The sequence below is a fragment of the Hemitrygon akajei genome, chromosome 9 (assembly GCF_048418815.1).
Source record: "Hemitrygon akajei chromosome 9, sHemAka1.3, whole genome shotgun sequence".
Classification (NCBI taxonomy): Eukaryota; Metazoa; Chordata; class Chondrichthyes; order Myliobatiformes; family Dasyatidae; genus Hemitrygon; species Hemitrygon akajei.
Window position 1 is genome coordinate 82,055,388 of NC_133132.1, and position 228,571 is coordinate 82,283,958.

The window sequence follows — 228,571 nt, forward strand, 5'->3', positions numbered from 1 at the left end:
CTGGCGGACCGAGCGTAGGTGTTCAGCGAAACGGTCTCCCAGTCTGCATCGGGTCTCACCAATATATAAAAGGCCACACCGGGAGCACCTGACGCAGTATACCACACCAGCCGACTCACAGGTGAAGTGTTGCCTCACCTGGAAGGACTGTCTGGGGCCCTGAATGGTGGTGAGGGAGGAAGTGTAAGGGCAGGTGTAGCACTTGTTCAGTTTACAAGGATAAGTGCCAGGAGGGAGATCAGAGGGAAGGGATGGGGGGGAGGGGGAACGAGTGGACAAGGGAGTCGCGTAGGGAGCGATCCCTGCGTAAAGCAGAAAGGGGGGGGGGAGGGAAAAATGTGTTTGGTAGTGGGATCCCGTTGGAGGTGGCGGAAGTTACGGAGAATTATACGTTGGACCTGGAGGCTGGTGGGGTGGTAGGTAAGGACAAGGGGAACCCTATCCCGAGTGGGGTGGTGGGCGGATGGGGTGAGGGCAGATGTGCGGGAAATGGGAGAGATGCGTTTGAGAGAAGTGTTGATGGTGGACGAAGGGAAGCCCCTTTGTTTAAAAAAGGAAGACATCTCCTTCATCCTGGAATGAAAAGCCTCATCCTGAGAGCAGATGCGGTGGAGACGGAGGAATTGTGAGAAAGGGATAGCATTTTTGCAAGAGACAGGGTGGGAAAAGGAATAGTCCAGGTAGCTGTGAGAGTCTGTACGCTTATAGTAGATATCAGTAGATAGGCCGTCTCCAGAGATGGAGACAGAAAGATCAAGAAAGGGGAGGGAGGTGTCGGAAATGGACCAGGTAAATTTGAGGGCAGGGTGAAAGTTGGAGGCAAAGTTAATAAGTCAACGAGCTCAGCATGTGTGCAAGAGGCAGCGCCAATGCAGTCGTCAATGTAGCGAAGGAAAAGAGGGGGATGGATATTGGTATAGACTTGGAACATGGACTGTTCCACAAAGCCAACAAAAAGGCAGGCATAACTGGGACCCATATGGGTGCCCATGGCTACACCCTTGGTTTGGAGAAAATGGGAGGAGCCAAAGGAGAAATTATTGAGAGTAAGAACTCATTCCGCTAGATGGAGGAGAGTGGTGGTAGAGGGGAATTTGTTAGGTCTGGAATCCAAAAAAAAAGCGAAGAGCTTCGAGACCATCTCGGTGGGTGATGGAGGTATATAGGGACTGGATGTCCATGGTGAAAATAAGACGGTGGGGGCCAGGGAACTTAAAATCATTGAAAAAATTCAAAGCATGAGAAGTGTCACGAACATAGGTGGGAAGAGATTGAACAAGGGGGGGGGGATAAGACAGTGTCAAGGTATGCAGAAATAAGTTCAGTGGGGCAGGCGCAAGCTGAGACAATAGGTCTACCTGGACAGGCAGGTTTGTGGATCTTGGGTAGGAGGTAGAAACGGGAAGTGCGGGGTGTGGGAACTATGAGATTGGTGGCAGTGGATGGGAGATCCCCAGAGCTGATAAGGTTGGTGATGGTATAGGAGACAATGGCCTGGTGCTCCTTAGTGGGGTCACGATCAAGGGGTAAATAAGAGGAGGTATCAGAGTTGTCGTTGTGCCTCGGCCAGGTAGAGGTCAGTACGCCAGACAACAACAGCTCCCCCCTTATCAGCAGGTTTTATAGTGAGGTTGGGATTGGTGCGCAGAGAGCAGAGCGTTTGGAAGGAGTGTTGGAATTGGAACAGGGTGTAGTGAAGTCAAGACGGTTGATGTCCCATTGGCAATTAGCAATAAAGAGATCCAGAGCAGGCAGAAGATCAGAGCGGGGTGTCCATGAAGAGGAGGAGGGTTGAAGACGGGAGAAGGGGTCATCGGTGGGGGTAGGAGAGTCCTTGTCAAAGAAGTAAGCTTGGAGACGGAGCCAGCAGAAGAAGAGTTCAGCGTCACAGCGTACACGGAACTCGCTGAGGTGTGGGCGAAGATGCTACAGAATGCCTTTTGACGAGAGTCCCCATTGCAAGAAGTGCTTTGTGCATATGAATGGCAGAAGGGCCAATATTCCTGAGTGAGCCAGTTTCTTCCAGATGGACTTTGAGGGAAGTTTGGAATGTGGTGCAAATCGTAGGTCCAGCACGTGAGGAAAGATGACTCCAGAATGAGCTCCAACTTTATGTCCACGTTGGACTGGTTTAACTGTAATGGGCTCCTATTAGCTGTTCGATAAAGCTGAAATTTGTGAATGTACTTTCTGTAAAACTTCATGCCGTGTGCGATCTGTTATTTCTTGCCGGCCAATAATTGTAAATGGGTAGTACCCACAAAGCATTCTTTCAAATCGAAGTTCCTTTAATCAGAACATCACAACGTTCCTGTTTGGTTGAACTGCAAGTCATACCGACCCTAGACGTATATTGTTTATGAAAGGTGGCCTTCTTACTGCTGAGTCACTGTGGCTTTTAGCAGAGTTAGCCAGGTTTGCATGCGAGCCCCGGTGAGAGGGTTATGGATGCTGTGTGACTGTTGTTTTAGGATTGATTAATTGGTTTGTGTGTTTAAGCCAGTGGTTAGGCTAGTGTTGGGGAAAGTGATTACAGTACGGTACTTTATTATGGATGCAGCAGGGATAAATTCAAAGTGGTGCAATTCAAAGCAGCTATCCACAGATAATACTTATATTCTGAGCAGGGTAGATATTTGAAGTCCTTGAGTGCTGAGTTCTGTGGAAGTTCTGGGAAAGTTATGTTGAATGAATCGCATTTTGGCTGATTACTGTTAGCAGAGTTAGCTAACGAGCCGTGTTTGTATATGAGCCCGGTGAGAGCATTACACAGGTTAGATAATGAAATCATTGTGCATTGAGATAAAGGCTTTCGGTGTTTCAGAATTCCAAGTACTCTAAGAAAACACAATGTTCCTATTAATTAGAGTCAGTAAGCAAATTTGGAAAATGTGCAGAATAAGCAAATACAAGATTGATCTAGCAAAACGATTAAATTCCATATCCCAAGTCTTTAATGCCTTGACAACCATATTAATGATGTAAAATAAAAATAAGTGAACTGCGCTGTATAAATATCTTTAGGCAATACTTGTGGATCACATTCAGTTTAATGCTCACTATATTTAATTAAAACAAAACAACCTAAAAGTTATACAGGAGAAATTACCATTTGTTATAGGTACTAGATGGCAGTCTGTGTTCCTGGATCTGCACAACTACAGCAGAAAAAATAGGGAGTAAACTGGTTAAAACTTATCACCCCTTCAGCCACCACTACATCTCAGAGTTTTAATTATGTTAGTTTAGAGTTCAAACCATTTTCTTTCATGATAAGCAGGCTAGCTACCAAAAATAGCAGATAGGTTTTTTGTTATTGATGACTTACAACAGGGAAAGGTTTTGAGCCGATTTTTCACTTGATATGAAACTTAACCAATCCATTTGTAAGAGTAGTTAATCCAATGCAAAGAAGCAGATATATGTACCCTGTGTGATGGATCTCACCAATAAAAAGTTGCGTGCTGTTGAGACTGAAACTTTAATGTATAGAAAATTAATACATCCACCATAGACTGAGTATCAAAGGGGATGGTGTTGCAAGTCATGTTACTCTAATAAATGACGTAAATACTGCTCCCCTTCAAAGTAAATAAAAAATTAATACTATTTTCACTGCTATTCTTTCAATTCCATACTTGAATTATCATTTTTTCTGCATCATGGGATAGGATATATGTTTAGTACCACAATAATATGAAAAAGAATGTATTTTCTCAGTAGCTAAGGATTTTGATACAATTACATTATACTTTGTGTAGTAACTATATAACCAATTATGTGCTCTTAATGAAATGAACATTTTCCAGCCACTAGGTTATAGATAAATGTTGCCAAACTTACTTCATTTGTCATATTTTGATTCCAATAAAGCACTTAGAACTTTTTAGAATTACTTACATTACCTGGAGCATTTATAAATTTTTGAGATTGCACACCAGGCTATTGACCCTGGTGAAATTGTGGGAGATTGGTGATGTGCCGAGGTGTTCGCCTTCTCAATGACTACCTTACTGGAACCATCAATTAATGATGGCTGATAGCTTCTGGAAGAATATTTACATTGAATGTTTGCTTACCCAGGGCCCTATGGGAACTGGTGGCCTGCCAGTGTTTCACTCAATATGTGGTTACTCTCTGTGGGACAAATGACAGTAGGCTAATCATCAACAAAAGCAGGTGACTCCAACCCAAGTCCTGAACCCCGAAATACTTTATACTGATTACAGCTAAAACCACTTTTTAGACCTTTCCAAGAATCAGGGGCAAAGGAATGTTTTATGGGCACTTAAAAAGTGAAAGTAACTGAACTATTTTAATTTTCTGTGGTTAAAGTCAAGCTTATTTATTTAGTGTTATATGCACAAGCACACGTACGAGTAGGTGTAAGGAAAAACATAGCTACAGTGTGTACGAGGAAAATCAAGTGGAATTATTATTTGGCTTTTAATGTCAAAATTATAATTCATTAATGTGCCGATGTGGTTTAAATAATCGATTGCTAAGTCATGAAGAATATTACTTTTTCATGCCTGTGGGGGGAGGCTTTAAGCCTCTGCCCAAGATGTAGGTACACGATTGCAGTTGAAACTCCAGCCCAGGTATAAAGGAACTCTGCACTTTCTGAGAACTGGCAGGCTTCCACATATAGACTCTAGGCTCTATTTGCAGAAGAGCAGCGCAAATTTCCTGCATGCTGGACTATTATTATTGCTCAATTTAATTGGTTTATTACTTCATCATAACTGTGTGCATTTTGGCTGCCATGTTTCTCTGGATTGCCACATTTAGAAAGAAACAGAGGGATTCTAAAATTCTCTGGGGCATCTGAAGGTTGTTAAAATGTCATAGAAATTATGCATCTTCTATTTTCTATATACATGAAACAAAGAGTCTCTCCTGCAATACACATTTTAATGGATGTAATTATACATATTAACTCTGCAGCAATACTCTGGCAAATATGCACCAACGTAGGATCCAGGCCTGAAACCATATCATTTGAACAGATCTTTCATCAGCAAGTCACAAGCAAGCCTACTGCTTACACTGACCTCTCACTGGCACTGCATATCAGGAGTTCAGACCTTCAAAAGTGATATTCCAAATGCACAGAAGATGTAATGGTTACCCACTGCAACCAAGAAGAAAATAAAACAGAATAAGTAAGTAATTACAACCATTTGGCAAATTTACAAACCACATGAAATATTCCAGCACAAATAAGGATGATCTCAAAATTTCATTTTTAAGTTTTGTTCTGTTTCAGCAGTCTGGGCTCATCCTGAATACAAAGGAGTTTCCTGCTAATGTCATCCACTTTTATTGTGTCTGGCAATTTAATCTTAACTAGATGAATGTAAATGATCTTAAGGTGATGACTGAAGAGAGCTTTATGACATTCAATATCTTCTCAACACAAATAGACAGATAGAAGATCATTACAATTAATTATCCATTATAAACAACATTATAATCATTTTCAGAGAAACAGAGAGAAAAATATCTTTTTCACTGGTAAAAACAACCATTTAAAAAAAATTACATACATATCAATTTATCAATTTGGTCAATGATTTAATAGATTAAACAATATTTCAAGAAATGAATATACAGTATTTGAAGGGTCCTTCTTTATTGATTGATCAGTTTTCAGATAAAGTTACAAAATAAATAAGTGATACTTACGCAATTACTGCCCGCTTCTCCCCATCCTGATGCTCCCAGCTCAATTCCATTCCATTGCAACCCTACCCTGAGGTTTGCAAAGTAATAGTCCGGTGTGGCATTTTGGAATATATATACATTCTCCATCATCTTAAAAAAGCATTGGGATAATTGTAATTAATGTCAAACTAAAAATTAGTTTTTTCTTTGACTTTACTCAAACTTTATACCAAGCAATATTCCCCAAAGCTGTAAACACACATACCGGTAATTCATTTTTACAAAAGTAAAGAACATACGAAACAGAAGACAGACTAGGCCATTTGGCTCCGTGAACCTGCTTTGTCATCCAACAGAACTGTGGCCACCTTTTGCTATCATTCTCACACCACCTTTTGGGCAAAGATTTTTTTCTCTCATCTCAGTACTAAATAGCTGACCATTAATTTTGAGGCTACATCTCCGCTCCTGGTTCTAAACACACCAGCCTGGAGAAATATCACCCTGGAATAGATACTTCAGCTGCCTGCTTTTAAAAAAGCTAATGGTCTCAGAAGATACAATGACTTACTTTTGTTTATTGGGTGAATTCTGTGCTTAGCAAGTTTAAAGTTGTCTAATTCCAAGCAGACATCAATTATTATGGAAGCTTACTAACCATCAAACAAGGAGGGCTTCAAAAATCTCAAATATTGTAGTGTGACACTTTAAATTCCATCCCTAAGAGATGGGTGAGATGGCAGATGCTTCCTAACTTATACTTCTCAGCTAAAGATCAGAAGTATATTTGAGAATATTAGTCAGACAGGAGAGATTATCTTTCCCATTGATCTTCCTGGTCATTGTCAATGATATATTAGCCATGTTTTTCTCACTGAGTCACGGTCAAACAGTACAGTAATGGGTTTTGGCTTACCATGTCCATGTTTACCATTTGCACATTGGACCATAAATTTAACTTACTAGTTTAATAAATAGTTTAAAACTCTTAATAATTTGTTGTCTCAAAGGACTTCCAACTTAGCGATTTGAAATGGGTGATGACCTGTGGAGGAGCTGGGTATTTGCTGGTTCTGTACTGCCCTCTACTGGTTGGAATGTTCAGTCTTGTTTAAAATCATCTATGGGCTGATTTCAATAATATAGCCCAGTAGTTATTCAGAAGTTACTAACTGCATGTTAACAAGCAACTTGGAAAGCTGGGAACAAACCACAATGGATATCATATGAAGGAAGGTGGTTGCTATTGTTGAAGGACAATTATTTCAATCACAGGGCATCACTGAAAGAATTTTTCACAGAATGTCCTAAACACTGTTCCTTCTAAGCTGTGCAGGTGTGGCCGCATAGTAACTGAAATGTTAGTGTGCACATAGCTTTTGTAGCTGCGCATCAGGAATTTTCTTAACACTTGAACATTCAACGTGCTTCCCAGTCTTCAGGCCACGTAGAAGTTTTCTGTTCAGAGCAATGGTTGATGTGTGCAGCTGTAAAAAAAATTACAGGGATTGTTGGTCCAAAAGCAAGTTGACTACAGCTGAGTTATCAATGGTCTGATCATTGCTATATAATTAGATAAAGCTGATTAGTCTACAGATATGTCAGAAAATAAAGCACATTATGAGCAACATTCAGAAGGCCATGAATATAATATACTGTACATGTTATTTTAAGGCAGTGAACATTGCCAAATTCCCAAACAACAACATCTAAGAAGTTTTTGGTGCTCAGTACTTTACTATAAGAACAGATGACAGGCAGCATGTGATACACCTTCTCACTAAAGATGAATACTTCTCGGTAAAATCATACGTCCACTCACTAGAACTGCAGTGTGATATTCTCTATTTGACCAGATGAATGCAACTATAAAAAGCTGACCAACATCCATGTTGGGGTTGGGACAAAATAACACTCTCGATTACTTAACTCAACTCATTTCTGAAATGATTAAACCTCACTTAACACCTGCTCTACCTGCAACGTACATCAGCACTGCCGACATGTTCCCCTCCAGGATACATCTCCTTGACCTGGAAGTATATCACTATTCGGTATGTCATCTAAAACTTTGACAAACTTCCATAGATGCATGGTGGAGAGTGTCCCGGCTGGTTGCATCACAGACAGGTATGAAACCACCAGTGCCTAAGAACAGAAAGGCCTAGAAAAAGTGGTGAAGACACCCTAGTCCATCACAGGCAAATCACTCACCATCATTGAGCACATCTACAAGGAGTGCTGCCAGAAGAAAGCAGCATGCATCATCGAGGACTCACACCGTCAAGCTCTCTTCCCGCAGTCGCCATTGTGAAAGAAGTACAGGAGCCTTAGGTCCAACACCATCAGGTTCAGAAGTAGTTATTACCCTTGAACCAACGTGGCTAACTTTTACCCTCCTAAACTCAGAACTGATCGCACAGCATATGAACTTACTTTCAATTACTTTATAATTTATGTTCTCAATATTATTTATTATTAATATTTTGGTTTTCATTTTGTATTTGCACAGTTTGTTGTCTTTTGCACATTGATTGTTTGCCTGTCTTCAGTTGTACGTAGCTTCTCATTGATTCTATTACGCTTATTAATGCCTTCAAGAAAATTAATCTTAGAGTAGCATATGGTGACATATATGTACTTTGATAATAAATTTACTTTGAACTTTGAAGCCTTCTACGCTAACATCTGCCAAATCCCTCACCTCGACCATTTAAAAAGATAATATCATCTGACAGATGAGAAAGCCACAAGTTACAACTTACATTCAAAGTTAAATCCTGGATTACATGAAAATGTACAGATGGTCTTCTACCTTCATCGGATCAAAGTCCTGAACACTTTGCTGAACACTACTACTCCTGCAGCTCTTCGAGAATGCAGCTTGTTAAACTCAACCTGGCACTCATCAGTAAGACTTCAGGAAGGGTAAGATGAGGGAACACATACCAATCCTCATAGAGGGATCAGAAGTGGAGAGAGTGAAGAGTTTCAAGTTCCTGAGTGACAAGATCTCTGAGGATCTAACTTGGTCCCAGCATATTGATGTAGTTATAAAGAAGGCAAGACAGTGGCTGTATTTTATTAGGAGTATGAAGAGATTTGGCATGTCAACAAATACACTCAAAAACTTCTATATTTGTACCGTAGAGAGCATTCTGACAGGCTGCATCACTGTCTGGTATGGAGTGGCTACTGCACAGGATGGAAAGAAACTGCAGAAGGTTGTAAATCTAGTCAGCTCCATCTTGGGCACTAGCCTGCAAAGCACCCAGGACATCTTCAGGGAGCGGTGCCTCAGAAAGGCAGTGTCCATTATTAAGGACCCCCAGCACCCAGGGCATGCCCTTTTCTCACTGTTACCATCAGGTAGGAGATACAGAAGCCTGAAGGCACACACTCAGCGATTCAGGAACAGCTTCTTCCCCTCTGCCATCCAATTCCTGAATGGAGTTTGAAGCTTTGGACACTATCTCACAATTTTTAATATACAGTATTTCTGTTTTTGCACATTTTTGAAGTCTATTCAATATACATAATTGATTACTTGTTTATTATTATTATTTGTAACATGCTATAGGGTTTCACTGCTGTGTAACATGCTGTAGGGTTTCTCTGATAATGTAATGGTTTTTCTGTAGCAGCAATGTTAGGATTATGACTATAGATAACGGGGTTTGGAATGCTGTTGTTCTTTCTAGTGAGCTGGAAAAGAGATTTTCGCGGTCTTTTTGCCGGGGAGAGATGAGGAGAGAAGACGTGAATGGAATGAGCTGGTAGACCACCGGACGGGGTGGGCTTGGAGCGAGGATCCGAAGGGCAGTGACGATCAGAGGAGGTTGATGGTAGATGATCGACTTATCAGTGAGCTCCAACATTGGGCAGCAGACTGTTTAATAAGATTGGGCCCTTTTTTTCATTTCTTTACTAACCATATAGTCAAAGTAAGAATTATAAAGCTTAATCGTTTAATCGCATATTGTGTACTGTTTGTTAATTCGGGGTACTGATTTGAAACAGGGGACACATCACATAGCATCCACCCAAATGAGATTACTTAAGATTGGCCGGGCCCGGGGCTATCACCTCCTATATTAAGCCGCTAGCCGAAGCGAGAGTTACATATTGTGTGGGCTTGTCCAGGATTGATTGCGTTGGATGCTGTGTGAGTACCCTGAGCAATGAACCAGTGGGGCAGATATTTGTACTCCAGGTGAATTGTTAATTCCACTGTTAAGTACTGTTGAAGTTGTGATTGTGGGCAGAGGTTTGATGCGGGCGCAGCTCTCATTTTAATGCAGACCAGCACTGAGTTAGCGGTAGCTAAGGGCGGAGATTTCAAAGACAGGGTTCTCTCGTTTCAAAGGAGGGAGGGGAAAGAGTGGTGGGATTTGGAAAGTCTAATTAGCCCACGTCCGCCAGTGAAGAGTGAGAATTCTGAGTTAGCATCCACCCTTACTTCTCTGGCGAAAAAATGGAAAAATCAGATTGAAAGTCCCAGCTATGGCAGGTTCTGCCTCTTCTCTGGAATAATGCCCACCCCTAAAGGGGAGGAGGAGTATGAGACTTGGGCGGAGCGGACCTCTCAGTTGTTAGATGAGTGGCAGTGCTCTGATGAAGAAAAGCTACAGAGGTTGGTTGAAAGTTTGAATGGGCAGGCCGCTGAGGTGAGAGCTCTCAGGTTGAAATCTCCCATAGCGACAGCTGTAAATTATCTGTAAGCCCTGGACAATGCTTTTGGTCCGACTGGAAGCCCAATGGAGCTCCTGGTGGGGTTTCAGAACATGCGTCAGGAGAAGGGGGAGAAGCTTTCGGCTAGAGAGGCAGCTAAATTGCTTGCAGCACAGACGGGTCATTCAGGCGGCTGAGGTGTATCAGTTAAGATTGACCAGAGAGCCAGGGGCACCCAGTCCCAGGACCTGATTGCTTGGGGTCGCCAACAGTCTTGTAAGATGTGCCCCCCTCCATCTTTTGTTGAGCTGATCAGAGAGGTACGGGAGGAGAAGAATGTGGTGGAGATGTGGGAGGGCTCCGTCAGCAGGGTACAGTCCTCGGTAGTGGTCCTCTGTGGTGAAGTGGCCACAGATAGCCTACCCCAGTGAGCGGTAGAGGAGGTTGTGGCAGAGTTGAGAACGGAGATATGTCGGCTGTTATCGGCGGGTGTGGACCCCCCCCATGAGAGAACTGATGGGGGGGGGGCGGATTCCCCAAGGGGACGGACAATGTGGAGGGCTGCTGGCAGCAGGTGTCATGCCAGAAGGAGAGTGAGCCCCCGGGTCCCTCAGCAGGGAGAGTTGTTGGGAAAACTTACAGGAGACCCAGTGAGGGAACGGCCTGGTGTCTCTGGGGAAACCCTTCCCAGCAATGTAGCAAGGAACCCCTGAAAGCGAAAGGCCCAATTCCTGAAGGCTTAGCGGAGCCATGCTCCAGTGTGTCACTACAAATAGAGGGTATTTATGCTAAAGCCATTCTCGACACCGGGTCACAGGTCACGCTGTTGTACCATTCGTTTTACAACCGGTATCTGAAGCATTTACCACTGACACCATTCAGGGAACTGGAGATCTGGGGGCTTAGTGCTAGTGATTATCCATACAATGGTTATTTGTCAGTGAAGTTGGATTTCTCGGTGGCCGATGTGGAGTGTTTGAGGTCCTTGATCCATTGGTGCTGGTTTGTCCAGATCCTGTTGATAAGGGCGGCGTTTCAATTCTGGTGGGGACCAACAATAATCTTCATCCTACCATAGTCACACAATCAAACCCAATTACATTTAAGACAGCTCTTCTTCTTCAAAAATCTCCTTAAGTCCACCCTCCGCCACCTCCAGTTTAAATTCCATGTGGAATATTTTGGAGGACCAAGAACCAAGAAGGGGCTCATGGGGGCCTGCAAGGAGAAGGCTGGCGAGAGCTTTCTGGGAACATTGTCTGTGCACCCAGGGTTTCGAGCTGCTCTTGAAGAAGTGCGTGGCAGCATTGGGCTGGATACTGAATTTAGATGAGGCACTATGGTTCACCCAGTCGAAGCTAATGGTGGTACAGCCCGGGGAAGTAATGAGAGTGCTCGGGACCCCCAAATTTCCCGAAGTGCCTGAGTTCGAAGCCCTCTTAGTGGATGCTCTGGAAGACCATGAGGGGGAGTCAGGATTTCCTGCTGGGGTACTGGTGAAGCCCTCGGTTGTACAGGAAAGCAGGATGGCAGTGATTATCAGGAACACTACGAAGAGGGAGGTCACCTTCAAGCGAGGGATGCCCCTGGCGCATTTGTTCCCGATGACGGTAATGTCTAGTGCCCCTGTGAGACATGCCGGGGAGAAACTATTGGAAAAGGGGGGGAAAGTTGACCACTGAGTCATTCAACTTCGGGAACTCCCTGGTTCCTGCAGGTTGGAAGAGGAGGTTGGTAGAGAAGATGTTGAAGCTGGAAGGTGTCTTTTCCATTGGCGAGTTTGATGTGGGTTGTTCCAAGAGCACTCGTCACACTATCCGGGTGACCGAGGACACCCCATTTAGAGAGACGTCGCAGCGACTAGCCCCTGCAGAGGTGGAGGATGCTCAGCAGTATTTTTGTAAGTTGAAGGAAGCTTGGATCATCACCGAGTCCTGAAGCCCCGATGTGTCCCCAATAGTAGTGGCCTGAAAGAAGAATGGGAAGTTACAGATATGTGTGGACTATAGGACTCTGAACAGGCACACTGTCCCTGACCAGTATACAGTCCTGAGGATCGAAGACGCGCTGGCCTGCCTGAGTGGTGCAAAGTGGTTCAGTGGGCTGGACTTGAGGAGTGGATATTACCAGATCCCCATGAGTGAGACCGACAAAGAGAAAATGGCATTTATATGTCCCCTGGGATCCTTCCAGTTTGAAGGGAAGCCCCAGGACATATTGGGAGCCCCTGCAACCTTCCAGCGGGTCATGGAGAAGATGGTGAGGGATATGAACTTGCTTGAGATATTGGTGTATCTGGATGACCTCATAGTATCTGGTTCCACCTTGGAAGAACATGAAGCGAGGCTGCTGAAGGTGCTGGGCTGCCTGAAAGCTGAAGGGTTAAAACTTTTCCTGGGCACGTGCCAGTTCTGCCAAACGTCTGTTAGCTATGTCGGGCACACAGGATGGAGTAGCTAAAGACCCAGCTAAGATCGAGCCGGTTACTTGGCCAAGACCCCAGACTGTGAGCGCTCTGCACTCGTTCCTCAGGTTCTGCGGTTACTATCGGTGGTTTGTGAAAAGCTACGCGAAAGTGAATCATATTTTGAATCAACTTCTGTGCGGTTACCCTCCTTTGGGGAAGAAAGGGAGGGGGGAAAAGGACAGGAGAGTGGAGAGTATCTTAGCCCATCAGAGCCCTTTGGACAAAGGTGGGATGCAAAATGTGAGGAGGCCTTTCAGTCACTAAAGGAGCTGCTGACCCAGGTGCCGGTGCTGGCTTTTGCAGACCCCCGATTACCGTATGTATTGCACACAGATGCCAGCCGAGGGGGTTTAAGGGGTGTCCTGTATCAGGATCAGGGCTCTGGGTTGAGGCCCATTGCGTTTATCAGCTGGAGTCTGTCACCCTCTGAGAAAAACTATCCCGCGTACAAGTTGGAATTTCTGGCATTGAAATGGGTGGTGGTGGATAAGCTGAGTGACTACCTTCACGGGTCCAAGTTTGAGGTGAGGACGGACAACAACCCCTAACTTATAGCCTGACCTCAGCAAAACTGGATGCCACAGGCCATCGGTGATTGGCAGCGTTGTCTGCCATTGACTTCAGTCTGAAGTACTGGCTGGGAAGCAGGAACATTGATGCTGATGCTTTGCCCCGACAGGTGCATGAGGGACTATTCAGGGACGAGGAGTGGGGGAGCGTTCCTGCTCCAGGTGTGAAGGCCCTGTGTCAGTTTGCCATCACCGTGAAGGTAGAAGGAAAGGAGGGGCAGGATCGAGAGGTGGATCAGTTGGGAGCTTCTGATGACGCCATTCCCCAAGTTTACTGTAACCTGACTGCTCTGAGGACAAATCAGCTGCCGGACCTGAGTTCTGGAGAAGTGGCTGCTGCTCAGCGAGATGATCCGGGCATTGGTACCATTTGGGCAGCGGTTGAAAAGGAAGACATGGCTCAGGCGGAGGAGATGAAACACACATCGGTGCCTCCATTACTACGAGAATGGACTAGGTTGGAGTTGAAGCACCAGACTGTATACTGGGTCACACCACCCCCGGACCGACCCCGGCATTGCCAGCTGGTTCTGCCCGAGAAGTGTCGGAGGATGGTATTGAAATCACTTTATGATGATTCTGGGCATTTGGGGGTGGAAAAGACCTATGGATTGCTCAGAGACCTGTTTTACTGGCCCCGAATGAAGTCTGAGTTCAAAGAATACTGCAAGTCGTGCATTCGATGTGTACGGCGGAAGACACTGCCTATGCGGGCAGCTCCCTTGTCCCACTTGCAGAGTGCAGGGCCTCTGGACTGGTGTGTATGGATTTCCTGTCAATAGAACCTGATGCCAGTCACACAGTGAATGTCTTAGTCATCATGGACCACTACACCAGATATGCTCAGGCTTTTCCTTCCAAGGACCAGAGGGTGTCCACGGTGGAAAAGGTGTTATGGAAGAAGTATTTCATTTATTATGGCCTTCCCAGGCAAATACATAGTGATCAGGGACAGGGTTTCGAGAGCAGACTCATCTGTGAGTTACTGGGCATGCTTGGAGTTGAGAAGTCGAGGACCACACCCTATAACCCACAGGGCGATCCCCAGCCTGAGAGGTTTAACCAGACCTTGCTAGACATGCTCGGGAACCTGGAGATCAGCAAGAAGAGCAGGTGGAGTCAACATATTGGGCATCTGGTTCAGTTATAATTGTATACGAAATGAAGCTACTGGGTACTCGTCATGCTCTCTGATGTTTGGGCGCGAGGCGAGGTTGCCCATTGACCTTTGTTCTGGGACTGATGAGGGTTACTTACCCCTGAAGAATTATCTGAAGTATGTGTCTGACATGCGAAGAGAGTTGAAAAGGGCTTATGAATTAGCTGGGGTCGCGGTTGCCCAGCAGAATCAAGGAAATAAGAGAAGGTATGATCAAAAGGTGAGGTTCTCCCAACTCCTGCCAGGAGACAGAATCCTCATAAGGAAATTGGGGCTACCTGGAAAGTATAAATTGGCTGACCACTGGGCGGCTACACCCTATGTGGTCAGATGCCAAACGGACCGGTTTTCCGGATGAAACCAGAGGATGGGAGTGGGCCTGTCAAGATTCTCCATCGAAACCACCTGTTGCCCTGGGACAAGAGGTGCAGGTAGACCCAGAGTCCGACTTGGAGCCTACACCTAGTAAGAGGACTCTTCGGAAATGCGGGGTGACTACTGGGTCTCCAACAGGCGCGGTTAGGCCGGCCCTCACCCCTGAGGGATACTGATTCGGAGGATGAGGACATGGATGTGTGGTATATGCTGCCTTTCGCTAACTCCCCTGCGATTGAGGAAGAGACTATGAGACTCCTGGCCCTTCTTCCATTGAGACAGGTGAAGTGGGGGGGGGGGGGGCGGGGCTATCTGTGGGCAGCCTGGGTTGCAGCGGGGCTCTGCAGGGGAGGAAGCGGGGTTTGATCATGGAACAGAGGGGTCCGAGTTGCAGGGAGGCCAGAGACAGCTTTGTGGAGCAGAGTGGGCCAAGCCTTGAATTCTTTCTTAAGTTCTAAAGAGAAAATTCCATGATAAACAGCTTTAAGAAAGAGAAGTGCACACTAGTATGTACATAGCCTTACATATTAAGGATCTGCACATGCTTCCGTGCTGGATTATATAACATAAGGAAGAGCTTCACAGAACTTCCTGTCTTCTATCTCAGAGGTTTTGCATGACAACAAGTGGAAGAGTGTGTACCTGGATGGACTGACAAGATGGGCCTGAAACTTTGAGACAAGTAAAGCTCCTGGCAGCAATATGTTTGCCAGTCACTTGGTTCTGTGGGGCTGGGTTTGCCTATGGTAGAGAGTGCTATGCCTCTAGTTGACAGCATGTCTCACGAGGAGAATCATTGCTCGCATCTACAAGTAGCAAGGATAGAAGGAAGAGCACAAAAATCCCATACAACATATCTCCCAAGGCCATTGGCAGCACAGTGGCACATCTATTAGACATGATATCTCACAGCATCAAAGACCTATGAGATAGCATGTCTAAACCCAGAGTTTAATTCTGACCTGGAGGGTTTTCTGTGTGGAGTTTGCACTTTATCCTGTGCTAGCGTGTGTTTTCCACAATTAACTCTGTTTGGTGTGGGATGGCATGTTAATTGGGCTACTGTAAATTTCTCCTAGTGTTCAGGTGAGCAAAGAAGACAAAGCTGCTAAACTGGCAAACCTCAAAGAAGTTTTTGACACGAGGACCTCCATCCCATTAAGGCAGCGGTAAAATGGGATGAAGCTCAACTCCTACACCATGAGGTACTGCGTGAGGTATCACTCTCCATAACTTCTGTCATCTTTAATGGGATCCCACCACCAGACACATCTTTACCTCCCCCACTACTCTCCGCTTTCTGCAGGATCACTCCCTCTGTAATTCCCTTGTCCAGTTGTCCCTACCCACTAATTTCTTTCCAGGCATTTATCCTTGCAAGCAGAAGTGCTGCACCTGCCCATTCACCTATTTCCTCACCTTCATCCAGGGCCCCAAACAGTCCTTTTAGGTGAGGCAATACTTCACCCGCAAACCTGCTGGGGTTGACTACTGCATTCAGTGCTCCCGAAGCGGCCTCCTCTATGTTGGTGAGACGCGACATGGATTGAGGGATCGCTTTGTCAAGCACCTTTGCTCCATTTGCAGAGAGTAGGAATTCCCGGTGGCCAAGTATTTTAAATCCGATCCCCATTCCCATTCCGACATATCAATCTATGGCCTCTTCTACTGCCACAAGGAAGCCACTCTCAGTTTGGAGGAGCAACATCTTATAATCTGTCCTGGTAGCCTCCAACTTGATGGCATAAACATCAATTTCTACAATCTCACATAATTTCCCCCCTTCCCTCTTCTTGTTTATTTATTATTATGTTTTAATTTATTTATTGTTATTTTTTCTCTCTCTGCTAGATTATGTATTGTATTGAACTGCTGTTGCTAAGTTAACAAATTTCACGTCACATGCAGGTGATAATAAACCTGACTCTGATTCTTCTGCTCCTTACCTGCCTATCACCTCTCCCTGGTTCCCATCATCCTTCCCACTCTCCCATGGCCCACTCTCCTCTCCTATCAGATTCCTTTGTCTCCAGCCCTTTATCTTTTCCACCTATCACCTCTCAACTTCTTACTTTATACCCCTTCCCCACCTATTTGGCTTCACCTGTCACCTCCTTCTTCTCCCCTCAGTTTCTCATTCTGGCTTCTTCCCCTTTCCTTTCTGGTCCTGATGAAAGGTCAAGTGTTGATTCATTTCCACAGATGCTATCTGATATGCTAAGTTCCTCCAGCATTTTGTAGGTACTGCTAAACTGACAACAGTGTTCACTCTAATCTTGGAAAGGAACCTGATTATCAGACATGAGGTGTTGTTGCATTGTCATCTGGTGAACAAAAGTGAAGTGAGTTTGAGGAACCTCAACGCACATACCATCAGATAAGCCATTAAGGTGGTGATGTTTATCACTGCTTCATGTTGTTGTAGAATCTGGGTATGCAAATGTCAAGTGCTAAGGTATGAAAGATGGGTCTGGTCACTTTTTTCATTTTAGTTGGACCATTCTGCATCACCTATCCTTTACAGAATATTATTCCAAGGAACATCTTTGATCATCTTTAGAGACAATGGGAGGCGGTGTTTTTCTGACTGGAAGTATGTGACCAGTGGTGTTCTTCAAGTATATGTTAATGATCTGTTTTAAAACATAGATAATCAAATTTTGCAAATAATGCGGAAGTTGATGGAGTTGGGGATAGACCATAAGACATAGGAGCAGAATTAGGCCATTTTGCCCATTGAGTCTTTCTGCCATTTCATCATGGCTGATCCAGTTTTTCTCTCAGCCCCAATCTCTTGCCTTCCCCTTGTGTTCCTTCATGCCCTGAACAATCAATATTCCATCAATCTCTGTCTTAATTATACATGAAGGCTTGGCCTCCACAGCTACCTGTGGCAAAGAATTCCACAGATGCACTACTCTCTGGCAAAATAAATTCCTCCTTGTCTCCACTCAAAAAGAACACCTCTTTGTTCGGGGGCTGTGTCCTCTTGTCTTAGACTCTCCCACCATAGGAAACAGCCTCTCCACATCCACTCTATCAAGACCTGTCACGATTCGATAGGTTTCAATGAAGTCACTCCTCAGTATTCTGAGTTCCAGTGAATACAGTTGCAGAGTCATGAAGCACTTTACATATGATAAGCCATTCAATCCGGGAATCATTTTTGTGAACTTCCTTTGAACTTTCTCCAGTTTCAGCACACCCTTTCTAAGATAAGGGGCTCAAACCTGCTCACAATATTCTAAGTGATCATCACCAGTGCTTTATAAAGTTTCAGCATTACATCCTTGCTTTTATATTCCAGACCTCTTGAAATGAATGCTAATATTGCATTTGCATTCCTCACCACATACTCAACCTGCAAATTAACCTTTAGGGAATCCTGCACAAGGATGCCCAAGTCCCTTTGCACCTCAGTTTTTTTGTATTTTCTCTCCATTTAGAAAATAGTCAACCCTTTCATTTCTCTACCGAAGTGCATGACCATACTCTTCCAGACACTGTCCTTCTGTAGCCTGTTTACTTCCTCAAACTTACCTGCCCCTCCACCTACGTATCTTCATTTGGTCTGCAAACTTTGCAACAAAGCCATCAATTCCATCATCTAAGGTAGGTTGTCGAAGGATACAGTAATTTAGGCAGACAAATAATAGATGAAATTTAATCCAGACAAATGACATAATGCATTTTGGAGATTAAATGCAAGAAGAAAGTATATAGTAAATTACAGGATCCTCAGGAGCACAGATGTACAGAGATTTTGGGATACAAGTCCATAGCTGCAACACAGTTGGTGAGGGTGGTAGAGAATGCCCTGAATAATTCAGTCATGAAACTGCATAAAATGTTGGTGAGGCCACCTCTGGAGTGTTAAGTGCCGTTCTGGTCACTGCACTAAAAGGCTTTAGTGGAGATGCAGAAGAGATTCACTGGGGTGTTTGGGAGTATTAATTATAAGTTGATGGATGTATATTAACTATGAGAAGAGGATAGACAAAGTTAATTTTCTCTGGAGCACGAGTGATGACCTGTTAGAATATATAATGACAGACATAGATAAGCTAGATAGAATATTTTCCTCCAGGTGGGAAATGGCAAATAGTAGAAGGCATAGCTGTAAGGTGAGAGGAGAAAGATCAATAGAAATTTACGAGGCAAGATTCTTTACACATAAAATTGTCTGGAACATACTGCCAAGGGAAGTGATGGAGGCAGATACAATACTGTAACATCGCTTATTAAGGGGTTTTCAGACAAGACAGATGGACAGGCAGGGAACAGACGTGGATCATGTTCAGGGAGAATTTGATTAGCTTAAATTGAACTCATGAGTTAGGTCTGATGGTTACATTACAAAGTAGAACGAGTGTACTCGTGATGTCTGTCTTCATCCTTAGTGCGAACGTTGTCGTTTCGATCTCAATCACTGAATACAATCCGTGAGCTGAGTCCGGCCCGTGGCGGCTTCCGTCTGCTCCGGCGTCTTGTTGCCTTGCAACGCCCATCGGCGTGGCCTAAATTCATCCACGCCCGCAGGTAGCCAGCCACCTCCGGCGTTCACGTGGCTGCCTCTTAGGGTAAGCGGACAATAATACTCCTTTACTCTGAAATAACAAAGTTGGCAGTTGAAACTGAAAACTGGATGCACCATGGTGACTGCGATGGGAATTGAAGAGGTTTGGAGGGTGGGGTGTAGGATTTTGACCCGAAACATCTCCGCCCCATAGATGTTGCTTGACCCGCTGGGCATTATTTGTTGCTCTTGTGTCTCAGAAATAATCCCGCCTCCCGTAAGCGGCGATTGATGCAGCGAGGCCAATTGCGGGCAAACTCTGGGTCCAGAGTGGCTGGCAGCCCCTGTCAATTCACATTGCACCGCCGCCCCTTCGTTCTCATGAAGCTTCCTGTCATTCACGGCGGGCCGGACGCGCGGGCTCTGGAGAAAGGGGCCCGCTGGACAGCCAATCGCAGGCGGGGCGAGAGGCCGGCCGCACCGCCGCTGGTGCTGGTACAACCTCGGAAGCGACGGGGCACAGAGGAATAAGGCAGGAGGTCTCACAATGCATCAGAGAGAGGCTCAGTAAAATCTGTAGGAAAGAGAGCGAGCTTTCAAGTTCCGCAGGAAGACGATACTTTGGATAAAATAAAGATGCTTAAATGCTCAACGAAGCAGGGGAAGTGATCCCTCGAATCTTGCGGGGGTACGGGGGGAGTGTGGCAAGGGGAGCGACCTTTGAACGCCGTGGGGAGTAGGGTGGTTCCTCCAGCCCTCTTGCATCCCGGGGGTGGGGGGAGACAGCCCTTATTTCATTATCCACAATTCGTGAGTTTGATAGTATATACCTTTTTTTTGTTGCCCCGAGGGGAGGTTGGAAAGCTGCAGACATCTTTTCACCAACAGATAAGCTATGACGTGAAGTTTTAAATTGATGTACATAGAGCTTGCAATCACCCTCTAGCACATTTTACTTTGATAGTGCAGCGCAATGTCTTCAGTATTGACAGCTGGGAACCTGCTACATGGATTGCAATTTTTCATTTGGGTTCCCCAATATACCTTGATAAACAAATACATGGATAAACTGGCTGTGTCTGAAAGCCATTTCCCTTTTTATCAGTACCATGTTTTCAGCCTGTACTAGACTTGGGCGACTTGTTCAAGGTTAATGAATTCAGGAAGAGTATTTCATTTACGTGGGCTGGATTTTGATTGGAAACTAGCTTTTGCAATAATCAGACGCTTTGTTTCTTAAGGGCACTGACTGCCAGTTTCAATGCAGAATGCTATTTAAAAGAGTTACCGGTACTTTGGAAATTGACGTGAAAAAAACTCACGGTTAAAACAAGACTGGGGAGGGGTTTTACATAAATTGTTTACATGTGACCTCAGACTAATCAAGGAAGCTACCAGTTCAGCTGGGGTGACCATTTAATAGAATTAATTTGGAAATCGACAATCAATTACTTCTAGAACATTACAGCCGACCATGTAATCTACTCTAGAAACTGCCTAGAATTTACCTACCACATAGCCCTTTATTTTTCTAAGCTCCATGTACCTTTCTAAGAGTCTCATAAAAGACCCTATTGTATCCACAAATAAAATACAACTTCTGTTGATATTCTTAATTAATGTAAAATGCAGAATTTCACATAAAACACTGGAGGAACTCAGCAGGCCAGGCAGTACCCACGAAAACAGCAGTCAACTTTTCAGGCCGAGATCTTTCATCAGGAGTTATTATTTAGCCTGCTGTAATAAAATCAATTTATGGCTAATAAAAACACCCTTGGGAGGGGGGAAATGTAAAATTGTTCTTGTGAGTCTGAAAGTTTCTAACCCCTAAACACCCTTTTCACATTGACTGAATTGTTTGTAATGCAGATTTCCCATAATGTGTTTATGCAAGCAACTATCACATATTATAAGCAAGAAATGTTCTAGCAAACAACAGCCACACAAACTGGCAGCTAATCTGTAAAACATTCTTAAAAACATTGGCTACATTCTTCAACTGACGCCTGTTCTGTGTTATTCTAGAGTACCTATCTGAAGAATCATCTAACATAAATCATGAGTCGTAAACTCACCAAAGAAGAAATAGAAGAGCAGTTTGAACAATTCTTGAAAGAGGTATAATATCAGAAATATTTATGATTTTAAATGGTTTTTTACAGATAATGGAAAATAATTTGTGTTTTGTGATATGCATGATTTTTATGCTAACAGTAAACTGCAGGAGTGTAAATGACTAGTTAAGAAATTTGTCATGATAACAATAAGGAAAGCAACAGATTCTGATAGTGTACAGGAAAATTAGTTAGCACCTGGGGCATAGTTTAGATCTGTGGTTGACGGGGAAAATGGTTACAACAGTGCACTGGATAAAATTACATAAGAATTTATCTATATATCTTAATACTCTCTTTAAAAAAGCACTTTCAAAATTAAAGTTTACAATTGTCTGGTCTCAAGTGGCACCTGCAGGAGAAAGTTCTGAGGTAGTTGGTACCATGATCAAGTAATTGTAAGAAATTTACTTCTAGGACTTGTGTATAATCTGTTATTTTATACCATGCTACAGCTATTTTATATGTTTGTAACTGTATTTGATTTATTTTCCTTTTTCCAACTGTCCATGGGAATGGGTAGCATGATGTTACTGGTCTAATATCCAGAACTCTGGGCTGTTGGTTCAGAACATGAGGCATGAAGATTTCAACTTCAAATCATTATAACAATCAGGAACTTAAAAAGAAACTAGTTCCAGTAGTATTAATCTTGCTTGTTGTGAAAAGAAATCTGGTTTATTAGTCTCCTATTAGGAAAGCAAACCTGCTATTCTGAAAAGACATCACTAATTTTTTTCTCAATTGCCCTTCATGCTCATAATTAGCTGACTGTTAATTAATTCTTCAGTTCATAAATAATTATGATTTGCCAGTAAATTATGTTCTAACTTTTACATTTACAACCAAATTGTTCATTAAAATGGACCCAACAATGATTCCTTAATACATCACTTGTCATGGTTTTGGAATCACAAAATTATTCTTGCAAATCACTCTGTACCCTACTAATAATACCAATTTATCATCTTTCCCTAGAGCCCATGAGCTCTCACCTTTGGACTAGCCTCCACATGGGAGCTTGTCAAAGATCTGTCTGAAGTCTACAAACTGCATGGCTCTTGGTATCTTGCCTCTTTGATCCCAAACGGATGGTACTTTCATTGAATATTCTCTAAAATTCTTTGTTATTTTACATAATTTTGTCTGCCAGTGCCATTTCCTGCCCTTCTTCATCCTCATTTCTTTAAGTACCCTGCACCCATTCTAGTGGTCCTTCCCCATTTTTCCCCACATTTTTTTAATCCAATTTTCTATCCCTTGAAGCTCACTAATAATTATTTGAAGTAGAAGGAATTGAAATTTACCCTGCAACATTTCTTAGTCTTGCAAATATTATTTTAATTGGTTGAGACTTCAAATAAGTTACAGCAAAAAAAAGACTAGAAAGTAATGAAATCACACAACAAGTTAGTCAGCATCTGTGAAAAGAGAAAATTACTATTTGAAATCAAAGGGGCTACAACAGAACTTGATATATTCAATGAGTGACTAGTTAATAACTAACACAACCACATGTACTTAAACTTCACTCTCAAATCTATTGTTAAGTTTCAAATTAATTTCCTTCTAACAAATTTAGAATTTCTTTCAAAAATAGGTGTCATTGAAAATTCCAACTTTCAAGATTGGAAATGCTGATATTTGCTCAATGTTTTTAACAAGTTATCATTGGATATTTACAAATTTCAAACTATCTATGCACATAGGGTATTGAAAAATGAAATGTTTGTCAAAAATCTTATTCAGTTGAAAAATTTGTTTCATTAAACTTAAAATTGTTTGTTCAATGCATGGTGGTGTTCTACATTTACAAATGTGAAAACTATTAATACTTCAGTTCTTGATTACTCTGACCTTTTTTCTTGTACTGATCAGTGTACACATATTCCAGTCTGTTTCAGATGAGTCTATTGACCTAGCAAATTCACCAAAATCCAGTGTTCTGAGTTCACTGGGGCAGCATAATAGGAAGGGAACTGAAAAGGATACAAAACCATGGTGGATTAATGATGATGATTCTGATGAAGGACGTAAGTACCAGCCTTTTCTTTTGCAACAGAAGTATGATGTCGGTTCTTTGAAGTTTGGCCACAGGAGGGTAGCACAACATCATGACATGGAAACCTCTAGATACTGTTCTCCAGTGTATGTACAGTATACTGTAATTATTTAAAATTTCCATTTTTTATTATTTGAATCAAGCCTTTTATCATTCTGTTTTCCTATTGCTTATCTTTTAACTTGCTTTCTTTTGTCTGCTTCTCTTTTGTACTATTTGAATCTCTGGGCACGTTTCTTATCTTCTCCATCCAAGAACCTCCTCTGAGGAGGTTTGTCAAACTGAAAAGGCAGCCGGCTGTAGTTGATGCTGGTATTGAAACAGTGAAGAAAGGAATTGGTGAAGAGCATGATGGAAATGTACAGTCACAAAGCCCAGGTTCTCATGAGGGTATTTGTTTTATTATATAATATCATAAATGTACTGTGGAACCAGTGAGCGGTAAGCAATAAGTTCTCTCAATAGTGGTTAAACTATACTTCCCTAGAAATATAGACACTCATAACAACATTTACTGAGGAAGCAGGGTAGATCTAAGACTTGTATGGCATTTTTTAGCATTTCCAAAATGTATTTAGAGCCAATAAATTATTAAGGAAGGGTATAGTCCATTCAAATAGCTATGGGAATACAAGTAGCCAAGTCTCAGATCCAGACATGGATTTATTGTCAGAATCATCCTTGGGGCCTTTTGTGTGGTGCTGTGGAATATAAGTGGCTACAAAGATACGGAGAGCTGAGGCTCATCACACAGACTTGACTGACAGCAGCTCATGTAGTCAGGAGGATTTTCTAGTATCTTTAATTATCAGAGAACTTTGACAACAGTTGAGTTCTTTTTAGTTGAAGATAAAAATATTTTTAAAAATCACATTTTAAAAATACATGAATCATTTATTAATTAAAGCATAAATGTTTACTGGAATTAAGAAAACAACTGTCTAAACACCTTTTTAAAATGCAAGCCAGTGAACCCATTCAAATTAATGGGCAAAGTTAGGTGTGCTTGCTGCAGCTGGCATGACATTAGGGGATAGACCTGAAGTGTATATGGACCTTGACTCAATAGCTTATTGAATAATAAGTTCATGGACACAGTGAGATCAGCACTTCTGATAAAGCATACCCATATTCTACATATTGCTGTCTGTGTATTAGAGAGTTTTCCAAGGAGTAGCTAGTTGGCAAAGTCCTTGAAAAATCTCTAGTTTGAACCTGTCTTTCTGCTTCATTTATGTATAATTCTGTGTGTTTCAAAGACCTCTTCAAAATTTGATATTTATTCCTTATTAATAACCACTATTTTGATTTTGAATGTTCTGTTATGTTTGATTATTTTATTTTTATTTATGTATCTAAATTGATTAGTGGATTCCCTAGACAAGAAACAGTGTTTCTTCTGGTAGGAACAGGTGAGAACAAAAGTATCAGAGCTCAGCAGAATTTTGAGAGGATTTCTTTTTCCCAAGGAAGCTAATAGAAATCTTGGGTTCAATTGCCAAGGGGCAGTTGAAATTGCTGAGTTGAGTTAGCTGAAATTGGCAAAGGTGATGAGGAAATGATCAACAGACCTAAATTAGATAATCTCTGAATGTTTCAGCTCAAGAAAACAGATTAACTTTCCTTTATAATTAACCCTGTATGTCCTAGTACTATTTTGACAAGTCTGCTAAAAGTGCATTGAGGTTAATGTATCTTTCCTGAGTACTTACAATGAATGCAGTATTGCAGACAGAAGGTTTCTATCTGCAACTGCAGCATTCTTTCTTCACTTTTATATTTCAACTCCCATGTGGTAGAGGCTAAAATTCAGTTTGTTTTGATAATCTTTTGTATCTGTGCTTTAATATTTGTGCCTGTGTACATAAGGGACTCCTTTTGCTTCTCCACTGTTTGTAGTTTCTCTTGAAGATTTGCTTTGCTTGAGTAATATTTGCAATGGTTGTACACTGAAGAAATATGGTCACTTCAAGTTAAACAAAATATTTTCACTTTTTCTTGGCAAAATGCCAGACATGCTGCCAACCAGTCAGAGCTTTCTCAAATCCCAGAGATTTCCAGGGTCAATTCCAGAGGCTGAAGAAGTTCAACAAGAGGAGAAAGTTTTGCCTCAGGGTGATGAGAGGACATCTGTATCCATCAGCAAAGACAGTTTGGAACCAAATGGTATGAAGTATTTTCTGTGTGGAATTGGAATAAGAAAGTGAGAAAATGTCCATTGATTCTGCAGATAGAGAATGCAGTAGACCGTTTTATGATCTGTTACTTAATTAATGCATTATTTGAATAATTGGAAACCAAATCAATTCCGACTATATTAATAATAGAATAGAAATCAAAAGCAATTCTAATGTAAATAGTGGATTTGCCAGCTGAGAAGAAATGGCAATAGTTTATTAATTGTAAGTAATCTGCCTGAAGGCAATGAATGAGAAACAAAGGGATTGAGAAAAGAAAACACTCCAGGACCTGTGAAGTACAGAATATTTTATTTCACTCTGACCACTCCTATTGGCATCTTGCATTGTTTCAATGAAGCCCTGTGTGAGAATGAGGAACAGCATTTAATTCTCTAACTGGCCATTCATAGCCACTGGGTTGTAGTTTGTTGTGGACTAGATGGGTCTATGAGTGAAATTTTAAATGAATACTTTTCATTGGAGTTTACTAAGAGGAGGGATGTGTAGGCTGGAGAATTGAGGGAGGGATTTGTGGATATTCAGGAGTACGTAAATATCTGGGAAGAGGAAGTGTTAGACATATTGGAGAGTGATGGGATCTCCCCAAGTTTGCTAAAGGAGACAAGGAAGGGGATTTCTGGGGTTCGGAAGTCTTGGAAATTTTGTTTCCCACAGGTGAGATGCAGAAGACTGGAGGGTAGGCAGTGTTCCTTTGTGTAGAAACGGCAGTGGAGAATAAGCATTAAAACTAGTTGTTTTCCAATGTATATAAATGCTTTAGAAGGTAGATAGATTGATTAGCAAGTTTGCCAATGATAGGAAAATTGTTAAAGTTATTGGTGAAGATCCTGATTTGGGTTTCAGCCCAAAACATTGAATGTTTACCTCTTTTCCATAGACACTGCTTGGCCTGCTGAGTTCCTCAAGCACCTTGTATGTGTTACTTGAGAGACCACGAAGTTCAAATCCATACTTCCCTAAAGTGTTGGCTCAGGTGGATAGGATAGTGAAAAGGCATTTTATATGCTTGACTTCATTGGCTGAGGATCTGAGTATAAGAATTGGAATGTCATGTTGAGCTGAACTGAACTTTGGTGGGGCTGCACCTAAAGTATTGTGCACAGTTCTGCTTGCCGCACTACAAGAATGATGTAGTACCAATAGAGAGAGTACAGAAAATATTTGCCAGGATGTTGCCTGGAGTAAAGGGCTGTTATTATAAGGAAAGGTTGAAAAGGCTGGATTTATTTTCTTGTAGGAGGCTGAAGGGTTACCTTACTGAGGTTTATTAAACTATGCAAGGAATTATAAGATTCCGCTCATAAATTTATGACCTTCACTTCAATATTCCCTTGCTTTTGAAAGAAAAGATTCTAAGTGAAGGGGGGGGGGGGGGAGAGATTTAAAGGAGATCTGAAGGTTTTTTTCATGCAGGATGGTGAGTAGTTACAAGAGAAATTGGTGGAGGTAGAAACAACTATAATGTTTAAAAGTCATTTGAAAACTTAGAGGGATACGAGCCTAATATACACAAATGGAAACATTACACACAGTTAAGCATTACAGTCATGGATCTGAGGGCTTTGTTTCTCTGTTGTGCAATTCTGGGATTGTAGCATTGCAATCAGAAGATACAGATAACCAGCCTTTATAGTTTGTATGAAAACTGGCCATTCCTTATGAATGGTCACCAACCTGTAAAGCTAACATGGTTCTCGTCTCCATGCAGATCCTAGTTGACCTGTTGGATATTTTCAAAATTTTTTTCTTTCTTTCTTTCTTCCTCTTTTTTCCCCCCCACCTTCATTCATCATCTTTTTACATCTTGTACAGGTGGGTCATCTGCAGTAAACAAGCCTTCATTATTTTCTCACCAAACTTACCACCATTTGCACCATAACATTCCTTCATCTCTATCTTACTCCAGATGTTCTCTTTGTTCTTTTCACCTCCCATTTTTTTGCATGCTTATTTCCTAGCCTTGTGTATTTCTGATGAATGGTCGTTGACACAAAATTTCTCTTCAGCTTAACAAGTAAGAAAAAGTAGTAAATCTGTTTCCTTGACAACAGATTCTACTAGAGTTTGTTTTATTTAAAAAGTGCTTTAATAAAAGGATTGATCTAATATGCGGTGACAGTTAAAACAGTTTTATATTTGCAATATAAAAGGAACCACAGGAGATAGCGAAGTTCTTGCGAATATTTCTCATCGATATTTACCATTGAGAAATTCAGGGAAGCTGGGGAATTCAGGGAAGAGAATCCTGATGTCTTGCATCCTATTCATTTACAAGTCAGGAGATACTGGTCTTCAAGTGCATTAAGATGGACAAGTCCCTGGGTCATGACCCAGTGTATGCTAGCATATTATGGGAAGGTAGAAAAGAAATTGTTTGAACATAGCAGATTTATTTTTATCATCGTTAGTCATGTGTGAGGTTCTAGAAGACTGGAGGGTTGCTAATGTGCTTTTATTTAAGAAATGGATCAGAGACAAACCAGGTAACCACAGAGCAGTGACTCTTAACATCTGTGGTGGGAAAGTTACTGGATAGGATATTGAGAGAAAGAACCCACCTACATTTGCAAAGATAAAAACTGATTAGGAATAGTCAATACAGCTTTCTGAATTTGACTGAGGTTTTTTTGAGAAGGTGACCAAGATTATTGACAAGTCAGGATGGTAGACATTGTGTACAAGAACTTTGGCAAGTGCTTTGATAACATCCTGCTTAATCGGAAGTCCAAGGTGAGCTAACCAACTGGATTTACAATTAGTTTGATAGAAGGAGTTGGAGAGTGATAATGGAAGGTTGTTTTTCAGATTAGAGCCCTGTGACTAGCAGTGTGCCTCAGGGATCAGTGGTTTCACTGTTGTCATATATATTAATGATCTGGATGAGAGTGCAATTGGCATAGTTAATAAGTTTACAGTTAACATTGTGGACGGTGAATAAGGTTAAGTAAGGTTGCACCTGGATCTAGAAGACCTGGGAAAATGGGCCAAAGAGTGGCAGATGGAATTAAACTTAGATAAATGTGACATGTTGCACTTTGCTAAGTTAATCTCGGGCAGGACTTTCACAGTAAATGGCATGGCTCTGAAGTATGTAGAACAGAAAGACCAAAGAGTACAAGTACATTGTTCCTTGAGAATGGCAACAGAGGTTAACAGACTGGTGTAAAAACTGTTCGGCATGATTACTTTTATTGGTTAGGATATTGAGTACAAGAGTTGGGACCACATATTACAACTGTATAGTACATTGGTGAGGCCACATCTGGAGCAGTTCTAGTAAGGAATCTACAGGATGGATGTCATTAAGCTGGAAGGGATGTTATAAGGACTAAAGAGCTTAAATTATAAGGAGCTTCAGGATAGGCTGGAGCTTTTTTTCTTGTGGAGTAGGATGCTAAGTGCTGAAATGATAGATCATATGACCACAGTTGAATTATCACATCAAGACTGCTCTGCCATTTATCATTCCTCTCAACCCAATTCCCTCCTTCCTTCTCCACATATCCATAGAACCATGGAACATTACAGCACAGAAACAGATCTTTTGGCCCTTCTTGGCTGTGCCGAACCATTTTTCTGCCTTTGACACTCTTACTAATCAAGAACCTATCAACCTGTGCTTTAAATATACCCAATGATTTAGTCTTCACAGCCATCTGTGATAATGAATTCCACAGTTTCATCATCATCTGGCTGAAGAAATTCCTCCATCTCTGTTCTAAATGGATGCCAGTGTGTTCTGAGCCTTTGCTCTCTGATCCTAGACTCTCCCACTATTGGAAGCATCATCTCCGCTTCCATTCTATCTAAGCCTTTTAATATGCAGTAGGTTTCCATGAGATACCCCTCATTCTTTTAACCTCCGGTGAAAGAAGTTTTAAAGTCACCAAATGCTCTTTGTGTATTAACCCTTTAATTCCCAGGATCATTCTCATAAACCACCTCTGAACCATCTCTAATGCTAACATATTCTTTCTTAAATATAGGGCTAAAACCTGCTCCCAGCACTCTAAATGCAGTCTGATCAATTTCTCAAAAAATCTCACTATTTCATCCTTGTTTTATATATTAATCCTCTGGAAATTAATACTAAAATTGTATTTGTCTTCTTTACTACCAACCCAACTTGCAAGTCCTGCACTAGGACTCCCAAGTCTCTTTGCAACTCTGATTTCTGAATTCACTTCCCATTTAGGAAGTAGTCTATACCTTTATTCCTTCTGTCCATGCACTTCCCTGCACTCTATTCCATCTATCACTTCTTTGCCCAATCTTCCATCTTCTATTGGGCAGATTAAAGGTGTAGATTATTTTCTAACTGCATGTTATGCTGCTGTTTTTATTTTGATCACAGCTCTTCAATGAAGATAATACATTTTTGAAAATTGAAGTAGATTTTTGCTGAACTAATTATCATACCTAACTGAATATGATTTACAAGTTGAATACAAGTTCAGTAGGATCCAGTTTGCTATGTGTTTTTTTAACAGAGGTGGTTTTATTTCTAGATCCTGTTATAGCATCGGGCCCTGTGGTAAACACTCTTGGGGCTGGACTAGATACACTCGAAGAAGAAGAGGAGAAAGAACGTTTTTTTGCTAACATTGAGAAGGGAGCTACCTCCACAATTGACTATTCCAGACTAAACAAAGAACTTGAATCAACAGCTTCAACACCTATAAATGCTTTGAATCTGTAAGTTGGTTCTCTAGGGTGAATTACAAAATTTATCTAATTTGATATCTGAAATGTATTTCAGTTAATATGCTTTCACTTTTTAAAAAGGTTGAAAATTTTTTCAGAAATTCTCGTATTTAGAGTACATGCATGAAGATGTCACAAGTACCAGATCTGTAGCGGTATTACAATTGAAAAGAATATAGATTGTAAAGATAATCAGAATGATCTTTCTTCTGTAGAAACCTAAGGAGGCAAGAGTAGTTGTTCATTCACCACCACCCCGCTCACCACCAGTTGTGCCATTCAATATTGTATGACTTGATTCCTTTGAAAGCTAAAAAGTTACGAAAAATATAGATGAGTCTTCACTCCTCTTAGGAATTAAACTTCTCATATGTCCTGAATGGACAACCCTTTATTTAAGACAATGACTCTTAGTTATAGACATTCAAACTTTGTTTAGATTAGCTTTGCTTAATTATTCCTTATCAAGTAACTTTTCAAGAATCAATTTGAACTTTTTCTTAATTTTTCTCCAATGTAACTACATCCTTCTATAAGGAGACAAACATTATTTGCAATACGAGAAAATTTGCGGATGCTGGAAGTCTAATACAACACATTCAAAATTCTGGAGGAAATCAATAGGTCAGGCAGCATCTATGGAAAAGAGTAAACAGCTGACATTCCGGGCCAAGGTCCTTCTTCAGGAATTGCAATATACTATTGAATACCAATGTAGCTGTCCTAAGACCTGCCTAATTTATACTCTTTTTTTCTTGTGGTACAGGCTGATGTTCTATTTGCCTTCCAAATTACATGCTGTTCTGCATGCTAACATGTTTGTTTGTGTTTATGGACAGCCCAGTAGATTAGTAAATTCAACTCCAGAACGTTATAAGCTTAACTGATAAGAGATTCAGCAGCTGCCTAACTGAATGACAGCCAATTTCAGCAATTCAGAGTGTACTAGCCGCAATTTTTCAATTATTATGTTCAATAATAGTAGAATTATCCGAATTTCTGTAAATTTGTTGCTGCAACTAAGTGATTGTTGAAGTCCTTCATCCTAACCCCTTCATTTCTAGGGTTCAGATGTATTGCTGTTAATTTTTTTTCAAAAATCCATTTAAAGATATCCATTTTAATAAGGTATCTTGAGAATACTTGTAAACTTTATTTTTTTGGTATCTAATCCCACAGTATGCATGTTAAAACACAATGAACTGCATCAATACAGGAGGTATTAAAAAAGCTTTAATATAATTAAATATGTGATAAAGAAATGCACACACTCATCAGAATGAAGAACCAATGTCCAATGCTTGTTTCCATTATCTTGTGGATACTTGTATGTGAATAATGCACCACTTTATCTTTTTCATTTTGTTTCTAGAAAAGATGAGCTTGTAGCATTGGAGGATGATGAAACAAGGGATGGTGAGTCTCCAAAACCTAAAAGCATCACAGGTAATTTAATTGAAGATTTAGATAAAACTGAGGAATATTAATGTATGTGTGACTAAAATTCTTTTGAGAAGACCTCAGGGTCATTACACAATTATAGCTAATTGCTTGGTAACTATTTTCTTTTCTTTATGCTTCTAGAAAAATATTAATCTCATTGCTCAATAGTAACATCACAGTGCCATTTTCACTAAAACAGTAGATGCTGCAAGATTTAAAATGATAAAAGATCAGTTTAGTAAAAAGGCAAAAAAATTATAGAACGCAAAGATAATTCTCAAAAGAGTAAGACTTGGAGTTTTATTAGTGCAGAAAATTGATTAAGAAATGTTCTATGAAAGAAGAAAATGCCATGGAATGACAAACAGGACTGAAACAAAATAAATTGTCTTTCGAGAATGGTAGCATAGTTGGAAAAAATATTTAATCATAAATTGGGAGTACAAAAATGTTATTTAATGTTAGCATTAGGGGAAAAATCAGCCATTAACTATTGGCCCCTTAGTAGTGCATCTTGAATTTCTACAAAAGCTGAATTCTAAGATGTGGGAGGTCAAGTGCTTAGCTTCCACAGATCCTGTAGAAAATTGGAAGAGACTTTTCTTATTTTAGCTGAATGGTTTTAGCTGTTTGTTAGTGTTGAGTTGGGCTTCTAAATGTTTGACTCAGTGATATTTACAAATTTGAAAAATCATTGCCATAGGACCACTTGGCATTGTAGGGAGTCAACTTTTACCCTCCTCTCTATCTGGAAATAATCAAGTTTCGGCAGGTCAAGATGCCTGTCTTATTAGGTCAATGATGACCTTGTCCAAAGTCTTTTGTTTTGCTGGGCCCATAGGACTTTGGAAATATGCTTTGTCATTTCGCATTTCCTCCCTCTCTGTACATTTTTGCAGTCATTTATTGGAATATGGACAAAATATGTAAGACATTTTCACCAAGAATACAGTTAAAAACCGGAAGAGCAGAATCTGTATTTAAGTTGATTTTGAACTGAACTGCAGATTGTGTTTGAATTAACATATGGCAATTTAATTTTTGAAGTCCTAATGGAAATTTGAAATACTCTGCTGCCGTGAAAGATACATTCGGATTCTAACTTGGATGATAACCTTGGTGATCTAGATAATTGTTTAGTCAAACTGTTGAATATGCAATCTTATTTTATGGAGTACTGCAATCATGGTTATGTTAAGATATTCAGCTGTAACCATTGCAAGACTGGAAAGAAGGTATCTTTGAAGCAAAGTGTAAATTGTTTACTTTTCTGCCATCATTCTAGTTCGATAATTGACAAACACTTCTTATTTAGAGATGTTTCAGATGTATGTACAATATATTGTATATCCGCAGAATAAATAGTTAAAATTTTGCACCTAGCTTCGAAGCACTACAGTGATGATTTTGAAGAGAATTCTGCTAAGTTTGGTGGTGAAGAATTTGAATCAGATGGCAATATAATGCAAACTGAATATAATCTAGGAAGCACTGAAGATACAAAAGAGGCCACAGAACAGGTAATCATGTTAAAAAACTTGAATTCTTGCCACAAATTGTCAAATGATTTAGGTTGAGAATTACAAACACAAGAAAATCTTTTTTTCCCAGTACTGATGAAGCATTTTCTTTTAGAATTTTTCCAGCTATCTTTTGGAGGGTTTTTCAAGTTGTGTTCAAATTTTAGATGGGGTGTACTACATGGACTATTTAAAAAAAAACTTTCATTGGGACAGTCAGATAAGAACTTCTATAGAATGTAAAAGAAAATACTGTCATGTAAAAATAATATTGTTATAGTTTATTACAACATGGTAAACCTCACTAAATTTTGTTATTTGTAGTTGTACACTATTTGATTAAGAACATCTCTTGCGTAATGTGATGTTTCTATGTGCTATTTGAATTATGTCTTAGTGACATGTACATGCTTAGCATATGCATACACACAACACATGCGTATTTGATCTGGGTTCTATTCTTCATAATAGTGCACATTAACTGACAATAAAAGCGTATTTTTAAACCCTTGTAAAATAGCTTATCAACAATACTGCAAATTTTCTTCATCTTTGCAGTTAGCTGCTGTCAAGGTCTACAATGCACCTTCAAAGATTTGAGTAGCAGGAAATTAGCTACTGATTAGGATAAAAATAGATGAGGTAGAGGTAACTTACCAATAGGAATGAAAAGAGATGGCTCTAAGTTGCAAGATACAGTGTGTGAATTCAGTGGCATAAACTATATCACCTTTTAAAAATCATGAAAACAAATCTGGTTAAGCCTTTGTGTTGCCATGGTAACAAGATGGTGATAGATTTGACAGTCAACAGAACATGATCAACATGAGACAGCAGATGTAGCTTCACTAGCTTGAAAGTCAAATTTGGATTGGAGTGATTATTTGGAGGCTTGGTGACATTTTGAGTAAGAGGGTTTCACAAATGAGTAGACATGTATATGATTTTTTTCATCTGACCTGCATTTTATTTTGTTCTTGAATTGCCACAGTTTTCATGTTGTGCTTTGCGCAAAACTTGGACTTGCAAAACGCTTTCCAGTTTGTGAGCATATGAAGGAAAACAAAATTTTCATATGTAGCCAACCCCTAAAATTAGAGACAAAGCAAGCTGCTTAGAAATATAGTAATTGTGCTGTTGAATTTTCATATTACTTATTGATCTTCCGACAGCTTTACTCTGCTTCTCTTCTTATATAATGGTTCAGTGGGGAAGTTGTGAGTGTAACGTGCTATTTGAAAGTAAGCCCTAGATTATAAGCTTAGAAATTATTATTATATTTTCACAAACCTAGGTGCTGTTTGAAATAGCCAAACTCATCTATATTAATTTTATTTTAGGAAGCAAAGCCAGGCATGCTAGCAAAAGGCAAGTACAATCAATCCACTCTTAATTTGTGGTAATTGCATATTGTTCAGAAATCATTGTAACCTGTTCATGTTCCCCCCTCTCTTAATATTCAGATCCTGCAGGTCATTATGATTTGTTCTTCCTAAGTCAATTTGTATCAAAATGCTTACCACGATACAGCAATAGCTCCAAAAAAACCATGTGTTTGTGGGTTTCGTTGATTTCTTCTACATTTCTTATTGTCCCAAATCTGATAGGATCTGATAATTCTGTCCTATTTTCTTCTAATTCTTTGAAATTAGGAAATAATGAAACTTCTTTCCTCAGCAGACTAGAATGATTACTTTCTGATACTATTGATAGAGATCCCAAGAATATACATCTAAGATGTGCTCTGGTTGTATTATATTTTCAAACTAAAGCTGGATTCCTATTAAATTTCAATGTGTATGCTGTTGTTAGTAACTGATTGAAGTAGAAAGGCATTTTCTGTTGATTACAATAATAGAGCATTGAATTCCACACTGATATGTGGTTCCACTGGAATCAATGAAACCAAATTTTTAAAGCAGAATTCAGTGTACTATGTTGTGAGTTAAGCACACTTATCAAAGGGTGCATTCTTCTGTCCTGTAGCTTGAAAACTGGTTATTTAATATGAGAAAATACTTAGCAATTTCAAATCATTATTTTAGTATTTTTATTTTATTAAAATGTAAATTTTCTAGTTAGAACGAGCTGTTCTTATTTATTCTTATAATTTGTAGTCGTACTGCTAGATTCATTAGATTCAACACTGGATACACAGAGGTTATTACAATCTGGGGATGACAAATCTATGGAAAAAAATTCAACAGATGAAAGAAGCGGACAAGACATAGCATCTCAAATGAATGCCACTGGTAAGTCATAAATAGTAATGATGTAGTGTGTCATTTATATCTGCTTGAAAAAAGAAAACTATATACTGTTATCAATGACAAAGTTCCCATTGAATTGAATTGACTTTATTACTTACCTCCTTCACATACATGAGGAGTAAAAATCTTTACGTTACTTCTCAGTCTAAATGTGTAATGTGCAATTCATAGTAATTTGTAATAAATAGTATGTACAACAGGATAGTCAATATAACATAGAAATACAACTGTATCAGCATGAATTAATCAGTCTGATTCCTGGTGGAAGAAGCTGTCCTGGAGCCAGTTGGTCCTGGCTTTTATGCTGCAGTACCGTTTACTGGATGGTAGTAGCTGGAACAGTTTGTGGTTGGGGTGACTCGGGTCCCCAATGATCCTTCAGGCCCTTTTTACCTACCTGTCTTTGTGAACGTCCTGCATAATGGGAAGTTCATATCCACAGATGGGCCTGGCTGTCTGCACCACTCTCTGCAGAGTCCTGTGATTGAGGGAAGTACAGTTTCCATACTAGGCAGTGATGCAGCCAGTCAGGATGCTCTCAATTGTGCTCTTACAGAAAGTTCTTAGGATTTGCAGACCCGTACCAAACTTCTTCAAGCATCTGAGGTGAAAGGGGTGCTGTTGTGCTTTTTTGGCTATGTACAGACCATATGAGATCTTCAGTGTTGTGTATGCTGAGGAGCCTAAAGCTGTTCATCCTCTCAACCCCAGATCTGTTGATGTCAATAGGGGTTAGCCTGTCTCCTTTCCTCCTGGAGTCCATAACCAGCTACTTTGTTTTTGTGACATTGAGAGAGAAGTTGTTCTCTTGACACCACTGTGTCAGGGTGATGACTTCTTCTCTGTAGGCTGCCTCGTTATTATTTGTATTTGCTCATTTGTATACATTTTCTAGTATAATTTACTCATTTTTAATGCAAGTGCAAATAGACTGGTATATGAATAACAGCCATAGAGAAACACTTTCTTAGAATGAGGCCAATCAGTTCATCATAGATGTATTGGATCATGCAGCAAGCTGGGCTAACTTGATGATATTAGAATCAACTTTGCTTCCATTGCCATATCACTTTCAATTCACTACCCTATGGTGATAGACTAGACACCGACTGAAACTATTCAGTTTTTCTGATTAAATTTGTTTACTAAAATTGCATGAATATACCAGTCCTAAATAAGTTAAGAAATATTTTTCACTATTTTATAAAGTCATTCTAAAGCATTCCCCAATTTACATAGACTCAAGGCAGGGATCACACTTCACTAAGCAAATGAGTTTCAGAATACATTTAGCAATCATTTCAGATTATCATTTTCCACTTTTTTGTTTGAAAGAATGATGAATTCTCAGTATCATTAAAATAATAATGTACAAAAGCAGAACCAATAAAATATAAACAAAAATATGGTTCAATAAATTTAGATATTATTGCCTTCTGGTTTTACAAAATATTTATGAACATATTGCCATTATATAAAATTCTTAACAAAATACTCATGAATGAAATGCTCATTTTGACATATCACTGTCATGCTTAAATGGGACTTAAGAATTTATAATATCCGTTGCCAGGAAATATTAACAAAAGCTATCTATAATCATGGAGGCAGAGGAGTAATTCCTATTCATACCAAGTTTTCTAAATTAGTAGATTACAAAGATCACGTAGTTAAAGTCACATTATGTAAAATAGCAGATTATTCAACTGTTACATAAGAAAAGATGATAATTAGATGGATAGAACATCAGAAGGCCATAGCACAACTGAAGTATTTTGGTTTGGAAGTGCAAAGGCTTGTATTCCAGTTAAAAATTAAGTTAATTTGTAGAGATTTTAGAAGTACTTAAGTTTAGGTAATTTTGTTGTTATACAATAATCCAGGAAGCAGAGGTATCAAAATCATGTATCTTCTATAGCCAGTACAAAGTTATTTCTACATCGTATTTTGTGAGTTTTTGCAATAATTGTTTCATGTTTTTCAGCTGTTTCCTTTGGGCAAACTAACAGTGATATTGAGGCCTTGCATCAAGAGTATCGTAAAATTGATCAGTCTCTGGAAAGTACAGGTGTGGGACATGAGTCATTAAATGGAAAACACATTAACTTTGCTCTAGATCTTCAGAGCCATGTTGAGGACTCAGCAAAGAATATTTCTACAGCTGAATCTGGTGAGCAGAAGATAGAATTTAAGTTCTAATGTTTTCTTTCAAAATAAGTGTTCATTGAGTTGATCAATGTAATAAATAAGACTATAAGAAGAAGGAAGGTGAGTAGGCCATTCAAGCCTGCTCTGCCATTTAATAGGAACATTACTGACATCCTTCAAATGCACTTTCATGCCCTTTCCCCATTACTTTTGATTTTCTCAATGGTTAGAAATTTAGCTATCTAAGAACTAAACCTGGATACTGTGTCCTTAGCTCTCCATGCCAAGTAATTCCAAAGACTTGTAACCCTCTTAGCAGATCTACCACAGTACACATTCCTGCACTATCCTTTTAAGTCTCTCGAAATCCAAAAATCCATTGAAATCAATTTTGAAAGAACTCAGTAACTGAATCAGAATCAAATTCAGAATCAGGTTTATTATCACTGACATATTTTCTGAAATATGTTGTTTCGCAGTAGCACTACAGTGCAATACATTTAAAAAAAAAACCCCTCCTGCACTCTCCCGCCCCCCCACCCCTCACTCGCCCTCCTGCAATACTCCGTTATTATAGAGGGATCAAAAAGCAGGTTGCTGGAAGAACACAGCAGGTCAAGCTGAATCTGTGGAGTGAATGAAGCAAAAGATGTAAGTAAATGTTTCAGGTTGAATTCCTGCATCAGGACTGATGATTGCACTTTTTTGCCTTCATAGATGCTGCTTTACTTGCTGAGTTGTTTTGAGCATTCTGTTTTTTGGTCCAGAATTTGGTTTGTTTCAGTAACTCCTGTAAGTGGAATACAATGTTTTCCCAATATTTAATGGTCCTAAGTGCTGGAAAAATAAAATAATGCAAGGTCATTTGAATCTGGCATCCATATGGCTGGCAACTTGATCCTTTTGTAGCATTCACATTAATCATTGATATAGACAATATGTCTAACAAATAGCTGTATAAAGAAATGAGCAGAGTTCCCTTGACTCATTTTCTGGACAAATTGTGGTGGAAAGCTCAGGGTCCCTACAGATCTCTCGTCACACAACTCCTATTGGGACTATTCTGAAGAAGAGCCTCAGTGGTGTAGTAGAAGACAACAATTTAAACTACTTATCATCAAAAAATTTGCTCAACATCCTCTGTGCATCGCATCTCCTTCACTCAAGTCTATGTAGCTATCTTGCGGCAATTGTAGAGGTCAACAAGCACAAGGCACATATTCTGCATTTTAATAAGCTTAAAAAGCTCTGTGCCAAATTCTACTCTTGCGTATTAAATAAAACCTGAAAATAAATAATATTAACTGTTACTTTATGTACACTTACAATGCAAATTGATATGCCATTTATGATTAAAATCCTCAAAGAAAATCAAACAATTTCTAACCCTTTGTACATATGCACACATGACAAGGCTGTTTTACTACAGTAAATATTGACTATGTATATTAAAACCTGAGTAGAGTAGTTGGAAAGGAAAAATGTTGACAGTGGAAATCACTGGGAAGTAGGTAAGTTTTTGATATGTCACCTTTAATAAACCATTAGTTATCAGTTTATAGAAAATCCTGAACTGGAAATCAGTATGTCAAAATATTAATTCATAGTCAATAATTATTTTTTAGTTAACTATAAAGATAACAATAAAGTTCAAGCAACACACACAAGATGCTGGTGGAACGCAGCAGGCGAGGCAGCGTCTATAGGGAGAAGCACCATCGATGTTTCGGGCCGAGACCCTTCGTCAGGACTAAATGAAAGGAAAGATAGTAAGAGATTATTGCTTACAATAAAGAAAGTTCTTCTTGGTTTAGATGTATCTAATATATCTAGAAGGCCTTTGACAAGGTGCCACACAAGGCTGCTACAAGAAGTAGATAGGCTACAGAAGGATTTAGACATATTAGAAGAATGGGCAAAGAAATGACAAATAGAATACAGTGTCGTGAAGTGTATGTTCATGCACTTTGGTGGAAGAAATGAAAGAGTTGACTTTTTAAAAAAAAAAAATTTTTATTAGTTTTTCAAAACATTTTACAAAATTAAAAACCCCAAATCCCAATGAGGAGCATTAATACAGTGCAAGATTAAGCATACAATAACAATATGCTACAAAGGAAGAGAATTTAACAAAAAAGCACCTAAATTAAAGACAAGTGAGCTTAGTAAGAGTTGACTTTTTGAAATGTAGGGAAAATTTTTTAAAAACTGAGGCTCAAAGGCACATGGGAGTTCTTGTGCAGGATTCCATAAAGGTTAATTTGCAGATTGAGTCTGTGGTGAGGAAGGCAAATGCAATGTGAGCATTCATTTCAAGAGACTAAAATATAAAAGCAAGGATGTAATGTTGAGACTTTATAAAGCACTGGTGAGGCCTCAGTTGAAGTACTGTAAGCAGTTTTGGTCCCTTACCTTACAAAGGATGTGCTGAATTTGAAGAGGGTTCAAAGGAAGTTCATGAAAATGATCCAGGATTGAATGTCTTGTCATATGAAGAGCGTTTGATGTCACTGGGCCTATATTCACTGGAATTCAGAAGAATGAGGGGTGACCTCATTGAAACCTATCGAAAGGTGAAAGCCTTGATGGAGAGGATGGGGAGCAGACTCGATGGCTAAATTGCCTAATATGTCACCTGTTCTCCTTCTAGTATATCTAGTTGTAGGAGCACACAACTTTTGTGCACTGATGCCATTCAGTTTAAGGTTTGATCATGAAAAGAAACACCACACTTTACAGTATCCTCCATAAACCTTTGGGTAACTTTGTTCTCTTTTGTGGCACAAGATCCTTTACCATAGCATTGAAGAGAGATAGGAACAGACAAGTTAGGAAAGCGTTTAATTGGAGTAAGGGGAAACATGAGGCTATCAGGCAGGAACTTGGAAGCAAAAATTGGGAACAGATGTTCTCAGGGAAATGTATGGAAGAAATGTGGCAAATGTTAAGGGGATTTTTGTGTGAAGTTCTGCATTGGTACTTTCCAGTGAGATGGAAAGGATGGTAGGTTACAGGAACCATCGTGTACAAAGGATGTTGTAAATCTAGTCAAGAAGAAAAGAAGAGCTTACAAAAGGTCCAAAAAAAAACTAGGTAATGATGGAGATCTAGAAGATTATAAGGCTAGCAGGAGGGAGCTCAAGAAAGAAATTAGGGGAGCCAGAAGGGGCCATGAGAAGGCCTTGGTGGACAGGATTAAGGAAAACCCCAAGGCATTCTACAAGTATGTGAAGAGCAAGAGGATAAGACATGAGAGAACAGATCCAATCAAATGTGACAGTGGAAAAGTGTGTACGGAACCGGAGGAGATAGCAGAGGTACTTAATGAATACTTTGTTTCAGTATTCACTATGAAAAAGTATCTTAGCAATTGTAGGGATGACTTACAGCAGACTGAAAAGCTTGAGCATGTAGATATTAAGAAAGAGGATGTGCTGGAGCTTTTGGAAAGCATCAAGTTGGATAAGTCACAAGGACCGGACAAGATGTACCCCAGTCTACTGTGGGAGGCGAGGGAGGAGATTGCTGTGCCTCTGGCAATGATCTTTGCATCATCAATGGGAATGGGAGAGGTTCTGAAGGAATAGAGAGTTGCGGATGTTGTTCCATTATTCAAGAAAGGGAGCAGAGATAGCCCAGGAAATTATGGGCAGTGAGTCTTACTTCAGTGGTTGGTAAATTGATGGAGAACATCCTAAGAGGTAGGATTTATGAACATTTGGAGAGGTGTAATATAATTAGGAGTAGTCAGCATGGCTTTGTAAAAGGCAGGTCGTCCCTTATGAACCTGATTGAATTTTTTGAGGATGTGACTAAGCACAATGATAAAGGTTGAGCAGTAGATGTATATGTATTTTAGCAAGGCATTTGATAAGGTACCCCATGCAAGGCTTATTGAGAAAGTAAGGAGGCATGGGATCCAAGGGGACATTGCTTTGTGGATCCAGAGTTGGCTTGCTCACAGAAGGGAAAGAGTGGTTGTAGACGGGTCATATTCTGCATGGAGTTCGGTGACCAGTGGTGTGCCTCAGGGATCTGTTCTGGGACTCCTACTCTTCGTGATTTTTATAAATGGCCTGGATGAGGAGGTGAAGGGATGGGATAGTAAATTTGCTGATGACACAATGGTTGGGGGTGTTGTGGATAGTGTGTAGGGCTGTCAGAGGTTACAGTGGGACATTGATAGGATGCAAAACGGCTGAAAAGTGGCAGGTGGAGTTTAACCCAGATAAGTGTGAGGTGGTTCATTTTGGTAGGTCAAATATGGCAAAAAATAGTATGAATGGTAAGACTCTTGGCAGTATGGTGGATCAGAGGGATCTTGGGGTCTGAGTCCATTGGACACTCAAAGCTGCTGCACAGGTTGACTCTGGTTAAGAAGGCATATGGTGCACTGACCTTCATCAATCGTGGGATTGAGTTTAAGAGTCGAGAGGTAATGTTGCAGCTATATAGGAGCCTGGTCAGACCCCATTTGGAATACTGTGCTCAGTTTTGGTCACCTCACTACAGGAAGGATGTGGAAACCATAGAAAGGGTGCAGAGGAGATTTAGAAGGATGTTGCCTGGATTGGGAAGCATACCTTCAGGTTGAGTTAACTTGACCTTTTTTCCTTGGAGTGACGGTGGATGAGAGGCGACCTGATAGAGGTGTATAAGATGATGAGAGGCATTGATCATGTGGATAGTCAGAGGCTTTTTCCCAGGGCTGAAATGACTAACATGAGACGGCACAGTTTTAAGGTGCTTGGAGGTAGGTACAGAGGAGATGTCAGGGGTAAGTTTTTTACGCAGAGTGGTGAGTGTGTGGAATGGGTTGCTAGCGACGGTGGAGGCGGATACGATAGGATCTTTTAAGAGGCTCCTGGACAGGTACATCGGAGCTCAGAAAAATAGAGGGCTATGGGTAACCCCAGGTAATTTCTAAGGTAAGGACATGTTCGGCACAGCTTTGTGGGCTGAAAGGCCTGTATTGTGCTGTATGTTTCTATGTTTCTATCCTTTGTAATACTTAAGTCTTTGACCAAACTTCTGTCTATGCAATTTACTATTCATTGTCTTGACTTGGAATCTGCAATAAGTTCAATAGGTACATTTAATATCAGAGAAATGTATACAATATACATCCTGAAATTCTTTTTCTTAATTACATATAACGTACGGTAATTACATTTCAATAAAGTCCTTTGCACATTTTTGTATGATTTGCATAATACATGTACAGTATGGATGTTGCTATTTTTTGGTAATTAAAATAGTCTTCATCTCAACTGCTTACTTTGTTTCCTGTCTATGTGTTCTTTATTATGTCCATATATGCATAAACATATGCTTTGGGAAGATTTACTGCAAAAAAACCATTAGCATTCTAGATTCCCTACCTCCCCTTTTCCAATTCTGATGAAATATCTCAACCTGAAACATCAACTGTCCATTTTCCTCTCAGGATGTTGCCTGGCCTGCTGAGTTCCTCTAGTCTCTTGTGTGTTACTCTAGATTTCCCATGCCTCGAGTTGATATTGTGCAATGTGCTACTTTATTTCTTCCCTCATCTAGAAGAAACGGATGGTATGGAGCTGATAAAATATAATTGGCATATTAACTCAACTGTGCTTGCAATATTATGTTTAGTATGTTAATTTTGCCTTTTAACGTGGGACACAGTCTTTAGAAATGAATTACAGTCAAAATTATTTGGCTTTCTCCAGGATTGTTAATATCTTAAAATATTTAAGTAATAGGTTGGTTCACTTGTTAGCACTCTCTCCACTGAGTCATTAAATAAAGTATTCAAGCTCTGCATTATTAAAATTGCACATTATTTTTTTTAAGATCTGCCTACAATAGAAGAACTAATGAAACCTATTAAAGCGGAAGCTCCATTTTCAAGAGGATTTGACTTGCATTCAGTAAGGTACCGATTTTCGGTATTTTTAATATAGATTTATCTGATTGGGCAGTATTGCGCACATGTTATGTCTGTGTTGTCTTCAGTATATCATATGGTGTTTCACTCTGAAATGTTGCACAACACAAAGCCTCTGAGAGCAGGTTCTGAAATGTTAGTGTTTTTTATTTTCATTTCAGTTCAGAGTGACTTTTCATTTTTATTAGTGCCTAGAAAAAAAAGGCATTCTTAATTATTGTTAACAAATGAGATGCATTGTCTTTCAGTTTATAATATAGAACTAATGAAACATCAGTGAAGGTTGAAGGGACAGTAAATGAAACAATGCTGGTATCACATTTGTTTTTTACTATGTTTTATCATACCAATTTAATACAACTTTTTATGTAATGCATTCATTGAATGTGCATATTGCTAATAAAACTTATTTTATGATGTTTCCATAATTGCCTCCATACCTAGGAGGCCATTAAGAGGCAACACATGAGTGGGTTGGCGTTGTACAGAATAAGAATAGCAGATTTCCCTCAAGGATGTTGGGAACTAGATGAGTTTTTGTGATAATTCAATAGTTTTGTGGTTACCATTGCTATGATTTATGCTGCCAGACAAGATCCGTGCTTGTCACGGAGTCCAGAATTCTGGCTGCGAGTATTGTAACTGAACCATTATGCTTCTGTACTTCATTAGTAGTTTGCAAGGTTATTTCAAAATAATTCATTATTCAGCCATATTTTAGTGTTCCAGATCTACATATTGGCCTAATTTTATAGAATGGAGTGTTTACAAATCAGCCAGATTTAGGTAACTAATAGTTTCATGGTCATGACTATTGATAATGGTTTTTGAACAGAATTAAAAACTCTTGCTACTACAGTGTGATTTACCGATATGCCACAGGGTTAGTAGTTCAGTAATTTAACCACTGAACAAGCATTTCCATTACTAGAAGAGACCTCTGTCATATAATTGATTTTCTTTTGAGTTCATTTAACACATTCATTTGTTTGTTAAATGTATACTGTTCCTTTTGTTATTCAAGGGCTTGAATCTAATGATTTGATTGACAACTGCCATTACCACAGCATGGGCCTATTTTACTTCTCCAGAGTTCAGTACTGGCAACAATAATAATAAGGGATTTTACAAATGCTAATAGATTTCATATGCTTTTATAGCATTTTCATATTTTCCATATTAGTGCTCTTTTTTATATTTCCATATTATAAAAGGTTTTTGTGAGTAAAATTTCTTTTTCCTATAAGAGATCAGGAGCAAGTAACTTTACTTAATTTTTGGTTAGACATTTGAATCCAGATTGTGCAAATAAAATGTCATTATTTTCATCATCTCTTCCTTTTGTAGTACAAATACACAGCTGGAGAGTGATGTTGATAAAATATCCAGTAAACTGATGCTGAAGGATTCCAATAGTCGTGGTCTTTTTCAATCACAGTTTAACTCTAATAATTTATGTGAAATACATGAACCATACAAAGAATTATCTGGGAGATCATTGAAGGAAAATGCAAACCACTCGAGTAGAATTTCTGATGATGATGTGGAAGCCTTAATTAATGACATTAAATATAATACTGCAATCAAACACAGTCTTTTGGCTTCACATTCGCAAGTTGTCTCTCACCAAGATGATCAGGTACACGTTATTCAGTATATATTATGCAAACTTTTATATTGAACATATATATTTAGATATGGTCAGTAATATATTTGGATATTTTGTTTTTAACTGTCATTTTATTTCCCTCTTTTGTTTTCAGTTATGTGACATTTACTGATGATGCTAGAGAACAAAGTGTTTCCTTATTTTCATCCTGTAGTCTTCCCCATGCCAATTTTTCCCAAGACAGATGAAAGTTGATGTTGACAGAATTTAGTGTTTAACAATATACCTTAATGCTAATATCAATAAGTTTTAGATAATGTATTATAATATTTTAGCAAGTATCCTTGTGTGCTAGAAGTTGTATAATCCTTCATTTATTTTCTCTCTGGCAAAATGTATGTTTGCAAAAATTGCATTAGTACTTTCGATATAATATGAAACTAACATTTGTAAGGATCCCTATGAAAGCACTTGTCCTTTCAGATTATTCTAAGCCCAGACTTGTTTTCTCATGCAATATTTGAAAACAAATACTTCATCAATAGACAGACCAACAGATACACTGAATCAAGATTCGGACTATACATCATATCCAAAATGTCAGATTTATTCAGCAATGGACTAATTTATTTGAAAGACAAAAAACGTGTAATGTTTTAAATACACAGACCATTAGAGTTTTCAGTTTTGCAACAGGTAATTATTTGTTATGTAGTAGCTTCAAATTCAGTTTTATTTATCACACATACATTGAAGTATACAGTGAAATGAGTTGTTTACATTAACAAACAACATACCCAAGAATGTCCTGGGGGAAGTTTGTAAGTGTCACCGTATATTCCAGCATCAACCTAGCCTGCCCACAATATTCAGAACTACGGCAATGGAACAAGCCACTTACCTCCGTCCCACCCACCCATTCAGATGCAGATAGTCCTCCAAAAAATAAAGTAGCCCATATACCTTCTTAACTACCTGATATAATTGACTTGCTACCTTTTGATAGCACACTCACAGTGCTCAGCAGAACAATACAGACCACAATAAAGCCAAACTCAAGCAACGAAGCACAGCAAAACAAGTCTTGTTTGTCCCTCCACCTTCTCTCACGTGCACACACACAGTCCACCAACCTCAGGACAGACTGTTTTCACCTTCCAGCCTCTGGTGGACTTGAGCCTTTGACTTACGCAGTGTACTCAGAGAGTTTGTAGACTCGGGGCTCCAGCTATTGAGCCTCAACTTCCAAAATTCCAGTCGACCTTCAGGCTTCAAAGTAATGTATTGATGCCACAATGAGAAATCAGGTACCTGGATGAGGACACCGAATGCAAGGCGTTGAACCCTGGACTCACTGATTCACCTACATATATGGTCATTGACCCTCGTGTCTCCTGCCCATGTGGAACTCTGATCTTAGAATCTGATGGTGATTCGCTGACCAATAGGAGAGGGGTCAACTAGTCCTCGTTCTCACTGGTCTGTGGCCCAACATCCAACCTTTGATGTCTTTCATCCTACATGCACATCATGACTGGCTTTTGAGCATAGAACACAGAAGTGTGAGCAAAAGACTAGACTACAGCCTGACCTCTATCACATGGATGTGTCTGAATGCTAAACTGTCTCCTAACTCCACTCTCAGTTCTCAAAACCATCCCTATGAACCTGAAAGCAACTACAAAAACAACTTCATTGTTTTTTTTAAAGAAATCTTAATTGAGTCTACAGCTCTACCTTATCGACAACATTGCAAACATTTGAATCATGAACTGTGTTGAAATGCAACTATTAAATGCAGTGGATTCCAGTTAATTCGGCCAGTACATTTTGGCCCACTTAAGCAGCTGCCCCAATTAGCTGGTTTCATGGAAATAACTAAAAAGGTATAAAAAAAGACAAACTTACCATTTACAGAACAAAATAAAATACTATCAATATTTTATTGATATCTGCCATAGTTGGATGCATCAGCAAGGGAGATGAGATGGAGTACAGGGGTACGGTCGGAAACTTAGTCTCATGGTGTGAGCAGAATCATCTGCAGCTTAATGTGAAAAAGACTAAGGAGCTGGTCGTGGACCTGAGGAGGGCTAAGACACCGGTGACCCCTGTTTCCATCCAAGGGGTCAGTGTGGACATGGTGGAAGATTACAAATACCTGGGGATACAAATTGACAATAAACTGGACTGGTCAAAGAACACTGAGGCTGTCTACAGGAATGGTCAGAGCCGTCTCTACTTCCTGAGGAGACAGGTCCTTTAACATCTACTGGACGATGCTGAGGATGTTCTACAAGTCTTGGTGGCCAGTGCTATCATGTTTGCAGTTGTGTGCTGGGGCAGCAGGCTGAGGGTAGCAGACACCAACAGAATCAACAAACTCATTCGTGAGGCCAGTGATGTTGTAGGGGTGGAACTGGACTCTCTGATGGTGGTGTCTGAAAAGAGGATGCTGTCCAAGTTGCATGCCATCTTGGACAATGTCTCCCATCCACTCCATAATGTACTGGTTAGGCACAGGAGTACATTCAGCCAGAGACTCATTCCACTGAGATGCAACACTGAGTGTCATAGGAAGTCATTCCTGCCTGTGGCCATCAAACTTTACAACTCCTCCCTTGGAGTGTCAGACACCCTGAGCCAATAGGCTGGTCCTGGACTTATTTCCATTTGGAATAATTTACTTATTATTATTTAATTATTTATGGTTTTATATTGCTATATTTCTACACTATTCTTGGTTGGTGTGATTGTAACGAAACCGAATTTCCCTCGGGATCAATAAAGTGTGTCTGTCTGTTACAGTACAGTACTATATAGTTCCTAATAGTTATCAACAGAAGAATTCATCCACTGTACGTTCAAGACAATTGTTGATACCTTGTTGAAGTAGTGAGATCCTTTCATTTTCCACTCTTGGCCATTTCTGGTATCTCCAAGACTGAATGCTTAAAATTGCAGTGAGCAAAGTAGTTTTGAATTGTTGTTCTGTTTATTTCTTGCCAGCTATCAGTGATAAAAATTACTGCTTTTTGAACACAAGCACACACACCTGACACTGTTTAAAAACTGTTTGCTCTAAGCAAGATGTTCTCTCTAACAGATATACCAGTGCCCATGTCTGATGTAAGTTAGAAGCCGTTTGGCAACAGTCTCTGGCCCCAACTAAGCAGCATATTGTCCCTAATAAATGATTGGAATCCTGGCTATGTTCTCAATTTTTGTTCTTTAAGTGTTGTCCCAAAAAGCAGCTGTCCCAATTAACCAATGGCCTATTAACTGGACTCCACTATACTATCAAAGAAAGCAATAGTCTATAATTCAGTCACTTAGAATTCTCCTCCATCATTACTTTTTGTTTTCTGCCACTTAGTTTTGAATCCAACATCAATTTTCATTTGCATCCTTTGCATTTTAAAATTTTTAGTCAGTTTGTAGAGTGGTCTTGTTAAATGCCTTGCTGAAATCAGCATGTTGGATCAACTACCCTCATTAAACTCAAAAATTCAATATTTAGTCAAAATTGAACTTCCCTTAACAAATCCATGTGGACTAGAATTGATTAAACTGTACCTTTCTAAGTAGTGATAAATAACTCCAAAAATTTCTGTGAATCAAGTGCAGATAGTGATGTGTTTTTTCTAACGTTGTCATCTTCGGGAAATTATTGTTATAAATTTTTCTTTACAAGATGTAAAGTACCTGAGAAAGATTAGTTGCTTCCTAGTAGGCTTTAGCAGCAAACTAACAAAAATGTGTTAATATGTGGAACCAAGTACTTATAAATTAGTGATAACCATTATGAAAACTTAAAAATGAAGTAAGGTTGGGTTTTATTAATGCTCAGAAGTAAAAAGAACTATCGCAACTATCTCTCTTATTGTTGAGAATAAAAAACAATTCCCCCATCATCTGTCACGAGACCCAAAAAATACCCAGTAATATGCAACAGAGATCTGTAATTTACAAAAACAGTCAGTATCTTTTCTGAAATTCTTTTATAATAGAAACCATTTAATACTGGGTCTTGTCATAATTGTGGAATTAAATGTTGTATTTTGTTTGAGTTGACTTTATAATATCGGTTATATTAATTATACACCACATATATGGCGAATGATAATGCATTTTTGTGATCTATTTATTTTCACCAATTGATATTGCTGTATAGATGCCTGCCAAGGCCAAAAGTCCTAAATTAAGAAATAAGAAGCACTTCGGTGGAAACTATGCATCTGTCAAAAGTTCAGGATATGGCAAAGTTAGTCCAATAAAGAAAGATCCCCTTGGTGCTGGTGAAAAACAAACCTCTTTGTCTCCAACAAAACAAACTGTATCAATTAGGGGTGTTAAAGCCAGATCCCCATCAGACCACAGAAAAGGCAAACCAAAAGGTAAGATACATTTTCTTCTGGAAAAAGTATAGAGATGATATTTATTTTGAAATGTTGTCAATTGTGAGAGAGTGAAATGTGTTTTCCTCCTGGAGTCTGGGTGTTTATTGTTCACCCTAGTTATCTTTGAGATAAAAATGCACAGCTGCTTTGAGCAACTACGATCAATGTGATAAAGATACTCCCATACTATTATTATTTAGGGTCCATGAGGAATTTAATTCATAAATGAATATTGAAATATGAGTAAGTTTTAAAATACTTCAAAATACTCAGTGAACTAAATATTTATACAGAACAACCACCTCAAATCCAGCAATCAGTAATCTGGTTCCACTGCTGGTTTGGACATAATTTTCCCCAGTTTCCCACATCGCCATGCCAAGCTGTTGCTATTGTTTTGGTGGCACCATTAGCCGAAGCAGCTGCCGGCACAGTCTAAAGGAGGCAAGTCATTGCTCTGTGTTATTCTGTCTTTACTGTGCATATTTAGCGGAAGTCATGTCTTCATTGAATTAAAGGAAGTGCTTCTCGTGGTGTAAGGTGCAAACACCAAACATTATCTGTACAAGATAAGGTGAAAGTTTTGAAAAAACTTGACAGTGATGTGTCTGTAAAAAGCATATGTAACTTGTATAACTGGTTCCTCCACAGTTTATGATATAAAGGAACAAAAAGAAAAGTTGCTCCATTTCTTTGACAGTGAATCAAAAAAATGTGCATAAAGAAATCAATGAAATGAAGATGTTCATGACTTGATAAAATTCTCTTAAAGTGGTTTAAAACTCCGTGTCAGTGAAGGTGTAGAACTGTTAGAAGAGATGGTGAAGGAAGAAACAAAATTATTTCATGAAGTATTAGGACTGCATCATTCCTACAGAATCTAGGTTTCAGTACCTCCCTCTGCAACTGGATCCTTGACTTCCAAACCAGAAGACCACAATCTGTGTGGATTGGAAGTAACATCTCCAGCTCACTGACAATTAACACTGGTACTCCATAAGGATGCTCTCTACACCCATTACTGTGGCTAGGCATAGCTCAGACAGCATCTATAAATTTGCTGATGATACAACCGTTGTTGGCAGAATTGCAGATGGTGACAAAAGGGCAAGAGTGGTGTCGCAGCAACAATCTTGCACTCACTGTCAGCAAGACCAAAGAGCTGATTGTGGACCAGGAAGGGTAAGTCGAGGGAACACAAACCAATCCTCATGGATCAGAATTGGAGAGTGTGAGCAATTTCAAGTTCCTGGGTGTCAGTATCTCTGAGGATCTAACCTGGATGCAACATATTGATGCAGCTAAAAAGGAAGCAAGACTGAGGCTATATTCAGTAGGAGTTTGAGGAGATTTAGTTTGTCAACTAAAACACTCAAACTTCAACAAATGTACCATGAAGAGCATTCTGACCATCTGGTATGGGGGGGGGGGCTGTTACTGCACAAAATCAAAATAAGTTAGACAAACTTGTAAACTTAGTCAGCTCTGTCAAGGGTACCAGCCTCCATCCAAAACATCTTCAAGGAGAGGTGACTTAGGAAAGTGGTGTCCATTATTAAGAATCACCCAGGACATGCCCTCTTTATACAGTTACCATTGGGTAGGAAGTACAGAAGCCTGAAGGCACACACTCAACGATTCAGGAACAGCTTCTTCCCCTCTGCTGTCCAATTTCTAAATGGATATTGAATTCATGAACACTACCTCACTACTTTTTTATTTGTTATTTTGCACTGCTTGTTTCTAACTATTTAATAGACATATATATATACTTAATGTAACTCAGTTTTTTCCTCTGTATTTATTTATCATTTATTTCATTGTACTGCTACCATAGAGTTAACAAATTTCACAACTTATGCCGGTGATATTAAATCTGAATCTGATTCTGATTTTGAGTGTGATTCAACATTTCAAGCAGCAACATGGCATAAAATTTTGTGCAGTGTGTGGTGAAAAATGGTCCGTAGACAAGGAAGCTGCTGCTGAGTTTGTTGATGAGTTTGCTAGGTTGCTTTCTGATGAAAATTTAAGTCTTGAGCAGGTCTACAATGCAGAAAAAACTGCCTTATATTGGTGTTGTGCTCCAAGACGAACACTGACTGCAGAGGATGCAGGATCACCAACAGGTTATAAAGCACCAAAAGATCATGACACTGTGTTGGGCTGTTCTAACACTGCAGGAACCCACTGGTGTAAGTTGTTAGTGATTGGCAAATGTGTACATCCCCGAGCTATCAAAGGTATGAAGCAGTTTGCAGTAATTAACCGTGCCAAGGATAGATTACAACTGACATTACAATGATTTGAACATTGATTTGTTTCAGAAGCAAGAACTCATTGTGACTCTTAATCAGGACAAAAATTGTAAGATAAAGCTGATTTTAGATAGCTGCATCCAAAAGCAGAACTCTTAGTAAAGAACAATGTTTATGGTATCAATCTTCCACTTAACTGTACATCATTAATTCAACCCCTGGAGAATGACATATTACACTCTTTGGAGGCCAGATATCGCTGCTTGTTTATGAAGTGGCTGCTGAGTGGAGTTGACTGGCTGACCAGTACAGGGATTTGTGAAAGAATTGCTTTTTATTTGTCATTTCCTTTGTCTTTATTATCCAAGGTGAGACGATCATCAAGTGATTTAGAGGTGTTTATTTATTTAATTCTAACCTAACCCCCTGTGATTCAGCAAAATCACTAATCAGGCATTGCACAGACCCTAATCATTCCAGATTTCTGGTGGTCAACCTGGAGTTATAATTTTAGACACAGTGATTACTGGGATTAAGTTCCTTCCTTCATGTCATTAGACAATGGCAAGTTTCATTGTTCCTGAAGGCCTAGTTAAGTATCAGCTGTTGACACAAATGAGTATCTTAAATTATTGGAAAATCTTTAAAGGTTTTGATGTTTGTTGGATCTCCTACTGCTGAGGTGCTTGTGAGAATAATCTTAGGGATATTGTATATGTTGTCAAAGTCACATCATTTGATTCAATGTTCTGTTTCAATCTGCTCATGCTCATCTTTGTTAGGTTAGTCATTTCTTGTGATTGACTTCTTTTTCATTGTCAGATCTTAAGTCATATCTTTTCTGCTGAAACAATCACAGAACATAATTTGTACTTTATTTTTCTCCCTTTCTCAAATAGGACAGTTATTTACAACACAGATAATCAGATCAGAAAAGCAAAAATCTCCTGAAAATAATCTTGAAAATCCAACATTTACTTCAGTGAAGCCATCCTCTGCAGTACTTCAACAACAGGTGAACAGTAGGCCAAACAATGCAAAAATACCTTGTGGCCATGCAATAGAACAGATAAAGTACCGGTAATATGCTGTTAGTTTAAAGTTGAGAAAAAGTAAAGAGGAATGGGTAGAGGTGGGTTCAATCCCATTGTTTAAAAGGCACTTAGGTAGGTACATGGAACGGAAAGGTTTTGAGGGATATGGGACTAGCTCAGAAGGGCATCTCTGTCTGCAAATGGCCTGTGTCTTTGACTCTACAATTAACCAGGTATAAAGGTATATATGAATTATTCCTTAATACATTTACACTGTACATATTACATACCTAATCATAATAACTTAAACCAAAGAACTATTAGAACTCTCCCAATATTGAGTTTAAAATAAAACTAATTTCAGTGTTTGCTAATGAGTCAGCATCAAGGTGTCTGATTTGCAATGTGGTTGTAATCTGTAAGGTCAGAGGATATATCATGTATATGTCCTAAAATATTACACTTTTTACAGTTATTTACAAGAGATGAAGAGGTTTCAAAAGAAAGTGGATGGAGTTTGCTGGAGCCCAGTAATGTATGTAGAGAGCTTATCCTGCTACAGAAACTAGAAGAAGCACATGAGAAATGGAACACAGAGCACCATCTGGTTGAGCAGCTAAAAGTAAAGCTAGAAATGAAAGAAGAGGAACTTGCTGACAAGAATGAAGAACTGAAGAAACTTCCTCAACTAAATGAAGAAATTTATATGCTTCAAGCAAAGGTAAATATTGTTCGCATTGTTATCAGAAACTATATTAAGCTGAAGAAATGGTATCAAATATGTTTAGCGATGTGATTATGTAATTTTGAATAATTTCTTATCTGCAGTTTTATTTGCATCTGATTAATGTATTTTTGATGTAGAAGAAATTTGAGTTCTGAAACAATTATACTCTTGTCTTGAAAATTTGCCCTCTGAATTGTTCTACATAAATCAATAAACAGACAGTCTTGGCTAACATTCAGTTTCAGCATAATACAAATTTCACAAGATTATTATTTGTCCATCAAAAACTTCTGATATATCATGTAGAATTATTTTGTTGTAAATTTAGATGTTTGGGGAATGGCTGAATAGTCCATCTGGTAAACTAGAGTTTTATAATTAAAACTTAGACCCATCTAAACTTAGATTACATATCGTTACATGTAATTTTTCGTATCAGCTCATCACTATTCTAAGCAATAGTCACCATGCTGTGAAATCTGATTTAAATCTGATTTACAGCATTCTTGGTGTGTGATGAAAGGCTATTCATGCTGAATATCATCACTTATTTTTCTCTCCATATGTGCTGCAGAACCAATGAGGTATTTCCATCATTTGCAGATATGATTTCACATTTCCAGCATCTAGAATAAACTGCTGTGGAATGTTTTGCATATTTGACTTCATTACGTGCTGTTTTCTTTCACAGAATGTAACTTGTGTCTCTCTGATCTCATGGCTTCTTCCCTTATTGTGATTATATTTGTAATTAGCTTTGTTTCAATGTTGTCCAGTGCACAATTAATGTTTGTGCTGCATTTACTTGAAAATAAGAGCTGGAGCTTCTTTTTTCCTTAGTCTTCCTCTGCTACTTGATGTATAATTTTGATTTTTTTTTGTTCAGTATACAATACACTATACCTTAATTACCCACAAACAGTCTATGAGGGTGAACCTGAACTCCCATTCACTTGCCATTCTTTGGGCATTGGCCTCCAATATTGCCCCTGTGAAATTCATCATAAGCTTAAATAACCTGTGTTTCAAATTGACAGGTTTACAATCAATAGACATAAATGAATTGAACAATTTCAGGAAATCCTTTTTTTTCTCCATAGATTTAGAGTAGAGCCATTTCTTTCAGATCATGTTTGAACTTTTCCCTCTGTCATTCTGTTCCAACTGCCTTTTTTTAAAAAAAAGCTAATTGATAACTTTTGTCACCACCCTATCACAGACATTCTTTATTTCAAAAACAAGCTTACACCAAGGAGGAAGCAGTGCAAAAAATATTTACATACACTGTCATACATTCTATAGCGTAAACTTAAAAAAACAGTACTGTTGCTGCTCATGTGGTCCCCAGATTGATATGCCATTTTTGTTATTTGAGGAGCTTCCCTCCATGTGTAGTAGCAGAAGGAGCCTGGATTGTGTCCTTCCCCACATACCCTGGAAGACAAATTAGTTTTGGTCAGACCAAAGGGTGTCTTTCATTGAACTATTGACTTTCCAGTAGCACATGAGTCTGTTTCAGTGTGTCTGCTTGGGAATGACCTATAGAGCAGAGAGTCCTTTGTTATGCAGCTGCTGATTTTTAAAGATTCATTTATTATCAAAGTATGTATGTAGTATACAACTCTGAGATTCATCTTCTCCAGATAGCCATGAAACAAAGAAGACCGTGGAAGTCAGTTCAGAGAGAAACAGCAAACCCACCTCCCACCAAATATAATCACAATAAGGGAAGAAGCCATGAGATCAGAGAGACACAAGTTTCATTCTGTGAAAGAAAACAGCAAGTAATGAAGTCAAATATGCAAAACATTTTCACAAAATACAACAAGAAGATCAGCCCCCAAATTCCACTCTGCTGTACAAAAAAAAACAGACAAAATGCAACAACATTGACCTCCCGAATCACCCTCCCCTGCACAAAACACAAGAAGAACATCTACCCCAAACCCCTCAGCCCACTCCTGCTGCACAAAAAGGGAATGAGAAAGAACAGGCAAAAGCAGAGAATATAAAAATATAAGACCAGAATAGTCTATATTCCAAATCCATATATACAGAACCTCAGCCTACCCCTGGAGCACAGTGACCTGCCACACAGGCTCCTTCTCTGGCAGCAGAGGGATCCTATCAATGATCAAAAGGCAGGTAGTTGGCGTCTTTGCATATTCCCCTCGATGTTTGAATTTTCTTCGATGCTTTGATAGGCAAATAATGGATGCTTTAATTGGCGAAATAGAGTTAACATCGGCTTATGCTCCACCTCGACGTTTCTTTGCCTCAAGGATTCAAACTCTGTTGCACATGCTTCCCAAAACCTTGGAGACTGCAAAGCACTGGGTCACTCAATCAATCTCCAAACTTTAATTCACAGGCTCTAATAGTTACAGAAACACATTTAAGTTGAAAAACAAATGTAAAAGAAGTGAAATAAGTAGTTTTGTGATCTATCTGGATGATGTCGACCAAGCGAGTGTTGTACACAGGCACCATCTTGACTGGATATCAACCAGAGCTCAGATCTTCGCATCCTTCTCCACACCCTTTTACCAAATTCAAAGTCTACAAAAAGATAAGAGATATTCAGAGGGTAAGGTACAGTACGTTGGGGTGATATGTCAATTGTAAAGGAAGACTGACTGGGAGAGCTCCTCTCACCACCTGCCAAACGAGGTCTTGGTGTTTGTTGGTCAGATCAGACCATGAGGCATTCTGCCAGATGGTTTAGATACTTTGCTCCGGCAACAAGCCCATAAAGTCCATAGTTTTCCTGTCCTGTGGTGTCTGTCATATGTTTCACACTGATCATTGCCTGATGGCCGTGTATTAAGAAGTGTTTTCTTGGAACTACCCATCCACAAAGGACAGTTGGTGCAGTAACATCCAGCTGACAGGGATGTTAGGTGGTAAAGGGGCCAGGCCTATCTTCTACAACATCAGGGACAAGTAGAATATCAGCATGTAGTGATACTTGTTGCCTATGTACATTGGTCTACACACTGCCTGATCCAGCCACACACAAAAGGGGGTCAGCAGGTTGAGGGCACTTTTGCCCCTGCTCTCCGGAGACTTGTGCATCGTGACCCATCGAACTCACTGCCTCTTGGCCCCCAGATAAACTGGAAAGCTTCCAAGGTGATTAACAAGACAAAAAAACAATTTACAGCAGCCCTGAGAGCACATCATACCATAGCTCGTGACCAAGTTCTTCCTAGTATTGATAGAGGATGCCATTTCCACAGACCCAGTTTTAGTTTGACCTTCCTAATTTGCTCTGGCCAATTCTTGTCATTTGCCTCAACCCCTTTGAACCAGATTTCAAGCACCTTCAAGTAGTCAGACCTGATAGTGATGAGGACTCTTGAATGGTAGGGCCAGTTGCTGAAAAGCATGAGTTGCCTTTCTTGTGGTTGACTCTGCCTCCCTCCACCAGTGCCAAATCAAACTGGTTGCTGATGCTGGACAATCTATGAACTGACTGTGGATCCAAGCAGAAGATGTTGATGTCACCGATGTAGAGGGAGTTTTAATTTGTATCCCTCTACTGCCTGGCAATGCCACTCCTCTTATGGTCTCATCCTTCCTGATACTTTTGGCAAAGGGTTCAATGGAGCACACAAAGCAGGGGAGAGTGGACAACCCTGCCTGACTTTAGAATTGTCAAGGAAGCTATTTCCCACCCATTGATTTGGACTGCAGTATAGATATTTGTGTTGGGAAGTTGGATCCGGTTTCTGATTTCCTCCCCAAAATCCATTTTGATTTTCTCCTGATCAAAGCTTACCAGGCAGGCATTCACAGTTCTGTCCTGCAAGGTATTTCTGAGCTGCGTAAGGCTATCTACTATTCTTCTTCCAGGTACAGCACAGGTTTGGTCTGGGTGGATCTCCTGTCTCAAAGCAGACTTCACCCAGTTGGCGGTGGCCTAATACAGGACCTTGTCATCCACATTCAACAGTGAAATGTGTCTCTAATTCCTGATGTCCTCTCTTTTTTTTCCTTTGCTGCTTGTTGATGAGAGTAATGATGCCCTTCTTCATTGAGTCCTACTAAATGTGTTGGCAGCCAAAAGCATAGTGTTGGATATTTCCAGCAGGTCAGAGTCTATCCCATCTCACAGAGCTGAATACAGCTGCTGGTAAGCCATCAGTGCCAAGTGAACAAGTAGAGCCAGCCAGCTTCTCCAAGGTCTGTGATTGATCCTGTTTACTGTCGTCTAGTACCTCTAAGATGGAGAACAGGAAACTCTGGGGAAGCTAAGCTGTCTGTGATCTTACTGTTATACAGACTGGCAAAAAGAATCTCACAAGCATTCCCACTTATATCTCCACCCTTTGCTCTCTCTGTGACTTAACATGCTTGGCTTCTCACTTTTCCAGCTTAACTTGTCCATTACAGTAAACATTGTGCTGTTCAGTTCTTTGATCAGTTTAGGTCACAGCCAGTAGCAGTTAACTGCTCTAATACCCTAGTTCGTATTCTGGTGTTGATCAGATCTTTGGCTTTCAGTAAAGTTGGTGGAGTATAACATACTCATGCCTCATAAATAATGCAGTTCCTTCTGTGAATGAATATGTAAATAATCCAAAAATCCAGAAGGAAATTGATTTGCCAATTGTGAATATGGAAGCATAATTGCTGCCATATAATTTTAAATCTGGTCTTATTTAAAGATATATCCCAGTGGGCAGACTGTAGCAATGTTTAGTTGCTGAGGAATGCATAAAATCATCTAATTTTAGTTTTGAAATGTACAAGTTAGCTTACTGTGCTTTCATCTGAGAAATTGTGCACTCAGCTCACGCTACTAGATTTGATGGATTCTGTTGTGCATTCTAATGGAGGTTGCAGTAATGTCTGGAGAGACGACTTCTTCTGAGGTTTAATTTGCCACCTGATGAAAACTAATCATTGCATTTTATTAAAGTATAAAATATATAAAATAACAAGGTGATTACAAAACATAAGGAGGCCATTTCAATGATCATGTCCATACTGACCCTGTACCAAAGCAAGTCTTTTGTTTCGCCTCTTTGGTTTTGCACTATTACTTTACACATTTTTATTCACCATCTGTTATCCAGTTCCCTCGACGGCTACAATGGAATCATCCTCCATCACATTTACAGACAGTGCATTTCATTCCAAGCACACAATTGTAAGAAATAAATTTTTCCTCATGTCACTATTAAGTCTCTTCTTTCTTTTAAACTTGTCTCCGGTCTGAAACCCGTCCACCATTCCCATAACTGTTTTTTCTCGTCATCCCTAATATCTTCACATCCTTCCTAGTATGAGGCAATTGAGAGGTATTTACTGTTTAAGATGGCGCTGGTGAGGAACAGCAATGACTTGCTAGCAGTAAGCACAAATATTAACTACTTTATTACTCACATTTTTTTTCAAAAATGATCACTGGTCTGTAACTTCGCTTTAGGAGTTGAGCTTTAGATCCATCTGTTGCAGTGTGAAGTATCGAAGGTGCAGGATAGTTGTTGTGTGGCATGTGTGGGCCGAATCAAAGTGGCAGGGCCCAGGCCCGAGAGTGGGGAGCAAGGCAATGTTTGACCGCTGAAGTGGACTTGGAGGCGTTTCGAGGTGGACTGGGAGGCGTTTCGAAGCGGCAGAATCAAGGCAGCAGGGTTCAGGCGAGGAACAAGCTGATGTTTGACTGATTTAAGCACTGGGCCAGATTAGAAAGGTCAGGTATTGGCAGGTTCTATGCCCGAGAGGTTATCAAAGCAGCAGGGTCCAGGTCCAAGAGTGAGGAGTGACCCACTATTTGGCTGATTTAAAGTGCTAAGCCAGACTAAAAAGGTCAGGGTGTTGAGGCCTGAGGCGAGGGACAGGTCAGTGTTCAGCTCACTGCTCTGCAAGATTTGCTCATCCCTGCGCTAAGTTGAGGCTGTGGCCTGCAACTAATTGGCTTCTGGATTGGCTGAGGTAATGACTGGCTTCATGGCTGTGGACTCACTTTCATGAACTTCAGTTCTGGATGTTATTTGCTTGCTTTTATTGTTTGCATGATTTTTTTGCACATTGGATGTTTGATGGTCGTCTTTTTCTAATAGCTTCTATTGGGTTTTGTTGTTTTGTGGCTGCCCATAAGGAGACAATTCTCAAGGCTGTGTATGGTATACATAATTTGATAATAAATGTACTTTGATCTTTGATTAGAATTTCTTCAGTGGCTTGAACGGGGCACGACTGCGCAAGCGCACAGAGGTCAGCCAGTGAGAACAGTGGGAAGAGTTTAAAAGCGAGCAGAGTTGAAAAGGTGACAGTTATTTCTTCAGCATTTGCACAGGGCATGACAAAGTAGCAAGGCTTTGGTATTAACAGGTTGAGGTGAGGTAGGTTATCTGTTTAGAATACAGAAAGAAAGTGTGTGAGGTCGGTTTTCTGTGCTTGGTGACAGATGTAGGAGGTCCTGAAGACTCTCAGCCTCCCAGACGGCCACATCTGCATTGAGCTGCAGTTCCTTAGGGACCGCGTTAGGGAACAGGAGATGCAGCTCCATGACCTTCGTCTGGTCAGGGAAAGTGAGAAGGTGATAGAGAGGAGATATAGGCAGGTAGTCACTCCGGGGCCTGGGGAGACAGATAAGTGGGTAACAGTCAGGTAAGGGAAGGGCAAGAAGCAGGTGCAGGAGAGTACCCCAGTGGCTGTCCCCCTTAACAATAAGTACACCTGTTTGAGTACTGTTGGGGGGGGTGGAATGGCCTACCTGGGAGAAGCAACAGTGGTCGCGCCACTGGCACCGAGTCTGGCCCTGTGGCTCAGAAGGGTAGGGAAAGGAAGAGGATGGCAGCAGTGATAGGGAACTCTATAGTTAGGGGGTCAGACAGGTGATTCTGTGGACGCAGGAAAGAAGTGTGGATGGTAGTTTGCTTCCCAGGTGCCAGGGTCTGGGATATTTCTGATCACGTCCATGATATCCTGAAGTGGGAAGGAGAACACTCAGAGGTTGTGATACATATTGGTACCAACGACATTGGTAGAAAAAGAGAGGAGGTCCTACAGGGAGTTAGGAAGGAAGTTGAGAAGCAGGGCCTGAAAGGTAGCAATCTCAGGATTACTGCCTGTGCCATGTGACTGTGAGTATAGGAATAGAATGAGGTGGAGGATAAATGCGTGGCTGAGGGATTGGAGCAGGGGACAGGGATTCAAATTTCTGGATCATTGGGACCTCTTCTGGGGCAGGTGTGACATGTACAAAAAGCATGGGTTGCATTTGAATCTGAGAGGGACAGATATCCTGGTGCAAAGGCTATTGAGAGTTTAAATTAGAATTGCTGGGGTGTGGGAACCGCACTGAAGTGACGGAGGAAAGGAAGGTTGGCTCACAAATAGAGAAAGCTTGGAGACAGTGCGAAAGGGAGGTGATAGAGAAGGGACACACTCGGACCGATGGTTTGTGATGTGTCTATTTTAATGCGAGGAGTATTATGAATAAAGCAGATGAGCTTAGAGCATGGATCAGCACTTGGAGCTGTGATGTTGAGGCCATTACAGAGACTTGGATGGTGCAGGGGCAGGAATGGCTACTTTAAGTGCCAGGCTTTAGATGTTTCAGAAAGGACAGGGAGGGAAGCAAAAGAGGTGGGGGAATGGCACTGCTGATCAGAGATAGTGTCACGGCTGCAGAAAAGGAGGAGGTCATGGAGGGGTTATCTCTGGAGTCTCTGTGGGTGGAAGTTAGGAATAGGAAGGGGTCAATAACTCTACTGGGTGTTTGTTATAGACCACCCAAGAGGAACAGGGGCATTGAGGAGCAGATAGGGAGACAGATTCTGGAAAAGAGTAATAATAACAAGGTTGTTGTGGTGGGAGATTTTAATTTCCCAAATATTGATTGGCATCTCCCTAGCGTGAGGGGTTTAGATGGGGTGGAGTTTGTTAGGTGTGTTCAGGAAAGTTTGTTGACACAATATGTAGATAAGCCTACAAGAGGAGAGGCTGTACTTGATCTGGTATTGGGAAATGAACCTGGTCAGGTGTCACGTCTCTCAGTGGGAGAGCATTTTGGAGATGGTGATCACAATTCTATCTCCTTTACCATAGCATTGGAAAGAGATAGGAACAGACGGGTTAGGGAAACATTTAATTGGAGTAAGGGGAAATATTAGGCTATCAGGCAGGAACTTGGAAGCATAAATTGGAAACAGATGCTCTCAAGGAAACATACGGAAGAAATGTGGCAAATGTTCAGGGGATATTTATGTGGGGTTCTATGTAGATTCGTTCCAATAAGACAGGGAAAGGATGGTAGGGTACAGGAACCGTGGTGTGCAAAGGCTGTTGTAAATCTAGTCAAGAAGAAATGAAGAGCTTACAAAAGGTTCAAAAAACTAGGTAATGATGGAGATCTAGAAGATTATAGGGCTAGCAGGAAGGAGTTTAAGTATGAAATCAGGAGAGCCAGAAGGGACCATGAGAAGGTCTTGGCGAACAAGATTAAGGAAGACCCCAAGGCATTCTACAAGTATGTGAAGAGCAAGAGGATAAGACATGAAAGAATAGAACCAATCAAGTGTGACAGTGGAAAAGTGTATATGGAACCGGACGAGATGACAGAGGTACTTAATGAATACTTTGCTTCTGTATTTACTACAGAAAAGGATCTTGGCGATTGTAGGGATGAATTACAGTGGACCAAAAAGCTTGGGCATGTAGATATTAAGAAAGAGGATGTACTGGAGCTTTTGGAAAGGATCAAGTTGGATAAGTCACCGGGACCGGACGAGATGTACCCCAGGCTACTGTGGGAGGCGAGGGAGGAGATTGCTGAGCCTCTGGTGATGATCTTTGCATCATCAATGGGGACGGGAGAGGTTCCGAAGGATTGGAGGGTTGCAGATGTTGATCCCTTATTCAAGAAAGAGAGTCGAGATAGCCCAGGAAATTATAGGCCAGTGAGTCTTACTCCAGTGATTGGTAAGTTGATGGAAAAGATCCTGAGAGGCAGGATTTATGAACATTTGGAGAGGCATAATATGATTAGGAATAGTGAGCACGGCTTTGTCAAAGGCAGGTTGTGCCTTACGAGCCTGATTGAATGTTTTGAGGATGTGACTAAACACATTGATGAAGGCAGAGCCGTAGATGTAGTGTATATGGATTTTAGCAAGGCATTTGATAAGGTAACCCATGCAAGGCTTATTGAGAAAATAAGGCATGGGATCCAAGGGGACATTGCTTTGTGAATCCAGAACTGGCTTGCCCACAGAAGGCAAAGAGTGGTTGTAGACGGGTCATATTCTGCATGGAGGCCGGTGACCAGTGGTGTGCCTCAGGGATCTGTTCTGAGACCCCTTCTCTTTGTGATTTTATAAATGACCTGGAAGAGGAAGTGGAGGGATGGGTTAGGAAATTTGCTGATGACACAAAGGTTGGAGGTGTTGTAGATAGTGTGGAGAGCTGTCAGAGGTTACAGCGGGACATTGTTAAGATGCAAAACTGGGCTGAGAAGTGGCAGGTGGAGTTCAACCCCGATAAGTGTGAAGTGGTTAACTTTGGTAGGTCAAATATGATGGCAGAATATAACATTAATGGCAAGACTCTTGGCAGTGTGGAGGATCAGAGGGATCTTGGGGTCCGCGTCCATAGACACTCAAAGCTGCTGCGCAGGTTGACTCTGTGGTTAAGGCATACGGTGCATTGGCCTTCATCGATCTGGGATTGAGTTTAAGAGCCGAGAGGTAATGTTGCAGCTATATAGGACCCTGGTCCGACCCCACTTGGAGTACTGTTCTCAGTTCTGGTCGCCTCACTACTTATTACATACACCTAACAGGTGTATGTAACAATTCTCCAGATACCTTATGAGGTAGCTGTAACCTTTAGCCAGGAGCAGATGTCATCAGGTGTTTCCCAACCTTTACAGAGTGTTTCAATCCTTAACCACGACACTCTCAAGTTGGTGGGACGGCCCTGGTGGCCAAATCACTGCGTATCTGCTTCTGGCTTCCAGCTTCCCTCCTCTCTCCTACTCCAAATCCAACAAGAGGCTCGTTCTGCCTCTTCCCCCATCCTACGAGCTGCTTGTTTTTTGCTCCTTTTGTCCGGGCCCAGAGCTGACAACTACCACCATGCTGATTTGGCTGGGAAACCTCTGCAGCCAATCTCCACAGGGAACAACCATGCCTGCCATTCCTTGTCTTTGCACTCCTGCACTAAGGGTTGGTACTTCAAGGCCTTTCTCTCGTGGGCCTCTTCCCATCCCTCCTCCCATGGCACTGTCAGCTCAACCAGAATTATTTTCTGGTCCTCAGTTGTCCACAATACAATGTCTGGGTGGAGGGTTGTGTGCACCACCTCCGGGAACTGCAGCCTCCTTTCCACATCGACCCTCATCTCCCAGGACCTGGCCGTTAGCAGCAGATTTGGCTTTGGTTGTTTGGTTACGAAAGACCTAGCTCTCTCTTTGATGAAGGTGATGGTCTTCCTCAAATCTGTGCCAGCGTCCTCTCTCTCTCTCTCTCGCTCACTCTAATGTGTCAGCAGGAGCCAGCAGCACCTTATCATGGCGCCACCTATACCATCCTTGAATTAGAGCTATTTTACACCCGGACAGTATATGGGCCAGTGTCCCTTTTGACCACAGAGCTTAGAGTTAGGGTCCTCTGTTATCCCCCATGTGTACAGATGTAATGGCGAAGGAAGGGGGTCATACACGGATCGCAAGAGAAAGGAAATACGGAAGGGCTCCAGTCTCCATAACTCTGCCCATGAGATCTTGCACTTGGGCAGATCCCATTTTGTCCAGGCACCCTGGGACACTTGTTCCACTGCCTTTGACATCCGCTTCTCTTCCTCACGGATCCATACTTCTGCCTGTATCATGTCTCGCCTGATCCTTATGCTTGCATTTTCCCCACTGCTGGAAGTGTACTGAGCCGAGGCCTTGCTGCCGACACGGGGATTGCCGATGATATCTCGCAGCTTCTGAGAACACATTGCCTGCTCTACTGCTGCGTTGGCTGCCCACTTACGCCCAGATCTGGTTGTAACGCCTGCTTGCTTTACCAGGTCGTCATTGGAATCTCTCAAGCTTAATAAGGCTCTGCATTTAGCCACACTGAATTCCTCCACAACAGATGACAGGGGAAGCTGCAGCTGCCTGGATCGAATATAGAGGCCCTCTGAAGAGAAGCTTGGGGGAACACCTAACCATCTCCGCAGGTGCTTGTTGGTTTTCCTCTCGATGCCCTCTATGGCAGTCATGGGGAACACGTAAAGTGTGAAGAGCCAGAGAAGGCCATATTTGTACAGCCAGGTCCTGAATTTACCAGGAAGTCTGGTTTTGTCGATCTTCTTCAACTACTACAGGAAGGACGTGGAAACCACAGAAAGGGTGCAGAGGAGATTTACAAGTTTGTTGCCTGGATTGGGGGGCATGCCTTATGAGAATAAGTTGAGTGAACTCAGCCTTTTTTCCTTGCAGTGACAGAGGATGAGATGTAACCTGATAGAGGTGTACAAGGTAATGAGAGGTATTAATTGTGCGGATAGTCAGAGGCTTTTTTCCAGGGCTGTTATGGCTAGCACAAGAGGGCATAGTTTTAAGGTGCTTAGAAGTAGGTACAGAGAAGATGTCAGGGGTAAGTTTTTTATGCAGTGAGTGCTGAGTGCATGGAATGGGCTGCCAGTGACAGTGGCGGAGGCGGAAATGATAGGGTCTTTTAAGAGACTCCTGGATGGATACATGGAGCTTAAAAAACTAGAGGACCATAGGTAAGCCTAGGTAGTTCTAAGGTAAGGACATGTTGGGCACAGTTTTGTGGGCCGAAGGGCCTGTATTGCGCTGTAGGTTTTCAATGTTTCTATGTTTTCTATGAATTGAACACAGTACTTCAGTAGAGACTAGAAGAGTGGTTGTTAAAAAAGTTCAGCACATATATTTTTATAACTAATGACCTAAACTTCAGCCCAAGATCAAAAGAAGCAAAAATCCCTATCACTGTTTCTTGGGAAATGCTATTATTTACAGGTGTCAATAGAAGAGAAGTTATTGGAGAACGGTTCCAAGGGATAGGATTTATGTTCACTTGGAAAGCTAGAGACTATAACAAGGTGTCAATATGGTATTGTGCAGGGGAAATCCTGTCTCTCAAGTCCAAAGTAAATTGATGAAAGCAGTGCAGTAGATATGGTTTACATTAACTTTACTGAGATTTTTGACAAAGTTCCACATGGTAGGCAAGTATAGAAGCCCAAGGCAAAGTGGATCAAAGGTGTGTTGGAAAACAGGTTCTAAAATTGCCTTGGTGATAGGTGATAGAGGGTACTGATCAAGAAATGTTTTTTTCAGTGGTCTTCTGCAGGAATATTTGCTGTGACCATTGTTGTTTGTCATATATTTTAATAATTTTGCAAATATAGGTGAACTGGTTATTAACTTGGCTGGCAGCACAAAAATATAAATAGCAGGGACCTCAGAAATGTTGATATACAGAGAGATCTTGGGTTGCAAATTCATAACTCCCTGAAAGTGGTGATACACATGATTAGGGTAATGAAGAGAACATTCAGCATACTCACTTTCTTTGCTCAAGACATTGAGTATGCGTTAGGAAGTAACTTTGCATCTGCATGAAACATTGGTCAGGCCTTACCTGAAATACTGTTTGTGGTTCTGTTTACCACGTTACAGGAAGGATATGGTTGCATCAGAAAAAGTGCAGAAAAAAATTACTAGGATGGATTAAAGAGCTTTGAGGGGAGGTTGAATAGGCAGTGTTTATCCTTATTGGAACTTTGGCTGAAAGGTGATGACCTTATCAAAGCTTATAAAATTATGAGTCGTAGATTTGGTTGAGAGAAGATTTTTTTTTAATCTGGATCAGAGGAATCTAAAATTAGACGCCCTAGATTTAAGTTGAGAGGGAAAATTTAAAGGTGATCTGAGGGGAATTTGTTTCCACACATAGGGTGGTGGTTATATGGATGAGCTGCCAGAGGAAATGGTAGAAGTAGATACTGTTTAAAGTGTTTAAAGCATTTAAAGTGTTTTTGGACAGATATCTAGATTGGAAAGGTGTTGAGGGATATGTCTTAGTGCAGGGAATGGAGCTAATGAAGATGGGTGTCACATTCAATGTGTAAGGGTTAGACTGAAATTTCCATTTCAGTGATGTAGAACTCTTAACTTCCTCAAGCTGAGAAACATCCATTCACCAAGACCCACTCTTGTCTGTGACATTGCTAACTTTATTTTCAATGTAGCTTTCAATCAATGCACTTTAATTTTGGTGATGAGCCTGTTATGTGGTACCTTCTCAAAGTCCTGTGCATAACAGTGTCTATGACATCTTCTGTATTTCTCTCAACAACTCTATCCATTAATATCATCAAAAAATTCTGTTAAATCAGCCAAACACATTTGCCCTTAAATCCATGTGAACATTCTTTTATTGGTCCGTTTCCTTCTAGATGACTATTAATTCTGTATCAGATTAATGTTTCTTAAATGCTATGTCACATCACTGAGGATAAACTGACTGGTGTGTAGTAGCTGGGCTGAGCTTTCTTTCTTTGGACATTTGCTACTCTCAATATCACAGGCACTAATCCCGTATCCAAGGCCTATTGGAGGATTTTTGTGAGTCCCCTCATGATTTCCTCTCGTACTTTTTTCACATTCCTAGGTTGCACCGCATCTGGTGCTGGTGCTTACTTTAATTTCTGCTATCTTTTTATCTCTACTGTAAGTTTTCAATGTATCCAATAATTTAACTATCCCCTGCCTCACTATTACTTTGGATTACCCTCTTCCCTCTTAATTCCACTGGTCAGGAATTTTTTTGAAAGTATTGCTTCCTCAGAATTTTTTTTTGTGTGGTTATGCTAAATCTGTTGAAGTTGAACACAAATATAATTACTAACTACTTGTATCACATAAAATTTGGAGAAACAAGAAATTAACTTTTATTGAATATAATGCATTTAATTACATAATGGTGCTGATGCTTTGCAAAAGTTTGACTAAGCTAAATATGTTTTGTTGATTATTTTCATTTGTACTCAGTGTCTGTGTGCCTCAGTGCCATAGACAGTAAGTACAAATGAAAATAATGATGGCGGCGCGACGACGCAGGGCGCAGCGGCCACTCCAGTAAGGAATATCCGTTATCTGTAAGTAGGGGCCGTGCACAATCCTGATTTGATTGAGACGGATGTGTGAAGCACGGAGGAACATCTGGCGAAACTTCTGACATGCCTGTGCTGCTGACGCTGCTACTGAGCGATCGGAGAGATCTCCAGAGAGGAAGGCCCCGAATCCTCGGCTTTGCCTGTTGCTTGGTGGCCGGAGCCGGGGTTGAAGCACTCGGCAGAGATGGTGCTCGGTGCTCGGTGTCGGAGGGCTGGTCGGAGGCACGAAGTTGTCGGAAGTTTTCGGACGGACTCACAGTTGGCTGTGCTCGGGTGCTTCCAGAGGCTGCATCGGGAAGTTTTGCCACGTTGGAGGTTTCTTCCTTCTGCCATCTGCGTGAGATGATGGGCTATCTGGGACTTTGAGACTTTTTTTTACCGTGCCCATGGTCTGCTCTTATCAAATTATGGTATTGCTTTGCACTGCTGTAACTGTATGTTATAATTATGTGGTTTTTTGGTCAGTTAGTCTTGGTCTGTCTTGTGTTTATGTGATATCATACTGGAGGAACATTGAATTTCCCCTTGGGGATGAATAAAGTATCTATCTATCTATCTATCTATCTATCTATCTATCTATTATATTCAATAACAGTTAATTTGCTTAAGTGTCCAACAATGATCAGCCAGCATTGATGGATTCCAATTGCCCTGATACTGTTTCTCTATAGATACAATGTCCTGTAGAAACCTTTCACCATGCTTGTCATTGACAGCACCAAGGTGTGCAGGGAAGAAGCCTAAATGGGAATGCAGAAAATGAATCTTTAGTGACATGTTGCACTTCATGGCTTAGTATGCTTGAAGCATCCTGTTTACCAGCTGCACTTAGTTTCTTACTCTGTAATTGCCAAGAAAATTTTCAACAACATCTTTGAATGCCTTCCAAGCAAATTTTTCCGGTCCCACTAGAAGTTCTTCGAATTGCCTGTCATTAGATGACCTGTTTGATTTGTGGACAACAAAAATACCTTTCCTTACCTTGCTATCAGGTGTTCTGGGAAGCATCTCAAGTCAAGTTGCTTTTTATTGTCGTTTCAGTATTGTCATTTTATTGGTACAGTACACAGTAAAAATGAAACATCATTTTTCAGTTCCATGGTGCTACATGAACAATACAGAAACTACACTGAACTATGTAAACCAGCACAAAAACTACAGTAGACTACTGAACTACCCAGGACTGCATAAAGTACACAGAACGGTGCATGCATTTCAATAAATAATAAACAAGACAATAGGCACAGCAGAGGTCAGTAGGTTGGTAGTCCGATGGCTTGGGGGAAAATCTGTTACATAAATAATCAGCTGAATGGCAGTGCCTGAGATTCCGTACATTTTTGTACTCACGCCGAGTATTTGGTTGCCACAGATGTAGTCCAATTTAATGTCCATTTGAGAGTAGAATGGACGGGAGGACTGGCCGGCTAGGACTTGCTTTTTTCCTGGCACGGACTCCTGCCCACTCGCCTAGCTTCTGCTTCCTCGCACACCGCTTACGCTGTCCCCACCTCCAGCCACCAATATGAGGCGACTCCGAGGACTGCAGACCTGATTCCCTCAGCAAGCAGACATTGGAGAACAGAATGGATGGGAGGGCCAGCCAGCTAGGGCTTACTTTTTTCCTGGCACGGACTCCTGCCTGCTCACCTCGTTTCTGCTTCCTCGCACACTGCCTACGACATCCCCAACTCCGGCCACAAATCTGTCTCAAATGTCAAAATCCTTCATGGAAATCCTTGCACTTAGTGACAGCAGGTTCCATCCTTGCAGTCTAGAACCCAGTATTTCTGCTTTTGCCTTTGACAAACCCAAGTTTCCGAACCGGTCACTTAACTCAGATTGTGCTATCAGATAAGGCTCTCTTGGCATAAATGGTTTAAAATCTGTATCAGTATCTGTCATTTTCCCATTCCTGGCTCATGCATCTTGGCATCTTTGTCTGCCTTCTCTAGACTCCATGTCACTAGTGGCTTGGAAAGACTACCGTCATGTGGCATTGGTGTCATGGCTGAAGGGAGATTGAGATATTCAATGAATTGCTTGTTTTTAGCAGAGAAGCAAGACACACTGGTCAGACAGAAGTAGCAGTCTGTCACATGATCCTCTGCACTTTTGCCATATCGTCAGGACAGCTAACGGCATTGACTTCTGAGCCAACACACGTTGCACAACAAGTGTGAGGATGAAGAGCCCAGGCTTTGTCTTGGTCACCAATTTTACACCCAAGGTAGAACTGATAGGCTTTCTTAATGAGGGTTCATACTCCCATCTTTGAGATTTAAGTGTTTACTTGCCACAAGTGTAATAGAAAGTATCACGACTGTTGCAACATTGGTGAGACATTGTGCTATCTCAAATACTCCTGAAAATATAATTATTATAATAAGTACACAGAATATGCACGTAGAGCATGCTCATCAACATGATCGCATACCGATATACATGTAAATGTAATACACAGAACAGTGTGAGCATGGTTTTTATAGCCTTTCTAAAACCTGTCCTGCCATGCAGCATCTGCCTGGCTGAGCATGCCCAGGCATGCCTGGACAAGGAAGAAAACATTTCGGCTTACATTTTGGACTACAGTTTATTTGACTTGAATTATGAATTGAAATAACAAATATAGGCAATTTTTAAAAAATGGTGCATGATGGGGAAAGTTTCATGGTGATTTTCATGATCAGCAGCTGAAAGTCTATAAGATATACCCAAAACTATTCAGGAATCAAAATCTTTATTGCCCAGTGTTGTTAATTCCCTCTGTTCCTAGTGAACAGAGTGTTCGTGTTCCTAATGATGATAATATTATTGCTATCCCAAGTTTAGTTTGGATAATCAATAATCCCCGCTATTAACTCACTATGGATTTTGCAGTAGTCCGTCATTTTATAGTGTATTTAAGTCTGTATGTTTCTCCCACTTATTACTGATCCATAGAATGTACCCAGCTGTATGATGTTCTCTCTGCTGTTTTTAGCTCAAACTAAGCAGATTGTCTTTGGCTGCTCCGAAACCTTCCGTTCTGTTTCATAATCATGCAGTTTTCTCCATTTTAATATGCAATTCCAATTTGAAAGCTACTCCACTGCTCCTCCAGGCAATGGACTCCACATAACAACAGCTTACTACATTTAAAAATGATTGATGTCATCTCTCCATAGATTTTTCCATTGTTCTTAAATTTTAGTCTCCCCTCTATCAAATAAGCCAAATTCTTGAACTGTTGCAATTGTTTTTGTGTAAACGCTCCTCTGTTCAACAAGGTGTTTCAATTCTGTCACCCTTCAACTATGAAGAAATAGTGTTAGCTTACTTTCTGAAACTGAATGATATATTTTTCTAAAATGAGAATTAAATTGTGCCACAGAATGTGGGCTGTTGCAATTGCCTCTCCAAGAGATGAGACTGACTGCTGAGTTTTCTCACCATAATGTTATATTTGCAAAACGTACTGACTGTTCCCATATCCTAAGTGAATGAAGGGCAAACATTATTTATTTCAGTTGCCTGGAAAATAAGCAATAACTTTTATCTCTTTACATCTCTGACAAATGTCTGTGTTTGCTATTAATTATTTTGAAATTTAGGTCCTTTATGTGCAGAAAAATGAGGATTTCATATTGTGCCACAAAAATCCCTACACTACAACATGAATAATTTGACATCTTTTCGTGTGTGTTTTGGTAAGGAACATGGTGTGGAATAATGCCAAGCCCTTGCTCTTCCTTGAATATTGGGGATTTGGTCTTTAACTTCCACTAGGCCAAATCAGTCCATAGTTTGATTTGAAAGTATATAGATCGGTGTTGTCCCAACTTCCTGTTCTGTGAGGTGCAAAGCTCTGTCATGCTGAGCTGGGAACCTAGATATCTATCATAAGCATTCCCTATTCTTTATGCCAGCCATTTATTCATTTTGGATTAATAATTGAAAATGTAAGAGCTTGAAGGGTGTTCTATGTTATTCAATCCTTTTGTTCTTTTATTTAAAGCTTAATTATTTGTCTTTCAAAAATGGTTCTTTAAAGCTATTTCTATTTCAACATTTTAATTGGCTTTGATATTAAGAGACATTTATAAGGAGCTTAAAAAAAGCTTTTGACAGACTGAGCTATTGGGCCTAACTGCTGCTAGCTAATCAGACTTTTCACATGGCACACAGGAATAGCAGGAAGTGGTCCAGATGATGCGTGATGTGGCTGAGTCTGTTCACCCAGATCTCATTGCTCATATGTAGTCATAACATGTAGATGTAACAAAACACATTGATGAGGGTAGAGAAGTGGATGTAATCTATATGGATTTCAGTAAGGTATTTGATAAGGTTCCCATGTGAGGCTCATTCTGAAAGTAATGAGGCATGGGATCCAAGGAGACCTTGCCTTGTGGATCCAGAACTGGCTTGCCCACAGAAGGCAAAGAGTGATTGTAGATAGTTCGTATTCTGCATGGAGGTTGGTGAGCAGTGATGTTCCTCAGAGATCTGTTCTGGGACCCCTCCTCTTTGATTTTTATAAATGACCTGGATGAGGGAGTAGAAGGGTGGGTTAGTAAGTTTGCTGATGACACAAAAGTTGAGGTTGTTGTTTATAGTCTGGAGAGCTATCAGAGGTTACAGCATGACATTGATAGGATGCAGAACTGGGCTGAGAAGTGGCAGGTGGAGTTCAACCCAGATAACTGCGAAATGGTTCATTTTGGTAGGCCAACTTTGAAGACAGAATATAATATTAATGGTAAGACCCTTGGCAATGTGGAGGATCAGTGAGATCTTGGGGTCCATGTCCATTGGACATTCAAATCTGCGCAGGTTGATTGTGTTGTTAAGAAGGTGTATGGTGTGTTGGCCTTCATCAGCCGTGGGATTGAGTTCAAGAACCGTGAGGTAATGCTACAGCTGTATAAGACCTTAATTAGATCCCACTTGGAGTAGTATGCTCAGTTCTGATCACCTTATTACAGGAAGGATATGGATACTATCGACAGAGTGCAGAGGAGACCTGGATGGGAGAGCATGTCTTACGAGAATAGTTTGAGTGAACTTGGCCTTTTCTCCATGGAACAATGGAGGATAAGAGGTGTATAAGATGATGAGAGGCACTGATCATGTGGATAGCCAGAGTCTTTTTCCCAGAGCTGCAATGGCTAACACGAGGAGGCATAGTTTTAAGGTACTTGGAAGTAGGTACAAGGAGAATGTCAGAGGTAAGTTTTTCACACAGAGAGTGGTGGGTCCATGGAATGCATTGCCAGCAAAGGTGGTAGAGGCGGATACGATAGGGTCTTTTAAGAGACTATTAGATAGGTACATGGAGCTTAGGAATATAGAAGGCGATGTGGTAGGGAAATTGTAGGCAGTTTCTAGACTAGATAGATAGATAGATACTTTATTCATCCCCATGGGGAAATTCAACTTTTTTTCCAATGTCCCATACACTTGTTGTAGCAAAACTAATTACATACTAATTACTAGGTTACGTGGTCAGCAGAACATTGTGGGCCGAAGGGCTTGTAATGTGCTCTAGATTTCTATGTTTCTAACTATTAATCCATGTATGGTTTGGCTTGTTCGGGACAGGGACAGTGTAATAGGGAAATCCTGATCCTGATAAACAGGACTGTTTACAGTTTAGAAGTAATAGATGTATTTTATTCATCATCTAATTAATTAGGTGTTGTATTGTTACCGTTACCAACTTCAAGTACATACACAACCATACAATAGATATCTAGGACCCACAGTACAAGCCAATCAAGTCATCATTTATTCTAATTGCACGTTTCACAAGTACCACAAACAAATTTAATTTTCCCTTGGATATTTATATTTTCTATTTTGTTTTATCAATATGCTTGTTTATAGGGATGGATTTGAAACTATAGGCCAGCCTTTCTCAACCTTTATGCCCTGGAGGAACCCTTGAAATAATTTTCAGGTCTCAGGGAACCCCTGCGTAAAAAATTATTATATTTACAGCTCACGGTATGTTAGCATGATCAGTAAGCTGTAGATATAACAATCCAAAAATAATTGTCAACGCTGGTTTGAGTAGAGAATGAAATATTAGCCAATCTTTCTTAAAAAAATAGGTTTCAATAGGTATATTTAATGTCAGCGAAATGTATACAATATACATCCTGAAATTATTCTTCTTCGCAAACATCCACGAAAACAGAGGAGTGCCCCAAAGAATGAATGACAGTTAAATATTAGAACCCCAAAGCCCCCCCCAGCTTCCTCCTCCCATGCGTAAGCAGCAGCAAAGCGCCAACCCCTTCTCCACCAGCAAAATGTTTAAGAATAAGTTTAGAATAAGAATAAGACGCAGTTTAAGAATAAGGGGGTAGGCCATTTAGAACAGAGTTGAGGAAAAACTTTTTCACCCAGAGAGTTGTGGATCTATGGAATACTCTGCCTCAGAAGGCAATGGAGGCCAATTCTCTGGATGCTTTCAAGAAAGAGTTAGATAGAGCTCTTAATGATAGCAGAGTCGAGGGATATGGGGAGAAGTCAGGAATGGGTTACTGATTGTGGATGATCACATTGAATGGCGGTGCTGGCTCAAAGGGCCGAATGGCCTACTCCTGCATCTATTGTCTATAAAAACAGCATTTGCACCCTCCACCAAGTATTCAAGCATGCAGCAAAGCATCAATAAAGACACAGACTTGCAGTACCCCAAAAACTACTCGTTCATCTGGTAATTCAACATACCACAGATTATCTCCCTTCTTAATGAAGGGAAAAAGAGGTGTCCCTGTTTCACAACAAGAGGGGAGACATAACAAAACAACTCGCCAATTTATGGTGTTAAAAGTTTGTTGCATTGCTTTTTCCGAGCTCTGTGCCCAAAGAACTTAACTAATGGGTTGTTAAGCTTAGCTTACCTTTCTTGAACTCAATCTCTCTCTTCCCCTTTCATAAATTTAAAAACTCATAAGGCAAACATAATAAATTCCTTTTAAATAACAGCTTAAGTAAAAAGGGGTTGAAATTTTCCTAAAAGTAGGCTCGGTAGATTTAATTTAAATAAAGGTTGTAAATTGATTGTAATAATTCCATTTACAACATGAAAATTTATTGACAATTTTGAAGCAGTGTGTGAGAATGTCAGAATTTTGGTTTATAAGAGAATCAAAACTTCTCATGGAGCCAGGCATTGATGGGGCAACATCAATACAGATGCCAACACTGTTTCTCCAAGACAGACCTTTTGTTGAATTGAATTGACTTTATTTCTTACGTCCTTCACGTACATGAGGAGTAAAACTTTGTATGTCACGTCTCCATCTAAATGTGCAATGTGCAATCATAGTAATTAAGAATAAGTAGAACAGTCAATGTAACATAGAAATACGCTCAAATCAGCATGAGTTAATCAGTCTGTTGGCCTGGTGGAAGAAGCTGTCCTGGAGCCTGTTGATCCTGGCTTTTATGCTGCGGTACTGTTTCCTGGATGGGGGTAGCAGCTGGAACAGATTATGGTTGGAGTGGCTTGGTTCCCCAATGATCCTGTCTTTGTAAATGTCCTGAATCATGGGAAGTTCACTGCAGATGTGCTGGGCTGTCCGCACCACTCTCTGCAGAATCCTGCAGTTAAGGCAGGTCAGTTCCCATACCAGATAGTGATGCAGCGAGTCAGGATGCTCTCAGTTGTGCCCAGTAGGAAGTTCTTAGGATTTGCGGGCCCATACCAAACTTCCTCAACCGTCTGAGGTGCTGTTGTGCCTTTTTCACCAAACAGCTGGTGTGTACAGACCACATGAGGTCCTCAGCGATGTGGGTGCCAAGGAACTTAAAGCTGTTTACCCTCTCAACCGCAGATCCATTGATGTCAATAGGGGTTAGCCCATCTCCATTCCTTCTGTAATCCACAACCATCTCCTTTGTTTTTGCAAAGTTGAGGGAGAGGTTGTTTTCTTGACACCACTGTGTCAGAGAGATGACTTCTTCCCAGTAGGCTGCCTTGTTATTGTTTGAGATTAGGTCAATCAATGTCATCGCAAATTTAATTAGCAGATTAGAGCTGTAGGTGGCAACACAGTCATGGGTATACAGGGGAGTAAAGGAGGGGACTTCGTACAATGTCCTGAGGGGCTCCTGTGTTGAGAGTCAGAGGGGTGGAGGTGAGGGAGCCCACTTTTACCACCTGCCGGTAATCTGACAAGATGTACAGGATCCAGCTGCACAAGGCAGGGTGAAGGCTGAAGTGTCTGAGCTTCCTGTCAAGCCTGGATGGAAAGAATGCTGAACTGTAGGCCAAGTACAGCAATTTCACGTACAGTAAGCATCCTTCTTCTCCAAATGTGTAAGGACGGTATTTAGAGCAGTGGCTTTTGCGTTGTCTACTGATTGGTTGTGCTGGTAGGCGAATTGTAGGGGGTCCAGTGTGGGTGGTAGCATGCTCCATATGTAGTCCTTGACCAGCCTCTCAAAGTATTTGCTTATTATTGCGGTGAGTGCAACTGGACGCCAATCGTTCAGGCATGTTACGTTGGTCTTTTTTGGCACAGGGACAATGGTGGATAATTTGAAGCACTCTACACTGGGGAAGAGAGAGAGAGATTTTAAAAATCTGTAAATACACCTGCCAGTTGTGTTGCGCTCAACCTGAGTACTCGCCCTGGGATGCCGTCCAGTCTTGCAGCCTTGCGACTGTCCACTCATTGGCAATATTTGCATACCTCAGCCTCAGAGATGACCAGGTTGCAGATCGTAGAGGTGGCTTTCCTCGGAGGCTCAGAGTTAGCAACGTGGAGTCGAACGTAAAAGCAATTGAGCTCATCCAGGAGAGAGGCCCCGATGTTGGCAGCACCACTACGTTTGGGTTTGAAGTCTGCGATGTTATGCAACCCTCGCCACAAGTCATGTGTGCTATTCGTTGTGAATCTTGACTCAATCTTGTCCTTGTATCATTGTTTCGCAGCCTTGATAGCTTTGCACAGATTGTAACTGCTTTTCTTGAACTCCTGTTGATTGCTGGCAACGTAAGCTCTGTGTCGCGTGGTAAGTACAGCTCGCATGGAACTGTTGATCCAGGGTTTCTGGTCCGGAAAGACCCTAACCAACTTCTGGAGGACAACATTGTCGATGCACTTCCGGATGAGGCACGTGACTCCATCCGTGAACTCGGAAACATTAAATGTATCTTGGCCTTTGCTTGTTTCGGGCAGCTCCTTGCAACAACAGGAAAAGTTTACTTGAATTTTACCATCATTTAAAAATCTTACAAATGCTACAACATACATTTATTGGTGAAATCTGTTGACTCATCAACCTGGATAGAGAAGCTGTTTGTTTTTCAGTTTATCTCACAAAACTCTTCAGCATCATGTGACATGTCATCAACATGTCGACTTCTCGTAATGTTTGAGAGTTTCAATGTTTCAATTTCTCATACTGCATTTTGTCCTAGCATTTTACCCACTGTAATTTTACATGCAGGCATTATTCAGTTCTCACCAACTGTGTGCCTTTTCCTTTTCCAGGTAATAACTTAAGCTACTGAATAATTTGTTTCCTAAGCTTTTTTACTGTGACTTTATTAACAAAAGGTTTAGTCTATTTGTTTTGAGATTCCAGTAGCCATTTAAAATGATCAGAACTTTTGCGTGTCATATGGCTGTGATTTGTAGTTAAGTGTCTTTTCAATTTTGCTGGAGCCATTGCTGCATTTGTAAGTTGTTTGCCAAAGACTAGGCACAATGGAACAGGGCAAGTTGGATCAGCAGTCCATGTAAAACCCATAGATAAGTAGTTTTCATTGCAAAGATGGACTTTCTTTGTGTTCAATGTTGCATAGTAAGTACGGCATAATAAATAACTAAACAAGAAAACTGCAAAAAAATATGAAAACTTCACAGTACAATTCACTTCTAACTACACAATCCATCTTTTGCAAGTTTACAACAACAGCAGGGCAGCAGCAGAATGGCAGTGTGTAAAAATCCTTCTTTAGAATGAAAATTTCCCTCCAATATTTTACTACACCAGTAGCATTTGTTCGCTCCCATAGGTCAGACAGCGACACATCAGGGGAAGTGGGGGAGGTAATTTGGAAGGGACAGGCTGACGTCACATTGAAGACCATTCAATGCTCGGAAAACATACTTCACATTCCTCATCAACCTACTGTCCTCCCTTCCGTGCAATACAGCGCTCACCAATTATCAGCCTACCATCCTCCCCTCTGCAACAGGCCACTCACCATCAGCCTACTGTTCTCCATTCCATCCAATATAGTGCCCAACAATTATCAACGGCCTCCCCTATTTTGCATCAAAAACTGAGAGTGGACTCAACCAAATGAACATGGTCCTACTGTGCACTGTCGTACTGGGCTGAGAGAGCTGTAACGAGATTGCTCAGTCACTGCCCATCTCTGCGAGCGCTAACGTTGTACTATGCATGGTTGAAAAAAAAATGTTTATTTTCCTTATCACAACCTCTTGCAGAACCCCTAGTAACCTTTTGTGGATCCCTGGGTTCTGTGGAACCTCAGTTGAGAAGCCCTGCTATAGGCATTTTGCAGCCTCTATGAATGTATCTTGAACATAAATTGGTATCCTAACTTGATGATAGAGCTAGTCTACCAAAAATGAACTGATAAGATTGTTTCCATAAATTAAGCAAACTAATTATGTTTTATGTTTCAAACTTATGAGTGACATACATGGCAACTTTAATGTTCTGAGATGCTCTTTAAACTCCATTAGCTCAAATGAAAGGGGATAAATTTCTACCCCCTTTATTATTTATTTTTGTAATCTTAATTTTTTTTCAAAAAGCTATGCAGCTTGCAAACAAGCAAGAAAAAAATAATAATTGGAGGCACATTGGATCCTGTGACTGAAGAAAAACTCAAGTTAATTGAAAAGGAAGTTCAGGAACAAGAAACTATTATTCAAGGCTACCATCAGGTATTTGGTGTTGCTTTGTCTTCTGTGTGAATGATGACTTAGCGATTTGTTTTTGTTCTTGTGGAAAAGTTATATGGTTAAAATTACTGATATCTTTTTTCCCTTTAATTTGATTATCAAAGTCTTGTTTATCTAGCTTGCAAAACTGATCTTTCGTTGTAGCTGTTATGTTGTACTCTCCTAATCAGTCAGAATTTTTAAAAATCCTTTTCTGATTGTTTGTTTAGAATTTTACAAAAATGTTACACATTACACAAATCTGGTCATTGCTTTTACTTTCCCATTGATATTTTGTCAAAAAATATGACCCAGTCACTCTTTTTTAAATAAATCCCTACCATCCTATTATGTTCATGCATAAATAAGTTTTCTCATGGTACAAATATTCAAAATCAAATTGGATCTTATTCCTTTCACTAAATAAAAATTTAGAAAAGGAAATAAAAATATAAATATATTGACCTGTAAAAAGAGATTAAAAACACAATCAATTATATGAAGTATTGGCAAGTGATATGAAAGAAAATACAAAGATGTTTTATGAGGTTATTTAAAGCAAGCTAATAAGGTAAGAGGGAGATGGAAGATGTGGGAAAGATTCATACTGAATGCTTTCTGACTGTCTTTACATATGGGGAAGCAAGTCTGCTGTGCTGATGTAGTTAAAGCAGTTGTGAAATAGATGAACTGTCATAACGGGTCACAGCAGATGCCATTTTATTGGCTCTTCACTCAGTTCTGGAGTATCTGGACAGCAAAGTTGCATATATCAGGATGCTCTTCATTGACTACAGCTCTGTATTCAATACTATCATCCCTTCAAAACTAATCAATAAACTTCAAGTCCCAGGCCTCAATACCTCCTTGTGTGACTGGAATTTCAATATCTTCACTTACAAACCTCAGTCAGTTTGGATTGGCAACAACATCTCCACAATTTCCTTCAACACAGATGTATCACAAGGTTGTGTGCTGAGCCTCCATTCTACTCAGTTTATACTTATGACAGCTCCAATGCCATATTTAAGTTTGCCAATGACACTACTGTCGTTGGCCAAATCAAAGGTGGTGACGAATCTGCAAATAGGAGAAAGGCTGAAAATCTGGCTGAGTGGTGCCACAACAATGGCTTCTTACTCAATGTCAGCAAGACCAAAGAGATAATTATTGACTTCAGGAGGAAGAAACCAGAGGTCCTTGAACCAATTCTCATGGGGGATCAAAGGTTGAGAGTATCACCGACTTTACATTCCTCAGTGTATCTTTTCAGAGAATCTGGGTCCAGTACATAAGTACAATTATGAAGAAAGCATGGCAGTGCCTCTACTTTGTTAGAAATTTGTGAAGGTTTGGCACATAATCTAAAACTTCTATAGATGTGAGGTGGAGAGTATATTGACTGGTTGTGTCATGGCTTGGTATGGAAACATCAATGCCCTTATACGGAAAGGCCTACAAAAAGCAATGGCTACCGCCCAGTCCAGCATGAGTAAAACCCTCCCCACCATTGATCACATCTAATGGAGCGCTGTGGCAGGAAAGCAGTATTCATCATCAAGGAGCCCCAATACCCAGGTCATGCTCTCTTCTTGCTGCCATCAGGAAGAGGGCCCAGGAGCCTCAGGACCTGCACCATCAGGTTCAGAATCAGTGATTATTTCTCAACCATTAGGCTCTTGAACCAGAGGGGGTAACTTCACTCAATTTCACTTGCACCATTGCTGAACTTCCCCACAAACTATGGACTCACTTTTCATCTCATCTCATGTTCTCGATATTTATTGTGTATTTATTATTATTATTATTATTATTTCTTTTTTATCATTGTATTTGCACAATTTTTTTTTTGCATGTTGCTGTCAGTCCTGGTGGGTGTGGTCTTTCATTGATTCTATTGTATTTACTGTGATTAGAATAGTTTATCCATAATCAATTTCCTTACTGGGAAACTGCAGACAGATCGTATCGGTAATAACATCTCCTCTTCACTGCTAATCAATACAGTCATGCCTCAAAGATGTATGTTTAGCTCACGGCTCCTACTCTCTACACTCATGACTGTGACTAAGCACAGGTCAAATTCCATCTGTTAGTTCACAGATGGCACCACTGTTGTTCGTAGAATGTCAGATGGCAAAGAGGAGGCATAATTGAGTAATACAACAACAACTTCACATTCAATGTCAGCAAGACCAAGTAATTGATTATGGACTTCAGGAAGGCGAAGTTGAGAGAACACTCTCCATTTGTCATTGAGAGGCCAGCGGTTTCACGTTCCTTGGTGTCAACATCTCTGTGGATCAATTCTGGGCCCAAAACTTTGATGCACTAAACAAGAAGGAACACCAGTGACTCTACTTCATAAGGAATTTGAGGAGATTTTGGTATGTTACCCGGTCACTTACAAATTTCTGTTAATGTATGTTGAAGAGTATTCGGATCAGTTGCATCAAAGCCTCATGTGGGGTGCGAGAGGGTCATAGACTCTGCCAGCTCCATCACAGACACAGTCCTCCCTACCACTGAGGATATCTTCAAGAAGCAGTGTCTCAGGAAGGCAGCATCTATCATTAAGGATCCTCACCATCCAGGACAAACCCTCTTCTCATTTCTATCATCAGGGAAGAGTTACAGGAGCCTGAAGACTCGTCCTCAATGATTCAAAAATAGGTTCTTCTTCTCTGCCATCAAATTTCTGAACAGCCCATTAACCTTTGAACACAACCTAGTTATTCTTTTCTACACCATTTATTTTTATAATTGATCATCTTACATCTTTGTATTTTACTGCTGCCACCAGACAACAAATTTTATGTTGTTTAAGTCATTACTAACATATCTGATTCTGATACACAACTGCAAAATGATCAGCATCTGGTTGTTTGCCAGTCTTCTACTTGGAACCATGGAAGGCTTTTTTTGCCAGATTTTCATTGATTCCTTACTGCTGTGGCCTTTTATGCTATAATCTATGTGCGTCTTTTTTATGTTTTTGTTTTATTATCATCTTTTGCCATCCATTCTGTATTTTGCCAAGTAATCTTCCTATCCTGTACTGCATGACTTGTCATTGTTTCTTCTCACAATTTGCCTTAACTCCAGAATTGCTTCTAGAGAACTGCCTTTCTCTATTGTTTGCTCTTGGTTATTTCCAGTCAGAAATATTAACTCTATTTTAGCCTTTTCACAAGTGCTGTCTGACTTTGAATGTTTTCAGCATCTTCCATTTTAATTTTTGATTTCCAACATCTGCAGTATTTTGCTTTGACTTGTAGTCTATATGTGCAACTCTTTGAATGGGTAACCATCTAAAAGTAAACTCAATATTTCTTGTTGTAAAATTAATCTGTTTTGCTCGCTTATTTAAGAATATTTATTATTTCAGGAAAATGAAAGACTTTACACACAGGTGAAAGAGCTTCAGATGGTAAATAAAAGAAATGAAGAGAAAATGTTCACAGAATCCCGTCACTTGCTGACTGAAATACGACAATTGAAGTAAGACTTTAAATTGTTTTCTAAAAACTACATGTCTACGTTGTTGTTCCTAATTTAATACAATCATTGATAACCATGTATTGTAACATATTATTTGGATAAGGCCAAATACTTTTATGAAACATCTCATTGCTAAACATGATTGATACTGAGTACATATAGGCACAATTTTAGAATCAGAATCAGGTTTATTATCACAGGCATGTGTCGTGAAATTGTTAACTTAGCAGCAGCAGCTCAATGCAATACATAATATGGAAGAAGAAGAAAAATAATGTCAATTTACAGTATTACATATATTGAATAGATTAAAATCCTGCAAAAACAGATATAATTGTATATTAAAAAGTGTGGTAGTGTCCACGGGTTCAATGTCCAGTTAGGAAACGGATGGCAGAGGGGAAGAAGCTGTTCCTCAACCGCTGAGTGTATGGCTCCTACCTGATGATAACAGTGAGAAAAGAGCATGTCCTGCGTGCTGGAGGTCCTTAATAATGGACACTGCCTTTCTGAGACACCGCTCCTTAAAGATGTTTTGGGTACTTTGTAGGCTAGTACCCTAGATGAAGCTGACTAAATTTACAACCCTCTGCAGCTTCTCAGTGCTTGATTCCACCGTTGCCAACCCCTCCCTCCCGCCACCCTACCACTACTGATGAAATCTTCATGAGCTTTTGAGTGTACTAACACATTTTAAGTTGTCACTAGTTAGAAAAATAGATTTAACTGTATTTAAAATTTTTGAGTCGATGTGGATTTTTTTGTTTTGCTTTTTTTTAAATTAGAGAACAGATAAAGAATACTAATATGAAGCAAGCATCAATCCATGATATACAGTCATCTGAGGAAATTAAAAATCAGAATATTTCTGACTTGCTTTCACAGTTGAAGGCATCACAGGTAAGTCGTTATCTGGAGGCTTATCTATTTAAAGTGTAAGGCAAGTGCTTTATTTGTAACATTCAAATTGCATCAAATAATCTGGTTTCTTAGTTTTTAATTTTTTCACATTATTTAATAATGAATTGCTATACTAAATCTGAACATCCATAGGGCAGATGAACACCAAAGTAGCAATGGAAGGCAGCTACTGAAATTTACAGTGGAGAGAATATTCCTTAATTGGTCAAATGGTATCCAAGCCTTTGATGGAAATGCCAAAAATCATACCTCAAAAAAGGATGGGCATAATTTGTACATCAGATTTCCATCCATTAGGGTCAGATAGTAATGCATTGTTTACCTTTTTGTATTTATCGTAAAAATCACCTCCCATCAATGTTTATGCAAAAGAGCAGTAAAACTGATTTTTCTGTATCATTGTTATTCTGTATCATTGTATCATTCTGTATATGAAAATGGGCATTTTTACTCCATTGATGCAAAATTCATATACAATTAATCTTTAGATTATTTAAAAATTTCATTTATATTTCAATATTTTGCAAAACAAAATGAAAAGTGGAAATGTAAAAGAAATACAATTTTGATTTTCTTGCACAGTAGAATGTGATAACATTTTTAGTTTAACATTATTTAATCTACTAACAATATATTTTATAGTGCATTAAGTGTCACTATGAATGATTTCAAGTGATCTGTAAAAGCAGTGGAACCAGTTACAAAGGAAAAGACTTAACTCTGAGATAGGTATCATAAGACCATAAGATATGGGAGCAGAGTTAGGCCATTTGACCCATCGAGTCTACACCACTGTTTTATTATTGCTGATCCAGTTTTCCCCTCAGCCCCAATCTTGTGCCTTCTCCCCGTATCCCTTTATGCCCTGAGTAATCAAGAATCTGTCAACCTCTGCCTTAAACATACATAAAGACTTGGCCTTCACAGCTGTCTGCGGCAAAGAATTCCACAGATTCAGCACTCTGGCTAAAGAATCATGTGCTCATCTCTGTTCTAAAAGTCACCCCTCTATTTTGAGTGTCCTCTGGTCTCAGACTCTCCCACCATAGGAAACATCCTTTCCACATCCATTCTATCAAGGCCTTTCACCTTTCAATGAGGTCACTCCTCATTCTTCTGAATTCCAGTGAATACAGGCCCAGAGACACCAAATGCTTTTCGTATGACAGTGTATCTCCGTTTTTGTATAGAAATGTGTATCCTAAAAAAGAAATTTCTCTTCACACCAAATAGTCAAATGTTCATGTGGATTGCTTTAATACTTCGAAATGGTGTATTAGAGGGAGATCAGTCTCTGAACAGCTGAGTAATTTGCATTTTAAGCCTTACTTAAATTTACTGTTGGGCAACTTTAATAATGGGACATGTTAAAAAATTATTTAAAGCTCTCTCACTATTCTGCTCTTCCACCTTTTTAAGAATCCAGTTGTTTTTCATTATACATGTCGTGGATAATTTTAACTTAATGTTCTCCTTTTTGTTTTTGTTAACCCAGCATTTTGTTTCTTTGTATAACAGGAAACATAAATTAACCTCCGAGTTAGTTTTATTTCTGTTCTATCGCCCACTCATAACTCACTACTCATGGTTCGCAATGTCTTACTTGGTTGTAACAACTTAAATCACTTTCTTGAATCAGAATCAAATTTATTATCACTGATAAGCTGTATTGTGCAAAAGTCTTAGGCACATGTAAAAAAAACATTCTGTAAAGTGAAGATGCTTTCAAAAATAATGAAAAGTTTCTAAATATCAAAAAATCACTAAAGTACAGTAAGGCCTGTTTCTATGCTGTAATGTTCTATGGTTCTAACCAGTAGAAAGCCAAATCAAATCATTATTTGGTGTGACCTATAAAACTGTGTCAATTCTCTTAGATACACTGTTGTGCAGTTTCATAAGAAAATTGTCTAGTTGTTTGTTCCAAGCATCTTTGAGAACTTGCCACACAGTCCTTTTACAGACTTTGGCTGTCTTGCTTGCTTCTGACTCTCCTGGTAATCCCAGAGAGCCTTGATGATGTTGAGATCAGGGCTCTGTGAGGCTATATCATCTGTTGCAGAATCTGTGAGTTCAGAGCTGATATCAGTGCTGCACTTCTTCCGATTTAGAAAGGATGTTAGTTTGATGTTTCTCTTGTCTGCTGAACTCAGTTTCTGCTGCATTTCTGGTCCTCAACCTTGCCTGTTTCTTTGTGCTTCTTCAGAAGAGTGTGGACAGCACACCTTGAAACTCCTGTCTGCTGCAAAATTTCAGCTTGAGAGAGAACTTGCTGATTCAGGATGACCACCTTGTGTCTTGTTGCTATGCTCACTCTTGCCATGGTGTAAGAAATTATTTGAAGGTTAAGCTGTTACATCTACCACACCCTCATCTTTTAGTTTGGTTTTCCTTCGCTCAGTTTGATTCTTTATACGCCCGTTTGTTTCAGTTAATCAATTTAGTTCTGTCATCTCATAATGTCATTGATCATTAGTAGCTGTTTGATACCTTTGTTAATGATGCATTTGGCTAAATATCTACAAAGGTAATCATACTTAATATGTTACTTTCATTAATGAGATTTAAGCAATTCTCTGTAACATTTAATTTTTGGGAAAATGAATGTTTGCCAATCTGTGGTACCTCCTGCCTCATGGTAGGGAGTCAAAGTGATTGTGAGACAGATGGGAGGGATCCTTGACAATGCTAAGGGCCCTGTGTGTGCAGCACTCCTGATACATATCTCAGATAGGTGGAAGAGAGACCCCACTGATCCTCTCAGCAGTCCTCACAATTATTTGTAGGGTCTTACAGAGGGATTTCTTGCATTTCCCGATGGTGATGCAGCTGTTCAAGACCTTCTCAATGATGCTTCTGTAAAAATTGGTTAGAATGGGTGGGGTGGGGGAGCCTTGCTCACCTCAATCTTTTCAGGAAGTGGAGACACTGCTGTGCTTTCTTGACTAAAGAGGTGGTATTGAAGGACCAGCTGAGATTGTCTGTTCTGTGCACTCCCAGAAACTTGGTGCTTCTTGCTCTCTCTGTGCAGGAGCTGTTTATATGCTGTGTGAGGCGTGGACAGCCTACACCTTCCTAAAGTCCACAATTATCTCTTGTCCATATTTCATCATTCTACCAACTGCTGTACCTCCTCTCTGAATGCCATCTCATTGCTATTGTTGATGAGGTCAAACTAATGTCATCAATGAACTTGAACCTTAATAAAAGATATTTTGTTACCAAATGTCACCTTTTTATCATTTTTTAAATTTCTGAAGTTTCATTTTTAGTTATTGGAAAATATGAATTAAATTACTCCTTCTCAACATAGTCTTTTATCAGCAGGAAGCTGTACAGTATAGTTTATACTGCAGCAAACTTCTCGATACCCAGTTTTGTCCTGTAACTTGTTCTTGGGTAGTTTACAGGCCATTAATTTGTATTTCTTTTTGGTACCCACCAAAAAGAAATGTATGTTTCTGCAAATTATATCCTCCAACAACATTTGTCTAGGATGCTACAGATCTTCTGAGTGGGAGTTTGTTGTTCTATCTGTTTTTTCTGTATTTTGTTCAATTTCTAATCTTTCAGAAAGAAGAGGTTAAGTACACAGAAGAGATCAGGAAACTTAAGCAGGAGAAGCAAGCACTGGAGGTGGACCTGGAAAAAATGAAAAAAGAATGTAATATGGCTAAAGTACAACTTACTAACACCTCGGGTAAGTTATTGGTTGTGCAAATTAATTTGGACAATTTCCTGGGGTTAGTAAATGTTTCAAGGTAAGTAATTGAGAAATACTGCGCAAAATGCTGGAGCAGGTCAGGCAGCATCCATGGAGGGGAAAAAAATCATCAATGTTTCAAGCCCAGATCCTTTATTGCAGGGGTGTCAAACTCATTTTAGGTCACGGGCCGGATTGAGACAAAATGCAGCTTCATGCGGGCTGGATCAGTCGGACGCGTGCAAACGCAGCTTTCGTTGCCTCCGTTTTTTCAGCCTGCTCTCATGTGTCTCAGTCTCTGCTATAACTACAAAGTGTTTCACTTTACAAATTCCGTTTCTTATGAAGAAGTCTGCCGAGCAAGACTGCCGAATAAACACTAAAAACCCTGAAAACCTGGTACCTGAATAAACTCAGCATTAGCCATATCATACGCCATAGGCGCTTCGATTACTGGGGCCAGCTTTAATAGTAATTAGATATTATCTCGCAGGCCAAAGATAATTCCACCGCGGGCCGGATTTGGCCCGCGGGCCTTGAGTTTGACATATATGCTTTATTGGTACTAGAAAGGAAGGAGTCAAAAGTCAGAATAAGATAGGAAAGGTTAAATAAGTATAAAAGAGAAAGGGTGGCAAATAGCTTGGTCAAAGACATGGGTTGTAAGATAAGTATTAAGGAGAATGTGAATTTTGTGGAGACAAATGCAAAATAGATTAAAATAAAATGCAGCACCACCTACAGGTTCCCTTTCAGGCTGTGCTCCATCCCTGACTTGGAAATATATTGATATTCCTTCATTTTTGCATGGACTACATCCTGCAACTCCTTGTTAATAGCACAATGATGGTGTCTACAACAAAGGAGTTCCTTAAGAAGCTCACCATCATTTTCTCATGGGTATTTAGGGAAAGGCAATAATAAATACCAGTTCAGTTTTGTCAGCTATGTCCTGATTCCAAAGCTGAATATGAATATATATGAGTGTGTGTAGAGAGAGGGATTTCAGATTTGAAGGCTTGCTTAAATAAAAAATGATTTTCCTCATCTGTCATTTTGCATTCTAATTTTTTTTCAAAATTCAGGTGATAAAGATTTTGAAATTAAAATCATGGAAGAACAATATAAGCAAGAAATCCTTCGTCTCAACAAGAGGTTGCAGTGGTATGCTGAAAACCAGGAGATGCTGGATAAGGATGCAGCACGGCTTAAAGCAGCAAATGCCGAGATTGAGAAACTAAAGGAACAGGTACTGAATATACTTGTCTGAATAAGGTGGAGCTTGATTATTACATAAAGATCTTGTTGGTCTAACATTCTTGGACTACTGGAATCTTTTCTCTAGACAAAGTTGAATGGTTATTGTTGAATCACTTAAGGTGCATAAGCTTAGATATTCTCTTGCATAGTACTGCTTTATATGTGCTGTACTATAGAATTTCACAGTATTTTTCATGTTCTATTTAATTTCTTCACCTCAGCATCATTTTGCAATCACACAGCATCAGATTCATTAATGTCTTATAATAAATGCTGTATCATATTCCATCATCTTTCAAATCCCATTTAAATTCCTGCATTGTCTAGATAAATTTAGGACACATCTTTGCAGATTTACCATGTTTTTGATATTCCCTCTTCAACATGGATAGGTAGAAAAACTTACAGCTGTTTCCAAAGTCAGGAACTCACCTCCTGAGAAACGTGCAAAGTGGAGAACACTTGAAGCCAAACGAATTCAGGACCTTGAGCGACAAGTACGTACGCTTTTCAACTACTTTTTAAAAACATGTTATCAATATTATTAAATAATAGAAAACAAATTGGAATAAAAACAGAACGTGCTGCAAACACTCAGCAGGTAGGCATTATCTCTGGGAAAATATGAAAGTTAACATTATAGGCTCTTCCTCAGAACTAGAAAAGTGGGGAAATAAGTTAACTTCAATGATGCTGTCATTTAAAAACTAAGCACTATTAGGTTGTCGCTGATTCTTATGTGTCAAAGCTTCATACAGCATGGAAGTAGTACCTTTGGCCCTCCATCATTGCATCTATTTATACCAACCCATTTTGTTCTCCTCCCAGACCCATTAGTTTTCATAGCCAACTTACACAACTCCTTGTTAATAGCACTATGATGGTGTCTGCAACAAAGGAGTGCATTGGTTCCTTAAGAACTTTAAAAATAACCCACTAATCAGTACATCTTTGGGATGTAGAGGGTTACTTGTGCTATCTTGGAGAACATGCAAATTCCTCACAATTCCAGTGACCAGGATTGCTTCAGATTCAGATTTATTTTCATACGTGCAGTACATGGAAACATGCAGTGAAATGCATTGTTTGAATTAACAACCAGCACACCTAAGGATGTGGTGGGGGCAGCCTGCAAATGTTGCTACACATTCCGACGCCAACATAATATGCCCACAATGTTAGGCAGAACCACTCAACACTACAAGCAGCAAAACAAGCCCCGCTTTTTCTCCCTCCCATCCATACATACATACACTCACACCCACACTCACACTCTTACATACTCTCACACTCTCTCACTCTCTCGCACTCTCTCTCTCACTCTCTCTCTCACTCTCACTCTCTCACTCACACTCCTCTGCCTCCTGTCTCCACAGGGCTGTAGGATTCTATAAGTAGTATCGTGTACTTGCATTGTCGTAACATTCATTTTGCATGAGTGATCAGCATGTGGTTCTCTGTCAAACAGAAATCTACCCCATTAGGTTTAATATCAAAATTAATTGAAGTTCACTGGGTTAGCAAATTCAGTTTTATCACAACTAAAAAGAATCAAATTTATTACTATCTGCTGTAATACCATTGTAACATTTTCTTAAGCGTTATCTCAGATAAATAACAAAATACTGAATTGGTCATAGAATTTTGGTGGTTAAAAATGTATGTATAATTCAAGTTAATTTCACATTCTGTCAGGTGAAGGAAATGGAAGAAATCATTCGAAGACGTTATCCAAATTCCTTGCCTGCTCTCATTTATGCAGCAGCTTCTATACCTGATGCATCATCAGAAAATGAAGGCAAACTCCATCCTAGAGTTTTTCTAGAAAAAAGAGTAAAGAAGTTGGAGGCTGATCTTGAGGGAAAAGATGAAGAAACAAAGAAGTGCTTACGAACAATGGAGCAACAGTTTCAAAAGATAAAGGTATTGATCTTTAATCATGTAAAGCTTTGCCCTTTTATTTAAATAATTAGGTAATACTGGCAAATGTGTCATTATTAATTTATCAGTCAACGTTCTAACATGTTTTTATTGATGTATATATTTTAATTTTGTGAAACTGTTCAAACTTTATACAACAATTTACACTGCAGTTTGTGGGAAAAAAAATCATTTGATTCATTAAGATTCATCAGTGCCTTGACCTTGCCATTATAGCATCCTAGCAGATTTTGAATCTCTGTAATATTTTGTTTAACCTCACTGTAATTTCTAGTCTTAATCCCTATAGCTTTGTCTTTAATGGAATCCTTTCATGTGCTCTCATTGTTCCATTATTGATAAATCAGTATCTTAGAAATCAGTCCATTCAATTTGAACATGTTCTTCAGGACAATTACTGAGCTTTGAAACTACCTCAGTAATACCCATTGATGGCCAAAACGGCAAATATTTCTGGACAGTCCCCTTCAGAACCTTGGGAAATGGGTATCTGGGCAATTTGTTTGAAATGCTTGTTATCCTAACCTCAAAGGGTGTTGGCTTATTTGATTTTATGATAGTAATCTGTGCCTGTTTTAGTAAATGCTTTTCAAAACTGGTCAAATCCCCAGTTACACTGGTGAAATGTTACTGAAAAACAAATCAAGACAATGCAACTTGAAGCATTGTCTGTGGAAAATAGAGGAATATGGACTTGGTGAAAAGATAACATTAACAAAGGATTCATAAAAACAAAGTTATGTAATTACTCACCTTATTTAAAATAATAATAGGTAGCCTATTAACATAGAGCACTGATTTGTTATAGTACTTGTGAGGTGTGGTGTCAGGCAACCAGAGCAATTGTTGCAGCCATTCAGTGCAGGGATGTGGGTCTAAACAGACATGTTGGTCAGTGTGTGCCACCACTGGGTAATGCTTCACCAGCCCCACTTGGTGATAAATTGATCAGATCCTACAGGCTTTCTGATCACAGTCTGTTAGATCAATGGAAGTTATTGTCTACCCACCTCTCTGACTGCACAGTTATCCTATCATTAGTCCAGTGAACAAGCTCACCGATAGTTGCTAACCATTGAGGTTACCAGAGAGAAATCTTCAGCTGGGGGAGAGTTGTGCAGCTAAACAGAGAAAAAGGCTAGGGGGTGAAACAGCAGCTTCTAACAAGAGGTGCAAGAGATTCTGAAGGGTCTGGTGAAATGCTGCCAATTCACAACAATGGTCTACACTCACCATTCTAATGGACCTGAGACCCAAATCAAACTCATACAGTTTCCCTCAGGCTGGCAGCCTCTTCAAACTAAGCTGTACAATGATTCAAATCATGGGAAAGTAGGAATTTGAACTAAGTTCCCAACCCAAAAGCACACAGTAATGTGGGGCGGGGAGGCTAGTTGGGGGCAGGGGTTCACGTCTGGTCCCTTGTAGCCAAGTTTTCTTCATGGCAACTAGGAGATAGTAGTTTGCACAGCAAGTTGGCCCTAATGCATGGCCACTTAATTAGGTACAAGAGGTACCTAATAAAGGGCTACAATACATTTCTGTATGTTCCTGGTCTTCTGCTGCTGTAACCATCCACTTTAAGGTTTGATGTGTTGTGCATTGAGAGATGCTCTTCTGCACACCACTATTGTAACATGCGGTTATTTGCATTACTGATGGCTTCCTGTCTGTTTGAACCATCTGGGCATTCTTCTGTAACCTCTCTCATTAACAATGTGTTTTCACCCACAGAATAGCTGCTCGCTGGATGTTTTTTGTTTTTTATTTACACCATTCTCTGTAAACTCTAGAGACTACTGTGTGTGAAATCCCAGAAGATCAGTTTCTGAGAAACTCAAACCACCCTGTCAGGCACCAGCAATAATTCCACAATCAAAGTCACTTAGAACACATTTATTTCCCATTTTGATGTTTGGTCTGAACAACAGCTGAACTTCTTGACCTTGTCTGCATGCTTTTATGCATTGAGTTGCTGCCACATGATATTGCAATAACAAGCAGGTGTACCTGATAAAGTGGCTACTGAGTGTGTGTAATTTGAAATGATATAACTGGGATCCAGCTGTATTATTTTTAACATTTTATCTTCTTTAGTTTCACTGTTGATTTTTAACTTATGATTTTGAATATAACAATAATAAACAACATTTCAGAAAATTCTTATAGGTCTTATAAACATTGGACAGGCATGAGAATGATATTGTGCTTCTGCAGCAGGATAAATGTAAAGTGAGTAATTGTGTGAAATCCTGGCAGGTGGAATTAAATGTGGCGAAGTGTGAGGTAGGATGAATCAAAAGGCAGAATATTATCGAGTGGAGATTATTGCAAATGAGTGAAGTTCAGATAGATCTATGTATTCGTGCATAAATCACAAAATATTTGCAGGCAAGTCTAACAAGTAGTTAAGAAGGCAAATGGCATTTTGATGTTTTGTCAGTTGTTCTGAGGCATGTGGAGTTTGAATAGAGTGGTCTTGTTACTGTTGTGCAGGGGTGCTGGTCAGACCACGTTTGGAAAGGTATGCACAGTTGCACAGTCCTCTTACCTTTTAAAAAAAAAGGATATAATAATCCTGGAGTAGTCCAACGGAGATTCACCAGGCTCGTTTCTGGGATGAGAGGGTTCTCTGGTCAAGAAAGTTAAATGGTTTGTATGTAATCCTTGGATTTCTGAAGAATAAGGGGTGATCTAATTCAAACCTTTAACATCCTAAGATGAGTTGGCTGGGTAGATAGTAAGATGTTTTCACCAATGGAACAATAATGAACAATGGGATAGTCATTTAAAACTAAGGTCAGTGGAAATTTCTTCTCTGAGATCAGAAAATGTCTAGAATTCTCTGCCCACACCGTCAGCCCCCCAAAGGGAGATTATTTCAGATATATTTAAGGTGGTGATAGGTAAATATTTACAAGATTAAAGAATTGGTTATGGGGATCTATGGCACCAGCATAGATCAACTATGATCATATTGAATGGTGGGACAGGCTTTAAGGACCTGGTTGCACACTCCCACTCCTATGTCTTATGGTGTTATTTCTCTTGGATTTTCCAGCCTTTCTCATTCTTATTTCTTTGTTTTGATGCTGTTGTCTGATGTACATTTGTGTTTCATGGCTAAGTCTTTATTTTGAATTTTCACTATTAATATTTTAAATGTGCTCAGTTTGCCCTCATCTTGGTCATCTTTTCATATTTTCCATTTTTCTCATAACTTTTCAGTTCTTTGAGAGTTGCATTCTTGACAGTTAGCACTTTATAAAGTAATGGACCACATTATGGAAGGGTGATATTTTAACTAATTTATGGTATCTTCATTTTCTGATCCATATTTTAAAACATTTAACTTTCCTTGGAATATTGCCAACTTGATGTCAAATTCAATGAGGTATGAATGATGTCATAGAAGTGGCATCACAGTGGCAGTCACATCATTCAGCTTCCTGCCACTGCCATCTGCAGGATGGCTCAGGAGTTGCAAGATATAATGTAAGTACAGTCGGCCCTCCTTATCCGTGGGTTTCGCAAGCGCAGATTCAACCAACCGCGGATCAGGAAAACCTGGAAGTTCTCTCTCCAGCACTTGTTGTTTGAGCATGTACAGACTTTTTTTTCCTTGTCATTATTCCCTAAACAATACAGTATAACAACTATTTACGTAGCATTTACATTGTATTAGGTATTATAAGTACCGTAATCTAGAGATGATTTAAAGTATATGGAAAGATGTGCATAGGTTACCATGGATCAGGAATCGAAAAAAAACCGGAAGTTCTCTAAGTCAGAACAAGTACATCCAGTATTATTTAGCATCAGTTAGTCAAACATTTGTCTTAGTATATAGTATATATTTTACCTTTCTATGCATATAAAACACTTAAGAAATGTATGTATTTCAATAATTAAACCACTGCGTTGCTTAGAAATAATTGTAGCTTTCATCCGGGCAGGGCCTTCACATACTCCATTATTCTCACTTTATCCTTTAAAATTGTTATGATTGTTGACCGACTGTAGCCTAATGCTTTTCCAATGACCGCTGGCGTTTCACCTCTTTCTGATCGCTTTTTTGTTTCCACTTCATTTTCAATCGTGATCGTTTTCCAGAACAGAAACACTGCGGGCGGCGGGTCCCGAGCTCCGCCAGGTCTTAAAGTCCACCACACTGAGACATGTTAAATAAGCTCCATAGCTCCGCCGAGTCCTGAAGTCCACTGACTTGAGCATCCGCGTTTTTTGGTATCCGCGGGGGGTCCCGGAACCAATCCCCCATGGATAAGGAGGGCCAACTGTAAATTATTATGGCATTTATGGTGTCCTTTAAGAATGGCAGTCTATTGCCATTGTTTAATAAAAAATTAACTATAAAGGGTTTATTGAAAAAATATATCATGATGAAAATAATTTTGAAGGCTTGTGCTACATTCCTTTTTTGTAGATTTTGCTGAACAATTACAGAAATGTTTGTTCAAAATTGGTAGTAAAGCATTTTGTTTTCCTGCTGCAAGAGAAGTGCAGTGCCTCTCTCCAAATGTGATAGGATTTCTTTAGAGTAGAAGAGTATATTGCTTATTCTCTAATCATCACTTACACTGGGCATTAAGCCAAAATATCATCTGCCTCTTGGTATCACAGGTGAGAATATTGCTTTTCCCTGTTATTTGGTTTGTATGTATTCCACATTCAGTTCCATAAAAATAAATTAGGCTTGACATTGTGGTTGTAATGATAATAAAACTGTCAGCATTACATCATGTCAGTGCTTTAAGATTTCTGCCCAGGCATAGATTAATGTGAAAATCAGTAAACTTCTGCCACAATTTGCTTTGCTTTTACATTTTTCTGATAACAGGATGTTGGAAATGAATTGATAAAGAATATTTACAAAATACTCTTGCTGTAAAATATCTTTAAAATATTGTCTATTATTTCATGAGGTGTGTGTATTTCCTTTAGAAACCTCAAAATGTCCTCAAAATGTAATGGATTTCAATTTTGTTTTAAAAGTATGTGTTTTGGAATATTCCTTAATAATTGAAACATGCACAGAAACATTTCTCACTATATATGTTTAAACACTAGCTACTTTGTTCCTTTCCCAGTTTGCTGTTTGCAAGAAACCTTCAGCATTGTTGACTGCCGAACCAGCTTGAAGACACTGCTGTTGTTTAACACCTTGCACTGAACCCATATAGCAACTGATTTTGATAGAGGTGATTTTTCAGGCGACAGAGATTGATAAATCTAAAGCTAAGAACAACTAAAGTATTTGTATTACAAAAGCTATAGATAACTCACTTGGGAAACATAATGCCATTTCCAACAGTGGCTTCTCATTCTAACAAAGCCTCACAAGGTTTTATCATTGTTTTCTCCTTATTTGTGCTGCATCTTGATTGCATCATCTGCACTCGAAGTCGCCTGAGCTTTTCTTTTCTTGACTGTTCCATTATATCTGTACTTTCAAGCTGCTTATCTGATACCTACAGTTTCATTTAGGTCAACAGAAAAATTGAAGCATTATTGAAAAAAAATGGGACCAATTTTGAAGGAAGTAAACTACCATTTTAAAAAGGGTACGTTATTCAGGGATAATCAGGATGGATTTTTTAAGGAAAGGTTACATCTGACTTACTTGACTGAATCTTTCTTTTGAGGAGGTAACAAGGAGACCAACGTAGACCGCATACATTTAAAAAGGCTTTTGCTGAAGTTCTACATGGTAGGTTGATCTGAAAAGTAGAAGTCCATGGCCTCAAAGAAAGCATGGCATATTGGATCCAGAATTGGTAACAGGAGGAAGCACAGGATAATGGTTGATGTCTCCCTTTCTTTTGACTGTTTCTGGCAAGATTCCACGGGGCTTAGGGTACTACTGTATATATAAATAATTTAGACTATATCTGCAATAAAATTCAACCTGAAGAAGTGTAAGGAATATATTACACAGTGTCAGCATGGAAAAAAATCCATTTACCCTGTGTCCATACCAGTTAGTTCCAACCCCTGACCCCATCTCTGTAGTCCTGTAAAATTTTCAATGTTTATCTAGTTCCTTCTATCACATCTGCAGGGACTGAACTAATACCAAACAAACAATAGGTAAAATTGTTCTTCGTCATGTCCCTTTTAATTCTCTTCCTCTTTATTTTTTACCTATGTCTTTGAGACCTCAACTCCTCCACCAAAAGGAATAGCCACTACCTGGTATATACACTGCCCATTTCCCTCTTCCTTTTAGTTTACTTGTATGTCCACTTCCCCTTACCCTCCTCAGAAAACAGTCCCAGCCTCCCTATGTGTAGTCCCTCATTCCAAGAACTTTTGTGTTAAATCTTTTCTGGACCTTTGCCAATGCTTTCACAACTTCATACTGTGGCTTCCAGAATTGAGCACAACTTCAGTGGCTGGCCTAATGTTTGTATAACTCCAGCATAAATTTCATAATTTTATACTTGATACCTCTACTTATAAAGCCTAGAATTCATATGCCTTATTTCTAGCTTTCTTAGTCTACCCTACCACTGTCAGTGATGTTTTTTAATATAATACATAATACCCGAAGTCCCTTTCTTCCAGTACCCCTTTAAGAACAGTAGCATTTATTCAATCAATGTTGTCTCTCCATATTCTTTCTACCAAAATCATCATTGCACATCTCTATCATCTGTCTTACATCTTCCCATTCTACCACCCTATCTATATCCTTCTACAGTTTATCATTATCTGCTTTGCTTATAATGTCACTGCCATGTGTTCTGTCATCCAGAAATTTAGATGTCTTTGTCATCCAAAAGTAGCAATGGTCCTAACACCGATGATTAGAAATGCCAATTCACCTTCTTCCAGTCCAAAATCAACCATTATAGACTTCTAGTTAGTCAACTTTGTACACACGTTTTCAATGTATTTTTCATGCTGGATGCTTCAGTGCCTGTTTTTGGCACCTTATCAAAAGCCTCCAGGAAGTTCATGTTCACCACATCAGCTGCATTTGTATACATTATTTTATCCAAAATGTTATATCCAATTAATTAACTTGATTTGTCCTTAACAAATCTGCAAAGACTTGTCTTTCTAAATCCTTTTTTCCCCCCAATGTAACAAACAACCTTATCTCAGATTAATGTTTCTAAAAGCTTTCCCACAACACTGAGGTTAAGCTAATGGGGTCCTTAGTTTGTATCGGTGTTGTGAGTGTGTGACTCTAGCTGTGTTAGTATCGGTGTTGTGAGTGTGTGACTCTAGCTGTGTTGTGCCTGTGTTTGTATCGGTGTTGTGAGTGTGTGACTCTAGCTGTGTACACATACACACACACACACACACATACACACACACACAGATACACACACACAGACACACAGCCAGACACACACACACACAATGTGTGAATTTCCAGAGAACATTGAAAGAATATGGTCAATGTCCCTATCATTTCCTTAAATACTTCCTTCAGGATTCCTGGATGTATCCCATCCAATCCTGCTGAATTACCGTGAGCTCACCCAACTTTAACCAAGCCTTCATGCTATGAGTTCTTAATGTGTCTTATGACTCAAACATAACGTTTAGTCTAATGGCCAAAAAGCTCAATTTTGGTTTCATCAGACCATAGAACCTTCTTCCAGCTGACTTCAGAGTCTCTCACATGCCTTCTGACAAACTCTAGCCAAGAATTTACGTGTTTTTTTCAACAGTGGCTTTCTTTTTGCCACTTTCCCATAAAACTGCAACTGGTGAAGCACCTGGGCAACAGTTGTTGTATGCGTAGTCCCTCCCATCTCAGCCACTGAAGCTTGTAACTCCTCCTGAGTTGTCATAGGCAATGTTCCCCCTAGTTTTTAATAGTCAGTGTGCGCAATAATCTTACATTGTGCAATTTTTTTCCTGTGACAAAAGTATGTGTACACTGAATGCACACATGGCACAGTTTATGTAGGTTTACAAAATATTTGACATAAAACTGCACAGAATAACAACAAGACATACATATTTAAGTCACTCAGTTATTTTTTTCTCTTTCCTGTCTTTGGCATTTACCCATTCTTTGTAAACTCTATCTAGACTAATAGAACTTCCATCCAATTGATATCTTTTGATTCTCATTAACATATCCAAATAACATTCACTTAAATGGTTTCTCAGCTTGTTTCTCATAGGTCTCTTGGTGGCCTTCCTAATTAGTACCCTTCTTGCACGGACTCTCAGTTTTTGAGGACGGCCTGCTTTAGACAAATTTACAGCTGTGCCATATTCTCTCCCTTTCTTGATGATTGCCTTAACTGTACTCCAAGGGATAGTCAGTCACTTGAAAATTTTCTTGTATCCATCTTCTGAGTTGTGCTTTTCAATAAACCTTTCATGGAGCTGCTTGGAATGTTCTTTTATTTTTATGGTGTAGTTTTTGCCAGGATACTGACTCACCAGCAGTTGGACTTTTCAGATACAGGTGTACTTTTTTACTACAATCAATTGAAACACCTAGACTGCACACAGATGATTTCCATTTAACTGTCTATGTGACTTCTAAAACCAATTAGTTGCATCAGTGATGATTTGGTGTGTCATATCAAAGGGGGTGAATACTTATGCAATCCATCATTTTGTGTTTTATATTTGTAATTAATTTAGATCACTTTGTAGAGATCTGTTTTCACTTTGACATGAAAGTCATTTTTTGTTGAACAGTATCAAAAAAGCCAAATTAAATTCACTGTAATTCAATGTTGTAAAACAATAAAACATGAAAACTTACAGGGGGGGGGGAATACTTTATATAGCCCCTCCAACTCTTACTGCAGATCCGATACAGCAAAAAAGAACAATAACATAAAACACAATAAATATAAATTGATTGTATGTCCATAAAATGACACTAGGCACAGGAATGTCCAAACATAAGGTGACTAACGGGAAATGATAAATTAGTGGTGGTTGGTAGTGTGGAAGAGCGGAGATGTTGAACAGCCTTACTACTTGGGTAAAGTAACTTTTTTTTTGAGTCTGGTAGTCCTGGCATGGATATTACGTGGCATCCTCCCTGATGGAAGTGGGGATAAACAGTCCATGAGCACAGTGGGTGGCTCTTCATGATGTTACTGGCAATTTTCCAGTACCTTGCTATACACTTTAGAGCTGGTAAGCTTGTGCTAGTGATAAGTTGGGCAGTTCTGAATACCTGTTGTAGATCCTTCCGGTCTGCTGCAGTGCAGTTTCCGTACCATGCAGTGATGCGGCTTGGTAGGATGCTGTCTATTGTGCATCTGTAGAATGAGGTGAGTATAGATGTGAATAGTCCAGCTCTCTTCAGCCTCCTCAGATAGTAGAGGCATTGGTGAGCTTTCCTGATTCTGTAGAATGGTGTCTGCGACCATGAAAGATTGCGGGAGATGTGTACTCCCATGAGTTTGAAACTGATCACAGTTTCCACTATTGTGCTACTGATGTAGAGAAGGTGATGAGTGGTACAAGTTGATAACTATCTCCTTTGACTTGTTCACCTGGCACCAGGCTTCGAGCTCTTCCACCTTCTCTCTGTAAGTCATCTCATCATTGTTGGTGATGAGCCATTGTCATGTCATCAGAAAACTTGACAATGTGAATACTCAAGTGTAGCCAGTACCACAATGGAAACCAGTCTCAGTAAAGTGGACTATCATATGGATTATGTAGATACTGTTCAACATGCTGAAAAACATTTCTATAAGACCATAAGATATAGGAGCAGTAGTAGGCCATTCAGCCCATCGAGTCTTCTCTGCCATTTAATCATGGGCTGATCCAATTCTTCCAGTCATTCCCACTCCCCTGCCTTCACCCCACACCCCTTGTTGCCCCGGCTAATCAAGAACCTATTTATCTCTGCCTTAAATACACCCAATGACTTGGCCTCCACAGCCGCTCATGGCAACAAATTTCACAGATTTACCACCCTCTGACTAAAGTAATTTCTCTGCATCTCTGTTCTAAATGGACGTCCTTCAATCCTGAAGTTGTGCTCTCTTGTCCTGGAATCCCCTACCATGGGAAATAACTTTGCCATATCTAATCTGTTCAGGCCTTTTAACATTCAGAATGTTTCTCTGAGATCCCCCCTCATTCTCCTGAACTTCAGGGAATACAGCCCCAAGAGCTGCCAGATGTTCTTCATACAGTAACCCTTTCATTCCTGGAATCATTCTTGTGAATCTTCTCTTTTCCCTCTCCAATGTTAGTATAATCTTTCTAAAATAAGGAGCCCAAAACTGCACACAATACTCCAAGTGTCGTCTCATGAGTGCCTTATAGAGGCTCAACATCGCATCCCTGCTCTTATATTCTATACCTCTAGAAACTGATGCCAACATTGCATTTGCCTTCTTTGCAACTGACTCAACCTGGAGGCTAACCTTTAGGATATCCTGCACAAGGGCTCCCAAGTCCCTTTGCATCTCTGTATTTTGAATTCGCTCCCCATCTAAATAATAATCTGCCCATTTATTTCTTCCACCAAAGTGCATGACCATACACTTTCCAACATTGTATTTCATTTGCCACTCCTTTGCCCATTCCCCTAAGCTATCATAACTCTCTGTGCAGGGTCTCTGTTTCCTCAGCACTACCCATTCCTCCACTTATCTTTGTATTTTTGGCAAATTTAGCCACAAATCCATTAATACTGTAGTCCAAATCATTGACATACATCATAAAAAGCAGCGGTCCCAACACCGACCCCTGTGGAACTCCACTGGTAACCAGCAGTCAGCCAGAATAGGATCCCTTTATTCCCACTCTCTGTTTTCTGCTGACCAGCCAATGCTCATGCTAGTAACTTCCCTGTAATTCCATGGGCTCTTATCTTGCTACATGTGTGGCACCTTGTCAAATACTAATGACAGTATAAAAAATGTGAACATGAGTAATCCATTTTGCCCTTCCAGCATGCTCTGGGATAAGTATGCAGTATTATTCTTCTCTCTCCCCATAATTCTTCCTACCTTTTGTGTCTAACAATCCATTTACCTCATTTTTTAAGAATATATTTCGCAACTTGTCTTCCTGTGATCCTGGTAGAGAATTCTTTCTTTAAAAATTCCTTGGAAAATATTTGTATCTGTCTCAGTTCTAAAGGTCTTATCCCATATTCTGAAGCTGTGATCTCTTCCTCTAGCTTTCCAGACAATAGACACATCTTTCCATTGTTCAAACTGTCAGGCATGTCAGAATTTTGTATTTTAATGAGATTTCTTATAATCCTTCCAAACTCTAGAGAATGTAGACTGAGTCAATCCAATTTATCCTTGTATGAAACTGCCCTACAATCCCACATTTGGTAATCTTTTGTTGCACTCCGTCTGTGGCAATTAAATTAAGGAAACTAAAACTGTACTCAAAACTCCAACTGTATTCCCATCAGGGCACTTTACAATTGAAGTAGGATTGTTGCAACAAAGGCCAATGTAATATTTACTGCAGCAACTGCCTGCTGCACTCTCCTGTTTGCCTCAAGGGACTAATATACAAAGACAGTAAGACCCTAGAGTGGATATTAAAAACTGCAGAGAGCATCACTGGAGTCTCCCTCTCCTTTGTGTCCAACATATACTGGGAATGTTGTATATGAAGGGACCAAAGCATTGTTGAGGTTCCGTACCAGTCATCCTACAATCGCTTTAACCCACTACCATCAGGAAGGAGGCACTGAAGCATCAGAACCAGGACTACCAAACTGGGTAACAGCTTCTTCCCCTAGGCTGCGAGAGTAATGAATACCCTGCTATCACTGAGGTCTTGTCATTAGGACAGTGAGCCATTTACTGTTCTCTTTACTGTTCACCTGTGCTGCACACATCACATGCATTTTATATTTTATTAACTCATTTGTAGTAATATTTTGTATTATGTGGGCCCTCCATTGGTCAGGGTCAGCATGGATATTGCATCTTAGCTGTCTGTGATTTGCAAGACATGGCAGTACAACATGGAGAGCAAATTGTTGCCAGTGCAGCAGGCTCCTACTCTCCACACAGCTGATAAATCCAAAGGAACAGCAGGGACCAATGCATTTTGATACCACTGGCATTGGAGGAGTTGCCAGTCAGTGTTGAACTCAGTGCAGTTCAATGGGAATTCCAGCTCCTGAATTTTCCCTCAGTGTTTACTCTCGACGCCTTCCCTATGAGTGGGTGTAGCCGTAAGACAATGGAAGTTTGAGATCAGTTTTCCTTCTCCTAGATAACCTGCCAACCACGACTGATGAGCCCCATCTCCCCAAAGCAACTGGTTTCAGGGTGCCAGTAATCCACCTTTGCCCATTCTCTTGTCAGTAGAAATCGTCCCACTAGCATAGTGGCTAAGCGATTCGTGAAAGCCTGGAGCTGGACTTGGTTGTCAAAGACTATTTGAGATGCTCGTCATTGGGAGCATTTAATAGGTAGTCAGAGCTTGTCCCCACTACCACCCCCAGCTATGATAACCTTAAGGAACTTGTTATGTGCTGTATGTGACTTAAGTATTGTGGGTGCACCATGCTCCAGAGAAACATTGTTTCATTTGGTTGTGTATAATGTATATAACACACAATCAAAAAATATATATATATGATGTGCCTGTTGTATATCAATATTTCCCCATCTATTGCTGATTAAATCATGCTCTGCCTTTCTGTTTTACTAAATTGGAACAATTTGACCATTATGTCATTAGACGTAATATGTTGTGCCATCTCTCACTCATCATTCCTATTCATAACACAAAATGTAATAAACTTTCACTTGGTGTGTTTTCCAGATTCAGTATGAACAGAGAATCTCAGAACTCGAACAACTTCTAATGCAAAAGTTAATACATGAAGAGGAAAAATTAGATGATCCTGATCCAAAAATGAAGATACTTGAAGAGGAAATTCTCAAGTTAAAAGAGGCTCACAAATCCAAAGAAAATCGTCTCAGAGGTGACATTGAAAAGCTGAAAAATCACCTTTATCATGCAGAATTAAAGCTGATGGAAAGAGAAGAAAGCTCCCATAGAATGGTTGACCAACAAATGCAGAATACATATCATCAAGCTAGGGTTGAAAAACTCAATTTAGAACTGGCTGCCAAAAACCGAGAAATACAAGAACTTTCAAAGACATTAGAGCGGCTTCAGACAGAGAGAAGAGTGCTCCTTAGTAATAAAATGCCTGCAGACAAACATGATGCACAACAGAAGTCCACCAGGAAGTCCAAGAAGAGCAAAGAGTCCATTGTATCTTTCCCAGCAACTTTTGATGAAAAAGCTTATCAGCCAAATGATTTATCTGGTTTTCATATATCAGACGTTTTGAAGGAAAATGGCATATTAAAGAACAACATTGAAAGGTTAACACTGGAAATAGATCAGCAACGAATAAAATTAGCCCAGTTTGAAAGTGAAGCGAGGAGGTAAAGACAGATTGTATTTGTTTAAGTAAAACTGCAATTTAGTTAGATTTCACTGGAGTAATTATTGTATTTGGTGGGATGATACCAAGAGAAAGATCACTAACCAGCTCTTATGCCCACTGCTACTTCATAACCTAGATGTCTTTACTTGGGGGCTACTAAAAGGCAAGCTGTTTGTCGTCCTCAGTTTTGTTTCACTCACTACCTCAATATAAAATGTGCCCAGGATCCAGCATCAGTGGCATTTTGGACATAGCTGAAACAGCTGTAAAAAAAATTAGAAAATATAAATATTATATTATCACATCCTGCAAAATCATTGCCTACATTATGTAGCTCAAAACCAGGCCATTTAACTAAAGTCCCCTACTTAGGCCTTTCCCCATCCTTTTCATTTAACTCTGTAAACATAATAGTTCTTTTCTCCCTCACTTCGTCAACTTGCTTTCTCTAAAATGCATTCTTGATGAATGTCTTACAAAGATAGTCTCTAGTTCGTTACTTTCTGCAACCTGAAACACTCTTCAAGATTGTCTTAACTCTGAAATTTCTCTTAAATAATCTCTAAACATTCTCTTTTGGAAAGAGCATTCCAGTCAGTACTGGCACCATATTTTTTGTATCCTGTCCTTCATCTTTTTAAAGGTATTGCAACTAGAATTACAAAAGTTATTTTGTGAGTATGGTTTCACTATGATTCAGTACAGTTAACCTAACTTACCTAATTTTCAGTTGTAGTCCTCTCGAAGCAAACAGTATTTTTTTTTGGTAATTTTGGTTCCCATTGCAGTTTCATTTAATTTTCTAATTGATATCTCATCTCTTTACTCACTGAAGTGTAATGCCTTTCATTTACACAGTGCATATATTTGCTAAATTAATTTCATTTGTGTAATATGTCACAGAACTTCAAACATATTGAAGATAGTGATGATTGTTCTGTAGTCAAATATAACAAATATTTTCCTTAGTAAGTTCTAACAGTTTTGTATTTGAAGGTGCTTGTTAAAGAATAAATAGAAGACTGTGACCAAAAAAAAGGAAAATTGACCTTAGTATTTATTATAGTGGACATAAATTATTTCCCTTCCTGGCAATTATCCAGGAAGGGAAATTGCCCTTCCTGGCAATTATCCTTCAACCAGATATTCTGTTCTGTGATACTGATTATTTTTACAGTTCTATATAGTTTTGTGTTTCTTGTGGTCCAAACTGCTTAATTCAATGCAAAGTACTAAGCGTGTGAAGGCAATTTAATAAACAGTTCTCAGAAACAGAAGACTTTGATATTAACTTGAAGAGCTTGGCTTTCCTGAGTACTTGACCGAAATATCATTCTTGCTTTTTATATTCTAGTCTTGGAATTCAGCATTGCGCTCATTAGGTGACTTGGGTAGCAACTGAGCCAAAAAGAAATCTGGCTGAAAAATAGAAGGAAATTATGGTCTTACATATCTAAAGTTGATGTTTTTGGTTAGAATGAGCATTGTGTATTAAGTCTTGGCTGGTGTTTGATAATAACATATAAAGTAGCATAATTAAATGCTTTTCTCTTTTGCTGTAGAGCACAAGATGATGTTTCTGAGCATGTTGCAGCATTAAAAGTATCTCATCAACAAGAAATAGAACAGCTATTGACTCAGCATGCGTTGGAACACTCTTCCTCGAAAGTGGCTGAATTGACAAATAAAATTACCGCTCAAGAGGTACAGGCAATGTACTTAAAGTGCAACACAGCTTACCCTTTATTAGTATTCAAGACTATCATTAAGTGTTTACAATTTCATAAACAGATGGATTTATAAAATGGAACAGTTGTTTTAATGTGTTGCATTTTATGTGATATTTAAACTGCGGTGAGAAAGGAATAGTTTCTGACTTGTGAAGAATTTTTTTTATGGAATGTGATCAAGTGCCTTTTTTTTTTACAACACTTTGCAGCTTTGAGGTGCTTCACAACATTTTGTTTGACAATGGGACACGAAAATCAGTGTACCAGGCAGAGTAAGGCAGTACCTTATAAAGGACTCAGTAACCAGCTGGTATAATTTGTTTTCTACACTGATGATGCTATTTGGTATTATAGTAAAAATCTGTTAATCTACACGCTCAAGACATTGATAGAGGAGCAAAGGAGCAGATTTAATGGACTATCGGGCAATGTTTTATTAATATTACAACATACTTTAAATTTACTGCTATATGGTAGAATTGTTAAATTTTCCAGTGAACCTGATAAGCATTAAAGGAATATGGGAGGGGGTGAGGAAACTGGCCCCAGAAAGTTTCAAAGACGTGTGGGAAAAAGAACCAAGTATGTTTTAAGGGAGCGTAGCAAAAAGAACCAAGTGTGTTTAAGGTGAGTTCACAGGAATGGGATTCCATGAATGAAAGGGAGCACATGAATCAGTACCCAATTACCCAAATGCTAAACCATCAGCATTTCTAAATAGTATAGTGGACAATCAGAGTTGTACTGTAATTTGAAATCCATTCAAAGGCATGTCTAAATATAAAGTCACAAGATGGTGGGATAGTCCAGTAATCCAGCAACATTTGTGGAGAAAGAGACGGTTATCATTTCAGGTCAGTGACTTTCCTTCAAAGTTCAGATTGCTGTACCTAAACTGAAACTGATGCTCCCTAACCTCCTAAATACTATCAGCGTTTTCTGTTTTTATTTCACATTTTCATCTTCGGCAGCTTTTTTGGCTACCTCAATTTGTTGAGTCCCTGTCAATTGTTGTAAAACAAAGCACTAACAGTTTCATTTGCCACAGATATACAGTGTATATATAAACATTGATGCGGACTTTTTGGCTTTAAGAGATTTTTACGGTAGAGTTAATTAAATTTTTTATCATAAATTTTCCTGTAGATTTTTAACTGGATTAATGAAATGCACAATGAAGCAAAGACAAAATAGCCAGATATATCTGAGCTACAGTAACTCTGGTTATCAGGGCACTTTTTAAACATATTTCCACTATTAAATGAGAATCTATGAAAAGAAGGAGCTTGTTTCTACAGGGTAATCTATCTCTTACTGTACACTGAACATCTTAACTGAGTACAACCCTGAGACAGATCAAGAGCCAAAGGAATTATCATCGCTCTATCTACCCTTTATTCTCACTGTTCAAGAGAGTATTGTCCTAAAATACTTAATCTCTTTCCAGACAGTAACACATCATTGAAGGAATCAGCAGGTTGACTTTAACTGCACTCCCTCAATCACAAGTATTTCCTTCCTAGGATAGGGAGACTAGACCTGTACATTATATTGTAGGTGTAATCACTTTGGAGCATTATACAGTCAGTAGCTACTTTATTAGTTACATCTGTACACTTGCTTGTTAATGCAAATATGTATTCAGCAATCATATGGCAGCAACTCCATGTAAAAACAGATGCAGACATTGTCAAGAGATTCAGACCAAATATCAGAATGGGGAAGAAATATGATCTAAATAATTTTGACCCTAGAATGATTGTTGGCGCCAGACAGGGTGGTTTGAGTATCTCGGAAACTATTGATTTCCGAGGATTTTCTGGAGTTTACAGAGAGTGGTGCGAGAAACAATAAAACAGCCAGTGAGCGGCAGCTTTGTGGATGAAAGTGCCTCATTAATGAGAGAGGTCAGAGGAGAATGGCCAAAGTTGTTCACACTGACAGGAAGATGACAGTAAAACGATGCATTACAACAGTTGTGTTGGGAAGAGCATATCTGAACATACAACATGTCCAACCTTCAAGTGATGGGCCACTGTAGCAGAAGACCATAAACATAGTAGCCATTGAGTGTATAATTAAAGGCACTTCTCTTGTACTCATATTTTCTTGCAATAAAGGCTTCTATATAATTTGCCTTTTAATTTTTTGTTATAACTGCATGTTAGCTTTCAGTTTTTTTATGTATAAGGACACCCCCCATGTCCTTCTGGCTTAAGCTGACAATTTAACAATATTATAGATAGATAAGATCTTATGCCAAATAATAATTTCAAGAATAAAACATACTTGTTTACTTTCTATCATAATCCCATAATCTCTGTAGTTAGCACAAGTTAATACAATATATTTAAAATCAACTGATCAGTTTCCTGCTAAATTAATAAGCATGTCAACTCTCTGTGTTACATATCAGCCATATTGCCTGACTACTCTCACCCCTCCCCCAGAATTATTGCTGGTCATGAATTGAAATAATAATTCATATGATTTTGACTTCTGGGGGGAGGGGAGCATCATCTTTTTAGTGTCCCACGCTGCATCCTACATAAACTGTGACCCTCTGAAGTTTGTGGGATAATGGCACCAATTGCGGCATGTTGTTGTGTGTCCTTGTTTTGCCATTATGTCCATTCTGTCGCATATTTTTATTTTGTTGATCCATCTTTGAAAAAACTTAACTTTCTTCTTCCTCTTTCTACAGCCTTGTCTCTGCATCTGCTATTTGTCCAGCCTTGACTCGACTTGTACATCCCACTCTTCCAAATTTAGTCTATTAATCCCACTCTACAGTACCTTTTAATGTAAGACAAATGCTCTGATATTCACTTGCTTCAAAACCCTATCAAGGGAGCTCTTTATCCAAGTCCATTTAAAATACATAGACTTCTGTTCCATCTCCTTATTTCCCTTCTCCTTTACAATGTCATCTGCAGAGCATCTTACAATTCAGGACTTTAATGACACTATTTAAATGACTCTTGGGGAAAAATATTCTTGTTCATAACTTTCCACTTTTAATTATAGATTATGTTGAAGCACCTTCGAGAACAGATTAATGAGCTGCAGAAAGACCGTGAAGCACTTTCTTTCTCTAAACTTCGTGAAGAAACGCTGCAGACTCAGGTACTTGTCAGCCAAACATTAACGTTGTTTGAGTGCATTTCAGGCTTCTATTCACAATATTGTAAGTTCATGAGCTAAATGAAATGTAGCCATGTAAAGAAAAAACAGATTCAAAAAAGAAAAAAGATTCATGTGGACAAGAAACAGCCAACAATAGATATAATGAATTTCAGAAAGACTTCAGGGATAATGGTGTTGATTGAACAAGTTGGACTTAAAACTTTACCTCAAACTGCTTTTAAAAACTTTTTGCTAAGATAGATACAGTATAGAAGAACAGTCGTAACGAAGTTTTCATTCTTTTAAATCTCTCTCTTTGACCTTGAATGAACATATAATACCACCTATATATACTCTTAAACAGAACTTTTTTAAAAAAAATCAGAAGCCAATCTTATTTTTGGGGATTCTTTCAAAGATCAGAGAGCCAGACCAACATGTTTAATCATGTATATGACTCAATAGAATACTGCTCATCCCTGCAAAATTTTAATTTTGAATTAAAACATCATATTGATGTTTAATATAAATCCTTGAACAAATATTTATTGTCAAGTGGCACTGCTGCAATACTTCAATACTGTTAGAGAGAGAGAGAGCACTCCAGATTATGACTGAGTGATAGTGATGCACTATTTTTCCAAGTCAGGATGGTGTTTAGCTTGAGGGAATTTTCCAAGCAATGGTGTTCCCATATTTTTACTGCCCTTGCCCTTCTAGCTGGTAGAGGTCATGGGTTTGGAAGATGTTTTAGAAAGGAGAAGTGATGAGTTACCACAGTACATCCTCCAGTTGGTTTAAAAAAAATGCAGCTGTGTGTCAGTGGTGTGATGAGTGAATGATTGTGGATGGGGTGCCTAATAGGTGGGTTTGTACATCCTGCAAGATGTTTAATTCTTGAGTGTTGAAGCTGCACTCATTCCATCACACATTACAACGGTATTCCCTGCCTCTCAACTTTTCTTGGAGCCACATTGTGTATATCGCTACTCCAGTTTAGTTTCTGAGCTGTATCTCGGAAGCAAAGGAAAGACCATTGCTTCCTTGTTACTACTAGCTTCACATTAGGTTTTGGAGCTTAGTTTTTGAATACCTCAATTTGGTCATTACTTTTTAATGCAAGATGGCTCACCAAATGTGGAGCGTGATGCACCTCAAGTTTCTTGCTATGGACTTCGTAGGGGGAGGAATGATATGAAGCCCAGGTAGATCAGTGGGGGAACTTTAGCTTTCAATGTAAGGCTATTTAGTTGTATACTTCAGTGACATACGTACTTGGGCCCTTCAGCCCAAGTGGAAAATAGGCTATCAATGATCTTCCATTGCCATTGTCCTCTGAAGTTGCAGGATAGATTTGTCCCACAGAGGAAGGCGTAGGCAACCATGGCTGATGAAGGAGGTTAAGGACTGCATAAAAGCTGAGGAAAGGGCATATAAGGTAGCAAAAGTGAGTGGGAAGTTGGATGATTGGGAAGCTTTTAAAATCCAACAAAAGGCATCTAAAAAGCTATAAGATGAAATATGATGGCAGACTAGCCAATAATATAAAGCAGGATACCAAAAGTTTTTTTAGTTATATAAAGAGTAAAAGGGAGGTGAGTGTTAATATTGGACCATTGGAAAATGATGCTGGTGAGGTAGTAATAGGGGGCAAAGAAATGGCAGATGAACTTGGTGGATAATTTGCATGTCTTCACTGTGTACGACACTAGCAGTGTGCCAGAGGTCCATGAGTGTTAGGGAGCGGGAGTGTATGCTGTTGCTATTGCCAAGGAAAAAGTGGTAGGCAGACTCAAAGGCCTTAAAGTGGATAAGTCACCTGCACCAGCTGGACTACATCCCAGAGTCCTGAGAGGTTGCTGAAGAGATAATGGATGTATTGGTTATGATCTTCCAAGAATCACTTAATTCTGGCATAGACCTGGAGGGCATAAGGCAAAAGAAAGGAAATTATAGGCCAGTTAGCCTAACCTCAGTGGTTGGGAAAGTGTTGGAGTTTATTATTAAGGATAAGGTTTCGAAGTACTTGGAGACTAATGATAAAACAAGTCAAAGTCACCATGGTTTCTGTAAAGGGAAATCTTGCCTGACAAATCTGTTAGAGTACTTAGAGGAAGTAACAAGCAGGGTGAACAAAGGACAGGCAGTGAATGTCACTTACTTGGATTTTCAGAAGGAGTTTGATAAGGTGCCACACATGAGGCTGCTTAACAAGATGAAATCCTATGGCATTACAGGAAAGATACTGGCATGGATAACAGCATGGCTGACAGGCAGGAGGCAACGAGTGGGAATAAAAGGGCCCTTTTCTGGTTGGCTGCCAGTGACCAGTGATGTTCCTTAGGGATCAGTATTGGAACCTCTGCTTTTCACATTATTTGTCAGTGATTTAGATAATGGAATTGATGGCTTTGTGGCAAATTTTACAGATGATACAAAGATAGATGGAGGAATGGGTAGTGCTGAGGAAGCAATGCAGGACTTAGACAAATTGGCAAAATGGGCAAAAAAGTAGCAGATGGAATACAGTGTTGGGAAATGTATGATAATGCATTTCAGCAAAAGGAACAATAGTGCGGACTATTATCTAAATGGGGAGAAGGTTCAAACATCAGAGGTGCTGAGGGACTTCAGAGTTATCGTGCATGACTCCCAGAAGGTTAATTTACAGATTGAGTGTCTGGTAAAGAAGGCAAATGCAATGTTTGCATTTGTTTCAAAGGGAATAGAATATAAAAGCAAGGAGATAATGCTGAGCCTTTATAAGACACTAGTCAGACTGCACTTGGAGTATTGTCAACAGTATTGGGCCCTATTTCTCAGAAAGAATGTGTTGTCATTGGAGAGAGTCCAGAGGAGGTTCACGAGGATGATTCTGGGAATGAAGGGGTTAACATATGAGAAGCTTTTGGCAGCTTTGGGCCTTTTCTCACTGGAATTTAGAAGGATGCGGTGGATCTCACTGAAACTTACCAAATAAAGGATTAGATAGGGTAGAGGTTGGAGAGGATGTTTCTTATGGTAGGAGTTTCCAAAACTAGAGGGCAGAGGTTTTATGGTCTTATGATTGGAGTTCATCACCACTTCCGCAATCCATTGCATCCACTACAGCTTCACCAGCACCCTGTGAGCAGGTTTAACCTGTTTCCACCTCTCACGATGGGGATGTAAGGTTGGACTTTGAGAGGCATACTTCAATGAAAAGTTACCAGTCACTTGGAGCTCAGTGTCCCAAAGTGCGCATACATTGCTTATTTACTGAAGATTGTATGCCTTTAATTCATGAATGTATTAGGGCAGTTCCTTTTCATCCTTTAACTATTATCAACTTGTCTGAGGAGCTTGTTGAAAGTTAAATACAATATTGTGATGAGAAACATTGGGAAAAGGCTTTGGGTGAAAATATATGTATGATTGACTCCAATATACACTGAGATTGATCTATTGATTAGATTGTGGTATGTGTATTATGAAACAAGATAGAATAGTGTCTTTTTTGTGTGTAGTTCTTTGTATTATTTCCTGTAAATATCTGCATGAGCCACAGTGGTACTGGTGAAACATGGCGATGCTTTGCAAGCAGCTTACAAAACATCTAAATATATTTCTGAACTACTCTCACTGCAATCTACAATTTTCCTTTAAGTAACATACTTTTTTTTAATTAGTTTTTCTATACATTTTACAAATTAAAAAAAACCCAAATCACAATAAGGAACATTAATACAGTGCAAAATTAAGCATACAATGACAATATGCTACAAAGGAAGAGAATTTAACAAAAAAGCACCTAAGTTAAAGACAAGTAAACTTAGTATCCTCCCCAAGCCCCACAACACAAAAAAAAACTCCAGACCAACCACAACACAATATAGAGAATATAAATCAGGACAATCAAACTCCCAGACTGTGAATACACTTAGCAACAGAGGATAATAATGCCTACTACCAGAAAAAAAAAGGAGCTGAAAGCAAGGGACCGAAAAGAAAAAAAAACCCTAGTCAAGAGGAAGGTTATGAAAGTACTCGATAAAAGGTCCCCAGACCTTATGGAACTTTAGATCCGAATTAAGAACTGAATAATGAATTTTTTCGAGGTCCAAGCAGGCCATAATGTCGTTAAGCCATTGAGCATGAGTGTGCGGGGCAACATCTCTCCATCTAAGGAGGATCAAGTGTCTAGCCAGGAGAGAGGCAAAGGATAATATTCGGCATTTGGTCGGACTCAGACGTAAATCTGTCTTGCCCCAGAAACCGAACAAAGCAATTAAGGGGTTTGGTTCCAGGTGCTGATCAGAATATATGATAATGTAGTGAAGACATCTTTCCAAAATTTCTCCAAGCTAGGACAGAACCAATACATATGAATGAGAGAGGCCTCGCCCCTCTTGCATTTATCACAGAGCGGACTAATGTTAGGGTAGAATCGAGATAGTTTAGATTTAGACATATGGGCTCTATGAACAATCTTAAACTGTAAAAGGCAATGGCGAGCACAAAGAGAGGTTCAGTTAACCGATTTGAGAATCGAGTCCCAGCTCTCATCAGATAAGGAGGTATTTAAATCCTGCTCCCAGGCCATTTTAATTTTATACACAGGGGCCTGTCGTAAGGCTGCTAATTTATCTCGAATAATTGATATTAAACCTTTACCTAGTGGATTAATGGAAAGGAATAAGTCCATAGCATTTTTCGCAGGCATTTCAGGAAAGTTAGGAATTAAAGGAGCAATAAAGTGTCTAATTTGGAGATATCTAAAAAAATGAGCGTTGGGCAGATTGAACTTAACAGAGAGCTGCTGAAAAGAAGCAAAGCAATTATCAATGAAAAGATCTTCAAAATGTCTAATGCCCTTCCTATACCAAACATGGAATGCTGAATCGTACGTAGTAGGTAAAAAAAGGTGATTATGTACAACAGGGCTGGAAACGGAAAAACCATGGAAACCATGGCATTTCCTAAACTGAGCCCATATACGCAACGTGTGTCTAACAAGAGGATTAGCTATTAATCTGGACAGACTACTAGGGAGTGCAGAGCCAAGAAGTGCAGAGATAGATAATTCTTTAGTGGAGCTCAACTCCATTGCCACCCAATTAGGGCACTCGGGTTGGCCGTGGAAGAAAGACCAAAAGGTAGCACAACGTATATTAGCTGCCCAATAATATAAACAAAAGTTAGGTAAAGCCATGCCACCTATTTTTGGAGATGGATTTTATTAATTCTAGAGCGCTTATTCTTCCACAGATATGACAAAATAATAGAGTCTAGGGAATCAAAAAAAGATTTAGGAATAAAAATTGGGATAGATTGAAATAAGTATAAAAATTTGGGGAGAACATACATTTTAACAACATTAATACGACCTACCAAAGACATAGATAGAGGTGACCATTGTACCAGACTCTGTTTTATAGTATATGAAAGATTGGCAAAGTTTTCACGAAAGAGATCTTTAAACTTCCTTGTGACTGTAATTCCAAGATAAGTAAATTGATTATGGACTACTTTAAAAGGGAGATCATGAAATGTTAGTTCTTGTGCTTCTTTATTAATTGGGAAAAGTTCACTCTTATGTAAATTAAGTTTATAGCCAGAGATCTGGCTAAACTGGTCAAGAAGTGAAAACTTTAGAGGTAAGGGTGTAGACGGATTTGAGAGAAAGAGTAATAAGTCATCAGCATAAAGAGAAACTTTATGCTCAACACCCCCTCTCCAAATCCCAGTCAATTCAGGACAATTTCGAAATGCTATCGCCAAAGGTTCTATAGCCAAATCAAAGAGAAAGGGACTTAAGGGGCATCCCTGACGGGTGCCACGTTTGAGATTAAATACCTGAGATTTCTGAAAATTAGTTAAAACAGAAGCAGTAGGACACAGGTACAGCAGTTTGATCCAAGAGATGAAACTTTGACCGAGGTCAAATTTTTCTAAGACTGCAAAAAGGTAGTTCCACTCTATACGATCAAATGCTTTCTCCGCATCGAGGGAAATAACACATTCAGGAATCCCAGTTGGAGGTGAGTATAAGATAATAAATAAATAAACGAATGTTAAAAAAGGGGAGACGGTTTTTAATAAAATCTGATTGGTCATCAGAGATAATGGAGGGAATAACGGTTTCTAATCTATGAGCCAAAACTTTAGCTAAGATCTTTACATCAACATTGAGCAAAGAAATCGGCCTATGCGAGGAACACTCTGTTGGGTCTTTGCCCTTTTTTAATAGAAGAATAATAGATGCCTCATTGAAAGAGGGTGGCAATTTGCCATAATTAAACGAGTCAGATAATACTGAAAGTAACTGAGGAGAAAGAAGTGAAGAGAATGATTTATAAAATTCTACAGGGAACCCATCAGGTCCAGGAGATTTCCCTGAGGACAGTGCAGAAATTGCAAAAGATATTTCTTCTGATGATATAGGCGCATTAAGTTTGGCTTTAAAATCAGATGAAAGTGAAGGGATATTCAGATTCTTTAAAAATTGATCAACAGAGATATTGTCATTCAAAAATTCAGAGGAATAAAGCCGAGAATAAAAATTTTTAAATGCATCATTAATTTCTAAATGATCCGATATAAAGTCTCCGTTCTCCTTCCGGATCTTTGTAATATGTTGTTTGGCTTTGGAACGCCTCAGCTGATTGGCTAGAAATTTACCAGACATCCCCATGAATGTAAAAGCGACTCTTGCTTTCGAGAAGTTGGCGTTCAACAGGTTGAGTAGACAGAAGATTAAATTTAGTTTGGAGTTCAACACGCTTCTTGTATAGTTCAGGGTTCTTAGTTTGAGCATATAGTTGATCCAATTCTTTAATCTGGTTAATGAGGTCTAATCGATCTGCACAGGATCTTCTGTTGAGATTTGCTGTGTAAGAGACTATTTGACCCCTCAGATATGCTTTCATGGCATCCCAGACGATCTGGGATGACACTTCAGGTGATGTATTAGTGTTAAAATAAAAGGTTATCTGATCCTTAATAAATATTTAAAAATTATCATCCGATAATAAAGTTGAATCAAACCGCCAGTGTTTATTCCTCAGAGGGAGACCAGGAAAGTTCAGAGAGAGAGTAATTGGGGCATGGTCAGAAATCAGTATACTCTGATAGTCACAAGAGTAGGCAAATGGAATAAGTTGGTTATCGAGTAAGAAAAGTCAATTCTAGTGAAGGTATGGTGAACATGTGAAAAAAAAGAATAATCTCTCTCAGTAGGATGAAGGAAACGCCATATATCAGAGATACCAAAATTAGAGAGAAACGATTAGATAGCTAAGGCAGATTTAGTAGGTGATCTGGTAACAGAGGATGATCGATCCAGATTAGGGTCTAACCAACAGTTGAAGTCACCACCCAGTATAAGAGAGTGTGAGTTTAAGTCTGGTAGTGAGGAAAAAAAATGTTCAAAAAAGTTAACATCATCAAAGTTGGGGGCATACAGGTTTGCTAGTGCAACTTTAGTGTTATATAGTTTACCAGAAACAATAATAAAACAGCCATTTGTATCAGATATTTTATTATGGAGTTCAAAAGGAATATTTGAGTTAATAAGAATGGAGACTCCCCTAGCTTTAGCGGCAAAGGATGAGTGAAAATTCTGACCCGCCCACTTTGACAAAAGCCGGGAGTTATCAAAACAACGAATATGAGTTTCTTGAAGGAAAGCAATGTCAGCTTTGAGTTGTTTAATATGTGAGAATACCTTCCTCCTTTTAACAGGGTGATTCAATCCCTTTACATTCCAGCTCACGAATTTAAGTGCACTAGTCATTATCAATTACTAATGCATAAAAGGCAGCAGGCATATAAAAAGTCAAGCAATACAATAGCAGTCTGGGAGCAGAAATGTAAACATAAATTCGTAAAATCAAAACATAAGCATGTCCTGAGCAATAAAGAAAAACAATAAATACAGTGAGTGATGTTGGAACTGGAAAACCCACCCTTTCCACACAACCCAAAACTAGATGGCTACCAAAAAAAGCAGCTAGCTCTACCAAAAAAATTAACCCAAATATAACTTCCAGATCTGTGTCATTAACAGCAGTTCCGTATAAATACTATAGCAAATAGTAACTAGTTTATGCACTAGAAAACATAACTACAAATTGGAACATCTTCTGCAGAAATATAAAACTTAATACAGAGAAAATCGGAAGAAAACCAAAACTAACCTACCCGCGAAAAATTATGGAAGAATAAAGTAAGAGAAAGAGAAAAAAAGGGAGGAAGGGGAAAATTATAAATTCAAGAAGAGTACTTATCAACCATTTACAGAGAGGAGAAAAAAAAATCAAAGATTAAAAAAAATGTGAAAGAAAAAAAAAGATCAGCAGTTAAACTGTGAACCAACAAACAGGGAGGCCTTCAATAAAGACTTCAAACCTCCAAAACAAGTTAGAGTCAATTGTAGAACTCTAAAGATAAAGTTATACAAGAATAAAATAGATTACACATGTACTATGTGTACTACACATGACACATGTTTATGTCCATAGGGAAACATTAAGCACAGAATGTCTATTTTTTAAAAAACACACCAAATCCAGGGAGAGATTGTCAACAGCCCTTGGAGTTTCAATGAATAATGTCTGAGTGATTCAAATAAAGTCTGAGTCCAGAAAAAGTAATTTTACTACGAGAAGTACTTATCCACCATTTTAGGAGGTCCGATCGGGTTCCGAAGATGACTGGATAGCCGGAAGACTTGCAACAAATGCCTCAGCCTCCTTCACTGACTTAAGCCACTTATATTTTCCAGTATTAAGCGTGATTCGTAAATCGGCAAGAGTGCGAAGAGAGGGTTTAAAACCACGATCAAAAAGCACTTTCATTACACCTTTAAACTCAGCGCGCATCTTTAAGGTCTGGGGTGCAAAATCTTCCACAAAGCGAATGATTGTATTTTGGAAAGTAAAAGTACCTCTACGACATGCCTCCATAATCAGACGGTGTTTTCCCTGGTATTGATGAAAGCACAAAATTACCGGTCGCGGGCGGGAGCCCAGAATTCCGGAGGGAACGTAGACCCTGTGTGCCCTTTCGAGCTCAGGCGGGTTCGGAAGCAAATCTTTCCCGAATATCTCACAGAGAAACTCGGCGAAAAACTTCACGGTTGATCCCTGTTCGGTGGCCTCTGGCAACCCAAGAATTCGAAGATTACAGCGTCTGCTGCGATTTTCGAGATCCACCATTTTGGAAAGGAGTTTGTTACATTTTTCCTCTAGTCTGGAACAGAGAGTCTCCAAGTATCGAACACGACTTTCTAAATCTTCAAAGTCGAATCGATGCGAGATAAGTGTTCAGCATGTTCGTCCACTCTATCGTTGATCCGATCCAGTTTGTCTTCCAGCTGTTTGAAAGCAGTTCTAAATTCCTTTAAAATATCGTCTCGGTGTTGTTCCAGCGCAGCGAGGGTCTTAGCTGGCAGAACCGGAACTTCCTTTCTCCCGGATTTAGAACTCTTGCTAGACATTGTAAGGGAGATGTGTTCACAGGCAAGTAAAAGAAACCAAAAAAGTTCCTAAGGTTTAAAAAATGGAGACATTTAGTGCAAAGATAGCGACAATAACGGAACAAAAGTTCGGAGCAGCTAAGCAATCGCCATCTTACCAGAAGTCCTTGAGTAACATACTTTTGAACAATCTTAATGAACTAACAAGTTCATGATCTTCTGAAGGACTCAGCGGACTTGACACTCAGGAATGCAATTATGGCACTTTTAAGCAGACAAAGGTACATGTACATCACTGTAATTGGAAGAGAGGGAGGAGGGGACAACTCCAAGCAGACTAAAATGCTGGGGTGTACCAGCATTTTAGTCTGGTTTGGAATCCTCCCCTACCCTGTATCATGTTAGCAAATGTACAGTCACTAGAGAACAAGATTGAGGATCTAAGGGCAAGATTGCTGTATCAGGGGGAAATAAGAGATTGCTGGGTTCTGAGTTTCACAGAGACATGGTTCACTTAAGACAAGCCAATTATGACACTTGATATGGATCATACTACTGATTCAAAGAAGACAAAAGGTGAGGATCTATGTTTCATGATAAATTCTTCATGGTGCTCAGATGTAAGCAGTCTTGCCACACTCTTGTTCTCCCAATCTGGAACGTCTGATGATTAAGTGCCAACCAAGAGAGTTCTCCTCTGTGATCTTGAGCACAGTTTAAATACTGCCAAATGCAAATGTTAGGCATGTACTTGATGTATTGAGTGCCGCGATTAGCAAACTAGAAATAGCTGCTCGGATGCCTTTCAAATTACTGTCGGAGACTTCAATCAGGCATGTTTGAAGAAATTTCTAGCCGATTACCATCAACATACCACCTACAGCACAAGAGGTCCCAACATGCAACCATTTTTATACTACGATTGGGACTGCAATCTGACCATCTGGCTACCCTCCTTCTACCTGCATACAGGCACAGCCTAAAGAGCAAGACTCCAGAGATAAAGACAACAGAGGTGAGTGCAAAGACAGAGGAGTGGCTATGGGTTTTGCTTCTAGTCAGTGCACTGAGCCATATTCAAGGGTTCATCAGAGGATCTGAATGAATGTGCCATGGTTGTCATGGACTTTATATGATTTTCTGGGGACACACTCATCTATGACTATATTTATAGTCTTTCCCAAGCAAAAGCCCTGGATGAATGAAGAGATCCACAATCTGGCATCCAAGTAAAATATAAAAGGTCTAGATACGACCTTGGGAAAGCCATCTCACATGCGATAAAGCAATTCCGGACCAAACTTGAATCTCTGAAGGATGGTCAACCTCTGAGGCAGAGCTTGAAGGCAATCAAATCCTACAAAGTGAAACTAAACGACATACAGTGATGCTAGAAAGTTTGTGAACCCTGTAGAATTTTCTCTGTTTCTGCATAAATAGGACTTAAAATGTGGTCAGATCTTCACGTACTCTTAAAAGTAGATAAAGAGAACCCAATTGAATAAATAACACAATAAATCATTATATTTGTGCATTTATTTATTGAGAAAAATGATCCAATATTACATTTATTTGTTAAAGTATCTGAACCTCTATGGTAATGCCTTTTACAAAAGCTATTTGGAGTCAGGTGTTCCAATCAATGAGAATGAGATTGGAGGTGTGGGTTGTAGAGGTGCCCTGTCCTATAAAAAAGATACAGAAAGTCTGGTTACTGTCAGAGCCTGCTCTTCACAAGAAAGATCTGTTCATGTGCAACATGCCTTGATCAAAACAACTTTCAGAGGACCTTAGAAGACGAATTGTAGAGATGCATGAAGCTGGAAAAAGCTACAAAAGCACTTCTAAAGACCTTAAGTGTTCATCAGTCTTCAGTAAGAGAAATTGTCTACAAAAGGAGGAAACTACAATGGAATGGAGTCATAGCTCCATCACGGCCTGAGACTCAATTAAGGAGTTCTTGAAAAGGGTATTGACAACATTTTTGTTCTTGATAAGTCTGGCTTCATTTTCATCTGTCAGCAGAGTGATCCTTTGGATGCTCTATGGTTTTGACACATCATAGTTATCAGTTAGCTGTTATGTTACCTGTGCTCCTTCCACCCACAATCTGCATCATTAAGATTAAATTGTCATCAGGTGTCTGAAGAGCTGTGTTTTCCTCTCCTTGAGGCATGACGAAAATCACAATCCAGTAACAACTAAAACCTCTGGTTAATTGGCACTGGGTGATTCTCATCAAACTATCCTTGGTGTGCAGAAAAGGGATGTTCAGTGTATTACAGGCACTGAAGAAAGTCCTACCCAAGTGATGACGACAGGAACAAATAATGCATTTTTTGAATACATTAATATTTCTATATGTTTTAATGGCACCTTTCCTTTTCTGTTAGCCAAATCCCATGTTTGTTGATTTTCTAACATTCTTTGTTAGAATGACTTGTGATTCCTATGATGTTCACTCTCAGATGGCCAAGCTCTTAGAAGAACTCAGGGAAGCCAAGGAGAATCATAGTCCAGAGATGAGACACTTTGTGGCACTGGAAAGAAAAATTCAGAAGATGGAGCTCAAGTATGCTCAGAGGGAGCAAGAATTCCAGCAGGTACTGTATAGTAGGTGAATTAAGAAGGCCAGAAGGTAATTACAGCAGTGTAACTGAAGTTAACTCAAACTTCTGAATAAATCATTAGCCACACTGAAAACAGTTAGTGCAGATCATTCATTTTGATCACAGCATGCATTTTTGAACTTGTCAGTTAATGATCAAAAATCATTTTTATGATAATGGTTTCTTTATAACTGGTTATCTGATTCTTTACTTACATTCATATCAGCCTCCCTCTGTGTCCTTTCCCAGTTTTTTATACTTTCTATAATAACTAATGGGTTACATTTGATTACTGGTGTCTTTTTTAGGTTAATTCTAAATTAATATTAATGAAGTCTCTTATCTCTGAAATGGAGGATTGCTCTGAAGGTGATTTAGTCTTCATTAATCAAGCTATAATTGAGTGAACATGAAGTGTGGTCTATTCCCTGCCCAAAATGCTTTCCCTTTTATATCTTGTGTAATAGTGTAGGGTTACAGGCACATAGTTACTCGACCACCAGTTTGAGGTCTGGACCATTGAATTCTCCATGGCAAATTGGGCAGTTAAATGCAATTAAACATAAAATAAGAAAAGCCAGTCTATGGAATGGTAACCTATGAAATTAATGATTTGTTATAAAGGTCACCAGGTTCATTACTGTCCTTCTGGGAAGGAAATCAAAATCAGGTTTATTATCATTGACTTGCAGCTCGTGATGTTTGTTCTTTTGTGGCAGCAGTACAGTGTAAAGAATTAAAAATCACTTAAATTACAAAATAAGTTGTGCAAAACAGTGGTGAGGCCTCACATGGAGTATTGTGAACCAGTTTGGGCCTCTTAGAAATGAGCTGAAACTGGAAAGGTTCAAAGGAAGTTCATGAAAATGATTCTCAGATTGAATGGCTAGTCATATCAAAAGATGGCTCTGGGACTGTATTCACTAGAACTCAGGTTTCAATGAGGTCACCCCTCATTCTTCTATCAAATGGTGAAAGACCTTGATAGAGTGGATGTGGAAGAGATATTTCCTATGATGGGAGAGTCTAAGACCAGAGGACACAGCCTCAGAATAGACAGATGTCCCTAGGATGAAGATGAGGAATTTCTTTAGTCAGAGAGTCATGAATCTGTGGAATTCTTTGTCACAGACAGCTGTGGAGGCCAAGTCTTTATGTATATTTAAGGCAGAGGTTGATAGATTCTTGATTGATCAGGTCATGAAGGGATACAGGGAGAAGGCAGGAATTGGGGTAGAGAGGAAAATTGAATCAGCTATGATGAAATGGCAGAGCAGAGTGATGGCCTAATTCTGCTCCTATATCTTATGGTCTTAGGAAAGGAATAACAGAGTAGTGTTCATGGGGTTTACATAAATCTGATAGCAAAGGGGAGGAAACTGTTCCTTGATAGTTTAATGTGGCTCTTCATTCTCCTGTACTCCTGCCCGGGACATGGTGAGGGTCTTTAGTGCCATGCAAGGTTCATTACTTTCTCCAGTCTTTGAAATAATCCATCAGTCAGTTGTGGTAGAGTTGACTTTGCTGACTATAGTGGAACTATCTTTCAAAAATAAAAAAAATAACATTGTTATATTGAATTGACTTTATTACTTACACCCTTCATATACATGAGGGGTAAAAATCTTTGTATTACGTCTCCGTCTGAATGTGCAGTGTGCAATTTATAGTAATTTATAATAAATAGTATGTACAACAGGATACTTAATATAACATAGAAATAGAGTTACAACATGAATTAATCAGTCTGATGGTCTGGTGGAAGAAGCTGTTCCAGAGCCTGTTGGTCTTGGCTTTTATGCTGCGGTACCATTTTCAGGATGGTAGCAGCTGGAACAGATTGTGGTTGGGGTGATTCGGGTCCCCAATGATCCTTCGGGCCCTCTTTGCATACCTGTCTTTGTAAATGTCCTGAATAGTGGGAAGTTCACATCTACAGATGTGCTGGGCTATCTGCACCATTCTCTGCAGAGTCCTGCGATTGAGGGAAGTACTGTTCCCATACTAGGCAGTGATGCAGCTAGTCAGTATGCTTTCAATTGTGCCCCTATAGAAAGTTCTTAGGATTTGGGGGCCCATACCAAACTTCAACCGTCTGAGGTGAAAGAGGCACTGTTGTGCTTTTTTCACCACACAACCATTATGTACAGACCACGTGAGATCCTCGGTGCTGTTTATGCTGATGAATTTAATGCTGTTCACCCTCTCAACCCCAGATTCATTGATGCCAATAGGGCTACCCTTTCTCCATTCCTCCTGTAGTCCACAACCGGCTCCTTTTTTTTGGTGACATTTGAAGGGGAGGTTGTTTTCTAGACACCACTATGTTAAGGTGATGACTTCTTCTCTGTAGGCTGCCTCATTATTATTTGAGATTAGGCCAATCAGTGTAGTGTCGTCAGCAAATCTAATTAGCAGATTGGAGCTGTGAGTGGCAATACAGTCATGGGTATACAGAGAGTAAAGGAGGAACCTTAGCACACAGCTCGAACCACTTCATCAAGTTCGCCGATGACACAACCGTGGTGGGTCTCATCAGCAAGAACGACGAGTCAGCTTACAGGGAGGAGGTGCAGCGGCTAACGGACTGGTGCAGAGCCAACAACCTGTCTCTTAATGTGAACAAAATAAAAGAGGTGGTTGTTGACTTCAGGAGGGCACGGAGCGACCACTCCCCACTGAACATCGAAGGCTCCTCGGTAGAGATCATTAAGAGCACCAAATTTCTTGGTGTTCACCTGGCGGAGAATCTCACCTGGTCCCTCAACACCAGCTCCATAGCAAAGAAAGCCCAGCAGCGTCTCTACTTTCTGCAAAGGCTGAGGAAAGTCCATCTCCCACCCCCTTCCTCATCACATTCTACAATGGTTGTATCGAGAGCATCCTGAGCAGCTGCATCACTGCCTGGTTCGGAAATTGCACCATCTCAGATCGCAAGACCCTGCAGCGGATAGTGAGGTCAGCTGAGAAGATCATCAGGTTCTCTCTTCCCGCCATTACGGATATTTACATTACACACTGCATCTGCAAAGGAAACAGCATTATGAAGGACTCCATGCACCCCTCATACAATCTCTTCTCCCTCCTGCCATCTGGTAAAAGGCTCCGAAGCATTCGGGCTCTCACGACAAGACTATGTAACAGTTTCTTCCCCCAAGCTATCAGACTCCTCAATACCCAGAGCCTGGACTGACACCTTGCCCTATTGTCCTGTTTATTATTTATTGTAAATCCTGCACTGTTTTTGTGCACTTTACGCAGTCCTGGGTAGGTCAGTAGTCTAGTGTGGTTTTCTCTGTGTTGTTTTTTTACGTAGCTCAGTCTAGTTTTTGTACTGTGTCATGTAACACCATGCTCCTGAAAAACATTGTCTCATTTTTACTATGTACTGTACCAGCAGTTATGGTCGAAATGACAATAAAAGTGACTTGACTTGACTGAAAGGCAGAGGTGAGGGAGCCCACTCTTACCACCTGCCGGCGATCTGACAGTAAGTCCAGGATCCAGCTACACAAGGCAGGGTGAAGGCCAAGGTCTCTGAGCTTCTTGTTGAGTCTAGAGGGAATTATGGTGTTGGGTGCTGAGCTGTAGTCCAAGAACAGCATTCTCACATAAGCATCCCTCTTCTCCAGATGTGTAAGGACGATGTGCAGAGCTGTGGCTATTGCGTCACCTGTTGATCGGTTGTGTCAGTAGCTGAATTGTAGGGGGTCCAGTGTGGGTGGTAGCATGCTGCAGTTGTATTCCTTGACCAGCCTCTCAAAGCATTTGTTTGTTATTGAGGTGAGTGTGACAGGATGCCAGTCGTTCAGACATGTTATCTTGGTCTTTTTAGGTACAGGAACAATAGTGGATATTTTGAAGCAGGAGGGCACTCTACACCGGGAGAGGGAGAGATCAAAAATGTCTGTAAAGACACTTGCCAGTTGTGCTGCACATATCCCAAGTACCCGCCCTGGGATGCCATTCGATCCTGTGGCCTTGTGCCTGGCCACTCATTGGAAGCACCAATGAGATGACCAAACTGCAGGTTGCATCAACTGTAGGTCTCCTCAGGGGCTCAGTGTTGGCAACATTGAATCAAGCGTAAAAAAGATTTAGCTCCTCTGGGAGAGAGGCAGCAATGTTATAAACTCCACTGCATTTAACTTTGAAGTCTTGCCATAAGCTGCATGTGTTGGTGGAAAGTTGTGTCTGGATCATGTCCCTGTATTGTTTCGCTGCCTTGATGACTTCGCGCTGCGCAGATCATAGCTGCATTTCTTGAGCTTCTGCTGATTACCGGCAACGTAAGCTCTGTGTTGCATGGTAAGTGCTGCTCACACGGAACTGTTGATCCAGGGTTGTTACTTTGAACGAGCAAGTGTCATCATGTGCAAACTTCTATCTTTAAAAGGCATTATGGTCAACTTGAGAAATGGTACTCAAATTTGTGATAAACAATTAAGTTTGATTACTGATGTTGCAAGTTAAATGCAGTGGAACATTACTACATTCACACCCACAGTTTGTGTGCATATTGGCCTGCATAGATAATTCAACCTCTGTATTGGATCTCTACTTTCCTTAACTTCAGTTTCTAGATTTTTCAAATCTGTCAACAATGTCACCAAAAACACTGAACTCCCAATCACATTAATAAGTACTCAGACCAATTTTTAAACCTTTAAATGGACAAATAGATGGGGAAGCATTTGTACAAAATTAAGGTGGATGCTAAGATTATCATTTATTTTATATTTTGAAGATATTTTAATCAATTTAACATGCATGAAATTATTATCAGAGGAAATAACTTTTTGACCTAGGGGTGGAGTGATTATTAAGCTCATATCATGGTTGGACACACTATTGTCAAACATATTTACACCTTCAACAAGATCCTATTATCTACTGCTCCCATATCTTACAGTCAAAGATAGTACAATTCTGGGTGTTTTAAGGGTAATAATTTGCAAGTTCCTAAACTTCTCATCAAGTTATTATTAATTTATAGTAGTTGTGCATTGTAAAATTTGCAATTACTCCAAATATATCCTTACTTTTTGCTAGCATAGCATTGGTCAATAATTACCCAAGCCTTATTTAACAAAATAAAGCATAATTGAAGCAGGTATCAGAATTAACCATTTATTATTTGATTTGCCAATAGTTAATTCAGAAAGCTCGGCACTCTGCTGATGCAGAACAACTTCAAGAAGTGGAGAAGTGGAAGAAACTGGCACAGTTGAAAAACCATGAACTGGAAAATTTCAGAACAGAACTTGACTCCATATTGGATGTTCTCCGTGAGCTGCAAAGACAGGGTGTTGTTATTCCAGCTCCTGGTTCCATGAGGCAAAATATCTCTGTGTTTACCAGGCAATTGTAATACTGTAAGAATGATTCACTATTATTATGTTATAGAATTTGTTACTGGAATGTGTATACTAGTATGTAGCCTATGAGGCTGTGGCATCTTGATGCTTGTTTGCAAAACCTTTGTATGTATATTTACAAAGATCAGAAACTGGATGAAATATTTGACAGCTGATTTGACTGCTTAGTCTCCTTCAGTTCGAGTTAATAGGCTCTACCTATTAATCTTACAAGAGTACATCTAATTTACTTATTAAACTCTGACATTTATCTGAAGTACTGTTACTATAGTCATGCATCTATTTTGAACAGATCAATATTTCTATAAGTACATTGGAGTTTTTTGACAGTTATGAGTATTTTGTTAGCATCCCGTAGTCTGATATTGTGGGAAATTAGATATGGAACAACACTGAATCAGAAGCAATGGTGATTCTCAAGGCAGTTTCCTAATTTATGACAATTAATAATGAAGTATTATTACATTAGTAGAGATCAGGTTTATTAAATATCCATTTGTCTATTTACACCTGTACATATAATTGTATTTAATGTGTTCTTCGAATATAAACTCTTCGGTAGCATACCTTTCAAAATCAGCTTGAATGTAAATTTTCTTTTGGTATTGTGCCAAATATTAGAGATAAATTTAAGTATATTTTGGCATTGTCAAAATAAATTATACTAATTTTGACATCAGACTACTCTATTTCAGTCTCTAATGTTCAATATTATCTTTGTGTTGCCTTTTATATAGAATAGTATTGGTGTTTGTGCATTTTCTGTGGTACCTTTCAAACTAGGCCTCAGATAAATCTGGCTTTAAATCTATCCCAGGAAGGTTTGGAGAGGGTGCAGAAGAGATTCACCTAGGTTTTTGATCAAAGCAAATATTAGTTGTAAGGAGAAATTGGACAAGCTTGGATTGATTTCTCCAGAGTGTCAGAGGCTGAGGGATGACCTGATAGAAGTATATAGAATTATGGAGAGCCACAGATAGGGTAGATGACAAGTCTTTCTCTCAGGATGGAAATGTCAAATACTGGAAATAACAGGTTTATTTATTTTGCACAGTGCCTAGAACATGCTAGAGGACATTTGGATAGACATGTGAACAGGTAGGGAATTGTGGGCATGCTCAAGTGCAAGCAGACTAAACTGACAAAATGGTCAACACATACAGTGGACTGAAGTTCTGTTGTGCTGTACTGTTCTATACTATATTCTACTGCATTCTCAAGGGGTCCTCCCTTGAAACCAGACGTAGATCATGTGACCATGTTGTGGAGTTCCTGCATTCAGCCGCAACATTCTAACTCTCATTTTAACTCTCCTCTTTTGCAAACCAGTCTCCCCTCTCCCTCTCCCTCTCGTCAGCCTTCTCTATTGCTAGAGAGGCCAAATGCAAATTGGAAGGATACTAGCGATCTTTTTTTCAGTCGTAATGCAAGGTATCAACCAAAACATGAACTTATGTATTCAGCCTCTATAAATGTTGCTTAACTCAGTTTTACCAGCATTGTTTTTTTTATTGGTTCCCCTTTCCACATCTGTAGTCTCATTTGTCTTCACTGCACACTCCACAAATTTGCCACTCAGCAGCACCTCAGAACTCTGACTAGTCATGTAGAATCTTTTGAATCCCAACAAATTGAATATTGAGTATTTCTTTAATATTGAATGGTTGTTGAAAATCCCAAAGAATAAGGCAGATAATAGTCAATGTAACATGTCACTTTGTCAATTCAAGTTGCTCCTTAATTTCAATTATGTAACGTGACTGATTTTGAGCTTAATCAATGTAATTGCACTGAAAGCAGATATTTGAGAAACTTTTAACATCTACAGCATATGCTTATGGGAAACAGATGATGCAGAGGTCATTTTAGTGCTGTTGACTAGAAATTGAAATCCTGAATTTTCAACAATTTCAATTGAACTCTGTGGATTAAAGCTTCAGACTCTGCAATGGTACAAAAAAGATACTGCTTAGAATTAAACAGCACTAAAACAGGACCGTCAGCCTAACTTTCACACATCCTTTCCTAAGCTACTGCAAGTTGTGTGCATTTGGCCCACACCCCTCCAAACATTTTAATCATGTTCAAATGTCAATTAAATATTGTAATTGTACTTAATTTTACTACTTCCTCTGGCCACTTATTCCATATCCCCATTACCCTATGTGGAAAGAACTTGAATCCCCTTTAATACTTGCCCCTCTTAGTTCAAACCAATGACCTCTTGTTTCAGATTTCCCTGAAATGGGAAAAAGACTGTGACCATCTTCTAAATCAAGCTCATCAGTCCTGGTAACATTTTTGTCTTTTTCTCTGTACCTTTCTAGCTTCATCTAGCTAAATAGATTTACTATTTATTCCCATCTCCAAACCACAGCCCCAGCTGCCTTGCACTCAGACATCAACTTCCTGCAGGCCGTGGACAGCACCACCTCTGCCTCCATTCTGTGTGTATTGCTCTGGATTCCCAGCATCTGCAGAATCTCTTGTGTTTATGGTCTACCAGTGAAGATGTCCTTGCGATGAGAGATAAAATAGAGCACCAGAGGGACCCACAAAGTTACAGGGAAAATATGCAAACTGCACTGACATTTAAGCCTGGATAGCTGGAGCTGCAAGGCATTGACTGCTGTACCACTGTGTCACGTGGCTATTTCTAAACTATCTCCAGACATGTCAGTTAATATACAGCCAACCCGTTTCAAAGGGGCTGCCATGCCACTATTAATTGTCCTAAGTATTCTCACACCTCATTATTAACTGTCCAATATTCATGTTTGAAAGCAGGTATGCGTCACTTATCTCTCCTATTGTTGCTGTGGCATTGCGTAACTGGGTTAACTGCATTCTCTTAAGTAAATAATAACAGAAATAGCACTATGAAAACAAATGCTTCTATTTATAATATTGTAATAAAATAGCAAAGCATCCAGAGCTCTTTAATTTGCAATTTCAATAAAGTTAAATACTGTTTAAACATAAATTAACCACCTCCAAGGAAAAAATACTAAAAACAAATTATATTTAATAAATTAACCTTACACTTCTAGAAATAGCAAGCTGGCAGAGTTGATGATTCACAGTTCATACTGAAGTTCAACAGATCAATGGAAATGAGTGTGACAGAGGTACAGAGCATGTTGTATAAGTATACTCTTTAACACTGACTGGAAGGTAATTCATTTTAGTTCAAGTGTTTTTGACCCTTCATAAAGATGTATGAAGATTCTCTACGAACATATCTTTTCAATTTCTAAACACTGGCTTGGAATTAAAGATAGAAGATGAGGTGATGAACAGCAGATAAACAGAAGTCAAACATTATTTTCTATCATTCTACACAATTTACAAATTTTGAATGGATTTCTGTAGTTGTGTTTCATGATTATATTGACAACTAGTCAGACATTTGATGTACAACTTGCAGCCTATCGTGCTTATTTTCAAGAATAACTGGGTGCCCACACATCAGGAGATTGTCTTACGTCAGGGAGGAGCTTTGATCCAAGGTCACACAGTTTGGGATGTCAAATCTACCTAGGCAGTCCGCAGCATCATTCATGCTTTTGCTTCTTCCATCTCCTTGAGGGAGAAGGTCACAGCTCCCCGGATCAGATGCCTTGGTCATCAATTGTCTTTCTAAATGTCCAACTTCATTTTCATAGAAGTGAAAGAGAGACCTGGACTCTTCCCTCGCAGGATGGCAAAAGGCTTTATCAGTTTTGCATGTGACATAATTAATGGCGAAGCTGTTCATTCTTTGTTGCTTTGTCATAAGGTCCAGGTTCCTGCTAAAAAAGGTCAGAAGATGCAACAAAGATTTTTCAGAAACAATGCATGCACATTTAAAAAAAACTTCACAGATTCACAGAGTTATACACCATGGAAAAGCCCTTCAGCTCAATTCATCCATGCTAACCAAGATGCCCATCTACGCTAATCCCATTTTAATGCATTTTGCTCCGTATTCCACTAAACCATTCCTATCCAAATACTTGTTCCAAATCTCAGCACCTGACACCAAACCTGCAAATATGTGCACAACAAGCCATAGGAAAAGATGTTTGGAGGTAGGCAGCAGAAAAACAAATAATTGGGAGCAGGAGTATGCCACTCGGCCTCTCAGTCCTGTTCTGCCATTGAATGATATCAGGGCTAATTCGATTGCAACCCCAATTCCATATTTCTGTATGTCCAGAGTAACTTTTCAGCCTTTTAATTTTCAAGCATTTTTCTGCCTAGGCTTTAAGGATATTTACAGACTGTCCATCCTTTGAGGAAAGTTCCTAAGGCCCATAGACACTACGGGAAAATCTCTCCTCTGGTGTAAATGATCACTCCAATATTTTTAGACTGCAGATCTTTATTCTAGATTCTCTCCTGAGAAGACATTCTCTCCATATCCTATCATGACCCCACAGGGATCTTACGAAATGTACAAGACCATAAGACACAAGACATCGGAGCAGAAATAGGCCATTTGGCTTTCTGGCTACTCTGCCATTCCTTCATGGCTGATTATTATCCCTCTCAGCCCCATTCTACTGCCTTCTCCCAGAAACCTTTGACGGCCTGACTAATCAAGAAATTATCAACCTCCACTTTAAATATAATCATTGACTCAGCCTCCACAGCCATCTGCGGCAATAAATTCAGAATCAGAATAAGGTTTATTATCACCGATACGTGTAATGAAATTTTTTAACTTAGTAGCAGCAGTTCAATGCAATACACAATATAGAAGATGAAAATAAATAAGTACATTGTGGTACATATGTATATCAAATAGATTAAAAATCGTGCAAAACAGAAATAACTATTTATTATATAAAAAAGTGAGATAGCATTCATGGGTTCAATCTCCATTTAGGAATCAGATGGCAGAGGAGAAGCTGTTACTGAATCACTGAATGTGTGCCTTCAGGCTTCTGTACCTCCTACCTGATGGTAACAGTGAGAAAAGGGCATGCCCTGGGTGCTGGGAATCCTTAACAATGAATGCTGCCTCTCTGAGACACCGCTCTTTGAAGATGTCCTGACTACTTTGAAGACTAGTACCCAAGATGGAGCCAATTCAATTTACAACCCGCTGCAGTCTCTTTCGGTCCTGTGCAGTAGCCCTCCCCCATACCAGACAGTGATGCAGCCTGCCAGAATGCTCTCCACAGTACACTATAGAAGTTTTTGAGTATTTTTGCTGACATACCAAATCTCTTCAAACTCCTAATGAAGTATAGTCGCTGTCTTGCCTTCTTTATAGCTGCATCACTATGTTGGGTCCTCAGAGATTTTGATACCAGGAACTTGAAACTGCTCACTCTCCATTTCTGTGTTTCTTTGTCTTACTCTTCCTGAAGTCCACAATCAGCTCCTTCATCTTACTGATGTTGAGTGCCAGGTTGTTGCTGCAACACCACTCCACTAGTTGACATATCTCACTCCTGTACACCCTCTCATCTCCATCTCAGATTCTACCAACAATGTTATCAACTGTTATCATCAGCAAATTTATAAATGGCATTCGAGCTATGCCTAGCCACACAGTCTTGGGTATAGAGAGTAGAGCAGTGGGCTAAGCACACACCCCTGAGGTGCACCAGTGTTGATCATAAGTGAGGAGGAGATATTATCATCAATCCTCACAGACTGTGGTCTTCCGGTTAGGAAGTCAAGGATCCAATTGCAGAGGGAGGTACAGAGGCTCAGGTTCTGCAATTTCTCATTCAGGATTGTGGTAATGATGGTGTTAAATGCTGAGCTATAGTCGATGAACAGCATCCTGACATAGATGTTTGTATTGTCCAGGTGGTCTAAGGCTGTGTGAAGAGCCATTGAGATTGCGTCTGCTGTTGACCTACTGTAGCAATAAGCAGATTGCAATGGGTCCAGGTCTTTGCTGAGGCAGGAGTTCAGTCTAATCATGACCAACCTCCCAAAGCATTTCATCACTGTAGATGTGAGTGCTACTGGGTGATAGTCATTAAGGCAGTTCACATTATTCTCCTTAGGTAATTGTTACCTTTTTGAAGCAAATGGGAACTTCCGGCCGTCGCAGTGAGAGGTTGAAAATGTCCTTGAATACTCCCGCCAGTTGGTTGGCACAAGTTTTCAGAGCCTTACCAGGTACTTCACTGGGACCTTCTGCCTTGTGAGGGTTCACCCTCTTTAAAGACAGTCTAACACCGGTCTCCAAAACAGAGATCACAGGGTCAACAGGTGCAGCAGGAATCTTTGCAGCTGTAGTTATATTCTCCCTTTCATTGTGGGAATAGAAAGCATTGAGTTCATCTGGTAGTGAATCATCACTGCCATTCATGCTATTGGGTTTCGCTTGTAATGTCGGAAGTAATGTCTTGTAAACCATGTCAGAGTTGTTGTACATCCAATGTTACCTCCAACCTCGTTTAAAATTGTCTCTCCACCCTTGAAATAGACCTTTGCAAGTCATACCTGGTTTTCTGGTACAGACCTTGGTCACCAGCCTTGAATACCACAGATCTAGCCTTCCGCAGATGACGTACCTCCTGGTTCATCCATTGCTTTTGGTTTGGAAATGTACAGCGTCTTTCTAGGCACACACTCATCCACACAGGTTTTAATGAAGTCGGTAACAACTGCAGCATACTCATCTAGATTCAAGGATGAATCCCTGAAAACGGTCCAGACCACCAATTCAAAGCAATCCTGTAAGTGCTCCTGTGCTTTCCTTGTCTTGGTCCTCACTACTGGTGCTGCAGTCTTCAGTCTCTGCCTATACTCAGGGAGTAGAAGTACAACCAGATGATCAGACTTCCCAAAGTGAGGGCATGGAATAGCACAGTAGGCATTCTTGATGGTCGTGTGTTTTTTCCTTTGGTATTGTAAGTGATCTGTTGATGGTAATTGCTCAATGATTTTTTCAGACTGGCCTGGTTAAAATCCCCCAAGATGATGGTGAAGGCATTAGGGTGAGCTGTTTCATGCATGTTGATCCCATTACTCATATCATTTAATGCCCGACTGACACTGGCCTGAGGTGGAATGTATATTGCTATCAAAATGATCACAGGAATCTCCCATGGTAGGTAAAATGGATGGCATTTAACTGCGAGATATTCCAGGTTTGGTGAGCAGAATTAGGATAGCACCAATTTATTTGTGCACCAAGAGGAGTTGATCATGAGGCATACTCCTCCACCTCGGCTTTTGAGAGTTCTGCTGCTACACAAGTTTTCTCGACCGATTCACCACCCTCTGAAGAAATTCTTCCTCATCTCTATTCTAAATGGATGTCCCTCTATTTTGAAACTGTCTTCTAGTCCTAGACTCACCCATTATAGGAAACATTTTACCCACATCTACTCCAGTCAGACATTTCAAATTTCAATAGGTTTCACTGAGATCCCCCCCCCCCCCCCCATTCTCTTAAACTTCAGTGAGTACAAAACCAGAGCTATCAAACCCTTTTATTCCCAGAATCATTCTCACTAATCTCTGGACCCTCTCCAATGCCAGCACATCTTTTCTTACATAAGGGGTCACAATACTCCAAGTACGGTCTGGCCAATGCCTTACAAAGCCTCAGCATTACATCTTTGCTCTTATATTCTAGTCCTCTCAAAATGAACACTAACATTGCATTTGCCATCCTTACCACTGACTGAACTTCAACATTCCCTTTAGAGAATCCTGCACCAGAACTCCCAAGTCCCTTTACACCTGAGTTTTAAATTTTTTCCTTATTTTGAAAATAGTTTACTCCTTTATCTCTTCTACCAAAATGCATAACTGCACACTTCACTACACTATATTCCACTGCCACTTCTTTGTCCATTCTCCCAATCTGTCTAAGTCCTTCTTCAGTCTCCCTGCATCCTCAACACTACCTGTCCCTCCAGCCATCTTCGTATCATCTGCAAACTTGGCCGCAAAGCCATCAATTCTTTCAGCCAAATCATTATTATATAACATGAAAAGATGTACTCCCTACACTGATCCCTACAGAACATCACTGGTCACTGGCAGCTAAACAGAAAAGGCCCCCTCCCTTTATTTCCGCTCTTTGTCTGACTGCCAGTCAGCCAATCTTCTATCCATACTAGTATCTTTCCTGGAATACCATGGGCTATTATTTTGTTAAGCAATCTCATGTGCAGCACCTTGTCAGAGGCCTTCTGAAAATCCATGTAAGCAACATCCACTGACACTCTTTTCTCTATCTTGCCTGTTATTTCCTCAATGTCTAATGCCTTCATTAGGTACCCCCATCATCCAGTACATGCCCTCTTCTCATTATTACCATCAGGAAACCTGAAGGCACACACTGAATGATTTAGATTATTTAGGAACATTTTCTTCCCCTCTGCCATCCAATTCCTGAATAGATATTGAACCCATGAATCCTCCCTACTTTGTTTTTCTTTGCACTACTTATTTAATTATATATATATTTTCTTTTACACACACACACACACAGCAGTTCAGTTTTTTTCCCTCTATAATTATGTGTTGCATTGTACTGCTGTGATATTAAACCCCGATTCTGATAATGATTCTGATTATAAAGCCTCAGCATTATATCCGTGCTCTTATACTCTACTTGTCTCAAAATGAACACTAACATTGCATTCGACTTCCTTAGCGCTCCACGTGAGGACTCCCAAGTCCCTTTGCACCTCTGAGTTTTGAAATTGCTGCCCATTTCAAAAATATTCTCCATCCACTGCTGTCGTCCATCACTCTGTTCACCTTCCTCACTTCCACAGTCTGATTCAACAGCTCTGACTCCAAGCCGCCTTGACTTCCTGGGGGAACATGTAGCTGCCTGCACAGACAATCTGAAAGAGAGGGTGCTATCAGCATAGAAAAAAAATTCAGTCCCAAATTTGAGGACTAGGCTGCCACCTGACCTGAACCCATTGGCCAAGTCCCAGAACTGTTACTGGATCAGCCAATAGGGTAGTTTCTATGGGGTACCAAGAGCAAGCCAAGAACCCCAACTCTGGCTACAATTCCTCATCCACCAGTCGTTTTGTATGCAATAGAGGTGGCATTACCCCCAGCAAGTTCAACTATAACTGAAAATGCCCACTGATAGATAAATTTTTGACATTTACCACATCATCATCTCCAGGAAGTAATCTGTAGAATTAACTCTCCTTTCTGTTGTAGATTTACCCAGATTCCTCCGGTTAAAGACAATACACACTTCCAAAGAACTGCCCAAGCACTGAAGCAAATGAACACCCTCCCTCTCCACCAGTCTGAAAACAGCAACTTTATTTTGCCTTCACTGTCTGTAACTATAAGAGAAAGCAAAATACCTCTAGCTGTTTTCCTGTATGGTTCCTATTTTTCCTGAAGAAACAATATCAAAGAATGTAACATGAGTGAATCTGCAGATGCTGGAAATAAATAAAAAACAAAAAACACAAAATACTGGCAGAACTCAGCAGGCCAGACAGCATCTATGGGAGGAGGTAGTGACGACGTTTCAGGCCGAAACCCTTCATCAAAGAATGTGGTGATTGCTCATTTTCCACAACATCAATAGCTAAAGCACTGTCCAGAAATCAGATACCCTTTCCAATAGTAAAAGCAATTGTTATAAGTGAAGGAGATGAGTACACGATTCTTGCCGTACAACAACCCTTTAATGATACCTAGTTTCTCCAGCTAATGTGCTTTATAATGAAATTATATCTCTAGGGTAATGGAGCTGAAGATTACAGATGAGATTCCAGACAATTTTCTGCATTTTGATTAGCATTGTATATCCTTAATGAACACAGTGCATTTGTGTTTGTCCCGTCTAAAGGCTATCGATGAACTAATTTCTCACAAACTTTCAGACAATGCATATTCCAACAACTCAGCCTTTCTGACCCACACCCGACCCCTGGTAACTTCCTTAAGGCAATATCTTAAATAAAAAGAGTACTACAGCACAGAAACAGGTATCTTAATCTATGCAACACAGACAAAATACTGGAGGAACTCAGAAGGCCAGGCAGCATCTATGGAAAAGACTGAACAGACAACATTTTGGGTCGAGACGTCAGTTCGACTCTTTTCCATAGATGCTGCCTGGCCTGCTGAGTTCCTCCAGCATTTTGTGTGTGTTGCGTGAATTTTCAGCATCTGCAGATTTTCTCATATTTGTGGCCCATCCAGTCCATGCTGGTCTCATTTTCTGCATAGTTTCATTTACTCACATCTGCCACAGACCTCCATACAGCTCTCATCCATGTACCTATCAAAACTTCTCTTAACTGTTGCAAGCTTAACCCGTATCCACCACTTTGGCTAGCAGCACATTCCACACACACAGCACCCCCTGAATGAAGAAGGCTCCCTCTCAGATTCCTCTCAAATATTCCACCTTTCACCCTAAACTGATGACATCTAGTTGCAGTTGCAATATAGTCTTTGAAGAAATAGTAAACAGGAGAGATAAAGGAGAATTGGTTGCTATTGTGTACTTGGATTCTAAGAAGGGCTTTGACAAGGTGCCACACTTAACAAGCTATGAGCCCATGGTATTACAGGGAAGATTCTAGCATGGATAAAGCAGAGGCTGATTGGCAGGAGGCAGAGAGTGGGAATAAAGGGAGCTTTTCTAGTTGGTTGCCAGTGACCAGTGATGTTCCACAGGTGTCTGTGTTGGGACCGATTTTTTTTTACCTTATATGTCAATGATTTGGATGATGGAATTGATGGATTTGTTGCAATCTTTGCAGACAATACAAAGATAGGTGGAGGGGTAGGCAGTTTTGAGAACAGAGAGAGGCTACAGAAGGACTTAGACAGATAAGGAAATTGGGCAAAGTGGCAGATGGAATACAGTCTTGGGAAATGCATGTCCGTGTTATTTAGTAGAAGAAGTGAAAGGGTTGACTATTTTCTCAATGGAGAGAAAATACAAAAATCTGAGGTGTAAAGGGGTTTGGGAGTCCTTGTGCAGGAGCCCCTGAAGGTTAATTTGCAGGTTGAGTCGGTGGTGAGGAAGACAAATGCAATGTTAGCATTCATTTCCAGAGGACTAGAATATAAAAGCAAGAATGTAATGATGGGTCTTTATAAAGGACTGGTGAGGCCTCACTTGAGAGTATTGAGAGCAGTTTTGGGCCGCTTATCATAGAAAGGACATGCTGAAACTAGAGAGGGTTCAAAGGAAGTTCACGAAAATGATTTCATTATTAAGTGGCTTGCCATATGAAAAGCATTTGATGGCTCTGAGTCTGTATTCACCAGAATTCAGAAGAGGGGTGACCTCATTGAATTCTGCAGATTCAACACTCTCTGGTTAAAGAAATTCATCCTCATCTCCATTCTAAAAGGACACAATTCTATTCTGATGCTATGTCCTCTGGACTCTCCCACCATAGGATACATCCTCTCTACATCCACTCTGTCAAGGCCTTTCACAATTCAATAGGTTTCAATGAGGTCACCCCTCATTCGTCTGAATTCTGGTGAATATAGGCCCAGATCCACAGATTGACTGGTCAGAGCATGAAGGGATATGGGGGAGGGGGAGGGGTGGGGAGGCAGGAGATTCGGTATTAGAGGAAAAATGGATCGGCCATGATGAAATGACAGAGCAGACTTGATGGGCCAAATAGCCTAATTCTGCTCCTATATCTTATGGTCCTAGTCCTTTGGTTGTCAACCCCTCATTCAGGAAAACAGCTTTCCAGTGCACTCTCACTGATTTTCCTGTGCCCTGCGTCTCTCATTGGAAGCAGTGTAGGGCTTTGGGAGAAACAAGCATTACTCCTTTAACGCTCTTCGCAACAGTTTCAAAATGAGAAATGTTTCAACTTCTGCACCTACTCTTGGTGTGGTGCTCCCGTCTTGGTTAGTAACATCAACACGAAAAACATGAAGAGCACGAAGACAGCCAAGCCGACCCAAAATCCAATCACTATGGAATCTGAAAAAGAGTACTTTGCTTCACAATGTTGTCACTTGAAGAGCAGCATGGCTTTGTACATGCAATCTAGTAGATCCTTTTCTCAAATAATGAGATGGTCAGCAATGCCAAGCATGAACAGGTTTTAGAGTCAAAGACATGGAAAAACCTTCTGCAAGGATTCAGAGTCAGGAGCCCATACTAGATCCATACACAAAGACAATCATAGATCAGTCCAGCAAGGATATTAGTGGTAGAACTAAAAAGTGACATGATAAATTAATCCTTGGGAAAGCCACCAATCCAATCAAGGTACCCTTCTACCCTGGTCATTCTCTTCCCCTTCCCATCAGGGACAAGGATTACAGAAGCTATACAGTGTATAGTAACAGGATCAAGGACAGCTTCTATCCCATTTTATTACCCTGTTTAAAAGACCTTCAGATGCTAAAAGATGCACTCTTGCCCATTCAGTCTACCTCACCTTACATTTTATTTGCCTATCTGCACTGTACTTTCTCTGTAACTGTAGCACTACATTCTGCATTGCTTTCCTTTTTGCCACCCCAAGGTAATGGCCTATCTGGATATCATGCAGACAAAAGCTTTTCACTGTATTTCGCTAGATTTGTCACATCTACACCAACGGATTGAAACATAGAGTGAAATGCATCATTCCGCACCAATGACCAACATAGTCTGAGGATTGTGCTGGGGGCAGCTCATGACTGTCACCACCCTTCCCACGGAAACATAACATGCCCGCAACTTGCTGACCCTAACCTGGAATGTGGTGGGAAACTGGACGAAAATGATCACAGGGAGAACATAAAACTCCTTACAGACAGTGGTGGAAATCAAACCCCAATAAGTGATTGCTGGTGCTGTAAAGCGGTTATGCTAACTGCTATGCTATTGTGTCGCCCCACACATTTCCTATCCATGTACCCATCCTAATATTTTTCAACCATTGTAATTGTCCTTGCCTTTACCACTTCCCTTCACAGCTCATTCCATATAACCACCACACTGTGTGGAAAAACTTGCCCCTTTATTTCATTCCCCTCTCACCTTTCGCCTATGCTCTCTAGTTTAGGCATTCCTTCCTGTGAAGAAGACTAACCCTGAACCGTATCTCTGGCCCTCATGATTTTATATGTCCTACAATATCAACCCTCAGCCTCCATCACATCAGTGAAAACAGTGCTAACCAATGAAATCTCTTCTAATAACCCAAGCCCTCAGTCCCAGCAACATCCTTGTGAACCTGTTCTGAACCCTCTTCAGCTTAGTCAAAGGATCCTTTGGAATAGTGAGCAGAAGATACAGTACTCCAGAACAGTCTCACCAATATCTTATAAATCTACTCAAGCACACAATCATATTTAATAAAGCTACGTTTAACAAAGCTGCCAACATATTCTTCTCCACATCCTGTTTTCTAGAGCTGTATTGATTACCTTCACTACAATCTCCACATGTGCTGATGTTGGAAGATTGTACCAATTTATATGTGCAAACAGCAAAGGGAATAGTCATTAAATCAATAGACAATAGACAATAGGTGCAGGAGTAGGCCATTTGGCCCTTTGAGCCAGCACCGCCATTCAATGTGATCATGGCTGATCATCCACAATCAGTAACTCATTCCTGCCTTCTCCCCATATCCCTTGACTCCGCTATCTTTAAGAGCTCTATCTAACTCTTTCTTGAAAGCATCCAGAGAATTGGCCTCCATTGCCTTCTGAGACAGAGCATTCCACAAATCCACAACTCTCTGGGTGAAAAAGTTTTTCCTCAACTCTGTTCTAAATGGCCTATCCCCTTATTCTTAAACTGCGTCTTATTCTTACTCTAAACTTATTCTTAAACATTTTGCTGGTGGAAAAGGGGTTGGCGCTTTGCTGCTGCTTACACATGGGAGGAGGAAGCTGGGGGGGCTTTGGGGTTCTAACATTTAACTGTCATTCATTCTTTGGGGCACTCCTCTGTTTTTGTGGATGTTTGCGAAGAAGAATAATTTCAGGATGTATATTGTATACATTCCTCTGACATTAAATGTACCAAACCTGTATAGCAAACACTGAAGATCACTTGGCCAATACATGGCCTTTTAACATGAACACAATTTCAATTTGTCAATTCACCATTTAAGTTGCAGCAAGTCACTCTTGGTGTGAGTGCAGGGTGCCTCCTAGTAAGCTGGACAAAGAGAGGAACATGCAATCGGCTTCATTAAAATACAAGAGGAGGGTGATCCAAAGTACAAGTTGCACCCTATCAGAAAATTAGCATCCACTGAGGAACGCAGCTGGAGAATTATATGAAATTATGCATGAATGTTTACACAAATCAAAGATTTTACGATTTTAGCAACAGGTGATTTCCAGTTGACATGAGAGTGGCAAATGTTGTGCCTTTGTTCAAAAAAAGAGAAATAGGGATAACCCAGGAAATTATACATCAGTGAACCTCAACTTAGTAGTAGGAAGAGGATGCTGTGGGATAAGATTTGTGCGGATTTGGAAAGCAATGGCCTGCTTAGAGATAACCAAAATGACTTTGTGCAGGGTAGGTCATGCCTTAAAGACTAGATGAGGTTAAAGCAGTGAATGATAACTACATTGATTTCACTGAGGCATTTGATAAGATCCTCATGGTAGGCTGATTCAGGGTGAAGGAATTGTATTGACGACTTAGATTTGGGCATACTATGCTTAACTATTCCTTATATCAATGAAAATGTATTTCGGTAGATTAGAAGGTTTACAGATGGCATCAAGATCTGTGGAGATGTGGACCATGTAAAGGACTATCAAACAAATCAGCAGAATATAGATCAGTTTCAGATATGGGCAAATGGAGTTTAATGTGAAGCATTTCGCTTTGGGAAGGCAAATGATGTTCAGTGCCGTGGCTATGCAAATAGATGAAGTGGTAAAGAAGTTTTATGCTCCACTTGCCTTCATTGGAAGGGGTGCTGAGCATAAGAGTAATGAAATCACGCTGCAGCTATATAAAACATTAGTCAGGCCACACGGAGTATTGCACGTGGTTCTGGTTGCTCTGTTATAGGAAGGGCGTGGAGATTGTGGAGAGAGTGCAGAAAGGGTTGACCAGGATGCTGCCTGGAATAAAGGGTATGAGCTATACAGAAACGTTGGACAAAGTTGGGTCGGTCTCTATAGGCCATCAGAGACTGAGGAGGAAGGGTGAGCAGATAAGATTTTTTTTAAAAATTATGAGAGGCAGTCAGAATTTTTTCCCCAGGTAGAGAAAAATCATCTAATGTTGTGGGGTGGGGGACAGTAGTTTAAAAGTGGTGGGAGGGAAAGTATTTTATGCAGAGAGTGGTAGGTACCTAGAATAGGAGTCAGGTAGTTTGGTGGAATTTGAGGCCTTTAAATGGACACATGAAAATGAAGGGAATGCATGAAACACCAGAGGAAGGCATTTAATATAGATTGGCATCATTGAGGGCCAAGTGGCCTGTCTAGTGCTGTGCTGTTCTACGTTGTTAAAGATGATAGCTTTGATTGTTGCTCTGAAGTGATAATTCTGAACTGCGGGGTTGATTTTAACAGATTACGCTTGCAATGATTGTCAACAAATACCATGAAAGCTAAGACACAGGGATAAAATTGTTGCGGACTAACTCTGTCTCATTCCTTGATGGATATATAGATAGATAGATAGATAGATAGATAGATAGATAGATACTTTATTCATCCCCATGGGGAAATTCAACTTTTTTCCAATGTCCCATACACTTGTTGTAGCAAAACTAATTCCATACAATACTTAACTCAGTAAAAAATATGATATGCATCTAAATCACTATCTCAAAAAGCATTAATAATAGCTTTTAAAAAGTTCTTGAGTCCTGGCGGTAGAATTGTAAAGCCTAATGGCATTGGGGAGTATTGACCTCTTCATCTTGTCTGAGGAGCATTGCATCGATAGTAACCTGTCGCTGAAACTGCATCTCAACATGAAAGAAAACAAATCATTTCCCTAAATTCTTATTTATAATTGTAAGTATGTTAACCATTTTCATAACAAACCAGGGTAGAAACATTGAGCTTAACAGCAGAAAGCAAATAAACACTCAGTGGCCATTTTATTAGGTACACCTGCTTGCTATGGAAATAGCTAATCAGCCAATCATGTGGCAGCAAAACAATGTAATAAAGCATGCAGACATGGTCAACAGGTTCAGTTGTTGTTCAGAGCAAACATCAGAATAGGGAAGAAATATGATCTAATTGACTTTAACTGCGGAATGATTATTCGTGCCAGATGAGGAGGTTTGTGTATCACAGAAACCGCTGATCTGGGATTTTCCAACACAACAATCTCTAGAGTTTACAGAGAAAGGTGCAAAAAAAAATCCAGTGCACAGCAACTATGTCGACAAAAATGCCTTGTTAATGAGAGAAGTCAGAGGCCAGACTGGGTCAAGTTGACAGGAAGATGACAGTAAATAAACATTTGTTCCAACAGTTAGGTGCAGAAGAGTATTTCTGAAGACACAACATGTTGAACCTTGAAGTGTTACCTCCTGGACCTAATAAAATGACCACTGAGTGTATCTGATTAACAAACCAATGAGGGAGAATAAGGAAAAAGCAAATTATCAGAGTCAACCAGAATCATGTAAGTCTCAAAGTTTTATAATTTGGTAGGATGCCATAATGCATGGTTTACTAACTGTCTCAGGAATATGTGCCAAAAAGATATTTAATTTCTTAGGCTTTTGTTAACTGAAAGAATTAGTTCAAAGTTAATTGAATACTGTTTTGCTAAGATTTGATTTCTTCTCATGTGTCAAACCTTTACCAATATAGTTGAGTTAATGACTCATCTAAGTTCTCTAAAACTCATAAGATTCTCAAGTATTTCATGTCTCATTCAGCCAAAGTACCCAGAGCTGTGTGAGCACATAAGTGAAAGTGTCTCAGAACACATCACCTTTAAACCAGCAAGCTCTCCAAAGGTCACTTCTGATTTCTACAACTCAACAACACAAATCGCTTAGAATTTAAAGAAAGAATTTTTGACTCAATTCTCATTGAATTATATTTTAAATTTACATTGCTGTTTTGAATGATCTCTCACAGTATTCAATAAAATAGCAGCACTAAAAAGGAGCAGTCACACTTTTTTTTCAGTATCACCAACCCAAATTGATTCAACTATTTTCTACGTAATATTCAAAACTATAATGCTGTTATTCTTTTCTGTGGTCTGGTCGCATATCATTTGAAGTAGTATATTAACTGTTGTTGCTTCTCTCTCCAATTTCCTACCATATTGCTATATTTTTGTTTAAATCCAGTTAAAGCTGAACAGAGACCCTGCAGTAAGAAGATCAGGCTGTTCTGCTTGGGACTTGCACGTTCCCAGTCAGTCTTTCAATTTTACTGGATCTAGCTCCCTTGTATGTCCTCAAGTTTTGTGAAATTCTGTAGCAGATGCATTAAATCAATCCCGCTACAGGTTAGAGTAAGCTGGCAGGTCTTCAAAATGGTGAGCAAGGGCAAATTAGTTCTGATCTGAGCCGCTGAATCTAATGTAGCAAACATTACCCCCAGGATTACAGTTTAATAAACTAAAATCACATTGCTTTGCAGATTAAAAAGTATCATTTGCCACTTCTAACACTCGATTTATGCTGGGTGATAAATTCCATTCACATTAAAAACTTACATCTGTGCGCCTTCAATCCTTCAAAGGAAACTGGCTCATAGTCATAATACTCATAGCTCCAGACATAACCGTTGCTAGAGACAGTGGTCTTGTTTGCAGTGGGATTATCCTCAGACATTTCACACCTGCAAGAAAGCATAATAATGTAAGTTCCTTAAGAATTAATTAAATCACAACTAAACCAAAAATATATTCCAAGTTACAATGTACACTGCATGTACAAAAATACATTATTGTTAGCATAGAAACCTATCTGCAATGCATTGAATGTGCACGTGGAATCAAATTACTCACCCAGTGACCAAAATCTATTGAAATGCACGTCGTCACCATACACAGTCACATCAAAAGTGATCATTTGATCAGTTTCCAACTTTCAACACTGACAGCTTTTATTCTGCTTGGCATCATAATAAAAGAAATTGAGATTAAAAATGCTATTCATTCTGCAGTGCCAAACTGAAAGAACACAAGGGATTCAGGATTGTATCTTAACTAATGAAATACAGAGGTGACAATATTGTGAGTATGATGTTATTTACAGGAACACCGCCCATGTTACTTTATTGTTCAAGCAGAGACAGGGACATATTTAAATGGTAGAAAAGTGAAGAATATACAAACATAGAAGTGGCCATTTTCATTAGTTGTGGCCATCGTCAAAATTATGCTTTAATAGTCCAGCCCACCCAAACGCCATCATGCTTGGACACCAATTCTGATTCAGTACAGAATGAAAACCTCAGCACTAAGCATATCCTTATTGGATCACTAATGTAACGACAGAAACACACACACAGAGATGGGGGGGGGGGGGGGGAGAGGGGAGAAGGGGAGGGAAAGAGCCGCAGAGAGATAGAGACTGAACAGCTCTGCGCCGCCAAACATAAAACTTATGCTTGCATCATTTCCAGTGGACTCTGTCCTGAGCTGCAAGAAATGTTTGCAGTTCATCAATTATTTGGAACTAAAGCCTTGCCACCTCCTTCCCCCCCATAACTTATCTATTTCACTGGCATTTCCTGGCAGAACATCTGCACTAGCCCTGGTTGCCATTCATGGGGGTCAGTGAGATGGACTTTCTGCTTGACAATCTTGGTGCAGCATGATCTGTTCCATGGTAATTGCAGTGAGTTTGCATTCAGTTCTCTGAAGCTTCCTTCAAGATCAAATATATCTCAAGTTGTTGGCTTCAGTGTATTTAGTATTTGTTTATCCAACAATGTAGAAACCAGATGCAAACTGGCACAGGATAATACAGCTAGGAAAAAACTGCTGTAGTCCATCTCATTCATACTGACTATGGTGCACACCTAAGCTAATCCCATTTGCCTGTGTTTGACACATAACCCTCTAATCCTGACTCATTTAACTGGCTGAATCATTTAATTCCTCCTCCCTGTCCTATCATACAATTACATGCCCACAAGATGCTCCACACTATCCCATCCAGTATTGCTTCCAGAAGCAAAATGCTGGAGGAATTTGGCAGGTCAGGCAGCATCCATGGAGGAGAATGGGCAGTCAACGTTTTAAGTTAAGACCCTTCATTAGGACTGGGCAGAAAAAGGGAAAATGGACAGTACAAATAGGTCAGGGGATGGTGGAGGGGGTGGGGGAGATTGGAGCACAAAGCCCTCCACTGAACTTCCAAAGAATAAACTGTGACCTGAAAGAAGTGTGGGAGGGTTGTAATGTAGCTGTTATAGTTTATTTTCTCCCCTGTTGTTTTCATATTTAGAAGACTCAAACCATCACAGAAAAGCAGCAATCTTGTCTCCAGCAAGTCAGGATCGATGCCCTAAAATCTTTGAAAAAGTTAGATATTGTTGGAGTGAAACCCTGCCAACCTTTCAAAATGCGGATCAGCCCAGAGCAAGCAGTAACAGTCGAAAGATCATACAAGATGACATGGACTGACGGACTAACACAAGGATAAGAAGAAACAATTCCACAGGCCTACAGCAAACAGACAAGATTAGGAATAAATATGGTACGTTCACAGTTTGGGGTGGTGGGAGGAGAAAACACCTGAGGAAGGACATACTTCTTCAAAAGGAAAAGAAGTATTTTGCAAGAGATGTCTTACCATACTAAAGTAATTGCTTGTTAGGATTCAAGACCAGGCAATTTTCTGAACAACACACAAACAGCCAATAGTATAAACACAATTCACCAATTCTACTATTACATTCACTGGATTCTGGTCATTCATGTGGACCTCAAAAGCAGAGTTTTGCTGCTCATCAGATTTACACACTGGGATTTCTTTTCCCTATGGCAAGTCTGTTGTTTTTTTTAAATTCCAACAAGCCAAGTGTCCTTTGTCCTATACAGAAGTCTCTCTGGTGGCTCAATCCATTCTTTACACAGCAGGGTCTTTTAGTTGCAAAGGCAATTCTCAATTACCAAGCAACTCAAAGAGGAGACCAGATCAAATACTCTGGTAAATGGATGCTAGCTAAGTAATCATAGATCTGACAGGTTCACAAATGAACAAAACTTGCTATATCTCAAAGGAAAAAAAAATAACCAAGAGTGTCCTTACAGACCAATAGCGTACTTCTTACTGCTTATTCTTTATATTTCTATTGGGAATATATTTAGTTACACTTCTTTCAACTGTCCCTCTGGACACTCAAAATGGACCAAATGTTCTGGCAGAAGAGCTTTGGTAAAAGAGTTAAGTTTATTGTGTCGGCAGAGTGGTGCAGCTAGTAGAAACACTACCTCACAGCACTGGAGACCCATATTCAATCCCAATCTTGAGTGTTATTGATGTGGAGATGGCATGTTCTCCCAGTGACCACCCAGGTTTCCTATGGCTGCATCAGTTTCCTGCCACAGGTAGGTTGGTAGGGTAATAAGCCTCGGTAAACTGCTCCCAGTGTGCAGGTGAGTAGAAGAACCTGGGAGAGTTGATGAAAATGTGGGGAGAATAAAAGATGGGATTAATATAGGATTAGTGTAGAATGGGTGGGAGATGGTCAGCGAGAGGTCAATTGATCAGTTTGACTGTTTCTGTGCATCATCTCTTCATAACTCTTTGTTTAAGTTCAGTGATGGTGTAGAATGCTAACATACATTTTTCTTTCAGATATGACCAATCTGTCTTTAGCACATTGTTTTTGATACAACATTTTCTAGTTTGCTCTGATACAAAACTGGATTGTTTCTTCTTTTCTCTGTTAACTCATTATGCCTTTCTTCACATTCCCTCACGGATTCGGGGACTTCTCATATTATCTCTCGTCACTCTCCTTTGGGCTCTCGTTCAATATTTGTCTCAGCTGACCACTGACTACAAAGCCTACAACTTGATGTTCTATATTTTAATCAGAATAAAAATATTCATTCAATAAAAGCAATGTCAAAACAGAAGTACCAATAGGAAATGTACCAAAAAATTATTTAATGGAGTTGAGAACAAAATGTTGAGAGAACTGAATAGAAATGATTCATTGAGCAACAACTGATGTTTGCTTGCATAATTTATACACCCAGTGAATCCTTCAGTATGACTAGTCAGTTATTGAATTACACAACACAGATATATTCCCTATTGAAATAAAAAGAACAAACTGTATGTAACCTACTGGTCTGTTTGCATTTGTTAAAATGGAAACAAAAGTTAATGATTCAAGTTGATTTTCAAAACATTCCATAGTATTCCTGTGATTACATAATAGTGATTCAACTGCCATATTATTTTCTAATACACAAGGTAGAAAGGCATCAAAGATGATAATAACAAAGATAACATCAGATTAGATTATTGTACTCTTTGGTCCTCTAGAGGAAATTGATGGCCCAATTAGATGGGGAAATTCTTAGACTATGAATCCAGACTGGCCAATCACTGGCAGTGTCTGATACTTACCTAAACTATTCGGGCTTGTGCCAGATTTGCAAGGGTAGGTGAGGGTCTATGGAGACAGCTGTCAGTATGTACGGACTGACTGAATATTTAAGCCAGGTTTAACTTGACTGATAGGATTTCACAGAAAAATAGGATAAGCAGAATCCACTTGGGGTGCACGTTCTTGAAAGTCAGATGCTCTCCTGAATTGCCATTTGAGTGCCTCCAGCAAACTTGCTGACACAAGAGACTTGCTGGAATCTGAAGCAACAAACAACTTGCTAGAAGAACTCAGCAGGTCCTTTCATTCTGGCCATCTCTCCCCCAGCCCTGATACAGGGCTCCGACACAAAACATCACCTATCCCTGCCTACAACATTCCACACCACCCCCCTACCTCAAACACCACAGATGCTGCTGAACCCATCAAGTTCCTCAAGCATCTCACAAGTGGCTACATATTCCAGTATCTGCAGTCTCTTGTGTCTCCATTTCCATGTACCTGTTTTAAATGACCAGTCCCTAATGTTATAGCTATGTTCCTTTGTTTAAGATTCTCCCACAAGGTGAACCCCTTAGGATCTTATACACTTCAATAAAATCAATCCACAGAGTGTTTTGGTCAAAGTTTCTTCAGAAGCAAAGAATGAGGCATACAACTTGTTGCTTGCGATCATTTATTAGGTGTTACAAGAACAAAATGCTTATGCCCCTCATGATTTTACATACCTCCACAGGATCACATCTCAGCCTCCTGTGCTCTAAGGAATAAGATCTGTACCCGTCTCCCTCTTCCTATATTTTGTCCCTCAAGTCCTGGGAATTCTTCTACTTTTTTTCTGCACCTTCTCCAGGTTAGTAATGTTGTTCCTATAGCAGGGTGATAAAAACCAAACACAGAGGTCACCAGCAGACGCTCATGGAGTGAGCACTGTTTTAGATTCGCTCCATAACCTTTACTTTTTTAACCTATGATCACCCTTATTTAACTTATTTTTACCTACACCAGAAGATTCTTGTTACTTTTTTGGACTTATCTTTAAGAGTGTACTGTGAATTTTGAAGAAATGAGTACAGAAATGGCCTTAAGATCTAAAGGGCGAGACCCTGGGAAAGATTCTAACGGCAATGGAAAGAAAAAAAAAGACTGATCCTAAGCGTACTGAATTGACTTATGATAGGTTATTGGAGCTCTTAGATGAAAAATTTGAAGAACGACGACAAACTTTCAAAGAAGATTTAAAGGCTTTCCAGGATCCTCTGGATAAGATTCGTCATGAAGTTAAACAGCATCAAACTCTAGTCGCAACTCTGCAAGAGGACGCTCGGAAGCGAGACTTGAAAATCGAGAAACTGGAGCAGAAATTATCTTCGGCAATTAAACAGGTGGAAGTACTTAAAGACAAGAGTATTGATTTTGAAAATCGATCTAGAAGACAGAACTTACGCATACTTGGTCTCCCAGAAGGTATCGAACAAGGGGACCCCTCGAAGTATTTCGCTCACCTTTTAAAGGATGCGTTCCCTTCTGTATTCCCAGATAGTCCTCCGTTACTTGATCATGCCCATAGAATTATGCGCTGATCACCAAGTTCTTCATCTAAACTACCTGTTGTAATTGTTCGATTTCACTATGTGCATGTTAAAGAGCACCTTATTCATTTGGCTCGTCGTTTAGGGATGGTTAAATTGAGAGAATTCCAATTCTGGCTTGTGGAGGATTTTAGCCCAGAAGTGATGAAGGCGCAGCTCGCTTTTAAACCTTTGATGTCCGAATGTTATGAGAAAAACCTAAAACCAGCGCTTTTATACCCTGCAAAACTTAGAATCTCGCCTTCGAATGCACCACGGCGTGTTTTTCTCTCTACATCTGATGCTCGAAGCTTTCTGGATGAGAATTATCCTACTGCTTCGGATTCTCATCTCTAATAAATGTATGGTTTTGATTGTTACAAGATAATTTTTGTTTCCAAAACCAGATTTTGTTTCTGGCTATTGGTGTAGGTTTATTTTACATTTTATATTCCAATTGAAGTTTTTCTTTATCGACATACTAATCTTTTTAATTTACTTACTTTAACCATTGTATTTTATTTTTGGTCATTATTATTAATCCTTTGAAGGTGAATTTTTTTAACGTTTTGATATATATCTTTTTTATTTTTTGTGTAACTAAGATGGTGGTTTCTTTTCTAAAATATTTCTTGCTTTTTTTGGATTTCACCTTTTTTTTGTCTTCTTCTTCCTATAATGCCTTTCTTATCACATCCTAACTTTTATTTGTTCGGCTTTTAACCCGATTTATAAGTTACCAGTGTTTATATTCTTTTTGTTTTCATTTTACTAGCAATTATATTAAGAAGTCTGTTTTAGCATAGTGTTAATTACTTTTTTGGATTTTGGGTGGATCTTTTTTTCCTCCTTTATATATTTGGAATTGCCTTCTGGAGACATGGGGGTAGATTTAGTTCTGGCCTCCTTTAGGCTCAGGAGGGTGTCTTTTTCGTGGGTGGTAGGCAGGAGGTTCCTTTCCAATTCTTTTGGTCTTTTTATTAGTTTTTCTAGTTTTTTTCATTTGGGCTGATTTCAAACTACTAAAATGTCCGCTGTGTCATCATTTCCGGGTCCTCCCCTTAGTTTTGTTCCTCTTCCAGGTGCATGAGTTCATACTTTGGTTAACTCTTTATATACCAAAGGGTTGATTTTAGAAATATGGCTCAGACCATTAATTTTGTCTCTTGGAATACTAATGGCTTAAACCATCCGATTAAACAGAAAAACATTTTTTAAGTATTCTAAAGACTGAACGCGCATATTATTTTTGCACAAGAAACTCATGTGAGGAAAAAGGACAATCAACGTTTTTTTAGGTTTTGGAGGGGTCTACAGTACCATTCAGATTCGAATGCTAAAGTAAAAGGAGTTTCAATCTTTATTGACTCCTCTATTACATTTGTTCAACATGATATTATTTCGGATCCGAGTGGTAGATTTTTGTTAATTGCTGGGTTACTTTTTAATAAGAAGGTTGCTATGGTTAATGTTTATGCTCCAAATGTGGATTATCCTGATTTCTTCAAGTCTTTATTTACCTCTCTACCTAATCTAAATGAATATATGTTAATAATGGGTGGTGACTTCAACTGTTGTTTAAATTCTTTGCTGGATAGATCTATATCCATTCAGACTTTACCAAATAAGTCAGCCACTTACATCAATTCTTTTTTGACTGATTATGGAATTTTTGATATTTGGAGATTTCTGCATCCTAAGGACAAAGAGTTTTCATTTTTCTCATGTTTATCATTCTTACTCGAGAATTGACTATTTTTTCATTGACTCTCATTTTATTCCATCTGTAATTGGTTGTAATTATGACATTATAGCCATCTCTGATCATGCTCCAATGAAACTTTCTGTTAAATTAATGGACACAGCTCCTAGTACTAAGCATTGGCGATTTGATTCTACCTTACTGCAAGATCCGGATTCCATTAAATTTATGAAGGAACAGATTGATTTCTTCTTTTCAACTAATTCCATGGATGAAATTTCCTGCGGAACACTTTGAGACACTTTTAAAGCATATATACATTGACAGATTATCTCCTACTCAGTTGGTTTGAGAAAACATATTAAGAAGGAAACTCTTTTATTGGTTGATAAGATTAAAGAAATTGACAAGAAATATTTGATTGCTCCTAGTAAGGAGCTTTACAAAGGGTTGAGCTTCAAATGGAACACAGTTTATTACGTACTTCGATTGAAAATCAATTAATGAAAACCAGAAGTGATTTTTAAATACATAGTGATAAATTGGGTAAACTGTTAGCTAACCAATTGAAAAATGCTTCGATTAAACATCAAATTATTAAGGTTCGTCAACAGAATGGCGAACTGACAGTTGACCATGATGAGATAAACAGATCTTTTCAAGATTTTTATACCTCCCTGTATCATTCTGAATTTCCTCATGATCATAATACCATGCATGATTTTTTTGGGGAAATTGAATTTTCCAAAATTATCATCAGAAGAACTTTTAATATTAGAAACTTCTATTATGGATGCAGAAATTAAAGGTGTTATTTCCTCTATGAATTCTGGGAAAGCACCAGGTCCAGATGGGTATACAGTGGAATTTTTAAAGTTTTTTTCCTCTACTCTTTCTCCTTGGTTATGCAGGGTTTTTGAAGAAGCAATTAGACTAGGTAAATTGCCACAATCTTTTTATAGAGCTTCCATTTCTTTAATATTGAAAAAAGATAAAGACCCTGCTGACTGTGCATCCTATAGACCAATATCCTCATTGAATGTAGATTCCAAGATCTTTTCTAAGTTACTGGCGACCAGGCTGGAGAAGGTATTACCTCAAATTATCTTGGAGGATCAAACTGGTTTTATTAAAAATCGCTATTCTTTTTTCAATATTAGGAGATTATTGAATATTGTTTATATTCCTTCACACAGCACCTCAGAATGTGTCATTTCATTAGATGCGGAGAAAGCATTTGATAGAGTTGAATGGCCATACTTATTTACTGTGCTTGAGAAGTTTAATTTTAGTCCGACATTTATATCCTGGATTAAATTGATATATCATACTCCAGTAGCCTCAGTTTTTACTAACAATCAATTATCTCTCTTTTTTCGTTTATTTCGGGGTACCAGGCAGGGCTGTCCTCTTAGTCCATTATTATTTGATATTGCTTTGGAACCTTTGGCAATTGCTATTAGAGAATCACCTAACATTTTTGGCATTACTCGCGGGACGGATATGCATAAGTTATCATTATACGCAGATGACTTGTTATTATACATTTTTGATCCTGAGAAATCCATTCCTGCAGTTATATCATTGTTGGCTCAGTTTAGTAATTTTTCCGGGTATAAATTGAATCTTAATAAGAGTGAATTGTTTCCCTTAAATAGACAGGTTCCAATTTATGGAAATTTACCTTTTAAATTAGTTAATGACTTTTTTATATATTTAGGGATTAAAATTACAAAAAATCATAAGGAGTTATTCAAGGTTAATTTTTTACCCTTAATTGATCAGATTAAATATTTGTTCACTAAATGGTCACCATTGTCTTTATCTCTGGTAGGTTGGATTAATGCTATTAAGATGATTATTTTACCTAAGTTCTTATATACATTTCAAGCGGGTACCAATTTTTATTCCGAAATCCTTTTTTGACAATGTTGATTCAAAAATTTCCACATATATATGGCAGAATAAAAATCCTAGATTAGGTAAAAGTTATTTACAGAAGTCAAAGAAGGAAGGTGGATTGGCATTGCCTAATTTTAGATTTTATTATTGGGCAATTAATATTCGATATTTGAAAGGTTGGTTAAGGGATTGGGATTTATCTCCTAGCCCTCATCGGGTAAATCTGTACAAGGATTTTCATTGGGTTCTATTTTAGAGACTTCTCTTCCCTTTGCTCTTTCTAAATTGCATAAACGAATTGACAATCCGATAGTCAAACACACTTTACGTATATGGTTTCAATTTCGGAAATTTTTTAGGTTGAATCAATTTGTTTTAACTATTCCTATTGTATCCAATTTCTTTTTTCATCCGTCTATTATGGACCAAGCTTATTCAGCTTGGAAGACTAAAGGTATACTACAATTTTCTGATTTATTTTTGGATAATTGTTTTATGTCTTTTGAACAATTATCTAATAAATATAATTTGCCTAGATCTAATTTTTTTTAGATATTTACATATTAGGAATTTCTTAAACACTGTACTTCCTACCTTTCCAAATCTTGATTCTTCGGGTATTTTGGAGAAATTGTTAGAACTAAATCCTTTTCAGAAAGGTGTAATATCAAATGTTTACAATATAATTATGAAAATACATTCAGAGGCTTTTTATAAGATTAAAAATGATTGGGAAAGAGAACTTAACTTTACTATCCCTATTGAGAATTGGGATAAAATTCTTCAATTAGTTAATTTATCCTCTATATGTGCTAAACATTCATTAATACAGTTTAAAGTTGTGCACAGGGCTCATATGTCTAAGGATAAATTGGCTCATTTTTATTCCCATATAAATCCTATATGTGACAGATGTCATTCTGAGATAGCTTCTTTAACTCATATGTTTTGGTCATGTCCGCCCTTGAAAAAATATTAGAAAGACATTTTCAATATTATTTCCACAGTATTGAACATTGATTTACAACCTCATCCTGTTACTGCAATCTTTGGTTTACCAGTGATGGAGTCAATTCATTTATCTTCTTCTGCTTGTCGGATGATTGCATTTCTTACATTAATAGCTAGAAGATCTATTTTGTTGAATTGGAAAGAAATTAATCCCCCTACCATATTTCATTGGTTTTCTCAAACTATGTTATGTCTAAATTTGGAAAAAATTAGAAGTGTCATATATGACCCTTCTATTAAATTTGAAAAGACTTGGAGGCCACTTATTCAATATTTTCACATGATGTAATTTGACCCTGTTCCAATCCTATTTTTTTTTCCGGTTTTGATTATATATATGTTGAGAGGATCGGAGTTGGGGACACTGATGATTTTGTATCTTTTTATAGATACTATTGTTATGATACCAACCCCCTCCTTTGTGAGAATTGCAAGAGCCCTAGTGAAAGGGGGGTCAATGACCCGAGAGAGAGCAAGAGAGAGAGAGAGACATGCCGAATGGACACAGGAAATGGAAAGACAGCGACGTGCTGGATACCGCATTCCACTGGGACAAAAGCTGGCGACTGTGGCATTGTTCTCAGGAGACACCTGGGAACTGCAGACGTGCCAACTCGCAGGGACATTGTAAAGCCCTCGGGCAAAGTGGGCTGGTTGAGAGAGAGATTGCATCACCTGCAACCTGATTGACACCTGAGATCCCGTGAGGCAGTATAAAGAAGGGTCTGAAAGAGGACGACCCTCAGACGCACCAAGGAGACACCGAGAAGCACGATACCGCTTCCCGTGGGAACGGGAAGCCATTTTGAAGGAAGCCACGTGCGTTAAATTCCGAATGCGGAGTTTGTGGCTAGAACCAACGGAAAACCGCTTTTATTTAACACCAGGGAAGCCAAATCCTCTGAGGCTGAGGATTTGATTCATAAAGACAACGGCAAGTGTTCTCTTTTCCTAACAATCTCTCTCTCTCTCTCCAACACGTGAAACCAAAAAGAGAAAAGCCTGCAGACTTCAGAGTGACTCTTTATATTTCCAATTGGACTCAGTATTATACCCTAGACAACGAAAGAGCTTATTTCTGAGTGATTATTAATGTACCTGCGTTTTAGATTGAGTATTGACGCATGTTATCTGAATGTTTGTATTAACCTTAATTTTTGTGCCCCTTTATTAATAAAACTTTTGAAAATAGTACCATTGGACTTCAACTGACATATCTATCTTTGCTGGTAAGTGAAACCAGTTACTGGTTTCATAACACTATAAACAGCCCATTTTTTTTCTTTTCTTTCTTTATTTGTTAGAGGTTAGTTAGAGGGTAATAATATTTTTTCTTCTTTTTCTCTTTTCTGTTTTTTTTAAACATGATATACTTTTTTTGTTTCGTTTATATGATATTTGTATCATTCATGATTTAGGAAGACTCAACTATATTGTACTTATTGCTTGTGTATCCTTTTCTGTTTATTTTAATTTTGTAAGTTTGTAATCCCATCATCTATGTATTAATCTTATCATGTTGATATTAATAAAGATTGAAAAAGAAAGTAAAAAAACAAACACAATATTCAGGTCACAAACAGGAGAAAATCTACATATGCTAGAAATCCAAGCAACACACACAAAATGCTGCAGGAACTCAGAAGGCCAGGCAGCATCTATGGGGAAAAAAAAGAGTACAGTCGACATTTAGGGCCGAGACCCTTCAGCGGGACTGGAGAAAAAAAAAAGAGGAGTAGAGTGGGGGAGAGGAGTGAGAAACGGCAGGTGATAGGTGAAACTGGGAGGGGGAGGGGTGAAGTAAAGAGATGGGAAATTGATTGGTAAAAGAGATACAGGGCTGGAGAAGGGAAAAGCTATTCAGAGAGGGCAGAAGGCCATGGAAGAAGGGGAGGGGGAGAGAGGGGGGAGAGGGAGAGGGGGAGAGGGAGGGAGGGGGGGAGAGGGAAAAAAAGGAAGGATTGGGGAATAGTGAAGGAGGTGAAGTCCTGATACAGGGTTACCGGACGGTTGAGAAACCAACATGCTATCATGCTGTCAGGTTGGAGACGGAATACGACTGTTCCTCCAACCTGAGAGTGGCCTCTTCACAACAGTAGAGGAGGCCATGGATTGACATATCGGAATGAGAATGGGAAGTGGAATTTAAATGGGTGGCCACTGGGAGATCCCGCTTTTTCTGGCGAACAGAGTGTAAGTGCTCGGAGAAGCAGTCTCACAATCTACGTCGGGTCTCACTGACATACAAAAGTTTTGTGGCCTATCAGCATCCTGTACAACTGTACTATGATGTCCCAACATGCTTCCTTCCACACTGGGGGCTGGATAAGATGGCCATGGGCAAAATATACCTGGTGATAGGAGGTAGTATTAGTATGATTTTGTGATTGAAAGTCTACTACCAGGGGTGTACTGCAGAGATCGGTGCTGGGACCCTTGCTGTTGGGATTATACTTTAACAGCTTGGATGTAAACATTTACAGATGACACAAAAATTGGAGGCATTGTGAATAGCAAGGAATATTGTCGGAGACTACAGTATGATGTGATCAGATGGAAAGTTCTATAAGTGTTGGCAGATTAAACTTAATCCTGACAAATCAAATAGAGGTAGGACATACAAAGTAAATGGTAGGGCATTAAGGAATGTTTATCAACAGAGGGACCTTGGGTTCAAGTGTATAGTTCATCATAACTGTGGCCACTCAGGTAGATAGAGTAGTAAAGCATGCTTACCTTTATAAGTCTGGACATTAAAAAGGAATGTTATGTTACAACCTTTCAAATCATTGGGTATATCTCAGAGTTCTGGTTGCCACACTATAGGAAGGATGTGGCTGTACTGGAGAGAATGCAGATGAGATTCACCCAGATTAGAACATAGAATATAGAAATCTACAGCATCTTATGGGCCCTTCGGCCCACAATGTTGTGCCGACATTGTAACCTACTCTAGAAACTGCCGAGAATCTCCTTACCACAGAGCCCTCTATCTTTCTAAGCTCCGTGTGCCTATCTAAGAGTCTCTTAAAAGACCCTATTGTATCTGCCTCTATCACTTTCACTGGCAATGCATTCCACACAGCCACCTCTCTCTGTGTAAAAAACTTACCTCTGACATCCTCCTTATACCTGCTTCCAAGCACCTTAAAACTATGCGCCCTCGTGTTAGCCAGTGGCAGCCTTTAGTTATGGGGAAAGACTGGAGAGGCTTAACATGCTTTTCCTGAAGCAAGCTGAGTCTGAACCTGATAGAGGCTAATAAGATGAGGGGCAAAAATATCCTAGATAGCATCTCTTTCCCATGCTAGGGGTATCAGAAACAAGAGGGCATAGGTCTAAGATTAGAGGAGAGAGCTTTAAAGGGGGTTTGAGAGGAAAGAGTTTTTATTTTAGCTAACGAATTGAAGGAATCAGAGGGCGGGTATTGGAATCTTATTGTTAATAAGATTCTGTTAATAATATTGTTAATAAGCCCCGATCAGATCTCCCCTCAGCCTCTGTCACTCCAGAGAAAACAACCCAAGTTAGTCCAACTTCTCATTATAGCACATGCCCTCTAATATTGGCAGCATCCCAGTAAAGCTAAGGAGCACCCTCTTGAACATCCTTCTTATAATGAGACGCGGAGAACTGTATGCAATACGCCAGATGTGGCTGAACTGGAGTTTTTATAAAGCTGAAACATAACTCAATGGCTCAATTAATAAAGGTAAGCTGCCATGTGCCGTCTTAACCACCGTGTCAACCTGTGTAGCCACTTTCAGGGAGCTATGATCCCTCTGCTCATCAACACTTTCAAGGGGCTTGCCCTTAACAATCTACTGTCTCTTTATATTTGAAATAGAAGTTGAAACATTCATCAAAACATTATTTGAGGATGGGATTTCTAAGGATCTACAAACAAGTCATCACTGGGACCAACTGCCTGAACAATTGATCCTTTTACTGATTCTGTTTTCGAATCATACTTCTGCAATGGTCAAAAAAACCTGTGAGGTCACCTGCAAATTGCATCTCACAATTCATTATAGTGGGGCAGTAGCATTATGAACAGTAGCTCATCAACTTTTGCATTTAGTCCCTCTAGACCACAGCTCAAATGCCACAAGAACCGATGGAAATGTCATACAACAGCAAGATGGCAGCGCAATGCAGTTTGCAGCGGCCTCTCCAGAGTTGATATCTGTTACTTGTTAAGCGGGGTGCCGTGCACAATCCTAAATGGTGAAAAATGGACATGGGAGCACAGAGGAACATCTGGAAATCTCCAGGAAGGCCATCTTCGTTGCTGCTGCTGCTGTGAGGTCCGGGTCTCTGCTGAGAAGAACAGCCCCCCAGTCCTCAGGGTCGCGTTGGCGGGGGCAACGTACTGCACTCGGCAAAGGATGGTGCTCAGAGAGGCTGTGCCGGAGGGGATGGTCGGAGGTTCGATGGACTTGGAGTCCGCTGTGGTCGGGGCACTTTCACTGTGTGCTGCATCTGCGAGGCTGAGTCCGGCGGCACCTTGGAAGTTCATAGCAGGGGTATTTCTTTCTGCCACCTGTGTGGGATGACGAGTCTATTGGGACCCTGAGGACTTGTGGAAACTGTGTGGTGGTTTCTTTCAAACTTATAGTTTTTTAACATCTTTGGACTATTTTTACTGTGCCCATGGTCTGTTTTTTTTTTATCAATTATGGTATCGTCTGCACTGTTGTAACTATAACTATATGTAACTATGTGGTTTTGTGTAGGTCTTGTAGCTTTAGTTTTTGGTTTGTTGGGTGGTAGAGTTGGTCCCCTGATGTGGTGTGTCTGGGTAGTCTTGTTTTGTCTGGTGGATTTGGAGCTCCTTTCCGGGAAACGCGCTAAGATGGTAACGCGATATTAATACACAGCAGCCTTTCCAGACTCTGAATTTGGGGATTACCAAATGTTATGTGGATTTTCTGGTGAAGTCTGTTTTGTCATGTGCTTTTGTGATATCATTCTGGAGGAACGTTGTTTCATTTTTTAACTGCATTGCATTTGTGGTTTCTAAATGATAATAAACTGAAACTGAACTGAACATAATGGCACATCATTAAAACCTTGTAACTCTCTGACTGGAAGTGGTATACTGTGATCTGTGAATTGCCATTATTAGATAACTTGCATTATTTCTACACTGGGCTCTCAAATATGCAAAATTACTCTTTTGTGAAGTAAGGACAAGTTAAGCATCCTACAAGCAGCCAAGAGATGCAAATTTAGTCAGTATCTACAGATACATGGAAAGCATTTTGACTGGTCACATCATTTGCTGGTTTGGAGGCTCCAAAATACAGGATTGAAAAAAACTGCACAGGATTTTAGACTCAGCCAGATCCGTCATGGGCATTAGCTGCCCAGCCATCATGGAGGTGTCACAAGAAGGTGGCATTTAACATTAAGGACTCTCACCATCCAGGATATACCCTTTTCTTATTACTACCATTGGGAAAGAGGTACAGAAGCCTGAAGACTCACAATCAATGCTTCAGGAACCGCTTCATCCCCTTCTGTCGACAAATTTCAAATCAGTCCATGAACACACTATTTTACTATTTTTGAACTATTTATATTTCTTATTGTAACCTGTGTTTTTTATGTATTGCACTGTACTGCAGCCACAAAGCACATACCTTGCAATATTCATTAGTAATAATAAACTCGATTCTGAGATGCTTATTTTTGAAGAACATCACTTAGCTCGGAAGATCCAATAAGCAACAAAGAAACCAAACATCATCTGTTAATAATGGACAATTAAAATAAAAGGGAAAATACTTAAGGAAATGGAAATTCAGAAAATGGCATCTATGCAGTGGTTTTGGTGGACGATCAGGGACAGGCCTTAAAAATGGGACTGTTCCTCTCTCCAATGAGACTGTTTGTCCTACAAAGTGTTCACAGTATCCTTTGTTTTATTGAAACTAGGGAGTCTCTCTCCTGCAAATTCTGATTTGTTCCCAGAGAGTTTTAAAACTAAAAAAACATTTCTAACTGGGAGCAGAATGGGCCACTTGTCTCCATAAGCCTGCTTCTCCATTTAATAAGATCATGTCTCTAACTATGGTAGCCTTTCACCTTATGGCTTATTACTTGTTCACATACTTCTGCCTGAAAAATATTCAAAGACTGTCTCCACTGCTTTGGAGGAAAAGAGTTGCAAAGACGTGCACATTCACCCTTCAAGAACAATTATATCTTATTTGTTGCAATGAAATCTCTTTTTACTCTTCTAACCTCCAGCATACACAAGCCCGACTTGTCCAGCTTTTCCTGTCAAGAAAACATACCCATTCCAGATATTAACCTTATAATCCCTCTCCGAACTGCTTCCAATGCAGAAATATTGTTTCTTAAACACAAAACTCCAAATGCGATCTTACCAATTCCCTACAACTGAAGTATACCACCTTTAAAAAATAAACAATTGCTCCGGCAGCATACATCGTTATTTTCACAATTACTTGCTGGATGGCACTGCACCAGCTGTTTGTGCACTAGGGGCACACAGATCCCTCTGCATTTCAGAGTTTTACAATGGCTCACCGTTTGTTTTTGTGCTTTCCTGTCAAAATAAACCATTTGACTTTCTTGCCATATTGTATTCCATTGGTCAGATGTTTGCCCACGGCTTAAACTCACTTTGGAATCTCCTTATTCTCTCATCGTTTACTTTCCTACCTTACCTTTTGTGGCTTCATCCAATTCCCTTTATAAACTGCGTAAAGTTCAAGTCCCAACACCGATCACCACTGCACTACTTGGTACCTACTACCAAAACAAAATCCACTCTTCACAAATTACCCGCTGACATGGCACGCTATCAAATCTCCTCTGAAAATCTAATGTACCAGATCCCCTTTTTGCCACTTGTTATTTTCCAAAGAACTTCAAAATCATGCTGATCCCCACTAATTACTTCCATTTTTTCTCCTACTATATTGTTTTAATATTTGTTTCTATCATATTCCTTATTACTGATGTTAAATTAGATTATTTTCGTTCACGTCTATCCACTCACTCCTCCCCGACACCAAATGAAATCCGACTCGAAATCGCAGCAACTCCTCTTCCCACGTTGTAAGTGTTTTTTTTTAAAGAAGGCAAGCTCATCAATTCGGATGATGGAAGTTGTTATCAGTTTGAAGCGTTAACTGTTTCTCTTTCCATAGATGGAGAATATCCAGCATTCTTCTGTTCTTATTTCAGATTTCCAATGTTTCCCGCTTTTGTAGCTCATTAGTCCTTTTGCTTAAAACATTTCAGCCGCCAGCGCAGCCAACACGCATTTCCAGCAACCTGGATTGCAAACTATTTTTTTCTTTTATAAAAAAAATCAAAAAGGGGAGAGAAGGTGTGTGTTGCAACTGGAAACGGCTCCAACAAACCCCGTTTCAAGATGCTGAAGGGCACATTTGAAAGCCAAAAGACAGTCTCTCCTTTCTCTTGTCAATAACACAAGAAATTCCGCAGATGCGGGAAATCCAGAGTAATATACACATTTTTTTTCGTGTTTCCTTGTCAATAGCCTGGGTTTGAACTGAGCCATAACAAAACAGATCGGCGGCAGCAGAAATGCACCAACCGCACGGAAATGATGTCGGCAACCCTAATCACCTTCTCACCGCGTGTAGCATTCAAATACGTCCAAGACACTCAGTATTAACCAGGGGCTTGACACTCCACTGTTGGTTGTGAACCGGAGAATCTTGCCCCAGAATCATGGCTTAAACCACTCACATCAACTAAGAAATCATTCAAAATAAATACAGTTTCGGGCTTTGTAAACGCAATTGCTTAAAACTCCAACCTATAACATAGAACTTGTTTGATGCTTTTTCTGGGGAATGTTAACAAGCGCCAGAGATTGACTTCACAAGTTCCACGTGAAACTCGCAGGGGCGAGATACTTAACACTTCCTTAATATGAAGCATTACGTGAACCCCAATCCAGGCAAAACATCCCGGAATGGATCGCGCTTTTCAGCAAACGCTGTAAGTTGCGGATTTAACAGCGAGTACGAGAGCGGGTAACCACTCCACGCAAAGTTAAGCATCTCGCCGTTTGGTCCCAGCCAAGGCAGCGGAAGCCAACCTCCACCACTTTCTATACACAAACACACACTGGGCAGCTCACCTCTGGCAGTGGGACCACGCTAGTTTTCTGCACCAGCAGCTGATCCTGGGATTCTCATCGGGTTTCTGATGTCACATCCCGACGGAGACTTCAACTGGTGTTGGTAGGAAGAGGCGGGTCTGAATTGTGAAGTCGCTACCTCCGCCCCCAGTCTCCCCAGACATTTTCCAGGCGCTTTTATCCATGCGCACACTTAAAACTTATAAGTAAATTTATTATCAAAGTACATTTGTGTCACATATTATAGCCCCGAGATTCATCTTCTTGCGGCCGTACACAACAAATCCAAGAAACACAACAGAATTAATGAAAGACCGCACCCTGCAGGATGGACGGTTTGGCTGAGAGTGGAGTTTGCCTTGTCTCGGATCCGCCTCACTCTCACGGCTCCCTGCGGGATTTGCGGGAACTGAGATCCGCTCAGATGGGGAGTGGGAGAGCGTGGAGTGACTACCGCTAGTGTTGTGATACTGCTGCTTGGCGAGAAGGGGCAGCAACAACCATTCCGTCGGACCCTAACGTGGGCAGCTAGCGTCGGTGCAAAACATCGAATTCACAGTAAGAAAAATTAACCCCCTGTGATTGTATATTGAATATCTCATTGTCAGTAGAATTTAAAGGGATTCACATGCAAAATAGGAAACAGGGTAAAAGTGGATGGTCGGAAGTGCTGGGAGCATCATATGATCAAATGGGTGGTAATTGTACTTGACAATATGAGTTAAGCGGTAAAAATTTTACTGCGTAATAAAATTCATTGAAACCCTAGCACAGACCAGCCTAACCTTCACTGTTCATCACTTCCATTAGGTCAGCAGCTGATGAGAGAGAATAAAAATGCTGGAGAAACTCAGGTAGCATATGTAGAGGGAAATGATGTAAACATTTCGGGTCGCAATTCATCTGGACTTACCGCACTCGACCCAAAACTTAGACTGTATTTTCTTCCCGCTGAGCTTCTCCAACTATTTGATTCACCTCCCCACCCCACCCCACCCCAGATTACAGCGTCTGCAGTATCTGACGCTCGTGTCACCATGAATTTACACAGTCGGAAGAACTGGATAAATTTCTGGCGGGGGCGGGAGTGGGAGAACATCCAAAATCGCTACACATTTTTGGACGCTAGAGAGAGCTGAGAAGGAGATCTCATGGAACCAAATTACCTCGAAGACAAGGGGAAATTTGGTCTTTTCAATTCTGGAAAGGAGTTCTTTGTAAAATAAAACATCGAATGACCTACTTCTGCTCCTATACCTTATGGTCTTATCTCTTACGAAACCTTAAATTGAACTCCTGGAGTTCAATATCAAGGAGATGTTGGTGGAAATTAGAACAAGGATGAATTGAAGGATTGCAATGCACCGAATATCACGTTTGCACTAACACGTAAAACCAACTGACAAACCGTGGGATGAAGCCAAAGCCTGGGACTCATTTAGAAGCAGGTGGAAGAGTGAATGGCATAATCCCACAAACTGAATAACTGTGTCTAACTGTGTTTTGCTTATCTGGACTTATCTTACGTGACAAATAATGGAGACAATTAGAAGTCGTTCTGTGAAGAATTGTAAAAATCGTGGAGTTTAAAACACAAAGGACTGACAACAAAACTTGCAAAATTTCACTGGAGATCTCATTGAGTTTGAAAACTCTAATGACTTGTAGATGTTTGACCACTTTAGAATGAATGTAAACAGCTGCTTGTCTGTGGCAATGGGTTTATGCTACATCAGTGAAAACTATTGCTGCTTAAAGAACTGTTATATTATTTTCCATGTAAGATGTGGAAGTTAATACCATACAGGAAATATTTTATTGATTCCTTACTCAGATATGTTACTTTGCCTGAAGCAGAAACTATTGTAAAACTGAAACATACTGTAGCTCACTCTCACTAAGAAGAGTGCTTGATATTTTCCAATGGAGGGATATCAGTATGGTTTCTGTTCACTGATCACTGCTCTAATCCACAATATTCGCTGCATCCTGCCGATCCAATATATTGAGACATGGACCCTAGGAAAATCTTTCATTTCCACAGGCTGAAGTTTTCTATGCCCTGATGGTTTGAATTGTTTATCTAAATATGCCTTGAGAGAGTCTCTGATTCCACCACTCCGGCAGACAGTGAGTTCCCTATTTCAGTCATTTTCAATATGACAAATACCTTCCTCTAGTCTCCATTAAGGTAAATAGCTTATTCTGGACCTGTGCTCACACCACTGTTATTTTTTTTTCAACCAAAGGAGAGGGAAAGGGCACCCAATGAGATATGATGGTGAAGTTGGGAAAAGTGGCGAAGGAGGTGGAGTACAGAAAGGAGGAGGGAGTGGGAATGCGAATATGGCTAGACTAGCTAAAGGAGAATAGGTGAGAGGTCAGAGCTGAAAAGAGAAAGGGCAGAGGAAGTAGGAAGAAGAACAGCTCAACATGGGGGGGGGGGGAGTACGCAGTGGAGGATGGAAAGAAATCACATATGGTGGGACTGAATTTTGTAAATACCCAAGCACATGTGACCAGAAATTAATTTCTACTCTTATTTTTTGGAATTTGTAATTATTAGCACTATGGAACTGATATCCAAATGTACTTTATGATGAAGCTTTAGGAAAATACTAATCTCCACAATTCCCCCAAGTGAAAAGTTAAAAGGTTTCCAATCTCAGGTCATTATCTTGTTCTGAAATGCACACCTATTGTGCAATGTATAAGAATACAAAATGGAGTTCTAGCATTTGATACAACTCCTGTCAGCTTTTCAATTGAGGCAAAATTTTGGAAAACCCAAGAAGTGTTAAGGAGGAGGGAAATTATTGGATTTTTACTTAATTTTGCTCTGTGTAGTAGTCAATAAGTGGAATAGAAGTGATGTTGAAGAAACCAATGAAGTTATTTTAAAGTTTAAACACTGTTTTAATGAGGAAAACTAGTGGCCTATCTGGGCACAGCAAATTCCTATTGTGTATTTAATATTTTGGTAATACCTGAGTAATATTGTAAATATATTGTTTGATTAAGCATTCTTGTTCATTTAAATCATTGCAAATTATTTATAAAAGTACATGAATGGCATAAGTCATTATGCAACCACATTATATGCACGTGTCAAGCTAAAAGTAAAGTGAAACTAAGACACACATTCCCAGCTCCATATTTACTTTCAATTAATTTTGTGTTTTGGAGTTGCAAAACATAACAATGGTGTGAGAGGAAGTTTTAAACGAACCAGGATGACAACCTACCTGTAGAATTGCAGCAAGATGGATAAGTTAAAAAAGAAACACAGCAAAACATTCAAGTTTGGGGGGGGGGGCGGTCGCAGGACTGGCAGCTCAGTATTCTGGGGTTCCGTTATTTTAGATGTGGCAGAGCTGGAGGGATTAAAGCAGTAGGGATGGTATTACTAGTCATCAAAAAATGTCACCGCAGTGTTGTGTCAGGACAGACTGCAGAACTCAACTAATGATTTGTTATAGGTGGAACAGAGAAATAAGAAAGGTTTTTCTATGTGAGTATATTTCTCAGTTCCTTTCTCATAAGAAATCCTATGAGAAAGGAACTGAGAAATATACTCACATTAATGGGATATATTATAGATCATCCAACAGATTATAGATCATCCAATTTTAGGACAAATTGATAAAGAAATCACAGATTGTTGTAAGGAACATAAGGTTGTTATAGTAGATGATTTTAAGCAGTGGCATCAGCGCTGGACTTCGGAAGTGAAGGCTTCCAATTTTGAACCCAGTTGACCCCCATCCCCCCCAGGCACGCTTTCCATCCGTGCTGGGTTGAACGTCGAGCTAGCCACTCGGCCTTATAAAAAACAAGGGTCGAGTCAGGAACGTTCATACCGTGACCCGGTTAATCCGAAAGGAGTCTCAATATCACCAAGACCAAGGAGATGGTGGTGGACTTTAGGAGACCTAGGCCTCATATGGAGCCTGTGATCATTAATGGAGAATGTGTGGAGCAGGTTAAGACCTACAAGTATCTGGGAGTACAGTTAGACGAGAAGCTAGACTGGACTGCCAACACAGATGCCTTGTGCAGGAAGGCACAGAGTCGACTGTACTTCCTTAGAAGGTTGGCGTCATTCAACGTCTGTAGTGAGATGCTGAAGATGTTCTATAGGTCAGTTGTGGAGAGCGCCCTCTTCTTTGTGGTGGCGTGTTGGGGAGGCAGCATTAAGAAGAGGGACGCCTCACGTCTTAATAAGCTGGTAAGGAAGGCGGGCTCTGTTGTGGGCAAAGTACTGGAGAGTATAACATCGGTAGCTGAGCGAAGGGCGCTGAATAGGCTACGGTCAATTATGGCAAACCCTGAACATCCTCTACATAGCACCATCCAGAGACAGAGAAGCAGTTTCAGCGACAGGTTGATATCGATGCAATGCTCCTCAGACAGGATGAAGAGGTCAATACTCCCCAATGCCATTAGGCTTTACAATTCAACCGCCAGGAGTAAGATATGTTAAAGTGCCGGGGTTGATTGTATTTAATGTATCTAAGTAAACTACTTAAGAACTTTTTAAAAGCTATTATTAATGCTTTTTGAGAGAGTGATTTAGATGCATATCATATTTTTACTGAGTAATTTTATGTAATTAGTTTTGCTAAAACAAGTGTATGGGACATTGGAAAAAATGTTGAATTTCCCCATGGGGATGAATAAAGTATCTATCTATCTATCTATCAATCTTGACACTACACATTAGACAAGAATGGCTGACTGTCTGTTGTGACAAGCTATGATGAAATTTTAATTTGCCACATATTGACCACATACTGTAAAATGACTAGATGGGATAGAGTTTGTCAAATGTGTTTGGGAAAATTTCCTTCATAGAAGTCCCAATGAAAGATTGTGTGATAATGGATTTATTATTAGGAATGAAACAGGGCAGGTGTCATAAGTTTGTGTCCAGCGACCACAATATTATTGTTTCAAAGTAAATATTGCAGAAAAGATAGGTATGGTCTGTGCATTGAGATTCTGAATAGAAAAAAGTCCAATTCTGATGGTATTGGAACTGATATGGCAATTGTAGATTGGGGCAGGCTGTTTTCTGGCAAAGGTGTACTTGGAAAGTGGGAGACCTTCAAAAACAAAACTTTTAGAGCATAAAGCTTGTATGTACCTCTCAGAATAAAAGGTAGAGATAACAAGTGTAGGGAACCTTGGTTTTCAGGAGATATTGAGGCCCTCGTTAAGAGAAAAAAGGAGGTGCATAGCAGACATAGGCAAGTAGGAGCAAATAAAAAGCTTATGGAAAATACAAAATGAAAGAGAACACAAGAAAGAAATCAGAAGGCTGAAAAAGGCATGAAGTTGCTCTAGAAGACAAAGTGAAGGAGAATCCTAAGGGATTCTATAGATACAGTATGTTAAAAGCAATAGGATTGCAAGGGACAAAATTGGTCCTCTGGAAGACCAGAATGGTAGCACATGGTGGTCCCAAAACAGATGTGGAACATTTTAAATGAATTCTTTGCATCTTTATTTACTGAGAAGACAGACAGAGTTTATAAAAGTGAGGCAAAACGTCAACAACTTCATGGACCCTGTATAGATTACAAAGGAGGAGGTGCTTGCTAACCTGAGGCAAATCAGATAGATAAATCTCCAGGGCCTGACTAGGTGCTCCCTTGGACCCTACAAGACACAAGTGTATAAATTGCTGGGGCTCTTGCAGAGATACTGAAATAATCCTTAGTGACAGAAGAGGTACCAGAGGACTGGAGGAAGCCAATGTGTTTCAACTGCTTAAAAAAGGCCCTAAACATAAGCCAGGAAATTATAGACCAGTGAGTCTGACTTCAGGTGTGGGGAAGTTATTGGAAAGTATTCTGAGGGACTGGATTTATAAGTATTTGGATAGACATGGACGGATTAAGAATAGATAGGCATAGTAGGTCATGTCTAACCAATTTTGTAGAGTTGTTTGAGGAAGTTACTCAGAAAGTCGATGAAGGCAAGGCTGTGGATGTTATCTGCATGGACTTGAGTAAGGCATTTGATAAGGTCCCACAGGAGAGACTGGTCAAGAAGATTCAGTCCCTCAGCATTCAGGATGAGGTCCTAAATTTGATTAAACATTGGCTTTGTGGGAGAAGCCAGTGAGTGGTAGTAGAGGGCTGCCTCACTGACTGGAGGTGTGCTGCAAGGATCAGTGCTGGGTCCATTGTTGTTTGTCATCTATATCAATAATAGGGATGATAATGTGGTTAACTGGAACAGCAAATCTGCAGATGACACCAGCATTAGCAGTGTAGTGGACAGCGAGGAAGGCTTCATAGCTTGCAAAGGGATCTGCATCAGCTGGAAAAATGGGCTGAAATATGGGAGATAGAATTTAATGCAGGCAAGTGCGGGGTGTTGCACTTTGGTAGGACCAACCAGGGTAGGTCTTACGCAGTGAATGATAGGACAATGAGGAGTGTGGTAGAACAAAAGGATCTGGGAATACAGGCCCAGATAGAGTTGTAAAGGAAGCTATTGGCCTATTGGCCTTCATAATCAATGTATTGAGTACAGGAGATGGGATGTTATGTTGAAGTTGTATAAGAAGTTGGTGAGGCCTCAATTGGAGTATTGTGTGCAGTTTTGGCTACCTACCTACAGGAAAGAAGTAAACAAGGTTGAAATAATGCAGAAATGCTTACAAGAATGTTGCTGGGTCTGGAGGATCTGAGTTACAAAGAAAGATTGAATAGATTAGGACTGTATTCTATAGAACATAGAAGATTGAGAGGAAATTTGATAGTTGTATGCAAAATTATGAGGGGTATAGATAGGGTAAATGCAAGCAGGCATTTTCCACTGAGGTTGGGTGGGACTACAACCAACGGCCATGGGTTAAGGGTGAAAGGTAGGAAGCTTAAAGGGAACACGAGGGGAAACTCAGTGGGTTATGAGCGTGTGGAATGAGCTGCCAGCACAAATGGTGCATGTGAGCTCAAGTTTAACCTTTAGGAGAAGCTTGGATAGTAGGTACATGAAGGCCTATGGTAGCACAGGGAAAGTAAAAAGAGTCAAGTTGCAGTTTCAAAAATAACACTAATCTGCATGCTGTTGAAAAATCTGATAATGATCAGAGTGACTCAGAACTCATTAGCCTTGAGACAGACAATGAGAAAACTAACAACAGACAAACAATATAGCTTAGAACAGAAATGAATGGCTAATTAAATAAATAGATTTGGACACTGGTTTGGCTGTTTCAGTCATTCCACAGAACGAGTTTGAATGGCACTTCAAAGATATTGAACTGAAGCCTGCAGATATCCGACTAAGAACTTACACCGGAGAAACAATATTCCTGTGGAGGTGACATTCATAACAGTGCAATACAACAACCAACAAGCTACGTTGGACTTGTATGTGGGTGCAAATAGTAGGGCCAGCATTGTGGGCTTTGATGGCTGGGACAACCACAACTTGATTGGAGATCATCCACCATTTGCATGCTACATCTCCTACAATAGAATCAACTGAAAGCAAACTAAGAAAGGTACTGGATGATGCCTCAGCAGTATTCATGGATGGTGTTGGAAAACTCAAATGTATTGTAAATAGTTTAAATAGTGTAAACAATTATTAAATGAAGATGCCACTCCCTAGTTTTACTAAGCCCATCTAGATCCTTATACCACCCATGATAGCCATTCAGCTAGATCGCATGGAGGCTGAAGGACTTCTTTCCAAGGTTGAGTGGAGCCCATGGACAATGCTATTTGTCTCAGTATCTAAGAATGTGTCTATCATGATCTGTGGTGATTTTAAGGTCATCCCAATCCAGTACTGAAAGTCGATCAATACCCTCTGCCCAGGATAGAGGGTATCTTTGCAAAATTTTCTAGAGGAAAGCATTTCAGTGAAGTGCAGTTTAATAGTAATATCCTCTTTAATATTATTGGCTGGCTTACTTTTGATATCCTTTTTAATAATATTATTATTAAAGAGGATACCAAAAGTTTCTTCAGTGTAAAAGGTGAGAGTGGATATCAGACCACTGGAAAACGATGCTGGAGAGGTAGTAATGGGGGACAAGGAAATAGCAGGCAAACTGAATAAGTGTTTTACATCAGTCTTCACTGTGGAAGACAATAGCAGTATGGTGAAAGTTCCAGTGTCAGGGGTCATGAAGTGTGTGAAGTTGCACATAATAGAATGAAGGTTTTTGGGGAATCTGAAAGGTATGAAGGCAGGTATGTCACCTGGACCAGCTGGTGAACACCTCAGGGTTCTGAAAGAGGTGGCTGAAGAGATTGCATAGGCATCACTAATGATCTTTCAAGATTCACTAGATTCTAGAATAGTTCTAGAAGACTGGAAAATTGCAGATGTCACTCCACTCTTCAAGAAGGGAGAAAGGCAGAATAAAGGAAACCATAGGCCAGTTAGTCTGACCTCTGTAGTTAGAAAGATGTTGGAGTCAATTAGTAAGGATGAGGTCTCAGGGTACTTGGAGGCACATGATAAAATAGGCTGTAGTCAGCATGGTTTCCTCAAGGGAAAATCTTGCCTGACAAAACTGTTGGAGCTCTTTAAGGAAAGTGAAACCAGAAAATACCCCACACTCTCTCAGTCCCACATAACAGTCAAAATGGCTGGAATGTGCAGCAGAAAGCCCTGGCTGTAATGAACTTGCCCCAACTGAGGTTTGCATGTAGGGAATGAGAGTTTTTGTATCATTCAATTTGAGAGCTACAGTGTTGGAGGAGCTACATGCCAGTTATCAATGCGTGGTCAAAATGAAAATGTTAGCTCGAAACTTTGCCTGGTAGCCTGGCACAGATCAGCAGATCAAGCAGCTTTCCATGAACTATTCGGAATACCAACATTTTCAGAAGATGTCAAAGGCAGCTGGGAGAAGAAAGAAGAAGGTAGAGAAAAGATGTCTATAGCTGTCAAAACCATTTCTTCAGTCCCAGAGCCAACTCCTACAACCACCATGGAGGAGGTCCCAGAACATATGATTGTTATGATTGTTTCACAGCCACTGTGAAACAATGTTGCTGTTTTTGTTGCATGTTGTACACTGACCAACACACTACAGTAAATTCCCAGTGCATGTAAATATATTTGGGGAATAAAGTTGATTAATGATCCTTATTTTAGCATATCATCATTCTAAAGGACGATACTTCACTCCTTCAGTTTTGAACTGAAATGTTAATCCAGATATCTGAGTTAAATTTCTGGAGCAGAACTTGAATTCGGACTGTGGGATCAGAGGCAAGTAGGTAATCCATGGCAGATATAGTGAAACTGAAATTTCATCCATTATAAAGTGATAATGGAATTACCTGTATTAGAAGGCACAGTACTTGCTAATAATAATTAATTTTTAATTAGGGTATTACTTGTTTCTGGAGGTAATTTCAATGAAAGACAGAAAAATTCCCCAGTGAGAATGCTGTCAATAGACAGTTGCCACTAATTTTCTGCAAAGTGGATAAATAGATATTGGAAATCCACAATGGAGTTTTACATCAAGGTTTTATCATAACATGAAATGAATGGGTAATAAGGAACAAATGACATACAGGGACATATTTTTCAGATGCATTTTAACTTTTGAAAACTCTTTCCTGCTTGTACCTTTTCTAATATTTACAGTGGGCAGGTTTGACATCTCAACTGATTTGCTTTAATATGCTAATGAATCTGGTGTATAAAGTATGTTAACGTATCTTTAATCAGCAGATAATGACAATGCACATTTCCATATAACATCACATTATTCATTATTTGAAAATACTTCTGGTTGCTGCCTGCAGTTCATGTGCACCTACATCAATAACTTTTGAGTTCTATGAATTGCTGCAGCACTGTGGGAATTTCCAGCATCTTTATTCAAAACATGTTAAGTAATGAGTGACTCATTGTCTTAATCAAACTATGCAAAAATTGCCTTTGAAGGCTAAGAGCAGACAGCATCTTTTCCAGACTGCTGTCAGTAAATTACATCATCACTCCAGGAGTAGTATAAACACTATACCTTGTCCAAAATCATCTGCATTCAGACTTGCATCCGAAAGAGGAAAAGGAAAGGAAGATAAGTGCATTCTTACATTTGACCTTCAAGGAATAAAATATGGATTTAACAATAAGGTTGGACTCAGATTACTCAGGTTGTAAATAGCTGAGGTACCCTGCTATGAATGAGAGAGAGAACTTGGATAAAATTATATTGCTGCTAAATTACCCCAAGGAGTAGAAAAACAGGCAGCCAGGAAAAGGAAGAAGATCTCTCATTCTGAATCAATAGCAAACTAAAGGTAATGGAATGGAACGAGGCATATGAGGGTACTACCAAATACACTCCAGTTACTTGCCTTGACCATTTGTAAACCATGACCTCTATCACCAAGGACAAGGACAGCAGGTGTATGGGAAATCCACCACTTACAGATTCCCCAAGTATTGCTAGTCCCTCACATTCACTGGATCCAAGTATTGAAACTCTCTCCCCAACAGTGACATGGGAGCTCCTTCTGCAGAAGGAATGCAATGAGTGGTTCAAGATGGCCGATCATCACTATTTTCTCTAGGACAATTGAGGTTGAGCAAAAAACACAGGCCATTCCAGTATAACACAGCTCTGAAAATTAATATAAAGCTCTTAATTCTCTTCACTCACCTCTCCATTTTCCTCCAGATTCATCAGAGGTTTGGCTGAAAATATGGGTGTTATTAATTCATTGGGAATAGGTGGTCTCTCTGGACCATTTCAAACTTGAAGATCTGAGGGGGACATGCTGCTAAATGAGGGAAACCCATGTGGATTTTGTGATCCTGATATGTTGGAAGCTAGGGCTATTTCCATTTTCAACTTCCTTTAGCCCATTAAGGTCTGTGTTCCTGCAATTCTTTTGCATTCCCTAAATTACTCTACCACAGGTAGAGCTGCCAGAGCACTGAACTTTGGAATTCCTCCTCTCTTCCATTGAATGCTCCTTAAAAACCTGCCATGCTGGTTGTCACTCTTCTTAAGTGACCATATACTGTAATGGTGCATCTTTTCACTCTAGTACAGCCATTCCCTTTCTTCTACTTAATGGCCTTCTCACCTTCTCTGTCATCTAGACTTAGTCATTTCTTCTTTTCTCAGTCCAGCTGGATCATTGATCTGGAAACATTTAGTTTCTCTTTCTGTGAATGCTGCCTGATCCAGTTGAATTTCTGCAACCGTTTCTGTTTTTGCTTCCAATATCTCCTTGCTTATATCTCAGTATCAAGTACTTTGAGTTGTTTCATTAGTTAAATGGAAGCTAGGGGACATGTGTCTGTATTATACAATTTGTTTGCAAGTAAATGCAAAGAGTCATCAAACAACATACTTGCTAGCATGGAGAACTGATTTGCTGAGAATCTGTCAGAAAAAGAGTGGTCAGAAGCTTGTTCCTTAGTTCAAACGCAATCAGTGAACACTCATTCTAAATTACTACGATACGAATGGATAACCAGACAGTACGTTACTCCAGTCAGGTGGCATCACTTTAATCCCAACATTCCAGACACATGCATTAAATGTAATCACCAAAAGGGGTCTCTATTCCATTGTATGTGGAGTGCCCCCAGATAATCTGCTTCTGCAAGAAGGTGCTGGAATTGATTAGTCAGATTATTGGAAATAAGGTGCTCCTTGATCCTAAATTATGTATTCTAAATATTTATCCAAAGGACTTTGTAACCTCCAAATATGTAAGGTCTCTGCTTAATATTTGTTTTTTGGAAGCCAAACGCTGCATAGTCTATGCATGGAAGAAACCAACAACCAGTGGACTCTCACAGTGGCTGAAAGGAATGACTTCTTATCTTGCTCTAGAAAAGATAAGCTACATCACAAAAAGCAAACTTGGCAAATTTCGGGAACTTTGGGACATTTTCTACAAGTTTCTGAAGAACAATATTCAGGATGATGAAAGTAACAAACTGAATTGACTGCTTATTTTTAATGGTGGGGTGTTTGCTTTTTTGTGTGTTTTCTTTTGATTTTTTATGCATTTTATTTTTTTCTTTTCTATAACTTTGTTGTACTTTCAAACCTTTGGATGATCTATTGTGTTTTTCTTTTCATTCTGTAAAAGCAATAAAGAGATGTTTAAAAAAATAATAAAATAAAATAAAGCATTCTGTAAATTCAAGTAGTTCTTTAATAGATAGAATTCAAGAAGCTGAAGAGATTGGAAATTAAATTTCAGGTCAAAGAACCCTTCATCAGTTCTGATGAAAGATATTCACCCTGATCATTAATTTAGTTTCTCTTTTCACTGCCTGGCTTGCTGAGTATTAGTAACTTTTTCTATTTTTTATTTTAGAAGCCCTACCAGAGTCAGGCCTATATTCTGGGAGTAGTAGTTAGACAATGCCTTAAAAAGTGGCATCCATCATTAAGGATCTTTATCACACAGGACATGCTCTCTTCTTATTATTATGAAAAAAGAGGTACAAAAGTCTGAAGACACATACTCAAAGTTTTAGGAACAGCTTCTTCCCCTCCGCCATCAGAAATTTAATTTTTTTTAAAAAAATATTATTTATTTATTAAATTTTAGAGATTACAACGAATAAATGAGGTGATAAAATAGTGAGAAAAATGATATTAACCCTCCCCCCACCCCTTAACCCTTATCTAAAAAAAGAAAAAAAAAGAAAGAAAAGAAAGATTGCCTGGATATCGGAGGATCCCCACATGCTCCATGGAGTTCAAAATAATTTTGATATTTATTTTCACTTTCCCCAATTACTATAATTTTATCTTCAAAGGACCTAGGTATCTAATCCTATCTTTTGTAAGTATGGGGACCAAATTTTCAAAAATATATCATATTCATTTCTTAGATTATACGTAATTTTTTCAAGTGGAATACAACTATGTATTTTATTATTCCAACGATCCATAGTTAAATTTAAATCAGATTTCCAAGTAACTGCGATAACTTTTTTGGCTACTGCCAAAGCAATTTTTATAAATTTTTTCTGATATTTATTCAATTTAAATTTCGTTATTGTCCCTTCAATGTCTCCTAATAAAAATAATAATGGACTATGTGGGAGTTGTACTCCAATAATTTGTTCCAATAAAAGTCTTAAATTAATCAAAAATGGCTGAATTTTAAAACAAGACCAAGTAGAATGTAAAAAAGTACCAATTTCTTGTTTACATCGAAAACATTGGTCAGACATATTTGAATTTAATCTATTTATTTTCTGTGGTGTTATATATAATTGATGTAAAAAATTATATTGTATTAATCTAAGTCGAACATTTATTGTATTTCTCATACTATCAGAACATAATCTTGACCAATTTTTTCCATCAATTTTAACATTCAGATCAGATTCCCATTTTTGTCTTGATTTATGAATTCCTAATTTAATTGTCTGCTTTTGAATCAAATTATACATACAAGATGTAAATTTTTTAATTTTTCCTTTCTGAATTAATATTTCTATTTCACTAGGTTTTGGCATCAACATTGTTTGTCCCAGCTTTTCTCGTAAATAGGCTTTTAATTGAAAATAACAGAGAAGAGTGTTATTTGATATTTTATATTTATTTTTTAATTGATCAAACAACATCAATATACCTCCTTCAAAACAGTCACCTATATATTTAATCCCCTTTTGAAACCAATTATGTAAAAGTTTATTATCCATTATAAAAGGAATAAGCCTATTTTGAATTAAAGTCCTTTTTGCTAATAAAGATTTCTTTATCTCATCGTCCATATTTACCTTATTCCATAAATCAATCAAATGTCTTAATATAGGAGATTCTTTTTTTCCCGTATCCATTTGGATTCCCATTTATATATAAAATCTTCTGGTATATTTTCTCCTATCTTATCTAATTCTATTTTAATCCATGCCGGTTTTTCTTCATCAAAAAAAGACGCAATAAATCTAAGTTGATTTGCTTTATAATAATTCTTAAAGTTTGGAAGTTGTAACCCTCCTAAATCAAATTTACATGTCAATTTTTCCAATGATATTCTTGACATCTTTCACTTTCCAAAGAAATTTCCTTACATATTTATTCAGTTCTTGAAAAAACTTCTGAGGTAATTGTATTGGTAAAGTTTGAAATAAATATTGCAATCTAGGAAATATATTCATTTTTACAACATTAACTCTACCTATTAATGTTATTGATAACATCATCCATTTATCAAGATCCTCTTTTTTTTTAATAATGGCAAATAATTTTGTTTATATAAATTTTTTACATCATTATTAACTCTAATACCTAAATATTTTATCCCATTTATTGACCATCAAAATTGAGTTGCTAATTGACATTGATTATAATTTCCTTTGGTAAGGGGTAAAATTTCACTTTTATCCCAATTTACTTTATAACCCGATACTTCCCCATATTCTTCCAATCTAAAAGATAATCTTTGCAAAGATTGCAATAGGTTTGTTAAGTAAATCAAAACATCATCAGCAAATAAGTTAATCTTATATTCTTCTTGATTAACTCTAAAGCCCCCAATATCTGAATCTGTTCTAATTAATTCAGCTAATGGTTCTATTGCCAATACAAATAAAGCAGGTGATAATGGGCCCCCTTGTCTAGTTGACCTCGTTAAACAAAATGGTGTTGAAATCTGACCATTTGTAACTACTTTAGCTTGAGGATTAGTATTTAAAATTTTGATCCATTGTATAAAAGATTTTCCTAATTCATATTTTTCCAATACCTTAAATAAAAAATCCCATTCCAATCTATCAAATGCTTTTTCTGCATCCAAAGCAACTGCCACACTCATCTCCTCTCTTTTTTGTGCCAAATGAATTATACTAATTAACCAGGTTATATTATCCATTGATTGTCTATTTTTAATAAAACCTGTTTGGTCCATATGTATTAATTTTGGTAAATATTTAGATATTCTATTAGATAAAATTTTTGCTATTATTTTATAATCTGTATTCAACAAAGAAATAGGCCTATATGATGCTGGTTTTAAAGGATCTCTATCTTTTTTTGGCAGTACAGTTATGATCGCTGTTAAAAAAGATTGTGGGAGTTTATGCATTCTTTCCACTTGATATATTAATTCCATAAAAGGAGGAATTAATAAATCTTTAAATTTTTTATAAAACTCAGGAGGAAAACCATCTTCTCCTGGAGATTTATTACTCTGAAGTGATCCTAAAGCTTCCTCAACCTCTTTTAATGTAAAGGGCATATCTAATCCTTTTTGTTCTTCCAAATTTAATTTTGGAAGGGTTATTTGTGATAAAAATTTATCTATCTCAGCAATCTTATCTTTTGATTCTGATTGATATAGTTCAGTGTAAAAAATTTTTAAAGTTTCATTAACTTCTAAAGGCTTATAAGTAATCTTATTTACACTTGTTCTAATTGCATTTATTGTTTTAGAAACCTGTTCTGTTTTCAACTGCCAAGCAAGAATTTTATGTGAACTTTCACCTAATTCATAATATTTCTGTTTAGTTCTCATAATCACTTTTTCTGTACAATATGTCTGGAGTGTATTATATTGTAGTTTTTTGTTAACAAGTTGTCTTCATTTTTCTTCTGTCATGCGTCTTTGAGATTCTTTTTCTAACTTTATAATATCTTTTTCCAACTGATCTATTTCTGCTGCATATTCCTTCTTAATTTTAGATGTATAACTTATAATCTGACCCCTTAAATATGCTTTCATCGCTTCCCATAATACAATTTTATCCTCTACTGAATGTAAATTTGTATCCAAAAAAAATTGAATTTGTTTTTTCATAAAATCACAAAAATCTTGACATTTTAATAGAATTGAATTAAATCTCCATCTATAAATCGATTCCTCCTTATCCATCATTATCATTGTCATTATCAAGGGAGAATGATCTGACAGTATTCTTGCTTTATATTCCACACTTTTCACTCTATCTTGAATATTTTTTGATAATAAAAAAATCAATCCTTGAGTAAGTTTTATGTCTATTTGAATAAAAAGAATAATCTCTTTCTCTTGGATTAATTTTTCTCCATATATCAATCAGGTTTAAATCTTTCATTAATGATAAAGTTAATTTTGTTACTTTTGATTTTGTAGCAACTTTAGTTGACCTATCCAAAACAGGATCCAAACAAAAATTAAAATCTCCACCTATTAATATTTTATCATGTGCATCAGCCAATTTCAAAAAAACTTCTTGTATGAATTTTGCATCTTTTTCATTTGGTGCATAAATATTCATAAAAGTCCATAATTCTGAAAAAATTTGACAATGTATAATTACATATCTCCCCCAGAATCAATTATTACATTTTGTATTTTAATTGGTAAAGATTTATTAACCAAAATTGCAACTCCTCTCGATTTTGAATTAAATGAAGCTGCAATAACATTTCCAACCCAATCTCTTTAATTTCTTATGTTCTGTTTCTGTTAAATGCGTTTCTTGTAAAAAAGCTATGTATCCTTTCATTTTCTTAATATATGTTAAAACTCTTTTTCTTTTCACAGGTCCATTAATTCCATTAACATTAAAACTTAATAAATTAAGCAAATTAATCATTCATAGTACCTTGGGAACTCTTTAAAATTCTCCATGTTGCTATGAGTCTCTCCCCAACCATCCAGGCAAAAAAGAAGAAAAATATAAAAAAGATAACTAATATATAAGAAAAAAAAATGAAATACCCCCCACTAATGTTGTGAATAAAAAGAACACAACATTACCCCCCCCCCCATTTTATGGGTCATGGCAGTCACGATTGTACACGTGAAACTCGCAGCCATCGATCAGGATCTCCTCCAGCTCCCCCGCAAAAAGAAAAAAATATATATTAATGAAGGAAAAAAAAGAAAATAATTAATGTCTCTACTCCCAATTAATTCTCCTCAACTATTTTTTCCTTATGAATGTCCATCAAATCCAACCTTGTTTCAATCTTCATCATTCGTCCATTTCATTTCTATAATTCTTTAGTCCTCTTCATGAACATCAGGTAGTTCTTGTACAAATTTCTCCGCTTTCCGGTAGTCAACAAAAAAGCTTCTTTCTCCATTTTCCAGGAAAATTATCAATTTTGCTGGGTAGCTCAATAAAAATTTATAGCCCTTTTCCCATAAAGATTTTTTCACTGGATCAAATTCTTTCCGCCTCTTCAGAAGATCGTAACTTATGTCTGGATAAAAAAAAACTCTTTTCCCTTTTATTATCAATGGCCCATTTCTCTCTTTAGCACCCTGAGTAGCTGCCTTCAAGATCATTTCTTTATCTTGATACCTTAAGCATTTTATCAAAATTGATCTTGGATTTTGATCTTGTTGAGATCTTGGTCTTAAAGCTCTATGTGCTCTTTCAATTTCAATTACTTGACTTCCTTCTTTCATTTCCAAAATTTTCGGAATCCAATCTTGAAAGAATTTTATTGGATTTTCTCCCTCTGTACCTTCCATAAGACCAACAATTTTAATATTATTTCGTCTACTAGAGTTCTCAAGCGCATCCATTTTTTCAAACATCCGTTTTCTTTCTGCTGTCGAGACAAGATTATCATTTTCTATTTTTTCTATTTTTTCAGTATTTTCTTCCACTTTTACTTCCATCTCTAACTTCCTTCTCCATCTTCTTTTGTTTTTCCACCACATTATCAAGTGTATTCTGCATCCTTTTTATATCTTTTCTTATAGCTTTTAATTCATTCGTCATATATATCAGGATATCTTTTATGTCTCCTTTAATCTCTTTCTTCTTTTCCTCTTCTTCTTCCTCCGAATTTCCCAAAGAGTCTGTTTCTATTTCCGATCCAGATCCAATTTCACTTACAGCCGTAGTTGGGATTTGTAGTTTTGTTGATATCTTTTCATACATACTTTCGCGCATGCATTCCTGCCGTTTCTTCTTAGAGACCGCCGACATTGCTGCAACTTCCTTCCCCTTATCATCAGAAGTGCCATGCACTTCGCCAGAAGGAGATCCAACTTGAGTCCGATGCTTCGCCGAAACGGTTAGGCCTTTTTCCCCACCAATTTGCGCAGTCTTCGAAGTAGTAGCTTTCTTCTGTTTCAATTTAGGAGCCATATCAAAAGATAATCCCGAGTTGCTTATAAGTAGTTTCTAATAGATATTTGTTAACTCTTCTTCATTTAAACCCTATTTCATTACTTTTTACGAGGGAGCTGGATTCCCAACGTCTCGACCCTACGTCATCACGTGACGCCCCCCCGCCATCAGATTTTTGAACGGACAATGAGCCAACCCATGAACACTACCTTACTATTTTTCTCTCGTTTTCCACTATTTGTTTAATTAAATGTATTCAAAGTATTTCAACATGCATTTATTGTCAAAGTATGTACAAATTATACAACTTTGAGATTTGTCTGTTTACAGGCAACCACAAAACAAGAAACCTGAAAGAACCCAACTAAAAAAAAAGACCAACACAAGATACGCAAAGAAAGGAAATAAAATACACAAATCATGCAAACAATGTAAGCATGTAACTGCATTCAGAATGAAAGTAAGTCCATTGACATGAAGCCCAAAGCAACCGGAGCCAATAGACTCGGCCTCAGTTCATCATGCAACGGGACAACTTGTCACAAAGCTCCTAGACATGTAGCCTGGAGCAGGACACAGCCTCAGCCACAGTGCCAGAGATGGCAGAGTTAACGTCACAGAGCAGCGAGCAGAACCAGTCCAACCTTGCCTCCGGTCCTGACACCCTGCATCCATCCATCCAGCATGGTGTTTAAATTGTCCAGTCACTGGGTCATACCCCGCACTAGGACCTGGGCTCTGTTGCATTGATATGCTCTGGGCTGGACACCACTGCCACCTTCTAGCCTGTACCCAACCTTTCCAAATCAGCCTGGCACTTGGATCGATCCAAACTCACTCTCGGTTTAGGTGGACGGGCTCCAAAATTCCTTTGCTCCAACTTTTCTCCACTCCACTCACTCCAACTCCATCTCGAACATGCCTTGACCTCGCTCCAACTTTGCATTGAGCCTACACACCTTGACCCTTGAGTCAGCCTTGTCTTTGCTCACCTCTTCATTGTTTACGGTGATAGTTTACCACAACTTACCACAGAAAAGGTGTTATTAGTAAAGTATTTAGATGTATTTCTTGCTTTGTGAGCCTCCAGAAAGCTGTTAACTGTCTTCAATAGTGCCATCTTTTTGTAATTTATAGTTTTTTTTCTGTATTGTTCTGTACTGCTGTCACAAGGTAACAAATTTCATGAGTTATGTCAATGATATTAAATCTGATTCTGATTCAGATTTTTGGAGAAGACTGAAGCAATTTAGGTCATTATACCCAAGCAAATTTTCATGCTGTATTATAAATAATTAAGATGCTCAAAGATACTGTCACTTACAAAGTCTAGAAATGGCAGATAGGCCAGTGTCGGAGGGAGAGAATGATTGTAATGCCGTGTTAGCTGAAATCATAACCAGCTGAAGGCAGAGCCTCTTTGCTAAATCAGTGGTCTTTGAAAGAGAGTGCAAAGGAAAGATAAATGTTGGGTCACATCATGAGACTTTCAGGAGACTTTTAAAGTAGTAGTTAAAGTCAATCTGAAGCAATTAGGAGTTGGAATTGGGTTAGTTATTTGGAGCATTGCAAGGTCTGTGCTGCAAATTATCAAGAAGATGAACTGAAATCACCAGGTTACGTTTATTTTGAAAGGTGGGGATTGTGCAAAATTGCTCTGAATCAGTTTTCCACTGATAAAGTTCTATCACCAATTATGTCACAGAGATCTTTTGCCCTGCTACTCATGATTGAAACACTGATTATTTTAACAGCTATGAAAGGTTTCTTAAACATTGGGTGTTTCGGGCAATTCAGGTTCAGATGAGGATATGTCAAGCTAACTTTGAGCAATCTGAAGTTTGCTGAGGTATTGATGTTATTAATTGGGAAAAAATGGTCCTACGCAAAGATATTCAGATCAAATGCAATTATGAAGAAGTCATACCAATGGCTATATTTCATTAGAGTTTTAGGAAATTGGGTATGTCACTGAAGGCTCTAGCAAATTTCTACAAATGTACCATGAATAGCATTCTGACTGGTTGCATCACTGTGTAGTATGCACAGGATTGGAAATAGCCGCAGAGCGTTATAGACTCAGCCAACTCCATCACAGGCACAAACCTCCACATCATCCAGTTAAACTTCAATGTCAGATGAGTATCCATCATTAACAACCCTTATTGTCCAGTACGTGCCCTCTTCTCATTGCTGCCATCAGGGAGGAGGAACAGGAGCCTGAAGACACTGACTCAATGTTTTATGAACAGCTTCTTCCCCTCCACCATCAAATGCCTGAATCATCAACAAATCCACGAACAGCACCTCACTTTTTGCTTTCTTTTTGGACTATGTATATACTTTTTTAATTTCTTATTGTAATTTATAGTATTTTTATGTATTGCACCTCAAAACAACAAATTTCATGACAATCATCAGTGATAATAAACCTGCTTTTGATTCTGATATATTAAAATCATAGAAATTCATTTTATGGAAGGAGGTCTTACGGACCATTTGTCAAAAATGATTTGGGGTTCATTCCATTCTTGTTTTATGGTCTTACTAGTTACTGCTCTCAGTCTCTCAAGCAGATAGTTTTGCAATGTTGTGAATGTTTCCAAATCCATCACCTTTTCAGACAGAGAGCTCCTGAACCTCCAATTTGTTGAGTGAAACCTTTTTCATCATCTGTCTTTTAACACTTCTATTAATTAGCTTACATCTTTACCCTGGTTACCATTTTCTATACTAGGTAAAATAGATTTATTATCTCCCCTGTCCCAGCTTCTTAATTTTGTACAACTCAATCAAATATCTTTCTGTCTCCATAGTTCCAAAGGAAGCAATCCTATCTTATTTTCTCTGATGATTCTGTAGCCTTGGCAACATTTCCTGTACCCTTTCCAGTGCTATCATATCCTTCTTGTAGTGTGCTGGCCAGAAATACATCAATACCCAAGCTGTAACCTGACTAATACTGTGCGCTCTTCCAGCACCACCTCGTTATCCTACTATTCTGAGCCTTGGTCAATAAAGGCAAGGATGACTTTGTGCTCTTAATCACCCGACCTACATATATAGGTATTTATCTTTATAATGCATTTTCAGGATTTGGATATCACTAGCAAGATCCTAGTTTCTTGACAGTCCATAGGTTATTTGGCCATTGAAAATTGCTCTGATGAGTGTGTAAACAGTAGCTTCTGTGAGGAGGTGATGGGAATGTAGGAAGAATAAAACGGGATACCTGTAAATGGTCAACAGGCTGAGGGACTCATTACTATGCTGTGTGATGTTATGAGTGCTGTCCTGACCTGAGGAGGGATTTAAGTTTCAACCATATTGGACTTCCGGTAAGATGGCGATTGCTTAGCTGCTCCGAACTTTTGTTCCGTTATTGTCGCTATCTTTGCACTAAATGTCTCCATTTTTTAAACCTTAGTTAGGAACTTTTTTGGTTTCTTTTACTTGCCTGTGAACACATCTACCTTACAATGTCTAGCAAGAGTTCTAAATCCGGGAGCTCGAACAGCTCCGAGACGAAATTTTAAAGGAATTTGGAACCGTTTTCAAACAGCTGGAAGCCAAACTGGATCAGATCAATGATAGAGTGGACGAACATGCTGAACACTTATCTCGCATCGATTCGACTTCTGAAGATTTAGAAAGTCGTGTTCGATACTTGGAGACTCTCTGTTCCAGCCTAGAGGAAAAATGTAACAAACTCCTTTCCAAAATGGTGGATTTCGAAAATCGCAGCAGATGTTGTAACCTTCGAATTCTTGGGTTGCCCGAGGCCACCGAACAGGGATCAACCGTGAAGTTTTTCGCCGAGTTTCTCTGTGAGATATTCGGGAAAAACTTGCTTCCGAACCCGCCTGAGCTCGAAAGGGCTCACAGGGTCTACGTTCCCCCCGGAATTCTGGGCTCCCGCCCGCGACCGGTAATTTTGTGCTTTCATCAATACCAGGGAAAACACCGTCTGATTATGGAGGCATGTCGCAGAGGTGCCAAAATACAATCATTCGCTTTGTGGAAGATTTTGCACCCCAAACCTTAAAGATGCGCGCTGAGTTTAAAGGCGTAATGAAAGTGCTTTATGATCATGGTTTTAAACCCTCTCTTCGCACTCCTGCCGATTTACGAATCACGCTTAATACTGGAAAATATAAGTGGCTTAAGTCAGTGAAGGAGGCTGAGGCATTTGTTGCAAGTCTTCTGGCTATCCAGTCATCTTCAGAACCCGATCGGACCTCCTAAAATGGTGGATAAGTACTTCTCGTAGTAAAATTACTTTTTCTGGACTCAGACTTTACTTGAATCACTCAGACATTATTCATTGAAACTCTAAGGGCTGCTGACAATCTCTCCCTGGATTTGGTGTGTCTTTTTGAAATAGACATTCTGTGCTTAATGTTTCCCTATGGACGTTTAAATAGTACTTGTGTAATCTATTTTATTCTTGTATAACTTTATCTACAGAGTTCTACAACTGACTCTAACTTGTTTTGGAGGTTTGAAGTCTTTATTGAAGGCCTCCCTGTTTGTTGGTTCACAGTTTAATTGCTGATTTACTTTTTTCTTTTTTTTCACTTCTTTTAATCTTTGATTTTTTTTCTTCTCTCTGTAAATGGTTGATAAGTACTCTTCTTGAATTTATAATTTTCCCCTTCCTCCCTTTTTCCCCCCTTTCTCTTACTTTATTCTTCTATAATTTTTCACGGGTAGGTTAGTTTTGGTTTTCTTCCAGTTTTCTCTGTATTAAGTTTTATATTTCTGCAGAAGATGTTCCAATTTGGAGTTATGTTTTCTAGTGCATAAACTAGTCACTATTTGCTATAGTATTTATATGGAACTGCTGTTAATGACACAGATCTGGAAGTTATATTTGGGTTAATTTTTTTGGTAGAGCTAGCTGCTTTTTTTGGTAGCCGTCTAGTTTTGGTTTGTGTGGGTGGGGTGGATTTTCCAGTTCCAACATCACTCACTGTATTTATTGTTTTTCTTTATTGCTCAGGACATGTTTATGTTTTGATTTTACGAATTTATGTTTACATTTCTGCTCCCAGACTGCTATTGTATTGCTTGACTTTTTATATGCCTGCTGCCTTTTATGCATTAGTAATTGATAATGGCTAGTGCACTTAAATTCGTGAGCTGGAATGTAAAGGGATTGAATCACCCTGTTAAAAGGAGGAAGGTATTCTCACATATTAAACAACTCAAAGCTGACATTGCTTTCCTTCAAGAAACTCATATTCGTTGTTTTGATAACTCCCGGCTTTTGTCAAAGTGGGTGGGTCAGCATTTTCACTCATCCTTTGCCGCTAAAGCTAGGGGAGTCTCCATTCTTATTAACTCAAATGTTCCTTTTGAACTCCATAATAAAATATCTGATACAAATGGCTGTTTTATTATTGTTTCTGGTAAACTATATAACACTAAAGTTGCACTAGCAAACCTGTATGCCCCCAACTTTGATGATGTTAACTTTTTTGAACATTTTTTTTCCTCACTACCAGACTTAAACTCACACTCTCTTATACTGGGTGGTGACTTCAACTGTTGGTTAGACCCTAATCTGGATCAATCGTCCTCTGTTACCAGATCACCTACTAAATCTGCCTTAGCTATCTAATCGTTTCTCTCTAATTTTGGTATCTCTGATATATGGCGTTTCCTTCATCCTACTGAGAGGGATTATTCTTTTTTTTCACATGTTCACCATACCTTCACTAGAATTGACTATTTCTTACTCGACAACCAACTTATTCCATTTGCCTACTCTTGTGACTATCAGAGTATACTGATTTCTGACCATGCCCCAATTACTCTCTCTCTGAACTTTCCTGGTCTCCCTCAGAGGAATAAACACTGGCGGTTTGATTCAACTTTATTATCGGATGATGATTTTCTAAAATTTATTAAGGATCAGATAACCTTTTATTTTAACACTAATACATCACCTGAAATATCATCCCAGATTGTCTGGGATGCCATGAAAGCATATCTAAGGGGTCAAATAATCTCTTACACAGCAAATCTCAACAGAAGATCCTGTGCAGATCGATTAGACCTCATTAACCAGATTAAAGAATTGGATCAACTATATGCTCAAACTAAGAACCCTGAACTATACAAGAAGCGTGTTGAACTCCAAACTAAATTTAATCTTCTGTCTACTCAACCTGTCGAACGCCAACTTCTCGAAAGCAAGAGTTGCTTTTACATTCATGGGATAAGTCTGGTAAATTTCTAGCCAATCAGCTGAGGCGTTCCAAAGCCAAACAACATATTACAAAGATCCGGAAGGAGAACGGAGACTTTACATCGAATCATTTAGAAATTAATGATGCATTTAAAATTTTTTATTCTCGGCTTTATTCCTCTGAATCCTTGAATATCTCTGTTGATCAATTTTTAAAGAATCTGAATATTCCCTCACTTTCATCTGATTTTAAAGCCAAACTTAATGTGCCTATATCATCAGAAGAAATATCTTTTGCAATCTCTGCACTGTCCTCGGGGAAATCTCCTGGACCTGATGGGTTCCCTGTAGAATTTTATAAATCATTCTCTTCACTTCTCTCTCCTCAGTTACTTTCAGTATTATCTGACTCGTTTAATTACGGCAAATTGCCACCCTCTTTCAATGAGGCATCTATTATTCTTCTATTAAAAAAGGGCAAAGACCCAACAGAGTGTTCCTTGTATAGGTCGATTTCTTTGCTCAATGTTGATGTAAAGATCTTAGCTAAAGTTTTGGCTCATAGATTAGAAACCGTTATTCCCTCCATTATCTCTGATGACCAATCAGGTTTTATCAAAAACCGTCTCCCTTTTTTTAACATTCGGCGTTTATTTAATATCTTATACTCACCTCCAACTGGGATTCCTGAATGTGTTATTTCCCTCGATGCGGAGAAAGCATTTGATCATATAGAGTGGAACTACCTTTTTGCAGTCTTAGAAAAATTTGACCTCGGTCAAAGTTTCATCTCTTGAATCAAATTGCTGTACCTGTGACCTACTGCTTCTGTTTTAACTAATTTTCAGAAATCCCAGGTATTTAATCTCAAACGTGGCACCCGTCAGGGATGCCCCTTAAGTCCCTTTCTCTTTGATTTGGCTATAGAACCTTTGGCGATAGCATTTCGAAATTGTCCTGAATTGACCGGGATTTGGAGAGGGGGTGTTGAGCATAAAGTTTCTCTTTATGCTGATGACTTATTACTCTTTCTCTCAAATCCATCTACATCCTTACCTCTAATGTTTTCACTTCTTGACCAGTTTAGCCAGATCGCTGGCTATAAACTTAATTTACATAAGAGTGAACTTTTCCCAATTAATAAAGAAGCACAAGAACTAACATTTCGTGATCTCCCTTTTAAAGTAGTCCATAATCAATTTACTTATCTTGGAATTACAGTCACAAGGAAGTTTAAAGATCTCTTTCGTGAAAACCTTGCCAATCTTTCATATACTATAAAACAGAGTCTGTTACAATGGTCACCTCTATCTATGTCTTTGGTAGGTCGTATTAATGTTGTTAAAATGTATGTTCTCCCCAAATTTTTATACTTATTTCAATCTATCCCAATTTTTATTCCTAAATCTTTTTTTGATTCCTTAGACTCTATTATTTTGTCATATCTGTGGAAGAATAAGCACTCTAGAATTAATAAAATCCATCTCCAAAAATCTAAAAAAGAGGGTGGCATGGCTTTACCTAACTTTCGTTTATATTATTGGGTAGCTAATATACGTTGTGCTACCTTTTGGTCTTTCTTCCACGGCCAACCCGAGTGCCCTAATTGGGTGGCAATGGAGTTGAGCTCCACTAAAGAATTATCTATCGCTGCACTTCTTGGCTCTGCACTCCCTAGTAGTCTGTCCAGATTAATAGCTAATCCTCTTGTTAGACACACTTTGCGTATATGGGCTCAGTTTAGGAAATGCTATGGTTTCCGTGGTTTTTCCATTTCCAGCGCTGTCGTACATAATCACCTTTTTTTACCTACTACGTACGATTCAGCATTCCATGTTTGGTATAGGAAGGGCATTAGACATTTTGAAGATCTTTTCATTGATAATCGCTTCGCTTCCTTTCAGCAGCTCTCTGTAAAGTTCAATCTGCCCAATGCTCATTTTTTTAGATATCTCCAAATTAGACACTTTATTGTTCCTTTAATTCCTAACTTTCCTGAAATGCCTGCGAAAAATGCTATGGACTTATTTCTTTCCATTAATCTACTAGGTAAAGGTTTAGTATCAATTATTCGAGATAAATTAGCAGCCTTACGATGGGCCCCTGTGGATAAAATTAAAATGGCCTGGGAGCAGGATTTAAATACCTCCTTATCTGATGAGAGCTGGGACTCGATTCTCAAATCGGTTAACTCAACCTCTCTTTGTGCGCGCCATTGCCTTTTACAGTTTAAGATTGTTCATAGAGCCCATATGTCTAAATCTAAACTATCTCGATTCTACCCTAACATTAGTCCGCTCTGTGATAAATGCAAGAGGGACGTGGCCTCTCTCATTCATATGTACTGGTTCTGTCCTAGCTTGGAGAAATTCCGGAAAGATGTTTTCACTACGTTATCGTATATTCTGAATCAGCACCTAGAACCAAACCCCTTAATTGCTTTGTTCGGTTTCTGGGGCGAGACAGATTTACGTCTGAGTTCGACCAAATGCCGAATATTATCCTTTGCCTCTCTCCTGGCTAGACGCTTGATCCTCCTTAGATGGAGAGATGTTGCCCCGCCCACCCATGCTCAATGGCTTAATGACATTATGGCCTGCTTGGACCTCGAAAAAATTCATTATTCAGTTCTTAATTCGGATCTAAAGTTCCATAAGGTCTGGAGACCTTTTATCAAGTACTTTCATAACCTTCCTCTTGACTAGGGTTTTTTTTTTCTTTTCGGTCCCTTGCTTTCAGCTCCCTTTTTTTTTCTGGTAGTAGGCATTATTATCCTCTGTTGCTAAGTGTATTCACAGTCTGGGAGTTTGATTGTCCTGATTTATATTCTCTATATTGTGTTGTGGTTGGTCTGGAGTTTTTTTTTGTGTGTGTTGTGGGGCTTGGGAGGATATTAAGTTTACTTGTCTTTAATTTAGGTGCTTTTTTGTTAAATTCTCTTCCTTTGTAGCATATTGTCATTGTATGCTTAATTTTGCACTGTATCAATGTTCCTTATTGTGATTTGGGGTTTTTTAATTTGTAAAATGTATAGAAAAAACTAATAAATAAATAAATAAATAAATAAGTTTCAATCATATTGATGGACCTGTTCTGATATAGTATATTGGACAGGCAGGGCCATCATCAAATATTTCCTCACTTGGGGAACCAGGGTTTTAAATGACAATGTCTAACTACGGCCACTACTTTTACCAAACAGATTTATTTAATTCTTTGAGATTATTTTCTCCAGCAGCCATGCTGAGTCACTATTTCAAGCCTCGTGGATAGCATACCTTTCTTTTCATAACAACTCATTAGTTAATCCATTTGTAGTGTCAGGACAATCTCAAGATATTAATCATTGAAATTTTGAAATGAAAATTTTTCTCAAATGCATTATACACACCAGGTCAGTCAGTACCTGTAGAGAGAGGAACAGAATTGGTATTCGGGATTGATTACTTTACCAACAATTCTGTATCCCTCTCCATAAATGCTACCTAACCTGCTGAGTACTTGAAGCATTTTGATTTACAACATCTGCAATATTTTATGTTTTTTTTGCCCTAACCCAAATATGAATTAAATATTTGTTTCTAACTTGACTCTACAAATACTATATGTTGCATGGGTTTCATACTAAGGTCCTTTAGTAAGATATTTGACAAGTTCACTGAGGACCTTGTCTTGCACCATTCTGAAAAGGCTTAGGAATAATCTAAATGTTGAAATGTTATTTATTAGCCTTTCAACATGACATAACATTTTCTGACTAAGGTAAATAGGTACAGTGAAGCCATACTCATTCCTTATAAATCCCACATAGTAGTGTAGCAATTAGTGTAACACTTTAACAGTGCCAGTGACACAAATGTAGTGACCAACTAACACCGCTGCTGGTGACCCTCCTTGTATGACTCGCCCTCTGATCAATCCGATAATAATGTTTCAAAAGTTGAAGAACTGTATTTGATCCTTTCTTGGCAATGGGCAAAAGTGTATATAATTTTGAAGTGATGCAATTAAGCATAATTATGCAGTCAACAAAAGATATGATATCCATCAGTCCCCAGCTCGAAATCTGCCCAGAACAAAGCATGAATGCATAACTTTTTCACTTTGCTTTTACCACAGCCCCACTCGTGGCTAGTTACCGCAGTACACCTACTAAACACGCAACACAGAATACAATGCAGATATAAAACATGGCTCCTACACTGGGTTCAATTCAGCCACCATCTCTGAGGAGTTCTGTATTTTTCCTATTGCTGCGTAGATTTCCTCCAGGTGCTTCAATTTCTTCCACATTCCTAAGATGTACAGATTAGTAGGTTAAGGTTACCTCATGAGTACTAATCTCTGGATAGTTGCCTCAGCCATGCACCTATGAGGGTAAGAATAGGATAATATGGCAGATAAGAGTGTGGCTGAGTAATTGGTGCAGGGCCAGTGTTTCTGATTTCTGTATCATAGGAGCTCTTCTGAGGAAGGTATAACCTGTATAAAAAAAGGGTGGGGTACATCTGAACTCAAGGGACTTGTGGGCTGGTTTGCCAGAGCTGTCGGTGAGGGTTTAAAATAATTTGGCAGGGGTTTGGGAACCAGAATGATAAGGTTGGGGATGGGGCAGGTGATAGAGACTGTGAGGCAGGACAGGCAGATGACAGGGCAAAATTGCAGTCAATGGGATGAAATGAAGTGTAACATGGTTCAAAATCAAAAGGGGTGATCAAAATAGGGCTAAGGGTGTTAAATTTGAATGCAGGCACTATATGGAATAAGGTAGATGATCTTGTAGCGCAGCTAGAGATTGGAATCTATGATGTTGTGGGCATCTTGGAATCATGGCTGAAAGGAGATCATAGTTGGGAGCTTAACATCCAAGGATAAACATTGTATTGAAAGGACAAGCAGGGAGGTAAACAAGGTGGTGTGGCTCTGTTGGTAAAAGAAATGAAAGCAAATCCTTAGAAAGGGGTGACATAGGATCAGAAGATGAAAGATCCATGTGGATAGAGTTAAGAACTGCAAGGGTAAAAAGACTTTGATAAGATTTATATGCAAGCCTCTGAACAGTTGATAGGATATGGGATACAAATTATAATGGGAGAGTGAAAAGGGCAATTTTACGATAGTCATGGGGATTTCAATATGCAGGTAGATTTGGAAGATCATTTTGGTGCTTGATTTGTAGAATGCCTTGGAGATGGCTTTTTAGAGCGGTTTGTGGTTAAGCCCACAAGGGGGAAGGGCAATTCTAAATTGGGTGTTGTGTAATGAATGAGATTTGATTAGAGTGCAATTCTTAGGAGCTAGTGATCATAATATGATGGTGTTCTCCCTGCAGTTTGAGTCGGAGAAGCTAAAGTCAGATGTATCAGTATTACAATGATACTGAAATTCCAGAGGCATGAGAGTGGAGCTGGCCAAAGTTGATTGAAAGGGGTTACTATTAGGGAAAATAGCAGATAGCTCTTCACACTGTCCCCACAGCCCTTCACATCGTCCTTACATACCTGGAGAAGAGGGTTGCTTATGTGAGAATGCTGTTCTTGACTACAGTTCAGCAGTTAACACCATAACTCCCCCCAGGCTCGACAAGAAACTCAGAGACCTCAGCCTTCACCCTGGCTTGGGCTGCTGGGCTTTCTGTCATATCGCCAGCAGGTGGCAAGAGTGGGATCGCTCACCTCTGCGCCTCTGAACCTCAACACAGGAGTGCTGTGTCCTTACTCTCTGTACACCCACGACTGTGTTGCCACCCACTGCTCCAATCTGCTAATTAAATTTGCAGATGATACTACATTGAATCGCCTACATTATTCATTGGATAATGAAGCAGCCTACAGAGAGGAAGTCATCACCCTGACACGTTGGTGTCAAGAAAACAACCTCACCCTCAATGTCGCACAAACAAAGGAGTTGGTTGTAGACTACAGTAGAAATAGAGACAGACTAGCCACTGTTGACATCAATGGATCTGGGGTTGAGAGGGTGAACAACTGTAAGTTCCTCAGCATACACATTACTAAGGACCTCACTTGGTCTGGACATACCGGCTGTGTAGTGAAAAAAGCACAACAGTTCCTCTTTCTCCTCAGACGGTTGAAGAAGTTCGGCATCAGTCCCCAAATCCTAAGGACTTTTTACAGGGACACAATGAGAGCATACTGACTGGCTGTATAACTATCTGGTATGCGAGCTGTAATTACCCCAATCGCAGGACTCTGCAGAGAGTGATGTGGACAGTCTAGCAAATCTGTAGATGTGAACTTCGCACTATTCAGGACATTTACAAAGACAGGTGAGTAAAAAAGGCCCAGATGATCACTGGAGACTCGAGTCACCCCAACCACTAACTGTTTCAGCTGCTACCATCTATGAAACGGTACCGTAGCATGAAAGCCAGGACCACGAGGCTCTGGGACAGCTTCTTCCACCAGGCCATCAGACTGATTAATTAGCGCTGACACAATTGTATTTCTAAGCTATATCAACTGTTCTGTTGTATATTTTTACTGTTGATACTGTTTATTACAAATTACTTGTGGTGAACTACATATACTTGTCTGGACACGCCCCCCTGCTGACTGCTCCTGTGGCCCCTCCCACTGACTGTGGCTCCTCCCACAGACCCCGGTATAAAGGTGATTGAGGCCTGAGCCTGGCCCTCAGTCTCCAGGATGTAGTATGGTGGTCAACTACTGCTTGTTCTTTCTTCCAGTCAATAAAAGCCAATATCTCGCCTTCACGTCACAGAGAGAGTTATCGATGGTGCATCATTACTATAATTTGCACATTGCACATTACAGACGTAATGTAAAGATTTTTACTCCTCACATATGTGAAGAATGTAAGAAATAAAGTCAATTTAATTCAATACAGAACAACAATGGCTGGAGTTTCTGAGAGAATTCAGAAGGTGCAGGATTGATACATCTCAAAGAAGAATTATTCTAAAGAGAAGATGGCAGAACTGTGGCTGACAAGTGAAGTTAAAGACAGCATAAAATCAAAAGACGGGATATATATAACAAAAAATTGCAGGAAGTTAGGGAATCGAGGAGCTTTTAAAAACAAAGAGAAGGCAACGAAAAAGGAAAGAAGGGATGAAATATGAAGTAGGCTACCCAATAATATAAAGGAGGATACAAGAAGTTTTTTCAGAGATATAATAAGTAAAAGAGAGGAGAGAGTGAATGTCAAACAACAGTAAAATAACGCTGGAGAGGTAGTAATGCAGAACAAAGAAATGGCGGATAAACTTAGTAAGTATTCACTTAGAAGACACCAGAAGTATGCCGAAAATTCGAGAATGTTGGGGGCAGAAGTGAGTATTTGCTATTAGTAAGGAGAAAGTGCTTGGGAAGTTGAAATGTATGAAGGTAGCTAAGTCACGTGGACAAGATGGATGAGGTTCTGAAGGAGGTAGCTGAAGAGATTGTGGAGGCAATAGTATTGATGTTCCAAAAATCACTAGATTCTGGCATGATTTCAGAGGATTGGAAAATTTCAAATGTCTCTCCACTCTTTACAAAGTGAGGGAGGCAGACAAAAGGAATTAATAGACCAATTATCCTTCCTTCAGTGGTTCGGAAGAAGTTAGTCCAAGATTAAGGATGAGGTTTCAGAGTATTTGGAGTTACATAATAAAATAAGCCTGAGTCAGCATAGGGCAAATCTAGACTGAACAATTTGTTGGAATTCTTTGAGGAAATAACAGGCAGGATAGACAAGGGAGAATCAGTGAATGTTGTTTACTTGGATTTTCAGAAGGCTTTTGACAAAAGTGCAGCACATAAGGTTGTTTAACAAGAGCCCATGGTATTATAGGAAAGATACTAGCATGGATAGAAGATTGGCCATCTGGTGGGAAGAAAAGATTGGGAATAAAGGGGACCTTTTCTAGTTGGCTGCTGGTGACTAGTGGTGTTCCATGGAGCATCAGTGTTGGGACTGCTTGTTTCCACATTATATATCAATGATATGTTTGATAGAATTGATGTCTTTGTGGCCAAAGGTGGAGAGGCAGGTAATGTTGAGGAAGCAGGGAGTCTGCAGAAGGACTCAGACAGATTAGGAAAATGCAAAGAAGTAACTGATGGAATATAGTGTAGGGACATGTATAAGCAAGAAAAGATGTGCTGGTTGAGAGGGTTTAGAGGATGTTCACGAGAATGATTTGGGGAGTAAAGGGTTAATGTATGAGAAGCACTTAATGGCTCTGGGCCTGTACTTGCTGAACTTTAAAAGAATGGGCGGGAATCTCATTGAAACCCATAGAATGTTGAAAGGCCTAGATAGAGTGGTTGTAGAGAAGTTGTTTCCTTTAATGGAGGAGTCTAGGACCTGAGGGCACAGGCTCAGAATAGAACATTCATTTAGAAGAGAGATAAGGAGAAACTTCTTTAGCCAAGGGTGGTGAATCTGTGGAATTAATTAATTGCCACAGATGGATTAGATATTTTTAAAGTGGAATTCAGGTTGCCGTTGAAGAAGCTGGGAATAAAAGATTTTAGCTTCATTATTATGGAGTAGCTTTTTTATTTTACCTTATAACCTTTATGGTGTACATTATATTGGCTGCTGTTTAAGAGATTCTATCAGATGGTTGAATCCTACAATGTTTATATCACAAGGCAGTTACTTGAAGCTCTTGTCTAAATGAGTAACAGTGAAATGCATCATCAAAACGACCTCTAGTCCAGTGATTTCCTGCTGACTTAAGAAAGTAGCAACATAAAAACTCTTCTCACCCTGGTCATTTCTGTCTTCTGCCCCCTCCATCAGAGATATAAAAGCTTGAAAACACAAGCTGCCGGCTTCTGTCCCACTGTTATCAGACTCTTTAATTGGCTCCTTATGCATTGAAGGTGAGTTCTTGATCTCTCAATCTATCTCATCATGGCCCTTGCACCTTATTTATTTGCCTGCACTGGACTTTCTCTGTGAAACGATATCCTGCATTCTCTTATTGCCTTTCCCTTGGTGTTACCTTGGTGTACTTTTGCTTTGAAATGATCTATGTGGAGGGCAGGCTAAATGGTTTTTCTACTATATCTTGGTATACGTGACAATAATAAACCAATTACCAATGACAGATTGTTCTGAATTTGTTGTCCATTACAATACATAATAAAATCACTACAAATTATAATGAGAAATGTATTTTTAAAAATAAATTCAATAAGTAGTTCAAAGATTTTTTTTCAATGTGAACACAATTGGAAATAGATTAGCTTGTTTGTATACAAACACTAATACTATTATGTGGTGGTTTATGTCTAATGAAGACTAACTGTTGAATTAAATATTGTCAGCCTTTTTGATCTTGTAAGATAGAACATGTTATTCCTTTAATAGACTGAAGCACAGTTGGTTGAAATAACAGTTCATAAAGGATCCTGTTGCCTAAGGCTGGAAAATGAATTTGTTTGATCAGAGGATAGGCACTCCAGTTTTTCAGCCCTGAGCCAATGGAGGGATATTACATTTGTATTAAATTTCTTAAACAAAAATGCTCTGAAACATGAAGTTTGGAGTGAATGGAAAAGGTAATGGTCCTGGTTCACAATGTCAGGAACTTCACTGCATGGGATCCCATTGGAATCCACTATTTCTCGATTAAGTGATGGGCACTGGAGGTCAAAGAATGCCTCTGTTAACAAAGATCAGTTAATCAGATTGATCAATAGAAAGTTAAAATTGCAGCAGGACATCACTAAGCACATTAAGTTAATACTGGCTCTTTTGTTCAAGTGATCTAATATCCCTCCCTTTAGCTTTCTGTGCCTAAACTTTGATCTGAAGAAACAACTAACCATCTCCTATGCAGAACATTACAAACTCTAACAAAACAATTTCTAAATTCCTGCTCACAGAGATGATCCCCCAGCACCCACGGAGGCAATACTTTTTCCCCTATCCTCTCAACTACTTCAACTAATTTAGCTATTTGAATTAAAACAAAATGTGGTGTGTTTATAATTTACATTCATGCACTTTGAAATGTCAGAGTTGTATGGAGCCCATTGAAAGTGGTAAGGTTATAATCATGTAGGCTTTGGAGTGTAAGAGAAAAGAATTTTTGAGGAGTAATGTCATGACAAATGATGAGTGGGGGGATAAAGTAATGGGATTAGGAGTGAAAGATAGTTGTGAGGAATACATGGAATCTAATGATGGAGGGAATGTGACTAATGGTGTTGGAGGGGAGGTCGAAATGGTGGATGAGGAATTGATGTGAGAGAGAGAGAGAGAGAGAGAGAGAGAGAGAACGAACAAAAGCGAACAACTACTACTCCAGGGCAAGGGATATTATAAGATTAAGGCTTTGTCGAGTGGACAATGATGCAGATATGAATTGGATGAAATAACATGGAGACAGGGCTTTCAAAAGTTGTATCTGATGGAGGGATAGGTGAATCACTGAAAATCTATATTTAACTACTGCAAGCAGTTAGGAAGGTGAGCATGATTATCTTTTTATTACATGAGGATCAAAGTAGAGGAGTAGAGAGATTCAACTAAAACCAGACGGAATATTGTGCCCAGATATTTCCTCCTAGATTAAGCATGTACTTACAACAGAGTGAGTGTACTAAAGGCTCATCAGATTGATTCCTAGGATGCAGTGAGAGGAACTGACCAGTCAGTTTATTGGCTTTGGTATTGGTATTTATTTATTATTATCATCACATGTGCTGAGATACAGTGAAAAGCTGGTCTTGCATACTGTTCATACAGATCAAACCACTACAGAATGCATCAAGGTAGAGTAATAATGTAGAATAAAGTGTAAAAGCTACAGAGAAAGTGTAATACAGGTAGTCAAGATGATGCAAGATCATAAAGTTCAAAGTACATTTATTATCAAAGTATGCAACCTTGAGATTCACCTTCTTGCAAGTTGCCATAAAACAAAGAAGCATCATAGAATCCATATAAAGTAAAACCCCACATTACAAAGACCGTCAAACACCCAATGTGTGAAAAAAGTACGAATATAACCATATAACAATTACAGCACGGAAACAGGCCATCTCGGCCCTTCTAGTCTGTGCCGAACACTTACTCTCACCTAGTCCCACCTACCCGCACTCAACCCATAACCCTCCATTCCTTTCCTGTCCATATACCTATCCAATTTTTTTTAAATGACAAAATCGAACCTGCCTCTACTACTTCTAAATGGAAGCTCATTTCACATAGCTACCACTCTCTGAGTAAAGAAGTTCCCCCTCATGTTACCCCTAAACTTTTGTCCCTTAACTTTCAGCTCATGTCCTCTTGTTTAAATCTCCCCTACTCACAATGGAAAAAACCTATCCACATCAACTCTATCTATCCCCCTCATAATTTTAAATACCTCTATCAAGTCCCCCCTCAACCTTCTACGCTCCAAAGAATAAAGATCTAACTTGTTCAACCTTTCCCTGTAACTTAGGTGCTGAAACCCGGGTAACATTCTAGTACTCACTCTAATTTGTTGACATCTTTCCTATAATTCGGTGACCAGAACTGTACACAATACTCCAAATTTGGCCTCACCAATGCCTTGTACAATTTTAACATTACATCCCAACTCCTATACTCAATGCTCTGATTTATAAAGGCCAGCATACCAAAAGCTTTCTTCACCACCCTATCCACATGAGATTCCACCTTCAGGGAACTATGCACCATTATTCCTAGATCACTCTGTTCTACTGCATTCCTCAATGCCCTACCATTTACCATGTATATTCATGCAAACAATAAAAATAACAGAAAATTTAGAAAAATTTACACTGAAAATTTACCTCAATCCCTGAAAGTGAGTCCACTGAGGTACGCGGAGGTAAATGAAGTGGGTCGAGGAGCCCGATGTCTGCAGGTCATAGCCATGGAGTCAGTTCAGTGCTGTGCCCAATTTTGCAGGCCACAGCTGCACAGTCAGTTCAGTGCCGAAGAGTCTTGATCACATCGTGCAAGAAGTTAAAAAAAAAAGTGGACACAAACACATCGAACATGAACTGTGGAGTCCCCGAAAGTGAAAGCTGGGGAACGTATTTCAGTGCTGAGGCATTATTAAGCCCATCCAGGGGCCCAATGGCCGTAGGGCGCCAACAGCTCTCAAACCTAGTGACGTGGGACCCAAGACTCCTGCATCTCCCACCTGAAGGCAGCGCTAAGAAGAGAGAGACACCCATTTTATCATCCTAGAGGATAAAGATTAAGCAGATTAGATCCATATTCTCAAGTTTAGAAGATAGAGGAGCAGAAATGGGTTATTTAGCCCATTGAGTCTGCTCCACCATTTCATTTATTATGTTTTATTTATTTATTGAGATACAATGCAGAATAGACCCTTCTGTTCCTTTGAGCTGTGCTGTCCAGCAATCTCCAACTTCAGTTACTAGCTCACAACAGTATGTTCCACAGAACTTCAAACACTTGTAACAACCTGGGAAAGATTCACTGCTAATGTAATGGTCTTTCTGTAGAAGCAGTGTTTGGGTCATGGTTAGAGATAACAGGTGCTTTGGGATGTAAGACATCCAATGACAGGAGGGTGTTTTCATGTCATGTGCTTGACAGCAGGGTGATCTGGGTCTTTTGTTCACCGGAAGATGAAGAGAAAAGATGCCGGAGCAGAACCAGGATCCGATTAAGACCGGGAAATCGAAGGAGGATCGGCAAAGGGTGAGCTCCAATTTGTGCACATTAGACTGTTTCGTTAAAATGGTCCTTTTCTTTTTTTGCTTTTTCTTGACTAACCCTGTTTTCAAATTAAGAATCATAAAGCTAAATCGTTTCATTGTATGCAGTGTACCATCTGCTTTCTCAGCGGTACTGATTTGTAACAAGGTGACGAATCATGCAGTATCCCCACAAACAGGGGTGGGGGTTTGGTTTGGGGTGGACTCACGTCTCAATCTCACCCATTTGGCAGGACCAAAGATTGTCTTCCCTAGACTTACGCAGCCGACTGAACCTGAGGATTACACACTTTTCAGGAAAAGCAACACACACGAAATGCTGGAGGGACTCAGCAGGTCAGGCAGCATTTCCTGGAAAAGAACAAACAAGTTGATGCTTTGGGCCGAGACCCTTCTTCAGGACTGAGAACAATGTGGGAAGACACCTGAATAAAAAGGTGGGGTGGGGGGAAAGGAAGCTAGCTGGGAGGTGATAGATGAAGACAGGTGGGTAGTAAAGGTAAAAGGATGGTAGGAGAGGAGAGTGGACTATGGAAGAAAGAGAAAGTGGAGGAGTGGACCCAAGGAGAAATGATGAGCAGCTAAGAAGGGGTGAAGGGCCAGAGTGGGAAATAGAAGAAGAGGGAGACTGTTTTTAGAAAATACTTCCCTTTTGTTCCAAACCCCTCAAATAGCTGTATTTCCTCAGGGAATCATTTTGATCACCCATTGAAACTTCAGACACCTGCACAACTGAAGTACTGTATTTATTATTTTCAGCAATGTTTTCATCGAATAGAATATATCCATTTGTATAGCTCCCACATGACCTTTTCAACATGTTCCAAGATGTTTTACACTGACATGAACAAATGGAAGAGCTTTGTGTAAATTGGCTTTGTTCACTTACAAGGACATCGAGAAGGCAAGAGCCTTCTCAAGGGTAAACTGGGATGAACATTATATGGTGGTAAATCATTTATGGTGAACATTTATGGTGGCGAATCTGCTGGTTCACAGCTCTAGGAACTCCGGTTCAATTGTTACTTTAGCTGCCGTCTCACAGAAGTTGCAAATTCTCCCTCTGACCATGTAGGTTTCTGTTGGGTGCTCTGCTTACTTTTCACATCCCAATGATGTACTGGTGGTTATTTGGCTAAACTAATTACCCCTTTGGTAGGTAATGTGACAAAAGAATCTGAATTGTTTCTACAGACTCACTATCAAGGACTCTTTACAACTCATGTTCTCAGTATTGTTTTTTGTTTGTACAATTTGTCTTCCTTACAATATCAGTTATTTGTCAGTCTTTATGTGTAGTTTTCATAAATACTATTGTATTTATTTTCCTGTAAATGCCTACGAGAAAGTTAATCTCAAGGTAGTATATGATAACAGATACATTTTTGATAATAAGTTTTGTTAGAGTGATCTTTGGGTTTAGGCCATTTACATTTAGCAAATGGCTTTGGCTACCAGTCTTTTGTTCCTTGAAAACGTATCGTGGATTTAATTTGGAACAATGCATTCCTAAAAGCTGTGAATCCCAGGCTACATCCACACTACGCCAGATAAATCCGTAACCAAAGCTTTTTCTCTTCATTTTTACCCTCCATCCACACTAAAACAGTGTTTTCGTCCCCCGAAACTGGAGCTTTTCATAAACACTTTCCAGGGTGGGTATTTTTAAAAATGCTGCTCGGGCAGATCAGTGTGGACGGGGTAACCGAAGACTTTGGAAAATGCTGTCAGACGGCAGAATGGAATTTCATTGTTTTCTTGAATGTAACCTAACAATTTCAGAACAGATGGCAACAAGACTCAAGCCATAAGAATTAGAAATGTACTCACCAAAAACTTTGACCCATAACTTACTGAATAAATAAGTATACTGTACTCACTTTGCCCTGTTTTCTGCCCTTGCTCGTATGAAGGTGGTTTACCTATTTATGCAAGTACTTCTCTGACAATAGATGTGTAACAGTCTAATGTAACATTGTATGGAAATACAAGATAACATTGATGCAGACATGTTTTATACATTTAACAAGGTGCTTTATTAATGCAACAGAGTTAGTCAGTTTTTCAATGTTCGTCGTCAGCCGGGTCATACAGTCCATGAATTCCCTGTCAGTTGCCTCTGTACGCTCCAGTATTTGTTTTTTTTTGTTTTAAGTTCTCCTGTGCGAGAGCCAACAGCTGTCCATCGTTTTGAGTTTTCCTAGTCTGTAACTACACAAACACGCCCTTTTACGGCGAGATTCGACACCAAGCATGCCGCTTGTTTTCGGTAGATGTGTCCTGCACATGCGCAGCAGGAGGAGATACGCCAAAATCTCCATTTCAATGTGGATAGAGATATTTTCAAAAATGCATAGTGTGGATGCCTATCGTTTTTACGCAAAGCTGGCATTTTCAAAATTATCCAGTCTAGTGTGGATGTAGCCCCGGTCAGCAGACGGTGTTGACATCTGTGAGATGGGTGCGAATCAGAAGGTGTGAAGTTCGTATGTAGTTTCAAAGAAAGCATTATCTATACTTTGTGAATATGGAATTGTCCTTTATGCTTAGCACATAAAATGCCAAGTAAAGGTATTGTGGATTCGTGTTTAGTAAATAAATAGTGAGCCCCACGCTGGGCCAGCAGACCTTCCCACCAAAAACGTGTCCATATGATGCCTGCTGTACCTTGTTTTGTTGAATAAAGAAGCTGCTTTCTATCTATCTGTGCTCTTCTCTGGCAATTTTATTCATGCAAAAAGTTTAACTTTGACTTTGATGTACATGTGATAGAAGAGTTGCGGGGCTGCAGGGATGTAAGGGTAAGAAGGGCCCAGCATGTAAATGCAATTACAAAGAAAGAACAGCAGCACCTCCACTTCCTTAGAAGTTTGTGAAGATTTGGCATGACATGTAAAGCTTCAACAAACTTCTAGATGTGTGGTGGAGACTATATTGACTGGTTGCATCACAGCCTAGTATGGAAACACCAATGCCCTTTTATGGAAAATCCTACAAAAAGCACTGGATATACCCCCCTATCCATCTCAGGTAAAGCCCTCCACACCAATGAGCACATCTACAAGGAGCACAGTCACAGGAAAGCAGCATCCATTGTTGTGGACCCCCACCACCCAGAGCATGCTCTCTTCTTGCTACAGGAGATTCAGGACTCTCGCCAACAGGTTATTGAACAGTTATTACCCCTCAACCATCAGGCATTTGAATCAAAGGAAATAACTTCTCTCAACTTTACTTGCCCCATCACTGAACTGTTCCCACAACCTATGGGCTCACTCATCTCATGTTCTCGATATTTATTGTTTTTTTTCTCTTTTGTATTTGCACAGTTGTTGCCTTTTGCATGTTGGTGTTTGTCCGTCCTATTGTGTGTGATCTTTCACTGATCCTATTGTGTTTCTTGGGCTTACTGTATATGCTCACAAGAAAATAAACCTCAGTATTGTATATGGTGACATTGATAATAAATTTACTTTGAAATGGTACTGATGGGTATGGATCTGCTGGGAGCTGACATGGACTCAGTTTAATGGCCTCTCATACCTTATAAATAATGTTCATATTATAAATAAAACCAGATTATGAGTGCTTGGTGTCCCAGCTCCAACAATGTAGATCTAAAACATCAATCCATTTAATAAGAATGGTTTCTCAGCGGTTGGTATGATGGGATTAGCATTATGGAGGTGTGTTCAGAGAGGCCAAGATGTGGGTATGAAATGGCATCTGTTTGTATAAACATGGTCTAGTCTGTTTGTTCTCTTAGTGGCCATGGTGATGTTTTGGTGGAATTTGGGTCAAATTTGCAGCAGGTTATCAAGCTTGAAGACTCCTGCAATTACAAAAAGTCCTCCAGTCCAGGCAACATCCCTGTGAATCTCTTCATTCTCTTCAGCTTTGTTATATTATAGCTACACTCATATGTTATTGATCCCTCATTCCTGGTCCCAGTTCTACTCTTTACTTGGTGCAAAAATCAATAGACTATGTGAAACATTTCTAAGTAAATGTGCGGGCAGTGTAATATTTTATTTCCTGAGTATTTAATGTACAATATAGTGTTATAATCTGTGCCGAATTGAGGTTGAGGCTGTGGCCTGCTCTGGCTGCTCGGGACTCATGTCTGTGAACTACACGACATTTACTGGGTTCTACGCTAAGGCTGAGGCTGTGGCCTGCTCTGGCTGCTCGGGACTCATGTCTGTGAACTACACGACATTTACTGGGTTCTACGCTAAGGCTGAGGCTGTGGCCTGTTTGGCTGCATGACTGTGGACTTGCTTTCATTCTGAATGCCATTTACTTCCTTCTTAATGCTTGCATAATTTGCTTTTCTTTTCTCTGTGCACGTTGGGTGGTTGACAATTTTTTTTTGTGGGATTTTTCAGGTTTCTTTATTTTGTGGCTGCCTGTAAGGAGATGAATCTCATGTTTGTCTAATGTATTCAGACTTAGATAACAAATGTACTTTGAACCTTTCACTGCTTCCTGATGGGGTCAGTGACTATTTATTCAGCTGATATAACATATAATATATTTTTAGATGATGATGCAGGTAAAATGTGGAAGACAATTTAATAGAATTGTTGGGCCAATTTCGCCAAACCAGGTAAGTTCTATCAGATATCTAGTTTGTTTAATATCTATAATGCTCCTTACTTAGTGCAAAACTACCATATTTGCTTTGTATGTTATATTGATATCGCATCATTATTGAAAGTCGTAACATCAGTTTCAGCAGAACTCAGGGACAGTTAGTTTATTATTCTGAAATTCTGTTAGAATTGCAGTGATTGATGTATAATGTAAAAGTTATTTAGCACAATCTGTTCAAAACTGCTGCAAGAATAACTTTGGAGCTGATTGATAAAAATTCACAAAAGGCATCAGAAAAAGATTTGTATGTTGTAGCTGTCAGGAGCTGATGACATTACTGCAGGTGGTGAACATCATCTCACCTCTCACCAGGAGAGTACTGTGGACAAGAGGAGCTGGAAAATTACCAGAGGCAAGAAACACATCATAATGAGAATGACAGAGTCCAATCCACAAATCGCATTGATTAAACCTTGCACAAGACCCAGAACTCCAGCACCATCCTCCCACAGCATTGAGGGAGAAAGAGACCGTTCGATGGCAGGGGCCTTCCTTCAGGAGCAACAAGTGAGAGAGAGAGACTGTCCCATCCAGACACCTTCCTCCAGCATCAGAGAGAAGCTAGTAGATGGCAGTGAATACCTGCTTGGCGCGAAATGGAGTTGATCATGGGTTCGTGACCCATCAACAGGCTTCTGTTGGAAACAAAAGATATGTCTAGGAGGATCTCTGTTGGCTTCAGTACTGATGGTGCCCCATCAATGGTTGGTTCCATGGTTTCGTTTCTCTTGTAAAAAAAGAAAATCCTGACATTGTCACAACACACTGCTTCAACTTTGCAAATAAATTTTCATATTGTAAATAGCATTAATTAAAATTAATTTACAACCTTTATTTAAGTTAAATCTACCAAGCCTACCTTTAGAAAAATTAACTCCCGTTTCGGTTTAAGCCAGTTCTTTAACAGAAATTCATTATGTTTACCTTATGAGTTTTTAACATTTTTGAAAGGGAAAGAAAAGAGACTAATTTCAAGAAAAGTAAGCTAAGCTTAACTACGTTTTTTCAAGAAAGCTTGGCTGAAAATTCATTCTCTACTCAAAAGAACATTGATAATTATCTTTGGATTATTATATGTACAACTTGTTGATCATGCTAGCATACCTTTAGCTCCAGATAAAATAATTTTTACATTGGGTTTCCTTGAGATTAAAATTATTTCAAGAGTTCCTCCAGAGCAAAAGGCTGGTTTAGACTATCTGAGAGAAGATTTTGAAACTGTATTTTCATTTCCACCTTTGCTAATGGTTTTGTAATGATTACAACAAATAGTTGATAATTCAATGCTCTTAATTATTAAGGGAACATTTATGCTATTATGTGGCTGACATTATCACAGAGATGTAGATGTGATGTAAATTGTACAAGGCATTGGTAAGGCCAAATTTGGAATATTGTGTACAGTTCTGGTCACCGAATTATAGGAAAGATATCAATAAATTAGAGAGAGTGCAGAGACGATTTACTAGGATGTTACCTGGGTTTCAGCACTTAAGTTACAGAGAAAGGTTGAACAAGTTAGGTCTCTATTCACTGGAGCGTAGAAGGTTGAGGGGGGATTTGATCGAGGTATTTAAAATGTTGAGAGGGATATATAGAGTTGACGTGAATAGGCTGTTTCCATTGAGAGTGGGGGAGATTCAAACGAGAGGACATGATTTGAGAGTTAGGGGGTAAAAGTTTAAGGGAAACACGAGGGGGTATTTCTTTACTCAGAGAGTGATAGCTGTGTGGAATGAGCTTCCTGTAGAAGTAGTAGTGGCCAGTTCAGTTGTGTCATTTAAGGTAAAATTGGATAGGTATATGAATAGGAAAGGAGTGGAGGGTTATGGGCTGAGCGCGGGTAGGTGGGACTAGGTGAGATTAAGAGTTCAGCATGGATGAGGAGGGCCGGAATGGCCTGTTTCTGTGCTGTGATTGTTATATGGTTATATGGTTATTTGATGGAAATAAAACTATTTGTATTTAACTAATTCCTTAATATAGTTAAACATAAGAAGTCTCATTGGGGAGACCAAATTACACAGAACCACTCAACTATTTTAATGCGAGGAGTATTATGAACAAAGCAGATGAGCTTAGAGTGTGGATCAGCACTTGGAGCTGTGATGTTGAGGCCATTACAGAGACTTGGATGGTGCAGGGGCAGGAATGGCTACTTCAAGTGTCGGGTTTTAGATGTTTCAGAAAGGACAGGGAGGGAGGCAAAAGAGATGGGAGCGTGGCATTGTTGATCAGGGATAGTGTCACGGCTGCAGAAAAGGAGGAAGTCATGGAGGGGTTGTCTGCGGAGTCTCTGTGGGTGGAAGTTAGGAATAGGAAGGGATCAAAAACTCTACTGAGTGTTTTTTTTATATAGATCACCCAATAGTAACAAGGACATCGAGGAACAGATAGGGAGACAGATTCAGCAAAGGTGTAATAATAACAGGGTTGTCGTGGTGGGAGATTTTAATTTCCCAAATATTGATTGGCATCTCCCTAGACTGAGGGGTTAGATGGGGTGGAGTTTGTTAGGTGTGTTCAGGAAGGTTTCTTGACACAATATGTAGATAAGCCTACAAGAGGACAGGCTGTATTTGATCTGGTATTGGGAAATGAACCTGGTCAGGTGTCACGTCTCTCAGTGGGAGAGCATTTTGGAGATAGTGATCACAATTCTATCTTCTTTACCATAGCATTGGAGAGAGATAGGAATAGACAAGTTAGAGAAATGTTTAATTGGAGTAAGGGGAAATATGAGGCTATCAGACAGGAACTTGGAAGCATAAATTGGAAACAGATGTACTCAGGGAAACGTACGGAAGAAATGTGGCAGATGTTCAGGGGATATTTGCGTGGGGTTCTGCATAGGTACGTTCCAGTGAGACAGGGAAAGGATGGTAGGGTACAGGAACCGTGGACTACAAAGGCTATTATAAATCTAGTCAAGAAGAAAAGAGCTTATGAAAGGTTCAAAAAACTAGGTAATGATAGAGATCTAGAAGATTATAGGGCTAGCAGGAAGGAGCTTAAGAATGAAATTAGGAGAGCCAGAAGGGGCCATGAGAAGGCCTTGGTGGACAGGATTAAGGAAAACCCCAAGGCATTCTGCAAGTATGTGAAGAGCAAGAGGATAAGAGATGAGAGAATAGGATCAATCAAGTGTAACAGAGGAAAAGTGTGTATGGAACTGGAGGAGAAGCAGAGGTACTTAATGAGTACTTTGCTTCAGTATTCACTACGGAAAAGGATCTTGGCGATTGTAGGGATGACTTGCAGCAGACTGAAAAGCTTGAACATGTAAATATTAAAGAGGATGTGCTGGAGCTTTTGGAAAGCATCAGGTTGGATAAGTCACTGGGACCGGACGGGATGTACCCCAGGCTACTGTGGGAAGAGAGAGAGGAGATTGCTGAGGCTCTAGCAATGATCTTTGCATCATCAATGGGGACGGGAGTGGTTCTGGAGGATTGGAGGGTTGAAGATGTTGTTCCCTTATTCAAGAAAGGGAGTAGAGATAGCCCAGGAAATTATAGGCCAGTGAGTCTTACTTCAGTGGTTGGTAAGTTGATGGAGAAGACCCTAAGAGGCAGGATTTATGAACATTTGGCGAGGCATAATATGATTGGGAATAGTCAGCATGGCTTTGTCAAAGGCAGGTCGTGCCTTACGAGCCTGATTGAATTTTTTGAGGATGTGACTAAACACATTGATGAAGGTAGAGCTGTAGATGTAGTGTGTATGGATTTCAGCAGGGCATTTGATAAGGCACCCCATACAAGGCTTTTATTGAGAAAGTAATGAGGCATGGGATCCAAGGGTCATTGCTTTGTGGATCCAGAACTGGCTTGCCCACAGAAGGCAAAGAGTGGTTATAGATGGGTCATATTCTTCATGGAGGTCAGTGACCAGTTGAGTGCCTCAGGGATCTGTTCTGGGGCTCCTACTCTTCGTGATTTTTATAAATGATCTGGATGAGGAAGCGGAGGGATGGGTTAGGAAATTTGCTGATGACACAAAGGTTGGAGGTGTTGTGGATAGTGTGAAGGGCTGTCAGAGTTTACAGTGGGACATAGATAGGATGCAAAACTAGGCTGAGAAGTGGCCGATGGAGTTCAACCCAGATAAGTGTGAGGTGGTTCATTTTGGTAGGTTAAATATGATAGCAGAATATAGTATTAATGGTAAGACTCTTGGCAGTGTGGAGGATCAGAGGGATCTTGGGGTCCGAGTCCATAGGACACTCAAAGCTGCTATGCAGGTTGACTCTGTGGTGAAGAAGGCATATGTTGCATTGGTCTTCATCGATCCTGGGATTGAGTTTAAGAGCTGAGAGGTAATGTTGCAGCTATATCGGACCCTGGTCAGACCCCACTTGGAGTACTGTGCTCAGTTTTGGTCGCCTCACTGCAGTAAGGATGTGAAAAGGATAGAAAGGGTGCAGAGGAGATTTACAAGGATGTTGCCTGGATCGGGGAGCATGCCTTATGAGAATAGGTTGAGTGAACTCGGCCTTTTCTCCTTGGAGTGACGGAGGATGAGTGGTGACCTGATAGAGGTGTACAGGATAATGAGAGGCATTGATTGTGTGGAGAGTGAGGCTTTTCCCCAGGGCTGCAATGGCTAACATGAGGGGACATAGTTTTATGGTGCTTGGAAGTAGGTACAGAGGAGATGTCAGGGGGAATGTTTTTTACGCAGAGTGGTGAGTGCGTGGAATGGGTTGCCAGTGACAGTGGTGGAGGTAGAAGCAAGAGGGTCTTTAAGAGGCTTCTGGATAGACAATAGACAGTAAGTGCAGGAGTAGGCCATTTGGCCCTTCTAGCCAGCACCGCCATTCACTGTGATCATGGCTGATCATACACAATCAGTACCCCGTTCCTGCCCTCTCCCCATATCCCTTGACCCCGCTATCTATAAGAGCTCTATCTAACTCTCTCTTGAATGCATCCAGAGACTTGGCCTCCACTGCCTTCTGGGGCAGAGCATTCCACATATCCACCACTCTCTGAGTAAAAAAGTTTTTCTGCATCTCTGTTCTAAATGGTCTACTCCTTATTCTTAAACTGTGGCCTCTAGTTCTGGACTCACCCATCAGCGGGAACATGCTTCCTGCCTCCAGCGTGTCCAATCCCTTAATAATCTTATATGTTTCAATCAGGTCCTCTCTCATCCTTCTAAATTCCAGTGTATACAAGCCCAGTCGCTCCAATCTTTAAACATATGATAGTCCCGCCATTCCGGGAATTAACCTTGTGAACCTACGCTGAACTCCCTCAATAGCAAGAATGTCCTTCCTCAAATTTGGAGACCAAAACTGCACACAATACTCCAGGTGGGGTCTCACCAGGGCCCTGTACAGCTGCAGAAGGACCTCTTTACTCCTATACTCAATTCCTCTTGTTATAAAGGCCAGCATGCCATTAGCTTTCTTCACTGCCTGCTGTACCTGCATGCTTGCTTTCATTGACTGATGTACAAGAACACCTAGATCTCATTGTACTTCCCCTTTTCCTAACTTGACTCCATTTAGATAGTAATCTGCCTTCCTGTTCTTGCCACCAAAGTGGATAACCTCACATTTATCCACATTAAACTGCATCTGCCATACATTTGCCCACTCACCCAACCTGTCCAAGTCACCCTGTATTCTCATAACATTCTCCTGACATTTCACACTGCCACCCAGCTTTGTGTCATCAGCAAATTTGCTAATGTTCCTTTTAATCCCTTCATCTAAATCATTAATGTATATTGTAAACAGCTGCGGTCCCAGCACCAAACCTTGCGGTACCCCACTGGTCACAGCCTGCCATTCCGAAAGGGACCCATTAATCGCTACTCTTTGTTTCCTGTCAGCCAGCCAATTTTCAATCCATGTCAGTACTCTGCCCCCAATACCACGTGCCCTAATTTTGCCCACTAATCTCCTATGTGGGACTTTATCAAAAGCTTTTTGGAAGTCCAGGTACACTACATCCACTGGCTCTCCCTTGTCCATTTTCATAGTTACATCCTCAAAAAACTCCAGAAGATTAGTCAAGCATGATTTTCCCTTCATAAATCCATGCTGACTTGGACTGATCCTTCTACTGCTATCCAAATGTGTCTTAATTTCCTCTTTTATAATTGACTCCAGCATCTTTCCCACCACTGACGTCAGGCTAACCAGTCTATAATTCCCTGTTTTCTCTCTCCTTCCTTTCTTGAAAAGTGGGACAACATTAGCCACCCTCCAGTCAGCAGGAACTGTTCCTGAATCTATAGAACATTGGAAAATGATTACCAATGCATCCACGATTTCTAGAGCCACCTCTTTAAGTACCCTGGGATGCAGACCATCAGGTCCCAGGAACTTATCAGCCTTCAGACTCAACAGTCTATCCAACACCGTTTCTTGCCTAATATAAATTTCCTTCAGTTCATCCTTTACACTAGTTCCTTTGGCCACTATTACATCTGGGAGATTGTTTGTGTCTTCCCCAGTGAAAACAGATCCAAAGTACCTGTTCAACTCGTCTGCCATTTCCTTGTTCCCCATAATAAATTCACCCGTTTCTGTCTTCAATGGCCCAATTTTGTTCTTAACTATTTTTTTGCTATTCACATACCTAAAGAAGCTTTTACTATCCTCCTTTATATTCTTGGCTAGTTTACCTTCGTACCTCATTTTTTCTTGGCGTATTGCCTTTTTTGTTATCTTCTGTTGCTCTTTAAAAGCTTCCCAGTCCTCCGGTTTCCCACTCATCTTTGCTATGTTATACTTCTCTTTTATTTTTATACTGTCCTTTATTTCCCTCGTCAGCCACGGCCGCCCCTTACTCCCCTTAGGATCTTTCTTCCTCTTTGGAATGAACCGATCCTTCACCTTCTGCATTATTCCCAGAAATACCTGCCATTGTTGTTCCGCTGTCTTCCCTGCTAGGGTATTGTTCCACTGAACTTTGGCCAGCTCCTCCCTCATAGCTCCATAGTTCCCTTTGTTTAACTGTAATACTGACACATCCGATTTTCCCATCTCCTTCTCAAATTGTAGGTTAAAACATATCATATTATGGTCACTACCTCCTAATAGTTCCTTTACCTCGAGGACCCTGATCAAATCCGGTTCATTGCACAACACTAAATCTAGAATTGCCTTCTCCCTGGTAGGCTCCAGTACAAGCTGTTCTAAGAATCCATCTCGGAGGCACTCCACAAACTCTCTTTCTTGGGGTCCAGTACCATTCTGATTCTCCCAGTCTACCTGCATGTTGAAATCCCCCATGACAACTGTATCATTACCTTTGCGACATGCCAATTTTAACTCTTCATTCAACTTGCACCCTACATCCAGACTGCTGTTTTGGGCCTGTAGATAACTCCCATTAGGGTCTTTCTACCCTTAGAATTTCTCAGTTCTATCCATACTGACTCTACATCCCCTGATTCTATGTCCCCCCTCGCAAGGGACTGAATATCATTCCTCACCAACAGAGCCACCCCACCCCCTCTGCCAGTCAGTCTGTCCTTTCGTTAAGATGTATATCCTTGAATATTCATTTCCCAGGCCTTGTCCGCTTGAAGCCATGTCTCTGTTATTCCCACAACATCGTACTTGCCAATTTCCAACTGAGCCTCAAGCTCATCTACTTTATTCCTTGTATTTCGTGTTCATCTACTTTATTCCTTATACTTCGTGCATGGAGCTTAGAAAAATAGAGGGCTATGGGTAAGCCTAGGAGTTCTAAGGTAAGGACATGTTCAGCACAGCTTTGTGGGCCAAAGGACCTGTACTGTGCTGTAGGTTTTCTATGTTTCTATGTTACTTCAGTTCAACCACTTTTCGATACATATCAGGAAACCTGAAGTATTTGAATATTCCAGGACTTTATTCATTTTTGTTATCTCCTTTCCTTTGGGACTACTTTCCAAATAATGAATGAAACGCTCATTAAAATATGCATTATTTATTCAGAGCTTCACATGCCGGATGGAAAGGGAGTTTTTACCATGGCTGAGGAGCCCAGGGCATAGTTTCAGATTAGTGGACTGGTTGATAGGACAGAGAGAAATTATTTTTTTTGCCCTTCCTTTCCTGACATCCAGAGATCCAAGTAGCATTTTAAGTTTGAACTAGTGACTTACTTGCATTACTTCCGATCTAGTCTGCTGCATTATTTGTTCATGATATCCTCAGCACTAGTGAAACCAAACTCCGATTTGCAGAGGACCCACAATAAATCCATAGGGACAACACTGAGCTTCCTGTTATTGCCACTTTAATTCTCCATCCTGTTCCCTCTCTGACTTACCTGTCTGTGTCCTCCTGCATTGTTACGAGACCAAACGTGAGCTTAACAAACAACATCTTACCTTCCGTCAGGGAATGTTGCAGCCTTCTGGACTCAGTAACAAATTCTTCAAGTTCAGATAACTTAACTCAAATTTCCAGCACATCTGCAGTTTCTTGATTTACTTCACTCGTTATGAACTTTTAGAATTTTCCACCTCAGACAGTAGTGGGGGCTCAGTCACTGTGTTAATTCAAAACAGAGATAAATAGATTTGTTGACAATAAGCAAATCAAGGGATATCGTGATAGAGATACGTCGCTCTCTCACCTGGGCTTGTCTACAAACTTGGCTCGTTAGCTAACTCTGCTAACAGCCACGTGACTCACGGTGAGAAGGCCACCTTTCATAAACCATATATGTCTCAGGTTGGTATGATTCAGGGGTTCAACCAAACAGGAACATTGGGAATTCTGATTAAAGGAATCTTGATTTGAGTGAATGCTGTGTAAATACTAACCATGCATAATTATCCATCGCCAAGAAATAACAGATCGTATGCCAGCACAAAATTATAAAGTAAGTATATGTACCAATTTCAGCTTTATCAAACAGTTAATAGGAAAAAGAAAAGAAGAAACATAACAAGGTCCATTACAATTAAACCAGTCAAAATGTGCAAATAAACGGAGTGATCGGCTGTACTGCTTTAGTCATGGCGCTGAGTTCTCATCACCAATCACAGGTAGACTTCCCTTCTTGGACTCCATCTTGTATCAAGTTCTCCCTTTGGATAGCATCATCCAGGAGTCTTCCCTGGTCCTCTCCTCTCCACATCTCCCACCAAAAGACCACAAAACTGTCTGCTGTCTGTCAGAAATCTCTCTCCGCCAGCTTTGCCTAGAACCTTCTCTCCATTCCACCATTATGATTAACTGACACAACAATCCTAATTTGAACAACATAGCTCCTTATCTTTAGCCAAAATCAAAACACTCTACCAACAGGATACACAGCTTTTACAGAAATCTGCTAGAATAAACTACCTCATAGCATAGGAATAGAAATCTTAACCAGGGCATTGCAGATAGAAAATGACACTGAGATGAAGATCAACTCTGGTCTAAATGAAAAAGGCAAAGCAGGTTCAAAGGATCAGCTGACCAACCCCTGTTCTCATTACTTATGTTATTACATTCTTAGTTTTAACCATATAACATATATAACCATATAACAATTACAGCACGGAAACAGACCATCTCGGCCCTTCTAGTCCGTGCCGAACACTTACTCTCACCTAATCCCACTGACCCGCACTCAGCCCATAACCCTCCATTCCTTTCCTGTCCATATACCTATCCAATTTTGCTTTAAATGACAATACCGAACCTCCCTCTACAACTCCTACTGGAAGCTCATTCCACACAGCTACCACTCTCTGAATAAAGAAATTCCCCCTCATGTTACCCTTAAACTTTTGCCCCCTAAGTCTCAACTCATGTCCTCTTGTTTGAATCTCCCCTACTCTCAATGGAAAAAGCCTATCCATGTCAAATCTATCTATCCCCCTCATAATTTTAAATACCTCTATCAAGTCCCCCCTCAACCTTCTACGCTCCAAAGAATAAAGACCTAACTTGTTCAACCTTTCCCTGTAACTTAGGTGCTGAAACCCAGATAACATTATAGTAAATCTCCTCTGTACTCTCTCTATTTTGTTGATATCTTTCCTATAATTCGGAGACCAGAACTGTACACAATATTTTGCCTTTGGATTCAAAACTGATTTGTTTTAACTGCCTCTTTTTGTCCTGGACTGATAAACGATTTCAACCTGAAACCTTGACATTTCCTTTCCCCCAACAGATGCTGCTTGACCTGCTGAGCAGTTATTTTTATTGCAATAAATACTGCCCACAATGTGAATACATAAAGAACAAATGTCATTACATATTTTAATAATATATTTTAGGGCAGATTAAAAAAATATTCATTCTAGTGATAGAAGTTATTCATTATCAAATGGAATAACAAGAGTTTTGACATTGGCACTGCTGATAAGAGTAGTGTTGATTGCAAATATAGATTGCAATATCATTAGCAAGAGATCCATAATTTTCAGTGGAAGATTGCAATTCACACTCCCAGGTGAGTCTCCATCATGAATGACATAAATGGCAATTGACTATAGTTAAATTTATTGTTATATGTATGACTGAATCATTAGTATTCTTGTCATAACTCATTTATTTTTGATTTGTAATAGTATTTGTTAGGGAAAAAATATGAAATCTTGATGAGGGCTTGAAAAATCTCATGGTACAGTAAGTACCAGCATCAGAGGCCTGCCGAAGTTTGAAGTGAGGGTATAAAAAAAGCAAATTCGTGTAAATCTGGTATTTTTTATTCAGAGAGCATGTCGATGTCAGAGCCCTACAGGAGTCGGGAGAGAGAGAGAGAGTATGAAAGGAGCGGATGTGGGTAAGCCCATTCTTTTTTGCCTGCATGGGCATGGGAGGTGTTGGCGTCAGAGGCTTAAATGCAGCTGCAAATAAAAGGAAGGTGGGGTCAGGCGGATTGGCCGTTGTTGGAGTGTGCCAGTGTTAGAATGGGAAGGCTTTAGCTTAACAGGCTTTGGTGTGAACAGGCAGAGGCACAGATGAGAAGTAAGCCTGTTTTGTTTTAATACAGAATAGTCAGAATGGAATGCTCCTCAAGGTCAGGGATTTGAATGTATTCAGGATCATTCGGGAAGCTGAAGATATTATCGATGTGATTTTTGAAGAGCTGGTTACACTCAGAGTACAGGCTTTGGGCAATTGATGGGTGACCACCAGGAGAGGGTAAGGGGATTAGGAAGTCAGTGCAGGATTCCCCTGTTGCCATTCCCCTCGCAGCAAGTATACCTCTTTGGATTCTGCTGGAGAGGTGGGGTGGGGCAGTGACCCTCTGGGTGTGGCAGTAGCAGCCAGGATGGGGGCACTATGGCCAGCCCTGAAACGCAACAGGGAAGGGTAATTAAAGGGGACACGATAGGGGCTCTGAAAGGAGATTCTGTGATGGCAAAAGAGACACCATGATGGTGTGTTGCCTCCTGGGTGCTAGGGCCTAGGATGCATCAGAGTGGCTGCAGGATATTCTCCAGGGTGAGGGTGAACAGCCGGAGGTTGTAGTGCCTATTGGCACCAATGACATAGGCAGAAAAGGGGAAGTCGTCTTCCACAGTGAATATATAGAGTTAGGAAAGAGACTGAAGAGAGGGACTTCCCAGGTAGTAATCTCCAAATTACTTCTGGTGCCATGGGATAGTGCAGGTAGGAATGGGGTGATAGCACAGATGAATGAGTGTCTGAGGAGGTGGTGCAGGGGACAGGGTTTCAAGTTCTTAGATCATTGGTATCTTTTCTGGGGAAGGGATGACCTGTACAAGAATGACAAGTTTCATCTGAACTGAAGGGGAACTAATATTCTAACTAACATTCAGGAGAGTTTAAACTAGTTTTGCATGGGGTTGGGAACTGGAGCACTAGGTTAGGATTGGACTGGAAGGTAGATGTCAGGGAAAGGATTGAAAGGTAAAATCAAAATAACAGGTATGATGGGTTGGATAATTTGAAGTGTGTACATTTTCATGCTAGGAGTATTATGGCTAAGGGTAATGAGCTTAGAGCGTTGATCAGAAATGGAATGATGTATATTTTGGCCATTACTGAAATTTGGTTGAGAGGGGCTGGAATGGGTGATTAATGTACCAGGTTTTTGAAGCTTTAGAGAAGATAGAGGAGGTAAAGGTGTGTGTGTGTGGAGGGGGGTGGAATTGCACTACTAATCAAGGACAATATCACAGCTGCACTCAGGGGAGACATTATGGAGAGATCAGCCAGTGAGTCCATTTGGGTAGAATTCAGGAATAGGAAGGATGCAATCACACTAAAGGGATTGTATCACAGACCTGCCCCCCTCCAGTAATCACTGGGACATTGAGGAACAGATATGTATTCAGATTAAGGAAATATGTAAAAATAATTGGGTTGTTGTCATGGGGGATTTCAGCTTCCTTAATATGACTGGGACTTTCTTAGTAAAAGAGGTTTAGATGGGGCAGAATTTCTTAGGTGTATCCAGAAAGATTTCTTCAATCAATATATGGTCGGTCCAACAAGAGGAGAGGCTGTACTGGACCTGGAGTTGGGTAATGAAAATCCTGGGAACTATAGACCAGTGAGTCAGTGGGGAAATTGCTGGAGAAAATTCTTAGGGAGAGGATATATGAGCATTTGGAAATCCATGGACTAAGTAGGATGATCCAGCAGGGCTTTGTGCAGGGCAGATCGTGTCTTACCAGCTTGATTGAGCTTTTTGACAAGGTGACAACAGAGATTGACAAGGGTAGGGCAGTGGATATTGCCTACATGGATTTTAGTTAGTCCTGACGAAGGGTCTCGGCCCGAAACGTCGACAGTGCTTCTCCCTATAGATGCTGCCTGGCCTGCTGTGTCCCACCAGCATTTTGTGTGTGTTGTTTGGATTTTAGTAAGGTGTTTGACAAAGTCCCTCATGGGAGGCTAATTGAGAAGATTAAGCTGCATGGGGCCTGCTGTGAATCAGCTGTTTGGATTCAGAACTGGTTTGCACACAGAAGACAAGAGGGTAGTGATTGAAGGGATGTTTGAGCTGGAGATCTGTAGGTAGTGGCGTTCCACAGGAATCTGTGCTGGGACTGTGGTGAACTACATATACCTGTCTGGACACGCCCCTCTGCTGACTACTGCTGACTGCTCCTGTGGCTCCTCCCACAGACCCCTGTATAAAGGTGATTGGAGGCACTGCTCCTCCCTCAGTCTCCAGGATGTTGTGTGGTGATCTCTTGCTGCTGACGGTGCTTTCTTCCAGCTAATAAAAGCCTACCTTGACTCGCGTCTCCGAGAGTTATTGATGGTGCATCAGGGACCTTCGCTGTTTGTGATGTATATGAACAACCTGGATGAAGATGTAGACGGGTGGGTTAGTAAGTTTGCAGATGATACCAAGATTGGTGGAGTTGTGTATAGTGTAGAAAACTGGCAAAGAATACAGCATGATATTCACCAGTTGTAGATATGGGCAGAGAGATGGCAGATGGAGATTAACCCAGATAAATGTGAGGTGTTGCTCCTTCGTATGGCAAATGCAAGGAGACAGTGCACTGATCCTTAACTGTGTTGCTGAGCACAGAGATCTTGGGATCCATGTTGGTAGCTCCTTGAAAGGGGCTACACAAATGGATAAGGTGGTGAGGATGGCTTATGGAATGCTTGCTTTTATTAGTCGAAGTATTGAATTCAAAAGTCAAGAGGTTATGTCACAACTTTTTAAAACTCTGGTTAGGACACATCTGAAGTATTGCACACATTTCTGGGTTGCCCTGCTATAGGAAGGATGTTGAGGCTTTGGAGAGGGTGCAGAAGAGGTTTATCAGGATGCTGTCTGGTTTAGAGGGCACGTGCTATCAGGACAAGCTGGATAAACATGGGTTGTTTTCTCTGGAGTACCAGAGGCTGAGGGGAGATCTGAGAGAGGTTTATAAAATGATGAGAGGCATAGATAAAGTGAACAGAGAGTATCTGTTTCCCTTAGTTGAAATGTCTAATACCAGAGAGCATGAATTGCAGGTGAGAGGGGTAGGTTCAAGGGGGGTGTGAGGGGTAAGTTTTCTACTCAGAGAATGGTGGATGCCTGGAATGCGCTGTGTGGTGTGGTGGTACAGGCAAATATATTAGAGGCTTTTAAGAGATGTTTAGATAGGCACATGGATATAAGGAAGGTGGAGGATTGTGTCGGTAGAAGGGATTAATGTTTGGCTATTTTGATTTGCTTTTTGGCTGGTTCAGCACAACATTGTTCTGAGAGCAAACTAGTTCCAGAGAATCTTACTCTGAAGTACAGCTGTTGAAGACCGTTCACTTCGTCCAAATGTCCAGTGCCATTCAAAAGGCTTTTTTGTATATATAAGGGAACACAAGGGATTGCAAATGCTGAAACCTGAAGCAAAAACAAACTGCTGAAATAGTATAATGGGTAAAGCAGTATGCATGAAAGGACAGTTGCCTTTTCACCTTGAAGACCTGATCAAGATGGAGAATGTTGAGGGGAGAAAGTCAGTATAATGAGGTGAAAGGGAGAGGTGTGAAAGGCCCTGGTAGGTGATGAATGGAACAGATGAAAATAGGGGATGACGGGCAGATGGTGTCATGGAGGAGGGGGATGGGAAATGTTGAGACAAAGGCTGGTAGGTAAGAGTTGCAAATGGGTAAGGGAGGCATGGAAGCATTTGCGGGGGCTGGGGTGGTATAGGAAAGGTGAATCAAGCAAGAAGAAACCCAGGTTGATACTGTGGATGATGGACAGATGGTGATGAATCAAGATAAAGAAGGGTGGGGGTGGATAGGAAAGCTGAAGAGAGAGATAGAGAAAGAGAGAGGGAGAAAGAGAGGAAGAGGGAAAAAACTGGTGGAAGTCAAAAAGGAACACAGGGGTGTGGGTGACATGAAACTGTTTCCTACCATTGGTCAGCAGACTACTCAAGTGGAATAAAAGGTACTGTTTTTCTAGTTTATGTTTGGCCTTGCCATGGCAGTGGTGAAAGCTGAGGTCAGACAGGTTAATGTGGGAATGGGTAAGGTGTGCACAAGATGGCCATTGTGGACAGAACACAGGTGTTCTTCACAAGGGATGCCCAATCTGCATTTGGTCTCACCAATGTAGAGGAGACCATGCTGAACAGTACTGAATCCAACAGATGATGTTGGTGAGATGCACGTGGATCGCTGCCTCACCTGGCCGATTAGGTCCCTGAATGGTGATGAGGGAGGAGATGTAAGGATAAATGTTGCACAGGAAGTTATCAGGGAACAGGAGGGGCGGGTTGGAAGAGATGAGCAGACCAGGGAGTCATGGAGAAAGTGATCCCTGTAAAAGCAGAAAGAGCTGGTGGCAAAGGGGGAGGGGGTGTGGAATGGGGGAGCAGAAAAGATGTGGCTTGTGATGGAAGCCTATTAAAGCAAACGGTGATGGATGATAGGTTGGGTGCAGAGGTCCATGGGGTGAAAGGGGAGGACGAGGGAACTTTATCTCTGTTCTATATGGATAGAGATGGAATGAGAGCAAAAGCTGAAAAAAAACAGGTGATGCCTGAGAGGGATGCATCAACTATAGAAGGGAAGCCATGTTTCCTGAAAAAGTCGGACATTTTAGATGTGATAGAATGGTTGACTTAATCTTGAGAGAGTAGAGAAGTTGAGACAGAGCATCTGGGGAAAAGAGACAGGTTGTTATCCAAGCTATCTGTGTAAGTCCATTGGTATATAATGGATATCAGCACATAGCTTGTCTTCTGAGATGTAGACAGAAACAACTGGAAAAGGAGAGAAATATCTGAAAGAATTCAGGTGAAGAAGAAGGAGCTATCACAAAGAAGGCAGCACAGTGCTTCTACTTTCATACAAGTTTGTATAGATTTGGTTTTTCATCTAAAATTTGACAAACTTCTATAAATGCACAGTGGAGCATGTCATAACTGGTTGCATCATGGACTGATATGGGAACAGCATTTCCCAGGAATGGAAAAGGCTTCAAAAATTAGTGGATACAGTCCAGTCCATCAAAGACAAAGCCATCCCCACAACTGAGTACATTTACGTGGAGTGCTGGCACAAGAAAGCACCATTCATCATCAAGGACCCTCACCATCCAGACCATGGTCTCTTCTTGTTATTACCATTGGGCAGGATGTAAGAGAGCCTTAGGTCCCACACCACCAGGTTCAAGAACATTTATTACACTTCAACCATCAGAATCTTGAACTAGCATAGATAATTCCACTCACCCCAACTCTGAACTGATGCCACAGCACACAGTCTCATTTTCAAGGATTCTACAACTCATGTTCTCAATATTATTTACTTCCTTTTTATTTGCACAATTTGTCTACTTCTGTGCATTGGTGGTTTGTCAGTCTTGGCTTTTTTACTAAATATGTTGCATTTTTTATTTTCATGTAAACACTTGCAAGAAAATGAATCTCAAGGTAGTATATGGTGCAATATATGTTCTTTGATAGTAAATTTACTTTGACTGACTTTGAGGGCCGTGTGAAAGTTGGTAGCAAAAATTGATGAGATCCACACTAGTGCAGGATAGCATCAATGTGGTTGTTGTGTGGTGGAGAAAGATTTGGGAAGTGCTCTGGGGTGGAATTAGAACAAGAATTGTTCCACATGGCCAGCAAAAAAGACACAAATAGCTGCGACCCATGGAAGTATGTCTGCCTACTCCTTTGATTTGTAGGAAGTGAGAGGAATTGGAAAAACACTTGTGAGGGTAAAAACAGATGGATAAGAGTTTTGGTGGAGGAAAATTATTTGGGATTTTGTTCCAGAAAGATAAAAAGGGTCCTAAGATATTTCGAGTGGGATTTGTGGTTCTGGAGGTTGGTATAGATGAGAAGGTTGGGACCAGAGAACTGGATGGTGGAGGGTGTGAGAAGTGTCTGGATGAAGATCTAATTTCAGTGGGTATGTGTAGGAAGAGTCAAAGGGTGCCAGGGTATCCCTGTTTGTGGGTCTTAAGTAAGAGATACAAGCAATCAGTGTCAGCTCACTATTAGTCTATGTAGGGGAAATCTCCTGATGAGATGAGATGTATAATAGTCCAGGTTATGGTGGTTTGGTTTGTTAGTGGGATTATTAAATGAGTTTCTGAGAGCTGTTGTCTAGCCTCTGCAAAAAGGCCAGATCTTTTTCATAGGCATTCATTTTCTAGGACCTGGACATTATTGGTAAGGACAGCATTGTATTGCTCTTGAAGAGTATAACCTGGCAGGACTTTTCAGATGATGTGCCTGGGGGAGTACATAGTCTGACCAGCCACACAATCTCACTGGATCTCCACTTGGCCTTGGACCACAGGGAAAACAGCAAAAATCAGGCTGCTGTTTATCAATTATAACTCATGTTCATCACCATCATCCCCTCAGTATTCATCAACAAGCTTCATAACCTGGGCCTCTGTACCTCTCTCTGTAAATGGATTCTTGACTTCCTCATTGAGAGACTTCAGTCAGTGTGGATAGAAAATAACATTTCCTCCTCACTGACAATCAACACAGGTGCATCTCAAGGATGTGTTTTCCCTTGCTCTACTCTCTCTACTTTAATGACTGTGTGGCTAGCCATGGCTCAAAGGTCATCTATAAATTCGCCGATGACATGGCTGTTGTTGGCTGACTCTCAGATGGTAATGAAGAAGTGTACAGGAGCGAGATAGATTATATGGTTAAAGGGTTTTGCAAGAACAACCTTGCACTCAATGTCAGCAAGATCAAGGAAGGGGACGTCAAGAGAACATATACCATTTCTCACTGGAGTGTCAGCAATGGAAATCATAAGCATCTTCAAGTTCCTGGGCAGTTAAATCTCAAAGGATACATCCTGGGCCCAACATATTGATGCAATCATGAAGAAGGGATGCCAGTGGCTATTCTTCATTGGGAGTTTGAGGAGATTTGGTATGTCACCAAAGACTCTCGCAAATTTCATCATATATACATCCTGACTGGATACATCATCACCTGGTATGGAGGCTCCATTGCACAGGATTGGAAGAGTTGTAGTCTGTCAAGCCTGCACAGGCAGGCCCCTTCCAGTCTCTACCCAGCTAACAGGAGTCAACTGTCACTTGTTTCCAAAGCAACACCAACAGCCTACTTAAACCCAGTTTTCATTCACAATCCCTGTTCACTGATTCAAAGCAGCCCGCCTCAACCAGTTGCTGCTAGCCCTCAAGTACATTGTTGCCTGTTTTGTTCAGTATCTGTTTTCACTTGGTTTGTAGCCCCTCATGGCTTGTTATTTTGCAGTTTATTGTTAAAGTTATCACTCACTGCTAAATCGTATCTGTTGCTCAGCTTTTGGGTCAAGCGCCCTTTACATTCCTTGACACTACCTAGGGCAATAGCCTCCCTCAATCAGGGACTTCTTCCAAAGGAAGTGCAGCAAGAAGGAGGCATCCATAATTAAAGACTCTCATTTCCAGGGATATGCTGTCTTCTCATTACTACCATTACAGAGGAGGTGCAGAAGCCTGAAGAGCCACACTCAACGATTTAGGAACAGCTTCTTTCCCTCCACCATCAAATTTCTGAACAGTCCATGAACCTATGACCACTAACTTGATATTCCTCTTCCACTGCTGTCTGTCTAACTATGTAACTTTTATGTTTTTTTCTGTCTTGCTCAGCACTGCTGCCTCTAAACAACAGATTTCATGATAATAAACTGGATTCTGATTCTGATTCATATGTTTGGGTTCACAGTGGCTCTGACAGGAGAAAGAGACAGAAGGTGGTTAAGGTGATATTTCAAAGCTCAGAAATGTCCTAACCATATAGCTGAAGAATTGAAAACTTGAAAAAAAAATCAAGATTAACACTCAGATTAGTCACCTCTCAGATGCTCTGTGCAAGAAGACGCTGTTTATGAAATGTTAACTGAGGTGAGAGAATCTATGACATGTATGAAATTAATGATGAATCATTGTCCTATGAACCAAAGTAGTTCTGTTTTGCTGCTTTCATTTTCCTGTTTACTATCTACGCAGTCTTCAATTCCTGGATAAGTCACTTTTGTTAATGCTTTCTAGGTTTGCAAAAATATACCCTTAGTCCTCTTTATCTGCAATATTTAAAGCATCAAAGAGTGGTGGTTAAATTGGAAACACAAGAGACTGCAGATGCAGGAATCAGGAGCAATAGATGATTTGCTGGGGGAATGTAATGTGTTAGGCAGCATCTGTGGAGGAAAATGGGATGGTGGACATTTCAGGTTGTGACCCTTCATCTGGACTGGACTTCCCTCCACAGATGCTGCCCAAAAGTTGAGTTCCTGAAGTGTTTTGTTTGTTGCTAAAATGAACATCCATTCCTTCCCAAAAATGAGAGATTGGCAAATGGAATAAAATTACCATGGATATTTAGTTAAGTAGCAAGTAAGTTTGTTTGCCTGGCAGTTGACACCATAACACCTGCTGCAGAATGCAATATATAATTTTTGAAAGCCCCAACTTTTTGAAGAATCACAGCAACAGCCAATGTTATTAACTAGTCCAAAAGCAGTCAATGATTATTTGAAATGTCTAGCAAGGCGCTGGCCTTCATTTGTCTTAATGTGGATTCATCTGTGTAAGTTTAGGAGAGAGTATTCAGTAGAAAGTGGAGTTTAGCATCAGTGGTATGCAATCAGTTTTCCATTTCATGATTTGGATATTTCTGCAGGCAGTAGTTAAATGCATGCTCTAATATTCTGATCAGCACTATGGACACTATTTGTGAGTGCAATGTTTGTTAATTCTAAATGGAAGTTGTTAAACCAGATGTTAGGTGCAAATGGTCTGAATTTTATAACACTGAGATGGAATAATATTATTATTTTTTTACTTAGAGACACAGCACAATAACAGAACGTCTGGCCCAATGAAGCCATGCCACCCAGTTACTCCCATGTGACCAATTGACCTATTAACTTGTACGTGTTTGGAATGCAGGAGGAAACCCACAGTGTCACAGGGAGAATGTACAAACTCCTCACAGACAGCAGTGGAATTGGGGCTGAGAGGAAAACTGGATCAGCCATGATGAAAAGGTGGGACAGTCTCGATGGGCTGAATGGCCTAATTCTGCTCCTATATCCTACGGTCTTATGAGCCTTGGTTAAAGGAGCTGTAATAGTGTTACACTAGTGGCTACACTACATGCCACCAGATCCTCCAATATTAGCTCTTGTAGATAATACTAAAATAGTCTGTCTAGAAGGTTATGAAGAATTACAGGGAGATCTTACTCAGTTGGCTATGTGGGCTGAGGATTGGCAAGTGGCTTTTAATCCAGTCAAATGTGAGATATTGCACATTTAGAGATCAAACAAGAGTGGAACCTGATAGTTTCCTGGGGACCTAAGAAGACAAGTGCATAGTTCACTGGAAGCAGTGTCTCAGGTTGATTGAAATTTTAAAAAAGGTGCTTAGCACTTTAGTCTTCATTGGTCAGGACACTGAGAAGCTATATTGCAATTATATAAGACATTGGTGAGGCTTCACTTGAATTACTGGGTACAGTTTTGGTCACTATTATTTTTTGAAGAAGGAAGTTCTAAAGACTCACTGCTCTAAGAAAAAACAATTGCCTTATCTCTGTCGTAAATTTATTACTACTTTGTTTTAAACAGCCACTTTATTTCCAGGTTCTCTTACTAGAGGAAACATCCCCGTCAAACTTGCTCAGGTTTTCATCACTTTTAATCATCTTCCATCGGTCACCTCAACCAACCCTTCTCAGCCTGACTTTCACTACCTTTTCCTCATTAAGCAGCCTTCGCATTCCAGGTACTAGTTTAGTAAACCAACTTTGAACAGCTTTCAAAGCATTTTCACCCAACCTAAAATAGACAAATACTATATGTGGTTTAAATATGATCTCACCAATAAATTATATACTGTAACTGAAGCATATATCTTTACATTTGCATTCAATAACATTCTGTTAGCTTTCCAATTATCCACTATATCTGCATCTGTGGATCATGCACCAGGAACACATACTTTCTGTGTCTTAGAGCTCTAAAACATCCCCCATTTAGATAACATACAGTACATTTTGTGTGTGTCGCTTGGATTTTCAGCACCTGCAGATTTTCTCTTGTTTATGAATAGACACCAGCTGTCTATCTATGCCTCACACAACCACTTACATTTCAGTCACGTCTCTCTGGGTCTGTGCTGCTCCAGGAAAAACAACCCATATTTGTTCAACCTCTCCTTAGAGTACATGTCCGTCACTGAGTATATTCAAGGCTAAGAAAGATTTCTGGATTATATTGGAGGGACATGTGCCAAGGGCAGTCTACAATTTTCACTGCACACTCTGGGCCAACATAGCATGCCAACTATGATCAGCAGAACAAGACAGAACACAACAAAACAGAACATACCAAGCAAAAAATGCAACAACAGCAAATCGAGTCTTCTCCCTCCCTAAAATCCACCCACCCGCCTATGCATGTATACAGTCCTCGAGCTCTCGGACTGGCCATCTTTTTTGGCCTCCAGTCTTCAGTAGTCATTAGGCCTTTGACATTGCCAGTGGACTTGCAGAGATTATTATATTTAAAATAATAAATAATATTGTTCTCACTATGATTTAACAAACAACAATAAAAAACTGTATGGCCTAGACCTGCTATCTCATCAAGAGATCGGAGGTGGAGAGGGTCATAACTTTAAATTACTCAGTGTTATCATTTTAGAGAATTTGTCCTGGAACCAACACATAAGTGCCATTAAAAAGAAGGCATAGCAGTGCACCTATTCTTAGAAGTTTGCACACATTCAATATGTCATCTGTAACTTTGACAAACTTCTATAGAGGCATAGTGGAGAGTATCTGACTGGTTGTATCATGGCCTGACATGGAAACACCAATGCTGATGAATGGAAGCACCTACAAAACATAGTAGATATGGCCCAGTCCATCATGGTTAAAGCCCACCCCACCACTGAGCACGTCTACATAGAGTGCTGCCACAGGAAAGCAGCATCCATCATCACGGAACCCCACTATCCAGGGCATGCTCTCTTCTTGCTGATGCCATCAGGAAAAATGATGTAGTCTCTGCGTTTCTGACATGGAGTAATTTACTTCTGTGTTTTGTCTGCACTGAGTTGTTATGGCCTATGTTCCTAAGATCCTCCATTCTTGTTCTTTTCCATATCAGATCAATCTATGATGTTTCAATTTCATTGACTCAAACTCATCTGACTGACTTGTTTCAACCTCTTATTGGATATGGCCCAAGGCTACCATGTGGAACCTGATCAAATGCCTTACTAAAATCCATATACACCACATTCATTGCTTTACCTTCATCAATTTGTCATTCAGTCTTGTGAGACATACTCTACCCCATACAAAGCCATGATACATCCATAATCAGACCACACTTCTCCAAATACTCATTAATCCTGTCTCTAAGAATCCTCTCCAATAATTTGCCCACCACTGAAGTAAAACTCACAGGCCTACAATTAACATGGTTACCCCCCCCCCCACTCGCTTTTTTAAACAAAGGAATACCATTTTCCACCCTCCCATTATCTAGTACTCCTGTGGCCGGTGAGGATGCGAACTCCATGCTAAAAGTGTAGCATTCTCTTCCCTTGCGTCCAATGTTAACCCGGGGAATATCCCAACTAGCGCTGGGGACTTATCTATCTTAATGTTTTTGAAAAGTCTGCTTTCTTAACATCACCATGTTCAAGTATATCAGCCTGTTTTACCCTGTCCTCACAAATTCAAGGTCCTTCCCGCTGGTGAATACTGAAACAAAGTACTCTTTAAGGACTTGCTTAATACCTTCACTCTGGTTATCCTCCTGTTCTTCACATATGTATAGAATGCCTTGGGGTTTTACTTAATCCTGCTCACCAAGGCCTTCTTATGTCTCCTGTCCATCCTCAGCTCTTTACTCGCCACCTTATAACTGTCTAGAGATCGGTCTGATCTTTGCTTTCTGAATCTTAAGTAAGCTTCTTTCTTCCTTTTGATGAGATTCTCCACATCTAGAGCCTCCAGAAAGTGCTCACTAAATAACTTCCACCTTTCTGTTGTGCATTTCCCTGACCGAATCTGTTCCCAATTTATGCTCCCTAGTTCATGCCTAGTAGTGTTAGAATCCCCTTCCCTGAATTAAATACTTTCCAAGACCATTTGCTCCTGTCCCTCTGCAAGGTTATAGTAAAGGTCGGGCAACAACACACACAAAAAATGCTGGCGGAACACAGCAGGCCAGGCAGCATCTATAGGGAGAAGCACTGTCGACGTTTCGGGCCGAGACCCTTTGTCAGGACAAAGGTCGGGAGTTGTTGTCACTGTCTTTGAAATGCTCTCCCAGCGAGAGATCTGACATAGGTTTTTTTTCCAAAGTTGATGTTTCTTATCAATTGAAGTTTTTTAAGGACTCAAATTCAACTGATTTTGCTGAATACCAATGAAAATTAAAGTAACTATGTAAACTGAACTAAAATAAAAACAATAAGAAAAATGAATCTTTATGGTTAGAATTGTTTTCATCTGAGTACCCAGCAGTGGCAGTTTGAATTTTATATCCAGTTAATTACAAGATCTGTATTTATGCTATTCACAGTTGTCAAATTGCTTTTGTTTTTGGTTATAGTAGACTTTTAAAGGTTGCCATCCATTTGAAAGAAATGAGAACCTCCTGAAGGAATCCGGATCACGTCAGGTGCCTGAGGCTGGGTCATATGCTTAAAGGTGAGTTGGAAAGAAAACATTCCACAGCCACATTTTTGTTCATCTTGCGCACAGAACTAAAACAGTAGTGGATAGAAAGGAAATGTGACCAGCTGAAACATAGAAACACCCAGATGACTGTTTTTTTTTAAGGCCAGAGCAAGCTACTGTTTGTTACTTACCTTGACGTTGTCAAATTTCTACCTTACAATATCATAAGTCATTGATCTGCAACGTTGGTTCCAATTTTGCCAATATGCATGTGCAGTCAATTGCAGGTGGCATGAACTTTATGTAGCGCAAAGATATCCTGGATACTGGAACCGTCTGCTAGAAGAACTCAGCAGGTTGAGCAGCATCCGTGAGAGGAAAGGAATTTTTGACATTTTATGTCGAAAACTTGCATCAGGATGGATGGGAGTTTCGACCCAAAACACTGACTGTTCCTTTCCTCCTACAGATGCTGAGTTCTTCCAGCAAATTGTTTGTTCAATAATTCCATTTAATATCAGAGAATGTATACAATATACAACCTGAAATTTGTTGCTCCTAAACTTATGTACCTGCTAATGAAGAGCAAATTTCAGTATGCTTGACCACCTTGTTTAGCATCTCTTAGATTGAGGATCAGATTCAGGTTTAATATAAGACCGTAAGATATAGGAGCGCAGAATTGGGCCATCTGGTCCATTGATTCTGCTCTGTCATGTCATTATGGCTAATCCAATTTTCCTCTCAGATCTAATCTCCTGTCTTCTCCCTGTATCGCTTCATACCCAAACCAATCAAAAATCAGTCAACCTCTGCCTTAAAAATACATTGCCACAGCTGCTTGTGGCAATGAATTCCTGAATTTCAGTACTCTGTGGTTAAAGAAATTCCTCTTCATCTCCATTCTAAAAGGATGCCCCTCTATTCTGCAGCTGTGTACTCTGGTCTTAGACACTCCCACCATAGGAAACATCCTCTCCACATCCAGTCTATGAAGGCCTTTCTCCATTCGATAGGTTTCAGTGAGGTCACCCCCATTTTTCTGAATTCTCATGAATACAGGTCCAGAGCCATCAAACAATCTTCATATGAAAAACTATTCAATCTTGAAATTATTTTTGTGAACTTCCTTTGAACCTTCTCCAGCTTCAGTACATTCTTTCTAAGATAAGGGGCCCAAACCTGCTCTCAATACTCTCAAGTGAGGTCTCACCAGTGCTTTATAAAGTCTCAACATTACATCCTTGCTTTTATATTCTAGTCCTCTTGAAATGAATGCTAACGTTACATATTCCTTCTTCATCACTGATTCAAGCTGCAAATTAACCTTTAGGGAGTCCTGCACAAGGACATCAAGTCCCTTTGCACCTCAGTTTTTTTTTTGTATTTTCTCTCTATTTAAAGAATAGTCAACCCTTTCATTTCTTCTACCAAAGTGCATGACCATACACTTTCCCACACTGTATTCCATCTGCCCTTTTTTTGCCCATTCTCCTAATCTAAGTCCTTCTGTAGCCACTCTAATTTCTCAAAACTACCTGCCCCTCCACCCATCTTCATACCGTCTGCAAACTTTGAAACAAATCCATCATCCAAATTACTGACACATAACGTAAAAAAGAATTGTTCCCAACACAGACCCCTGTCACTAGTTA

General features: G+C 39.6%; 2 protein-coding genes across 8 annotated transcripts; one reads left to right on the forward strand and one right to left on the reverse strand.

The window, feature by feature from the left end:
- Positions 1-19,431: 19,431 nt before the first annotated feature.
- On the forward strand, positions 19,432-126,632 carry cep162 (centrosomal protein 162). Of its 7 annotated transcripts, none has more exons than XM_073056452.1 (28): positions 19,432-19,488; positions 21,453-21,545; positions 23,436-23,574; positions 23,859-23,993; positions 25,617-25,769; positions 30,313-30,499; positions 31,881-31,954; positions 33,335-33,471; positions 34,812-34,839; positions 35,589-35,723; positions 37,726-37,911; positions 43,722-43,803; positions 45,163-45,454; positions 49,599-49,821; positions 52,982-53,097; positions 53,589-53,837; positions 78,788-78,919; positions 82,305-82,417; positions 83,203-83,317; positions 86,912-87,038; positions 88,127-88,290; positions 88,694-88,798; positions 89,997-90,224; positions 103,017-103,651; positions 105,216-105,357; positions 108,411-108,509; positions 120,435-120,569; positions 125,728-126,632. In XM_073056452.1, exons 2-28 carry the CDS (start codon positions 21,486-21,488, stop codon positions 125,944-125,946), a joined length of 4,410 nt encoding a protein of 1,469 aa, XP_072912553.1. In that variant the 5' UTR covers positions 19,432-19,488; positions 21,453-21,485; the 3' UTR covers positions 125,947-126,632. The 7 variants fall into 7 exon arrangements, with proteins under 7 accessions (XP_072912553.1, XP_072912554.1, XP_072912555.1 ...); XM_073056453.1 differs by lacking the exon at positions 19,432-19,488 and adding an exon at positions 19,811-19,963; XM_073056454.1 differs by lacking the exon at positions 19,432-19,488 and adding an exon at positions 19,834-19,919.
- Positions 126,633-128,422: 1,790 nt separating this feature from the next.
- On the reverse strand, positions 128,423-160,910 carry mrap2a (melanocortin 2 receptor accessory protein 2a). Its single transcript, XM_073055438.1, has 5 exons — positions 160,635-160,910; positions 143,556-143,680; positions 137,768-137,867; positions 134,554-134,769; positions 128,423-129,744 (listed from the first exon to the last, which is right to left on the reverse strand). The coding sequence occupies exons 1-5, from the start codon at positions 160,724-160,726 to the stop codon at positions 129,435-129,437; spliced, it is 843 nt and encodes a 280-aa protein (XP_072911539.1). The 5' UTR covers positions 160,727-160,910; the 3' UTR covers positions 128,423-129,434.
- Positions 160,911-228,571: the final 67,661 nt, after the last annotated feature.

Coding starts and splice junctions, on each gene's coding strand:
- cep162 (XM_073056452.1), top strand. CDS start 21,486: ATGAGTCGTAAACTCACCAAAGAAGAAATAGAAGAGCAGTTTGAACAA. Junction 33,472..34,811: donor CAAAAGAGGCCACAGAACAG/GTAATCATGTTA, acceptor ATTTTATTTTAG/GAAGCAAAGCCAGGCATGCT. Junction 82,418..83,202: donor ACTGAAATACGACAATTGAA/GTAAGACTTTAA, acceptor TTTTTAAATTAG/AGAACAGATAAAGAATACTA.
- mrap2a (XM_073055438.1), bottom strand. CDS start 160,726: ATGAGCTTGCCTTCTTTAAAAAAAAACACTTACAACGTGGGAAGAGGA. Junction 137,868..143,555: donor AGGATTGAAGGCGCACAGAT/GTAAGTTTTTAA, acceptor ACTCTTTTTCAG/ATTCCATAGTGATTGGATTT. Junction 134,770..137,767: donor ACGGGAGCACCACACCAAGA/GTAGGTGCAGAA, acceptor CCTCTCTTTCAG/ATTGTCTGTGCAGGCAGCTA.